This window comes from Castor canadensis, chromosome 12 (assembly GCF_047511655.1).
Source record: "Castor canadensis chromosome 12, mCasCan1.hap1v2, whole genome shotgun sequence".
NCBI classification, from domain to species: domain Eukaryota; kingdom Metazoa; phylum Chordata; class Mammalia; order Rodentia; family Castoridae; genus Castor; species Castor canadensis.
In genome coordinates, this window is record NC_133397.1 from 92616083 (window position 1) to 92897452 (window position 281370).

The following is a 281370-nucleotide window of genomic DNA, read 5'->3' on the forward strand; positions in this document are numbered from 1 at the left end:
ATTTGTAGCATCACACATGGAATTGGAGATTATGTTAAGTGAAATAAGCCAGGCACAGAAAGACAAGTAACAGATGATCTCATTTATATGTGGAGTTTTCTTAAAAAGATGATTTCACAGAAATGAAAGTAAAATAGAGGATACCAGAAGCAGAGGAGAGCAGAGGGGAGAAGTGACAGGAAAAGGTTAGTCAACTGGAACTAAATTAGGTAGATTGTAGTAAGAAGTTCTGGTGTGCTATTGTACAGCAGGATGACTACAGATAGCAATTATGTACTGTATTTCAAAAAGCTAGGAGAAAGGAATTTGAATGTTTGTACCATAAAGAAATGATAAATGTTTGAGGAATAGAACTATTTAACCTGATTTAAACATCACACAATTCATACATGTATTAAAAGATCACATGTATGCCATTAATATACACAACTTTATGTTTCACGTATCAGTTAAAAAGAAATTACATTAATAGAAAAGAAACAACACAAATCCAAATATTTATTATTTGTTTATTTAATTTGTTATTGTTGTGCTTGGTGGGGGTACATTGTAGCATTTGCAAAGTTCTTACAATATATCATACATGAATTCACCTTTTCCAGTATGTTTTAATGATGGCAAATTAGTTTTTTCAAAAGGCGACCACACAAAGACACTACTGAATTGATCCTAAAGACCTTGCTGCAGCTGGTGGAGTGGCTCAAGTGGTAGAGTGCCTGCCTAGCAAGTATGAGATCCTGAGTTCAAACCCCAGTACCACCAAAAGAAAACAAACAACAAAGACAGAGCTGCAACCTAGGTGCTGACTGGTGGCTCCCGATTCTTATCATTCCATTTAGCTGGATATGTCTTTGCTTGTTCCATGGTGTTCACAAAAGACTAAAATTAAAGAACAAGAGGTGGAGCAAGTATGGCCAATTCTTTCTAAATTGCATGACATCTGTGACTTGGTAGTGGCTGCCCTTATGTTTAGGATTCTGAAGCAATTGCTGGGTCAGCAGGAAAAGCAGTGTTAAATCATCAGTGTGGAATAATAGTACACAAAGCATATATTTGCCATTCCTTAGCCAAACTATCACTGTGGTAGTTAGCATTGGGAATAAAATAAATGTTCTCAGTTGTTCCTATTGCTTTAGTTTTTTAATTCAAGTGCATTTCTCTCAGTTCCTGGAGCCTGGAAAATGGAGCATTGCCTTTCAGTGATCACAGTCCTCTGTTAATCCTCAGCTGCCTTTGCTTCTAAAACTCATGATGCACAACTCCAACAGACACTGAAAGCACTAATGGGGAAGGGCAAACAATCTCACCTATCACCAGGCACCTCAGATATAATTCACTCAATTTCTTGTGATGATAAATATTAGGGCAAATTTCACCACTCTATCCCAATCAGACTTCAGACTATTAAATAATCTAATCTGGGTTGATTTTCTAGCTGATTTTAATTTACCAAAATGAGTTTTACTTTAGAATAAGAATAATCTTTAATACAAAGTCCATGTATTTTATTTTAAAGAGAAATGATGAAAAACAGAACTGGAAAGCAACATGAAAGATTTAATTATTTTTAATGTTTTAATTCTTGATAGGGAGACTAAACCCAGAAGATAATTGGAAAATGTTATCCTCAGCAAGAATATCTTATAGATAAGAACATTTGAAGTGTACAGATTTTATTAATAGCTTTATTCAGATAGAATTTACATGCCATGAAATTACCACACCTTAAAATGCATCTATTTTAAATGCAATTCAGTGATTTTAGTGTATTTATGGAATTGTACAATGATGAGCATCACAATATAATTTTAGAACATGACCATGATCCCCCCAAAAATCTTTCAGCTTACATACAGCCAGTCCATGTTCCCATACTGACCCCTCCACAACCACAAACCACGTTATATATCTATAGATTTGCTTATTCCAATGAATGGAATAACAAATAATATGGTCTTTTGTCTCTGGTTTCTTTCCCTTCGCATAAAGTTTTCAAGGTTCACTTATGTTCTGGCATGAATCAGTGTTTGAGTTTTCTTTATTGCCAAATAATATGCCATTGTAGAGACATGCCACATTTTGTGTATCCATTCTCTACTTGATGGACACTTGGGATGCCTCCATGTTTTGGCTACTTTGAATGCTATGAACCTTTATAAGTTTCACTGTATAAAAGTGTTTTAATTTGCAGAGAGGGGGCAGTAAATAGCTAGATCATAGGATGATTTATGCTAAAATGCTGAGGAACTGCTAAACTGTTTTCTAAATTGTCTGTTACCATTTTATTTTACTATCAACATATATGGAAGTTCCACTATTTTTCTCATTCTCAACAGCACTTTTTATTACCTGTCTTTTTTATTATAACTATTCTACTGGATGAAAAGGTATGCCATTGTGATTTTAATTTCATAGAAATATTTTTGGACATCTGTTCATGTTGAACTCCAGAAGAAACTTCTTTGTAGAAAAACAGCAGCAGCTACGCAGGTTCTTACCCAAAAATTCATCTTGTTTTGTGTCTAATAACTCCTCTGCCAAAACTCTACTCAAAATAAGAAGGTCTACAAATTCCTTGTTTCCAATAAGTGCTAACTTAGTAGTAAAATAATTGACGTGAATGATGCCAATAGGTGATATATGGATTCTAAGTGCCTTACATACAAGATTTGGTAAGAAAAAGTCTCTTCTCACAATCTCAAGTCAACTCCCATCAATACAATGTTTATGCCTGAAACTCACCAGTTAGACTTTTTCTGAACATATTTGAACAATTCAGCATTGCAATACCTTTTCAGCAATGTCAACATTGCAGTGTCTTTAAGACTATAAGGAAAACTGTGCTTCAATAGAAAACTATACATGCCTATAGCACACTGTTCCATTTATTTGAGTGTGATTTAGAAATTTCTTCCAATTCTATAACTTGTAAGTAGCTTGCAACACTGCAAAATAAATTTTTTATGCACATGCAACTGAATTCTATCTGATGGAGGGACCATCCTCCCCTATAGAAAAAGCAATTTTGTCTGTATTTGTGTATTCATTTCATTAGTCCTGATTTAGAAATGCATCTTGCATTTGTCTTTGGATTCTCTTTGAATCATTTTCAATATCTGCCTGAGTCTCTCTTTGATCAATGTGTTAAGTAAGATCTTTAATGCATTCTTTTTGGTTTACATCCTATCAAAGTCAGGATTTTATCTCTTTTGAAAACTATCTTTTAAGAATATTTTCCTATTGGATTAACATTAATATAATTATGGATAGGTAATGTCAATATTTACCTATACTTATAAAAGTGACCTTTTGATGGAAATATTACAAAGAAACCCCTTTGTGTAAGTAATTTATGCAAATAATAAACACAAATAATGACTCTGACAAACTAAGAAACCTGGTTAACATTTTGTGATTTGATTTTAGTCTACCAAAAATTTATTAATAAATTTGCTTTCAAAGAGTACATTGGACAGCTAGAAGTTTCTCACCCTGTACCTGTATTATCCTTAAAATCTTATTTTACTTTGTGTTACAGGAAAAGTAATAAAGAATATAAGCAATTCTTTTTTTTTCCTGTTTGGCAGTACTGGGGCTTGAACTCAGGACTTTGCAATTGATGGGCAGACACTCTACCATTTCAGCCAAGCCTCCAATCCTTTTTGCTCTGGGTATTTTGAAAATAGGGTCTTGCTTTTTTTTTTTCCAATCCAGACTGGCCTAATTGTGATCTTCCTATTTTAGGTACCCTGCTCTTGCTGAGATGACAGTCTGGGTCATCATGCCCAGCATTTTCATTGAGATGTGTTCTCCCACACTTTTTTTCCTGGGCTGGCTTGCAACTGTAATTCTCCCTAAGTCAGTCTCCCAAGTAGGTAGGATTACAGGCAGAGCTATGGGTATCTGGCATCATTTCTTGGAAAAAAATTATTCAACAATTAATTATGGAACACTTTTCCATAATTTTCTCAGCTTCTTCAGAACAAGGACCCCAGTACATATGTATCTTGCTTTAGAAAGGCCCCTTCAAAGGTCACTCAAGAACAAATTCACTTCTCCAGCTTCCACTACCCTAGGCAAAGAGATATTCAAAGCACATGTTCCAGTCCTCAAAGAGTTTCTCCAATGTTACACTAGCCATCAGCAGGATGACCCAGCCACCTCTGCAGGCTGCCATGCCTTCAGTAAACTCATCTTCCAATTCAGTTTTACCCTTTGTCCCTTCAACCTGAGCTCTACCACGAGGCAATCTCTCATTTGTCTCAGTTCTGCCTTCCAGTGGGAACTGGAATTAGAACTCCAGGCCCATGTCATACATAGCAAAAGGAGTGGGATAAAGCCATGTGAGAGTAAAATTGATTAGTCAAGACCTAGTAAAGTTGTCCAGGATAAACCAAGATTGGGACGTGTAAGACCTGAGCAATGTCCAGAGCACTCTCTGAATTTTGGAAAGTAACTTGACAGATGATGCAGGAAATGAAAGAAAGGTTTTTGCATGAGTGCAGAATACTCTAGACCCAGTGTCAGGAGCAGGATCATCAAGGTGACAAGGACTACTCTCCTGCCCTTGAGGGATTACCGTCTTAGAAGGAATTAAAACATTGTCTGATCCATCAATGATCAGGAAACACTAAGGAAGCCTATAAATGAAGTCTCTGGGTAAGTAAGTGAATTCCCAGTGGATGAAGAAGGGAAGGATTAAGGGAGAATTGGGTAGTGTTTATTTAGCACAAGAGAGAAACAACAAACATAGCAAGGTGTAGTTTCTGATCACTGGAAAATATCTCTATAATGGAAAATAAGTGATTAATTAATCAGGCCTTTCTACAGAGTTATGAAATCTCTCTCTCTGATGCTTATTAAATGGTATTCTGATAATTAGTATATCTTCCTGGCTACCCTAGTCCCAGCAAATGAATACCCCACATGGGGGATACATACACTCCTGCAACTAGAAGTGAATACCTCACACTGTAAATAACCTTGGCCTCTTGTGAGTAGACTGCCATGACTCATCTTTCCTGAGGATTTCAGTTCTGAGGTATTGACAGGCCTTTGGGCCACACTGGAGGTCTTCTAAATTCACCACAGGTAATGCTACTTAGCAGGCTTGGAGTTTTTAGTATTCCCTTGGGAACCCCCTAAAAGTCTGTGGCTCCTTTGCAATTTTTAACAATGGGCGTGGTGATTGTGAGCTGGATGTCACAGTCAGCTCTGTGGAAACATAAGCCTACTTGAGTTTCATGACTGTATATATTTTTCTTTGGCAAACCCTGTTATTACTCAGTAGCAGAAAAAACTAACTTTGGTCCAATCAGAAAACAGTGCAAAAGCCAGTAAAATCTTACTTTGCTTCTAGTTCAAAATTGGGCATCTCTTAGGTAAATATTCAGATCAATATAGGTGTGATTATCTTTCTTCATTCTGTAGATCAGTGCTCTCTCCACCAGCAATCCTCTCTACCTTCCCATCTAACTCTTCACAGGCTTCTGGCCTATCACCTCTGTGGCTTTAGACCTGAAATTAAGACTCAATACTATGTGCTGCCTTGGCTCTGGTGAAATCAGGATGGACTCCAGTGGTCTCATCCAGGTTCCTTTCTCACTCTGCTTCTGTGAGCAAGGTCCATAGCCAAGCAGCCCTTGTTATCAAGGGGACTAGGCACACTTCCTAAGCAGTAGGTTTAGTTCTTCACTACTGTATTTTCTCATGAATGCCAATCACATCCTCTCAGAGAACTAGGGGTCACTTTGCCCTATTTATGCTACAAATCCTCTCACAGGGACTGTGAGAAAATACACCTTTGTTGTAACTGTGTGGTGTGCTGTGTCATCCTCCTCTGAGCTACATGTTTACATAACTAATAAACTGCTGTCATCTCTTCTGTCATGTTTCCAGCCATCCTCATCACTCTAGAACAGGAATCCCTCTCTTGTGAGCAGAGTGAAGAGGAGGAGATTGAAGCATCTGGCAATGGCAGTGGGGCAGAAATGAAGACTTCAGTTACATGAGTTGAATGTGGATGTGAGAGGCTTCTTCAGCTCCATGTAGATGCTGGCTGGAGTCCTAACCTAGTCTGGCCCCAGCTCTGGGCTTTTATCCTTGACAGCTCTTTGGAGTGGCCTATTAGATGGTCAATAGCAGCCTAGAGAGGCCTGAGGCAGCTTCCTGGTGTGGGTAACCCTATAAATGAAGTGTAAGTGATGAATCCTTAACATATTATCCCCCCCAAACTTAGTGTAGAAAGTTTGTTCCCACTGGGAAATCTCTTGTTGGAGGTGACTGACAAACCAGACAAGACCTCAGTTACTTCCTTCCCTAGTTGACTTTAATCCTACAGGAAACTTTGGGATTTCCCCAGGCTGAGCTTGACTGCAGAGGAAGCTGGAGGTTATCATAGTCTCCTACTCACACTGCCCTCTCCAGGTCCTTCATGCTCCAAAGGCAACAAAGGACTCTGAAAATTCTGTTGCTCAGCAAACTAGAAACAGTGTGTCAGTAAAACTAACAACGATGGTTCAGAATGCTTCTCCTGTGTAGATATGTGGTCAGAAAAAATCTTCTGCTCACCCAAATGGCCCATTTCCCGCTTCCTGTGCCCTCTCCTGACATCTTTCCTTCAGTCAAGCTTTGCAAAGACTGGTTCTATGTTTGTATTCTCTGCTTTCTAAGCTTTCATTCTTGGTTGCAATTTGACTCCAGTGTCTGAGACTCCTTTCATAAAACCATCATTGATCTTCAAGCTGTGAAATTCAGTGACAGTGTCCTGTCATTTTGGACCACAAAGTGGCAATTGACACTGCTATCCCCTTCCACTTTAAAACTCTCACTTTAATATCAGTGACACCACTCTTGCCACTCTTAACACTTCCTTCTGTCATCATTTGCCTGTCTCCTGCATGGAGATTCTCCCAATTGTCCCTCAGTTATGTTGCTGCCTCTGCTAGGGGCCTGATTCTTTTCTTTTCCCTGTTCTTTTCTGCTTACATATGTTCTCATTGAGTGAAAACATATGTCTCTTCTTTCTTTCTAGTACCACTTACAAATGACCCAGCTCAAGCATCCCTCTTTGGCTCTGAACCTACAGAATACACTCTCTGTTTTTAATATTTTTACCTGAAAGTTGCATGGATCATAGTCAACATGAACTTAAGCCTCTTTTATTTGTACTTTCCTGCTTGAAAGCACAGTCTTTCATCCAGTGGCCTAGTATTTCAGTCATTCTAGACTTTGTTTCTTATTTCTCTGTCTCTTCAGAATTTAATTTCACTTCTTAAAGGAATCTTTGGGCCCTTTTCCTGTCCTATTGCACAGCCACAAACATAATTTAGGATCTCATTGCTTTTTGCTGGATAATTGTTCTCTCAGCCTTTATAGCCTTTTCTCCTGCCTAGCCTCAACCAGGGTGAATGCTTCTCAAATGGTAAATCTGCTTGCCAGGTCACCTTTCTTCTTAGAGCCCTTTAGGATCCCACCACTTTCAGGATGAAGGTCAAGTTCCTCAGCCTGGCCCACAAGGCCCATGATTATATTCTGACATCACATTCTTCTTGTATATGGGAACACAGACAAGTTCCTAAATCTTTACATGCTCCAGTTTCCTCTGCTTATAAAGCAGATATACAAATAGTGCATATGTGGTCAGAATGCATTGAATGAGATGGAGCATATAAAATACTTACATGGTCCCTAAAGTGTATGAACCAATTTGGTTTTATTTTTACATAATGACCAGCACATATGTAGCCCTAGGCTATTATTATTATGATCACCATCATCATTCTTTTACTCTCACCTCCATTCTCTCCTGCCTTTGGTATACTGGTTCCCTTGATATTCCTGAATAAAATCTATGGTTTCAGTTTTCCAGGCTTCCTTTTCCCTTTTCTTAATCTGGCTGACAGGCATTTAGTTTTTAATGACTCTTCCCATGTCACTTCCTCCAGGAAGCCTTCTTTGGCCTTTCTAGTCCAATCTCTTCAGCTTCCCTGTTCTCCTTGTCGATAAATGCATCCCAGCACTCCATAAACTGCATAGTGCTTGATTACATATCTGCCTCCCCTAGAGGCAGGATACAGTTTTGTATCCTTAGTTCCAAAAAAAAGGACTTGACACTGTTGAACTATGTATTCAATAAACAATTGTTGGCTTGGTGTAGGTGGCTCACATCTGCAATCCTAGCTATTCAGAAGCAGAGATCAAGAGGATCATGGTTTGATGCCAGCCCCAGGCAATTAGTTTTCAAGACCCTCCCTCAAAAATACCCAACACAGAGAATACCTGGCAAAGTAGCTCAAGCAGTAGCACACCTCCCTAGCAAGCACAAGGCCCTGAGTTCAAACCCCAGTACTGCTGAAAATAAAATAAATGATTATTACATGAATTAAAAATGAGTCATTTTCCTGCATCAGGCTCTGAGAGATTATAGGCCACCAGTACTGCAGAAAAACACCTGATCTTACACTTATTCTTACCTCATTTCTTCCTCTATTAAAAGCCCAAATTTGTAGATTGGAAAATTTAGCATGATTACTTTACTATCTGTGATGAAGCTAAGCTAATTAACTAAAAGTTATTTATACTTTTAAAAGTATGATTTCTATTTCCAAACAAAGCACCTGTTAGACAATAGGAGTGGGGCATGTAGTAGGGGGTATACTATGATAAGGTGGGGAAGTAAACTTCATGGGGGAGTTTCTTAGCATTCTTTAAACAACAGTAAGTGGATGTTGAGTCTCTGTAGGTGAATAGAGCCTATTGTGTGAGAGGATCCAATGGGAAAGCATCCAGGAGTTTTTCATAATTAAGCTCATTACTGAGAGACTAGAGCAACATCAGTAAAGAAAACTATAGACAGCCATAAAGTCCTGGTACATGCTACAACATGTGAAGTGAAAGATGACAGATATAAAGCCACATATTACATGACTCCATTTGTATGAAATGTCTAACACAGATGGTTCCATAGAGACAGAAAGTAGATCAGGGGTTAGGGGGATGGAGAGTGGCTTGTGATATGTTTTCTAGAATGAGATAATGGTGATGTGTGCATGCCCTTGTGAATATACTAAAAAGTCACTGGACTGTACATCCTAGTAGGGTCATTTTATGGTATGTTGAATTATATCACAATAAAATATATGAGAAACAAAAAGTACTAATAAGGGAAAAATAGTATGAGTCATTTTTCATTGCTATTAGAGGTCCACAAATTTTCAAGCTATTATCATATAGCCAGCCAACTTAATTGCTCTATAAAGCATTTTTATAATTCATTTCCTCCAGTTTCGCAGAAGTCCGCTGTATTGTGTCACTCATTCATATGCTCTAAAGACCACAATTGTCAGTTAGTTGGTGCTTTCTTTGTTTTAAACATTCAATTGTCTTTCAATAATTCTTTTAGTTTTCTAATGTTCTCAATTTAGCACATTTTTATAACAATGGAAACTTACATTTTAGTTAGATTCAAATGTTTCTTTTGATAATTCTACTTCTATGCTTTGTAACTATCTACTCTGATACCACAGATAAACTGTAATTAATAATATTTTATGCTTCTCTTTACTTATCAGAGTGATATATCTTCCTATTATTGTTCACTATAACTGTCAGTTGTACAGAGGCAGAAATTGAAACATTCTTCAACAGAAAAATATACTGACCTTATGTGTATAATCTCTTTCTCAATGATCATACAAACTTGAGAGGTCACTGAAAGGATGTAAATTATGGTTCTCAACATTTTTATGCTTGAATATATTATGAAAAACAACTATTTTGAGTCACATTCCTGAAGAGTTTAAATGTACCACAGAAACCAGCCATAATTTTACTGCAATCTCAGAATCCAGTGTTTGTAAATTATCCAGTATCCAATTGGTTGCCCTTCTGTACTGAGGCCTTGATAAAGAGAAATAGTTACTTCCTTGGCCATGCTCTTCTACATACTCAAAGTCAAGGGTTACTTTGTGTGATAGCAAACACACATATCCACGTACCTCCAAAATTGTCTAAACTGTTGGTGCCATACTTTTGAAAATATCTAAATAAAATAGCTCCTCTTCTCTTTTTCTTACCCTCTGGTAAGCCTTCTCTCCATCAATGCTCTTTTCTCTTACAGTCCTGGGGTTTGAACTCAGGACCTTGCATACCCCTAGCCTTCCATCAGTACTTTCTTTCACTTCCAGAAGGTGCACATTTTCGTAGTTGTCCCCATTAGAGCTGCTTTCCCAGTGTTGCTTGATTTTGAGCAATTATGGATGGTTTCTCTGTTAATTTCTACCCAATCCAAAACTAGAAGCCAGTCTTGGTTTCAGTACTAGTCAGCCTGGGCTGTCATAGTAAAATAGCACAGACTGAGTTGCTTAAGCAACAAGGATTTATTTTCCCACTGTTCTGGAGGCTGAGGAGTCCAAGACCAAGATTCTGGACAATTCAGTGTGGTCAGAGTTCTCCTCCTGGCTTGCATATACCTGCTTCTGCTTGTGATCTCACACATAGGAAAGACAGAGCTCTGATGGCTCCTCTCTAAGACCACCAGCCCTGTTGGATAAACGTTGAATCCTTGTGATTTTATTTAGACTTCATTGCCTCTGCATGCAGCCACATTGGGAGTAGTGCTTCAATATATGATTTCTTTGAGGTTAACTCAGTCTATAACTTTTCTCTCCTTGCTCTCCAAAATTCATGTCTTTCTTGCAAGCAGAAAACATCCATTTCATCCCAACAGTGCCAAAGATACTAACTCATTCCAACCTCAACTCTAAATTCCAATGTTTCTAAATATCACCTAAATCAGGTATGAGTGAGAGGCAATCCATCCTGAAGGAAATTTGCTTCTAAAATACAATGATGGGATAAGCATAGGATAGACACTCCCACTCCAAAAGGGAGAAATTGCATGGCAAGATAGAGAAAGCATGCCAGCTTTTTCTCTTTATCCCTTCCTTCCTCCTTCCTTCCTTCCTTCTTTCTTTCTTTCCTTCTTTCCTTCCTTCCTTTCTCTCTCTCTCTCTCTCTCTCTCTCTCTCTCTCTCTCTCTCTCTCTCTCTCTCATCTCTCTCCTTGTAAAGCCACTATTGCCATTGTGAGGGTTCCACCCTCGTGAACTCATGCAATCCTAATTAACTGCTAAAGGTCTCACCTCCAAATATCATCAACATATAAATTTGGGGATTAAATTTCCAGCACATGAACTTCTGGGGACACAGTACTCAGGAATGCAGAAATTCGGATGTAGATCCCAAAACTGATGTCTTGCCTACTCTGCATGCTGTTCCCCTCACAGGCATTTTGCAAGTTGTCTTTCTTCACCATCAACCTGCTTCCTTCCTGCCCTACTGTTTCCCTTGTCATAAAAGGTGCAGAAAGAGCTCTAAACAGAAAAAAATATCAAAATGAGAACAAAAATATCATCTTATTAATGGCTGAACAAATATCTGATACATCAAGGAGAATGTTTTTTTTTTAGAAGCTTGAATGGTAGATTAAGGTTTATATTAGGTGGCCTATTCTGAGCTTTCTATCCTACTCAACCTACACCCTCACCTACTATATATCCCCATACGCCCTCATAAATACAGATACAACTTTCCAAGTGGCTGGGGTCAGGAAGGAAGTAAAACTGAGGAGACGGGGGGGGGGGAGGGAGAGAGAGAGAGAGAATGACTAAGTAACTAGAGACAGCCTCAGTTAAATTTATCAAGTTGATCTTATTAGCCAAGAGGCAAGTATAGAAGGAAACAGAAATGGAAAAGGAGAGATATTTGACTATGATCCCCCAAAGACACAGGTCCTATTGAATTTACATCCTAATACAGTCATGCTATGGTTCAGACATGGTTTGAGGGTCTCCCAAGTCTCATGTGTTTCAATTTAACTACCAGTGTAAGACATTACTAGGGTGGAAACTTAATCCATAAACTACAATCGCTGTCTTTGGGAAATGATTAGGGCTACATAAGGTCAGAAGAGTGGAGCCCCTTTGACTGAATCCTGGTGCTTTTATAAGAAAAGGAGGGAGGACACACAGACAGACATGTACACTCTCTTTTTCTTTCCATGTGATACCATGTACCACCTTGGAACTCTGCCACCAAGAAGGCCATCACCAGATATGGCCTCCCAACCTTGCACCTCCAGAGCCATGAGACAGAATAAGTTTCTTTTATTTATAAAGTTCACTTGCCTCAAGCATTTCATTATAGTAATGAAAAACTAATACAGAAAATTGACAATGAGGAAAAATATGGAGGCAGCATTGGAATTGGGTAATGTGGCAGAAGTTGGCATTGTTTGGAGGATCAGGCTAGAAATAGCCTAGAATGTTGTAAGCAGAGCATCGTGGGTGATTCTGGTGAGGGCTCAGAAGATGAGAAAAGTGGGAATGCTCTTAGAAATCTTGAAGTCAAGGCCATGTGGATAAGTTCTCAGATGCAAATGAAGAACTATTAAACATGAACTAGAGGCCACCCTTGTCATACCACTGCAACATACTTGACTGCTCTGTGTCCATCTCCTAGAGCTTTATGAAAGCTGAATTTTAAAGTTATGAACTAATATATCACAAGAAATATCAAACAAAAAACATCATTCAGGTTGCTGCTTGGTTACTTTTAATTGCATGTAGGAGGATTTGGGAGTCATGTCAGGACCTGAAAACAGAATGGAGAACCAAAGAGAAGCAAGATGCAAAGATTTGGAAAATTCACAGCCTGATCAGGGGAGGAGCAAAGAAAAAGTGTGTTGAGAAACTGCTTGCTAAAGACATTAGGAGCACAAAAGGGAGCCAGTTACTTTGCATCACAGCAGTTGGAAAAAGACTTAGAGCATCTCAGTTCCCTTCACAGGCCCAGACACCTTTCAGGGAAGAGTTTTTCCAAGGAACCCCAAGGTGCTCAAAATGGGCTTGCTACCCAAGTCCAGTACTGCCTGGGGATATAGGATTTTTGGTAAAGTGTTCCAAGGCCACTGCAGCCTTCATTCAAGTGTGTCCAGATGCTGTTCATGCTGGTGGAAACCTTGGTGCCTTCCCCATAATTCTGGTTCTGCAGGTATGAAAACTGCAACTTATGGGGTCATGACAAATTCCACTGATAATTCAAAGCAGGACTGGGAGGCTAGGCAAAAGTTTGCCACAGTGTTGGAGCCCCTGCAGGAGCACCTGGTAGGATGATGCCTGGTGGACATGTGGGAGTGGAGCCGAGGTGGAGACTCCAGGAAAATAAACACACCAGCAAACTGAAATGCATGCTCTGGAAAATTGCCATTATCAACATGCAGCCTAAGACAGCAGCCATGAGGACAGTGACCAGCAAAGCCACAGGGACAGGGCTGCCCAAGGGCTTGAGGGCCCAGCTGCTCCCTTCCCCCACATCCCTCATGTGCACAAGATACTGAATTAGAACTGTAGTATTTAATGTCTGCCCTGCTGTGTTTCAGTCTTGCTTTAGGCTGATTATTCCTTTCTACTTGCCTATTTCTCCCTTTTCGAAGAAGAATATTTATCCTATGCTTCTCCTGTCATTGTATCTCTTAAGTATGTAACTTGTTTTTTGAATATATAGGGGCCCACAGTTGAGAAAGTTTGCCTTGAGTCTCAGAGGAGAGTTTGGTCTTGTGCTTTTGAGTGATGCTGGAGCAGTTAAGATACGAGGACTACTGGGGATGGAATAAAGATATTTTGCATTGTGAGAGGTCATAAGTCATGGGGTGCAGTAGGGAGGGGAAGAAGGATGGATGTTACTTGTTTCCACAAATATTCATGTCCTACCAGGCCCTTGGTAGCTAAGAAGTGTTACTGGGAGGTGCTATCTTTAAGAGGGGGGATGTTCTAGGTGGAATATTCTAGGTCCATTGGTGGCATGCTCTTGAAAAAAAATGAAGGTATTTCTTGGGATCCCAGTTAGTTCTCATGAGAGGATTGTTATAAAATCTCAAGCCTGGTCCCACAGCCTCTATCTCTGTGTTCCTATGTGGGGAGTCATAGAATTGGGCCATGAGGTCCTCCCAAGTACCTGTGCCATGCTGTTTAGACTTTCAGCCTCCAAAATTGAGCTAAAGAAGCCTTTTTTTCATCATAGGCATCCTTCCTCATGTATCTATTATGGTAATGAAGAACAGAGCAAAACAAGAGCCAAGAGACAGAATGAACAAGATTGCAAACAAGGCTGAGCTTCCCAACTCTAAGTATAGAACTCCTTAATGATACAGTAATCTCGCTCAGTAGAAAACTGTGTCTAAACAATGACTTTGTCTCTGACCTTTTATTTCCTTTCTTCCATCTAGGAGATGGAGAATCAAGAAGGCCTCAGAAACCGGCCTTTGAAGATGAATGGAAGTACACTCATGTCCAAGACCTTAAGGCTTAAGTGGTTTTTTTTCTTTCTCTTTTTTTGGTAGTTCCGGGTTTTGACCTCAAGCCTTGTGCTACATAGGTGCTTTGCCTCAACCCTTTTTTGCTTTACTTTTTGTTATATACTTGTATATATATATATGATAAGTATATAAATATATATATATTATATACATAATTTTTGATTTACAATACATTAACAATATGAGGAAATTTTATTGTAATTCCATTACTTGCACATAGAGTACCTTGAACAACTCACTATCTCCATTGTATTCCCTTTTTGTTTTTCCTTCTTCCCCCCTCTTTCAAACAGTGTTTAGTGGGTTTTGTTATGCTGTTATCATATTGTATATATGCAGTGTACTTCCATCCTATTCACCCCTTAGTATTCTTTCCTTTCTCTCACTCTTCTCCTGCTGGTACTGCCCAGATGGTCCCCCAATATACATTCATGTCCCATTATTATCATCATCATTCTTATTGGCATCATCATTTTAGGACTAGGTTCCACAAATGTGAGAGAACACGTGATATTTACCCTTCTGAGCTTGGCTTATGTTGCTCAGCATGATGATCTCTGGTTCCATTTATAGTTCTTTTTTGGATAGGGTCTTGCCTTTTTGCCTAGGGCTGGCCTTGGACCACGATCCTCCTAACTACAGTCTCCTTCCCAAGTAGCTGAGAGAACAGGCATGCTCTATCACAGCCAGCTTACTGGTGGAGCTGGAGCCTCACTTAATTTGAGTCTGGCTGGCCTTAAATTGTGATCTTCCCAGTATGTCTCCTGATTAGCTGGGATTAGAGGCATGAGCCATAGTGCCTATCCCTTAAGTACTTTTTGATTGAAGGTGACTATAGGGTTTCAGAGTGTCTTAAACTGAAATTTGGGTATGAGATGAATTTCAGAAAGAAAGGCAAAGACAAATGGAAAAATATAAGAGGCAGGCAGAGTAGAGAGTTTGGGGCAGGGAAGAAAGGAAGTAGGAAAGTTTTTGGGTTTTTTTTTTTTTGTATCATGTTAAATCTAGTGAGTGACATATCCAGACGAAGTTGCTCAGGAGGCAGTTGGTACATGGGTCAAGTTTTCATTAATGAAATCTAGATATAAGCTGTTGATGGTGGGGGAGCAGAGAGATAGAGAAAGAATAAGTGATGGCAATCATAGTAAAGCATGATATATACATGTCTAAAATGCTGGGATGAAACCTTTAGGACTATTAAAATACACTTTAAATAATGAGGGAAAAAAAAGGAAAACAAGTCTTTTCTGGTGGGTAGGTATCAATGGGAGGGGGGAAGGCATAAGGTAAGGGTGAATGAGTATGAATATGGTAGATGTATTTTGTATTCATATATGGAAATAGATGAATGAAAGAAACCTGATGAAATTATTCTAAGCAAGAAGGAAGGAGGTTAGAAGGAAGAATGATGGAGGGGGCAAATCTCACTAAGTTATATTGCAAACACATATGTAAATATCAGTGTATCCCACTGTACAACTATTGCATGCTAATGAAACATAAAAATAAAAGTAAAAAAGAAAGAAATCTAGACCATTTATTTCCTTGTCTTACCCCAAACTCCTACTTATTCTTCATGACCCACCTCCAACATTTACGTTTACTGACCTAAATGGGAAGAATTATATATAATTGTTGTTACTGACACATTTTATACTACGTCTGATAAAGCACTTATATATTTTGTTACTCTGAATTGTTTTCATGTACGTGAAATTCTAAATCACCACAGATCCTGTAGTAGTTAGCAAAGTTTATGATGCTTACTAAAATAAAATTAATGCGTATGTTTGTTAAGTGGGTAATAGAATGTTCAGGGAAATTTGGTAATATGTATGACTCTTAAATTCCTGGCAAGTGGTAGTTCATTGATTTTCTTAAACAGGCAAACTGACTCCATTTTATTTGTTTATTTTTATTTTTATTTAATTGATGAACTTATTTATTTTTCATTTTTAGAGGCAGGGTCTCATATGTAGTCCAGGCTGGCCTGGAATTCACTAGTTAGAAGAAGCTGGCCATGAACTCCTGATCCTCCAGCTTAGCCTTCTGAATACTGAGATTACAGGCATGCACCACCATGCTTATCACCTGACTCCCACTTTAGATCATGGTATTCACTGTTCCCTCTGCCTAGATCTTTGTTGCCTCATATGTTTCTCTTGTTGTTCTTTGTTTCCATGTGCTCTACTCAGAGAGGCACTCCAACCTAAAGGAATGCCATACCACCCAGAATTCTGCATCTGATCACCGTGTTTTGTTTTCTTTGTTGCACACATCACCCCCTGATTTACCTACTTGCTTATTGTGTGTTTGCCCCAAAAGAGAGAACTCCCGTGTCATGAAATGCTAGATCCCGAATGGCTAGAACAAGTAGGGCCTCAGAAAATCTCTGTTGACTGAATCAATGAAGCAGATTATCCCAAAGGGAAAAGAAGACATTGCTATGAACATTTGCAGAAAATGTATTTACTATAATTTGGATTTACACACCAAGATGGATATCATCATTTACCACATCCTCATGATTGTCCTCTGTACACAGAGATTTCTCACTTGCGCATACACTCAAGAATCCTGCTGTGCTTTATTTTCACAGCTGAGTCACTGTGATTACAACTTCAGAGATGACAGACTGGATTCTTTCCAGGATCTCTCTGTAGGAGGTTTTATACAATACAGTTCAGACCATGAATATGAATAAAAAATAAGGATGCCATTATTGCAGGTTCAAGAATCTCCTGTACAACAGGAAAAGAGTCAGAATTTCTGAAGGAACTGTATGTAGAACAATTATTGCTGCTCCAAGAAAGATATGACTGAGACTCTGTAATGCCCTGACTGCACAGTTTGTAAATTGCCGAGTTAAGTCTGGACTCAACTGTGTTACCCACCTTTAAACTGTGTTAAATTTCTTAGTACTTTATAGACTTGATAGGGTGAGTCCACTTACTGTGACAAAAGGAATACCTTTAAGTTTGTCTTTTACTTTTAGTATTTTTCTCCTCTAATGAGTTTAACAAGAGAGAGTTATAGTTTATTACCAATGTGTGAGATTAAAGAAAAACAGGACTCTGCACTAGATGGGATACCAGGAGTATATTTGAGAGAATTGGTTTAGGTACCCTGATGATAAAAATCTATGGATCCTCAAGTCCCTTATATAAAATGGTGTAGTGTTTGATATAACCTATACTTCCGCATACCTTAAATCATCTCTAGATTACTTACAATACTTAATATAGTGTAAATCCTATGTAAATTGTTGCTACACTGGATTGCTTAGAGACTAATAATAACAAGAAAAGACTGTACATGCAGTACAGGCACAATATATTTAAAAGAATATTTTGAACCAAGGTTTGTTGAATCCACAGATATACCTGTAAATATAGAAGGTCAACTGTTCATGTGCTTTTGAGAACATTGTAGGTGTTGAGGGTTGTTTAAATAAATCATTAGATCATGGAGAAACCAATCTTGGGTCATGAATACACATTCAAAATACACTAGAATGCTTAATAAACTTAAATTGACAACATTTTCCTCCTAATTTACACAAGTCTAAATATTTGCCTTTTTATTAATAATAAATTTTGAAATTAGCACTCATTTAAAGGTGTTGCAATCGTGGTAGTAGCTACTAAAGATTGGTGTTTAAAAATTAATATTAAAATGATATTCTCCTTCAAAGTATGTTCATTTATATAGTCTTTAAAGCCCTTCAATATTTCCATACTCTTTTTTGGAGACAGTGCTAATAACCTCTTCTTTCATTTATTTCTGTCTATAATATTCTGTTCCTAGATTCCTCTAAAAGTTAAGATTTATGCCAACAAGAATTCTCTAGATTTGTTTCCATATTTCATGTTCAATTCTTTAAAGATATCTTGAGATTTGCAGCATCTATGTGCCACTTAATTTTGCTGAAGAACTTCTAACAAGTGGTCAAATCCTAAGAGTCCCATTAAACTTCACATATGTTCACTGACAAGTAGACGTTGGACATCTCATTGATTTTACTAATCTCTTGGGAGCTATGTTCCATGAAGGCAGCATTTTATTTTAACTGAAAAAGGAACAGTTGAATGATATGGGAAAGGCATTTCTGAACCATAAGACTAGCTCAAAATTTGAGCTAGTTAGTAAGTCAATTCTCTTTGAGGAAAATACTGCATTTTATTTAAAAGTGAAATAATTTTATTTACATTCAGTCTCCTACCCTATGTCAAATAATTAACTCTTGTGGAAAGGGATCTTGGCAATGAACTTCTATATCATGGACAGAGATTAGGATTTCTTTGGAGGCCCTATAATTACTTCTTTGGAGCCCCTTTAGTTCCAACTCCCAAAGAAATATGAGAAACAATAGTTAAGTAACTTCAAAGTAATTTTGTTCTTTTTTTAAAAGCTTGTCAATTGTCCTCTCTTTTAACTGATCTTGATATTTTAACTTGATCTTGATATTGTGTGACTTCATAAGAGTTCTTAGCAGGGCAATCACTCTACTTCTTTGCTTTAATTAAAATCCAGCTTTCTCTATAGGGATATTGCCTACTCTGGAAGCCACTTAACTACTTGTTTTCCCAGAATTTAGAAGTGAGTTGGTATGCTTTTAGTTCCACATTGCCTATACCAAATCATTGCCCTGACTATAAAACTCCTAAAGCTCTACTTATCCATCCAATTATAGAATTTTCTAAATACTACCATAATTATTCTAGAACTTTCTCTTCACCCAAGTCCTATTATTGTCAATGTCTTCCCTTTCACACCTATGTAGTTGGTTCATCTAACAACTTAACCTCATAGGTTCTTGATTTCCTCGGCTCTGAGACCTGTACTTTTTCTTGAACTCAATCACCTACTGTCTATATCCTACACATTTTTTTTGTCTCAGCCATTTCATATAAAAATTCATGTTTCAATATCTATAACAAAATACCCTCAAATAAAGATTCCTAGGCTGATCTTCAAAAATTTCTCATTCTTTTACATCTACTTTTCTTATTCTGTGATTGAAGAGTGATTTAGATGACTTATCTATTTTCCAAGCTTATCAGCTGCTCTTGTCTTAAATTTTTATTTCTTTAGATGAAATCACATGATTTCAATACAATATAACACAAGATACAACTAAATTCAAGCTAATGTCCTTACCTTCTTTTATCACTCTTTTATGTAGTGCTATTTCACTTCCTGTCCTAACTTCTACTGTTGGATTATAATTTTTATACCACTTAGGACCCCAATTATACCACACATACCTTTACTCTCAACAAACCACCTCTTCTACTGTAGGGCAAAAGTAAAAGAACTCAGAAAAACATGATACAAATAGATTAAACAAACATATTTTTAGCTTCCTAATACCAATGAATTAATTATGATCAGTGCTATGACAAGTGCTTAGAATCTATTATTATATAAGAAGCTTAGATAAAAATCATGGCATGTATTTAATAAAAGGTAGAAATTATTTGAAGCATTATAATACCTCGCAATTTTACCTCCTAGTGAACAATACTCCTTTCTATAAACCTTGGGGTCATTCTCAGGAAAACAATACAAAAATAGATGACACAAAAAGGCTATTCCTATATTCTTAGTTCTTCATTACTCCATTTACATGAGCTTAAGAGTGGAATATTATCTTTTTTTTATCAAGTCCAAAAAAACCTACATGTGTATTTATGTATACTTTTATACCCACATGGATATTCCTTTGAAAGAAGTTAAATTTTACAAGTAAGCCTTTAAACTGGGAGATACATGATTGTGTGTTCTCAATTTCCTAGTATGATTTTAAGTGCAGAATGAAATCCCCCCAAAAATAAAATAATGAGAAACCTGATATGAGAACCCGATGCTTTTCAGTTGTCTTTGCAATGATTTCTGCCACTTTTAATAGAATGTTTAATTAAGGCAGTTGTATTAGTTAAGATATAGCTTTGACTGATGTGTTAAATGTCTAAGTTAACAGAAGTTTTCCAAGATGAAATTTTGTTCCTTTCCCAGTTCACAGTCCAAGGTGTTATTGTGGTATTCCATAAAGTCAGCAGAGGGTGAGGCTCCTTATTTCCTCTATTACTAGGGTAGTGTCCTCACCTGTATGGTCTCAGGTGGCTTGCTAGCACACCCACCAATCAGTGGAAAAGGAAACTATGCTTTTAAATGATTCCTTAGAAGGTGACCTCACTTCTGCTTTAATAGGCTGTACTTGGGCACAATAGTTGTAAGGAGGCTAAGCAATGTAAACTTTTTTCTGACAGCCAGTTGCCCACCTAAGATCTGGAGATTCTATTACTATGAAGAGATTGAACAGACATTGAGAGACACTTAGCTGTTTTCACATTACCTCTTCAGCCACTCAAACATCCACACTCACCTTTCTTTCTACACACGCAATACGTTCACGCCTTTCACAGTGATATGTAGTCTGTCTACAAAGTCCAGATATAGCTCCTCAAAAATTAAAGGACAATTTACCAACTTTCTCCCCATTAAATCATGCTATAGGAATAGGACACCTGCAATAAAAACATTTTTGGAGAAGAAAGACCAGAAAAATAGAGATACCTCTAGTTTTTATTAATTACAAAATCCTGGAAATGACCAAACCCTCAAATTTCCTGTCCTGGAAATGGAGTAGCGTTGCTTATTTAGAGTTAGGACCGTTTTTGGAGGAAATCACTCATTTGTTACCTCTGTGTTCAGTTTCTGGACCTGGTCCCCTACCTAGGCTATATGGGAGTAGGCACAGAGAATGGATCTTTCTGGTGTGTTCAGCAGAAGAGTGCACAGGGGAAGGGTTGTAGCTGTCTCCTGATAGTGCAGGTTTGGGGTCCAGGGTTTGTTTTGGGAGTATAATTATCATTCTAGTTTTCTAAAGCTGGCAATATAATTCTTAGAAAATTGCAGTAGACTCGTAACATATTTTCTTTTGTTCAACTTAATAAGCAGATTGACCCCACAGAGATCTTATTTAGATGAGATTAAGCCTGAGAACTCCCTGACTTTTATTCACTGGTCTTTGGGCCAATTTCACAGCAGCATCTTGAGTCCAAGTGTCTTGGTGGGACAGCCACACTCTTACGCTGACGCTGCCACTGAGTTGGACTCATTATTTGGCTGTCATGATTTGGACCACAATTCTCTTTTTCCAGGAATGAAATCTGGATACAGTTCTGGTGGCTATGATAGAGTGCAAGTAAGAGTGGCTTAACCAAGATAAAAGATTATTTCCTTGGCACATAGCAAAACAAGTTGGTACCAAAATTCAGATTTACATGGCTGTCAGCACTCAGGCTCCTTCTAGTTTTCTTTTGCCTCCTCACTGTCTGGTGACCCTTGTGATCAAACTCTCTGCCGCATCTGCATGCTAGCCAGGAGAAAGAGGAATAGGATCAACCTCACACATGCAAACCAGTCACTAAAGTTTGTCACATGGTTATTGAGCATTGCAAGGGTAGCTGGGGAACAAATGTATTTGGGGCCTCCAGAATTCAGAAGGAGGTGGCATCAACTAAAACTCACTACTTTGATATTGAGGCACATGTGATGGCTTTTAGTTTGCATTTATACTTATGAGTTGAGAAAACAAAGAAAATAATTGCTTTTTTATTCTTCTTTATTACATTCCCATTATAAACTTGGAACTAAGTTAAAAGTAAATTTCTTTTTTCCCTCCTTCAGTATCCCCTGCTGTCTAGTCCTAGGAGGTTAAAAATACTCAGAGAAATCCCATCTTTACTTCTCTAACATATCCGCAGGACGCCTACTGTAGACACATTAATTTTTTAAATTAAAAGACTTTAAAAAATCTGTATCTATGCAGACATCAAGACTCTACTCTTCTAACAGAATAAGGTTGACAGCGAGGATCGCCCCTATTTTCATATAATCTCAAAAATCCTCTGCCCCGTTCACACTTATGAAAAAGGGAGGCATCACTAATTGACATCATACCTGAAGATCGCTAGGGATTTTTAAAAGTGTGAGATTTGTTGCTCCCACCAAACTACTGCACGGTGTCACTATAGCCTTTGAATCATCAACTCAAAATTAATACCAGTTTTTCTCCACAAAATGTTTTATTATATTATATTCCCATAAAATCTTCAGGAGAATATATTAAATTTCATAATTCCAGTGTATTCTGAAGAAAGTGAAAACAAAGGTTTTGCTCCAGACAGTGGAATGCACAAGCATTTCAGGAGTGATAAAATGAATATAGAGAAAAGCTATGTTTGTTGTGTTTTTTAGCCCATTTTGTAGTATTTCATTTTAGTGCCTATTTTTAGAAATGAGGTACCCAGAGTTCTTAAACATAATAGTACTAACACTGTCTTCCCCATTCAAAGGAAAGAAAGAAAGAAAGGATGAGAGAGGAGAGAGAGAGGAGAGAGAGGAAGGAAGGAAGGAAGGAAGGAAGGAAATTAATTAATTTAGACTCATTGGGGTCAAAGGATAGTAACCAGTTGCCAAAGTGGAGAGACACATGCAGTGTTTTACAGAGTACTGTCTATGTATAGAAAGCAATAATTTTCTTTTTTCATTTTTATTAGCATATATTCATTGCACAGTGGGGATTCATTGTGGCAGTTTCCAATAGTATGACATTGTACATTGATTAGATTGCCCCATACACCCCACTGAATGCAAAGGCAAGAGGTTTCATTGTTCTATTTCATGTGTGTATATGAAGCTCATTAACTACATTCCTCCACCTGCATCTCCTTTATCCCCCTTCCCTCTCCCATAAGTATCCCCCATTACTGTACCTATTTTAGGGTCCTCTTTTATTTTTAGTTCAAAGTCAGTGGCCAAAGAGGTTTCTCAGTGTATCCCAGCTGTGAATATACTTAACTTGTCAGCTCAGTCCCCTCTGTTGGTTTCCCTTACCACTTCCCTCTCACACCCTGTTTTTCAGCAGATTTCAGTACATGTTGTTATGTCCTGTACCCACAAAGATGTAATGCATTTCAATATTTTTTACTGTTTTTCTTTTTTCAATTCCCTCCTCGCCAAAGTGCTATAGAGTACTTCTGCTGTTTCAAACATGTTCTACATATAAGTATGTATATGATCATGTTTACTTTTGTGTATACGTGAATCTTTTGGATCTGTCTTCCACATATGAGAGAAAACACACAGCCTTTTTCTTTCTGAACCTCTCTTATGTCACTTAACATGTTCTCAAATTCCAACCATTTACCTTCAAACCACATAGTTTCATTCTTTCTTCTGGCTGAATAATATTCTATTATGTCTATCTATATCTGTATCTATATCACATTTTCTTCATCCATTTTGAGTTGAAGAGCATTTGGGTTGTTTCCATAGCTTAGCAATAAACATCTGTGTTCAAGTGTCTCCATTGTATCCTCACTTATATTCCTTTGGATGTATGCCTAAGAGTGGTATCACTGAATCAGATGGCATTTCTATTTTTAGTTTTTTGAAGAATCTCCATACTGATTTCCATACTGGTTGTGCTAACTTACATTCCCAGCAACAGTATATAAGGGTTCCTGTTTTGCCACATCTTGGACAACATTCATTGTGCGTGCTTGATGATAATCATTCCAACTGGAGTGAGATGAAATGTTAGTGTAGTTTTGATTTGCATTTCTTTTATTCTCAGGGTAATTGAGCACTTCTTCATGTATTTATTAGCCATCTGTACCTGTTCCTTTGAAAATTCCCTATTCAATTCATGTGTCCATTTCTTTACTGGGTTGTTCATTGTTAGGGAGTTGAGGTTTTTGAGCTCTCTTTAGATTCTGGATTGTCCCTTGTCAGAAGAGTAGTTGGCAAAGATTTTCTCCCATCCTGTGGGCAGTCCCTTGAGTCTAGTGACTGTTACTTTTGCAGAAGCATTTTAGTTTGTTGCAGTCCCTTTTGTTCATCTTTTCTCTTATTTGCTAAGCCATTGGAGTTCTATTTAGGAAGTTATTGCCTGTGTCTGTATGTTCCCGTGTATTTCCTACTACTTTCAGTAGTTGTTTCAAAGTTTCAGACCTTATATTAAGGTCCTTAATCCACTTTGAATTGATATTTGAATAGGGTGAGAGACATGGATCTAGTTTCAGTTCTCTGCTTGTAGATACGCAGTTTTCATAGCAACATTTGTTGATGAAGTATCTTTCCCCATCATGTGCTTTGGGTGCCTTTGTCAAAAATCAGGTGGGCCTAGCTTCATGGATTCATATCTGGTTCTTCTATTCTGTTCCATTGCTCCTCATGTCTGTTTTTGTGCCAGAACCATGCTATTTTTATTGCTATAGCTCTGTAGTAAAATTTGAAGTCAGCATTGCTCCTTTTTACTCATTATTGCCTTGGCTATTTGAGGTCTTTTGTTCTTCCATATGAATTTTAGGACTCATTTTTCAATCTCTGTGATTAATTCCATTGGAATTTTGATGGGGATTGCATTGAACATGTGGATTGCTTTTGGTGACATAGCCATTTTCACAATATTGGTTCTTTTAATTTAAGACCACTGGAAATCTTTCCATCTTCTGCAATCTTCCTCAGTTTCTTTCTTCAGTGGTTTATAGTTTTCATTGTAGAGGTCTTTCACTTCCTTTGTAAAGTTTATTCTCAGAATTTCTTTTTTGGTGGGGGCATCATAAATGGAATTGCTTTCCTATACTCTTTCTCAGTCTGTTCATTGTTCATGTATAGAAAAGCTACTGATTTTTGTATATTGACTTTGTATCCTGCTACTTTAATGAAGGTATTTATATCTGGGTTTTTGATGCAGTTTTTTGGGTATTTTAGTTTCAATATCATGTCATGTACAAATAGATATAATTCAACTTGTTCTTTTCTTGTTTGAATTCCTTGTATTTCTTCTTCCTGTTTTACTGCTCTGGGTTGTAATCTCAAAACCATGTTGAATAAGAGTGGTAAGAGTGGTGAGAGTGGACACCCTTGTGTCATTGCTAACTTACAAGGAAATAGTTTCAATTTTTCCCCATTTACAGTCCACTCAAAATAATAAAAGTATTTTGGTAATCATTAGTACAAGACTTTCAGTTCCAAATTGATTCTGTTTTTAGTTCAGTGTGAGGCAAAGTATATTTTTATTTACATATTCATAGTTAATGGTTGCTGAGTTTCTCAAGACAACTTTATATTTACAATGAATGATGAGCTCAGCCTCTCTGAACAAATACAAAGAAAAATATTTCAGGAGGCAAAGACTATAAAGCAGGAGATTTTACCAGTAGTAGAAAAAAAGAGTTTTATCATTATATTGAGTCCACAGGGAGACAAAAATCAAGGAAAGTGAGAGAGAGTAGTATATTTTAATTTTAGGATTGATTAGGATTATATTGTTATGAATTCTGAATTTTCCTTCAGTAAGGAGAAGTAGTTTAAAATGACTAGAGGAAAACCCAAAGTGATTCTGTTAGGATTAATTTTCTCATACAGTTTTATAATTCTGAGAACACTTATTGGATCATTTCTGTGCTTAGAAGGCTATTGTAAGCATTATGAAAGATGCAAGACTAAATTACCTGTAATGAATTTATACCCATGAAAGGACAAAACCCATATGAAACCTGAACAAAGTGAAATTAACTGATCTTCTAATACTGATATAATCCATAATTACTAAATTTGGTGGGATCATGGTGGGGGTGGGGTGGGGTGGGGTAAATATTGTCATTGTAGTAATGTACCAGGAAATGCTTCATAGAGAAGATAGTGTTACAGCCAGGCTCATTTAGTTTTTAAGTTTATTTTGGAAGTCTTTATATGATATTTTTCCCTTCATTGGATAAGAATCTGGTTTCCTCAGTTACCTCTCATGAATTCATATAAGTGATAGTAATGTGCTTTTTAAAATTGATTCCCTGGTGCCCTTTAATTGGTTTCTTTTTCCTAAGGGGATAGTAACTAGAATTTGCAAAAAAAACAAAAAACCCCTCTTTTAAAACCCACTATTCACTCACAGTCTTTCTGCTTGGTTCAGTTTAGAAGCACTTTCTATGACTTCTGATTTTTGGCAATTGATGGAGTAACTGATATGGGCTATATGCCTACCCTTATAAATAATTATAAACCTGGGGAAAATGTGTAAAACAGCATTGATCAGTGCAGTTAGTACAGGTCTGAGATTCTTGAGAGCAAGAAAACATTTAAGATGAGCCCATGTTTATCTGGCTCTCTGACTGGAACCAGCATTTTTATTGAGGTACCAGGAGTTGACCTGACACAGCAGGGTAATCTTGCTGAGTTCAGGAGCTTGAGGTCAGAATTCAGTATTATTGAAACAGCAAGAACTTGTGGACATGGTATTGTGGAGGAGCGAGCTGTTGGGGAAGGAGAGGTCTTTGTGAGGGTTCGTTGTGTGTCCTTGTCAAGGAACTGTAGATGTATGGGGTGAAAATCTATGAGTCCTAGGAAAAAACATCTATTGTCAGTGTCAATTGTGAACTTTCAGCCCAGTGAGAATAGTTGTATGGCCACATTCACAAGCATTGTGTAGTTATTGTAAAAATGAATGACAGTAATGGGGCAGAATTTGAAGGATATTCCTTTATAGCTAAGTCACTTTGTCTAATCAAATTCTTTCAATAAATTACATCTTTTATCTCTGTATAATATTGGTTGATTTTATAATTTAATTTTTATGAGCTCCAAACTACTAATTTTCTAGATACGGTGATTTAGAATTGGTATGTGTATTAACTGAAGTGTGGAAATCAGCACCAAGTCAGAGAAACTTGAAGGGTTTAAGACAATTTCTCTTTGGGTGGTTATTGGACTTCATTTCCCCTACAAAATTTAAATCTCCGGGAGCAATGGTGTTCATTGCTTTAAAAAACAAAAACAAAAACCATAGTTAGCCTTTATCATGACACAAAATTAGTAAGCAACAAATTATTAAGTAAATACTGCTGAGGTGAGTGAAATACCTGTGGCAACACATACCTTATTTTTTAAGTGATCTGTTTTTCAATAAGTAAAGGCCAAAGTGTAGTATGGTTGGAATCTATCCTGTTTATAATTACTCTTGGTCATCTGTAGTAATTCTCTGAAATGATTCAGTGTATTTAGATGTTCTATTATTCTTTGGGGTCCAGTATTACTTTATATTACATTGATTGATCCTACTCAGTCCCATGAATATTGATAGCAAACATAAACTAGACATTTGATAGTTAATGACTAAAAATGATGAAGTAATTAATTAACTTATTCAAGAAGCTTAAGTTCAATCCTAAAGTGACAATTTCTTTCATATTTTTATCTGGGAATGACACAATAAGTTAAATAGAAACTTCATTTTCCATTGAATTGGACAAACATATACATTGTTTGCAAGTAACAACCTTTTTACGTTGAACTTTTTTTTAAAAAGAACATATGCAGTTAAATTTGGTAGGCAATATCAAACAAAACAAGCGTTCCTCATTGTGTGTCTTAGGAAAACTTTGCTTTGGAAAAAAAAATTCTCTGGAGTAATATAGAAATTATTTTCTGTATATCAAGCAAAAGTATACTGAGAGATGTTATCAGAAACAGTATGGTGCAGTAGGTAAGTGGTCTTTTAGTTCAAACACTGTCCCATTGTGAAATATCTGATCTTAGATGTTGGGGATGTAGAAGTAGTACATGAATGCGCAGTGCTATGGCTCGTGCCTGTAATAGTAGCTACTTGGGAGAGTAGCAGAGATTAGGATTAGGATTGCAGTTTGAGGCCAGCCCAGGCAGAGTTCATGGAAACACCTTCACAGCCCAATGGCTGGGTATGGTGGCACGCATTCCCATCAATGTCTGGAAGCACAGATAAGTGAATTGTGATCTAGGCCAGCCCAGTAAAGCCAAACCTTATATCAAAAGTAGTAACCAACACAAAAAGGGCTGGTAGAGTTGCTGTAGTATTTGGAGCACCTGCCTAGCCAGTGTGAGGCCCTGAGTTCAAACTCCAGTGCCTCCCAAGAAGAAAAAAATAGTAGTACATATCAACTGAGTACTTACTATTATGTCTAGGTTCCACTTTTAAAAAGAAGCTTTCATTACCAACTTAGTCATTTTTTTCAAAAGCCCCATAACCTTATGTGACTGTTCAGTGTCAGCACTTCATTCTCCCTGAAAAATATAAAGGAAATATCAGTGATAAATGATATTCTAATAAAAATATTTAAATTATGCTAGCTCATATAATTATATTCTGCTGCTGATGAGGATGAAAGAAATTGATTACCTTTCTCAAGATCATAGTGTTAATAAGGAGATGAAAAGAGTTCTAATCCTAAAAACCTGACTGCAGAGTTCTCCGAACTATAATGGAATGCTTTAGAATCACTTTATTTTTGGTGTCATCCTGAGCTAGGATAAATTTTATAAACTAAAAATGAATTTCAAGTGATCACTTAAATGAATTTTTGTAAGTATCTACATATTTTCCTAGGGAAGCGATCTTTTAATTTTTCTGTGACTAATGCAATTTGAACATTAATTTTTAATTGTGATTGATAAGGTTGTTTGGTAGACTGATGGAATATGTTATAAAACTTTAGGGAATTTGATAAATCACATATGTCAACAATCCTATCATGCTTTAAGGCTCCTCATGTCATTAATTGTGTCCTTTTTTAATGTTCCTCTTATGCTATGAAAGCTTTTAACTCTTTAATTTATTTAGTAAACATAATTCATGTTTTTTTTCTTAGCACTTAGTTTGGCTAACTGCAAATATTCCAGTCATTAACTTGAATTTTATAGCCCCTTCATAATTGATCAGTTCCCTTATGGTTAAATGGTACATGGTGGAGTCTTAATTAGTACTATTATCATAAAGCAACAAAATTACCTAGAAAATTTGAATATTTCATTGTTCATATTTCCCCACATAATTGTCCAAATATTGTCCATATTTCCCCACACAATTACAAGTGGAGTAAAGTCCTTTGACTAGTGTGTATTTTCTGATTTTTTTCTTCTTTTGGTGGTACTGGGATTTGAACTCAGGGCTTTGCACTTGCTAGGCAGGTATCTACCACTTCAGTCATGCCTTCAGCCCTTTTTATTTTGTTATTTTTGAGATATGTTCTCACTCTGCCTAGGCCAGCGTGGGCTGTGATCCTCCTCTTTATGGTTCCTCCAGTAGCTGTCATGACATGTGTTTGCTACCGTGCCCAGCTTTTTTGTTGAGTCAGGGACTTGTGAATTTTTCTGGGATGATCTGGAACAGTGACCCTTCTGATTTCAGCCTCTCACATATCTAGACACTCCCATTCCCAGTTGTTGGTTGAGATGGAGTCTCTCAACCTTTGTGTCCATGTTAATCTCAAGCAATGATCCTCCTGATCTTAGCCTCCTGAGTAGCTAATTTTAAGTGTTAGCCACCAGTGCCTGACTATGATTGTATATTCAGAAGAACATGACCACTGTAAATAGATTATCTAAATTTTATTACATCCTTTTAATGCACCTGGCTTAAAAATAACATGATTGTGCTAACTTGGCAAAAGAAGTGAAATCAATACCTGCTAACAATGATTGTTTCTCTTGTGAAGGTTGCTATATGGATAGAATTTTATTAACAATTAGGTTTTGAATCTCATTTAAAATATTTTATTAGATTACAGCTTATCCAATTATATTTCCTTTATTTAGAAAATTTTTTTCCTGAAAGAATGTACCAGTGGTACTTTGCATTGATAGTTGCTTATTTGCCTTTTCTTAATGATAAATTAATAATGAAACTATCTTTGCAATGAAACTATTTAGGCAAACCAAAATAGAAATAATAGAAAGTAGACTATCATTTTTGTTATATTTTATCTAGAAAGACGGTTGGGTCGTCATTAACTCTGAAAAGTGGAGTATGAGAAGCCTATGAGTACTTGATATAAGCACAGCCATGTCTGCAACCTGGGTTTGGCACAGCCCCCAGCTGCAGAAGGGATTGAGCACAGCTCTTTCCAATTATCTACAAGCTGTGATTGGTACAGCCCCCATCTGCAGAAGGGGGCGAGGGCAAAATGCATCACAGCTGCTTTTCATAAGGTGTTTACGGGCAGAGAGTAGCTATCACAGGTTCTCCCTATCCCCAATAACTACTTCCATGTTTGTTGCTGTATATAATACTTGCTGCAGGTGATGGAGGTTGTTGTGTGTCTCTACCAGTGCACCCAGCCCACCTGATCCCAGCTTTTTTGCATGTTTGTCTCTTGTCTTTTCTCAATCTCCTGTGACTCCCAGTTAGGTTCCTAGGATGTGCTCATGTAGGCCACAAGAATTAACCTTTTCTAAAATACTCCCTTAGGATGTTTTTTACTCATTTCACTTAATTATGCTTGTTTTATACTTTTCCTCCAGAAAGAGTCCAGACCTGCTGCATGATTAGAGTAATTAAATTTTTTATAGCATCATTTTTACACACACTTTGTTAGTAAGTTTATTAGTCTGTAATGATGATGCTTGAGTATATTTTGAACTGTTGGTGCAGATACTTGTTTCTGTCTTCACTGCAAATTTCAAAATGCCTGATTTTCAGTGATTGCATTATGTAGAGGTGAAATCTTCAAGTTATTTTCTCAATTGTTTAGGGGTCGAGTACTATATAAAGTTTAAAAAAATTGCTTAGCTCCATATCCAAAACATACATGTATTTTTGTTCCTTATCATTCAAGTGTCGTATATATTATTTCAGGTGACACCCTTGTGGATTGCATCCTTGGTGACTCAGCATTTAGAATTGTGGAAGGCCTTTGCAGGATCATTTTATATTACTTTGTTGGGAATACTGATTAGGGGCTTAAGTGGGGTCTCACTGATCTGATGGATAAGGGAGGTTAGCAGCTTCTTGTACAGGTAATCAGCAACATCTCTGTTTATATCTGAATTTCTTATTATTACTAGGTAACTCAAGCTGAAATTGGAGGACAAGTCACAGTAAGACTGTGTTGGAAGACGAAATGCTTGCCAGGATGGGAGGTAGATAATGTCTTTTTAGAGGGTTGAGTTAACCCAAAGCTGTTGGGGTATATGGCATGTGTCCCTTGGAACTCTGAAAGCAAATGCACTAGTTTTATTTTTATTTTATTGTTTTTACATTTACTTGCATGTGTATACATTGTTTAGCCACCCCCCCCACCCTGCTTCCAGCCAGAACCTGTTCTGCCTTTTGTCCTCTGATTTTCTTGAAGAGAGAACATAAGTGGTATTAAGAAAGACATAGCATTTTTGCTAGTTATAGATAAAGATAGGTATACAGAGAGATTCCTAGCTTTGCTTCCATGCACATGTGTGTTACAACACGCATTGATTCATCTCTACTACACCTCTTCAGTATTTCCTAGTCCCCTTCCCGTAGTGGCCTCTGCCAATTTAAGATTACTATATTCGCTCCTCTGCAGTGAGCATAAGCCACATTCAAGTTTTAAGTTTCCTTTCCTTTCCTCCATCGTGTGTTTTTGGCACCTTTGGCATAGCTGTGTGGATTCATATCTGGATCCTCTATTCTGTTCCACTGGTCTTCATATCTGTTTTTCTGCCAGTACCACACTGTTTTTATTGCTATGGCTCTGTAATATAGTTTGAAGTCTGGTATTGTGATACCTCTAGACTTGCTTTTTTTGCTCGGTATTGCCTTGGCTATTTGCAGTCTTTTCTGTTTCCAAATGAACTTTAGGGTAGATTTTTTCCATCTCTGTGATGAATGTCATTGGGATTTTGATGGGAATTGTGTTGAATGTGTAGATCACTTTTGGTAGTATAGTCATTTTTACTGTTGATTCTGCCAATGCAAGAGCACGGGGGATCTTTCCATCTTCTATAATCTTCAATCTCTGTCTCCAGTGGTTTGTAGTTCTCCTTGTAGAGGTCATTTATGTCCTTTGTTATGTTTATTCCTAGGTATTTGATTTTTTTTTTGAGGCTATCATAAATGGAGTAGTTTTCCTCTAACTTTTCTCAGTTCATTGTTGATGTATAGAAAGGCTACTGATTTTTGTAAGTTGATTTTGTATCCTGCCACTTTGCTGTAGCTGTTTATGGTGTCCAAGAGTTTTTGGGCAGAGTTTTTTGGGTCTTTGAGGTATAGGATCATGTCATCTGCAAATAGGGATACTATGACTATTTTTTTACCTATTTGTATTCCTTTTATTTCTTTTTCTTGCCTTACTGCTTTAGCTAGGATTTCCAGGACTGTGTTAAATAGGAGTGGGGAGAGTGAGCACCCTTGTCTCATTCCTGATTTTAGGGGAATGGTTTCATTTTTTCTCCATTAAGTATGATGTTGGCTATAGGTTTGTCATATATAGCCTTTATAATGTTGAGGTACATCCCTTCTATTCCTAGTTTTCTTAGAGCTTTTATCATGAAATGGTGTTGGATCTTATCTAAGTCTTTTTCTACATCTATTGAGATGATCAAGTGATTGTTGTCTTTGCTTCTATTAATGTGCTGTATTACATTTATTGGTTTGCATATGTTGAACCATCCCTACATCCCTGGGATGAAGCTGACTTGGTCATGGTGAACAATCTTTCTGATATGTTGTTGAATTCAGTTTCCCATTATTGTATTGAGGATTTTTCATCATTGTTCATTAAATTCTCCTTTTTGGATGTGCCCTTGTCCAGTTTTAGGATGAGTATAATGCTGGCTTCATAGAATGAGTTAGTCAGTGTTCCTTCCCCTTGTATTTTGTGGAAATGTTTAAGGAGTGTGGGTATTAGTTCTTCTTTAAAGGTCTGGTAGAATTCAGCACAGTCTGTCAGGTCCTAGGCTTTTTTTGGCAGGGACTCTTTATTGCTGCTTCAATTTCATTCCGTGTTATAGATCTGTTTAGGTAGTTAACATCATCTTGGTTCAGTTTTGGATGGTCATACATATCAGAAATTTGTCAAGATTTTCCTATTTATTGGAATATCAGTTCTCAAAGTAGTCTCTGATCATGCCATGGATTACCTTGGTGTTTGTTATTATTTCCCCATTTCTGTTTCTGATTTTACTAATTTGGGTCTTTTCCCTCCTCATTTTAGTCAGATTTGCCAGGAGTTTGTCAATCTTGTTTATTTTTTCAATGAAGAAGACTTTTGTTTTGTTGGTTCTCTGTATTTTTTTTGTCTCTATTTCATTAATTTCGGACGTTATTATTTCTCTCCTTCTCCTTGTTTTGGGCTGTGCTTGTTCTTTTTTCTCTAGGAATTTGTGACATAGCATTAGGTCGTTTATTTGAAATCTTTCTGTCCTTTTAATGTATGCACTCATGGGTATAAACAGGACTGCCTTTGCTGTGTTCTATAGGTTCTGGTAGGTGGTATTTTCATTTTCATTAACTTCTGGGAACCTTTTGACTTCCTCTTTTATTTCTCTGTGACACACTGATCCTTGAGCAATGTGTTATTCAGCCTCCAGTTATTTGTGTATTTTCTGCTGTTGTTTTTGTTGTTGAGTTCTAGTTTTATTTCATTGTGATCTGATATAGCCCAAGGGGTTATTTTTATTTTCTTATATTTGTTAACATTTCCTTTGTGCCCTAAGATATGATGTATTTTGGGAAAAAGTTCATGGGCTGCTGAGAAGAATGTATATTGTGATGTTTTTGTATGAAATATTTTGTAGACATCAGTTAGTTCCATTTAATCTATGGTGTCATTTAGTTCTAGTATTTCTTTGTTGATTTTTTGTTTTGGTGACCTACCTGTTGGTGGTTGAGGGATATTAAAGTCTCCCACTCCCACTGTGTTGGAGTGTATGTGTGCTTTTAAGTCCTTAAGTGTATGTGTGATGGAATTGGGTGCACTGACATTGGATGCATATAGGTTGATAATTGTTACATCCTTTTCATGTACTGCCCCTTTTAGTAATGTGCAGTGTTTGTCTTGTCTTGTTTGATCAATGTAAGTTTGAAGTCTGCTTTGTCTGATACAAATATTGGTACTTCTGCCTGTTTTCAGGGACATTGGCTTGGTAAATCTTCTGCCAGCCTTTCACCCCTAAGATGTGACAATAAGATGTGTCTCTTGTAAATAACAGATGATCGGTTCTGCCCTTTTAATCCAGTTTGCCAAATGATGTCTTTTGATGGGGGAGTTGAGTCCATTGACATACAGTGTTAATATTCATAAGTATTGTGGTGATTCCTGCCATTTAGGTTTTGTTGTTTAAGGATTTGATTGTGTGCAGCTCAATCAGTGCTACTGTCTGATTACTTGTCTTTTCTTCTCCTGTGGTTTGGCACTTCCTGTCTTCCTGTGGTTTTGTTTGCTTTCATCTTCTGTGTGCAGAATTCTTTGTAGAATGTGCTGTTGTGGTGACTTGGTGGTCATGTTTTGTTTTACTTTCTGTTTTTCATGGAAGATTGTTATTGCTCTTGTCATTTTGTATAATAGTTTTGTTGGGTAGAGTGTCCTTGGGCTGAAATTATCTTCATTCCATACCTAAAATACAATTAATGTAGTGGAATACCAGACTGTTACATAGGTTTAAGAATATAAGGAGTTCTAGTAGACTAATATCCATAGCCAGGAAACCAAGATTAAAAGTTTAGCATTGATTAGTTCCTATGAAATGAATGTGTAAGAGAATTATCAGATGTATATATGTATTTGGTGCCAAGTATTTTTGTATTTGTCTTGTAGTGATTAGGGACCAGATGCAGTCTCTCTTAGCAAGTCTCAGTAGAACTTTGATGAGAATGTAATATCTGAGTGCAGATCCTAGCACTGATCAACTGTGTTTATAAATTGAGTTCCTTTTCAAAGGAGGCCTTATAAAAGAATTCCCTTGACACAATTAATTTATGAATTAAAACATTAAGTGAAACCTATGCACATAGCTGTCTAGCAGATAGATATTTCATGGAGATCTAGAAAAGGTCTTTTGTGCCTAGACCTCAGTAATTCATTGGGTAATAGCAGAAGTTCTGTTTTTCTGCTGAGCTTATATCTCATTGTAAACATCTGTCTGTTAGAATCCAATTTTATAATGTTATAAACATTTGCTTGTTGCAATGTAATTTTTATATAAACTCAACATATTTGTTAATTTTGGTTTCCATTTTTGGGATTTTCTGTAATATTTGGGATGAATGTATAATTGAATTTGTTGTACTTTAGATGCTTCCTTTGTAGTTTATTTTTATTTTTATTTTATTTATTTTATTTTTTTGATTCCCAATGAGCCTAAAAGCCATTTCTCAGCTTTTTTTTTCTTTTTTTTTATTATTCATATGTGCATACAAGGCTTGGGTCATTTCTCCCCCCTGCCCCCACCCCCTCCCTTACCACCCACTCCACCCCCTCCCTCTCCCCCCCACCCCCTCAGTACCCAGCAGAAACTATTTTTCCCTTATTTCTAATTTTGTTGTAAAAAGAGTATAAGCAATAATAGGAAGGAACAAGGGTTTTTGCTGGTTGAGATAAGGATAGCTATACAGGGCATTGACTCACATTGACTTCCTGTACGTGGGTGTTACCTTCTAGGTTAATTCTTTTTGATCTCACCTTTTCTCTAGTTCCTGGTCCCCTTTTCCTATTGGCCTCAGTTGCTTTTAAGGTATCTGCTTTAGTTTCTCTGCATTGAGGGCAACAAATGCTAGCTAATTTTTTAGGTGTCTTACCTATCCTCACCCCTCCCTTGTGTGCTCTTGCTTTTATCATGTGCTCAAAGTCCAATCCCATTGTTGTGTTTGCCCTTGATCTAATGTCCACATATGAGGGAGAACATACGATTTTTGGTCTTTTGGGTCAGGCTAACCTCACTCAGAATGATGTTCTCCAATTCCATCCATTTACCAGCGAATGATAACATTTCATTCTTCTTCATGGCTGCATAAAATTCCATTGTGTATAGATACCACATTTTCTTAATCTGCCTAGCAAGCATAAAGCCCTGAGTTCAAAACCTAGTACCACCAAACAACAATAACAATAACAATAATAATAAAACTATACTTTTGAATTGTTTTCTAGTGTATCAGATATTTTCAGTAATTTAGAACAGGTTTTTTGCTGTGTTATGGAATGTAGAGGAATCATACTTCCTTTCTTTGTCATGTGTTTGGTGCTATTATGTTTTGGCTTGTACAGGTGTTGGGATGGGTTCCTCCTTCACTTTTATTTGTGAGTCTTCTTATTGCTTAGTATTCTTTTGAAACCTCTATTTGAGAAGAGAAAGCAGACTACAGTAATAACAACTAAAAGACAAACTAGATATTTATGTGCAGTAAAAGTCAATTGGAAACACCACGAACACCCCCAATAAAGACCGAAAATAAAGGAGCTCAGATACTTATATGATTAAGTAGGAATATATAAAAAAGTATTAGTGATTATATAATACAAAGGAGGGGATTATGAAAGAAAAAAAGAAGCAAGATGGGAGAGGATAAATAAAATGAATAAAAGCAAAAAAGGTAAAAACAAAGAATGTACAAAACACAGTTTTGGTACTATTAGGTTAATATAGCAAGATCATGGTACAAGATGAACATATAAAAATTAATTATATTTCTCTATTTTAGGAATGAACACATGAAAACCAATATTTAAAAATATATTCAGTAAAAAATTAATTGTTTGTATAAATTTGACAAATGTTGTACAAGACCTGCGTGTAACACCCTAAAATGTTGATTAAAGAAATCACAGATGTAAATGAATATAGAAAGGCTCACGGATTGGAAGATTCAAAACAGATAACATATTGAATCTCTCACAAATTGATAAATTAGTTCAATACAACTCTTAAAAATCTCAACATTTTTATAGATGTAAATAATTCTAAAACTGATATAAAAGGCAAAGAATAACTTAAAAATGTTTGAACAACAAAAAAAACATGAGGTAGGAATCACCCTACTATTTCATTATACATGTGAGTATACGTATATATATGTATACACACACACACACACACACACACACACACATATATATATATATATATATATATATATATATATATATATATATATGCACATACAGCATTTCTATAGTTATTCCTAGGGAAAGAAAAATAACGTTTGATACATTTGCTATAGTGCCACATCAAATGTTGCTGTTATACCATTTTTCTTTACTTAATTCACATTTTAAATATAGTACTGTAAGGTTTTACATATTTTTCTCTTCAACTTATTTTTTAACATTCATTCCATCATTTCAATACTTACAATGGTTTGTGCTAGTATCAGTTTCATATTTCTGTATCTTCAATATGTGGAGATTAGACCTAGCTATTTTTTGTGGTAATCTCTTTTTCTGGATGTCTAGTAATACCAAAGAAGAAAATTAACCTCATCTTAAAATTGATACTTAGTGAACTCTGTATTTTCTACTGATTATCACTTTTACAGGACAACCCTGTTTTTAAGGTATTTTCTCTGAATTACACCCAGTAATCATATACCATAGTTTGCTCTGTTCTTCTGGATTTGAAATCACTCTTTTCCATGTTTGTGGGAAATGTATTCCTGTTTGCTAGTTTTAGTTATTTCATTTATTGCTCTTAAATTTTGGGTCAAAATGAGTTTTTCACCACATGACTTGAAATGTTTATAGTAGCTTTGTGGTTTTGCTAGTTGAATTTTTATTCTTTTGTTTTATTGCTGTAAATAACCATCTGAATTGTCACTAGTTACTGTTTTTTTGGGTTTTTTTTCTGTTTGCTTTCAGCTGGTTGGTGGAGAATTTGATTTGGAGATGAACTTTATTATCCAGGATGCTGAGAGTATAACGTGCACAACAGAGTTTTTTGTGGCACTGTGGTGTAACATGTCAAGTAGAAATCATGGAGCAAGTTTGCAGCCATTGTATGAATAAGTGCTTGGAATTTACAGACTAGAACAGAATTTGGGTTGATTGAACAAGTATTGCTGAAAATGCGTGCTGTAGAAGACATGATAGCAGGTATGGGACTATCTAGTAGGAAAGTGTCATATTTATAAAGTTTCTTGTACTTTGTTTTATATTTTTACATAATATAGATTTATTGAGACTGCCTTGAGTTAAAATAGATAAGTAGAAATGCATGGAAAATTGGTCCTTTATATTAGTGGAAAAACTGCAGAATGAAAGAGGAGGAACAGAATTACTGTGTTAACCAAACATAATACTATTCTGATTTTCTAAGTTTTAGAAAATTTAGTACTGTGGAGTGGGTACTATGAAATCCATCAGAGAAATAAACAGTAACTTTTATGTAGTACATAGTTAAATGTTTACATGCTTAAAATGTCACAACACATGTTTCAGTTCTGTGTAATAGTGAGCCTTTTACCAAATTATCCCAGCTTTCTGATACTCAGTCTTCCATATGTGACACTATGACAGATGACAGGAGGATCTAAAAGCAGGCTATGGTTTTTGGAAGTGTCTGTTTTACTCTGCTATGTTTTGGGAAACTTCTGTATTAAAATGAGCATATATTGTGGAATAGAACATAAAATTTACACATTCCAGACAAAAATATTAATTTTTCCTTATAGCTTATTTCAAACAATAACTTTGAACTCTATTATTTGTCACCAACTTCCCTTTACCTCCCTATAAGTTTTGCATTCCAGTAGAAGTTTTTTGACTGTTGGTCCCAGAGCAGTAGCTATTTCCAGGAAATAAGTTTATTATCTTTAGGATATTGTATGTTAGTCTTAAAAAAAGTCAGATTAGCATATTTGGAAGTGTGAGACATTTAATTCCAGAAGATACTTAGACTGAAGATCCATGGTTTACAATAATCAATCCTTCATATTCTAAACTCTTTTCTGATAAACCACAGATTCTTTTTTCCTTTCTTAATTGCATATAGCCTTACAGAGAATGCTTTCTCATTCTCTATGTTGGATAGTAATGGTAACTTTTTCAAGAAAAAGATGCCGACTTAGATTTCTAAAATGTCTTTTTAATGAATATGGTACTAGTACTGCTTCTGTAAATTCTAGAGTTACTTAACAGGAATTTGTGTGCATAAAAGTGTATGTAAACATGTGTATAGAACACAATATGAGCTGAGCTTTCAGTCCTTATAGCTGGTCCTAATGTCTTTAAGTTTTATTTTTTCCCCATTATATAAAATAGTTACCACTTGATTAGAGAAGGATTCAGAACTACATAAATTGTCATTAGCTAGAATGGAATTCATGAGCATTGGGATGCAAAGACAGTGACTAGGATAGTTCCACAATTGTTCATATTTTGACATTTTCTGTTAAATAAATCCCCTTAATTCTCTTATGATTTCTTTTCAGTAATAGTATTGATAACAAACATTTCACTTTTTATTATGTTAAGCATTTCATTCACAAAGAACCTGATAGTGAGAGGATAGGATAAAAGGGAATTAGAATCAGAAAAAAAAATCTGTACCTTACTTTAAGGAGACAATTTAAAATTTGTATATCATACTGAGGAAGTTATAATAGATATCAAAACACTACTGGGTATTCATCTCTGAATGTATTGTAGTTTGTTAAGTTCAAAGAGGTTCTTTTTGGTTAATAATGTAAACTTGTCACTAAAGGGTGATTACACATTTATAGTTAATTGATAATAGAATGTCCTACTTGTAGTATAAAAAATGCAACTAAAATCTTGTCCAGATAAGATTTGCTGAACTAAAATTAAATTGAACTGCCTGGTTATGTCTTCATGAACAATAAATATATAACGAATTAAAGATTACATCTACACATGAATTTAATAGATCACTTTTTTGTGTCATACATCCTGTATATTGCAAATATAAATTTGTTTTTCTAAAGTTTTTGCATGTAAACATTTAAAGAATCTTTGATGATGGTTGCCATTTCAACAAGTTCCTAAAAAATGGAACATTTTGGCCTAGTGTTTTTAAGATTCTGGATTTTTGTCCAGAATTCTTTCTTAGAAACTGATATTTTGATTTGTACATACTAACATTTTCATACAATTTGGTCCTCAAATGATGACAGAGGAGATATTTTACATATTATTGGTGAATTGTACAATGATATTTTTTTCATTTATTGCTTCCTCAGCCAAGACCAGAGAAATTATTGTCAGTTCTTGGTCAGATGCCTCGAAGACATGGTCTTGATACTTTTTTCAATTTCTCTGGTTGTTGCACTGTAGTAAGTTTTAATTACGAGTGTTTAATTTTTATTTATTGTTAAGTCACGTAGCTCCTATCCCTTGCCACCTCTGATTTATTTTGTGTTCCTGAAGTTTTGCCTTTTCTAGATAATCATATGAATAAGATCATGAAATATACAGGGTTGTTTCTTCGAGACAAGGTCTCACTACGTAGCCTAGCTTGGCCATCTTTCTGCCTCCTCAGTGCTAGGAATACAGATGTGTACTATCACATCAAGCTTCATCTTTTATGTTTGGCTTCCTTTACTTTCAATAATACTTTTGAGGTTGCCCACATTATGGCTTTTATCTGTACTTTTTTTCTGTACCTCTTTTTTCTGAATAATATATTATATTGATATATCACATTTTGATCGTTCATCCTCTAGTTGGAAAACATTTGGATTTCTACTTTTAATAAGCTATTGTGAATAAAACTGCAATGAATATATAATGCATAGGTCTTCCTGTAGGCATATGTTTTGTTACCTTTTGATAAATACCTAGGTTTTACGGTAAGTATATGTTTACCTTCATGAGAAACTGTCAGATCATTCTCCACAGAGTAAAATTTTACATTTCTGACAGCAGTGTGAGTGTCTCAGTTGATTTGCATCCTAGCCAGTATTAATTTGAGGCATTTTAATGGTTATGCAATGGTATGTCACTTTAGTTTTTTATTTGTATTTTCTATTGACTTTTGTATTAATTTTTCATATGATGTGAGGCAAAGTTGGAATTACATTTTATTTGTTTGCATATCCATTCATTGCATCATTTGGTGAAGAGACAATCCCTTTCATTTGGGATTACTTGACAGCTTTCTTGAAAATTAATTGTCCATAGTTTGGTGGATCTATCTCTGAATTCTCTAGTTTGTACCCTTGGCCCTACATTTCAGTACTTATGTTAATGTCACATTTTCTTTATTATCATGGCTGTGTAGTTAGTACTTCTTAACGTCAGGTGGTATAAATCCTTCACCTTTGTTTTTCATATTTAAAATAGTTTTGGCTTGTCTAGAATATTTGCATTTGTGTATACATTTTTGAATAAATTACTGGGGTGCTGTGGCTCACCCCAGTAATCTTAGCTACTTGGGAGGCAGTAAGTATGAAGATCACAATTCAAGACCTGACCAGGAGAAAAGATTGCTAAACCACATTTCAACCAATAAATACTGCCATGGTGGCATGTGTCTGTCATTCTAGCTATGCATTCCTGCCCAAACCAGAAGAAATATGGTCCAGGCTCTCCCAGGTGTAAACTTGAGACCCAATCTCAAAAATAACCAAAGGAAAATGGGCTGGGGTGAGGCTTAAGCAGTAGAGTGCCTTTTTAGCAAGTGCAAGGCTCTTGAGTCCAAACCCTAGTACCATCAGTTAGAAAAATAATACTGTTGTTGTTTTGATTGTATTGTATTAAGTGACCAGACCATTTTGTAGAGAACAGACCATCTTAATGTTATTGAATGCTATCTTTCCCTTTATTTAGTTTTCTATATTTGTTTAGTTTTCACCATAAAACTTGAAGGGTGTTTTCTCTATTTCTTTGTTTAATGCACTATTTTATGTGTAATTTTGGCCTACCCTCATACAATGTAACCGATAATGCACTTTCAAGGCAAGTGGGTGTTTTTAATGAATTAAATGGGAATTTAGATCAATGGGGGAAAGGGAAATCTTTTGAACACCCCAGTGATAGTGCTGTAACCAATCACTTTTGTGATGCAAAAGGGCCGTTGGTTATGCTGTTCCTGGCAACAAGATTGAAATCCACAAATCTTTTTTTTGATGGGATGGAGGAACAACAGTACTGAGGTTTAAACTTATGCATGCTAGGCAGGTAGCTCTGCTACCAGAGCTACATCTTCAACCATCTTTGCTCTGATTATTTTGTTGATGGGGTTTTGCTTCTTGCCAGGCCAATTTGGAACACAATCCTATTTCTTGCTTCTCCATGTAGCTGGGATGACAGGTGTACCACATCCAGTTTTTTTCTGTTGAGATGGGCTATCATACACCTTTCTTTGCTCAGGCTGACCTGGAACCACAATCCCCCCAGTGTCAGACTCCAAAGTAGTTAGGATTACAGTATCTCGCATGTGAAGAAGTTATCATATATGTTAGGTGATGTATATGATTCCATACACTCACTTTATTACTCTATGTTCCCAGTGTTTCTCCTGTTCATCTTAATGCTCAGGTGTAGCTAAAATCAAGTACATTCTGCTTTAGAGAAACTATGGAGGTGTTAACTATTGGGAAACTTGGCAACTCCCTCCCCCATTTTACTAGTTAACAAAATAATTAAGTAAAATATTTTTCCTTTGTAAAAAGTCAAGAAAGGCTGTATTCTTGGCAATAAAGCTGCCTGAATCAATTGCTGAAACATTAACATCTGAAAGGATACTGTATGGGCAATATTCATTTGTAGAATTAGCTTATTTGAATTACCATATATCTGTATATCTTTAAAAATAGCAAATACTTATAAATCTTTGGCCACTTTAAGAACATTTATTGACCAGATTTCTTTTCTATACCTTTAAGTTATGAGGCTGATAATATAGAACATACTCATTTCTTTTGAAAAACTATAATGGATAGATAAAAACAATAGCCTTGCTGTAATAAGGAGGTCTAAGTGATATTATAGATATAGGTACTAAGACTCATGGGAAAATAATGAAAAAGAGAAACCACACTAGGTTGATGTTCAGGAAAACTTGACAGATGAGGGCATTTTAGCTTGGTATTGAAGAATGATGGGATTATCCTGGAAGGGAGGGTGTTTTGAGCAGAAGCAACATTATGTCCTAAAAGGGGAGCTGAAAACATCAAGTGGAACAGGTGGTATATTTCACTGGTTTTGGGAGTATGGGATAAGGTAGTAGAAGAGATTAAAACTGAAATTGTTTCTTGGAGTTGTAGTGTGTATAAAGCAGCTTGTAGAATCTGAAGAAATTTCAACTTTATACTGTATGCAGAGGATTTGGGGATTCGGGGCAGTATTGGGATTTGAACTTAGGGTTTTTGGTTCCTAGGTACATCCTCTACACTTGAGCTATACCTCAGCACTGCAGAGGATTTTTATTATGTAAGCTCCTTGTTATATTTTAGAAAGGTCATTATTAATGATATTAAGTATGTATTTGGAGAAAAGGCCAATTGTCATATCATACTGGGCATCTTTTATTGAAGGAATTTAAATATTTTCTAGGAAAATAAATCAAGCAAGTCAAGTAATCAGTCATTTTTCTCATTCCTTAGAATGGCTAGATTTCATTTTGCTGTTATTATATAAGTCCTAAGTTATTGCTTTTCTTGCTGTAAATGAATCTCAATACTTTTTTTTAGCCATAGATTTCAATGGTAAAGTTTCTGAAGAACAAATCCCATCCTTTCCCCTCCTTGTTGTAGTGTCATGAGCATTGCAAATATTGTGAATAACACTTGCATTCCAATACTGATTCCATTAATATTCCCTCACATGGTTGTTTTGGGCTGCAAAGATTCATCCTCATTAATAAAATTTAATATTTCTGTAAACAAGCATAAACCATTGAAAATTGAAAATTCTGAGGCATATGTATGAGGGACCTTGTATTGATGAAGTTAGAGGAGAAGGATGTTTTCTTTTCTTTTCTGTGTGCCCATAGAGGGGAAGTTCGAAAGAATAGTCTACAACCCACTGTGATGTAGAAATGAAATTTAACTTACTGTTTGAAAATGTAGTAATTGTATGGCCAACAAACTGTATCTAATAGACTATGTAAATAAGATAATTTTTTCTGTTTTCTATAGTTGTTTAAAATTATCTGATTTAATCTGTGAAGACCAGGTTTTTCCTTAGTGCCTTCATATTTTCTTTAGCTGAGACCTTACCTTTTCTCATTGCCTTGTAAACAATTGCATTGCCTCCTATTGTAAAGTGGCCTTACAGAATGGCTTCACCCTGCACACTTGGTTTCACATGGATCCATTAAATAACATTAATGTTGATGAGGATAAACTTTATCTTTATTGGTGAGTAATATGATTTACTCTCAGACTTTTTCCTTTACATAACTAAATCTTGTACTTAAAAGATAATAAGTCTGTAGAATATGTATATGTTAAAACTGTAAACATTCAGATAAACAAATACTACTTACTCATTTTCCTATTATGTGTAGGTGACTTTTCTTAACTTATTTTTTCCTACATACTGTTTAAGACTCAAGAGTTTCAGACCTTCCTGCCCATCAGTTATGGGGGTGCTTTATGTTGCTGGTGCCTCATCCAGGAAGGAAAAAAAATAGATTCCCACTAGGTTTCATTTGCATTGTCTCTTTACTTATTTTGTTTTATGAACATAATTGATATATGATTTAAAATTAATAACCACATATAAAATTATAATAAAATAAGTCACTTTTCTTATTTTGATTAAAATATACTCCTTGTTAATCAGGTATTTTATTTATTAAAATTGGCTTTTTAAAATTTATAAGCTGTTTTGTAAGGTGTTTAATAATTAGAGAGCAAGTTGTTTTGTTTGCTAATTGAAGATGGTCCTTAAAAGTAGATGAAGTCTATTTGATAGACTTTGTTGACTATTTGTTTTTATTATTCTGATATTTCAAATTGAAATATTAAGGGCTTCAGTAGTCCTTTATTTCCTAGATTGAATTCCATGTGTTTTCGTTACAATAGCTCTCTTATGTTTTGGTTTTTATTTGATCCGTGTTAAACTTCTGCTGTACAGGGAATTAAGTTTTATTTTTATATAAAACAATATTTAATGAACATTATTTGTCTCTTTTTATCTGGTTACTATATCAATCTTATATTTATTACAGTTTTCATATTAGCAAAGAAGTTGACTATTTTGCACATTTTGTTGGCTCAATAGTTGCATCATAGTTAGTATGCGCACAGTTTCCAAACTTATTCTTATTTTCTTTAATTAAAGTATCTTGTCAAAACTTGCTCTCTTAAAACATTGAAAAACTCGCTGTCTCTTCTCTGTAGCATACATTTTGAGTTCCAAGATAAGAGAACAGAAAAGTAAAGTTTCATATAAATGGCCTTCACTGAGATTAATTCCTTCATTAATCTGTGTATTCATTTATTCGCTCCTTTTATCTTATATATAATTATAATCTAAATGAATATTTTGTGCTTGTTGGGTAATTACAAACCTGATCATTTTTTATTAACTATCATAACTTAGTGGGAACAGCTCATTTAAGTGAAAAATTGCAAACCATTGTAGACTCCCCTTTTTTATATGAAGGTTTCCAATCAGTTCCAATAATTCTCCCTTCCCTCAACTTACCAATGCCATTGTGCTGGCTCCTATGATTTCATTCTTACCTGAAGCTTTGCAGTAGTTTTCATGTTTTTCCTTATCCATACTTGCCTATATCTCATTTCAATATTGCCACTAATTATTTTTCCAAAGTATGAGGATGATCATCTAACTTTTCTGCCCAAAATTCTTTAGTGATATCATATTATCAAAAAACACAGGTCACATTCCTACATGGTGTGTGTCCTACAATCCTGTTTCCAATTGGATCTTTACGTTTGTTTCCTGCTACATCTAAATACTGGGAAGAATTTCATCAAGTCTTTGCTGAACCTTAAGATTCCTCTATCTGGAATGTTTCTTTCACCTTTACTCACTCAACAATTCCCTTTCATCCTGCAAGCTTAATATCAAGTTTCCTTTTGCTCAAAGTGAATTGTTCTGTGATAGTCTTCCTATGCTATTTGACTTTTCCTGTTACCATATTTTAGTCAGTTCATCTTCTGCTTCCATGTTGTATCCAAAGGTAGTCTCCATTGCTTCCATGTTTGTTTCTCCACTGAAACTCTCTTGAGGATGTACATGTTGTGTTTCTTCTTGTGCCCACACATGTAGCATATATGTGGGAGGGGAGTGAGGTTAGCAACTTGGCATAAAATAAGCTCTCAGTAAATATTTTGAATGAGTTAATGAATGACAGGTACACATCACTTTTAGCAGAGACAAACCTCATCATGAGGACATAGTAGATAAAAAGTAATTAGAAATTAAGTGGTGACTTTATAGGTGTTTAATATGCTTCCAAATTGTTCTCCATAGTTTTATAAAGTAGGTGTTATTCCCCCAATTGTAGAGATGATAATAGATTTAAAGATGTTAAATAATTTTCCAAAAGTCATAGAAGTAGTTAACGTGGGATTCTAATTGTCTGTGTGAATTTAAAATCCATCATAGCTAGTACAATAAACTTTCTGTAGTAGTAAGAACTCAGTAAATAAATTTAAATTAGTACTTTTCTGTATTAGTTACATCAATTAATACAGGAACATGTCTAATAGTTTATCATAATACTGCCTTTGGGAAGGAAAGTTTTTGCCTATACATAGGTATTTTTTGTGTATTCTATTTAGAAATTGAAACATTTTACTCAATAAAGATTATGTGTTCTGTATTAGCTTGATAACATTCTGGTTGAATTTTTTTAAAGTCAGGTAAGATGATACAGTGTTGATACTTACATATGTAGAAGTCTATAAGAATGTTCTTAATTTATTTGAAGCTAAGTTGTTACGGGTTTTTCCTGATAACTGTCATATTTAGAAAAAACAGGTGTTAAGTTACTGTTGCAGATATTTTCCTCTTCTGATTTTCTTCACAACCAACATTTCTTTCATTTTCTGATCAATAAGTGAAAGAATGAGACAACTTTCAAAAGGACATGTGTTGTAGACATTTCAATACTTAAATCTGACTTTTTAATAATTGAAGAGCACTGTTGTTTTCTATTGCTGTCTTCTATTGTGTTGTTCAGCACATTATTTTTATTTTCTAAATAAAGCTGAATGAAATCAAGTTTTTAAAAACTATTTCAGATAACTTGAAATAACTATTTTAGAATTGGAGACTATTGAAGCTCAATATTTCTCAAATATATAAAATAATTGGAATAGTATATTTAAATAATCTATAAAAGAAAGTTTATGTTTTATTTTAATATCTGTGCAGGGATAATTGGTTAGTTAACCTCCTTAACTCCTGAAGACAAAAGTATTCAAATATCTGTAAGTTATTTTTATTTTTGATACTTTGGAAAATGTAATTCTAAATAGCCTTATGCTGTTATCTCTGTAGACTAAGTTGTTACAAAACATAAACTATCTCATATCAAAATCAACAAATTATTCTTGTTGACACTAGGAACTATATAACAGGAACCGAAGGTGAACACATTCATTGATTCTTGATGAATATTCAATAAACTTAAAATATTTAATATTAGTGCATTTAATAAATCTAAGTTGTGGAATTGGAACTCCTAAAATCTAAAATATTATTATTTTGACAGGTCTTTCCTGACCATGCACTCTAAAGTAGAATCCTTGGTTATCTTTTTTTCTCAGTTTATGCTGATCTTTTTTTCTTATTGTAATCATATTGAGTTTTAATTCTGTATTTATATCATGTATTCCATTGTCAGCCTTGAGCATCTGAATTGCCTGACAAAATGTAAATGTTACTAAATGAACACAGATATAGTTTTATTTTCATGATACCATGATTTTAGATCATGGTATGGTGGGAGAGTAATATCGATCTGGGGTGCAAAGGGATCTAGCTCTATGTCTGACGGAGATTTATTCTGTGTGAACTGCTTTATGCATCTGTAACATGAAAAATGGGAGGAGGGAACCTGACAAAATTGTAGTGAATGATCACTAATAGTCTTTCCAGCATTTTCTTAGAGGGTGCTGTAAAGATTATGGTTGCCTCTTAGGCAATAATAACTCAATATTACATATTGATATTTTAATATTTTTTATCTAAGTGGCACATGATCATTATGGTCCACATTTACAATCAATGGAGGAGCAGTGGCATTTGGTGTTATGCTAATGAGCAGCTGGTATCCTATAGTGATATGGCTTGGCATGTTAACACAAATGGTTTAAGTTTAAAATAATTTTTAAATCTGTGTTCTAATGAATTTGAAAGTATGGTCTATCCCTATAAACTGAATTGAATAATGAAATAGTCTGATGGACCATGTGAGTTTTACTTTGACAGTTTATTCTCTTTCATGAGTGAATCTTTTTAAGTTTTAAATTTTATATAATAAAATGACTTCAAAGAGATGGTTAATGATATTTTAAAAAGAAAATAGTGCTGAGATGAGATTAGCAGGTACTGGGGTCAAATTTGGTAGGAACTCATAAGTCAACATGAGGCTTGTGGTTTTCCATCTTACCCCGTGTAAAAGTACTTGGAAGATTTTGAGCAGACTTATAATGACTACTTGTATTTTTAAAATGTCAGCCTGGTGCAATATTTAGAATACCTTGAAGGAAAGGAAGGCAATGACTTCGGTGACATCGCAATAACAAAGGGATATTCTTTTCAAAAGTATGTTAGTGCTAAAGAAGGTACTAGTTGGATTCTGGTTAGAAGAGATCTAGAGGTGAAGACTTTCAAAATGCTGCTGTTTCTCTAGTTTTGGCTCTTCGTTGATTCATCCTGTCTGTAGAACCAAAGTGTAAAAGATGTGTTTTAATGCCAAAAGCATCTCCAAAGCCAATGGTACATAACCCTTCCAGCATTCCTAATTTTAAATGTCTTGTGTGGTTTAAATCTCTCTCTCTCTGTCTCTCTCCATGTGTAAATCTGCCTATCTATATATCCATCCATTCATCCATCCATCCGTCTATCTATGTACCTATCTATCCACGTATCTAACTATCTATCATCTGTCGAATCTATCCTCATCTGTCATCTTTCTATTATAAACTGGTATGCTTATTACAGTATCCTGTCATGGTGCAGCAAACTGGGCACTGACTGCTTTTGTTCGTTTGTGTGGGTGGGGTTTAAAAGGTGTAGGAAGGCTCTTCCTAAGCATAGCTTCTTAGGTGCTTAATCCTCCTGATGGAGAGCATTGTGTGGTTGGCTTCAGGCACCAGATTTAAGTGATCGTTGTTTATTTGATAATGCCTACTTACATAAGAGGAGGAACTTACTCCTTTAAAATCCTTGATTTAGCTTAGAAAAATACAGGAATGTATGCATGATGGAAAAACAAAGTTGAATTTAAAAATTGGGCATTATCAGTTGACAGTTAAAATTTAGACTTGTCATTGTTTGATTTGCATGATCCTTTCTCTAAATATGAGCAATTATGAATTATTGGTGTTTTAAAATTAATTTTGCTTTTGTAAATAATTTAAAACCCTTTCCCTTTAATGGTAAAATTTGGAAAGTGATCAAGTCTGAAGATAGAGTTGGAGGTTATTTGTTTGCTAACTCTACATGTAAGTGATTAAGTTGATTTTATTTTCTCAAAAAACATTTTATAGGTTTTTATTATTTAAGCAGTCCATGAAATCTTAATCAATTGCTTTCTTCTATTATTGTGCTGTTTAAACTATGTATAATAGTAATAAATGGTATATATAATAATAAAAACCGGTATTCTTAAATAGTCTGTCATTGTAAAATAATATATTCCAAGAAAGTAATTTATTTTTGTGAATTTAAAAAAATAGATCAAGTGCAAATGGGGTATTTTGTGGACAGCTTGGTGCCATTTACATTTTCAGGGAAGCCCTTAACCCAGCACAGATAGTTGCAACTTATCAATTAGGACCTGGATGTAAGGTGAGAGTGACTATTTGTTATAAATTCCATGTAAACTTTGAATTGTTATTGAGGTGTAACATGATATTCAGTGAAAAGTCTTCAGTATGGTTTAAAAGTCTTCTCTATTTTTGAAACTTAGTTATTGTGATGTCCCTGTTTTGTTTAAAAAGTGTTTTTCTCTTTTTAGCTGTTTTTTCCTTCATGAATTGTTTTACTCCTCAGACTGTCTTCTAATGTTGAAGACCTTCCTTTTATGTATCCATTCTCAAAAACTAAATGCAAGCTCCTAATCCCAGCCCTGGGGAGGAGATGTAGGAGCATCGTGAGTTCGAGGCCAGCCTGAGCTACATACAGTAACCCTGTCTCAAAAACAAACAAAGAAACTACATTACTAAATCTCTACATTATATTATAAAAGTATAACTTGTCAAATTAGAGGTGGCTTGCCAAAAATAGTGAAAAACTTAGAAATAAAATAGTACAAAATGCTATGTATAACTGAAATTCTTTAAGTTTAGCAACTGGTTTTATCTTTTGCAGAAAGTTAGGAAAGTATCCTCATCTCACAAAACCTATTAGTGTCAGGCTTCTGCATGTTACATAGCTAGTTTTCCCAGCATCACTTGTTGGAGAGGCTGTTTTGTCCATTGTATGTTTTGGGCTTCTTTGTCAAAGATCACAAGCCACTAGTTTTTGGGTTGTATTTCTGGGTCTTCTGTTCTCTTTCATTGGTCGTTATGTCTGTTTTTGTGCCACTACCATGCTGTTTGTTTTGCTTTTGTTTATTTCCTGTGGCTCTATAGTTTAAATTGAAGTCTGGTATTCTGATACCTCCATTGCTAACCTTTCTGCTCTTGGATCACTTTTGTTCTTTCGGATCTTTTAGGGATCCACATGAATTTTTGCTTTGATATTTCTATATCTACAAAGAATGACTTGGGATATTGATGGGCATTGCATTGAATGTGTAGATTTCTTTCAGTAATATAGCCATTGTTGTGGTATTAATTCTGCCAATCCATGAACGTCTTTTCATCTTCTGGTACCTTCTTTAGTTTCTTAGTTTTCATCATAGAGGTCTTTCATCTCTTTGCTTAGGTTTATACCTAGGAATTTTATTATGTTGGTATTTTATTATTGTGAGTGGTATTTGCCTGATTTTTTTCTCAGCCTGTTTATTTTTGGTATATAAAAAAATCTGCTGATTTTTGTATGTTGATTTGGTATCCTGCTACATTGCCAAAATTGTTTGTTAGATCTATAAGGCTTTTTTGGTGGAATCTTTGGGGTCTTTTAAGTATAGAATCATATCATCTGAAAATAGAGATGATTTGACTTCTTCCTTGTCTGTTTAAATCCCCTTTCTTTCTTTCTTTCTCTAGTCTTAATACTCTTGCTAAAAATTCTAATATTATGTTGAGTAAGACTGGTGAGAGTGGACACCCTTCTCTTACTCCTGAATTTAGAGGAAATGATTTTAGTTTTTCCTCACTTAGTATGATGTTGGCCCTAGGTTTGTCATATACAGCCTTATTATTTTGAGATATATTCTTTGGTGCTTAGTTGCTTCAGGGATGTTGTCATGAAATGATGTTGAATTTTGTCAGTCTTTTTCTGCATCCATTGAGATTACTGTGTGATTTTTTTTTTTTACTGCTTATGTGTTCTATTACATTATTTATTTGGGTATGTTGAACAACATTGCCTTACATTTCTGGAATGAATCAACTTGATCATGGTATATGACCTTTTTAATGTGCTGTTGGATTCAATTTAGAAGTGTTTTATGAAGATTTTTGTATATATGTTCATTAAAGAGATGGATTTTAATTCTCTTTTTTCAGTGTGTCCTTGTCCAATTTTGGAATGAGTAATACCCACTTTATAAAATGAGTTTGGTAAGTTCCTTCCCTTTCTAGTCGATGGAATGTTTGAGGAGTATTGCTGTTAGTTCTCTAAAGGTCTAGTAGAATTTGGCTGTGAATCCTTTGGTTCTTGGGCATTTATTTTTTGGGTGACTGTATTACTACCTCAATATCATTACTTGTTATAGGTTAATTTAAGTTGTTTACATCTTCTTTGTTCAATTTTGATAGGTGAAGTGAATCTAAAAATGTATCCATTTTTTCTAGATTTTCCTGTTTATTTGAATGTAGGTTTTGAAGGTATTACCTCATGATTTTTTGTATTTCATTAGTATTTTTTGTAATACCCCTTTTCATATCAATTTTATTAGTTTGTATCTTTTCCCTCCTTTTAGTTAGATTTTGTAAGGGTTTATCAATCTTACTTTATCTTTTCCAACATTTTGATTCATTGATTCTATGTGTAGTTTTTTTTGAGGGGGGGATGTATTTCATTGATTTCTACACTAATCTTTATTATTTCTTTTCATCTGCTGATTTTTGATTTGGCTTGTTCTTGTTTTTCTTGGATCTTAGACTGCATCATAGGTATGTTAAGTGATCTTTCTTTCTCTTTCTCCTTCTTTCCTTCCTTCCTTCCTTCCTTTCTTTTCTTTCATGTAGGCTTTCACAGTTATAAACTTTCCTTTTACCACTGCCTTGCTGTATTCCAAAGGTTCTGTTTGCATTTTCATTAGATTCTAGGATGTTTTCCTGTGGTTCAGATAAAGGAAGCAGTGTGGAGAGGACTATGAGATGAATTCAGAGAGTAACAAAAGACTTGTAGTGACTTCGATTTTTCTTCCTGAGTTAGGCAGAAAGCTGTTGGATAGTCTGGAGTGCCCTGGCCTGATATGAAAAGGATCACTCTGGCTGTTGTGTTATATAGGTGACAAATATGGCGAGTTAGGAGGTTATTGCAGCTGTTTTGGTGAAACATGACTGTAGTGTAGATATGGATAATAATAGTGGAAAATATTGGGAACTGACTGGAGTTTTGACAAATTATGCCTAAGTAAGCCAAGACCAGCTTTTGGGAGTGTTTTGCAGATAGGATATTCTATCACTGCCAATATGGGATAAGGGAGCAGGAGAGCATTTGGAGGATAAAGACATGTATCTGCTGTAGTATAAGGCACTTGTTCATTTGAGATGTTCAAAGAATTCGTTTTCATGTTCTTTAAATCTAGAATTTTTCTAGCTATGTCTTGGTGTTGGTCATTCTGAGTTAATTTTGTAGATATTGGTGTGCAGTTTTGTATATAGTTTTGTAACTTTTTACATATCAGGAAAGTGGGTTTTTTACATTGCTTAGTGTTTTTCTTGCTTTGGCTTTCTTTAGAGACTTGACTCTACATGTTTGATCTTCTTGTCTTCTTTTTCCTATTTGTTACTTTTTCTTAAACTTTATCTCCATTTCTCTCTGATTTCAGAATCTAAGAATAAATTCACAGAAAAGTTATATGCACAATGCTACAAAATTTTATTCCTGAACCGTTTGAAAGTCAGTGCTGACATAACACCCCATCATTCCTGATTGCTGTGTTTATAAACAAGAACATTCTTTTACAGACTTATTATCTAACATAATATCAAAAGGTTAATGAGGATGGGTCAGTGCCATCTAATCCTCAGACATGACAGAAAGTTTGCTAATTGTTCTGTAATGTCCTTCATGGGAGAAGATCCAGTTCATTATGTTTGTTGTAACTATCTTTAGCCTGCTGACCTGGAACAGTTTCTCAGTCTTTCCTTCATTTTCCATATGGATACTCTCCTCACCCATATGGATTCTCTACTCACTCTTTGGGTCACCTATTACACCTGATGGATCCCCTCTTATCTGTTCCTCAGCTCCAGCTCCCCCTATTGGACCTGTCTGTCTGGCTGATATACTCCTCATTCTTCTGGTCTGTCTGTTGCTGGGCAGCCCTCTTACTGAGGCATTGCCTTTTTCCTGGAACTCTGATAATCAATGCCAGGAAGCTTCCCTAAACATATGTGGTCCTCATCCTGCTGGTGGACTGACTTTCCCTTGCCTGGCTGCCCTCCTCTGTGAAAGTACTTCTAACCTTCCTCAGGCTATAATCACTAGTGCCAGGAAGGTCTTCTAGGATGGTACTCTTCTTTCTCTGCTCAGGGTTCAAGAAGCCAAGCTACACATCAGCTGAATGCTTCCCAAACCCTACTGTAGATCCAGTTCCCTCATCTGCCACTCCCTTGAGACAATGCCCTCGTCATCCTGATGGGGCTCTGAGTCTCAATATAGATAAGTCTTCCTATGTGTGTACTCTCCTTACTTTTCATATATTTAGAAACTATTCTAGATAACAGCCCACACCACTCATCCTTGTCCTTTCAAGTGAATGTGTTATAATTTAGAATTCTGATACACTGAATTGGGTATGTTTCTCTAATAAGGATGCCAGATTCTTACTGTGCTTATGATGTGACAGATTGTGGCAAACTGCCTTGTCTCTATCCCTTTTCCCAATGCTGGTGTGATTATCTTCACCTTCCTATTCATTTTTGGCATGTCAGACAAAGGAACTCTCTTACATGGATATCTTTTGCTTGGGCTCTGTCTCTCCTTCACAGAGATCCCATTCTTACCTTTCTCAGACTCTGAGTAGACACCCTCCCCATTTTCCCAGGCTTTGAGACCATGTTGGAGTCCCTGTGTGATATAGTTGTCACCTAGCTCAGGGATTTGCCATTCTTATGGGCCTCTGCAACTTCTCCCCAGTACCTTTAGTGTGGGCTTCTACCTTGCTTAGTCCTACTAGGTAGCTTTGTGAATTGTTATAAAAGGACAAGGAAGACGAAGAGAAAGAAGTCTCCGTTTCCTTGTTGACAAATTAATAGCTTTATTGAGATGTAATCTACATATATACAATTCATCTGTTTAAAGTGTGAAAATAAAAACAGCTGGATTTTTATAGAATTGGTGCTGAATCTACAGATCAATCAACAATATGAGGTCTTCCAGTCCACGTGTATTGAATGCCATCAGTGGGATTTTTAAATCTTGTCTCACAGTTTTTTATTATAAAGTCTTAAGCTTTTGTTAAATTAATTCCTTAGTACTTCATTAGTTTTGTTGCTCATGTGAATATAATTTTTACTAGCATATGTTAAAATATTATGTGAGGGGCTTCATTGTGATATTTCCATTCATGCAGATGTTGTACTTAGATCATATTCACCCCTTTGATTGCTCTTAAGATGAGATCTTACAAACATTTTGTCCTGGGCTGCCATGGTACCAGGATCCTCCTAATCTGAGCCACGTACGTAGCTAGGGTGGCTCATACGTACATGCATACCTATGTACGTATATGGCCTTTACATACGCACAATGTACTTTGATCAGATTCTTTCTCCCTACCCTCTCTTTTCACCCTCCTATCTTCTGCTGGTTCCCACCTCTGAATAGTCTACCATGTATATTCATGTACTTCATTTATTTATTTATTTACATTTAGATTCTATGGGAGAGAAAATCAGGTAATTCTCCTTCTGAGTCTGCTTTGGTTTTCTAAGCATGATGATATCTAGTTCCCACAAATGACATAATTTCAGTCTTTATGACTGCGTAATACTCCACTCTGTATATATACGACATTTTCTTTATCCAGTTATCTGTTGGTGGGCACCTAGGCTGATGCCTTAACTTGGCCATTGTGAATAAGTTTGCAATAAACATGGGTGTGAAGGTATCTCCATTGTATGACTTATTTTTGTTAAGGTTATATGCCCAAGAGTGGTATAAAAATCATATGGTAGTTTTATTTTTCGTTTTTTGAGCAACTTCCATGTTAACTTCCAAAGTTCATTAATGCAAATTCTCACCAACAGTGTATAAGGGTTCCTTTTCTCCCACATGCTGAACAATGTTTGTTGTTTTCTTCGTGGTTGCCATTCTTGACTCAAGAGATAGAATCTCAATGTTGTTGCTTTTAAAAAAATTAGCATATGTGAATCGTACAAAGGGTTTTCATTGAGATATTTACATACATGCATATGATCAAATTCATCTCCTCTGTTACTTTTCTTACCTCTCCCTATAGTCCATTTTAAAACAACGGTTTTCATTATTCGGTTTTCATTCATGTGTATGAAGTACTTCAATCATATTCACCTCTTCCTACCTTCCCACTCACTGGTTCCCACTCCCAAATAATCTCCATTATTTTATAAGTTCTAGATTCCACACAAGAAAGAGACTATGTGACATTGGTCTTTTTCAATGGGGCTTATTTCACTTAGTATCATGGTCTCTAATTCAGTCCATGTATTTGCATAATTTCATTCTTCTTTATGGCTGAATAATACTCAACTGTGTACACACTCCACATTTTCTTTTTTTTGTCATCCTTGATGAGCACCTAGATGGATTCCATAATTTGGCTGTTTTGAATAATGATCTACACATGGGTGTATGCAGGTAACCCTTTTATATACTGGCTTATATTCCTTTGGATATATGCCCTAGAGTGGTATAGCAGAATTACATGTAGTTCTATTTTTAGTATTTTGAGGAGCCTGCATACTGATTGACATAGAGGGTACAATAATTTACATTTTCCATCAACAGCATATAAGTGTCCTCTCCCCACCAGTTGTCATCAGCCTTTGTTTTTGTTTGTTTTCTTGTGGAGGTCCACTCAGACTGGGGTAGAGTGCAATCCCAGTGTCCTCATGATTTACATTTCCATTTTGGCTAGGGATGTTGACCAGTTCTTCATGTATTTATGGATCATGTGTGCCTCTTTGAGAACTGTCTCTAAAACTCATTTCCCCAATTTTTACTTGTGTTGTTTGTTATTTTGATGTTTAATATTTATGTATAATTTGGATATTAATCCTGTGTCAGATGGATTGAAGAGATTTTCTCCCTTTCTGTTGCTGTTTACTCTATTATCTTCTTTTGTTGTGGGAAGCAAAGTCACCAAGAACACTTTGCAGGAAGCAGGAATTTTATTATTCTAGCATACTCAGGGGAGATAAATTCTCAAAGCCCTGAGCCCAGATCAGAGTCAGGAAAGGAGTTGTATACCCCCCAGGTGGTTTATGTAACCTGGATTTTTGCAGTATATGGTTCACAGGTGGTCAAAAAGACAAGTCAGTTACAGAGAAACAAGTTGGTTACAGACTTACCTCTCTAACTCCCCTACAGAATGTGGTCACTGTTATAGAAACCTTGCAGAGCCTAGCTGGAGGTCTTGTGTCACTTTTGAACTTGCAGAAAGCTGCTTGTAGTCCTCAGAGCAGGGAATTCAAGGTAAATTCTGAACACACTGTAAATCCCAGGAAAATAGCCACATTGGCTCCAACATTCCCCTCCCCCCTTTTTTAAACTTTTTTTTTAGTTCTGAATTTTATTTTTCAATTTTTACTGTTTTATTATTCATATGTGCATACAAAGCTTGGGTCATTTCTGTCCCCTGCCCCCACCCCCTCCCTTACCACCCACTCTGCCCCCTCCCTCTCCCCCCACCCCCTCGATACCCGGCAGAAACTATTTAGCCCTTATCTCTAATTTTTTTGAAGAGAGAGTATAAGCAATAATAGGAAGGAACAAGGGTTTTTGCTAGTTGAGATAAGGATAGCTATACAGGGAGTTGACTCACATTAATTTCCTGTGCATGTGTGTTACCTTCTAGGTTAATTCTTGTTGATCTAAACTTTCCTCTAGTTCCTGGTCCCCTTCTCCTTTTGGCCTCAGTTGCTTTTAAGTTATCTGCTTTAGTTTCTCTGCATTGAGAGCAATAAATACTAGCTAATTTTTTAGGTGTCTTACCTATCCTCACCCCTCCCTTGTGTGCTGTCGCTTTTATCATGTGCTCAAAGTCCCATCCCCTTGTTGTGTTTGCCCTTGATCTAATGTCCGGAATGAGGGAGAACATATGATTTTGGTCTTTTGGGCCAGGCTAACCTCACTCAGAATGATGTTCTCCAATTCCATCCATTTACCAGCGAATGATAACATTTCATTCTTCTTTGTGGCTGCATAAAATTTCATTGTGTATAGATACTACATTTTCTTAATCCATTCGTCAGTGGTGGGGCATCTTGGCTGTTTCCATAACTTGGCTATTGTGAATACTGCCACAATAAACATGGGTGTGCAGGTGCCTCTGGAGTAACCTGTGTCACAGTGTTTTGGGTATATCCCCAAGAGAGGTATTGCTGGATCAAACGGTAGATCAATGTCTAGCTTTTTAAGTAGCCTCCAGATTTTTTTCCAGAGTGGTTGTACTAGTTTACATTCCCACCAACAGTGTAAGAGGGTTCCTTTTTTCCCGCATCCTCGCCAACACCTGTTGGTGGTGGTGTGGCTAATGATGTCTATTCCATCAAGGGAGAGGTGGAATCTTAGTTTAGTTTTAATTTGCATTTCCTTTATTGCTAGAGATGGTGAGCATTTTTTCATGTGTTTTTTGGCCATTTGAATTTCTTCTTTTGAGAAAGTTCTGTTTAGTTCACTTGCTCATTTCTTTATTGGTTCATAAGTTTTAGGAGAATTTAGTTTTTCAAGTTCCCTATGTATTCTGGTTATCAGTCCTTTGTCTGATGTGTAGCTGGCAAATATTTTCTCCCATTCTGTGGGTGTTCTCTTCAGTTTAGAGACCATTTCTTTTGATGAGCAGAAGCTTTTTAATTTTATGATGTCCCATTCATCTATGCTATCTCTTAGTTGCTGTGCTGCTGGGGTTTCATTGAGAAAGTTCTTACCTATACCTACTAACTCCAGAGTATTTTCTACTCTTTCCTGTATCAGCGTTAGCATTTGGGGTCTGATATTAAGATCCTTGATCCATTTTGAGTTAATATTGGTATAGGGTGATATACATGGATCTAGTTTCAGTTTTTTTCAGACTGCTCACCAGTTTTCCCATCAGTTTTTGTTGAAGAGGCTGCTTTTTCTCCATCTTATATTTTTAGCTCCTTTGTCAAAGAGAAGTTGGTTATCATTGTGTGGCTTCATATCTGGGTCCTCTATTCTGTTCCACTGGGCTTCATGTCTGTTTTTGTGCCAGTACCATGCTGTTTTTATTGTTATTTCTTTGTAATACAGTTTGAAGACAAATATCGTGATATCTCCAGTATTGTTCTTTTGACTGAGTATTGCCTTTGCTATTTGTGGCCTCTTGTGTTTCCATATAAATTTAACGGTAGATTTTTCAATGTCTTTAATGAATGTCATTGGAATATTGATGGGAATTGCATTAAACATGTAGATTACTTTTGGGAGTATAGACATTTTTACTATGTTGATACTACCAATCCATGAGCATGGGAGATCTCTCCACTTTCTATAGTCTTCCTCAATCTCTTTCTTCAGAAGTTTATAGTTTTCCTTGTAGAGGTCGTTCACATCTTTTGTTAGGTTTACACCTAAGTATTTGATATTTTTAAGGCTATTGTAAATGGAATTGTTTTCATGTATTGTTTTTCAGTTTGCTCATTATTAGTGTATAGAAATGCTAATGATTTTTCTGTGTTGATTTTATATCCTGGTACCTTGCTGTAGCTATTGATGATGTCTAGAAGCTTCTGAGTAGAGTTTTTTGGGTCTTTAAGGTATAGGATCATGTCATCTGCAAATAAGGATATTTTGACAGTTTCTTTACCTATTTGTATTCCTTTTATTCCTTCTTCTTGCCTAATTGCTCTGGCTAGGAATTCCAGTACTATGTTGAATAGGAGTGGAGATAGTGGGCATCCTTGTCCAGTTCCTGATTTTAGAGGGAATGGTTTCAGTTTTTCTCTGTTAAGTACAATTCTGGCTGTAGGTTTCTCATATATAGCTTTTATAATGTTGGGGTACTTTCCTTCAATTCCTAGTTTTCTTAGAGCTTTTATCATGAAATGGTGTTGGATCTTATCAAAGGCTTTTTGTGCATCTATTGAGATGATCAAGTGGTTTTTGTCTTTGCTTCTGTTAATGTGGTTTATTACATTTATTGATTTTCATATGTTGAGCGAACCCTGCATTCCTGGGATGAAGCCTACTTGTTTTGGTAAATAATCTTTTTGATGTGTTGTTGCATTTGGTTTGCCATTATTTTGTTGAGGATTTTTACATCAACGTTCATTAAGGAGATTGTCCTATTGTTCTCCTTTTTGGAGGTGTCTTTGCCTGGTTTTGGGATAAATGTAATATTGGCTTCATAAAATGTGTTAGGTAGTTTTCCTTCCCTTTCTATTTCATGGAACAGTTTAAGGAGGGTTGGTATCAGTTCTTCTTTAAAGGTCTGATAGAAATCAGAGAATCCTTCTGGTCCTGGACTTTTCTTTTTGGGGAGACTCTTGATTGCTGCTTCAATTTCATTTTGTTATAAATGTTGTTATAGATCTATTCAGGTTATTAATTTCCTCTTGGTTCAGTTTTGGATGATCATATGTGTCTAGAAATTGTCCGTTTCTTTAAGATTTTCGAAATTATTTGAATATAGGTTCTCGAAGTAGTCTCTGATGATTTCCTGGATTTCCATAGTGTTTGTTGTTATCTCCCCTTTAGCATTCCTGATTCTACTAATTTGGGTTTTTTCTCTCCTCATTTAATCAGGTTTGCCAGGGATCTGTTGATCTTGTTTATTTTTTCAAGAACCAACTTTTCCTTTCATTAATTCTTTGTATGGTTTTTTTTGGTTTCTATTTTGTTGATTTCAGCCCTTATTTTTATTATTTCTCTCCTATTTTTGGGGGGGGGATTTGCTTGTTCTTGTTTTTCTAGGAGTTTGAGATGTATCATTAGGTCATTGATTGGGGATCTTTCAATCTTTTTAATATATGCACTCATGCCTATAAACTTTCCTCTCAGAACTGCCTTTGCTGTATCTCATAGGTTCTGGTAGGTTGTGTTTTCATTTTCATTGACTTCTAGGAACGTTTTAATTTCCTCAGTGTCCCATTATTCATTAAGTAATGAGTTATTTAATTTCAGCTGTTTGCAAGTTTTTTGTGTTTACTTTTGTTATTGAGTTCTGGTTTTATTGCATTGTGATCAAATAGTATGCCCGGTATAATTTCTGTTTTCTTATATTTGCTGATACTTGGTTTGTGCCCTAAGATATGGTCTATTTTGGAGAAGGTTCCATGGGCTGCTGAGAAGAATGCATATTGTGTACAAGTTGGATGAAATGTTCTGTAGACTTCAAGTAGGCCCATTTTATCTATTGTATATTTTAGATCTTGGATTTCTTTATTCATTTTTTTTGGATGACCTATCTATTAATGATAATGGGGTGTTAAAGTCTCCCACAACCACTGTGTTGGAATTAATATATTCTTTTAGGTCTTTCAGGATTTGTTTGAGGAAATTGGGTGCGTTGACATTGGTGCATATAGGTTGACAATTATTATTTCCTTTTGTTGTATTTCCCCTTTTATTAGTATGGAATGTCCTTCTTAATCTCGTTTGATGAATGTAGGTTTGAAGTCTACTTTGTCAGAGATAAGTATTGCTACTCCTGCCTGTTTTGGGGGGCCACTGGCTTGGTAAATCTTTTTCCAGTCTTTCATCCTAAGCCTATGCATATGTCGATCGGTGAGTTGGGTGTCCTGTAAGCAACAAATTGTTGGATCTTCCTTTTTAATCCATTTCATCAAGTGGTGCCTTTTGATGGGGAAATTAAGTCCAATAACATTAATTGTTAGTACTGATAGGTATGTGGTGGTTCCTGTCATTTAGTTTCTTAGTTGTTTGAAGGTTTGATTGTGTGTACCTAAGTTGAGGTTACTCTCTACTTTCTTGCTTTTTCTTTTCCTGTATTCTGGTGTTGCCTGTCCTTTCATGGTTATGTTGGGTTTCACTTTCTGAGTACAGAATCCCTTGAAGAATCTTTTGTAATGGTGGCTTTGTGGTCACATATTGTTTTAGTTTCTGCTTATCATGAAAGACTTTTATTTCTCCATCTATTTTGAGTGATAGTTTTGCTGGTTAGAGTATCCTGGGGTTGAAGTTATTTTTAGTCAGTGCCCCAAAGATCTCACCCCACGCTCTTCTTGCTTTTAATGTTTCTGTTGAGAAGTCTGCTGTGATTTTGATGGGTTTACCTTTGTATGTTATTTGTTTTTTCTCTCTTTCAGTCTTCAATATTCTTTCCCTAGTTTCTGTACTTGTTGTTTTAATGATAATATTTTGTGGGGTAGTTCTATTTTGATCTGGTCTGTTTGGTGTCCTGGAGACCTCTTGCATCTGTATGGGTATATCTTTCTCTAGATTTGGGAAATTTTCTGTTATTATTTTGTTGAATATATTGTGCATTCCCTTTGCTTGCACCTCTTCTCCTTCTTTGATGCCCATGATTCTCAAGTTTGGTCTTTTGATGGAGTTGGTGAGTTCTTGCATTTTCTTTTCACAGGTCATGAGTTGTGTAATTAATAGTTCTTCGGTTTTTTCTTTAAGTACCATTTCATCTTCGAGTTCTGAGATTCTGTCTTCTGTTTTGTTTTGCAATTGTCTTTCATTCGTTTTTCTGAGGTTTTCCATATCCTGGGTCGCTTCCTCTTTAATGTTGTCTATTTTTGTTCTGAGTTCATTTATCTGTTTATTAGTCGTGTTCTCTGTTTCACTTTGGTGTTTATAAATTGCTTCTATGGTTTCCTTTATTTCTTCTTTTGCTTTTTCAAATTCTCTATTTTTGTTGTCTTGGAATTTCTCGAGTGTCTCCTGTACATTTTGGTTGACCATATCCAGTATCATCTCTATAAAATTCTCATTGAGTTCTTTGGCATAGTTTATCTTCATTTTGTTGGAGTCTCTATATGAGTATCTGTTTTCTTCATTTTCCTCTGGTTCCTGTACTAATTTTTTGCTGTGGGGAAACTGGTTTTCCTGTTTTTTTCTGTCTTCCCTTCATTGCCTTTGATATTGTTATTGTTCCTGTACTGTGTGCAATTAAGTATTTTCTGGCTTGTAGTAATAACACTAGTGATATTTAGAATGAAAGGGTGAGAGGGGATGTAAAGCAAAGAAGTTAAAGGAAAAGGAAAAAAATAATCAAGTAGAAAAAAACAAAACAAATAAAAAAGTTTCAAAGGTATAAACAGGGAGAGACAGTGTACTAATCTATTGCAAGCTGAAAAGGCATTAGAGAGACAGAGGATTGAAAATAAAACATAAAAAGAGTAAAGATAAGAATAAAAATTAAAAAATAAATAAATGAAAGAAAAAAATATAAAATGAATAAAATAAAACAAAATAAAAAATAAAAACCTCCAAGTTCAAATGCAATGAAATTTCAGTCTTAATAAATTTGGTGTTCCTTCCTCATCCTGCAATCCTGGAGATGGTGCCTCAGATGTTGTTCTATAGTTGTCTCATCAAAGGGTAGACATAAAGTAGAACAAAACTGCACACACAAAAAAAATGCCCACCAAGTGTCCCAAGTTCAAATGCGATACAGTTTCAGTAAGTTTTTCAGCATGCAGGTGTAGTTTGGTTGTTTTCTCATCAAAGGTAAGGAGAGAATAAAAAGAGTCTGGAGACAGGTCTGTGAATGGCTATCTGTGGCTGTGGCTTGCCTGCCCGCTGCTGTCAGCCTGCTGTTGCTGGCGGCTTTATTTATGCAAATCTCAGGAGTTAGCTTAGCTCTCACCTGGCCCCACAGGCTTTGTTTACTCAGAGTCCTGTGCACGAACTGCTGCTTCAAGCTTTCCCCTTTCCAAGCACACTGGGGGTGGTGACACTGCACCCGCTTTCTCAGGCCTGTGTGTTTATTTACAGTTCACGTGGGAAGTGGGTCTTCCCCCCTCTCCTGTGGAGTTTTCCTCCCACCGCTGCTTTTACAAGCTTTCCCACTCCTGATTGCTGGACGTTGCTGCTGCTCCTGCTGGCCAGTGTGTTTGTTTACAGCTCACATGGGAGGTGGGTCTTCCCCTCTCTCCTGTGCGGTTTTCCTCCCCCTGCCACTCTCATAAGCTTTCCCGCTCCTGTTTGCTGGGTGTGCGCCCCCGCTCCCACCCTCCCTGGCCAGGCCAGGCTTGTTTATTTACAGTTCTGGGAAGGATTCCCCCTTCCCCCCCTTCGGAGCTCAGGGAGCCCCACCCTCTTTGCTACGTATCTTTATTGTTCTTATTGTTTATTATTCAGTTTCTCTTTTTTCCCCAGGTGGGGGTTGGTCTGTCCAGGGGGCTATGCTGGTCTGGGCCAGGGTTGTCTGTGAAAGTACAGCATACCACTTAGCTCACCTTGTCCACGTCTTCCCAAGCCGTCTGTGTGTGCAAGACTCATGGCCCAGGGGCCCTCCTGGTTTTTCTGTTTAACGTGAAGTGGAGATTCTCTGTGCAGGCTGGAGGTGTGGAGGGGTCAGAGTTTTGCCTCTCCTCGGTGGCCTTGCCTGCAAGGTGTGTCTCCAGCATTTCTCCAAGATTTCACTGTTAGGAGGCATGCTATCTGCTTCCTCCCTCTAGCCACCATCTTGGAATTGAAACCAACATTCCCCCCTTTGATGCTTTGATATTTTATTCGTCAAAGTGAATTATCTTTTTCTTCCTCGGGGATGGGATTCACTCTTTAGTAACCTTATAACAGATATAATTGTGCAGCCATTTTTCATTCCAGCATGTCTTCCAACAGGGTCAATATGGACCATATGACCAGTGGCAGCATGCATGGGAGTATAAGACAGCTCAACAGTACAATTACTACAGCCCCAAACATTGTTTTAAATCCTCCTGTTGTAGAGAACTATCATGGGGAGGGAGTTAGGTTTGTAGGAGGAAGCCAGAATAGAAACAACCAAAAACAATTCCATGTCCTGTTAGCAGGAGAAAAAAAGAAAACTACCAGAGAAACCTTTTGGTCCTGCTTTATCCCGCTGGGGCAGTTACTGCTATGGCTACTGACCAAAACAAGGCTACAGTACCAAAAAGAGAGATGGGTAAGGGGTGGCAGCACTTAAACATCACCACAGAACACTGCCCATGAGATACAACAGTCCATTAACTGTCCAGTTGACTCTTCAGGCTTCTGCCATGCATAGACTAGTTAGCTTCCAGTTTGTGACTAGGGCACGGTTTAAGGTCCCCTCCTCAGGGTCAGTTTGAGCAGAACGTTGGAGTCCGGTTTTCTCTTCTACTCAGGAGTTGCCTTCTTCACTTGGATGTGGTGGATCCATGGGGTGGTCTCTGCCACCTTCATTGCTGTGGGAGTGGTAGGATCACCAAATAGGGCCCTCTCTACTGAGGCTAGAGAGGCTGAAGATTCCACTCCTTTATCCAAACCTGGTTATGTGGCTTAAAGGAATGTACATCAGTGGTTAAGCTAATAGGGAGTCTTTCTCGAGCTTGGCAGTGTAGGTCATTGAACACTTTTCCCAAATTGTACATCTGTTGGAGCAAAGTTAGATTTCCTGTCTCTTTTAGATCTCCCTTAATGTCCTTTATTAGTGGGGATGGCCTTCCATAGAGAATCTCATAGGGCAAGAACCCAGTCCGTTTGGTGAGACTGATCCTAAGTAAAACTAATGGCAAGACCTGTTCCCATGTCAGGTGTGTTTTCTGAAAGAGTTTACTTCTCTGCATTTTTAGTGTCTGATTCATTATTTCAGCTTTCTGAGGCCAGTACACTGTATGAAGGTTCCAGGTTGTTTTTAGTTCCTTGCCAGTGTTTAACAATTTCTACCACAAAAGCTGGTCCATTGTCTGACCCAATGGAGATGGGGATCCCTGGAATTATTTCCTTTAGTAAAGCATGGACCACTTCTTAGGCCATCTCCGTTTGGGTGGGGAAAGCCTCTACTCACCCAGAGAATGTACACAATCACCAGAAGATAGTTGTAGCCTGTGGTTTGAGGCAGCTCAGTGAAGTCTACTTCTAAGTCTTCAAAAGGGTAACTGCCCACATGTTGGACTCCCAGTTTAGGGAGGGGCCCCTGTTTGGGGTAATTTTGGCACAATTTTCACATTGCTTACAAATATTGCTGACTAGGCTGGTGAGGCAGGGGACATAGAAATGTTGGCTCAGCAATTGCTTATGGGCCAGCTTTCCCATATGAGAGTCCCAATGAGCATTCTTTACAAAAGTGTGGGCCATTGTTTCTGAAATCACTATCCACCCATCTGTAAGCTTATCTCATTCCCCTCTGCAATATTTTCCTTTTTCTTGAGTAAAGCACTCACATTCATGACTGGAGTAATGTGGAACACATTCTGCCAGTGGAGTAGGAAGGAGTGCAGCAGTTACAGCCACAGGCACAACAAGTGATGCCCAGAGAGCTGCTTTCTGATCTGCTATCCAGTTTTCCAATGCCACCACAGACTTGCCCTTTTGATGCCCTGGACAATGGATAATGGTGACCTTTTTGCAGGCCCACACTGTCTCCAGGAGCTGAAGAATCTCTGACCCATACTTTATGTCTTTTTCTCCTGAGGTAATTAGTCTCTTTCTTTGTATATAGCCCCATGAACATGAAGAGTGGTAAAAGCATATTTAGAGTCTGTGTATATGTTAACAGTCTTTTTAGCTGCCAGGAGGAGGGCTCACATCAGTGCAACAAGTTCAGCTTTTTGAGCTGATGTGCCTATAGCTAGAGCCTGAGTTTACAGGACTGAATTCAGAGACAGCACTGCATAACCAGTATGTCTTGTTCCTTTTTTAAGGAAGCTGCTCCCATCTATGAATAGCTGGAGATCAGGATGAGCTAGGGGCCGGTCACCAAGATCAGGGCAGCTTGAGAAGACCTCATTAATCACCTCTACACAGCCCCGCAGCTGATGGGTCACCGGGTTTAATGTCCAGACAACTTCTAGTTTCACTTGTGGATTTTCACAGAGCATACTCAAGTATCTGACCATCCTGGCATTTGTCAGCCAGTATTGTCCTTGGTATTCCATGAGAGTCACTACAGAATGTGGGACCCTAACAGTTATTTCCCCTCCCAGTGTTAACTTTTCTGTCTCTGATACCAGAATACCAGCAAGGCTATGGCTTAGAGAGCTCACAAGCAGAGAGGCCATCCCTTTGCCATTGAATCCCACTGCTTGGAGAGATAAGCCACCGGGCGGATGCCATGAGCCCAGGAATTGAGTGAGGACTCCAATGGCCATGCCACTTCTCTCATGCACATAGAGGAAGAAAGGCTTTCTCACATCTGGGAGTCCCAGAGCAGGGGCACTAACTAATGACTCCTGGATGGCACAAAAAGCCTGTGGCTGTTCAGATTCCCAGACTAGAGGCTCCTTTTCACCCCCACTTTGTAGTTTCATACAGAGGCTTTGCTAGCAATAAAAAATTAGGTACTTAAATTCAGCAGAATACAGCCACTCCCAGGAACTCACAGATTTGTCTTCTTGTAGTCAGAGTTGGGATTGAACAGACAGCTTGTTTTCTTTCTGCGCTGAGATTCTGTTGGCCTTGGAAGATGTGAAACCCCAAATGTTTGACCTGGTCTTGACAGATCTGAAACTTCTTTTGAGACACCTTGTATCCAGCTTCCCATAAGAGATGGAGTAGGAGCTCTGTCCCTTTAAGACAGTCTTGGTGGTTAGCTGCTGTAAGGAGGAGGTCGTCCACATAAGAGTATTCAGCCAGCTGCCTCTGTTGGGTATGCTCACAAATCTGATGCCAGAGTAGTTCCAAAGATGGTTAGGGAGTTCTTGAAACCCTGTGGAAGATGATGAGTCCAGGTTAACTGTTATTGCACCCTGACTGGTGGTCCTCCCATTGGAAAGCAAAGATGGGTTGGCTCACAGGTACCAACTGGATGTGGAAGAATGCATCTTTTAAGTCCAAGCATGAGAAGCAGGTTGCCTTTGCTGTTATCAGGGCCAACAAACTGTATGGGTTAGGAACCAACAGGTGCAGAGTGTCTGCTGCTTGATTGACTCCCTGGAGATCCTGCTCTGGACAGTAATCATTGGTGCCTGGCTTCTGAACTGGCAGCAGGGGAGTGTTCCAGGCAGATTGACAAGGTCTCAGGATTCCATAGTTTTAAAGTCCCTGGAGGTGATAAGATATCCCTTCTCATGCCTTCATCAGAATTGGGTATTGCCTCACTTACTGGAGTGACTCCTGGCTTTACGTCTATTACCACTGGAGGAATATTGACAGCTAGCCCCAGAGGATTGTCTTCAGCCCATACTCCTGGAACCTTAAAGGGCATCTCTGCCCTTTTAGGCAGTCTCTACTAAATGTAAGCTCCATTCTTCTGCCCAGTGAGTGATGAGGGCTAAGACCCTAGTGGTCCCTGAGACAAAGCTCAAAGCTGCTTGTCCATCCTCCTGAAAACTGATTTGGGCTCATAGCTTACTGAGCACATCTCAGCCCATCAATGCTACTGGATGTTCTGGTATAACAAGAATCTCACGAGTCACGAGATACCCTCCCAGAATACATTTTTGGGGTTAGAATAATGGGTGGCGGGCTTGGATCCCTGCAGCCCCCACAATTGTCTGGTGTCTTTTTGAAATTGGTGCTACCCATTGGGTCACCACGTAATGCTCAGTGCCAGTGTCCACCATGAAATCTACAGGTTGGCTCCCAACATACAGACCATGGGCTCTTGGGAGCCGAAGAGGAACGAGCCTGGTCGGTCCTAATCCTCAGCCTCCTCAATGCTTTCAAGCCCCACAAAGTCCTCTTTCTCTTTTGTTGCTCTTTATTCAGCCTAGACCTGTGGACACTCATTTCTCCAGTGTCCCTTTTGGCAACAGAAGGTGCATTGATTTTTCTTTAGGGGCTCTGATCCCTGGGACCATACTTGTGGGGAGTTTCCTAGGAGCCCCTAGGCCCCTAGCCTCTACCCTGACTGGAACGGCGCCCTCCCTGTCCATTTAATGCTGCTTCCAGGAGATCTACGTTCCTTTTCATCTTTCATTCTGCCTCCTTTTGAGCTTCCTGGTCTTGGTTAACAAACACCTTGGTTGCCACTTTCAGAAGCTGTGATGCATTCATGCCTTCAGAGCCTTCTAATTTTGGTAACTTTGTTCTAATGTGCCCCTGGGCTTTCCCCAAAAAGGCGGCATTGATCATTCACTGATTTTCAGAAGCCTTAGGATTGAAGGGAGACTATAGATGGTTTGCTTTGTGTAGTCTCTCATAGAACTGTGCTGGGCTTTCATCAGACTTCTTTAAGTTGTCTGTGACTTTGTTCATGTTTATAGCCTTTCTTCCCCCTTCTTTTAGACTTGTCATCAAAGCCTCTCTTAGCTCTCTCAGAGCCTCTCTATGTCTGTATAAGTTGTCTTGGCCATCTGCTTGATTTGGGTCCCATGCAGGTTTAGCTTCTGGAAAAGCTGTCTGGGCATAGGCTCACACACATTTGTGCCATTGGGGACATGAGCCTCAAGCCAATGAAGGGCTGCCTGAACAACTTGTCTCCATTCCTCTGTGCTAAGGAGCATCTGGAGCATTTGAGGAGGAGCCTTTTTCTTTTTTCCTTTCTTTTAAGAGTCCCCGTATTTGTTGCCCTTGTCAACACAATCTTACAGTTGTCTTCAAAGCATTTGTTAAGCCAAGGAGGAGGATGAACTACCAATGCCTACCATACGTCTATATAGGGGAACTGGTCAGGATGACCTGGTGTTCCTGTCACTACCCGATAGACCCTACCAATGGTTTCCTGACCTGGAGATCCCCTGGAAGGCCATCAACCCTAAAGGACACCCAATCTATTTGACAGAATCTCCAAAGTTTCTGGGATGTGAGTTCTACACTGTAATCTCCTGTGTACCCTCCCTTGTAGTTGTCAAGCATACATTGCAAAGGAGTCTTTTTACTTTGGCTCACACCCATATTGAGACAAGGTACAAGAGAATCGGGGAGTTTGGAAATGAGGTATGAGTCCTCAGTTTCCACCACAAAGGGAAGACAGACAACTTTTGCTTCATCCATCCCTAGCCACTCTCCTCGTGGAGATATTTCAGACATCTCATAGCCATAATGAGCCTGTATAAACCCTGGACCACTGCCCCAAGGGTGTCACCCTAGACCATATGGGAATGCCTCTGGCTTCTGGAAATGACTGTACACCATGTGGTGACCAAAGTCACACTCCTTTTATGCTCTCAGTTGCACTTCACACATTCATCCAAACTATTTATTTTTGTATATTAATTTTATATTCTGTTTCTTTTCTGTCAGTGTTCATCAGATCTGAGAGTTTTCTGAATATGTGTATCTATTTATTTTTACAGTATTTGTAACTTAATCCAGGTCCTCACACTTGCTAGGCAAGTGCTCTGTCACTTGAGCTATGCCCGCAGTTCATAATGGATATGTGTGGAGAGAGTGGGTACCCTTGAGTTGTTCCTGATCTTACAGGAAATGCCTTCAGTTTTATGTAAATGAAGTTTCATGTTGAGAGTTTCCTTTGCTAGTGAATAGAAATACAGTTGATTTTTTGAAAATTAATTTTTGTATTTATTTTAACTCTTAAAAATGTATTTTAAACTGATACATTAAGCCATAAAAAGTATACATATTAATGGGCCAATGTGTAGCATTTGACACATGTTTGAATTGCATAATGTTTAGATCAGATTAAGCATTTATTTCCTTGAATATTTATCATTTCTTTATGTAGAAAACTTTCAAAATTCTTGTAGATTTTTGAAATGTACAGTACCTTATTTTTATCTGTTGTCTCTGTACTATGCAATAGCACACCTGAGCTTCTTGTTCCTCTGTTACTGTATCTTAGTTACCCAAAGTCTTATATAGTTAAAAATTGCTTTGAAATCAATCAAGAAACTAAAAATAAAAATGTTTTAATTCCATCTTTATAATTGAATAATTAAATTTAAGGGTACTCTTTATTTTCCATGTGGATTTTTACATGGGTTCACTTGCTATCAGCATGAAGGAATTCTCTTTTTTTTCCCTCTTAAAGTGGATGAGGTAGCAACTGATTATTTCAGAATTGTCTTATTCAGGATGAGTTGTATAATGCTTTTGGATTTGGAGGATAGCTTTTCTAAATACGTACACTTGTTTGAAATTTTTTGGCTGTACTGAGGTTCACACTCAGGGCTTTGTGCTTGCTAGGTAGGTGCTATGGATTGAATTTTTCAGCACTTTCTTTTTTCAAAAAACATTTTTATTAGTATACGATAGTTTTACAGGGGTTTTTTGTGACATTTCGATATATACATGTATTATACCCCGATTTGTTTCATCCAAATGGACAATGGAAGATTATTCTCCCAGATACCACAATCCTCTTCTTAAAGTGACTTCAACAGATTTCAGTGTTCTATATTTATACCTGTGTAGAAAGTACATCAAACATATTCACCCTCCTTTACACTCTTCATTTACCCATCCCCTCCCACTCTCCCTTCCCCTTAACATAACTTGTTTCATATTCCTATCCTTCATTATTTGTGTGTTCCTCATTCAGTGAGGATTTTAACTTGGTATTTTACCTGTAAACATATTGTGCTTAAGTCAGTCTAACCTCCTTCACTGTTATTATTGCCTATGCCAATATGTTCCAGTGAACTGCCTACACTTTCTTGCACTTGTTTCAAGGATCAGGCTTTATATTAAGGTCTTTGATCCACTCTGGATCAATAATTTATATGGGGTGAAACATGAATCCAGTTTCAATCTTCTATATACAAATATCCAGTTTCCCCAGCAAATGGTATACAGATTTCATTGAAGAGGTCTTTCATTTCCTTTGTTAAGTTTATTCATAGGTATTTTATTTTTTGAGGGTATTGTAAGTTGGATCATTTTCCTAAAGTGTTTCTCAGTCTGTTCATTGATGATATGTAGAAAAGATACTGATGTTTGTTTATTGATTATGTATCTGCTACTTTTCTGAAAGTGTTTACATCTATGTGTTTTTGGTGCAGTTTTTCAGGTCTTTTAGGTGTAAGATCATGTCATTTGAAAATAGGGATAATTCAACTTCTTCCTTTCCTATTTGAATTCCTTTCATTTCTTATTCTTGTCTTCCTGCTCTGTCTGGGAATTCCAGATTAGGAATGGTGAGAGTGGACATACTTGTCTCATTGTTGACTTTGGAGGAAATGGTTTCAGTTTTTCCTCACCTAATACGATGTTGGCTATAGGCTTGTCCTCAATAGCCTTTATTATGTTGAAGTACATTCCTCCTATGCCTAGTTTCATCAGAGCTTTTATCAAGATAGGATGTTGAATTTTGTCAAAGACTTTTTCTGTATATATTGAGAAGATCATGTGATTTTTGTCCTTTCTTCTGTTCATATGCTGTATTACATTTGTTGGTTTGGGTATGTTGAACCATCCCTGCATTTCTGGAGTGAATGTGACTTGATCATGGTGTATGATCTTTTTGATATGCTGTTGAATTCTGTTTGCCAGTATTTTATTGAGAATTTTTACATTTGTGTTCATTAAAGCGATTGATACATGATTCTCTTTTTTTGGTCCAGTTTTAGAATGAGTGTAATGCTGGCTTCATAGAATGAGTGTGGTAGTGTTCCTTCCCTTTGTATTTCATGGAAAAATTTGAGGAGTATTGGTATTGGTATTTGTTCTGGGAAGAGGAGAGAGAATAGCAGGGGTGCCAGGACACAAAGGATTAATCAGAACCCTGTCCTTTTCCCAGCCAGGACAAACTGCTTTGGCATGACTGCTTTGTATCTCTCTGAGGACCAGACATATTGATAGAAAGAAGCTACTGCTTAGGAATTTTCTACACCAAACCTGTATAGGCAGAGCACCTTTAGTGCTCCCACTCATTCAACTGGGTGTTTCTCTGATCAAGGAAGGGCAGCTCCTGGGCTCACTGCCACGCTTATAGAAATTCAAGCCAGCAAGTAAGACATAATTACTCAGCTTGCAGACAACCCTTTCTGGTCTAATTTGTTTGGACATTAGAGACAAAAATTGCAAAAGAAAAGCCTGAGGTAAGCCCATAAGATATCCATCATCTTCTCCTTTGTAAGGAAGAAGTATAGACTGGTATAGGTTTTGTTTTCTTGTTTTTTTTTTCTTTCTCTATACATATTTTATGTTCTTTATCACTGTTAGTTTCTTTTTACTGTGATTTTTAATAGCATATATTAACAGTGTAATGAGGTTTCATTGTGCTAATTCCATGGATGTGTATAGTGTTCTTTGAAAAACTTCACCCCCTCCATTATATTTGGCTAGTCCCCCTCCCTCCTATATCAAACAGTGTTTGTTAGTTTTCATTATTCTTGCTATCTATCTATCTATATGTGTATATATAGAATTCAACAGCATATCAAAAAGATCATACACCATGATCAAGTCACATATTTATACACATATATATATATATTCTTTGCATCCCCATATCCTTTCCCTCCACACCAGACAGTCCCTGCTTTACACTCATGTGTCATCATTATCGTCATGATCATTTTGTTTGTAGATTCCATATATGAGCAAGGACATGCACTGTTGGCCATTTGAGCTGGGCTTATCTCATTCAACAGGATGATCTCCATCCATTCTCCTGCAAATGACAATTTCATTCTTCTTTTACTGGAGGCCAGGTAGTCCCGGAGTGTGAACCTAGGGCTTCTTGCTTGTTGGACGGGCACTGTACTGCCATGCCTCTGGTTCTCGTGCCCTGAATGAGCTTCTCCTATAAACCTTAACTGGGGGCAATGGGAGATGCTGAAAAGACAACAGAGAGAAGACCAAATATGGATAAAGCTGGAGCCAGGTAGGCTGGGCACTCAGATGGAGACACACCAGCCCCCTCCACCTCCAGTGAGTTTATTATATACCATCACAACATGAGGTGGAGAAGCATTTCTCGAGGGAGGGGGTGTGACATTGCAATCCTTGGGAACAGGTGGAACCTGTGACAGCTTCTCTCTGAATGTAAACATCTTAGGAAAAAGCAGTTGTACTGCATCTTGTCCACTTCTACAGCTGAAGCTGTGCCAACTCAAGTATGAAATTTGTTGGGCATAACTATGCTTGCTCTCTTCTGCAGTTTGGGGCTGTGCCAAACTCAAACCGGCACTTATTTGATACACCTGTCAGCTCTCCACATATGGTTATTTTGGAGATAGGATCTCACTTTTTTCCCAGGCTGGTCTGGACTTCAATCCTATTTTGCACTTCCCACCATATCTGGTATGATCAACACATGCCACCATACTCATCTTTTTTTCTGTTAAGTTGAGGTCTTGCAAACTCTTTTTCCCAGGCTGACCTCAAACCATGATGCTCCTACTCTCATCCTCCCAATTACCTAGGATTACAGGTGTAAACCACCAGTACCTGGTTGACTTCTTTATGGTTGAATAATACTCCATTGTGTATATATACCACACTTTTTTGTCTGTTGGTTTCTTGGTGTGCACCTGAGCTTATTCCACAGTTTGCTTGTTGTGACTAGTGCTGCTATAAACATAGTTGTGCATGTATCTCTCTTGTATGTTGATGTACATTCCTGTGGATATATGCCCAAGAGTGACATATAGGGTCAAAAGGTAGGTCTGTTTTTAGTTTTTCTGATGAACCTCCATACTGATTTCCATTGTGGTTCACTAGTTTGCATTACCTTTAATAGTGTATAAAGGTTCCTTTTTTCCTGCGTCCTCACCATTATTTGTTGTTTTTTGTTTTCTTAGTGATTGCTATTCTGACTGAGGTAAGATGGGATTTCAGTATGTTTTTGATTTGCGTTTCCTTTCTGGCTAAGAATTTTTAACATTCCTTCATGTATTTATTATCTGTTTTTGCTTCTGAGAACTGTTCAATAGATTTGATTTGAGCTCTTTGTTCTTGATATTAATCCTTTATATGTTCATAGCTGGCAAAGATTCTCTTCCATTCTGTGGGTTTTCTGTTGATTCTGGTATTAGAGACCAAGTCAGAAAATAATTACCTATGCCTGTATCTTCCAGTGTTTTTTCTGTCATGGCTTCAATGTTTACCTATGCGAGAATAATACAGAAATCTTAAATTGACTGAAACTACCATAAGAAAGGGACAAAGGTAGAATGAAGAAAATTAGAGGAGATAAACCAGTTGGGGTTATAATACATATATACGTGGAACTATCACAAGGAAACTCCCTGTGTAACTTCCTTTATCTCAAACAAACTAAAATGCCATGTTTTTTGTTTTACCTTTTCTCTTTTTTCTTCTATAAAATCAGAGAACAGGGAATATGATGCAAAAAACTGTGCATACATGTATGAAAATACAAAAATGATACCCATTGAAACTACACCAGTAATCAAGGAAGGGAGGGATGGTGGAGTATGGTAGAGGAAGTGAATTCATGTGTGATATATTTGATACATTGTAAGAACCAGTGTAAATGCCACAATGTAACCCCACCCATCCCAATAATAAAGGAAGAAAAGAAGATCTTTGATTCATTTTGAAAATATTTTTTTACAGGATGAGAGATTGTCATGTAGTTTCAGGCTTCTGTATAGATAACTAGTTTTCCCACGATCATTTGTTGAAAAGGTGATATTTTTGCCAATGTATGTTTTTGGCTCCTTTGTCAAACATCAGATGACTGTAGCTATGTGGACTTACTTTGGATCTGTTCTATTGGTCTTTATGTCTGTTTTTTTTCCAGGATCATGCTGTTTTTGTTACTATGGGTCTGTTGTTTAATAAAGTCCAATATTGTAAAACTTCCAACATTACTCTCTTTATTCCAGGTTACATTTGCTATTCAGGGTCTTTCATGTTTCCATTTGAAGTTTAGGATTGATTTTTCTATTTCTGTGAAGAATGACATTGGGATTTAGATAAGGATTACATTGAATCTGTAAATCATATAGCCATTTTCTAGTATTAATTCTTCCAATCCATGAACATGGCCGTCTTTCCACCTTCTGTTTTGCATAATGTCTTTTTTCAAGGTTTTATAGTTTTCAATATAACAGTTCACCATCTCTAATTTGACTTCTTCCTTTCCTATTTAAATCCCTTTCATTTCATGCTGTTGCCTGATTATTCTAGCTAGGAATTCCATCACTATATTAAAGAAAAATGGGGAGAATGAACACACCCCTCATCTTGTTCCTGACTTTAGAGGAAAAATTGTTTCAGTTTTTCCCCAGTTAATATGATGTTGGATATGTTTGTCCCATGTTGCCTTAAATTCATGTGAGGTACATCATTTGATTCCTAGTTGCTTTAGGACGTTTATCATGAAAGGATGTTGAGTTTCCTTAAGGCCTTTTTCTGCATCTGTTGAGATGATTGTGTGATTTTGGGGGGGGGCTTGATTCTCTATGTGCTATATTACATTTATTGATTTGCTATCTTGAACCATTCTTGCATTCCTGGAATGAAACCAACTTGATGATCTTTCTAATGTATTGTTGAATTGGGTTTGGAATATTTTGTAGGGAAATTCTGCATCTATGTTCACCAAGGAAATTGGTATATTTCTTTTCTTGTTTCCTTACTGGGTTTTAGTATCATGGCAATACTTGCTTCATAGAATAAGTTTGATAGTGTTGCTATCTTTTCTATTTTATGGAATATATTGATAGGTGTTCTTTTTTAAAGGTTTAAATCATCAGGTTATTTATTTGAGATCTGTCTTTTTTTTTCTTTATTTTTTTTATGTAGACACCCATAGCTATATTCTTTCCTCTTAGCACCATCTTTGCTGTATCCCAGAGGTTCTGGTAAATTGTGTTTTCATTTTCATGTTCTTCTAGGCTTTTTTTTTCAACCCTTATATCTTCAATGACACACTGGTCATTCAACCATGTACTATTCAGTCTGCATGTGTTTGAATATTTTCTGTAGAATATTTTGCTGTTGATACCTAGTATTACTCTGTTGTGCCCTAGTAGAATATGGGGAGTTATGTCAGTTTTCTTATATTTGTTAAGATTTGGGTTATATCCTAAAATATCTGTGTTAGAGAAAATTCTCTTGGCTACTGAGAGGAATGTGTACTGTGCAGCTGCTGGAAAAATATTCTGTACTCATCTGTTAAGTACATTTGGTCTATACGTGAGTTTATTGATTATTTTGTCTTGATGACCTGTATATTGGTGAGAGTGCCTATATATTGGTATTGATGTACATATTGCAATACCTATATTTTAGTATTGACTTCTCCATTATTATTGTGTTGGAGTCTATCTGTGCTTGTATGTCTAGTAGTGTTTATTTGATGAAATTGGATGTGACAAAATGATGTATGTTAATAATTATCTCCTGTATATAGATAATTGTTATCTCCTCTAGACTCACTTTGAATTAAAGTCTGTTTTATCAGATATGAATATTGATACTTCTGTCTTTTTTGAACATTTGCCTTGAAAATCTTTTTCTATCCTGTCTCCCTAAGTCTATGTTTGACTTTGTCAGCGGGATGCATTTCTTCTAGGCAACATATGGGTGGTCTTGCATTTTCAATGGAAGCCATGATTGTATGTGTTTTGATTGGAGAATTGAGACCATTACCATTCAATGTTAATATTGAAAATTATGTACTATTTCCTCTTATTTTATTGTTTTTATGATATTTGGTTCTTTCCTAGTCCTCATTTTCTAGTCTATGTGTCTAGTGGTGTTGATTCTTTTCTGGTTGTGTGTATTTTCCTCTTTTGTCTCTATGACTTCTGTAGTTGTCTTCTGTAATGCTGGTTTAGTGGCCATGAGTACTTATTAATTTAGTTTTGGCTTACTGGGGTTTGAGAAATAAAGACTTTACATACACTAAAAATATCATGACCACTAAGGCAGTATTGCAGAAGATACTTAAAAAGAACCCTACACACAAGTGAGGAAGAAACATAGTCACAATCTTGAGAGCTCAGGAATGAGTAAATTTCATGAGAGGTGTGTATGAACAAATGAGAATTAGGACAGTATAAAACATGTTTAACTCAGAAAACCAACAAACTGCTAACATGAGTAAGAGAGAAAGAAAATAACAAATAGTACTTAAGTTAACCAGAAAAAAAAAACACTTTGTAAATGGTACAGTATACCCACACCCAGCACAACATTAAAAAAATTGAGAAAAAACCAAAAAACAATAAAAATCACAGGAATCAGCAAATACCACTCAATAATAACCCTAAGTGTAAATGATTGTAACCCTAATTGTAAAGACACAGACTGGGTGAGTGGATTAAAAATCATCTGTTTTTTTTTTCTTTTCTGCAAAATACATAACTTTCTAGCAAGGATACACACAGTGAAATTTAAAGAAGCCAAATTAATCAAAAGAGATAAAGAAGGAAACTACATATGAATAAAGGGACACTAAAGGAAAATGCTCATGTACTTTCATCAAGTTATAATATCACTTCTCTTATTTTTTTTGCTAGTTATTCCTTTGCTGTATTTACATTCAGATTGTTTCTTAGAAATCTTCCCATTTTGTTTTGCATAAACAGATTTGGTTTTTGGCATGATTTTTCACTGACAACATCAAAATCTTTGTTGTAACAGAAATATTCTTTTGTGCTCTTACATTTTAATATAGAAGCTTTTTCTTATCAATATGTAGTGTCAACAGCATAAATTAAATGGTTTAGTTTCTTTCAGTTTGTGTTATTTAAGTCCCTGTTTTTATGTTTGTTTGTTTTTTGTTGGTACTGGGATTTGAACTCAGGTCCTTATGGTTGCTGAGCAGGCACTCTACCACTTGAGCCATGTTCCCAGCCTGTTTATGCCATTTTTTTAATGATCTCCCCTATATTAGTTACAATTGAACATTGTTATAATGAATGCTAATTTCTTATGGTTTCAACAAGAGATTGGTGGTTTCATATGAATTCTTTTACCTATTCAAGTGAGGTTTTTCGAGTAAAGGATTATTTTTAGAAGAAATATTTCTTGTTCTCATTAACACATTCTTATGAGGTCACTCTTCAGTAATCTGAATATGAAACTATTTGAGAAATAATAGAGGTAAGATCAATTAAGAAGAATAAAAATTTTTTAATTGTGGGAAAGAAAATTGAGAAGACTTTTGGAGATACTATTTATTTCACCTCCAGTTGTGTTACATTTGAAATAATTATAACTGTTCTTTCCTTTGAAACAAGTGCTAGTCTTTCACTAAGGATTGGTGTTTGAAGAATGGTAGATGGATCATGGGTAGCATTTCTTTATTAAGGCTTTTTGTTTCTGTAGCATCACTTAGAATTTCATTACTGCTCTTTTGTTTTATTTTTTACATGATGACATACAATTTTCCTTGTATCTAGAGTTTTAGAATTTTTTTTGTATTTTATTTTATTTTTATTATTGTTTTGCTGGGGTACATTATGATAGTTACAAAAGATCTCACAATATGAATTCACCCCCCGCCATCATTCTCCCTTATCCCCCTCCCCCATTCTTTGGGTAGTTTCTAAAAATCTCATTTATCCATTTACAAACATTTAGAAGATACATGATAAGCTATATTTTATATGAATTAGGCATCATGAAAGTCCTTTGTAGATTGCTGTGTATGGCAGGATCACTGGGCCAACAAATTACAATATTTTCAATTTAACAGTGTGCTTATTGGGATGTAATCCCATTATGTATTTGTATTCAGATGACCTAGGACCTTTTGTTGAGAAGATGATTTACCACTGCATTGAAGTCTAATCTTTGCTGTCAATCAGGTGACCCTATGAGAGAGGGATGGGTTTTCTATCTTTAAGACACTACAATAGTATCTTAATTTATATCACTTTTTGGTATGTCTTGATATCTGGCCATATGTCATCTAACTTTATTGTTACTCTTTAAGATTGCTTTCACTATTCCTCACCTTTTGCATTTCTATATGTATCAGCTTGTCAATTTTTACAAAAAAAGTTAGCATTTTCATTTGATTGTATTGACATCTTTATTATATTAAAGTTTTAAATTCATATACTTGGTGTATGTATTTAGGATTACTTTTGTAATTTTCTGCATATAAATTAGCTGTCTATTTATTCTCAAACTGGTATTATTTGATGTTCTTATACTTTCTATTTTCATGTAGATGTATAATTGATGTTTATATTGAACTTTTAAATATTAATCTTGCTATTTGTCTATTAATTCTACTAGTTTATAGATTTTTAAACAAATTTTCTTTTAGTTAGTAATATCTTCTGAGACTGACAGTTTAGTTAGTATTTCCTTGCTTTATTGTTTTGTTTTGGTGGTTCTGGAGTTTCAACATCGGGGTTATACTTTGAGCCACTCTGCCAGCCCTTTTCTGGGTGCTTTTTTGAAATAAGGAATCGCAAACTATTTGCCCTGGCTACTTTGTAAATTTTTTTAAATCAAATTAAAGAATTACTTCTGGTTTGCTAAGAGTTTTCTTTGTCATAAGCTTATGCTGAATTTTTCATCCTTTTTGACAGTATGATGTTTTTATTTGTTTCCTAATTTACAGGATTACATTAATTAATATCTGAATGTTAAACTCCCATTCACTCTTCAATCTACTCCTATTCCCTTCTTGCTTTCATTTTTTTTTACTTCCCTCACTATGGCTCATGTCATTGTCACCAGTGGATTTTTAAAATTTTAACCTTGATTATTTCTTCAACTCTTATTTGGCCATTTAACAACATTTCATTTGAATATTCTCTCCTTGAAATGATCTGATGAGTTTATGTTGGCATTCTTTCTTTGTTTTCTTTCTTCTTCCTTATTTGCTCTGTTAGTAGTTCTTACTCCCCTTCTAAATTTTAAAGACTCTCTTTCTGATGCTCAAAGACAAAGATGAATGCAAAATGAAGGCCAAGATGCCAAACTTTTCTCTTCCTTTTAGGTAATCATGTACCCAAGTAAGGAGTTGATGCTTTTCAGCAAAAGCAGTTTAAGCACCTGTCACAGGATGACCCTGAAGACCCTCAGGTTCCGCAAGGCTTCCCAGTGCCTGCCAAGGACAGAGATATTGGACCCCTGCCTGATTGAGAAAAATGTGATGGTTCCCTTCCTAACCCTCTTGTGACTATGTGGGCATGGTGTCCAATACCCCCCATGGGCTGCCAACAGCATCAAAACAAAACTTTTAAGAAAATTTCACAGCCAAGAGGAGCTCAAGTAGGGCCATGATGACCAAATGTAATGTGCTAGGGAAAAGCCATTAGGAACAACTAGGTAAATCTGAATAAAGTATGAACTTATCTATACTGGTTCACTGATTAAGAAAAATGCAGCACATCAATTTAAGATGTTAATAAAGGGAAAGCAGATATAGTATCTGTGGGAGGTCTGCACTATCTTCCTGATAATTTGCATGAATCCAACTGTTCTAAAACTGAAAGTTTATTTAAACACGAGTTTTGTACATGAGGATTTTTAAATTAAATTGATAATGGCAGAGTTGTTCTGGAATTAATATGTTTGGGTGGCACATTCCTAACTTCTAAATTTTATTTCATTCATTAAACAGATGTTTCCAAAGTCCCTCTGTAATAAAACAGTATATTCGGTGCTGGAAAATACAAGTCTGCCGCTTTATTCTGAAGGTGCAATGCTTAGTATGAGGAATGGAGACATGCGTTTGGCAGCAGGTCTGGGGTCACCGACTGAACTGAACTACACACCTCTCCTCTATGACAATAAGCACACGTTTCAGTTCTTTTTCAAGTCATTGAAGTGTCAACCAAAGCCTTCCATTCCTTCCAACCACTTGATTGAGTTTATCACTGTATCAATGCATTGCTTTACCAAAGAGTGTGAGGGTTAGGGGGAGCATGACTCAAGTGTAGAAAACAGATGCAGTCAGAATTGCTTCATAATCCATGGAAAAGATGGAAGAAATTAGGATGTGGGAGGGGAAAGGTAAGGCTCATCAAAGGACATACCCAGAAAGTCAAATTCCAGGGGTGAGCCAGAATTCGCCATTAAATTCCACATTTTTTTCTGTAAACTGGGCTGTCATGCATATGCCTACTGGCGTGTCTTGTTAGAAAGCTAATGTCACTTGAAAGTGTTCATTAAAAGCACGATCAGAGCAAGAATTAAATCTGGATCTTCTCTGTACTAGCTGTCAAAGCAGACCTCATAGATTAATGTAACCTTGTTAAAATGCAGATTTTAATTCTGTACAGAAAGTATGGGTTGGGGTGCTCAGATTCTGTATTCCTGACAAGCTCCCAGGTGACATGAATGATGCCCTCTGTAACACATGCTGGATGACAAGGTTTTCTAGCGGGGACCTAGGCATACATATAATACAAAGTATAAACTTGTAAATATCTTAGTTCCACTAATTATCACAAAATCCTGTATCCTTCCTAATCCTAGAGGTGCCTTGTCCATTTTATAAATCTTTACTGTTCTTTCAAATGCTTTTGTTGTTGCCTTGTTTCTTGAATTTAATGTTGAGTTGCTCATTGCAAGTGCTATTTCTTAGCCTAGAAGAGCATTATCCTCCTTCTGTGAGACTAACATTTAGTCAATTTGTGGGGATCCATCTAATTAAGCCATCTCTATTGTTCCCTGGGACCCACTCTGCCTGCTCCTTCCCTTGTCCCCAAGGCAAGGTTTTAACCTATAGCAAGGACAGTATTCCTCCCTTTGTCCTGCAGCAGGCAGTTCATTTATTCCCTTCATTTATTAACCTACCTCTCTGGGTCTCCTGTTACAGTCTTGGCCCAGAAAATATTTTGGCATTCCTGAGGTGGCCCAGGAAACCAGGAGGCAGGGGCAGGTGCTCTGGGGACCTCACATGGGACCATGTAGCCAAGATACACAAGTGGCACCTAAAATGCAAAGTGGCAGTGCCTAGAGAGGCAGGCCACAGTGGTGTGCATCCATCAGGGGGAGGCCAAAAATGGGACATCTGGGGCTCAATGGAGCAGGCTTAGTGTTGTGGAACTTGTGACCTTGTTGGTTGAACAGCCATCGTGCCAGTGTCCCAGGGAGCTTGGAGTGCATGGGCTGAGGTGAGAAGGGTGCAGGGATCCCTGGAGCTGGCTCCCTGAGGAGGACAGTGGGGTGGTCTGGTGCTCTGAGCACCTCTGCAGACCAAAAGGAAGGGAAGGAGGGTGGGAGGGGACCCAGGCAGCTGTCTGCAGTGGGCATTCCCTTCCTGATGTAGCCGCATACCTGCCAGTGTCGTTCCTGTGAAGGTGACCACAGAGCCGCTGGTGGGGAAAACCACCAGTGAGCGCTTCCATGAGCTGCTAGCTCAGGGGGCGATGTGGCCATGCCAAGGGCACGGAGCACAAGACCATGGTGGGGACCAGGGATGACCCCAGCATCTTCATCCTGCCAAATGTCAGGGTAATATCCCTGCTCCCACGTCTAGGTCCCTCCACTCACGACTTGGTCCCCGCCCCAGGTACTATGTCCTCGTGCCATGACGTGGTCCTGGCACCCACGATGCTCTTCACCCTGAATGTTCCTAAAGTGGTTTCTGGGATGGATGTATCAGGTGGCATGTGCCCTCCTCTTGCCACCTCAAAATAGGACCTAGGGAGGCAGAGTTCTTGCTTTTCTGGGCTCTGACTCCTCCAGGGCCACAGTTGAGAACATGTGCACTGGACACATCCTGGCCACCAGCCCAGCCTGGGTTCTGATCTTGTGCAGAGTGCTCTCTGTTACCCTGGATCATTTCTTCACCTCTGCCTCTGGTGGCTTGGTGCATGTCTTTGCTGACAACGTCTTACCTGTACATCATCTTTGATCTTCCAAAAGGGCCTCACATGGATCCTCATTTTGCATGAAAGCAAAATGAAGGCCAAGATACCAAACTTTTCTCCTGTTTTAGGTAATTCATGTGCCCAAGTAAGTCAATGCTTTTCAGCAAAAGCAGTTCAAGCACCTGTTACAGGATGACTCTGAAGACCCTTGGGTTCCACAAGGCTTTCTACTATCTGACAAGGAGGGAGATATTGAACCACTGCCCAATTGAGAAAACTATTACTACATGGGCATGGTGTCCAATACACCCTGGGCTGCTGGTGCCAGAGGTTCCAAGCAGAGAGCATGGAAAGAACACAAGGCAATACTCACCACCATGAAATTAAGTCTGCAGGAAGAAACAGGTATGCTCCTCTCTGCTGCCTACAAGTGGTTGAGGAAGCAGCTTGGGATTCAGAATGTGGATACTGTAGTCTCAAATATGGGTGCAGAGATAATTGAAAGGTGGAAGAAAGCCTGAGTCATAGACCCTCAGCATTCAGCAGCTACTCCTTTGTTCTGGAAATTTCCGGGCACCACAGAGCCTCCCAAACCCACCTGCACACATGTCAGTATCAGAGTATTCAGGCACTTCTAACTCCTGACTGGAGAGTTGACACGGTTTCCCCTTAGACATTAGATTGTTACACTATACAAGTTCACTGGATGTTTTGGTTGGATATGAGGTACAACCCTGTCAAAGGTTATGTGCTGAAGGGTTGTTCCCCAGCTGGTGGCACTATTAAGAGATGATAGGATCATAAGGACAACTGAGAAAATAAGGAGGTGGCTCAGGGCATCACTGCCTCTCTGCCTACCCATCTCACCCCAATCTCAGCTTCTCTGTCACCAGACCCTGTTGTACCCTACACTCATACCCTTGATCATCTATTACTGGAATTCAACCACAAGTCAACAGCATTAAGTTAATTCACTCACATGATCTATTGAGCAATGATGGGCCCTGTTTGGTTCAATATGTGGAACCAATGGAATAGCATATTTATAAGTCTTCCCAAAATAGATTCTCACAGCATGTACTCAAGGTTATATAGATAATCATTTTAATCATGCTATAAGCTTGGGAAGAGCTCTTGTGGAGCTAGGATGTAATTCATAAGTAACATTAACTGGTGTTCAGTGACATTAAAAAACAAATATTTGGTGCATGGTTGCATGTGGAAGGTGGAGACAGTAGGATCACGAGTCTGAGGTCAGCCTGGACTACAGGGGGAGATCCTGTGTCAAAAATCTAAAAGCCAGCTGGGTGCTGGTGGCTCACACCTTGCTATCCTAGCTACGTGATAGTCTGAGATCAGGAGGCTTATGGTTTCAGGCTATCCTAAACAAATACTTCCAGAAACTCCATCTCCAAATAAGCAGACAAAATGAGCTGCAGGTGTGGCCCAAGCATTAGAGCTCTCCTACTTTGCAACAATCAATCAATAAATAAAACAAAAACGAAGCAAAAAAACAAAAACCAAGGAAACAAAATATAAATGAAGCCAAAACAGCCCAACATAGAGAAGTAGATGAAGAAGTAGAAATGGCACACTTGGCTTGGGTTTGATGAAAAACCAAGATCTGCCCCAATGAGAGAAAAGAAACCAACATAGAAATGTAATGTTTGGAGATGTGACACAATCAGTAGAGCTAAACCCAAGCCCAGTGTTCAGTCTCTATTCATATATATGTATATATGAATATATATATGAATATATATATATGAGTATACATATGTATATATATATGTATATATATATATGAAATATATATATATGTACATATATATTTTCCAAAAGCAGACTATGGAGAAAGAAATAGGGTGGTTGATATGCTCACAGTACATGAATGAATATAGATATCTTAAACTGGACAGGGCCACCATGGGAAGGGGACAAGGGAGGAGTGAAGAAGACAAGTATAGATGAACCAATTGGGGATGTAATACATATATGCATGGAAATAATAAAAGGAAACTCCCCATGTAGCTATCCTTATCTCAAACTAGCAAAAATGTCATGTTTCTCTTTTCATCTATTATGGATTTTCTTCTACAAAAACTGAGAATAGGAGAGTGGAACAGGTTTTCCCTGGGGGTGGGGGTTGGCATCAGTGAGAAGGGGTGAGGTGGCAGGGAATGTATACAATGTAAATACGGTATACACATATGTGTAAATGCAAAAATAATACCTGTTGAAATTGTTCCAGGAATCAGAAACAGAGCAGTGAGGGAGTGAATTCAAGTATGAATGATAAGAACCTTTATAAATGCTACAATGTGCCCCCACCCCTCACAATATAAAAATAATAAATAACTAAGTGAAACCTGGAGTGATAAAGCACAGAAAAAAATTTGAGATGGAATTTGAGATGTAGCATTAGGTAATTGGTTTGAGATCTTTCTGTCCTTTTAGTATATGAACTCATGGCTATAAACTTAGTACCACCTTTGCTGTGTCCCACATGTTCTGGTAGGTCATGTTTTTATTTTCATTACCTTCCAGGAACCTTTTAATTTCCTCTTTTATTTCATCAATGACCCTCTGATCTTTGAGCAATGTGTTGTTCAGCTTCCAAATGTTTGCATGTTTTCTACTATTATTTTGTTCTCTTGGTAAATCTTCCAGCCTTTCACCCTAAACCAGTGCTTGTTTCTGTCAATGAGATTGGTCTCCTTTAAACAAGAGATTGTTGGAATTTCCTTTTTAATCCAGATTGGCAAAAGAAAGACAGGTATTCTTAAATAGTCTGTCTTTGCAAAATAATATATTAGAAAGTAATTTATTTTTGTGATCTTTTTTAAAAATAAAGCTATGACAAGTGCTTTCTTAGAGCTTCCAAATCTGCTCATGCAAATAACATATTCTGTGGACAGCTGGTGTGTGTATGTATGTTTTCAGTGAAGCCCTCAACCCAGATAGATATTTGCAATTTATCAATTAGGACCTTGCTATAAGGTAGGAGTGACTATTTGTTATCAATTCTGTGTAAACTTTTAGTTTTGCTTGTGGTATAGCATGGTATTTTGTGAAAACTCTTCATTATGTTTTAAAAGTAATCTGTGTTTTGGAAACTCAGTTTTTGTAATGTTACTTTTTATTTAAAAGATGTTTTTCTCTATTTAGCTATTTTTTTCCTTCATGAATTGTTCTATTCCTCAGACTGTTTTCTAATGTTGAAGACATGCCTTTTTTATGCATTCTCAAAAAATAAATGCAAGGTTCTAATCCCATCACTGGGGAGGAAGAGGCAGGAGGATCATGAGTTCAAGGTTAGCCTAAGCTACATTGTGAGTTTGAGGCCAGCCAGGGCTACATACAGAAACCCTGTCTCAAACAACATTAAACAAACAAAAGAAAAACTACATTGTTAAATTTCTACATAGTAGCATAAAAATGTAACTTGTCAGATTAGAGGTAGTTTGGCAAAAATAGTTGAAGAGTTAGAAAGAAAATCATATAGAATTGTTATGTATAGCACATTATTTAATTTTAGCATCTGATTTTATCTTTTGCAGAAAGTTATGAAATGGTTGAGTATTAAGTATCCAATTTCACAACATCCATTGTTTAATAAAATTTATCATTTTCCAACTTTCTGTTTAACTTTCAAAACAAGGGCATTTAGGATGAAATAGGAGTTCCATCTATAAATTCATGGCCTCTTCTGTTTCCAAATAAATGTAACTGTAGAATTTTCAATCTCTTTGATGAATGTCATTGGGATTTTTTGGGAATTGCATTCAATATGTAGATTACCATTGATTTTTTACTATGTTGATTCTACCAACTCATGAGCATGGGAGATCTCTCAACTTTCTTTTTTTTTCTTTTATTATTCATATGTGCATACAAGGCTTGGGTCATTTCTCCCCCCTGCCCCCACCCCCTCCCTTACCACCCACTCTGCCCCCTCCCTCTCGCCCCCACCCCCTCAATACCCAGCAGAAACTATTTTGCCCTTATTTCAAATTTTGTTGTAGAGAGAGTATAAGCAATAATAGGAAGGAACAAGGGTTTTTGCTGGTTGAGATAAGGATAGCTATACAGTGAGTTGACTCACATTAATTGCCTGTGCGTATGTGTTACCTTCTAGGTTAATTCTTTTTGATCTCACCTTTTCTCTAGTTCCTGGTTCCCTTTTCCTATTGGCCTCAGTTGCTTTTAAGGTATCTGCTTTAGTTTCTCTGTGTTAAGGGCAACAAATGCTAGCTAATTTTTTAGGTGTCTTACATTTCCTTACCCCTCCCTTGTGTGCTCTTGCTTTTATCATGTGCTCAAAGTCCAATCCCATTGTTGTGTTTGCCCTTGATCTAATGTCCACATATGAGGGAGAACATATGATTTTTGGTCTTTTGGGCCAGGCTAACCTCAATCAGAATGATGTTCTCCAATTCCATCCATTTACATGCGAATGATAACATTTCGTTTTTTCATGGCTGCATAAAATTCCATTGTGTATAGATACCACATTTTTTAATCCATTTGTCAGTAGTGGGGCATCTTGGCTGTTTCCATAACTTGGCTATTGTGAATAGTGCCACAGTAAACATGGGTGTGCAGGTGCCTCTGGAGTAACCTGTGTCACAGTCTTTTGGGTATATCCCCAAGAGTGTATGCTGGATCAAACGGTAGATCAATGTCTAGCTTTTTAAGTAGCCTCCAGATTTTTTTCCAGAGTGGTTGTACTAGTTTACATTCCCACCAACAGTGTAAGAGGGTTCCTTTTTTCCCCGCATCCTTGCCAACACCTGTTGTTGGTGGTGTTGCTAATGATGGCTATTCTAGCAGGGGTGAGGTGGAATCTTAGTGTGGTTTTAATTTGCATTTCCTTTATTGCTAGAGATGGTGAGCATTTTTTCATGTGTTTTTTGGCCATTTGAATTTCTTCTTTTGAGAAAGTTCTGTTTAGTTCATTTGCCCATTTCTTTATTGGTTCATTAGTTTTGGGAGAATTTAGTTTTTTAAGTTCCCTATATATTCTGGTTATCAGTCCTTTGTCTGTACAATTGGCAAATATTTTCTCCCACTCTGTGGGTGTTCTCGTCAGTTTAGAGACCATTTCTTTTGATGAACAGAAGCTTTTTAGCTTTATGAGGTTCCATTTATCTATTCTATCTCTGAGTTGCTGTGCTGCTGGGGTTTTGTTGAGAATGTTCTTACCTATACCCACTAACTCCAGAGTATTTTCTACTCTTTCCTGTATCAACTTTAGAGTTTGTGGTCTGATGTTAAGATCCTTGATCCATTTTGAGTTAATCTTGGTATAGGGTGATATATATGGATCTAGTTTCAGTTTTTTGCAGACTGCTAACCAGTTTTCCCAGCAGTTTTTGTTGAAGAGGCTGCTATTTCCCCATCATATATTTTTAGCTCCTTTGTCAAAGAGAAGTTGGTTATAGTTGTGTAGCTTCATATCTGGGTCCTCTATTCTGTTCCACTGGTCTTCATGTCTGTTTTTGTGCCAGTACCATGCTGTTTTTACTGTTATTGCTTTGTAATATAGTTTGAAGTCAGGTATTGTGATACCTCCTGCATTGTTCTTTTGACTAAGTATTGCCTTGGCTATTCGTGGCTTCTTGGGTTAACATATAAATTTAACAGTAGATTTTTCAATCTCTTTAATGAATGTCATTGGAATTTTGATGGGAATTGCATTAAACCTGTAGATTACTTTTGGGAGTATCAACATTTTTACTATGTTGATTCTACCAATCCATGAGCATGGGAGATTTCTCCACTTTCTATAGTCTTCCTCAGTCCCTTTCTTCAGAAGTTTATACTTCTCCTTGTAGATGTCATTCGCATCCTTTGTTAAGTTTACACCTAGGTATTTGATTTTTTTTGAGGCTATTGTAAATGGAATTGTTTTTATATATTCTTTCTCAGTTTGTTCATTATTAGTGTATAGAAATGCTAATGATTTTCCTATGTTGATTTTATATCCTGCTACCTTGCTATAGCTATTGATGGTGTCTAGGAGCTTTTGAGTAGAGTTTTTTGGGTCTTTGAGGTATAGGATCATATTGTCTGCAAATAGGGATATTTTGACAGTTTCTTTACCTATTTGTACTCCTTTTATTCCTTCTTCTTGCCTAATTGCTCTGGCTAGGAGTTCTAGTACTATGTTGAATAGGAGTGGAGATAGTGGGCATCCTTGTCTCATTCTTGATTTTAGAGGGAATGGTTTCAGTTTTTCACCATTAAGTATAATGCTGGCTGTAGGTTTGTCATATATAGCTTTTATAATGTTGCAGTACTTTCCTTCTATTCCTAGGTTTCTTAGAGGTTTTATCATGAAATGGTGTTGGATCATATCAAAGGCTTTTTCTGAATCTATTGAGATGATCAAGTGGTTTTTGTCTTTGCTTCTGTTAATGTGGTTTATTATGTTTATTGATTTTCACATGTTGAAGTACCCCTTCATTCCTGGGATGAAGACTACTTGGTCGTGGTAAATGATCTTTCTTATGTGTTGTTGAATTCAGTTTGCCATTATTTTATTGAGGATTTTTGCATCAATGTTCCTTAAGGAGACTGGCCTACAGTTCTCCTTCTTGGAGGTGTCTTTGCCTGGTTTTTGGATAAGTGTAATATTGGCTTCATAAAAGGGGTTAGGCAGTTTTCCTTCCCTTTCTATTTCATGGAACAGTTTAAGGAGGGTTGGTATCATTTCTTCCTTAAAGGTCTGACAGAATTCAGCAGAGAATCCATCAGGTCCTGGACATTTCTTTTTAGGGAGACTCTTGATTGCTGCTTCAATTTAATTTTGTGTTATAGATTTATTCAGGTGATTAATGTCCTATTGGTTCAGTTTTGGATGATCATAAGTATCTAGAAATGTGTCCATTTCTTTAAGATTTTTCAATTTATTTGAGTATAGATGCTCAAAGTAGTCTCTGATGAATTCCTGCACTTCCATGGTGTTTGTTATCTCCCCTTTGCATTCCTGATTCTACTAATTTGGGTTTTTTCTCTCCTCATTTTAGTCAGGTTTGTCAGGGGTCTATCGATGTTGTTTATTTTTTCAAAGAACCAGCTTTTTGTTTCATTAATTCTTTTTATGGTTTTCTTGGTTTCTTTTTCATTGATTTCAGCTTTTATATTTATTATTTCTCTCCTTCTATTTGTTTTGGGATTTGCTCGTTTTTGCTTTTCTAGGAGTTTGAGATATGTCATTAGGTCATTGATTTGAGATCTTTTAGTCTTTTTAATGTATGCACTCATGGCTATAAACTTTCCTCTCAGGACTGCCTTTGCTGTGTCCCATAGGTTCTGGTTGGTTGTGTTTTCATTTTCATTGACTTCCAGGACCTTTTAACTTCCTCTTTTCTTTTCTGTGAGGCTGAGTAAATTTTCTTTTTCCTAGAGCTTCCTTTCATTTACGGTACAGTAATTCTATTCTGTTTTGTCTTGTTTTGTGGTGCCAGAGGATCCAACCTAGGGCTTCATGCATTCTACATAAGTGCTGTACCACTGAGCTACACCCTCCTGCCCTAGATTTTCAGTTCTAACTCTATGTTAGTTCTAAATCTTTATCTCCTATCCTGGCTTGGAAAGTGTAAGCCATTCTCTGTTGTTGGGTCTTCCCACCCTTAAACTTAGCTTCATGCCTGCTCAAAGCTCTCTTTGCCTTAGTTTCCTTTGTTTGGGGCAGTGAAAATTTCTTTTTCTTCCCTGTAAGCTCAGCTGTGAGTTGAAAAACAAAATGTTATTGTTTGAATTTACCCAGAGTTTTCCTCTTGGCTTGACTAACCATCTTACTAGAACATAAAACATTCAGAATGATTGTTTCAAAACACAAACCTGATCACATCACCTGCCTAGTGAAGATCAATTTTTGAATGAGACACTAAAGCCTGAATTGCATTTTGTACACCTTTTCAATTGCATCTCCTGTCACTGTTCTCCTCAGACTCTGAGCTCCAGTCACACCAACTTTCTTTCAACTGAAAGCATATATGGCCTCCAGAGTGCTGTGGCACTTAGCATTCCTGCAGTTTGAGGAGCTGCCCTCCCCAGTACCTGTTTGCCTACTCACTGCTCAGCTGGAGTCACTTTCTCATGGAAATCTTTCCTGAATTACTGGACTCTCGCAGTCTAGGTCAGTTTCCTTTGTTACAAGCTTTTTCTCCAGAAATATTTTCTTAATATGTATTCACATATTCGTCTGTATCATTATTGACTGACACAAGTACCTGTAAGTTTCACAAGAGCAGACATCATTTTCCTTCCTGTTGATTATGAATCTAGTCACATAGAACACACTGCATAAAGGTAGTGTGGATGGATGGATGCATGCATGCATTGATGGAATGAAGGAAGGATGAGTACAAAAAGAAGCGAGATGGAGAGAAGTGGCCATGCATTGTGGCCAAATAACAAGCCAGGAGCAGTTTTTAGAGCATCATATTTGCAAAAGCACATAAATTTCTTCACATCTTAGTTCTGTTACCGTCACATCATAGCACACAACTGCTCCTCACAGGTGGCAGTGCCCTTATGTAAGGCATTATTCTGAAAAAAAAATGAGGGGAGTGTAATTATTTTGAACATCTGAAAGCATTTATATAACTTGAATCTCATGTAACATTTTTTCATTTTTGTTTTGTCTTTGTTTGTAGTACTTGGGTTGGAACTCAGGGCCTTGCACTTACTAGGCAGGTACTCTACACCTTCAGCCACACATCCCTAGCCCTTTTTCCTGTGGTTTTCAAAATGGGTCTTGCTTTTTGCCTACAGCCAACCTCAGACTCAATCGTCCTATCTACAGCCTCCCAGTTAGCTGGGATTATATATGTGAACCACTATACCCAGCTTGATTGTTGAGAAGGGCTCTCACTAATTTTTTGCCCAGGCTGGTTTCAAACTATGATCTTCCTGATCTCTGCTTCCCAAGTAGCTGGGATTATACAAGTGGGTTACCATGCTTGGTTCTATTATGGATTTAAAAACATGTTATTAATTCTTATGCTTTGATGTATGCTTAGTATATACTTGCCAGAATCTTCTTCCTTCAGAGGTATTATTGACAAGTGCTAGAGAATTATCAGTCCTCATTTCATGATGTCATGATTGATCTCAATATACCAGTCAAAAACAGCTGCTGTGAATGAAGCAGTGGCTAATATTCTATGTTTAGCAATAGCGATATTTATATTACAGACCTACAAACCAAACATATACACTTCTATAAATGGAACTATGGTTTCCTAAGAACATCTTTAATATCCTAAGTGGTCACCCTACTCATGGATTTGATTTAAGGACATCTGCAAGTTTTGTACATGTCATCACCACCTATATGGCTAAGCTTGTTAGGATCCAAGTGTATTAGTATTAAAAGACTTGCCCCACTTTGTTTTCCATGTTGTAGTTTTTCTTCCAGTTTTTAAAAATAATATATTCATACATGTATAAAATAATCTTGTCCTGACAGCACTTAAATGCAGAAAGATCTTACAAGTCCCAGATTTCAACCTTACACAAACCTGTTGTGAAGATGGATGAAGAGCTTCAGAAGGTTCAGTTTGGAAAAGTATTTGCACTTGCAGATCTGTCTTCTACAAGGGAACTCTGTATTAAACTTAACTCAAGCAAAGAAATTCTAAATTGGCAGCTGGTTGCTAAAGATCAAGAAATAGAAATGGTATGTAATACATTTTTAAAGGCTTCTTTAATATTGCTATTGCTGTAGCATTCCTGAAATTTCAATCCCTTTGTGTGGTCAAAAGCACTCTATAAAATAAGAACAGAAGGAAACTTCCCAACCTTACAAAGAGCGTGTAGGAAAAAGCTATAGCACACTGTACTTAATGGTAAAAGACTTAATACTCTTTCTCTGATGTAAATAACAAGACAAGAATGCCTAGGAAGCCTCTGGAGTTCAGGATTTGATGGAGCTTCTAGCCACAGAAATTAGGCAAGAAAAAGAAATGAAAAGCATCCAGACTGAAAAAAGAGGTAAACTCTTGATGTTTGTGGGCACTATGATCTAGGACATAGACAAACCTAAGGAATCCATGAAAAAACTATGAGAACTAGTGAGTTCAGTAAAATTCTAGGACACAACACCAATAAATACACAACCTGTTGTATTCCTTATTTGTATACATTAGCAAAAAGTGAAAATGATTCTATCAAATCCAATTATATCAAAAAGTGGAACATCAGAAGAGGGCAAAATAGCTGTGCACCTGTGGCTCATGCCTGTAATCCCAGCTACTCAGGAGGCAGAGATCGGGTGGATTGTGGTTCGAAGTCAGCCTGGGCAAATAGTTTGTGAGACCCTATCTTGAAAAAGCCCTTCACAAAAAGAGGGCTGGTGGAGTGGCTCAAGGTGTAAGCCCTGAGTTCAAACCACAGTACCACCAAAAAAAAAAAAGAAAACCGAAAGAAAAAACAAAAAAGAAAGAAAAAAGAAAAGGATAAAGTAGTTAGGAAAATATTTAGCAAATAAGTGCAAAGCTTGTACTTTACAAAACTACAAAATGTTGTAAAAGGAAATTCAAGTCCAAGTAAATGTATAAAGACATCTCATGTTCATGGATCAAAGCAGCAGTGTTAAAATGGCAGTAGCCTCTGCATTGATGTACAAATGCAACACAGTGTCTCTCAGAATCCCAGGTGTTGTCTCTGTAGAAATCTGCCTATAGGATTACTGGCAAGAAGAGTACTGGTCTTGCTTCTTCTGCTCAACATTGTAGCGAAGGTTCTAGCCAGGGAGTTAAGCTAGAAAAAGAAATAAAAGGAAAACAAGCTGATCTAAAACTCATATGGAAGTGCTAGTGACCCGGAATAGCCCAAAAAATCTTGAAGAAGAACCAAGTTGGGGAATTCATACGTCATGATTTCAGAACTATAAAACTACAGAAATGATGACAGTACTGTGGTGGCTTAAGGAAAGACTCAGTAGCCAATGGAAAGGAACTGGGACTAAAAAAATTGTCCTTGACAGTTGAGACCAGATGATTTTCAAAAATCTGGTGCCAAGATCATTTGAGGATGAAAAAATAGTATTTTCAACAAATGATGTTAGAGTAACTGAACATATACATATGAAAGAATGAACTTAGATTTCTACCACACACCACAGAAGAGACTAACTTAAAATGAATCACAGACCTGTATGTAAGAGCTAAAACACACCATAATACTCTAAAGAAGAAAGCTTAGAAGTAAGTCTGTGGCCATTGGTTAGGCAGCTACTTTCTTTGGTACATTAATAAAAAACTATCAAAAAAGAAAATTGATTAAATAGACTTCATTTAAATAAATTTTTTGCTGATAGCATAAAATGATATCATAAAATGAGAGAAAGCATTTGCAAACCATTTATCTGATAAGAGGTTTGTATCTGAAATGAATAAAAATCCCTTATTTAGTTAATAACCTAACTAAAATTGAGCAAAGGATATCAATGGAAATGTAAGCTCAGGAAAAGGTGCTCAGTATCATTGATAATCAGAGAAATGCACATCAAAACCACACATTTCACAATCACTATGGGGGCTGCAGTTAAAAATACCATGAGAAGTGTTAACAAAGATATGGAGAAAGTGGAACCCCCCATCTGTTGATGGTGGGAATGTAAAATAACAAGGCCACCTCAGAGAACACTCGAGCAGTTACTCAGAACGTAAAAGTTAGAATCACCACACAGCCCAGAAATCCTACTCCTAACTTTCCAAGAGGAATGAAAGCGTATGACCGTATAAAGCTGTGCACAGTGCTCATGGCAGCATTCTGTGTAATAGTCCTAAAGTATAACAACTAACGTGTTCCCAACTCATGACTGGTTACTCGTGGTGCATTGTGCACTGGAATATCACTAGATAACACAAGTAGCAAAGCACTGGTACCTGGTAAAACATTGATGCTCTTGATAATTTATTCTAAGTGAAGAAAGGCAGTCACAAAAGGCCATATGCACACTGCATGATTCCATTTTATGAAATATCCAGAATATGGTGAATCATAGAGACAGAAAGTAAATTAGGGATTGCTTAGGGCCATGGGGAAAGGACAGGGTGACTGCTAATTGGCACTGAGTTCCTTTTTTTAAATGATGAAAAACAAGTTCTCACTTTAGATTTGGCAATGATTTCCTGGCTCTATTAATATGTTAAAAGTCATTCAGTTTGATAGTTGAAGGGCATGAGTTATATGGTATGTGAATTGTAATCCAGTACAGCCATTGCCCGAAAAGTGATGCTCCATTTTGTATTCCTGCCAGCAAAATATATGAGATTGTCATTGTCACTTTTAATGTTTGTTAACATGAACTAACAAATTTACCAATTTGACAGACTGGAACAATGTGTTTGGTAGACTTCTCATTGAACTGAAAACCATTTAGCAAGATCTAGATACATTTTGATGGTCATGACCAAAGTGGGGAATAATGGTGGCACCTAGTGGCTAAAGGTCAGGGATATTGCTGAATATTTTACAGTTCATAGAGCAGTCCCCCACACCAAATAACTGTTCATCCCAAAAGGTTAGTAGTGTCAAGAAACTCTGCACTATAAATAACATTATTTGCATTTATATCTATTTGACTACTAGCAAGTGTACATTTTGACATAACATTTGTTCATTTTCAGTGTCACTTTGTACAAATTCTTTATATTAGTAAACATATTAACTTTAATTTTCTGAATTTAGTTTATCATGGTTATTTTCAAATTTTAGTTTACATTGAATATCAAAATATTTATTTTTATGCAGTTAAATTTATTGTGCATTGTATCTAGGAAAATTTTCCACAGATCTATGTCAGAGGGACTATACATCTCCAACTTATGTTCCTTAATTATGGAGTACAATGATGTTCCATCCAGAAGTTAGGTGTGTGTAACTCATCTAACTCATGATGAGCAGGAGTCACAGATACCACTTCAGTTGTATATGAATGACATGTTAGAGAATATAAAGAAATAACCAAAAAAGAAAAAGAGAGAACCAAAACTGAAGATAGAAATTGGTTTCATTTTGGGAATGATAAAATGACTTAATGGAATGAATTTCTGATCAGAGAGATGAGGAAAGCAGCACTATATGGGTGTGTGTTGTGTATGTACTGTTAAGGAGGACACTACTTTAAATCAAGAAATTAAAAGTGATTCTCTGTATAACATATGGCAAAAATTCTGAGCCCCTGATAATATGTCAGCAAAGTGAATGAATGGGAATAAGTGTAACTCTCTTCCTATTATTATACAGATGGAGAATGAGTTAGATTCTGCTCATTCTGAAATAGAACTCCTCAGGAGTCAGATGACAAATGAGAGAATCTCCATGCAGAATCTGGATGCTCACTGGTGGCCAATCGGGACAAAGAATACCAGTCTCAGACAGAACTTCAAGAAAAAGAATCTGAAATTCACCTTCTTGAAGAATGCTTATGTTTGGCAGAAAATAAAATGTGAATTTGCTAACAATATAATAACATAAAACTGTATTTCTGAAGTTTTATACTTTATAGATTATTAGAATTTAAAACTGGAATGTAGAAAATATAGCTCCCATAATTTCCATTAATTAAAGTGAGGAGCAGAAGTATTGAGATTTGCCTAAGATTTAATAGCATTATCTATTATGTTTTGCCTTTTCTACGATATTTAATTCTAACCATTTCTGCTGATTGTTTCTGCAAGGGTTAGGGTATGATAGAATGTCTGATCTAAAATACTGCCATTAGGAAATACATATAAGCAGAGTAGAAAAATTAAGCACTCTGAAATCAGAAAAATTTTTATTTTTATGGATTGTGTGGTATTGCTACCTAGTCTTTACTGTCACATGGAAGAACTCCTGAATTCATGAAATACTGAACACTAACCAGAGCATTCATCCTGGCATGTTTTTTTTTTTTTGTTCTTTTACTTCTAAGAATCCCTAGCAATACTAGGATTTTATTAGAAGACCCCTAGCAAGCTGGACACAGTGGCTCACTCCTATAATCCCAGCTATGTGGGAGGCAGAGAGCAGGAGGATGGTAGTTTGAGGCTAACTGGGAGCATGGCTCAAGTGGAAAAGCACTTGCCCAGCAATCATGAGGCCCTGAGTTCAAACTCCAGTACCAAAAGACCCCTGGCTGGAGATTTGGATGGATATGTCTGACTGGATAATGAATGTTTATTTTTTACTAAACTGATCCCTCTAACACAGCTAATGGCTATCCTTAGGCTCTGTTCTTATCTGTCCCAACTAGAACATTTTCTCATCCAGCCTCTACTGTGCTCTCTCATCTAAGCCTGGACCTGGGGAAGCATAGGAATCATGGTCTCAGCAACCAGCCACTCCTAGGAGCCCCTGGCAAGCAAAGGCCACAGAGCCAGGGCCTGTCTCCTTCAGACACACTCCCAAGTACTGGCAGAGGTCACTGAGTCATTCTTTTCATTTACTGTAGCTGGGCTATTGTGATACCTTCAGCTGGTTTTACAGGATCCTTTCCTCATGCTGGAGGGAGCACATCTACCACCCCAAGTCTAATACACTCTGTATTAGACTGGCTGGTAAGTGTTCACTTAGAACTAGCTAGAGTGATAAAATTCTGTGTTCTTACTCTTGCATTTAGATTTCAGCAGTCTGTACTGCCATCCTGAAAGCAAGCAGAAAGGACAGAATGTTCTATGAAAGCCATACTCATGTGTTACTGTCTTCATGATGGTGTGCTCTATCACTGGGTTTTGAACCATGTTTATCCTTAAGGAACATCCTGTTAAATTGAAGAATTTTTAGGTGTGTAACACTATGCATATTAAATTTCATTTTAAGTACCTGTACAGTACTTATATTAACATATATAAAACAGACCATATTAACCTGGTGCTTGTAAATTCTGGTGTTAATTTGATCAAAGTACTTTTATAAAAAGTATTTGCAGTAAATGGATAATACAGATTAATATCATGTACATTGTCCCATCTATATATAGCAAGACTAAGAAAAAACTTAATTAATTGAATGAGACTGAGGTTGTTTAAGCTTTTCAAATAAATTAGTTTTTACATTGAATACATCTAAAGTATGCCCATTTTAGACATACCATAAATTTGTTCATTAAAAGCACAGTGTGACTTGGATTCAGCTGAGAACCATTGCCAACATGGTTGAATCCATTCTAGGAGTCACAGTCACATTAAGTTGAATCAACTGCCACTCTTACCCTCATTTACACAGGGCTACACAGAGTAGAGATGTGGCCCAGTTCAGAAATGTCCTGACATGACTGGAAGCGGATGTAGACATTACAAAAAGACAACTAGGGACAGAGCGCTTTGGAAGGTAAGCTTATCTCTATTCAGCCTGGAAGGTTATCTCTTAGGTAAAAATAGATCTTGTTTGGTTTTTTGGTTTGTTTGTTTTGTTTTTTGAGACAGCTCTATAGACCAGGCTGGCCTCAAATCTGCAATCACCTGTGTCAGCCTCCAGAGTGCTGCTAATACAGGCATGAACACCACATCCTGTTCAACAGTAGGTTTTAGTTATTTCATGATGGTTCAATTTGAAAGCATGAATTGAGCTGCATTGTTGTGACGGTTTTCGTAATGTCACAGAATATAAAATTTAAAGACATCACTATTTTGCTTTAGGGAGAGGGCTGTCCAACAACATTGCCACCAAAATCGCTCAAGTAATGCTTATCATTTGAGCTCAATGAAACCAAGTTCAAAATGTCACTCACCAGAACGTGCTCACCATCGATCTCCCGACTGAGGCCTTGATCAATCACTAGAAGAGTAAGTCCGCTAAGGATCTGTTCTGGGAGTGCCTAGCAATGTTTGCAGTGAATATCTGAGGGAGGAAGGAAATGGATATGTAAGCATGACTACCAGGATATACTGCCATAAAAATAAAAGGTTTTCATAATTCAACTAGTTTTATGCAAATGTACACTTAAGTAAAAGATCTCTAATATTTTAGCTAGTATGTTATATTTTCAAATCTTGACTTTTACTTCTGTAACATTTTTCATGTACTTTTATTAACATTGTTGGTTAATCATAGCAGCACTGTAAAATACATATACTCTAGGAAATAATAAGCTAATTTTTCAGAGGAAAATATTTTTGATGTATTGCTATAGGTCGTGAATTTTATAAAATAATCTTTTTATTTGGAACTAATTTAAAATGTGCTGAAGTTACAAAAATAAAAATAAGACACTCCACTCAGACTCACTGTTTCTTTATCGTATTCACAGCACTGGTCCATGCACCCTCTTGGACAACCTCCCTCTGGCCACTGCACATAGACACACAAACATCCAAAAGCAGCCAGCACCTCTGATTCCAAAGCATCCTCACAGGTCTGTTTGCCTTGTTCCATTCCATGTTTGTTTGTTCTTTCTTCTCCTGCAAGAACCCTGGCTCTATCAACATATTTACTCCACATTAGTGTAGATTTTCATTCACTCAGCCCAAGAATGCATGTGAAATAGTTTCATAATTTCCTTACCAATGTCACTTCATAAACATTCTGACTTAATAGAAATTCAGTATCTACTTGCAGTCCTTCCTTCCTGTCTCCATACACCATCTTGCCCAAGTAGTGAGTTCATAAATAACCTAGATTAATTCATTTATTTCTCCCTTTCACTGTAGTTATGAATAATTTGAAATACTGTTAGAATCTCTTCTTTCAATTCATTTTAATTTTCCTCTTTCTAATTTTTTCCGTCATTTGAGCTTTTTGGAATGTGTATATCATTATGGTTTTAAAGGTCAAAACTCCACAAGAGAAGTGTCACCTTCTCTTGTATCCCTTGCATCCAATGGCCCATCCTTCCATCCTGTTCCTTTGTAGCCATGTTTATGGTAAATATATGCAGATATGTATTTTCCTTATTTGTCCATTGCTATGAAAAAAGTAGCATACTATATAAGATTCTTTTCCTCTTGCTTTTCTCACTTAATAGTATCTGCTGAACGTCCCTCCATGGTGATTCATAGACATTCCCTTTATTCCTTTTTGGGGCTGCTTAATACTTCATTTTGTGGATGTACTGTAGCTCTCCAACCAGTCTCCTGTACTTGGACATCTGGGTAGTTTACAATGATTTGTACTTAGAAACAAGGCTGTAATGAATAATCTTGTGCATATGTACTTTGATATTATTGGAGAAGTATCTTCAGAGGACATTTCTAGAAGTGGGATTGCCGGGCCATGGGGTGAATACATATGTGGTTTTGTTAGACAGGGTCAAATTCCCCTCCATGAGTGCTGGAGCAGTTTGCCTTCCCTCCTGTGTGTGAGTGCCTATTGCCTACAGCTGCACCAGCAGAGTGTACTGTCAGACCTTGGACAGTGTGAGGGATGTAGGACGGTATTTCACTGTAGTTTTAATTTGTGTTTCTCCTAATATGAGTGAGGTGGAATATCTTGCATAGGTTTATGGGGTATGTTGTATCTTTTCTCTGAATTCACATTTTTCTGATGGATTTTTTTATCTTTTGATAACATGGGAAAAAATCAATTTGGGAGATTAGCCCCTTCTCAGTGGTATATTCCACAAATACTCTCTCCCATGTTTGCTGTTTGTTTTTTCATTGAACTTTCACTAGTTATTTTTTTCCCATGTAAAGATTTTTATTTTCATGCAGTGAAATTTTAAAACATTTTCCTTTAAATGTCTGGATGACTCTTCACAAATAGAAAATCTTTCTGCATGCCCAGATGATAGAGGTAGGGATTCCCCAATGTTTTCTTCTGACACTTCCATAGTTTTACTTTTTATGTGCAAATTTCTGGTACATTTGGAATTTATTTTGTGTATGGTTTGAGGAATAGCTCTATTTTTCTTTTTTTCCAAAGGTTTATCCAATTATTCCAGGATCATTTTTAAAAAGCCTTTTTGTCCCAATGATCCAAGTCTCTTTCTGGACTTTCTACTTATATTTGCTTGTCCTGCTAGTTCATGTGCCTATCCCACACTATTTTGACTTAAAGACTTTGTGGCATTGTTACTTTGTAGGAATGGAGTCCGATGATGTGCTGGTAAACTGGCTCTCCAAAAGAGATGAGGAAAAAGCCCTCATAGCACTTGCTAATGTCTGTGCTGTAAATATTTCTACAATGTCCAGTTGTAAACTAGCAATGGTTAAACCATCAGCTCAGAAAATTCTTAAATACTTACAAACAATTGCAAGCCAGCTCTAGGACAGCAATGGATCGGTATCACTTGAGAGCTCTTCCTTTTAAGTGTTTACTTATATTTTCATGATTTTGTTTTTCCATATAAATTTTAGGGTAAACTTATTTAGCACTATGTTTTACAAGCCCTTTGAAACTTTTCTTAGGATCACATTGAGTTTATGAATATTATCAAGGAGAAGTGGTATCTTGAGAATGTTGAGACACCCTAATTGAGAAGAGCTATCTTTCCAAGTTCACTTTTGTGAATTGCTTGTATTCTTAATACAATATAATATTATTATTTCTTCATACAGGTTTTGAATTTCTCTGTTAAGGTTATTCCCAAATAGTTTAGCTTTCTATGTTGCTATTATAAATGTCTGTTTCATTCATTATATCTTCAAAAATACTATTGATTATCCTGGGTTAATTTTCTATCCTGCTTCCTTGCTAAAATCTTCTATTGTTAAAACTTATTGTTCATTCAGTTTTGGTTTTGATTGTCTAGGTGTACTGACATGTCATCTGTAAAAGACTCTTTTTAATTTCCCTTTTCCCAATTTTTATGTCTTCAGCTATATTTTCTATGCTTTTAAAGCAATTTATGTTACACTACAGGTTTCATTGAATTCACATGGGAAATCACATAGCCTTGGTTCTATTTTGGTACAGTATTGCCCTGATAACTTTGTATCTCTCCTTTGGAAAATTTTCTTTTTAAGTGGTCTCTACTCTTATTTCATCCTAGGATTCAATCCTAAGCCAATGACTAGTGACATTTTAGAGATTTAAAAATTTCTCCCATATCAGCGATCAAAGGTAATTTCTTATTTGTCTATGTATGCTTTCCCATACGTGATTTACATGTTTTTTATCCTTGATTACATTAGCTAGTGGTTTGTTCACTTGATTGTTCACTGCTTCAAAATACCAGAATGTACCAGAATGTAGTAGCTTTAATCTATTTTTTCTGCCATTGATTTGCTTTCTTTGCATCATTTTCTTCCAGTTATATCTTTTTATTTGTTGTGTTTTTCTCCTAGTTTTTTGAGTTGGGAATTTAATTCATTTATTGCTATTTTTTCATTTTCTTGATATACATGTTTAGGACTGTAAATTTTCCTCTAATCACTGTTTCATGTCCCATAGATTCTGACATACATTGTTTTTCTTATCATTTTTGTGAGATTCTGTGATTTCTGTTTATATTTTTGCTTTTACTAAAGAGTTAATTGATGGAAAATCATTTAATTTTGAGGTAGAAGGGTATTTTTGTGTTTTAGTTTTATTTTAAATGTTTGGTATTACTGCATAGGGCTTCTGTTGTAGGAAACCTATGACATTCTTTACTACATGACCAATTTTTAGGAACAGTTCATGTGCACTTGAGAAGGTATGCTCTTCATTATCAGGTTTTTAGTATCATTATATATCTAAAATTCAGTTTTAGATTTCATGTACATCTTTATATCATCATTTAGTTTTTTACACTTGACCTGTTTTGCACTAAGAATTGTTTCTTAAAGTCTTGTGTTAGGAGACTTCTTACATGTCCTATAAAAATTTTATATGGATTGTTTACTGTTGTGTTTATTGCATAGATATTCTTTCTGAACTGTCATTTTTCATTATGAAATGTGGCTTGTATAAAGCATTCTTTTCTCATGCATTTAGACTTTTGTTTGGCCTGATGTCTAGCACTATGATACTAGGGTTGCAACTCCTGTTTCCTTATAGTCTTGTTTGCCTGTAAATATCTTTGTTTAGTTTTTTTTTTTTTTTTGGAATCCCTGCAGTTTAAAATCTCTCTTTTATAAAAAAAGAAAAGAAAGAAAAAGAAAAAAACTTTCACATCAGTTTCAGATGTTATCCTTTGACTGCTACCGATCATCTAGACAAGTCAGTGCACTTAACTTACTTTTCCCAGCCACTATACTGTTGCCTGTCTTTCTAGGATTGTCTTTCCCAGATTGTCAAAGAAATGGTATTACATAATATGTAGCTTCTGGTGACCAACTTCTACTCAGAAGTATCTATGTGAGATTTACCAGGTTGTTGCATGTTCCCTTTAACTGCTGAGTTGTATTTAACATCCATGGTATAAATGTAGCCAGATATTCTGTAAATGATTATAATCTTAGGGGTAGTTACAAAAATGCACAGACAGCTGGACACTGGTGACTCAGTAATCTTAGCTTCTCAGGAGGCAGAGATCAGGAGCATTGCAGTTTGAGGCTATCCTGGGCAAAAAGTTCACGTGATCATGTTTCAAAATATTCAACACCAAAAAGGGTCAAGTGGTAGAGAAATGGTAGAGTGCCTGCCTAGGAAGTGTGAGGCCCTGAGTTCAATCCCTAGTACTACAAAAAAAAAAAAAAAACCAAAACACAGAGAGTTCCATACATCCTTCCCCCACTTTACATGGTAATAGCTTAGGAATCAGGAAATTCCCATAGGTGTAATATGATTACACCAGTATAGTGCTTATTCAGATTTCACTACCTTCTTCCCACATGTGTTCATTTGTGTGTGTGTGTGGTCTTTTAATACACTATACATACCACCACTAATCAAGATACTGAATGTTCAATCAGCGCCAAAAACTTACTCCCTTTTTTTTATTTTGCAAGTAAAGAGGGAAAGTTTATTGAGATAGAAAATTAGGAAAGACTAGAGCTTCCAGAGCTGGAAGGGGTCACCAATCTTACTGCCTTATGGATACCCCCATTACAGTTGCCACCCTTACTCCCTCCATCACTATGACCAGACAAACTAATGTCTTCTCCAATACATAATTCTGACATTTTCAGGGTGTTTTATAAATGGAACCACACACAATCTGAGCCTTTTCAGTTTGGCATTTTTCATTCAACAAATTCTCATTATGTCCTTCCAACTTTTTGTACAAAACATTTGTCCATTCCTTTTTATTGTCAAAAAGGATTTCATGGTTTGAATGTACACCAGTTTATGAAAAAGAAGTGGAGGAAATATCTTTTTTTGTTTGTTTGTTTGGCATTTTGTTGAGACAAGTCTCCCTATGTAGCTCTGGTTGGCCTTGAACTCACTATGTAACCTAGGCTGACTTCCAATTCACAGTCCAGCTCTCCTGACTCTACCCACCAAGTGCTAAGATTTCAGATGTGCACCACAGCACCTAGCTGTAAAACTCAAGTATTGTTAAAGTAATCCTGGAATACATTTTTTAGACATGCTGAAATAATCAACTCAAAACTACTAATCTGCATTATTTTTTCTCTTATAAGCATCTTTGTTATAGAGACTTCTGACACAGATTCTTCACATCCTTGGAAAGGTCAAATATTTAAATGGAATTTGTGCTATCTGATTGCATTTATCTTTTGACTGCTTAATGGTGTTGAGTGTTTTTATTAATTTTGTGCCCCTAAATCTGTTCTTATGTGCATGTGAGTCTGAGATGACTTAAAACAAAATGTATATGGCTATTTCTATCTGTACAGTAATAGTGAGTGTAAAATCTGCTTACTTCGCTATTGAACACTGTTTTGTTAACTATCAGAGTAAATAAAAAGCTTAAAAAAGAGGGAAAAGTATTTATACAAAACTGCTTTCCTTTTATTTCTTGGTATCTCAAATAATTGGTTGGTTAAATTTTTTCTTTGATTTGTGCTTCCATGGCTGAAGAAATTGTGCCAAAATAGACACAGTTTACCAGCACTGGCCTGGGACCCAATATTGCATTCTGGAACCAGCCTGACATAAATTCCATGCCACAATCTGACTTCAAAGCAGCAGAAATTAGTAGTCTGTTGGGGTTTTAAATCCATGCTATTGTACCACTCAGAGACTACTTAGCATGCATTTTCTAAAATTGTGTTTGCTACATGATTTTTAGAAAAGCAGTGATGACATATCTGTCAAAAATGTGAGATTCTTAAAAATCTGTATTTTAATAAGTTTTCTTTAAAACATTAAAGTACTGCAGTCAACTTAATTGCCATTTTATTTTATGTTTTGCCTGTGGGAGCTGTGTGCAATCTAGAGTAGCAGTTGTTTGATGTTTCCTTTTTTTCACCACTAAAATCTTCTAAATCTCTTTTCTGTCCATAGACTTTGATTTAATGTTGATTGCAGAGCCTGAATACTACCGTATTTCACTGGTATAAGCTGTTTGTATTCTTTATTTCAATAAACCAAAACAAGTCCCATCATTAATAGTATTCATATAATGTAGACAACTTCTCATTATATGTAGTCAGTATTCAATATAACAACAGTGGTGTATGATAGTATCCTGATTTAGATCTTGTTTAACCATTAGCCCTCTGAATTTCACTGTAAATTCATGATATATATTTACCTTCACTTGATTTAAAAGAAAACTCATCTAAAAGACAGTCACTACAGATGGGTTAGAATGGATAATTAAAAATAAAGTACTCCTTTATAAACATTCTACAGAATGAGATGCAAAAAATAATTGTTCTCTCTAATATTAAATAATGTACTTAAAATTTACAAAATTAAGCCTTGTGTGCACATATGAATAATAAAAAAAAAGAAAAATCAGAAATAAAGCTAACAATACACCAAAAAAAAAAAAAAACGAAAAAAACTAGGCTTTGCTGGGTAACCCACTGACCATAGCGTTATGGCACTTAACATGTCTTGTGTAGAAGGTAGTAGTGAGGTGAGGGGCATGAGAGGATCAGGAATGGACTGACATATGTAAGAAAATACTTCAATATTTGATTAAAAGTTTACTATACTTATGCCATCAATTACAAAATATTTAAATGGAAATTTATATGGTAGGTAAAAAGGGATCATCACTAGCTAAAGTTAGAAGAAACCTCAAATGTGTTCTTATTAAAACTTTTCGTTGTTAAGATAATATTCAAGAACATTTGTTTTTTAATGAAATTCTAAATACTTAACATAAATATTTAACAGTCTTTTGATCTTTTCTGGTACTCCTGGGTTTGAACTCAGTTTAATAACCTGTTGATATGCTAGATATAGCCTGAGGCACACCAAATACCAAAACTATCACAAACATATTCTTTCCTGGATGACCAAAAGTTCTTCTGAAGAAGAGTTCTCAGTTTTCAAGTTATGTTCAATACACAGCATCTACTCCTGTGAAGTAAGGGTGTTGTGAAAGAGAATTATTAACCTCCGAGTAACTTAAGTAAAGGATTTGTTGCATAAAAGATTATTTTGCAATTTTATGCACCTTTAGAATTTTTACCCCCTTTGATTAATAAAAGCCATTATCCAAGTTCTTTTGGATGTAGAAGCAAGTCATTTGTATGATGATCCATTGTAAAATTCATAAATTATAGTTTCAAAAAGAACAGGTGTTACCTTTTTAATCTTTAGAATATTACTATTGGAGTTCATCCCCTTATTATAATTTTGGAACCATGGGTGTAGTAAATTAATTAACTATGTTTGATAATAACATCAACTACATCAAACTTAGATTGGAATCAACTAAAAATATTAATGATGTAAAGAAAACTTCAAGCAGACACTTTTAAGAGCTTTGGCCACAGATTGACCCTGGGGAAATAAAACAAGAAGCAAGAATATAAGTAGGAGCTGCTGGATTTATGGTCAATTATGATTCCTAAGCAGTAATTGCTTCAGGAATTACTTGAAATTATGAATCCAGGTATTTATGATATATTTTGAATTGTCACTCTTATAAGAGTCCTGCCTTCCAACACATTTCCCGTAAATCCTTGCTGTGGCCTTTTGTAGTCTCCTCAGTGCCCTAAATGCTGTGCTCAAAGTTGCATTTCTTGCATAATGAGTAGTTTACAACTTAGTTTATAGGCCTTTTACTTTCAGTAAGGTAGAACAAAAGCTGCCAATTGGAAAAAGAACCTTCAAAGCCCATAATGTTGTGGGAAGTTGCTAGCTGAGATACGGGACACTGAGGCAGCTTAGCAGGAAGTGACATTTTATTATGCCAGCACAGATGCAATGGATTCATGTCCAAAGGCTGAGCCCCAAGAGCAAAGAGGTCTCCCCTTATATACTCTTGGAAGCAGGTTACAGAGGCAATAAAATTAAAGCACAAGGTTTTACCCATATATAGTTACATGCAATTCTATAGGCTACTTCAGCCTAGTTGCTTAGTGTCCTTCTACCTCTAGTGCTATGTGACCTTCTTCACCTTTGAATTCTTTAGGTTTTATCTCTCTGCTATGCCATCCCTTCCCCCCTGCTACTTTATCAGAACTCAGGCCTAGTTTGTTTTTTTCCTATCCTCCTCCCTGCTACATTAATAAATCTGTAATCTTCTTAAGAGTACTCATAATCAACCATATGTCATCTGTGGCACAAACTGTTATTCAAAACTGAAACATAAACTATCATAATGTAATTTTTTTAATGTTGTGTTAGCTGTGAACTTTACAAATGAAGACTATTTAGCCTCATATTTAATAACAAACTCAGGATAATTGGACCACTTGCTCAAGTCCCTAGACATGTTCATTCTTTTTCCCTTAATATGCTTCTAGAAAACCATAGAGAGCTAGACTACTCATCTTTAAATTTTCTGTAATTGCCAAATTACATTTAAAATGATTTAATATATTTTATAAAAAGAGACTAAAAGAAGTTCCAAAGCAAATTATCTTAAGATTTTATGATCTCCACAAAGTATTCAACCTCACTGTCATCATCAATGTGCATTATACTTTAGAAAGGATATTTTGTAATCATTCAATTATAGAACCAAAAGATATTTTAGGATATATAAGATGAATTGTCCTATAGTTCATAGAAGTAAACAACATTTATAATTGCACACATGCAACTAAACATATAAAAGTATACAAATAGTAACTGGGCACCTTCTATTAGGCAAGAAGTATGGAAGATGTTCATAAGCAATAGTTCTTATTGCAAGTACTGCTGTCATTTCATCGGTTGAATTAAGTGGAAATAGCAATAACAGCAAGAAGATGGTCACAGTAATGTCAGATGTTACACCTGCATCCTTAAGGTACAGACTGGAATGTGATGCAGACAACAAGAAAATATCATCTGTTCATTGTCAGATCACTGCAGTCATTTCTAATCCTAGCTTCCCTTTCTACAGTGACTTGTGAACAATTATTTTAAAATGCAGTGATGTTAAATGACCTAGAGGCACCAATGTGCCTAAAGCAGATTATAACTTTATAACACAGTTTCAAAGAATCTAAGCAGCTGTCTTTTTTGAGTTTTTCAGACAGGAAAGAAGAGATCATTATCTTTACAATACATATTGTAACTATATCCTACAACATATACTATACTTGTCTCTCTTAAATTGTATTTTTTTCTTATACAGCTAGCACAATGTTACAAACCTGCTTCTTTTGCATCTGTAGCATCATAGGTGTGTTCTCTAGTGGACAGTACTGGTCTCTTTTCTGGATTTGCATCTCCCCCCTAAGCTTTTTTCATATTACAGTAACTGGCCTTTTCTGTCCTGTGGCTGAAATGAGTGATGGAGCTTTGTGTGTTATAATGGTAACTTCAGAACCAAATTAAGTAAGACTTAATTTGCTTTGTTATAACTATGTTCTTTAATGCACATAGTCTTATCCTCAGAGAGTACACCTGAAGGGAGTTAGGTTGGTCGTACAGCAGGCTTGAGCTGTGTGTTGATTGTTATGCCTTTGTGGAGCTGACAGTATCTGTGACATCATTTAGAGAAATAGTTATTTATGCAACTTCATATGCACCAAACCAAATTTGAAGTGTATTTTGCTAATTTGTATAATAGATTTATTGGACTGGGACTGCTTGCAACTTTTGTTTTTAATGTTGAGTATTTAAATTATGTAACGGTATCAAATTTTTAGAATGTTTGTAGCTCCTAAACCCAAGAAAGGTGCCAAGTACATAGTAAATTTTCAACAAACATGTACTGTTTTTATAGTACCTAATTCACTTATCCCATAGAGAATTTGGAAAGGACACAGAGAAGACCCATGTTGCCTTTCTTTAGTACTCACTTGTGGTAAAGCCATCTACAATACTTACAGGATTGAATGTACCAAAGGTGCCAAGCATGGCAGGTCCATGACTCTCTACTAAGAAAGCTAGTGTATCTTAAATAGCATTTTGTAAGCAAATTTAAGTCTTTATGTATGCTAAAATATGATAAATATTTAGTGGAGAAATAACCACCAGGTAAAACACCTCAAATCTCTTGTAATAGAAAAGCCAATGATTTTAAGTAAGAATTTTGTATATTAGTACTCTCTCTTTACCATGCTTTCCCAGATTTCTTGGCTCAATTCCACAGTATTACTCAAGTAAGGGAGATTTGGCCAGCCTTATACTTGTAAGCACAGCATTTGAAATACTATTTCCTGAAATAGCATCATTAAATGACACAATGCTGACTTATGCTGAGTTGTAGTTTAGTTGTAGTGTTTTAGTGCAGAGTGTTGAAGGCCAGACCAGCCAAAAACTTCACAAGACCGCATTGCAACCAACAAGCCAGGTGTGGTGATACATGTTTATCATCCCAGATATAGGGAGGCATCCAAGTCCAGCCCTGACAAAAAAAAATTCTTATCTGTAAAGTAAATCCAAAAGGGCTGGAGGCATGGCTTAAGTGGTAGAGTGGTTGCCTAACAAGTGCACAACCTTAAATTCAAACTCCAGTACCACCAAAAAAAAATTTCTTGTCAAGGTACTAGTCTGATTAGGTCAGGTTCTCCTGTAAAAGCATGGAATAACTCCTCCTTTGAGGTTTTATCACAGGTATTAATCATTCATGTAATTATTTGTCTTTCTATACTCTATGATATGTCTTTCTTTCTATACCCTAAGACTATCAGGACAAGAGGTCATATTCTGTCTTTACCATTGTATCTCCTCAGATCTAGTACAATACTTAATATGTAGACTAGGAGTTCTATAAAGATGAAATGGTAGAGAAATGACTATGCAAGTCCTGACAGGTCTACCTTCCTAAATATCTTCAAAATGAATCTACTTCTCTATTCCCACTTTCATGTAGACCATAGGAACATTTTAATCTAAAATGATGCAACAGCCTCCTTTTTCTCTCTCTGCCTTTAGCCATACTGAAACAGATGGTAAGGAGCCACCTCTCCTGAGGCACTGAGGCAGGAAGCTAAGCATTGTTAGAAGGCTGTGAGGTACTGTGAAAGCACTGTTACTGAGGAGGCTTTGTTGTAAGCACCCTGATGAAAGTTTATTTTTTTCCTTTAAACGTACTTAACTGTTGGGGGCCTGGGGAGATTTAACTTTACAATCTGTTAGACCCTCCCCCAAACCTGCCTGTCTTGGGCAAGGACTTCCGGCCAGGCAGCCAGACTGCACTCATGTACGCACCAGCTGCTTTGAATCCAAAACATGGCTCCAGCTCCTGAAGGCACTGTCCCAGCAAAGAGCATGCACTGGACTTTCTGCCACCACAAACCTTGGTGACCTTCAAATGACCCTGAATTCATTTGTAAGCAGGCCAGAGGAGGAGCACTTCCTGGTGGCCCAACAGAAAACTTGTGACTGGTGCAAAAACAATCTTTCATTTGCCAAAGGGACTACCATGGGCAGCCTCATGCTTCACCCCTCCTACCTTCCAACTACATGTTATTGTTGCAGGAATCTCAAGCTGAGGTAGAAGACACTGAGGCAGTTTAGCAGGAAGCAATGTTTACTATGTCAACTCAGACCCAGTGGACTCGTGTCCAAAGGCTGAGCCCCAAGGACAAAGAGGTCTCCCCTTATGTATCCTCCCAAGCAGGTTACAGAAGCAAAATCAAAGCACAACCCACACGTGGCTGCATGTGACTTCATTGGCTATTTCATTTCCCCAGGGCTATGTGACCTTCTTTATGTTTCAATTCTTGAAGTTTTATCTCTCTGCTTTGCCATCCCCTCCCCCTGCCTCATTATCAGAACACAACCTGTTTCTCTTCTTCTCCTCCTCCCTGCTAAGTTATAGTTATTCTGAATTTCTTTCAGTACCCTGCACTGAAAGAAGTATACACTTTTGTCCTTGTCCTTTGCATATTCTGCTTGGTTTTGGGGCCATATCATTCACTGTCCTCTCTCCTGGACAACCTCCCAGCCTGGAAAATTTTTGTTTGGCTCAGCATTGTGCTCTTAGCACCTAGAACGTTATGTGGCACATAGTATGTGTTCAATAATTATTTGTTAAAAATGAACGCCATCCTATTTCCTGTGTGGTTTTTATGTATTCTATTCATGTTATTAATTTCGCATTTCCTCTATATGGTGTGTTGCGTTCTTATCATGAGATCTTGTTAGTGTGTCTTCCCTGACAGCTCATAGACTGTGGGCTCCATGAATTCAGGGAGAGAAGTCTGATTTATTTATTAGGAAGAGGAGCATACCAGACTCATAGCGGCTTCAAGCTGATATGTATTCAGTGGAACAGTGTAATGTGGTAACTGAGAAAGTTGATTTTGGAATCCTGCTGCTTGACTCCACATTACTTGGTCATGTTCACACTTAAGCTTTCTAAATTTTATTTTTGTCATCTGTAAAAGGTGTAAGAGTATGTCACTGATCATAGTATCCTGTGGATTAGCTGAGATAATGTCTAAAGTGCTCAGAGCAATGCTAGGCATTTAGTAGGTGGCTGGTGGGTGATAGCTTTTATTATTTGCTGAGTTACATGTAGTTGTTTGTAGCTTTGAAATTCAAGAGAAAAGTGGCCTGGAGAAAAACATTTGGTAGTTCTTGGCAGGTATGACAGAGAAGACCAAACACGTCAAAAACAAGACAGGGCAAACAAAAAGCAGTTCAGGAAGGGAAACACAACCATAGCTTACCATATGGATGACTTGTAAATAGTGTTTCACTCTTGTAATAATGTAAACACTGAATATAAATCCAAGCAAAATCACAACTTAGTGAGGGATGGAAGGAATGAGAAGAGAGCATGTATCTGAAGAGAGCTTGAAAAGAAAAGAAAGTTAAATTCTTTCAACAGACATTGCCTAAAACTGAAATATCAAGAAATAGCAACTTAAATATGTTAATTAGAGATGACACTGCCAAAGTGATCATCTATAAAAGCTAAAACTGTTTGGGGGAAATGCAAGGGTGTAAATGAGGCAGGCTGAGGACTGTTGCCTTAACCTGTTTGTATCTTTTGTAACTTTGATAAAAGTTCAAACACATAAATATTTTGTTTTCAATTGTTTTAAAAGAAGAGGTGAGAGATGAATAACTAGAATACTTTTGAATTTTTCTGTAATCTATAAGGTCCAAGTTATCTTATACTTCTCTGACCCTCTCACTAGAATATTTGGAGGCATTAACTCATAATGCCTGATGTTACTCCTATTTTTTAAGGTTTCATGTAACGGATTTTGAGTTTTTGAAGAAAGGGAACCTGATTTATCCAGTATCATCTTTATTCCCAACCTCCCCTACTCAAAAAGTACTTTATACATGATGAGTCCTCTTTAAATGTAGGTTAAAATACATATGAAATATACATGAAAAGAAAGTTCATGTGTTTTTACTTAATCTCATCAGACATAAAACAGGGACCCAGTTTTAAAGTTTCTCTGTCTCTCACAATGCTGATGACTTAGGTAAAAGCTAAATCAATGTTAGGACGATTGGCAGGCATAGTGACAGAGCACTACACTTTGAACAAGATGACCAGTTTTATATGCCAAAGTGGATTTTCCAAAACAATCTCCATTGTTCTACTATGTGAGGGACATAAAGTAGAACATAGACACACCCTTAATATCTTTAAAATACTCTGTTTAATGATCACTTACCTAGCAAATGTTCCTGCCCATATTTGAATATATCAGGGTCTGTTTGTGTCATTTTTTCTGGTGTTTCCTCAATTGCGATTTTGAGACACTGTCCCCCAGAACATTTTCCTCTTAATTTCTTCTGTTCTTCCTTCCCTCCCTCTTTCCATCTTTCTAATGGCTTTATAATATAAGGCCATTTATATGAATATGAGATATAATTCATATAACATGTAATCACCCCTTTCAAGCATACAATTCAGTAGTTTTTAACATAGTCCAAAGTTGTACAATCATCACCACCATCTACTTTTACAACATTTTTGTCATCAAAAAAGCACCCAGTTGTCATTCCCCATTTCCCTCCACATACCCAACCTTCTGTCCTAAGCTACTACTAATCTCATTTCTGTCTCTCTCATTTGTCTGCTTTGGGCATTTCACATAAAAGGAGCCATCTAATTATGGTCTTTTGTGACTGACTTGCTTTCACTTAGCATAATATTTTAAGGGCCAGTCATGTTGCACAGATATTAGTACTTTCATTTTTATGGCCAAATACTATTCCATATAGTACATTTTATTTATCCAGTGATGAGTTGATAAATCAGTTGGAAATAAAACAGTATCTTCAGATTTTGTTTTGCTTAAATAGAAAAAAACCTTAAAAACACAGTAAAATTATTCAGTCTTTTAGCAAAAAAGAAGTCATGAAGCCCACCTTAGCCCACTCTTTTTGGACTGCACTATCCTGCTTCCTAGCTCTTTCTGTTACATAAATATTTATTCTCAAACCAGAATCCCTAAGAGAGTCTTTTAAAAATACAGATTCCTGCCCCACTGCCCCAAATCTAACACATCAAACCTTAGCAGTTACAGCCTGCTAACCCACGCTTTTTAAATATTGCAAAATTTTCATATACTTATTCTGCACATTTCTCATTTTAAACTAAGTCTTAAGAAGAACCACAGGCTAATGTTTATATTTTTAATGCTGCTGAGAAAAGCTCTATATTTACTTCTGTAGTGCTTTGAAAAGAACACTTCACAGTCAATCTATACCATTAATTAACCTTTTTCCTAAGAAACAGCAGAGGCCAGAAACAAATTTAACTTTTTATAGTACCTGGCACTTAAAAGCTCTTTGCAAGTTGACTTTGGGTATAGGTCATGTGGCATCCAGATTCATCAGCCTAAATGTGATTTACCTTCAGGATGCTACCTGAAAGGAAGTATTCAGGAACTCTTATTCCTTCTACAAAAAGATCATTGTGGTGGTGGTTTTGTTTGTGGGTTGGTTTGCTAAGAAAAACAACACTGAAAAATGACCAAAAGATCCTTATGAGGGTGCTAGGTACATCTAAGAGTAACTTTATTTTTTTTCAAACTTTTGTTTTAGAAAAGTTATTCTTATGCTTCAGGGAGAATTAAACAGGAATTCATTAAAAACCTCAGTGGCATCCCCAGCTTATCTACTGTTTGCTTTTGACTTATTTCACTGTCAGTTAGACATTATTAGAACCTACTCCACAATGTCAATAAACACAATGGGATAAATAATTGATGAATTTAAAAAATGCTGATGTCTACATTGTCCTAGTCCACATGCTCATTTAAATAGATAATTCAAGATCTTCAACAACATGGATTTCTGCATTATTCTATTAATTAAAAATTATATGTATATAAATATATAAAGAGAAGCCTAGAAGTATTTGAAACACAAAAGGCTATTAATGTAGAAGCCTCCATAAGTCAATTCTTTACTAACTCCCCAGGGCATCTCCATGTATGTGTTAAAGTCACAGAAAAGTTCTTCCAAGGACCTCAACTGGGTGGAGAGAAGGCACTGGGGTTAGAACTTCACCTTCTTTCTGGAATCCAGAAAAAGAAATCCATGCTATGTAAAGTGGGCTCTGAGGAGATAGCTCTCTTTGGTCCAAGGGTCAGCAAGTGAAAGGGTTCATTGTTTACAGGGATACTCTGGCCTCCAGAGCTGGATAGCTCTTATTATTCTGCCTCCTTCTAGAAATGACATGTCTAATCTGTCCAGGGTTCTTGAGAAATTATATTCATGTTTCTTAGCTCAGTCACCCCCAGTGGGAGTATCCTCTACCCAATTCTGTAATACACAGGCAGCAAATCTTCTGGCCTCCTTGAACTAAAACAAGCAGAAGTAGGAAATATCTTACTACATGGTTTCATAAAACTTCCAACCACAACCTGCAACTGGCCAGAAATTTCAGTACTTCCTGAACTATCTTACCAAAGCATTCTGACAACAAAGGATGTCTTTGTGTGTTTTTTGAAAGACTTTTCAACTACAAGCATTCAAAATTTAGAGATTCCCCATAGGCTGATAACTACACGTAAGCACAGCAGAGCCAAAATATAAGACAACTTGAGGACAAACTAACTACAAAACTACCTGTGAGTACAAACTATCTATCAAAGTAACAAAAACAAAATGCATTATAGTCATTATGTCAAGAAATAAATCAAACAGGGTAAAATGGACAAGAAAAAAAATGATGTGAACCTAAAGTAACCATCTAGACTTCAGCTAATATACTTTTAAAATTCATTTTGAAGAAGGCACCATGTATATACAAATACATCATTCTAACCTCCCACAGAAGATGAAAAACAAAGGCCTAGCTGTTTTAGAAAATGGCACAGGAAAAGAAGAGGATGTGGGGCCCTGTGTATAGACAGAAGTCAAGAAGCTTGTAACTGTGCCTATTACTTCCTATGAACTCTGAGCCAGCCACATGACCCTAGCCCAAGATTGCCAATAAGTAGCACACTGTCCTGTAAGGAGTTTCACCTTCTTATAGGTCACAGATTAAGGGCAAAGCCCATAGAAAAGGAAGAAGGAGCAAAAACTGTCTTCAAGCCTTGGGTACCTCGGGAGGTATAGAAAAGAGTGAAGTCAGGAGACATTTCCAAACCTCTGAATAATGAAGGAAGAGGTGAAAACATCACAATCCTAAGGCTTGCGCAGGGTTAGGTTTAAAATGTAGGTGCCTGAGCTTAAGCAGATCCCAGACTCTCTTAGCACTGGCCATGAGTGGAGGATTTCTAGTCTAGGTGATTGGCTCTCTTCTGCGTCACAGTGCCAAGGAAGTTACATGGCCAAATGTGGGCAGCATGTCAATCCACCTGGGAAAGCTGGATTGTCAGTTCAGTATGACGTGGCAATAGTTTCTAAGTGGTATTCTTTTTCTTTTTTAAACATTTTTATTAGTTTGTAATAGCTGTGTGGGGTACAAACAGTATGTTGTATGCATATAATTTCCATCCGTTTAGATCATCATTCCATTATTCTCCCTCTTCCCACTCCCCCTTCTTAAAATGACTTTGACATGTTCCAATGTTCCATAGATGTATAGAAAGTACATCAACCTTATTCACCTCCTTTATCTTCTTCATTTACCCTCCCCCTCCCAAAGTCCTCCCCCTAACTTATCTGTTCTACCTTCCTGTCCATTGTGTAAGTGTCTGCTCATTGTTCAGTGGGGCTTTGCCTTGGTATTTTACCTGCATATATATTATACTTTAATCAGTCCATCCCCTTCTATTACTCTTCCTTACCCTTTTTCCCCAGCCCAGCAGCTTTCAGTGTGTTTCACTGTATTTCGCTCCTAACAAATGTGAAGAATTCCAGGATTATTCACTCTCTATCATTCTCTTTTTCTTTAAAGAGATATTCTGTTTTAAAAAATAAAAAGCACACAGAGAAGGATTAAACATAATAAGTAAACTTAATTAGGTAAAGTTAATAAAACTAGAAGAGCCACAGACTAGCAATCAGCTTTTTAATGACTTGAAGAAAAAACAGTCACGATTTTCTTTAGCTGTATTTTCTTTCTTTTTCACAGTATTTTAAAACAATTCATGATTTTTTACCCAACTCTCTTACACTGTGGTAAAATGCACAAAAGATTTACCATTTTAGATGGTGGGTGTCCATTCAGTGGTACTGAGAACTTTCACACTGTGCAGTCAGCACCAGTGTCCATCTCCAGAACTTCTTCACCAACCCAAACTAAAGTTCTGTGCCCACTAAACAATATTGCCTGTTGCCTTTCCCACAACAGCCTGGCAGCCACTATTCTGCTATCTGTCTCTAGGAGCTGGATGATGAGAAATCCCTCGTATAAGTGGAATCATGACAGTTTTCCTTTGTGTCTAGCTTATTTCACTCAGCATAGTTTCTTCTAGCAAAACATCTTCAAAGCTCAGTCAGGTTACAGTAGGTGGCAGAATTTCATTCCTCTTTTTTGTGGAGGAAGGCAGTGCTAGGGATTTAACCCAGCACCTCATGCATGCTAGGAAGGTGCTCTACCACTGATTTATATCCTTAGCCCTCATGCCTTTTTAAGGCTGTGTAATACTCCATTGGATGTACAAATCACATTTTGTTTAGCTATTCATCTGTCATTGGAAATGTGAGTTGTTTCCACTTTGGGAGCTATTATGAATAATGCTGTTATGAATATTCATGTCTTTGCTTTTTTGTATATTTTTCTTTGATTTTGATTTTTTGAGACAGGATCTTGCTGCGTAGCCCAGGCTAGCCTTGAATTTTAAATCCTCCTGCCTCGGCCTTCCAAGAGCTGGAATTACGAATGTCAGCCACAATTCCCAGCTGGTGTCTCAGCTTTTCATTGTTTTGACATATACTCAGAAGTGGAATTTCTGGATTAAGTGATAATTCTACATTCAGTCCTTGAGGAAGGACCATACTCTTTCCACTGCTGCACCATTTTACATCCTTATCAGCAATGCACACGGGCTTCAATTTCAATGTAGTCATTGCGCCAAGTACATACTCATGATGTGTTCTGGAAGCTCGAAGGAAGAACTCTCAACACACCAAAACTAAGATGCCAGAGCTTCCATTATTGAGGCCATGACCAAGGACTGAACCCTGAAACCTGGACATACAGATATTCCCAAAGGCTTCCTTCCGGGTTCTCAAAGATTAGATAAAGCAGCCTTAAACATGCTCTTCCTACAGAGCCAATAATGTCCATTTTTGTTGGTGAAGAAGATTAACTGATTGGCTAAGTGCGGAATAGAAGATGGTCCAGGGCTCTGGGGGCCTGGGACTGGTCCTTCATGGCAGCTGCTACTGGGCCTTGGGTGAAGCTCGCACACATGTGCGTGTGTGGTCTCCTGCACCCTCCCAGAGCTACCCTGAGAACCCAATGCAGCATCAGAGGCAGCCCCCTCCTTATTTAACTAAACCTACAGATCAAAAACAAGCACAGGCACATCTGGGAATCAAAAATCTAGCTTTGAGATCACTCCTTGTTAAATTCCCCAGGTCTAAGTTCTGCTTGACTGGCCAACTGTGACTTTCCAATCTCCTGCAAATAATCTTTCTGTTCTCCATCTAAGCTGACGCAATCCTCCTGAGACAGCCTGGGAAATTTTCGCTTTCAAATTTTTCCTTTTTGTTAAACTGTCTTCCAATTTGTAGGCATTAATTCAACAGGGAACAAACATACACTGCAGACTCCTGTGGTCCAGGTGCTGAGTATGGCAGTGGGGATGTGATGTCATTATCACACAGTCATCAAAGCATGCTCCAGCAGAAAGGACTGGCCATCCAGGAAGGCTGCCTCCTCCAACTTCTTCCTAAATTTACCTGAAGGATCTCCTGGCCCAGATACCCTCCCTCTGAGTAGGGCCACTTGCTCTGACTCACTGAAAATAATGTGGCCCAATGAAGACAAAGAGCCATGCTGCTCTACTTGACCTTGAGCAAAATCACTCACCTCACTTGAAAAATTATGAGAATATCTTCCTGGAAACAGAGACAGGAACAAAAGAATCTTGCAAAGGGAAATTTGCCTAAATTTTGTGGCCAACTAAAAAAATGAAGAAGACAAGCAATCTTTTCTTTAAAAACTTTTACCCAGAGTCTTTCTGCCAAAGAGGAAACCTTGATGACTACAGACATCCTGTCTCTTCTGTAATAACTGTGGTTACTGCTGTGTCTTCTGTTTAGGGTGGAGTGACAACAAGGGATGCTACAGAGTCTGAGATATTTTGTGGCTCAACAAAAAACTGTGATCAATGTCTGAGTCACAACACAGATTATGAAGCCAACTTGAACATTTATCTCACAGTAAATAAGACAAACCTGCTACCTTTCTCAGAGAACCAGAAGAGAATCTGCAAGTCTAGTTCACCCTGTGGAAACAAGGACCTAAAAAAACTCAGTCATCAGAATCACTTTTTCTGTGTGCAATGAGCTACAAAGAAAATGGAGGGCAAAATGTAAACATTCAAAATGCTCACACGACTAGTATTGTCAACTAAAAATCTGTCATGCATAGTATACTCTAGGCCTTACCACAAGAACCAGGATCCTGGGGACAGATCACTTCCTATCCACCAGAACAAAATATTCACACACTTTCACACAAACAAACCTTTCTAGTGAAACAGGAGTTCCCTCTGATAGAGTACTCTGGGCAGAGAGCAATAAACAAAGCCCAGATGGGGAGTAGTCAGAAAAAATAAAAGGCAGAGCTTTCTGACACTCTCTCATTATAGAAAACAAGAGACATCACTCTATTTTAATAAAATTATTTTAGAACCCAGACCCCAAAATTACTTCTTAATATGGCTGTTCATGGGGGTTAGATGGAGTTATAAATGAGTTTGTAATGTTTTGGCTCCACTCCTAGAATCAGCTTCATAAAATCTACTCTAATTACTGACCAGTGACAACTCCAGGATAAAACTCCCATCTGGAATGAGATTTTTTGACCTTCTTCCTAGAGGCCACCCTTTGTGAAGGCTTTTCTCATTTTGATGCATGTACATTTGTACTAATGTGTAAAAATTTCAACTTGCTAAAGTTAAGTCCATTCTTCCCACAAAAGAATGTTTACAATCCATTTTAACTTAAGAATGGCAGAACATTCAAACTTTACTCTCCTGACATGGCTACCTGAGCAAAATATGAATACTGTATGATATAATATGCTCCATTATTGGAGGCCAAAACTAATTATGTCTTTTTAAAGGGTATGGTGTTTGAATTTGTCCTGAAGCCACAGCAATGAAGGAACTCTGAAAAAGAACTGTTACTACTCTTGCATGGCAGGGGTTCCTAGCTGGCTCCCCAATGTCCCTTCTCCCTTTCCTTTATAGTGATAGAAATCCTAAGTTGGCATATAGCTGCCCATGGACATATTGAACTTGCAGCTTCACTTGCAGATAAGTAGTCAGGTGACTAGTTCTGGCCAATGGCATAGGCAGCACATGATGTTCCCAACTTCTAGGTCATGCTCTTAAAAGGAAAGGTGTCTACCCTCTTTTTTCCACTTCCTTCTCCCACCAAAATAGAAACTGGAACAAACATCATTGCTGAAGGATGTGTTATAGAGGTGCTATAGTAATAAGAAAGAAGAAACTTTATCCCCAATATCATGGGAGCATCTTGTCAGCCTAGTCTGTTCATGCTCAGACCATTATGGATGAGAGTAAAGAAAACTTCAGTGATCATGGTTTCACCAAGTCAGTATCTTAGCTAATAAAGCTCTTGAAGCACTTTGAAGTCAACCACAATGTTCTGTTTTGATAACAATTCCTTAGTCAGAAAGCACCAAGGATTTCTGAGCATTTCCCACCATGGCTTCAGCACTGTTGTTAGGGTTTGATGTTTGTTAGCATCAATTTTTTTAGATGTTAGTATCAATTTTCACAATCTCTACAATCATATCTTTAATAAGTAGCCCATAACAAGGAGTAACAAAGAGTAGTTCTCCTTCTCTTCACGCAGAGCATCTTTCCAGAAGGAGAAATCTTCTGCCCTGATCCCCCCCTAGCCATCTACCAAAGTTCTCATTTTGTCCTTCCACCATGCCTGTCTGTAGGCAGGGATGTCAAGACAAACCTGCCCACTTGGATTACTCACATCATCCATAAAGTGGGAACCTTTTCATGACATCTCCCAGAAAGAAAACATTGTCCTACTTCAAGAAATCAGTACCTAGGATTCCAGATAACAGAATAATATACTTAGGTCAAAGTTACTAAGTCGGATTTTATAGTTCTTTAAAATTTTCACAATTTGCTTTAAAAGACACTATACCATCTTAGTTTTGTAGTGCTCATTACCACTTACAGAATGAACATGACAGTTGGCTCCATGATAAGAATGATGAAAGAGTCAGCAGCCAAAATATCTTAGGCACAGTGAGAAAGCCCAGTGAGCCACCTACAGGATTCAGTACTCTGAAATACTCTGTCCAAAATCAACCTAAGCACACACTAGCCAAAAGTCTAAACAAGAACCAACTCATCATTAACCTATTCCACAGCCAGGTAGTTTTTTCTTATTTTAGTCACAGACTAATATACTTCCTTAAGTAAAAGCTTTGTAAAAATGAAAACTGAACTGCCTCTTTTTCTTTTTTTTACTGCTTCTGCCTTGCCCAGTAAAAATGATTAAATGTTTTTTTGTGATTCTTTCTCTCCTAAGTGTAGGGTTTCTCATGTACGGAGAGTGTTATAATTGAGACATTTATGAATGAAGCATATTAAATTTGCCCTGAAAACCAATGGATCTTACGTTCCTTTAACACTTGAAAGAGCACGTTGTTCCATAGTATTAAAAACACAGACAAAAAGAATGGGTTTTGATAACATTTCAACCCTTTGGCTTTATTAGCAATATAACATTAAAGTTCTAATCTGAATTAACACTGTTTTCACAAATTGGAAGCCAATAGTAAAACTATATTATTATATCCTCCAAGGGCTAAAATCTAAAGCAGAGGACATAGCCCTCCCTTTGTAAAAATGAGATTCAGTAAAAAAATAATAATTCCAGTGCTCATTCTCCAAGCAGAAGTTACAAACTGGATACCAGGTAAAGAGAAAGCTGGGTGTGAAGACTTTGTACTTGAACAGCAAATTTTGGAACCTATTTGAGGGATGGTAGCCACCTGATTGGGCTGAACCTATAGTCTTTCAGGGGATCAATCAGTGACTAAAGAATTCTCTACCAAACACCATCATTTTCGGTTCTTTTTGATTAAGGGCCAAAGTAAATACTGCTGTAGCCATTTCATTTTGATAATTTTTAGAAAGCCTCAATTAACAGCTAACAGCATCCTAAAAACATGCCAGCGTGAAAGGGGGAAAATGGAAAATTACAGTTGAAATTATATCTTTAAGAGAGCCAGTTAAGTCACTAACTATACCAGCAGGGCTGGATTCTGCTATCTGACTCAGACAGCCAATGAGGAAGTCACCTTAGGACTGACTTAACGAACTTTAAATCACTACAGTTCCTACCTTTCATTTTTAAATGTACTTTTTCTTTACACAAATTGAATGATAGTGTCAAACCAAGAGAACTGAACTTGGAAATGAGAAATCACTTACTATGTGCATTCCAAAAAAAAAAATGAAGTAGAAGGAATATGTCCCAAAAAATGAAGAGAGAGAGAAAGAGAGAGAGAGAAAACAAAAAAAGAAGATAAAAATAAAATATAAATTAAAAACAAGTATCACTTGAGAGTGAGAATACAGCCCAATGGTAGAGCACTTGCCTAGCATGTGCAAGGCCTGTATTCCAGCCCCAATAGTATGCAAAAAAAGAGTAACACTAACCCCCATGTAACCAAAGGTGAGACAACATACATTTGTATTCTGCTATTTTTCCACCTGCAAACAAACAAACAAACCAAAAAAGGCCCATTTCCTACTTCCTGTTGTGATGAAAAACAAAATAACTAGGGTAAATCAGGCTCCACTGAGACTTTCGATGTGCCATATGGCCTTTGTAGAGGGGGTCTTGAAAGTCCTTGAAATAATCTCTTCCATTAATCCACTCACAACATAAAAAAACCTCTTTTGTAGCCCAATAAAAACAACACAGGAAGTAAATTGACCCTCTCAGGTCACAGAATTATTTGCTCTAAAAAGCCTAGTCTTCCGGATTAATCTCAAAAAGGGCAGAGATTTGATTTGTTTTGCTCTCTGTTATATCCTTAGCACCTAGTTCAGTGCCTGTCCTACAATGGCACTTATTAAAAACTAGAGAAATGAATAAAAAATAATTTTGCCCTAATAAATGTGGTAGTGCCTTTTCTTTTAACCACTTTAGGTTGAAATTGTAAAATGGATAGTAGCATTCTTCCTTTTTTTATGAGATTACAAGGACCATAACTGCACACCAAATGGCTTAGGGCCACCATCTGAATGTCCTATATTTGAAAGTTGCTCTCAATGTCTTTTTTAAAATACTAAATCACTCCAGAATTTATGTGATTTTTACCATTTTCCCACCTTCTCTTTCTAATGAGTTGTCATTTCTCCCCATTGTAAATGTGCCACCTAAAATTGGCTGTTTCTGATCTACTGTGTACATAAAAGCCATTAGCTTTTAACCAGTTGGTGGTTAAATTAGCTTTTAACTAATTTATAGTTACCTAACAAGCAGCTGGGCCTGACAGAGAGTAGGCATGACCAAAACAAGACACCAGGAGTACATGAAGTCTACTCTAGCAATGAGTTTCCAAGGCAGAAACCTATTTCAGAGGACCTGGAGGCAAGCTAAAGGCACCAAGGCAGGAACTCAGAGCCATCAGTATCAGAAGACAGAAGAAATCACAACTTGGAAACAAAGGCAAAGCCCAATTTCCCAACATTGATCACACAGGCAGAGCCAAACTTGACAGAGTCCCAGAGTCAGGTCAGGGCTCCTGAAGTACTCAGAGCCAGAATGGATCTCCAGGTAGGGGTCAAATGTCTCTGGTTGTGACAATGCTAGGAAACCTGGGATGGGTTTCATGGCAGGAAAAGAGTGGCAGAGGATAGCTAACTGCCTCCTTCATCATTGCCCAAGGGAATCGCCCATAGGAAAGGCTTCTGTATTTGAAATGCCAAATGACTGGCCAATGAGGGAGCATTGCATTATATGAGAGCAGAGGCAGGAAAATGAGGCACCAGCCAGACAACTGGCCACCCTGGAGGAGGCAACTTTCAGGTGATGAGCCAAAGCCCTAGTGTCTGTTGGCTAGCTTTAGATCACTGCTATTTAAAATAGCATGTAAAACCCTGTTTTCCCAGCATTTGAGGGCTTCCTATGGATTAGATCCCTAGCCTGATGGATTCCTCACTCTCTTTGAAAGCAGGGCATATTAGGAAGGCCTCACTCCAGGCAGATCCTCAAGCCCATAAAATAGATGAATGCACACAGTCAGACCCCCTCTCCTCCCAACACTCCCCTAGTTTGAAAAAGCCACTGCTCCTGTATGTCAGTTGGTACAAGTGGTATTAAATCAGGACCTATCACATAGAGTCTTAGATTAAGGCCAATTTGAGAAAGCAATGTGATTCTTAGATTAAAATAAGAAATGTACCTTGGGAAAAAATCCAATATTTCCATGTAAAACCATTAAACTTTGGGATGGTGGTAATATGTTATTTCTTGATCTGGGTGCTCCTTACAGTGTGTTCTCACATGTATGCCCGTACTGTGTGTACTCTCCTCTGTAGGTTTCATATGTCCAATAAAGTTTTTAAACTGCCAGAGCAGAGATGTATTTTATCCCTGCTCCTTTCCAATGTAAACTGGCCTTTTCTAAGCACGAGAGGAGAGAAAGTCTGAACACACTGATGTAAGCCAGGAGACTCCCCTCTCTTAGTGGAGACTGGCTAAGTGAAGTGTGCTACTCTTCACCAAGAGGCTGTTGCCTTGGAAACAGGACCTGTAACTACTGCAGTCACACCTTGCAGCAAAGCTAGCCAAGATCTATGGCAATTCTTAGATACCTCGAGGAACCACAGATGACTATAGCTATGGAAGATAGCCAAGATGTAATAATGAAGAAGTGCTTGCCAGAATTAGAAAGACTACAATTAAGAAAGGAAAAAAGAAGAGGCAGAGAGAGAGGGGAAGGGAAGGAGAGGAAGAGAAAGACAGAATTCAGGTATAACAAGTGAAGCCTAATCCAAGAACCACATAACCGAAAGACATTCCACCCTGGTTAGCTTCCTCTGCCTGCCATACTGTGTGAAGTACACAGAGTACAGAGCTGAATCAGGTCAGCTCCACTGCAGTTTGTCCACTGAAGGTACAAGGTAGGAGAACTAATATGTTTCAGAGCAAAAGGGGGCACGAGAGGCTTCAGAGAGAAGGTAGCATTTTTCAGCTGGAATTTGGAATATGTTTCTAAGGAGAGAGGACAAGGAAGGGCATCTCAGGCAAAAGGAATGGCAGGTACAAAACACAGAGGCATGGCATAGCTTGATTCTATTTCTCCACAGGGTAGGGTGACATGAAATTCTGGGTGAGACACTTCCATGTCCAGAAAACTTTCCCACACACTGCAGGGTATTTGCCATCTCTGACCCCACCCACTAATCGTTAGCAGCAACAAGCAGTCACTACAATAACTAGAATAATGCATCCTTCATTTTCAAATGTCTCCTGGGGTGAAGAGGGTGTTGCTGCTCCTGTGGAGAACCCCAAGAACTGACGGGGACAGATGTGTGGCCGGAGCCAGTGTTGGGTGGTGATAGGCACGAGAGTTGAGGATGAGAAGCCAGGCAAGGACCAGAGTGAAGGCCTTGCAAGCCCCACCAACATTCAAACTCTATGCTGGACTTGGAAAAGAGAGAAGAGATGAAAACAATTATGTGGGAGACCAAAGTGACAAGATTTGGCAACTCATGGGATCCTAGGAGGTGGAGTAGGAAGAATGGAAGAATAAATAGTCCCCACATCTTGAAGCTTGGACAACTGAGTAAACATTAGTGGCCTTAGCCAAAGTGACAACTATGTGATGAGGCTTGGAGGGGGATAGAGAGGTGAGGTAGAATATGAGTCTGAATCAGTTAAGGGACTTCTAGGAGGAATTTCTAAGAAGTAGTAAATAGCAAAGTGCTGAGGAGAGACATCTGGATTAGAGGTAACAGAAACTTCAGCATTGCTAAACAAGACAGGGAGACACGGAGCTGGGGAAGAAAAATCAGAGAAACTGGAGTAGGCCAAACCCACCATCTGGTTGGAAGGGAAGAAGTGTGGCTGGTTGGCAAGGTGCAGGTGAGCAGGCCAAGTGTCTCTAGAATGGTGAGAACTAAATTCCTGTTATTAATGAGTTCCACAAGTCTATGGTAGTCTGGCATATCAGCCCAAATGGACTAAGACACCACTTCCCAAACTAGATAGAAATTACTTTTATTTGAGATGTAGTTAACTGCATTTTGAATTGAGTTGTAAGAGATGAGTAGACATTATATGTTTCAGGCATTTGATTAAATATTCATTAACTTAGATTTGTACTTTTAGTATTCAAGAAGACAATGAAAACAACATTTTTTCTTGATTTCTACCATGAGTTAAGGCCTTTGAAAAGCTGATAGGCCCAATGCCCATAATTCCTAAGGATTAACAAGATCTGTCACTCTGGGGTGGAACAAAAGAAGTCTTACAGTGGAAAAAACTGAAGAAAAAGAAGAGCAAAAAGACAACATTAGAAGAGGCAAAGGATCCTGACAGACAAAGAGCCTCTACCAAATGGCCAAAAGAAGACAGACAACCCAATATTTTTAACATCAAAGTAAATGACTAAGCAATTCAAGGAAGGGCAATTTACCAAGGGCCAAAGCCATATAAGGAGGTATCTAAACTAGGTGAGGTGGCACATGCCATAATCCCAGCACTAGGGAGGCTAAGCCAGGAGGATGAAGAGTTTGAGGCCAACCTGGGATACACAGTGAGACATCGTTTCAAAAAACAAAAGCAGAACAAAAAATGTCTGACCTCACTAGCACTCTGAAGCTAGAAACCTGAAGTTGCCAGCTTCTCCTTTGAAGTAACAGGGCCACAATCTAAACTCCCTTGCTTGGAATGTTATTTTAAAAGAATTTTGGCCTCAAAAACATTAAACTACTTACTTAGAACTATGCTTATGTTGCATCTATATCATCTCTCAGACTTGGTAAGATCCACAATTCCAAGCCTTTCAATGGATGTGCCAATGGTCAATCACATAGCCTAACAGTCACTTCCCACTAGGCTTGTTGAAAAGCCAAAATGTTTTGAACACATGGTAGCAGAAATACCTTGGCCGGATGTAAAACAGTAGTTTCCTCTGGGGACCTGGAAATGGTGTGAAAGTCTTTTCAATGGGCCACTGAATGCCCAAACTGAAGCTGCCCATAAAGAGAAGAGAAGAGGGTGCAGGGCTGAGGGCTATGCTTCCTGAGGCAGCTACCAGTGGCCAGCTCACCCATAGCACAGTTGGTTGAGCCTGAGAAGTGATATCTTGAAGGCCCAAGGCTCTCTTTTCAAGGGACCCTGAATCAAATGTCCTTGTCTATGTCAGACATAACCTATTAGGAAAATCTTATCACAAAACAAATAGCTCTCAGGCTTGTTAAGGATTTTCAAAATTAATTCCTTAAACTGGCCAATTGATAAAAACTGTGAATAAAAGGACTCGTATTTCACTTTTGCTAATCTACATATAAAGTTATCCAACCACAAAAGTGACAGTATTAATGAGATAGGATAAGCAGCTCAGTTGTCCCACTGATAAATGGAGGCCTGCAACTCACACCACTTCACTGGCTGGGAATGAATGAATGGCTGGATGGATGGATGTGTAAATGAGTGAATGAATGACACCTGTCATCCCAGACATCACTAAGGGCACCTGGCATTTGGAAGGCCTGAGTTCCTATGTTCCCTGACACACCAACAAGCTACTGAAAACAGGGAAATTAGTGCAATTTCTTGTCCATTAATTGGGAATGGAAAGTCTGCCTATATCCTAAAGTTGCTGTGAGGCACAAGTGAGAACATATATGAAGACCTATGATAGACCCTGTGAGTCATCCAGAACTGCCCATCCCTGCCCCCATTCAAGGAAGGATTTGCTAACCATCTGGACTGTGTGGTCAGCATGCAGCCTCCAGCCACCAGATCCCTCAAGGGCTGCCTCAGCTGCAGAGAGCCATTTCATCTAAGAGCATTTCATTCTCTTCTTGCTATACCTGCCATGATGACCTGCATCTGATGACAGACAGGCAGAGATGTATAGGCCAAGCAATCCTAGTCCAAAGCAGGACACCATGGATGCAAATGCTCAATCCAGGGCTTCCCACCAGGTTGACTGAGACCCAATCCCACTTCCTTCCCATCTCAGGTGTTTGTCCATAAGGCACATCTTGCAGTCCAAGCATCTGCCTTTGGAAAATTCAGCCTGAGCAACAGCCCTTCCTCTGACTTAAGTAGCCAGGTTCGTATGGTATTTTTTTGGGGGGGATCCATGCCATTTATTTCAAACATCCAAGTCTGGCAGTTTGTTCATTCATTCATTCACCTAATATGTACATGATACCATGAGGTGGGAGCAACCACTGGGGTGACAGGTAAGAGTCCCTTCTCCATCTCTCTCCAGGACAGCAGTTTTAACTTGGCTGCACTGCCCAGAGGAGGGCAGTGCATGGGGAGGGGGCTTTGGACTGTTACAATGACTGCCATGCTTGACTAGCACTTAGGGACCGGGAAGTGGGAATGCTAGAGTCCTACAATGTTCTAGAAGGTCCCTCTTGATGATGAGTTGTCCCATCCCCCATGGTTTTCACAAAAAAGAAAGAAAGAAAAAACAGTTTGTAATTATCTTGGTCAGCTGTTAACCCTGCAATTCATATTTTGCTCAACTGTATACGCTGAATTTTGGAAGAATTTGATTACTATATAAATTTAGAGAAGGCTGGACTTCATTTTATTCAGAATTTACCAACATTTTTTTTACCATCCCTGAAAACACTTTTCTAGGAATGTCACTGATGACTAACAAGTCACCTCTCTGTTGTACTGGTATGGGTCTGCATTAAGTATTATCGCATTTAGTGATGCACAAGGAAAAGCTTATTTAGCCTCCCTTTCTGTGGTACTGGGATTTGAACCCAGGGCCTCAGGCCAACTAAAGACATGTTCTACCACTAAGCTACACCTCAGCAACCAGTCCTTATTCTAAGGTTATAGAGATAAAGAATATTGATACTATTCAGTTAAATATTTCTTAAATCCAAACAAATATATTGCAAGATCAAAAGTGTGACATCTCACTTCTTCATCAGCTATACATATATTGAAGTACATGCTATTTTAACATTATTTTCATACTATATCTCCTTTATATAACCATTAGCACCTTGGTTTCCTTTTTTTTAATGTTGCATGTGAGTTCTATTACCTCTGAGTTTCATTTCAGGAAGTAAAGGGGATCTTCTAAAATATAATAGTGATGTTGGGTTTGATAGGGTTGGAAGACACTATAGAACTCACTCCAAAATTGGGACTGAGACCCACCCTCAGAAGAACACTTTCAGCATCCATGAAAAGTTCAGATTCCTAGGTTCCAACCCAGACTCTGGGGCTAGGACCCAGGTGTATATATTTTTCCCATCTCCTCAGGTGACTCTGATGTTCATATGTCTTAGATTTGACCCCCAGCACCTCCCACAGAAGTAAAGGAGATAGGGTGCATCCAGCCATTGCCTGGCCTACAGGTACTCGATCCAAAAGGGGAGGTATAAGGCCAGGCATGATAGCTCTTACCTGTAGTCTCAGATACTAGAGAGCTGGAGATCAAGAGAAGCACAATTCAAGACCAGTCTGGAGGAAAATGTTAGGAAGATCCCAGATCAACCAATAAAATTGGGTATTGTGGTTCATACCTGTATTTCCAGCTATGTGGGAGGCATAAATAGAAGAACAGCAATCCAGGCCAGCTGGGCATAATTGTGAGAACCTCTTGAAAAAATAACAAAAGTAAAAAGGGCTGGTGGTGTGGCTCAAGTGGAATAGTGCTTCCCTAGCACCAGGCACCGAGTTCAAATTGCCAAAATGGAAGAGGGGGAGAAAAATTGACTATGATGTCAGACGTGTAATTGTTTCATGCCAGAAAAAGAAGCCAACAGAGTGCTGTGGGAATTGAAGATGGGAGACACTGACCTAGGATCATCTGGCAGAGGGTGCACTGCAGAGATCTGGAAAACCAGGAGAGGAAAAGCCTTGACTCTGGGCAGCATTCCTGCAGAAGCCCTTACAGACATTGTGGTCGTCCCACAGTTTCTCTCTAGGGTAAATACCCTCCCTGTCCAGGCCTTTTGAGGAAGACACTGAAGCCTCAAGAAGTCAAGTCACTGCACTCACAATGTCACTACCAGCTCCAGTCCAGAGGAAAAGACTTAACCATACAGGTGATAATCAGGACTTAGACCAGAGGAAAGGAGCATGACAGAGAGAGGAGAGGTCCCAGAGAGTTTCAAGAAGTATGCTTTCTATCCAAAAGTATACTTCCATCCTGCTATTAGCCTTGTCACCAGCATTCAGGATGACCACCAGAAATCACCAGAGTTAGGAGGGAGTGTGAGCATCCACCATTCCATATGGCAAGGAAGACTTCAGGATGGGAGCATGCATTCAGGACTGCCCACACTAAGAAGCCACCAATCACAGAAGAGTAACTGAATTGAGACAGCAGCAGGATGGGACAAGGCTGTGCACTGGAGCAATGGCTGCTTCCACAGCTCTACCAACAGCACAAAGCAGCCTTAATCAATTTTCACCTAATCAGAGAACCCTCTTAACACAGTGTTTCTCATGGACTCAAATGAGCCTAACTGTGAGTGACTGCAGCAATCAGCACAGGATTGGTGAGGAGGGCGGAATGGAAGCAAGTTTAGAGGAAAAGCAATTGGTTAGTGTGCAGGGGTTAAGTGGTGCTAAACTATCTGTTAAATTGCAAAGTGCTAAGCTTCTATGGTCTAATTCAGAAAAGTCAATGACAAATAGAATGGGGATGAAACCCTGATTCTGTGCTGTGTTCTGCATCCTGAGTACTCACCCAGGTAGATACAAAACTTGTCTTTATGAAGAGAAAGATGGACCATCCATGCCACAGGCAACAGGGTCCAGCTTTTAGCAGCTCCAAAGACCTATCTACCCACCTTCTCTTCAACATGCAGTCACCAGTAAGCAAGTGGCTGAAATCTGGGAAGCACAGGCCTTTGACCCTGGAGACATTTGGAACAGAAACAGGTGGTGTGGCACAGTGTGGAATGAACATTGAGACGAGGAAAATACCACAAACACTAAGGGAAGAATCTCTACAGGGAATTCTTTGCATTTTTTGCAGGCAGAAGTTGTTGGGTTTTCCACAAACCTGCAAAGGTTTGCTTCTCATATCAAGTTATGAGTAGCTCAGACTAAGTGGTTTCAAGCTGGATAATATTTCACAGGCACATGATTGCAGGGCTGGATGAAGGGTGGATTTCCACATCCCTCATTCCACCCGCATTTCAAACACTGACAAAATATTGCCCCTGGGGACTTAAGAGAAGCTGGGGACAACACATTCCCCTCTTCTAACAAGCAAGTCTGTGAGAGTCAGTTCCTAATAAGTGCCAGGGAACACACCTGTGCACAGCCAACAGTCCTGTCTACTTGGAAGAAGGCCTGGGAATGAGTGTCACCCAGCAACACGGTAAATAAGCTGCTCATTCTGCATATTATGGTCAGGTTTTCATACTAAAACACTGCCCTGCACACATCACCATCCCAATCTGAAGTCCTCATGACTCCCCATGGTCACAAGATGAACCCCAAATTCCTCTGTAAGTTTTCAGGGGCCTCCTTGCAGAACTCCCTAGGTGGGAAAATCACCTTGGGTCCCCCAGGTCCGTGTGCAGTCTACAGACAGGAAACAGGCAAAGGGAAAGAGAGATTAGCATAGAGAAAAAGGGGAGGCTACAGTTCCTCTCCACCCACTCCACCAGAAAGGATCCCCACCAGAAATCATCTGCAGGGAAGGAGTACAAATGCTGCTGAGACAGGGAAACTGCTCATAGAACAAAGGCACAAAGGGTTTCAGTCCCCACCCTCAAATCCTCAACAGTGCAACAAGAAAACCAGCAGTTTCACTCAGCACATCTGTTTTCAGTTATGTGAGCCTGAACCACAAGTTTACAGAGAAACACAGACATCTCAGCTGACTCCACAGTTCAGGATCTGTCAGAAGAAATTATGTGCAGATGGACGGGTGAAGCATGCAGCCTTGGGCAACTGCTGTACAGTATTCATGGTCTTGATGAACCTCACTGATGACATTTTGGTAGACTAGGAATTGTACTTCTGAACTGGATTGCTGCAAGAGTAAAAGCCACTAAGGAATATCGATATCACTTGATAAACCCAGCTGCCCATACTGGTCAATTACTAATGAACAGAGTCATTTTACCAATTAAAGCTAAATTTCCAACATATGTAGTCACATACACACACTCACACTCACTCACACACACTTACACTCACTCACACACACTCCTTGCTACTATCTCCTAAGATCTCTCCTGTTAAGAGCTGGTTTTTCTTTCTTAAAAACAAGTCTTTCACTTCTAAAGTGTCCTTACATGAAATTCTTCAGCCCTGCTCCTGATTGTAACATTCTCTAAGTACATAATGTAACATGGCAAAAAAAAAACAATATATGAAGAAGGTGCAATATGAACCATAAAAATATTTCCAAGAATAATTTTCCCTTCCTTTCAGTGAATTAGGGACCAGCACAGTCCATAGATAGGTATTGCAGAAAGGAAAAGGAGTGGAATTAGGAGTGTTCATTCTTCTACAGAACCCTCCATATCTGATACCTAAGTGTCCCTTGCCTCATTAAGAATTGAATATTGGCATTGGTGAGCTACTCTTTGAAACAGTGCAGAATCAGAAATCCCCCCCTTAACAAAATCCAAACCCTTCCTTTATCACACATATCCGGAGGTACTCAGGCCTGATACAGTTCCAATCTGTACTTTCCTCCCTTTGTTGCTCCTTTATTGCTATAAACATAGCTGCAAGAGGGAGAATGTTATTTTACAAATCCTCTTCGAGTAGGTGTGGTGATACATGTTCAGTTAGCAATCAGGAGGTGGATGTGGAGACTTGTGATTTCTGAGCCAGTATGGGCTACCATAGCAAGACCCTGATCAAAAAATAAAAGTCCACTTTTGTAATCCCAATGATTTCCTTACCAAATTAATTTTTATTTTAAAAAATCACCTTAAATTATTAAAATATGTACTTACTTGATAATTGTTATCAGTCCGGTACTTGTACTTTCAACAGTGGGGTTTCTATTAAGAATACAATTATTTTGTAAGGAAACATTAAATATTTATTATAATTAAAGAGCCGTATCATGCTAGCAATTGTTTCATCATTAATTTTTTACTTGACCTGCCTTATACAAAGACATGCAGATTAATATTGAACATTTAGTAGAACAGGTAAGATGCATCTAAGTGTTGTGCCCAGAGACTAACATGAAGTTTTATGGAACTCAATAAATGAATTGCATGTTATTTTGTTTGTAGTGGATTTTATCAGAATAGGCTTGTTTTGTTAATACAGTAGGCCCAACAATAACAACATCTAACCAGCACAGTGTGTTGTCCCTTGTCCCGTGTTAGCCAAGGCTAAGGAAGCTCTGAGACAGCAAACATCAATTTCTCTCATCAGTCCCCATGTGCTGGCAAGAGAAACTAATCCATCCCATGGTTGGGGAAATCCCCCTTTGAGGTGAAATACAACAGGAATTACCTAGGTATTAATGCCTCACAGAAGGGCCGACAATGGTGTTCCAGTTTTAGTTAAGCTAGGTGACTCCCATTTTGCCAAGATGAACATAAACAGAAAGTTGGACAGTGACCAGGGCATTGTCTCTTTGCCAGATAAAGGAATACACCTATTGGGGAAAAATGCTTTAATAGAATTTCCAGTAGTGACATATTTACATTTTTATCTATAGAAAATAAAGCACTAGGCATCACATGACCAGGCAGATAGCATATTCATTTGGTTTAAGGACATCTCTCAAAGCACATCTAAAAAGTGGCAGACATCTATGCCTGTCATTAATAGACAGACCTCACTTCAGTGCGATCCCTTTGTAAAGATCACTGAAGAACGTCCAGGCAGAGTGAATAAGTGAGGAACATGCTAGTCTCTGGCATGCTAACAGATTTCCTTGGGTTAACCTGCATTTTTGTCCCAGAAGTTCCCAAAAATCATCCCTCAGGACACTCACATTCTATAACCATGTCCACATCAATTCACCATGAAAATAAAACACGGAGACCTTTCTCCAGTTTTTAGAAGGAAAAATATATACAGAGATGTGATATATATTCTTTTTAAAGTTTTCCCATTAATTTTTCCAAACCTTAGTACCTACCACCACGTGATCAATTAAGAACTGAGGGCAACATATACTGAAAAATCACATCACATGTGTATATGCATGGGTGTGTATTTAATCAAAATTCTAGAAATAAGATTTCATTAAAACTTTTAAATTGTCAAATTTTAAGATAATAAAGACCTTCACATTACAATAGAGATGTGCTTACTGCTAGTTAAGCAGGGCCTTTTATATATGACAGAAATAGTAATATCCTAATTTCATGGTACTCTGAGCAGCATTTACTTTGAGAGTTACCCAGGAACTTTACCCTCTGAGAATGTTTGTCACCCATGAGTTTCTAGTCCAATTTCTTCACCCATGTACAGCACATTCTGTAAGAAGTGATTTTTTTTTAAAAAAGGCCAGGCCAGGTGGCTCAAACCTGTAATACTAGCTACCTGGGAGGCGGAGTTCAGGAAGATCAGGGTTCAAGGTCATCCCAGGTCAAAAAGTTCATAAGACCCCCCCTCCTCCATCCAAGCAATGGCTGGATGCAGTGGCATGCCTCTGTCAGCCCAGCTACACAGGGAAACACAAATAGAATTGCAGTCCAGGCTTTCAAGGGTGTAAAGTGAGACCCTATTTCAAAAAAAACCAACACAAAAAGGGCTAATGGAGTAGCTCAAGTGGTACAGCAAGTGCAAGGTCCTGAGTTCAACTCCCAAGATCACCAAAAAGAAAAAGTGAAAAAAAGTCAGGGAGTTGAGGTTATGCAAAGCCTGTGACTTCTAATAAACCACACTGCAAAATGTCAGCCAGGCACGGTGGTACCTCATCCTCAGGAGGCTGAGGCAGGAGGATGGCTTGAGTCCAGGAATTCAAATTCAGCCAGGCAAAAAAGTGAGACCCTGACTCATAAGAACAAAAATATCTGTCCATCAATGAGTCCTACAAACCCTTTTATGACAGGAATGAGGTTGAGGCTGTGGCAATAAGAGTTAGTCAATGGAATGTATCTGATGTCCTAAAATGCCACCAGTGGCACCCAGCTTCCCACCTTCTCCTTTTGAATTCTGATCTATACAGGGCAGCTTGCTGTGATAGAGCAAATAGAGGAAACAGTTCAAAGTGCATTTGGTGGGGGGAGGGGTAGGCATAGGTTAGAGCAACTTGAAAAACTATGGAAAATGCTCTAGTTGGACACTGAAGCTGTCGTGCTTGGCTGTAATAGGGCAATAAGTCTCACTGTTGTAATATTTTACTTTCTCAAGACAGTAATTCTCAAGAAATATCATTACAACATACTTCTATCACCAAGGACTTAAGCTGGTAACAGTCTTAAGAGTGTCACAGCCCTATAGCCAATGTTTGTTGATTTCAGGAATGCTCCTAGTCACAAGTTCCTACAAAATAAACCTTAGTTGAATACATTGCAGAAAAACCTAAAGGAAAGAAGAAAACACAAAACCCCATTGTGGTTGTGGCTGGCATAGAACCAGGATAGAGCTTGAAGAGATGGATAAAATAATATAGTGTCAGATTTTGATAAAGAAAAGAACCAATTTCAGCATGACTGCCTCTAGGAACCTTCACACAAAATCAAGTCTTATAGTTTTATGGCTAAGTGCCAACAGAAGTGATTCAAGTGTTCTGTCATCTACAGAAAATGTCTGAGCCCAATTTACAAAGTAAAGGGAAAAGCTGGCCAATTTGTCACAAGGGAGAAAGCACTTCCATTTCACCATTGCAGCTGCTTGGTCACTGGAGTCATTGGCTGCTCTGTAAGGATTCTCCATGACACTATTAAAGTATTATCCTTTCCAAACATTTGTCCCTCAGTGGATTCCAGTCCCTCCTTCCAACAAAATCAAGCCTATTTCTATTTCATATTAGTGTTCTCAGTTTAAAAGCAATCTCATTTTATGTAATCCAAAGTTCTCCCTAAATGCTATCAACATAGCAATCAAACTTGACTTTATAATTCTTGAAGGAGTTCCTAAGGACAGAAAGAATTTCTTTCTACATCCTCTACCTTGGTTTTTAGAAACACTTCTGTTTTCTTCTGCTAGAAATATTTAACTTGATTATAAACAATGCAAACTATGTTTTTGGCTTATGAAACTAAGCAAGTCATTTTCTATTGAAAATGTGTAATTTAGTAAGAATGAAAAAAAAAACACAAAATGGAAAATCTCTAAGATTCCTTCAAGTTCCAGAATTTTTTATTCAACTTTATCCCCTTTAAACAGAAACTATCCAACGAGGGGGCAGTCTGGAAAAGGCAAAGCTATGGAGACAGGCAAAAGACCAGGGTTAGGAGGGGAGAGCAGGATGAACAGGCGGAACCCAGCACGTTTCATGGCAGTGACATGGCCCTGCATGACTGTAGTGGTGGTACAAGTCCTTACACATGTGTTACAACTCTCAGAATGCACAATGCCCACCGTAAACACCAATGTAAACTGTGGACTTTGGAATAATGGTATGTCCATGTCAGTTCATTAATTGTGACAAATGTACCTGCCTGTTTGGGGAGGGGGGCACTGAAAATGGGGGTGTGTGTGCTAGAGACTACATGAAAAGTCTCTGTACCTTCTGTTCAATTTTGCTGTGAACCTAAAGCTTCTTTCAAAAAATAGTCTATTTTTTAAAAAGACATACTCTCTAGAAGTTCTAAATAATATAATGGTAAATACCCTCCAACAACAAAAAGGGGGTGGGGAATAAAAGTTGAAGAGGAGGTTAATTCTCCTGCAGCCAGAAAAGGAAAAACCTAGAGAAAAACTACTGTGTTTTGAGTCTGCCTTTGACATCACAGAATTCTTGGCAGAGAGGATGGGTGTTTCTGTTTGGGCTAGATGAGCCAGAGAGGAATCACTAACACCAGTCACCACACATCAGCGATACCTTTAAAGAGCCATTTTTATGCTGTTGAACACTACACAGAAAAGCCAGACAAATTCATTCAACACATACATGCATTTTAATTCTGTACCTAGATATTCTACCCCATTCATTGTAAGGTAACTGCCTAGATACATCTATTATCAAATCGAGGCCATCAGGAGAAAGTAGCTAATTCAAAAATCAACAAACCTGCTGCTAGCCAAGTGGCTCAAGTGGTAGAGCACCTGCCTAGCAAGCATGAGGCCCTTAACTCAAACCCCTGTATCACCAAAAACAACCAGGGCTGGGGGTGTGGCTCAAGTGGAAGAGAGTCTGTCTAGCATGCTGGAAGCTCTGAGTTCAATCCACAGTACTGAGGAAAGAAGGAAGGAAAGGAGGGAGAGAGGGGGAAAGGGAGGAGAAGGAAGGAGGGGGTGAGGGGGGAGGGAGGAGGGGGGAGGAGGAAGGGAAGGTAGGAGGGAGTCAACAAACCAACAAAAGTAGCCATTCTTGGAGCAACAGAGTCTGGGCACTTAAGTGTGAGAAATTAGTTTTCAAATACATCAGGCCCTAATCAAATTGTAAAATCTAATAAGAAACACCATTACTGATATCCTGCTACTATTCAATCATTTGCACAGGGTGGGACAGAACAAGATGCCTTACAGGGACCTCATCAATGTGACTGAGAGGAAGTCTTCACAGAGAGTCAAACTTTCAAATGTTGGAGAGAGACTTTGACCAAACTCTCGCACAGCCAAACTGACTTTCCACTGAGGATCTACTTACTGGAGTTGTCCTACAGAAGCACAAAGATTGTGAAGGAAATGTTATTTGGGCTAATTAATTTGGAAGGTTTTTTGTAGGGGGAGTTGATTTTTGTTTTTTAAATTGGAATATTTTTAAGTGAGGATGTATATAAAGAACCATTATATTTTCTATCTTACCTTCAAATGTTAAAATTTCATCACTTATTAGCCTGGTTTTTCAAAATTGCAAGTAAGACTTTCAAAGGTGAAGTACATTGTCCATGTGAGCTGTCTGGTGTCTCTCATTGACACATTCACACAGGGCCACCTGGTGACCCTACATGGCTACCTGATGGGAATCCCATAGTCATGAGAATTTGGACCACCCCCAAGATGATGCCAGATCTTCCAGGGTTCCTTTGCTGGGGACCTTGTCCCCCTGGAGTACAAGAAGGCTGTGTAGGAAGTTTGGGCCTGGCTTGTTTTGTGAGCATGATGCTCCAGCTCCTCAGCAGCCATACAGACATCTTCCTAAGAGGGGTGTGGGGAGGTCACACTGCTGCCTTTTCCCCCTTCCATCTTCACCATCATCCTTCTTCTCCTGGACTTGAAGTAGACGCACTCTCACCCTTTATGATGCTGACTGAGGGAACTGCCCACAAGGTGTGGAAAGGCCAAGGTGCCAAAGAGAAGGACCATTCAACTTGGGAGGGTCAAAGTCAGGAGAACGGCCTTATAATAAACCCCTGCTTTGTTGCAGAATAAGTTATGTTTTCTTTGAATACATGAACTAATTTTTAATGCCCTATCAAGAGATCAAGAAATGCACTTCAGCCAGACATGGTGGTATATGCCTGTAATCCCACCATTCAGAGATGGAGGCAGGAGGATTGTGAATTCCACGCAAGGCTGGGATACACAATGAGATACTGTCCCAAAGAAAAGGAGAGGGAAGGGAAAAGAAAACCAAAAAGAAAGAGAAATACATTTCAAATAAGAAACACCTTGAGTTGAGGGTGTGGTTCAAATGGTAGAGTGCTTGCCTAGCAAGGACTCAAGTTCAAACTCCAATATGACCAAAACCAAACTCAGATAAGAATACTTTTCTTTGCATGTTTTAATAATAATTTATTAGTTATTGTAATATATTTGCTTTGATAAGTTAATAATCATTATAAGGATAAACTCAAGAACTAATTTAAATCTTAGCACCTTAGGGTCATATTTTGTTGCAAAGTACTGTAGAATAATCATTTTTAAATGTGTTACATTTGATAACATTCTGTGTGAGGAAATAGAATGGAATCATAAGTTCAAGGAGAAAAAGAAACAGTGTAAAATATCAGCTCCCAAAGAAGTGCTTGGTAGGGTGTTTTTTAAGTGATGATCAGGTTGGTGTTTAAATTACAGTCAAATATATTTTAAACAATAATACAATGTTTTCATTTGAATTGCATCCTTTGTATTTTTCTAACTTTAAGATGAAAAACTTTAGATGTTAACTTAAAAATGTGCAAAGGGTCACACAATTTATAAAAAAAAATCATTTGGAGGTAGGGGTGAGATGCTCCTGGCATGGCCTCTACCAGTCCACACAGGAGCAGAGGGGAATCATAGTCTGCCTCCTTTAGGCTGAACTCAGCCAAAAGCTTTCAGCTAAGACTCACATTAACAGCGACTTCCTGTGTGAGTCTTTAAAGAGCTGGCTCAGGCAAAGCCTACCTGAAATCTTCTGACTGTGAAAAATGATGATCAAAACCTCTCCTCTTGTATATTTCCTTGACCTGTGAGTGTTGTGAGGGAAGCCATTTCAGATGTGTTCACTCATGACACACAATGAAGTGATGGGTCCCAAGTACTTGACTGAACAAATTCAAGAATGCCCAAGAACAAATTCCACCAAAACCGTTGCAATATTTTCTACTGCCAATCCTTTCACCAGAGCTATTTACATGACAAAAATTAATCATTTCCTGTCCTTTCTCTTTTCCTGTTAAAGATCCCAGGAGGAAGAAAAGAAGGTAAATTTTTTAAAAACTAGGAGAAATGGTGGAAAAAGAGAAAACAGAGTAGCAGAGACTTGACAATACATCATTCAGTCATTTAACAATTACTATTAATCTGCTACTGGCTATATTAAAAAATTGGAGTGCCAACATCTTCCCACAGAAGTGCAGAGCAAACCAACAGGTTAACAACAACCTTCCCAAGTCCCACATGAATTGAGGCTAAAAATGGAGTAAAACCAGAAGTGAGACTTCAGTGAAGAAACTCCCCTTCCACGTGGGGGAAAATGAAACTGCTCATTAAACACAACTGCAATGAACAAATCTAAGCCCCTCTCTGACAAACCCTCCCTTCATCAAATTCTCAAGAAGAAAACAAAGCACACCATGGAAGTATTTGGGGTGGAGGAAGGCATGGGAAAGGCCTTAGTATTTCAGGAGTACCAGTTGAGAGTGTTTTCAAACAAGAAAGAAGTTTCACAGTTTTCTGAATATCACAAAGATCTTCATCCAAGGGGGAACAATGAGGCCATGTCCTGTACACAATGGGATCCCTCTTCTAGACCAACTTGGAAGTGAGTGATACATTCTCATGTGGATAATGGAGATAATATGATATGACACCAGAACCGTGTCATAATTACCCAGGTGCCTACAGTAAGTATTCTGTCACAGGGTATTTATACACAGTGTCTCAGACTATCTTAAATGTAACTGCAGAAATGGCTATTGATTTTATAAATGCTGTTTAAGAACAGGACAGGCAAGTGAAATGCACCTCAGGCCAAGACAGAGAAAAATAAGAACTCTACCTCTACCAAGAATCTATAAGCACTAGGTTTACAAGTGCTTGGAATCCCAGCTACTTCAGAGGTAGAGATGGGGAGAATCTAGGTTGGAAGTCAGCCCAGGCAAAAGTGCATGAAACCCCACCTCCACCAATAAAAACTTGGGCATAGTGGTACATGCTTGTCATCCCAGCTATGTGGGAAGGATAAATAGTAGGTCCAGACTGGTCTGAGCATGAAGGTGAGACCGTATTCCCAAAATAACTAAAGCATAAAGGGCCACGGGTGTAGCTCAAGTGGAAGAGCCCCTACCTAGCAAGCACGAGGCCCTGAGTTTAAAACCCAGTACTGCCAAACAAAAAAGAAGCTATAAGTTATGTAACAACCACAGACCTCACTTTCCCTCTTAAAAAATGGGGGTTCAAGTGTTCTCCTGCTATCCAAGATGCATTATAAGCACAAATGTAAATGTCACAGTGAAACTCCCTGTACAACTAACATGCTAATAACAGAGTCCTTCTCTGTCTGCCTTAGATAATGATGTTGTCAGAAAATGTCAGAAGGCCAGAGAGCTGAGGCTCCAAGTCACTATCAGTGCCTTCTAAAGTTAAATGCTACATTAATCTCTTTACTGATCTTCCTTATAAACAAGTGCCTTCTGTCTTCATTCTTTCACATGGATCAGAAGAAAAAAATGAAGCTCACTTTTCCCTGAGCAGTGGCATGTGTCAAATGAGCTCCACAGGCCAACAAGCTCTGGGACAATGCAAATAACTGGAGGGGCAAGAGCCAGAGGCAGATCCTTCTACAGTGATAGCAAAATGCATGCCAGATACATATGTCTGTTCACACACACATACATACTCACACCTTCACACACATATGTACACACTCACACATACACACATATTCACACACACATACACACACATACTCACACATTCACACATACATACACACATATACACACACATACATACTCACATATACATACATACACACTCACACACATCCACATATCCACACATGCAATACACATATGCACACAGGCATGCACACATACATGGTCCACACATACACACACATACATACACATGCACACACACACATACACATGCAAAGCTCACACAGGAACTACCAGGCTTAGTTTCTGAGAGAATCTTCTAGAATAATGAGAGATACTGGATAAGCAGACAGCATTAATATTTATTTTTAATTTCACAATTTCCACATATAATAGTTAATTTTTCCTCAAAATGTTTGTTTGAAGTGAGTTTTCTAAGGGGGGAAGGAAGTGGGGAAAGGGTTTGAAAGGATGAATATAGTCATATACTGTATACACGTGTATGTAAATGGAAAAATGTAATCTATTAAACTACTCCAGGAATGGGGGGGGGAGAGGAGGATAAAGAAGAACGGTGGAGGGGTGAATTCAAGTATAATATATCTGAGATATTGTAAGAACTTTTGCAAATACCACAATGTACCTCACCCAGCAGAATAAAAAATAATAAAGTTAGTTTTCTATAAAATTAGAGCCATTTATATAATCTAGAGTATGTTCTTAAAGAAACTAAAAATAGTATTTTCAGCACACAATGGGATTTAGAAAACCTAAGATTTGCCTCACTCTCAAACACAAGAGGTAAACAGCCCCTCTGGATCTGAGCTCTCTGAGTGCTCAAAAGTGCATAATAACTGTTTCTGGGTCCACATTTGGAGTCTAAATTCACTTGTCTTAAAAGGCAAGTGATTTAAAATATGAACATGTGGTTCCTTCTCTACAGTGATTCCTAGAGGGAGACAAAGTCTGAGTACAAGCAAACTATTGTTTTAAAGAGGATTTTTATTAATTAAAAGCATACCAAGAACGCTAACTAAGCTTCTACTTTCTCCTGGAGAAAAGAGCTGCAACAATTCCCATCTCAATCTAATTAAGTCTAGATCAAAGTGCAGCCCAGGTTATAAGAATACTGGGAGAATGCAGTTCTCCACTTCTGAAGAGTACAGTCCCACGTCTGTGCTCAGGTTAGAGTGCGGGAACAACTCTTTCTGCGAAAGGTCAGACAGTAAATATTTTCAGCTGCTCAATCCCACAGTTGTAGCCTGAAAGTAGCACAGATAATACATAAACGAATGGGGTGGGAGGCAGTGTCCCAATGCAGCTTTATTTATGGACACTGAAATGTGAATTTCATTAAACTGTTGTGACTGTAAAATATTATTCTTTTAATCCTTTCAATCATTTAATAATATAAAATTTCTTTTTAGCTCATCAATTTATAAAAGCTGGGAGATGGGAGGAGAGTTCCAGAGACCCCTATCTTGATCAATTAAAAAAACTGACCACAGTCATCGCAGGTATGGTACAGGTCCAACCAGGCATAAATGGGAGACCATATTTGAAAAAATACCTACAACAAAAAAGGCTGAGGGTGTGGCTCAAGTGGTGCAATGCCTTCCTGACAAGCACGAGGCCCTGAGTTCAAACTCCAGTACTATCCAAAAAATAAGTAAATAAAAGCAAGTGACAGGCAGGCTGGATTTGGCTTGTAGATAGTAGTCTGCCAACCTCTGTGTACGAGCCATAGAAGACTGGAGCAGCTGAAAGATAAGCTAAACCAACATCCTCATTTCTTAGGGGATGAGGACGTAATAATCCAAAGAGATGTAACAATGAACAGGGTCTCACAGCTAATTCATGGAAACAATGGAGCTAAGGAAGATACTATGCAATCTGGCTCCACTGGTTGATAAGGTAGTCCTGATGAAAACAATGCCCTTCTGGTGATCAACCCTCCAGGGCAAGTGGTAGGGTGCTTCAAGCCTGAGATGTCACAGGAACCCAGTTCCTAGTCAGAGGAGCTCCACACACCTTCCTTCCACTATGGAAAATGATTTCTCTTCTGCTGGTCACTATGGCCACTCTGAAGGTACTGTCAGCCATAGGGACCTCAGCATGACCCCACCAGCCTGATTCTTCTCCACCCTCTGAGCTGCAGAGCTCCAGTCATTTGCTTTGCAGCTTAAGCAAAAACCTCCACTTGCCAAGCCTAGAACTCCAAGAAGTAAGTGTGGATGTGGCTGAGGAGCAATCACTTGGTGGATGTTCATTTCTTCAAGAGGCAGAGTACAGTAGGTAATGACCAACTTAGCATAAAGTTGAAGAACTTCTCTGACACGCCCCTCAGAACTAACACTGCAGCCTCCTGCTGGCCCCTAAGTCCTTCCCCTTTTTTTAAAAAAATATTTTTCTACTATTTTGTTCTTCACTACACTTTTTTTCTTCTATTTTTCATTTTCCTCTGACTTTTTATTTTGGCCTGGATCTCCACGATAAACTCAGAAACATATCTGGAATTAAAATATATCCTCTTTAAAGAGAACAGAGAGAGATAGAGAGAGAGAGAGATCCTCTTTAAATAGCATCCTTTTGGTCTAAAAACAGGGGGAAAATAGTCCAAATTAAAATGCCTTTTTACAGGTGGACCAACAGGAAGAAATTGGGAAGGGGGGAGAAGATGTAATACAGGGGGTGTCTGTGACCAAAGTACATTGTGTGATTGTATGGAGTGTCATGATGAAACCCCTTACCATGTGCAATTTAATATACACCAATAAATAATGAAAAAGAGGAAAAAAGAAAAATGTATATACTAATGAAAATAAAATACTTTTTTACAATGTACCTTTAGTATCCTTCATCTGACATTTTTAATCACTTTTTCAAAAAAGTTGATTTTCTACCCCATTACACCATTACATTTTCATTGAAGACTTGAAATTTTCCAGTAGTTTTTCAGCTATTTTGTCATGATAGTTTTTTCATGATGATTTTTGTGAAGATTGTTCCATCAAATTCTTCTGCCTTTACATGCTTCCTCAAAGAAGCCAGTTTTGTACTTCTGTGAAGAGGAAGTGGCATTCTTGTAATTTTCAAAGTCCTTTTTGACAACTTAAATCAAGAATGATTGCAAAGTTCTCTGAATGTTTCCAAACTACATTTATCCTACTAGCTCTATCTAAATATAAGGTTCTTCAGTCAAATAAGCTAAGTTAATGGACATGAAAAAATCAAATGAAAGAAAATTACTTTCTGAAACTGTAGGACCCAAAATGCTACAACAAATCCAAGTATAGAGATTTCACACAAAAATAAAACAGAATATCTTTGTACAAATGTTGTTTAAGTTAGAAAGAAAGAAGACCAGATAAAAAAGAACAAACAAAAGCATATTCTCAGAGATCTGAAAGTACTGATCTTTTTGATAAATGAGGAGCCAAAATTCAGGGATTAGTGAATGTCAACAAATGACCAATTGCTATATGAAGACATTTTTCTCACTTGATTATCACAACTTCCTCATAAAGTGAATATTATTATACCCATTTTACAATCGAGGAAAGTTGTGTCACAGGAAGAATGACACAGCTAGTTAGGAACAGAGCTGTGGCTCTGACCCAGATTTCTAAACATCAACTTCAATATTCTCTCACTATCTCCACATAATATCTTTGAAAATTATTCAAATGATATTTTAAAACATGTGCTGCTCCAAAGTACAGTATCCTGGAGCTTTGATACATAAACCTTTTGCTAAAGAGCTGCGTTCCTTAGAAAATTATTTCTTCTTGGCTGCTAAAAAGAAGAACATTAGAAATGGCATTTTACACCCACCTCGCGAGCACTGAGACATAAGTGTATTGAGGCTTCAAAGTACCTAAAACCTTAGTCACTTGGCTTCTAACTTCATTGTGACAGTATCAGATACTCAAGTTACAGATGACTGTACCTTAAGCTTATGGTCTATGACACATATAAAAATAAAGATGTTTCTGCATGCCTAAAGCCACACTGAAACTACTGAATGCAACAAGCAATAGCCACTTCCTGTGCAAGTAAGAACAGCAGGACAGCCAGGGTCATTACACTGAGACTTTGTAACTTCTTGTTGCTTTTTTAAACTACACAGTTTAAACAAAAGCACTGTCACACTATAAATTGGGGGAATTCTTGTAGCTAGATTCCCTTCCAAATATCTTACACTAAAGTATCTTGGAAAAACAAGCTGAATCCAGGTCTTCCTAAACACATACAAGATGGAATTCTAAGACAGATGCTTAAATATCTGACTTGAGTCACAAAGGGACTCAAACTGTAAGTCCAAAGACGTGACCCTCACAACTATCATTGAAGTGCACTTCTTTGAACAGCAAAATGGCAGGATTGCTTGGGCAAAAAGTTAGTGAAATCCCATCTTAACCAATAAAGCTGGGCATGATGGCACACCTGTCATCCCACTACACAGGAAGCATAAAAAGGTAGGAGTATCATAGTCCAGGCTTGACCTGGACAAAAATGCAAGACACTATTCCAAAAATAACTAAGTCAGAAAGGGCTGGGGGAGAGTTTTAAGTGGTAGAGCATCTGCCTAGCAAGCACAAGGCACTGAGTTCAAACCCCAGCACCACAAGAAAAAATCCAGAGAATTAAGGTGCATGTTTGGTATATTGTTATTGTTGTGTATTTAAAACATTATACAATTTTGAAAGTATATATAGAAGCATACTGTTTTCACACAAATTATATTATATTGTACTAACACTTGAATTTCCTTGTTCCACTTTTTATATCTATCCAGTTTGAAACTGAATGAAATAATTCCTTCTAATTGCTACATGTAATGCAAATCCACCATTTTTTTAGGCATTTCTTCTGTTGTTGGGTGTTTATCATTATTTCTAATATTCCCCTATGCAAACAATGTTTACATAATGGACTTCCATAAAATGACTTTTTTATGCAAATGTGGAAGTAAGTATTTGTATTGACCAGATAATTAAAAATGGACTTTATGTGTCATGGATAATAAGTACTTTTGGTTTTAGTAGTTACTCTCAAAACACAATTTACATAAGCACTGTGTATACGATTGCTTAGTTTCCCTACATCTCCTCAAAACCTGATATTTACAGACATTTTAAATGTGGGAAATCTGAATCAATAATACTGTATTATGCACTCAAAAATCCATTGAGAGGAATAGATAGGTCTCATTCATGCTGTGTTCTAACCACCTGCAAAAGAAAAAAGGTGGAGGAAGACACAGGAAACTTCCAGAGGTAGTAGATATATATCTACCATTTTGATCGTAGCAAAGGTTTCATGAGTGTATACATGTGTCAAAACTCATCAAAATGTATACATTAAATCTGTGGAGTTTACTATATATCAATTATACTTCAATACAGCTCTTTGTTTTTATATTCAGCTTCCATTTTATTTTAGTTATAAAACAGTTGCTAAAACACAAAGTTTTAAAAAACACACAAAAACACAAAATTTTATTCTTTTTTTGTTGCAGAAAATAAATAGGACCACATAGTCCATATGCTCGTCTTGACAAGCATTTCTGAAAACATCACTTACTAGAACAACTGTATATTCCCTTTGGCCTTCTGACTGCAGGTGTTAGACGTAGATCATTTCATTAATCCATCCAAACACTGCCTCAAGCAACTCTGGAAAAAGGCTATGTATGAGCTTAAAAATCTTATACCAAGTGCGATTTAAAAAATAGTTAAATTAAAATCAGTCAGGCCTTAACATATTTAGTTAAGAGGAGAATAAAGTTTTTCTTTTATAAAAATTGCCCCAATTTCACAAATCCCAAACTGACATAAAAAGTTGGTCTGTCTTCCTAGAAATCAGCAAGAAGAAGGGGCCGGGAGAGGGAAGGAAGGAAACATTGGCTCCTGTCAAGTCTAGCCAGTCGGGCAGGACCCTCAGCCCACCTGCCCAGACTTCCAGTTTGGCCCTTGGCAGTTTTACAAAACGAAAGCTGTTTAGTCATCTAAGCCTATATTTCTGAAAAGGTAGGACATAGACTCCCCATTGTGAATGCGACGGATGGCTTCTGAAAGGATCATGCTGATGTCCGCAGTTTTGATATTGGGGCACTGAAGCTTCTGGATTTCATGTGGGATTGTATTGGTCACCACCACCTCATCAATGGCAGACTCCTCAATCAGCCGGGGAGCATCAGAAGATAACAAGCCATGAGTTGCCATCACGAAGATCTTATATGCGCCCCTTTCCTTCAGGGTCTCTGCTGCAACAAGAAAGCTGTCAACGTCATCGATGATGTCATCCACAATGATGGCGATCCTTCCTCCAACATCACCAACGATCGTGATTGGGGGCTTTTCTTTAGGAATCAGCATGGGGATCTCCAGGCTGGGGTGGATGGCAGCTACATTCCTGACCATGGGCGGGGAGTGCCGGCCACCACCACGTCTGACTCCGCATCCTGTGCTTCTCCTTGAAGCACAGAGATTCCTAGGCGCAGGCGCTCTGCGAAAGACTGCCCTTTTACATATTGTTGGATTCAGTTTGCTAAAATGTTGCTCCGAAATTTTACACCTATGTTCATTATGGATATAGGTCTGTAGTTTCTTTTCTTGTGTGTCTGTGTCTGGTCCGACCACAAAAAATCCACCAAAATCCCACATGCTGACACAGTTCTATGTCTGCTTCAGACCTCTGCTTTAGAAATGCCTTTAAGGAAAGAGAGAGGGAGGGAGGGAGAGAGAGCAACAGAGAGAGTTTCAGTTCTTCACTATTAGTGTTGCAGTGCACATCTTTGGACTCATCTCTCTGTGCATATATGTGAGAATTTCTTTAGAGCAGATACCAAGAAATGGAAGTGCTGGATCTAATTTTATGAGATATTGTCAAATAGCTTTCAAAGGTAGTTTTACTAATTTAGACTCTCACCAGCCAAATATTACTTCTTTTTCTCAACATCCTTGCCAATATTCCATGGTATGGGCTTCATGCCTCTTTGTAAGAAGATGTCTGACATGGTATGTCCTGCTTCTTCAACTACAAACAGCTGTACATAAGTTTACCCATTGCTTAATTCAGCTATTAGGTTTTTTTCTCATGATCTATAGAGGTTTTTTGTATTGTTTTCTTCAACTTTCAATGAAAACTCAGGCATGTTTTCACCTAGACACAACAGAGATTAATCAATGCTTTCCATAAGTCACCATATTACAAAATTTAGATTTAAAATTTTTGTTTATACTTCATGAATGTATTACTGCATGAAACTGGATTTTCTTTGGCTGGAGTCTTCAAAGAAAATGACAAATCTCTACCCACGGGTTCCCACCCATATCACATATTCAATGATCACTTGGGTATTTTAACCATCAATTTGAAAGGAACATGGGTGCAAGAGGAACAGTAGCACATTTTTACATGCCTAAAAATGTTCACATTATAAGTTCACACCTCAAAACTATAAGTAGCCCTTGAAATTAAATAAAAATCACTCAAAAAATTTAAAAGATAAATTAAATGAGAATGCCAAAGATATTGATCTTACCTGCCTTACATAACTAAATATTGGATATATTTATTTCACCAGTTGTTAAGAGTAAAATTACATATATTAATCAAAAATTACATCAGAGATTTTACATTTTCAAATTTTATCACTGAAACCATGCTGTGATGGAGGGTAAATTTGATTGCCCTTATTTTTACTGTTGAGAAGTCTGAAACATTGAGGGCACAAGTACAAAGCTAGTGGGTGGTAGAACTCGGATTCCAAGCCAGATTTGATTCCATTATTCATGCTCGTGTTGAGTCTCTAAATAGCTACAAGCCTTGGTGAACAAAGGCTTACAGTTAGCACTCTGCTCTACTATAGGCCCAAGATCAAAATTCTTGTATGCAAAAGTATAAGTAGGGAAGAAGAATAAAGTTAGACAATAACACTACCTGCATTTAGGACTTATTATCAAGTTACAGTAATCAAGACAATATAGTATTGGTGCAAAAACAACTCACTGGTGAAAAGATAGCCTTGCCAACAAATGATGCTAGGACAATCAGATATTCACAGGCAAAAAATTGCTTGGAACCATACCTTGTGCCTTAGGAAAAATTAAATCAAAATGGGTCATAGAACTAAATTTAAAACTTAAAATTACAAAATATCTAAAGGAAACAGAAGAAATCCTTCAACCCTGGTTAGACAAAGATTTCTTAGAAATGACACCAAAGTACACTCCATAGAAGAATAAATTGATAAACCATACTTCATCAGTATTAATAACTTCTCTTTCTGAAATATATTGTTGAGAGAATTAAGACAAGTCATATGCCAGGAAAAATGTATAACATGAAAAATACTCAAAATTTAGCAATATGAAAGCAACAATTCATTAAAATTAGGCAAAAAATTCGAAGAGATATTTCAACAAAGATGATTTGTAGAGAAGAAATAAGTACCTGAAACAATATTCAACATTATTAGTTCTTAGGGAAACTTAAAATTTCTGAAACTAAAAAGACTAATGATAGTAAGTGTTGGTGAAGATGTAGAAGAACCAGACCATTTATATGCTGCTGTATGGTACAACCACTCTGAAAACAGTCTGGCAGTTTCTTAAAAAGTTAAATACACACCTGCCATATGATATAGGTATTGTACTCTTGAGGACCCAAGAGAAATTAAAGCATACGCTCATATAGAAACCTGCATGTATATCTTCACAGCAGCCAAAAAACTATAAGTAATCTAAATTTCCATCAACCACAGATGAATAGACAACTGTGGCACTTCCATATAACGGAACACCATTGAACAACTGAGCAAGCTATTGATATGCATCATAACATGGATGAGTCAAAATAATTGTGCTAAATGAAAGAAACCAATTAAAAATAAAGAATGTATCGAGTATAAGTTCGTTCACATAAACTCTAGAATATGCATAAAAACTCCAGAATATGCATAAGGACATAAAGACACATAAAGATCAGAGGTTGCTTTAGAAGTAGGCACAAACAAGGTTGCTCTTCAAAATTACTTAGAAGGTCTTTGTTTCCTAAGTGACATCTTTGATAAATGTGTATTGAGTAAGAATGTAGAAAATTAACCTAGAAAATTAAGTACAACTGGGAAAGGAAATAGTTTATGCCTAACTTGGGGGTACATTGTGACATGTCAACACCATGTTACCATATGACACTTACTGTTTCAGTACAGGGCACAGAAATTCCAAGTGTCAGGAGCCTATCCAGAATACTCTCTACCTGGAAAGCTGCTGAATAACAAGTATTTGTGAGGCCCTGATGTCATTTGGCCAGGGACATTTCTTGAGAGCAACAACAGAGAGAAGGTGGAACAGGATTCTGATCATTAAGTCCTACAGAATGAAAGACTGGCCAAGAATTCGTGACTGTCCCCCCAACACAGCAGTCATTTTAAGAGCAGCAGTTTCCAGGGAAGACCCAAGCAGGTCTCTAGAACACTGAGCTTCCCCCACAGCCTAAAAGCTAGTAAAGTTCATGATTGCTCTCTGCAGTCCCCCAAGCATATTTAAATTTAATGCATTTATTAAATTGCTTTTCACAAAGAAACCATAATTCTTGTACACATAGTGGGAATGTCTCACTGCTAAAGTGTATGAAGGAAGCTTACAGATTGCAACTGCCCAAGTGAAACAAGAAGTCTAATTTCAGTTAGGGCCCCAACACAGGCTCACTGTGTTTTTAATTAATTCATTAACTTATTCCACAAACATAGATGTCTAAGCACCTAAAAAATAACCAGCTATTGGTGAAAATGTGCTAGTTTTTCACACATAAAAGGAGCCAGTGATGGTGAAAATTGGTTATTAGGTAAGTGACCACATGGAGTTAGAATCAAAATCTCAAGCAAAGAAGCCTACAATTATAAAACAGTTGAATTGGAAAGGCATTGGAGAGTTTAACTGATTGACCCAAGGTCATATAGCTGTCAATGGCAGTGGCAGAGCCCTTCATTTCATATAAATGACAAAATTATTTACTTAGAGCTCACCATGTGCCAGGCACTGTGCACAATCTGAGGATATAGCATGACTGAGAGACAGTGTTCTTGCCTTCTTAGAGCTTGAAATAATCTTGCTTCTCCACTCCAGGCAGTGGGCTTCCTACTACAGAAGGCAAATGTTGGATGAAACCCATCAAGAAAGCATATGCACACAGTGTGAGACAACACCGAACAGAGAAGAATTAGTGTTGCATGAACAGAGAAGGCAGTGCACAAAGGCATCTACTCTGGACATAAGAATAACTCTTGGTTGTTGGAGGCCTTCTTTCCTTTCTGAATTAAAAGCAAATGCTCATTAAAAACCAGCTTCTGTGCCCAATAAAAATGATTTTAACTGAACTGATTAGAAACCCTTAACAAGTTTTTCCACCCTCAGGTGGATATTTTAGACGCAGAGTTTGTGTGTAATACTGACAACAAAAATCACCAGTACAGTGGGTTCTAAGTAGTTGATGTGAATGTGTTTCTGTGCCAATGAGAAAACATTACACTTGTGATTAAATATGCTAAAACTAAATTTGTCTAAAGCTCCATAAAGTAGCCAAAGTGCTGTTCTATAGAAGCCTCAGCTGATTCCTAAGAAAATCCAGGAAAAGTGAACAAGCAGGTGTTGTCAGTCCCCACTTTATTGGACAGGAATTAAGGCTGACTCAGAGCGTTAAGCGATTTGCCTAAAGGAACAAACCAGGACTTGATGACCATGGATTTCCTCACTCCATATTCCTGTGTTCTCTCAGCAGCACTGTTTTGGGCATTAACTAACCAGTAAGAGTCCTCTGCAGGAAGGAGCGGGCTTCCGTTCTCCTCCTAGAGTGTTTTTTTTCCTATCAAGTGATCTGTGGGACAGGCAGTCACAAACACATGCACATGTGTACACACACACACACTACCATGAGGAAAACCCAAGACTCTGGAGTGGGAATGGCTGACTTTGAATCCCTCCTCTGCCACCCTCTAGGTGGCCACTTATGAGCTAGATGACTTTTGGTAAATAAATCAACCTCTCTGAGACTCATTTTCCTTTTCTATAAAATGAAAATAGGATAACCTTTTTTGTACATACAAACTAGATATCTGACAAAATATTAGCCATTCTAAACTATGACTACTAATGACATCTTTGTGATTTATCAGGATTTTTTTCAGTTCCCTTGGTGACTATACAGGAATAAAAGAAGGAGATGTGGAACAGCTTCTACAGAAACAGAATTTACATTATTAGGAAGTTATATTTGTTTCCAAGAAGGACTGACATCGCCCAAAGCCAACCAATAGCATTTTCCCTAGAACTAGTCAACCACTGTACCTTGTATCTTGGCTATTATAAGCTATTCTATTTCAAACATGGGTAACTGAACCCTCTTAGACCCTAGACTTGGGCTTTGCATTCCTCACCCTTTATCTCCTGGTACCCACAGCAGTCTCTTCTCCTCATAAAGAGCTACCTAAAATACCTACACACCAGTGGCTCTAAATCCCTGCTCTGAACATATTACTACTGCCCTGATGACCTCCGTTCTTATTCCTCCTCAGTAGCTCAATAGAGTCAGATCTGGTTAAAAACTGGACAGACGGGAGCTACCATGGAGGTTTGATTGTTATGCCCCTTTTTCTTCCCCCAAACTGAGACCTGCAAATCAGGCATCCCTGAGCCAGCATCCTCACCAAATCTTTGACACAACAGTGGAGAATTTTGAAGCCAAAGACACTTATGTTACAAAAAATAAATAACTAAAAATAAAAGTCCCTCTTTAGTTACTTAGAAGTAAATCCACCAAACTTGTAAATGTCCTTGGGTAGGTAACTAGGGGGCTGTTTCTTTATCACCAATAAAGAAGCAGTCATGTATACCCTTTTTAAACAGAGCCAACAGGACAGAAAGCCAAATACAGTACAATGATTCCTATATAGAGTTTTCCTGCTTAACGTGGTTGCCTGCAGAATAGCAGCCTTCCATAATTACAGATCGATACCTATCTGTGCATCCAGCACTGGGAGTCAGCCCCATAATAGCATTTCTTGGAGACAAGGATTAATGGGACATGCACCTCTTCACATCCAGGGCAATCTCAACTCAGCCTATGCCTGCTTGAGAACAACCATCAGAGAAACTGTCACTACATGTACATGTGCCCTTCATAAAATTGGACTTTGGGAACTGGAGATGTGGATCAAGCAAAAGACTGCCAGGTAAGCATGAAGTCCTGAGTTCAAACCCAGTGCCACCAAAACAAAATTGGACATTAAATGCTATACTTTCATAACCCAACTTTAGGTTGCTTTGTATTTTAAGACTAGTATTTTTTTAACATAGGCTAAGAGCCCTTTAGTCTACAGCATGTTCCGGTTGATGGCATTTTTTTTCTCTCTAATCTCCTACTTTTTTTCTCCTTTTTTTTTGGTAGTACTGAGGGTTTGAACTCAGGGCTTTGTGCTCCCTAGGCAGGTGCTCTACCACTTGAGCCATGCCTAAAGCAAAAGAGAAAACACATATTTTTCAAATAGGATCTTATGTTTATGCCCAGGCTGGCATGAACTTCCTCCTTCTATTTGTGCTTCCTACCTAGTTGAGAAGACAGGCTCCTACCACCTCATCCAGCTCTTTATTGATTGAGATGGGGTCTCAAGGACTTTTGGCCCAGGCTGCCCTTGAACTGAGATTCTCCCAGTCTCCACCTCCCAGGTAGCTGAAATTACAGGTATGAGTCACCTTGCCTGGCTCTATAATCTTTACTGTTAATCTTATATCACTCCCAAGAAGATATGCTTACATTTTAAGCACAACTTTTCTGACATGAAATCTCTTCTCACCTTATAAGTGACAAGCTGGGCTGAATGCCAGTGGACAAAATGAGCAAAGCTCTATGACATTTGGCCTACTTCTATTACCACTTTATTTCTAAGAATCTGTGTGCTTCCTACCATGAACCAGATGAGCATCTTTTCCCTGCCAAAGCCAAGACCCTGGCAGTGGAGCCTGTGGTTCAAAAGGTAAGTTTCTGACAGAAATGGAGAGGTGTCAGCACAAAACAACTCACTGGAGAAGGGATGTTTGACATAAGAATGGTGTGCTACCTTAAAGCAACAAAACAAGAAGCCCTTGATTTGGGGCTTTGAGACTCCTTGGAAGAGTCTTTTCAAACTCAGCTTGAGTATCCTTTCATCTGAAACTTCTTTGGACTCTACTACACTGTCCCTGCTCCATGCTTTGGCTCTGGGAGTATGCCCTCACATCTGCTGCCCACCCTCTCTTCCTCCACCTCCCCCAACCTGGACTATGGATGCATGGCAGTCAAACTCAAAACACTCATCTCTGTAGCAATGAAGCACAACCTCTGGCCTACAGTTGATTCTTATTATGTGTTTTGGAGGAATAAAAAGGACTTCTGGCTTGATTTATCTTAGTCTTTTTCAAAGCCTATGTTCCCATAAGAAAAAGATCTGCCTACATGAGGGTGGCCTGCAGGTTTCTGTGATGAGAGAACTGTTACCTACAGGGTATGGATAGGTGGGTGACATGTTTTCTTGTGGTTTTCCCACCTCTAAACAACTAAGAAAACAGCCCCTTCAGTCCATCACAGGTAGGTTGGCCTTGTTTCAATGCTTGGCCCTCAGTCTTCCTATCAACTGGAGCATGATTGGCCCCTTGGAGCATGATTTTACACAATAGGTTGAAATACAGGTTTGTCAGAAGGTAATAATAAGAAGCAAATAGGCTCAACAGATGCTCCTCACTGGCAATGCTCCCTGGCATCCCTTTTGTAAGGACCTCCTGCTGTGGAGTTCTGCTTTCTGGGACACCTCACCTACTAGTACAAAATTGTCACTAATGTGACATGGAGAGTGTCCCATTTCCTGGGAGTCCAATGGCTTGTCAAATCAGGAAACCAACAATGAGGTTTTGTTTTGTTTTGTTTTTTAATGTGGACCATATATCTAGTTTCTCTGGTCAGCCCCAACATGTGTGTGAAATGATTTGAGGTTTCAATTAAAATGAAACTGCTGGCGTGGAGAAAGGGAAGCAGGCTCTTGAGCATTCCCAATTCCTCTTAGTCCCTCAAGAATTTCCTAGGATGGGTTTCCCAAAGAAGTGAAGGTGTGCTGGGAAACCCACAGCCTAGACTAGCCATGTTGCTGAGAAAAAGCCTAAGTTCATCAAAAATTTGGTTCATAGAATGAAAAGCTACAGTGTTTCCAACCTGGCTGCATGGGGACTTTGTACATTCCTTGGATCACTTGCAGCCTGGCCTCACACACTACCAGCTGTGTCTGAGTAGCAGGACCCCTTGGTGACTACAGTTCATGACCTCTCTCTGGCAGCAGCACAAGGTCAAGGGTGTAGTGAAGGGAGGGCTGCAAAGGAAGGGGGAGCACAACTGTTGTGTTCCCAGGCAGTGCTGAGGGCCTGGTGCTGGAAGCCCTTTCCCTCTGTTCTCTGGGGGCAGCTGTCTGTGGGGTCAGACAGGTCATGCACTTCCCCCAGCTGGACAACAATGCTCAGAAGAGCCCTTCCCTCACAGCACAGGTGCTTTAGTGAGAAAAAAGAATCTAGGAAGGCTTTGTCCCACACTGACACAGAAGCTTGTTGGCCTGGTATGGGAGCCCTCCACTCCCAGCTGGTGGACCACACACACTCCACTTATTTGCCTGCTGCAGGATTCTAGCACTTTCCACTGCTTCTCCACCCCTGCCATGGGACCCTTCCCAGCCCAGGACCCTTGCTTTCCTCCACTGTTTCTCAACACAGTCAGTGTTATCTCTCAACTAGAACCACCTTCCTCCTCATTCCTCCTACCCCTAAGGTGTTTTACTATTTTAGAGGCCTAATCCTCATCTACCCCCAGGCCTTCCTTCATGTTCCCTGGACATTGTTCACACTGGTTTATTCTGGTTTTATTTTTAGCCACTTCTGCAGATGGTAGTACATCCTAGTGGGCTCTGGAATTCGAAGGCTCAGATTGAAACCCTGGTCCTGAATTAGATCTGTAAGACCTCTGGCAAGTTACTGAACCTTCTTTGTAAAATGAGGATAATAATATTACCTTGCTCCTGGGGATTTGTGAGATGAAATAATGCTTACAAAGCACTGCATTAACCTACTATATGGTTAGCACTCAAGAATGTTGCCATTTGCTCCCATACTCTACCCCTAACATGCTCCTTCTGGCTGGCTGAAGGGAACAGGGAGAGCAGATTGGGTGGAAGCAGGGGTGTGGAAGGATAAGGAGGCATCCCACCCAGTCTCACCTAAATCCCACACTAATCAAGTAGCATCATCCAAAAGGAGGGGGGAACACGTCCAGGAGCCAGGCAAACATCCTCTGTAGTATGTCCCGTAACCGGAGATATGCAGGATCAGAGAACACAATGGAAAGATGCCAGCCTGTGTGGCAAGTGTCACCTGACGAGGGGGCTGACAGGACAAGCCTCCCATTTTTAGTGAACAAAAGCTGATAGCTGCCAGAGTCACTTGTAATTACTGAGGTGACAGGAAGGTAGTGAGCACACAGTGAATGGGGTCACATGAGGCATCTCTGGTTTCCTGCCAAGTGAGCACCTGTGAACAGCTAAGAATGGAGACTGGTCCCTGGGAAGCCCATGCAAGAAACATTCTGAGCACTAGACGTGCTCAGAAAATTTTCTGTGTCTGGAAGACAAAGAAGGAATTGGCCATCTGCGGCAGTTTTCCTGGGGAAAAAACATCATAAAATACAATTTGCAGAAGCATCACTGGTAAGATACACTGCTGGTAAATATAGAATTAGGAATTATTCACCCTAAACTTGGGTAATAATAAATTTATTAATTTAATGTGGCAGCTTTTAAATTCAGACTTCTTTTAAAAATGACATAGTGATGATGTAGATGAATTGACCCACCTATGAGATGAACAAAAGGGTTTTCTTAGAATTTCAGAATGACCCTGGGGTTTGGAAAATTGAGACAAAGAAATGATTCTTATCTTGCCCTGACATTCATGCATTAGTTGAGTCAACAAACATGTATCTGTAAATTTTAAAGTTCTGTTTTAATCAATACCAGGGCTCAAAAGTTGATCCCCAAATCTGCCCACAAATTTTCTTTTGGCTGGCACAGAGGTTTTTGAAGTCTAAACTGGATGTCATTATTCGGGCCTGAATGCCCCACTTCCATGCAGCTGCCCTCCCTGAGCTGTCATTTCAGAAGTTGAGCTACAAAGGGCTGGGTGTGATGGATCATGTCTATAATCCCAGCTACTTAGGAGACATAAGAGATAGGAGGATTTTAGTTCAAGGCCAGCCTGGGCAAAAAATTATCAAGACCCTATCTCTCTGAAAGAACAAGGTGGGCATGGTGGTACATGCTTGCAATCCAAGCTACAAGAAAGGCATGGGTAGGAAGAGCACGGTCCAAGGCCTGCCTGGGCAAAAAGTACAAGACCCTATCTGAAAAAGGAAGGAGGAGGAGCTTTCCAATGTAGATGAAGACTGTCCACATGTAGGTGCTCAAGCTGACAGATGTGTGAGAGAAGACATCTCCAGATGATTCCAGCCCCATCTGTGTCTTCTCTCAAATGAACTGGGCCCTATGTCATTAAGCTAGTCCTCCTCTTCCAGCTCATCCCTTCTCTACTCCATTGCTCAGGACAGGAACCATTCTTAGCAGATTTCTTTCACGTAATCCAGTATCAGACACTGAGTGATCTTCCTCCATGCTATGCTGTGAAGCAATCCACATCTCCTTACCACAGCAGTTATGAGATATCCCTGTGGGTGGCACCAGAGCTCAGGTATGGCAACCCAACCATGCTATACTTGATCCCAGGCTTGCCCTTTCTACCCTGACTCCAGCTATCATCTCACAAGCTTCTACTCTTCCCTTCACAATCTTTTCTTCACATAGCAACCAAAGTAACTTTCTAAAATATTCACCAGGATCTTTTGCATGTAGACAAAACCCAGCTCCTCACTTAGCTCAGATGGCTTGGCCCGTCCCTTCTTTATGGCTTTTCCAACTTCCTTCCCTCCTCCTCCCTCCTTTCCTCCCTCTTTCCCTCTCCTTCTATCTCACCTACTCCTCTCTGTCATCTTCTCCCTTGCTCTCTCTCTCTCTCTACCCCTCTCCCATCACATTGGCCCTCCTCAGTCCTGGAACTCTGCTACTCTCTCCCCACACCTCTCAGGGCCTTTGCTCATATCTTTATCCAGGAAGAAACATCTCCCTAGTCTTCTCATGACCCTAGTTTCTCATAGCCAATTGCAGCTTACACATCACTGCCACTTCAGAGAGGTCTTTCCTGATCACCCTTCATTAGTGTCATAGCATTCTGTTGGCCTTCATCACAGCAGTCTGTTCAATTTATAAGTACCGACTGACCCACCCACCTCCTTTTCCTGTTTAGTGCCTATCTCTCCACTACCCTAGAAGGTCTTGTGGCAAGGACCAGGCCTGTGTTCACCACCAGTGCATCCCTAGCAGCTAGCCCAGTGCCTGGCACACAGCAGGTTCAATCAGTATATGTTGAATTTGTCCACCATATAGCAGTGGGCCTCTGGTATTCCTACCCAACCACTAGAATACTTGTTTTACTTCCAGTTTGACTTTCGATCAGTGGTTCTCTAAAGCGTGGCTCTCACCCAGCAGAATATTCTACAAATGCAGATTCTCAGGCACCACGGTGTACATATCAAATCAGAAACACTAAGGGTGAGATCCAGTAGTCTGTGTTCTAAGAAGCCCTCCAGGATTCTGATGCACACTAAGTACAAGAACCACTGCCAGAGTCTATTCCAGAGACTCAGTTTATAGCAGTATGTCCCAAAGGATAGTCCTTTGGTCCTAGGTGTTGGGTCAAAACTTTTGCAAACAGTAGACCCTTGTTAGCCACTAAAGACATATTGCCTTTCAACAACCCTAAAATTTTCACCTGATGCCTTATGCACGTATATGTCTTTTTTGGCTTGGGAGGATTACCATCATTTTTACCTTGATTACTGGGCACCACTTGCTATTTAGGAGGTATGTTTTCACAAAATTAAGAGTAGGGAAACACTTAGCAGATCAGACAACAAAGCAAACACAACTAATGATAATGCAGGGCTGACCGAGAGCTTCTCCCAGGACCTGAGCTGAGCAATGCATGCATGGTATTTAAAATTATTGTTATTGAAATTTCTTTTGATTTTTTAAAAAAACTAATTCACTGGCCATATGGGGGTCAAAAGTTCATGTAATAAATCCACAAACAAGGTAAGCTTCCTGTTAGAAGAAGGTATTAGAAGCCAAAAACCAGTGAGAATCATTGTTATATAAGAAAGTTCAATTGATTTCCTTATAGACCGGAATTCTCAGAACCTATCTTGCAGCATTGTGCAGTACGAATCAATAAAACACAAAGAAAATTGTGGCAGGGTGCTTCCCAATTTCATTTGACCACAGAACCCCTGTTTTTCTTTCCACACCCTTATTAGACTCGCTCTGGACTCTGGAAACACATATTGGTAAATGCTATTATGGTGTATTCTTCCTTGGAAAAAACCTTTCCACACCATTCCTCCTCATTCACTGAGCCTACAGCAGCATCAACAACATGAGTCACAGCAACAACCAACCCCCTTAAACTTTCTGCATCTTTCTCTCTTGGGGTCTTTCTTAGACTTGAAAATAAATGCTTACAATTAACCAAATAGAGGTATCTTTTTAATATCTAACATATATAAGAAATCTGATCTTTGTGAAAACTTTAAATGCTCATGAAGGCAAATATGGGAGGGTAGAACCTGGTGTCAATTTCAAGTTGAACTGGAAAGAGAAGTAGACTCTAGTCTCTTGTCCTGTATTGGAACAAGCAACTGTGAGGTCCCCATTCAAATTGTGAAAGCTCCTCTGAGGGCAGAGCCTTGGTTTTCTTCCCTGGTTTAATGGGGTGGGTGAGAGATTCCCTGCTGATGGAGTGGTAAAACATTCAGGTAACTGAAAAACTGTTGGTTCCAGCTGACAATCAGTAACCTTGAGAAGACTGAGCTAGCTTGGAAATAGGAAGTTAAAATATTCCTGCCAAACACCCAGTGTTTGCTTAATCAGGGCTGAGGACTAGCTTCTTAATGAAATTTTACAAGTTCAGTTGAGCACAGAACACATTTGCTTCTCTAAAGGCAAATAGGTCTATTTGTATTGTAATGAGACATCTGGAGCACAAAGCACCCCAGCCCTTCAGAGAGTGGGGTATATCTGTCCAGGGACTTCTGACCTTTCTGTGGAGATGACAGCAGCCAAAGATGGGGAGAGAGGGGGAAAGAGGGGGTTGTGACCAACAGGTTTGGAAAGTGCAGGATTTAATGCCAAAGACTCTGACATAGATTTGGGGCAGTTGTGCTCAACACAGCAGCTCACCAATGGAGCGCTAGATGACCAAATAAGCTAATAGAGTCCTTGGTGATTTCAGAATGGCTGTTTTGAAGGGGTTTGGGGCAGCAGATATTGGGCTACTTCTGTATTTCAGGCAGGCTGCTCTTACTTAGGTTATACATTAAACTCAACAAAAATTTTTTTTAAAAATAATCAGACAGGGAAGAAGGAAGAGTAGGTGGAACAAGGGGGATCTTTGGGGCAGAGAAGCTATTCTGTATAAGAACATGTCATTATACATTTGCCAAAATCCAGAGAGTGTATAACACCAAGGTGAACGCTGAGGTGTATGACGGACTTTGGGTGATAACAATGGCTCAGTAAATGCTCATTGACTCAACAAATGCACTGCTGGAGGCAGGGATGGGTTTGGTAGTGGGGACAGTTATGCAGATATCAGGGCAAATAGAATACAGAAGCTCTACTTTCTGCTTAATATTTTTGTGAACCCAAACAAAAGTAAGTTTGTCTTTTCAAAATTCAAAAAAATGAAGCTTATCATAATGTTTTTAGTCATATTTCTTATGTCTGAGAAAATATCAATTGCCCAAATCAGAAATGACTAGCATTTATCATCATTACAAATATTATCATTCTTAGTGTCCTGAAGAAGGTGGTTGATAAGGGTGGTAGAAGTGCTGCCACACTCTCCTGCCACCTTCCTCTTTGTCTCCCCATGCCTTCGAGCACTGTCTCAGAGTGCACAGGGACTGTGTAGGGATGGGACATTCTTGCTTCTGTGGCAGCTTGTACTGTTTTTGTGATCTTGCTTTACATATCTGTCTTACTCACGAATTCTGTGATCCAAAAGGACAAGAGCCCTGTCCTTTTCCTCTTAGAGTGGCCCCTGACGTGTGCCAGGAATGTGGTAGATTCTCAGTAACTGCTGATTGAATAGAAGTCAAACAGCCACAGGGAAATAGGTCATTTCACTCCCACATGTGTTGCTACATACTTAAATTTAACAAAGCTCAAGGAAATATACTAATCAAATTTATTAATCTGTATGAAAAGAACCTATTTTTAAATTGGCATTTGACTAAAGTCTGACTTTATCTTTAGAAACAGGCTAGTCATCATACATCCCCAAGGTGGAGTTCTAGAAACAAAATGCCAAGTTGGGTTAATATGTGACCTCTCTTGAAAAATTTCATAGTTAGCCAAGGACAAGTGAGTCATTATCCAAAATTATGAATGCCAAAATATTCCTTAATGTTTTCAATTATAGTTTTATAATATCTAAATAAAACTTTGTCCTCTAGCAAGCATTCCTTTGATAGAAAGAAGACCTGTGAGTGTGTTCTGAAGATAAGACGGTTCTGTGCCTGCACCTGAGGCCAGGTTGTCGTGTGGGCTTCCCTGACATTTAGACTCTTGCTGAAAGCCAACTTTTGATACTATTTAGGACACCTCAACATATTTGTTCTCTAGTTTCTTCTTGCTTGAGAGAAAAGCCATCAGGATTTCGAATATGGGAGAACTCCACAATAAAATATATTCCATACTCCTGAGGGAATTCAATTTTTAAGGTAGCAAGAACAAAAATCCCAATTCCTAGAAAAAAAGAATTCTATGATTAACTGTAGTCAATGGTGCTGAAGAAAAATTCATAATCAGAAAATACAAATTTTAAGGATTTTATTTTAAAAATAAAATCAATTTTATGATGATCCTATATTGTCCCCATTCCAACTCATTTTTAAATGTACAATTTGATAAGTTTTCAAGTTATTTAATTGTGGTAAAATACACACAACACAAAATTTTCCATCTTAATCATTTTTCTAATGCATTGCTAGAATCTGTACCATTGTTGCCACCAGTCAGACTGAGAAAGTCCCAGGAAAAAGAAGGGATGTGAACGGTATGAGGTGAATGCTCAGACATGCACGAAGATGAATCTCAAATCCATAAGCAAAGGCCAGTTACAGAGGATCCAAGTATCTCTGCCTGTGAGAATGTTTTGAAGATAAACAACATCATCTGTTGTTTGGATATATGTACACACAAGGACATAAATACACTTAAAGGCATAATTAACATTAGAGTGCATCACGCAGTGGTCTCCCCAGGAAGGAGAGAATGATGGGTCAGGAGACCTAAAAGTGGCTTCCATCCCACTCACCCCTTTCCTAGCCCTTGTGGCACTGCTGGAGAAGTGGGGATTTAACCTTGAAGTGAATTGAGGAGCTGATGCATTAGTGGAGGAGACAGAGACAAACAAGTAGTCACTGTGCATGTCAGAGGGTGAAAAATGCTGGGAAAAAGAGGCTAGGACTTGACAAAGGGCTGCTATTTTACATGGGAGCATCAGGGTAGCTGGCCCACATGGGGTGGCATTTATGTAAAGACAGGAATGACATTCTTTAATTATGAATTATGAAACAAACCACAGTAGCAGCAGCAGAAACTTTGAAACTGTCAGCAGGAGAAATCACAGGCATGCTCATAGCACATTAGAGATGGGGTAGATAAATCAAGATATGGATCACGCTCACCATTCCTTTTATATGGGTCATTTTCAGATCTTCTGCTGTATCTTCACATTAATGGAAGACTGACTAACACATGTGTATGTCAGGACAGTAAAAGCCAACAAGAGGTTCTGGAAGGGGGACTCACAGGGGAGGATATAGCCTGGGCTATATTCAGAATGACTTTAGCAAATACAAATACGGACTATCCTAGACTACCAGGCATATCCCTCTAAGCAGAAAGTTGGCAAGTGACTTGCCTATAACCAGCTAGACAACCTCCTGGTAAAAAGTCTCACCACCCACCAGGCTTCTACTCTAATTGAATAATTTGTGTGCTTTATGCCTTCACATTTTTTTCTTTTAAAGTCAATATTTCAAGGTTATAATAATAATAATACAGCTATAAAACTACAGTTGAGAAGAAACTCTAGATGTCATAATTTTATAGTCATTTAACATGTCACATCTAAAGTGATGTTCCATTATAAAAATCAGAGCTGGAACAACAAATCAACCTAAAATAAACCTTACAGCCTTTTGTTTAGTCCTATTCTTTCAGAATAATCAGGTGTGTGGTGATCTCTGCCCAATTCAGTTTTAAAACATAAGATCATTTTTCCAAACAACTTCTTAAAATTTTTCTAATTATAAGTATATTCTCATTGTAAAAGAAACTGGAGGTCTGGGGCATGTCTCAAGTTGTAGAATGCTTTCCTAGCTCTCTAGAAAAAACAATTCTTTTCAAGGCTGTAGGCTCAATCTCCAGCACCACCAAAGAAAAGGAAGAAGCTGGGTGCCAGGCTCACGCCTGTAATCACAGCTACTCAGGAGGTGGAGATCAGGAGGATCATAGTTAAAAGCCAGCCTGGGCAAAACAGTTCTTCAGACCCTATCTTGAAAAAAAAACCATCACAAAAAAGGGCTGTGGAGTGGCTCAAGTTGCAAGCTCTGAGTTCAAACCCTAGTTTGGAAGAGGGTTTGAACTAGGAAGGAAGGAAGGAGAAAATCGGAAAATGAAAGATGCAGAAATTTTACTTGATGTTTTACCCTCATGAAAATGAGTAACTCTTTTTCCATCAGTTATGATATAAAATGTGGCTCATTCTATTTAGCAAAAAGACATTAGATTCTTATAATATTATCACCTAGAGTCTCACACACATTCATTTACAGTCTTTTATATCAAAGAAGAGATTCCCCTGAAGTTCCCCCAAAGCGGGAAGAATTATGGTAGAAGGAAAAAAGTGAACTGAGATGGCCTCAGCTCCCATCAATGCCAGCCAGGCCCCAGTCACTGAAATATGACCCATACTTACTCAAACAGACAACAGAATGAGTGCACTTTAAAAGTCACATCCTATACCAAGCATGAGCAACTGCAGAAGCTGGTTTGTGGCTTGTGTGTGCATGGTTACATAAATTTATTTGGTTTTGCCATTATAAACATAAAATATTGTAATATAAAAAATTTAATGATACATAAAGAAATAAAGAAAAACTACAGAATTCTCACTACCCAGATTCAACTGCAATTAAAATGTTTTAGGGAATATTCTTCTAGACCTCTTCTTATACACTTAAATATATACATGCTGTTTAACAATTGTTTCACTCAAAAACATTATAATATTTTTAAGAAATAAACCACTAGCTATTTCAAATTTCTTTTCATTATAAACCACACAGCAGTACATTTTTCTGAAGTACTGGGGTTTGGGCTCAGGGCCTCACATTTGTTAGACAGGTTCACACGCAGCCTTTTTTTTTTTTTTTGAATAGGTACTTGTGGTTTTGCCCCAGCCAGCTGGGACAATGATCCTCTTATTTACACCTACAGTGTAGCTGCGATGGCAGGCCAGCCTCAAACCAAAATTTTCCCAATCTCTGCCTCCCTAATAGCTGTGATTATAGGCATGAGACACTGTGCCTGGCTTTTATGTGTGTGTGTGTGTTGTACTGGAGTTTGAATTCAGGGCATGTGCTTGCTAAGCAAGTGCTCTACCACTTGAATCATGACCCAGCCCTAACAAACATCTTGTCATCTATACAGCTAGTCAATGTTTTCTCTTAGCGTAAAATCCCAGTATGGAGTTGCAGGACACCAGAATGATCTTTGCTTATCTGATGGGGAAAGAATGACACTGAATGGCTGCTTTATCTGAATTCTTAGTGTTCAGGTGAAGTTCAGACTCTGCCTTTTCATGTATTTTTTGATTGCTTGCAATTTTCTTTTGGTAAGTAGCCTCTGCATATTCTTTGTCCATTTCTTCATTTGGGTGTTTATCTTTTTCTAAATAATTTGTGAGAGGTCTTTATATGTAAAGAATATTAACACTTTCACATGTACTGTACATTTTTGTGGTAACTGGGGATTGAACTTGGGGCCACAATTTTACTTTATCTTTTAACCTTATTTATGGTGACTTAACATATAGTCGTCCATGGCTGTGTATATTAAAAGGCAACCACCTTTTCCATTTTGGATTTATGTGTATTATTATGCTTAGGAAGTCTTTCCAACACAGGCTGCAAAAATTATCTCCCATTTGTTGTATTCCACTACTTTCATTTTTTAATTTTCTACATCTAAAATTTGTCTCAGCATAATGAATTAGACAAGAATTTAGTTTTATATTTTACGTTTGGCTAGCCAATTGTCCAATACCATTTATTAAATAGCCTATTAATCCACAGCAATTTAAAACACTTCTCTTTTGTTCATACCAAATGTCTATACACAATTGGTTCTGATTCTGGATGTCCCAGTAGTTTATCTATTCCTGTAGACACAGTCACTGTTTTGATTACTATAGTTTTACAATTTGTTTTAATATATTTTGATACTTTCTCCCATTGACACACTTTTTCAAGAGTTTTCTGGCTCATCTTACATGCGTATTCCTCTAGATAAAGTCCAGAATTACTTTGCCAAGCTTTCTAACCCAGCTCCTACCACTCAATTCAAATTGCAATGAATTTATAAATTAATGTCAAACAACTGCCATCTTAGTTGTTGTTTTCTTTCTAATAGAGCACCACATTTATTCACACCTACATCCTCCTCCAAATTAATATCTAATGTGAAAGGTTATCCCTTTATCTTTACAGTCTTTAAATATTTACAAGTACATATTTTGTTAGATTTTTTTCTTTGTGCTAGACAAATATCTAGCAACTACAAAATAATACTAATACACGAATGCCATTATACTTGGAATGTTTCTGTACTTCTAAAACACCCATCTTCTCTCTTATGGGGAGGGTACTAAGCATACACCTCTGCAAGATTTCTCCCTCTCAGCCACCTCTGCAAGATTTCTCCCTCTCAGCCAGCCTCCATGGCCACCACTGGGGGAGTCAGGCCTCACGCTGCACAGCACCCTCCAAGGCACAATGAGGAACGACACTCAGCAGACTTGCCTCACACATTTTAAATGGCCAGGAAGCCACATCTTTGCAGGCCAAGCCCTCCCTGTCTAGAGTTCATGAATCATTCTCTACAGGACACAGACCACAGCTTTTAAGCCATAACCCGTGTGGCAATGGTAAAACCAGGATGAGAGTACGTGACACTATTTCCATGCACATGCTGACAGATGGGTGCAACACCATTCTCAGAACTATGAAGGGTTTACCAGCTTCCTTCCCTCCCCCACCCCCAACCAGTCAGCCAGAAACAGTGTCAGTGCTTGAGGAACATGGCATTGCTCTCCCCAGAGCACCTGGTCCTCAGCTTCAGGACCATGGCATGCACATTCCAGATGTAGGTGACCAGAGGAAACTTAACTGCTTGACACTGCTATTCTCATGCACAGTTAGCAAAGTGGTGGGCTACAGACTGGATTTGACCCACAGAGGTGTTTTCTTTGGCCTGAACATTGTTGGATCTTTTGTTTTTCCTTAGAACCAATGTTTTAACAATTTAGAGATTTCCTGTATTTTCTTTTAAAAACTTTCAAAGTCTATATGGAACCATGCCTACATCCCTATGTGGCACGTGACAGAGCTGAAGAACTCATCACACTCACTGAGGAATCCCGTCATTTAGGGGACCCTGTCTGCACTCTTCCTGCAGCTCCCTTATTCCCAACAGTTAGACTAACTGTTAGGTTAGTCTAACTTCGAGGGTGCTCAACACTCTGACCTGATATCTCTGATCTTTATTCCTATATCAAATTCTTTATTAAATAATTTTCAAAAGCAAGGAGGACACATCTGTAGGTGAGGAAAAATACACAAAATCTAGAAGAATGGAAAATGAGGCAGCAGAGTCTGCATTCCCAATGCTCAAAGAAATCTGACAGGCTAGAATCAAGAAGAGAAAAATTTATAGAAACAACTGTAATGACCATTCCATGTTCTTTGGGTAGATGCCTATCAGACCTTATATTTTAAAATATATATTGTATTTTTAAAAGAAATAGCTTAACATATATGAATATGATCTTAACTGTTATTGATTTGTGTTATTTCTCTGAAAAGTTCCCTCCTCATACAATGCCAGTTTCCTTTTCTCACTTGGATCTTGAAATAGCGGCCACCATCACCTGAATTAATTCCTGAGGCCAAGCTCTGCAGCTTGAATGGTTTTCTCCCTTTTGTTTACTGCATGTTCCTGGCTGACATAAGTTCATCTTTCATTCAACATTTATTACACTATATTCACATTTCCTCCCCCCCGCCCCCCTGCCCAATCTTAGAACTGGAAAAGTAAGCAAAATGCATGAAGATACTTGGGTCAAGCTCTATTAGAGAAAATAATAACCATTAACTGCTTGACAAACTTATCTTGTAAAAAATAGATGGATTAAAATAATCAACTTAGAGACAACTCAACTGTAGAAAGACATTTTTCAAACTATTAAAGCAAAATAAAATTGAAAAAACCCTGGATATTAGAGGATTCTGAGGAATCATTGTTAACTTCCTCTGGTATAACAAGCATGTGTTGTGGCTGTTTCTATCAGCAATACTTATTTAAAAGATATAAACATTGTGTGTTTGCTATCATGTGGGTTTCACAAGTCTTGGAACTGTAGTCTTTTGCAGTTGGAAGAAATTTAAACATTACCTAGTCCACACAGAGAATGAAGGTTTTAATTCACATGCCAATTCTAATTTAATCTGGGAAGAAATTGTGATTTCCAAGAATCAAGGGGGAAAAAGTGCCACAAATTAGCAATGTTACCCAAGGGCACAAGACAGGAGAAGAGGGCCATCTGTGCTAGTATGAGTCACCTTTAGAATCCCAGTCTAGTGTTCTTTAAGGAAGCTTATTATTGTGACGTCAACTCATTACTTTCCTCTGACAACTCTGTCTACTGTTTCTTATCTTATGATCTGAAATCTTATTTTTTTTCTTCTTTCCACTGGTGTCTTTTATTAATGAATGCAAAGTACAGTACTAACAGGACAGGCATGCATCACAGACGAAGGGAATGCAGGGCTTGGAGGGGCCTCATATGTCTGAGGTAGAGTAAGGTGGTGTCAGGAGCAGGGGTCGGGAGGAACGAGCACTGGCAGTACTGGGACGCGGGCCCCACCCGGGAGGCCATGGGAGAGCTCAGGGTGATGTGCTGGCCACAATGTGAGAAACAGATTTTTAAAATACTTACTATGCCTTAACTGGTTTCATTTCCCCTCTTGGTGGACAGAGCCTCAGGAGTCCCTTGCTGCTGACTTGCTGGGTGTCTCCTTCCTTGTAGAGCTTGGTCTCCGCAGGCCACTCCTTTCCCTTGCCTGGGGCAAGCCTCTTGTGCCCTCACCTGCAAAACGAAGGAGCTTTGCATTGAGAACGCTGAGGCTGCCATCCAGGAGCTGGAGGCCAAGTGCGTTAAGAAAGAAAGACCCTTTTTCTCTATAAAAATACTTTCACTTTATAAAAGGGAGGATGATCACCTCGAGTGGGGAGGGCATCGGAGTGTGAAACGTCTAAGTAGGGGTGCCGTGCTAGTGGCTGGGGCTGGACAGACACACAACGCGGAGAGGGTCCTCCTCTCAGGCTCTACTGGGCTAGGTGTGAGGGGTGCTGAGGGGAGTCCGTCCTCCTTGGCAGGGGGTTGGGGTAGTACAGTGTCTGGGGAGGGAGTGGCACCTTCTTAGGTGTCAAGTGTTTTGGCCAGGAGTTGGGTGGAGGGCTGGTGACAGCGGCCTGCTTGGACGCTCAGTTGAGCAAGGTTCCGTAGAGCTGGGCCTTAGTCAGGCTGTCCTTGCAGCTCAGCCCCGAGCTGCCAGTCCACGGGAAGGCCTGCTGGGGGCCGAGGCGGGCGGCAGGATGCATTTCGGGTGAGGCCTCCATGGAGCTGGGCTCCAAGGAGTCCCTGGAGCCATGCTCAGGCTCAGGGCTGCTGCCAGCCTCGCACAGCTGCACTCCGAGCCTGTCCCGGTCCCCCTCGCTGGGTGCCTAGCCAGGGAGCAGGTTGGCTGAACGGCTGGGGCTGAGGCTCAGGTCGCCAGCTGCCCGCAGGAAGCAGGGCTCGGCCAGGTGGCCCCGGGAGAGGTCATCACCCTCCGAGAAGCTGTCGGCCTTGTAGGTTGCATAGAGTGGGCTGGCGCGGCCCTCGGCCTTCTTGCCTGGGCTGCCTGCACTGCCACCATGATAGCGTTCAGAGAAGCTACAGGGTGAGGCACGGCTGACAGTGCCAGCCGGGTAGGAGTAGGCACCAATGTCCTCCACGCTCAGGGGCCGCCACTGGCCTCGCACGTCCTCACTGGCCAGCCGGGTGTTTCCTGGCTTGGCCCGCAGGCTCCACAGGTTTGGGGGCATCAGGGCCTGCTGGGGGCCTCGGGAGGCCGGGAAGCGGAAGGACTCGGCCGGGTATGGAGACACTGTCCGCTCAAACCCTGGGGCCACCTCGGCCTCGAGTGGGGCCGCCACCACAGCTGTGGCCTTGGCAAAGCGTGGGCTGCCGTCGTGGGTGGCAGCGGGGGCGGGCGGCTTGCGGTTGAAGAGCTCGTCGCGGCTGTTCAGGTAGATGGCCTGCTGCGAGGCCGTGAGGGTGCTGGCCTGCGCGTGCTCCTTCTCCTCGGAGGTGGCACTGAAGCTCGAGTAGGAGCTGGATGTGGGCAGCGAGCCCGCATAGCCCGGGAAGGCCTCATGCCGGAAGCCCGCAGGGAAGGCCGCCGCCTCGGCCTCCTCCTCCTCGGCCGTGCTGTCGGTGGAGTTGTGGGCCCACAGGAAGCCCACGTCGGTCACACGTGCATCCACGCTTGCCGCCGATCGTGCCGCCGCTCCTCAGGGCAGTAGAGGGCCGTGTCACTGCAGTAGATGTCTCCCTTGTATGGGGGCCGTAGGCCTGGCTTCTCCTCCCCATCGCGGAAGGCCAGGTCTTGGGCTGAGGCATCCGACAGACGGGAGGACAGGCTGGTGGGGTCAGGCTTCTCCAGCACCTTGGCGATGACACAGGTGGGGACACTGTAGGCGTAGGCTGAGTGGCAGAGGGGCGAGGGCAGGCTGCATCCGTGCTTCTCCATGTGCAGACTCACGCTGCTGGAAGTCCGAGGGCAGCTTGGACACCTTATGGACCCTGCCTTAGGTCTGGCTGCACTGCAGCAGCTGGTCCGCTAGATTGCAGTCCTTCCTATAGAGCTCCTTGTCCTCTGACAGCTTGTCGGTGGTCACCTTGGCCTCCAGCAGGCGGCTGTTGAGGGCAACAATCTCATGGCTCAGTGCACGCTTCTCCTCCACATAGTGCTGACCCATGCGGTACAGTTTGTCCTCTAGCTCCTGGTTGACCCTCTGCAACGCCATGTAGTTGCTCTGAATCCTGCGCAGCTTTTCCGTGACCTTTTCCAGCTCCTCCTGCAAGCGGCGCAGCTCGATCTCTAGGTAGTGAGTCATGGAGTCGAACTCGGTAGCTTCACCAGCTTGTGCGTGGTGTAGGACAGCCGCTTGCGCAGCTCGCCCTTCTGCTCCTGCAGCACGCTGAGTTTCTCCATGTTTGCGGCAGAGGCCGCCCAGTGGAGCCCGCCTGGCCGCCAGCCCCCTGTCCACATGGTCTCGGGCCCACCGAGCTGTTCGCCTCTGCCACCGCGCCAGGCTCCGCCGCCCCCTCCCCTCCCCTCCGAGGCCCAGCGCCCCAGCCAGCATGGCCTGGGCTTCCCACCTGCCCAGCTTCCCACAGGGAGTGCCCGCCCCCTGCCCCCAGCCCAGCTCCCCGCCAGCCCAAGCCCTCTGAAATCTTATTTATTGTAGCTTACAACCACATGACATAATGACAAATCTAGTTCCAATTTAACTTGTCTGTGTTAACTTGAACCATGGGGGACATTTCTGTGCTTTCCAAGTCTAAAATATCACCAGTTTCTTCAACCACTCCTCACATGTCAGAGTTCCCTCCACATCTTCACCACTCACCATGGACAGGTGCCAATTTATCTCTGTACCTGTTAATATGTGGCACAGGAAGACTGTCCTCTTGATGTCACATTGCCATGACCTAATCCCAAAAATGTCTTTATGGAGTTCAAAGTTTGATTTTAAGAATCTCTGAATTCTAACATGTTGAAATTTTACTTCAGATGCTATTCTCTACCTTGAGCTCAATTTGGCTAGGTGTTTTTTTTTTCTATTTTTTCCTTTTTTTTGGTGCTGGGGTCAGGTCTTTGCACTTGCCAGGCAAGCGCTGTTCCACTGAGCTAAATCCCCAACCCCTCAATTTGGCTAGTTGGATGGAGGTTTCTAAAATCTTCCTAGTTAACAGCCACATATGGTCAATTCAAATGGACTTGTGAGAGGACAAATGTCATCTCAAACATTACTCACCATAGAAATCACAGAAAGACCCAGAGTATTTTTTCTGACCCTTTACTGGCTCTTTAAGTCAAGCTATAGACTTTCAATCTTACAGAGAACTTCCAGTCCTCCATCTAAGCTCTCATGGGCCCTAACTAAGCCTGATGCTTCCTCTGTTCAACAATTTGTCCTCATTGAGAGAAATAAAATATAAGCACAAGTTTGGCTCAACTTGAGTAACAAAGTAGGTTGAGCAAATCATGAATGGTATCATAAGGACTTGACTGGACCATTGAGCAAAAGAATGAATGATATCATAACTGGGTCATCAAACATACAGTATCTCAGATGAAAAACACAGGCATGAATAACTCAAGGAGGCATTGAAGTCATCAGCATAAAGAGCTGTTGGAGTTGAGAAAGGAAGTAGGTCTCTTTGGCTGGATTGGGGAAGTGGTAAGCAGAAAGGAAATAAGAATTAGGACAACTTAATGGAAAAGTAATAATTATGAAAGGGGAATGGGACTGGAACATGGACAAGTGAGAAAAGGTTGAGAGAATAAATACATCCCAATGGGCTGGGTGATTTGGCTTAGTTGAAGCACAGTGTTCACAAATACAGTGAGTGAAAAACGAAGTTCAGAAAAATTCAGAGAATCCAAGCTGAATAAGATTGCTTACTGTGCCAAGATCAGCTAATCAAAGCACAATTTACACCAAAGAACACCTGACCTACCAAAAGACATAGCTAAGTGGGAGGGGGGAGAAGTGAGCAAATCAAACCCTAGGATAGAAAAGAATAGTTTTGGTGCTTAGGGGTGCAGTTCAGTGCTAAAACTCAGCAGGCATGAAGCCCTGGGTTCAATCTCTAGGACCCTCCCTCCAAAAAGAATACCAAAGCAAATCTATGGGGGTAAAGAGAGAAAAGGCAAAGGGTGAGAAAAGAAGACCAGTGTCTTCTAAGTGACAGGTGGCACCCCACTATGTATTTCCTATCCTTGACATCTAAATGTGCTGGTTATCAACCTCTCCGCCCTCCTGAAATGCACTTCCAGCCTTTAGTGTCTTCCATATCTCTGTGCCCTTTGTTAACAGCCATTTCTCCTAAACACTTTATCCACCCCCAGAAAAATGGTCAACCTGACTAATCCCCAAGGAACATTGCCAAGGAAGAGTGAGGATCAGACACAGCTCAACATAGCCAATGTGCCTGGTAAGAATGGGATCAAATGATCTCCTTTATAAACAACTGACTGAGAGGGCACTGGTGGTGGAGTCAGGGATCTCAAGAGGTGTGTGAAGAACTGAAGGGGCCATGGGCCCTGAAAAGCCATAAGATCAACCTAAGGAACTCAGCCCTCCTTGTGTCTGTTCACTAACTCATAAAGTCATTCAGCTACTCATGTGGTCTTTTAGTCCTCCCCCTCCCTTCCCTACTGCCACACATCCAGCTGTGCACAAAGGTGCTTATTCCTCAGACCTCTGTTTACACATGACTCTATTAGATCCTCCTTACCAACCTATAAAGTGTCCTGGATTTTCCCTTTTAAAAAATGTATCATGATGTAATTTCTCATTTCTGGACCCCTCTGCCATTTTGTAAAATGCCATGAGGAAAAGAGCTATTTTCTCACTGCTGTATCCCTAGCACTTAGCACAGAGTCAGCAAATAATTGTAGAATGAATAAAACACCTCACAGATAAATCAGTGGAACCTCTTGAGTGCCCTAAATTATGAATGACCAAAAAAACCAGTGTGGTCATGATTGTTAGTTTCTTGCCAAAGTCCATGTTTTCTAACTATTCAGGGGGACACAGCTACACTAATTTCCTGCCTGCCCTTGTTGTTAGGTGTGGGCACATGGCAGCTCTGGTGAACGGAATGTGAGCAGAAGTAATACACTTCTAAAAATCACTTGTAAAAAGACACATAAAAATACTCCACACTTTTCCTCGAGGCCCTTTTTTGTTTTCCTTTCTGACCAGCTAGACTACAGAAAACACCAGTAGGGACCTTAGAAGCCACGTGTTCTTAACAAGGATCCTGTGTGGAATAGGAACTTTCCTCTGATCTGCTCCTAAAAGAACTAAACTTCCTATGTCATATATCCATCAGACAGTTATGAATCTAAGTGTTACAGTGGTTAACCCAGCCAATAATTGAATGATACAACTGGGTCACAATTAAGTTAAGCTCTCCTATCCTTTAATTTGTCACTTTCCTTAAAAGAAATAAAGGCAATTCAGAGGTCAATACAATCTCTTGGCATGTGACTGAACAAAAGTTCAAAGCCTTTTTATTTTACTTATTTATTTAGTTTTGGTACTGTGTATTGAACTCAGGGCCTTGTACATGCTACTTAAGCCATGTCCCATATTTGAGCAAAAGTTCTAACTGCTTATGATCATCAGGAAAGTGTATTAACTTTGCCTTGGGTTGGCCCATAGCCACCAAATAGTCGAATTCTGTGATGTCAGAACAATGGACAGTGAGCATGCTTGCCTGGCCTCCTCTCAGAAGAACAGGTCACACCCCACAGGACTTGGACAAATGCCCAAATTCTTTCTCAGGTAGCCTGTCTCTGGCTTCATTTGTGCTTACCTCACAAAAATGTCATACACTGTCCTGTTGTTTTCAGTGCTAGGTGGGTAGAAGCTGCCAAAAGCCTTTTCAAAAAAACCACAGAACAATGGCTGTATCTGCCCTCTGAACAGAGCATCCCATCAAACTGCTAGAGATTCAACCTTAGACATGGCATCTGTCTCCAAGGCAAAGTGGCACTACACTGAAGACATGCTTGACTCTTTCTGCTGAACACTAGAGACTTTAAAGAGGACTCCTCTCCCTGACAGACTGGAGTATTTTGATAATCTAATTACAGTAAGAGAATTAGTCACATGTACCGCACAATTGCATGTTCAATGTAGCTCTAAAACTATTAGAAGTGGTAAATGTGTCTCGTGCAAATATTTTCTGGCCCTTTACAGAAAGTGTGCTGTTTCTTGCCCTAATCCCCAGGGCAGAATGAATGGTTTGTGACTCTGTGGGCTGTGTTGAGGCTCTGTCACAACCACTCAGCTATGCTGCAGCATGGCAAGAGCAGTCATGGGTGACATGGAAATGAGTGAGATAGCTATGTTCCAACAAAACTTTACTTATGGTGTCCACCTGAATTTCATATTGCTTCCATTTGTCACAAAATATTTTTCTTCTCTTCTTTTTTGGAACCATTGAAAAAATGAAAATTAGCCAGACAAGTGTAATCTTCACCTTTGATGGCTCAGGCTGAAGGATTTGTGAGTTCAAGGCCAGACTTGGCCATATACAAAGACTCTTTCTCAAAAATGATAGATAGATAGATAGATAGATAGATAGATAGATAGATAGATAAGTGAGTAAATAAAAACCACGACCTGGTGGCCCATAGGCAGAAAGGTGATAGAACACAGGTTGCCAACCCCTGATGTAGAGCCTAGGTTAATTATCTTGAAAATGAAAAATATTACATCAACTTTCACTGGTTTCTCACTGAAGTTTACATTCCTTTAATTATGAATTATGAAACAAACCACAGTAGTAGCAGCAGAAGCTTTGAAACTGTCACCAGGAGAAATCACAGGCATGCTCATAGCACATTAGATATGGGATAGATAAATCAAGATATGGATCACGCTCACCACTCCTTTTATATGGGTCATTTTCAGATCTTCTGCTGTATCTTATTTAAATGTGTTGATAAAGAAGCACGTATATCACTATCTCTTAAATTTGACTTTTGACATTTAATATCTATATTTCAACATCACTGTCTGTAATCCTAGCTATTCTGGAAACAGAGATTGGGAGTATCACAGTTTGAGGCCACCCCAGGCAAAAAAGACCAAAATACACCATCTTAACATGGTGTCATGCATTTGTCATCCCAGCTACTCAGGAAGCATGAATAGGAGGGTCTCCATCCAGGCCTGCCTAAACATAAAAGAGAGACCCTATTTAATAGATACCCACAGCAAAAACAGCTATGAGTGTGTCTCAAGTGGTAGAGTGCCTGCCTGGCAAATGCAAAACCTTGAGTTCAAAGCCCAGTATACCCCCCCAAAAATAAAACAAAACAAAAGAAGGAATTATAATACATCCTAATAGCTGTGACAGATAGGTACTCTAAACTGGGACTATAAACTAAAATGAGAGTAACGTTAAAATTACTCATAATTAAAATTGTCCTTGATAGGCCTTAAATTCCATAACAACGAAACTATCAAACATGGTGTAGTCTCTGTTATGGACTGAAATGTGTCCCCCAAAATTCATATGTTGAAGCCCTAACTCCCACTGTGACTGTATTTCCAGATAGGACCGTTAATTAAGGAGGTAATTAAGGTTAAATGAAGTCATAATGGTGGGGCCCTAATCTGACGGGACTGGCGTCCTTATAAGAAGAGGAGGAGAAATCATCGCCCTCAAGCTCTCTCCTGAGCTGCATGCAGAGGAACAGCCATGGGAGGACATGGTGAGAAAGTGGCTATGTATAAGCCAGGAAGAGAGGCCTCTCCAGAAACCAGCCTTTATGGCTCTTGATTGTGGACTTACAGCTTCCATAAGTGTGAGAAAATAAATGTCTGTGTTTATGCTATCCAGTCTGTGATTTTTCTTATGAGCAAACTAAGACAGTCCATATCATCCTCCATGTCTTATTAGACAATGTGCCTAAGTAGCTTCAAACAATTTTATCCCCAGAGGGTGTTGGTGGCTGTATTCTGGTCACCTGGACACTTCTTTCTCAATATTTGGAAAACCCTTGAAATCTTTCCCAAATGCTTTGCATAGCTTTAGCTGACAGGCACTTGAGTGTTTTAAGCATGATTATAACCACTGCTGATTTAAAGTAAGTGGTAGGATGGCAGATTAGGAAGCAAGAGGGGGACATTTCTGAATTCTTACTGAACCCTTTTACATTAAAGATCTCAACACTTAGCAGAGGGATCTATAAAGTGTGACAAAAGACAGCTGAAAGAGCACAGGGCTCTGCTAGGGCATGAAGGTGAGACCACATGGAAGAAGCCTTGTGGAAGGCACCATCATGAATGAGTATGATTTGCAGGCAGGGAAGGAAGGGCACTCCAGTAACAGGGAGAGGTATGCAAAGAAATGGCCATGTTCAAACTAGTCATCAATCTGGTGACTGGGCTGAAAATGTGGTGGGCCTGGAGGCCAATGCTGGGCTTGCTCCATATGGTTAAGGGTCCTGTTCACAGCCAGTTCCATCAGTTCCCAGCCACATGGTGAGTCCTGCCACCATGAGTAATCTGGAGGTAAGCATGAGCCTTGCTGCATGCCCCCATCATAGGATTGTTATTAGGATCAAATGAGATAATACATGAGAAAACCTTCTGTGACCATACAACCCTACACAAATTGTAGACTGAACATTACTGTCAAACATTAAGAAGAGTTAAGCATGGGAAAATTTGAGTATTTTCCCCAAAAACTTCAAAATCCTTGGCAACTGCACACACACATTTACTTACAACTTTTGGACATATTTTAGTCCCAGTAGGAAATCAGATGACAGCTATTCCCCAAATTTGCCCTATCAGAAGAATCACCTAAGATGTTTATCAAATAATCTTCCTACGTCTCTTTCCTGAAAATTATGATTTAGCACATGGTGGTGGGAGGAGGAGCTGTGAATCTAGATTTTTAACAAGTCATCACATAATTTTTAGTAACTAGTGGCGAACAATAGTCTCTGGTGAAATCTTTACCACCATCCACCTTGACCCGTCCCTGTGCTTTCTACTTGAGTATCTGAGTCCACTTTCCCCATAAGCCTTCTTCTCTCTTTTTCCCTGCCCTGGTGCCCTTCTAACAGTTTGATGATGCTTATTATTAGTTTGGGGAACTGATTTTAGTATTATTAGCAAGATATAGTGAAATTCCTTAAGGAAACACTACACAAAATATGTCAATTTGCATATGAACCTTTTAACATGCCAGGAATTTACCTATGGGTTTCCTTCTTATCATGAAAGCTCCCAGCAAATGGACAGCAGTATCTCCTTTTTCCCCAACATTTTCCCTCAATTCTCCCATGTGCCAAGGAATAAGGATAGTATCTCAGATTGCCAACAACTGTGTAGCAAGAAAAAAGTCTTGAAGAAAAGAAGACATATATAGCTTTTATAATGTTGAGGAACTTTCCTTCTATTCCTAGTTTTCTTAGAGCTTTTATCATGAAATGATGTTGGATCTTATCAAAGGCTTTTTCTGCATCTATTGAGATGATCAAGTGGTTTATGTCTTTGCTTCTGTTAATGTGGTTTATTATGTTTATTGATTTTCGTATGTTGAACCACCCCTGCATCCCTGGGATGAAGCCTACCTGGTCGTGGTGAATAATCTTTTTGATGTGTTGCTGAATTTGGTATGCCATTATTTTGTTGAGGATTTTTGCATCAATGTTCATTAAGGAGATTGGCCTATAGTTCTCCTTTTTGGAGGTGTCTTTGCCTGGTTTTGGGATAAGTGTAATACTGGCTTCATAAAATGTGTTTGGCAGTTTTCCTTCCCTTTCTATTTCGTGGAATAGTTTAAGGAGGGTTGGTATCAGTTCTTCTTTAAAGGTCTGATAGAATTCAGCAGAGAATCCATCAGGTCCTGGACTTTTCTTTTTGGGGAGACTCTTGATTGCTGCTTCAATTTCATGTTGTGTTATAGGTCTATTCAGGTGATTAATTTCCTCTTGGTTCAGTTTTGGATGATCATATGTATCTAGAAATCTGTCCATTTCTTTTAGATTTTCAAATTTATTTGAATATAGGTTCTCAAAGTAGTCTCTGATGATTTCCTGGACTTCCATGGTGTTTGTTGTTACCTCCCCTTTTGCATTCCTAATTCTACTAATTTGGGTTTTTTCTCTCCTCATTTTAGTCAGGTTTGCCAGGGGTCTATCAATGTTGTTTATTTTTTCAAAGAACCAACTTTTTGTTTCATTAATTCTTTGTATGTTTTTTTTTGGTTTCTATTTCGTTGATTTCAGCTCTTATTTTTATTATTTCTCTCCTTCTATTTGTTTTGGGATTTGCTTGTTCTTGTTTTTCTAGGAGTTTGAGATGTATCATTAGGTCATTGATTTGGGATCTTTCAATCTTTTTAATATATGCACTCATGGCTATAAACTTTCCTCTCAAGACTGCCTTAGCTGTGTCCCATAGGTTCCAGTACGTTGTGTTTTCATTTTCATTGACTTCCAGGAACTTTTTAATTTCCTCTTTTATTGCATCAATGATTCACTCTTCATTAAGTAATGAGTTACTTAGTTTCCAGCTGTTTGCATGTTTTTTGTCTTTACTTTTGTTGTTGAGTTCTACTTTTACTGCATTGTGGTCAGATAGTATGCACGGTATTATTTCTATTTTCTTATATTTGCTGAGGCTTGCTTTGTGCCCAGCCAGCATTATACTTAACGGAGAAAAATTAAAACCATTCCCTCTAAAATCAGGAACCAGACAAGGATGCCCACTATCTCCACTCCTATTCAACATAGTACTGGAATTGCTAGCCAGAGCAATTAGGCAAGAAGAAGGAATAAAAGGAATACAAATAGGTAAAGAAACTGTCAAAATATCCCTATTTGCAGACGACATGATCCTATACCTTAAAGACCCAAAAAACTCTACTCAGAAGCTTCTAGACATCATCAATAGCTATAGCAAGGTAGCAGGATATAAAATCAACATAGAAAAATCATTAGCATTTCTATACACTAGCAACGAGCAAATGGAAAAAGAATGTATGAAAACAATTCCATTTACAATAGCGTCAAAAAAAATCAAATACCTAGGTATAAACCTAACAAAAGATGTGAAAGACCTCTACAAGTTAAACTATACACTTCTGAAGAAAGAGATTGAGGAAGACTATAGAAAAAGTGGAGAGATCTCCCATGCTCATGGATTGGTAGAATCAACATAGTAAAAATGTCAATACTCCCAAAAGTAATCTACATGTTTAATGCAATTCCCATCAAAATTCCAATGACATTCATTAAAGAGATTGAAAAATCTACTGTTAAATTTATATGGAAACACAAGAGGCCACGAATAGCCAAGGCAATACTCAGTCAAAAGAACAATGCAGGAGGTATCACAATACCTGACTTCAAACTATATTACAAAGCAATAACAATAAAAACAGCATGGTACTGGCACAAAAACAGACATGAAGACCAGTGGAACAGAATAGAGGAACCAGATATGAAGCCACACAACTATAAGCAACTTATCTTTGACAAAGTAGCTAAAAATATACGATGGAGAAATAGCAGCCTCTTCAACAAAAACTGCTGGGAAAACTGGTTAGCAGTCTGCAAAAAACTGAAACTAGATCCATGTATATCACCCTATACCAAGATTAACTCAAAATGGATCAAGGATCTTAATATCAGACCCCAAACTCTTAAGTTGATACAAGAAAGAGTAGGAAATACTCTGGAGTTAGTAGGTATGGGTAAGAACTTTCTCAATGAAACCCCAGCAGCACAGCAACTAAGAGATAGCATAGATAAATGGGACCTAATAAGACTAAAAAGCTTCTGTTCATCAAAAGAAATGGTCTCTAAACTGAAGAGAACACCCACAGAGTGGGAGAAAATATTTGCCAACTATACATCAGACAAAGGACTGATAACCAGAATATACAGGGAACTTATAAAACTAAATTCTCCCAAAACTAATGAACCAATAAAGAAATGGGCACGTGAACTTAACAGAACTTTCTCAAAAGAAGAAATTCAAATGGCCAGAAAACACATGAAAAAATGCTCACCATCTCTAGCAATAAAGGAAATGCAAATTAAAACCACACTAAGATTCCACCTCACCCCTGCTAGAATAGCCATCATCAGCAACACCACCAACAACAGGTGTTGGCGAGGATTCGGGGAAAAAGGAACCCTCTTACACTGTTGGTGGGTACAACCACTCTGGAAAAAAATTTGGAGGCTACTTCAAAAGCTGGACATCGATCTACCACTTGATCCAGCAATACCACTCTTGGGGATATACCCAAAAGACTGTTACTCCAGAGGCACCTGCACATCCATGTTTATTGCGGCACTATTCACAATAGCCAAGTTATGGAAACAGCCAAGATGCCCCAGCACTGACGAATGGATTAAGAAAATGTGGTATCTATACACAATGGAATTTTATGCAGCCATGAAGAAGAACGAAATGTTATCATTCGCTGGTAAATGGATGGAATTGGAGAACATCATTCTGAGTGAGGTTAGCCTGGCTCAAAAAACCAAAAATCGTATGTTCTCCCTCATATGTGGACATTAGATCAAGGACAAACACAACAAGGGGATTGGACTATGAGCACATGATAAAAGTGAGAGCACACAAGGGAGGGGTGATGATAGGTAAGACACCTAAAAAACTAGCTAGCATTTGTTGCCCTTAACACAGAGAAACTAAAGCAGATACCTTAAAGCAACTGAGGCCAATAGGAAAAGGGGAAGAGGTACTAGAGAAAAGGTTAGATCAAAAAGAATTAACCTAGAAGGTAACATGTACGCACAGGAAATCAATGTGAGTCAATGCCCTGTGTAGCTATCCTTATCTCAACCAGCAAAAACCCTTGTTCCTTCCTATTATTGCTTATACTCTCTCTACAACAGAATTAGAAATAAGGGCAAAATAGTTTCTGCTGGGTATTGAGGGGGGGAGAGTGAGGGGGCAGAGTGGGTGGTAAGGGAGGGGGTGGGGGCAGGGGGGAGAAATGACCCAAGCCTTGTATGCACATATGAATAATAAAAGAAAAATGAAAAAAAAAAGAAGAATAGGAAAAAAAAAAAAAGAAAAGAAGACAAGTTTTCTACTGGTTCAAGCTCAGCTGATTGCTCTGCCTAAAGACAAGGAGAGCTTTCCACATCTTGGCGGACTCCCTGTTAACCAAGTCTCCAGCTGAACTGTGTTTACCTTTTCATAATTCTCTGCTGTGCTCATAGTCAAGTTCTCATGTGTGCATTTCTGCCTTTTTGAACCTTAAGATGAAAAAAATTCCCAACAAGTCAAACCCCAGCAACCATGAGATGATATGTAGAGGCAAAATCTGATAGGATTTCAGCATTCAATCAACAGGTGAGAAGTTAAGATTCTAAGGTACAAACCCATTTTTTTTCTAGGGATTTTTAATCCAGTCCTATTGTTTTATTTTTTTCCCCAGGAAAACACTTAACCTGAGAATAAATAGTTGAAAAAAGTTATATGTAAATACTGTCTCCAATACATGATTTTAAGGAAAAGGAAGTAATCCAATGATAGTATTTTGTTCATAAGTATTGAGGACTTATATTCTGGTGAACATTAATTTTGCAACCATTATAACTTTTGAAACTTTTGCCTGAGTCCTGATATGTTTTAAAAGGAAAGCATGACCTGTGGCAGAGCAGAGTCCTAAATCTTGGTGCATAAGGCAGAGTAGTCTTCAGCGTTTTAGTCAATGGCAGTCAATCACAGTCCAAAAATATTACATGGAAAATTCCAGAAACAATTCTTAATTTCCACCATTCTAAATAGCAACAAAGTATCTTGAACATCTTGCTCCATCCAACCTGGGATATGAGTCATCATTTTGTCTAGTATATCTATTATATATACACTACCTGCTCATAATTCACTTAGTAGCCAACTCAGTTATCAGATTAATTGCAGCCATTGCACAGTGCTTGTGTTCAAGTATTCCTTACTTATTAATGGTCCCAATGCACTGAGAGTAGTAATTCTGGCAACTTTGTTACAGTATAGTACTATAATGGTTTTATTTATCATTGTTAGTTATCACTGTTAATCTCTTACTGTGCCTAATTTATAAATTAAACTTTATCATAAGTATGCATGTATACTTATGATTTTAAAAATCACAGTAGATATAGGGTTTTGGTACTGTCCATGGTTTCAGGCAGCCTGAGGGGTCTTGGAATTAATTCCCTGCAGACAAGGGGGAACGACTGTATTTCTTTTTACAGTTTCACATGCTTCAGCACTAGCATATAAAATATAAGGGTGAGTCCTAGAGTACAAAATTCAGTGAACATAAAGGTCAAAATTTTCAAAAAATATAGTGGAAAAGGAAAAAAAGGGAGCAATTATTTCAACTTCAATTACTAGAATTGTTTTCAGTTTTAGCAGCTATAAAGTAGAAATGGTTGTCACATGCTGTGAATGTTGGCACACACTCTCAAGTAGATTGAGAAGGCAGGAGCTACTTCCTGGGCCTAATTTACCAGTGACACAGTGAGCTTTATTTGGAAGGGACTTGTCCTTGTCTTTCAGTATCACCAATTCCATCCATCTTTTCCACGAGTGTGATTAGCTACTTTTAGAAGTGACTGTCTACCAGGCTGATGACACTGGAACGTTCAAAGATAGAAATGCAGAGCAGAGAGGCCCCTTGAATTGGACAACCATTATAAATTTTTTAACTAACCTTGCTAACACTGGGAAATAAAATCTTATCAGCACAAAGCCATTTCTTTACTCACTTCCCTTTCACCCCATCTGATACAGTATTTTTCACTTTCATTCACTCTTTGAAAACAAACTGGAAAACTGCTTGATTTCCAAAAAACAAGACAAACTCAAATATATACTAGTAATACGTTATTCTCAAACTCTAAAATTGAGTTACAGTTCCACTAGGGGGAGCAAGATGGCAATTTGTTACCGGGGTTATCAATATTCAGGTTGTGTAATTAAGGAAAGTAGTTAAAGGACTCACTTTATTCAAAACATAAAAGAGCTTGAGCTTCCAAGAAAGTTCTTAGTAGTAAGTAAATGAATACAGCATGTACATAACAAAAACAAAATGTTTCAAAATACCCAACATCTCTATTGACCCCTGAAGGTCAGGATTTTAGGAAATAGGAATTAATGTACATAAACCCCAGGTGCTAAAGTATCACTTTCACCATTAGAAAAACACAATTCATACATGTCACCTCTCACATGTGTAATATAGACCTTAAAAAAAAGTATGAGAAAAGTATAAAACAGGGAAATGGAGATAGGTGGGGACTGTTTGGAAGTAGGAGAGGGAAGGCAAAAGGAGAGGTGATAGGGAGTGGATGTGACTGAAGTACTTTATATGAACATGTGAAAATACAATAATGAACTCCATTAGTATTTTTTAAGAAAGAGGCAAGGGGGATTAAAAAGTAATAGAGGGGGTGAAATTGATCAAAGCAAATTATATATGTGTAGAAATATCACAACAAAGCATCTTTGTACAATTAACATATGCTAATAAAAAGAGGAAAAGAACACAATTCAATTATTCCCTCAGCTCCACTAAAAAATATAAGGGTGCTACTAGTGGCATCAAACATGCCATCCATTTAAGAATAAAGTCCATTAGGTGTTCTGCAGAGAGATCTCAGCTAGTTTAGACTATTCACTTCATCCTGCAATGAGGCATCTTCCCAACCCCATCCCTGCAAAAATCCCCCAATGAAACCACCAATCTGACTTTTGCTAAAATCACTGTACATGCACTGCTCTTCTCTTAGTCAGAATTGTGTGGTCTTTAGTAGTAAGGAGGCTTTGGGAGCTAAGCAGAGCAACAGAGGTTGTCACCAAGATCAGGAACTACATGCAGTCAATAGTAACAAGTCTTTAAGGAAGCATTCAGAAGACATTCCAGCATTGTGTTATACACTTCTGGTATGCTGCTCATCTTTTTCTGCTTGGATTGGATAATTAAAGACTCCAAATATAAAAGAAAACATCTTGCACCCTAATCAGGAGGGAATGCTGGGAATTAATCAATAGTCAAAAGGGGGAATGATATTCCTAAACACCTGTGCACACTTGAGCACTCTGAGTACAGTGTGCCATTAAAGCAAGATGGGAGTGTGTTATTAGTAGCTGATAGTTGATGTAGCAATAAGCCAGCCATATGAAACCATCAGCCTAAATGAACAAGCTGAAACACTTCATTAGGTAACAATTGGTTTTATGTGAGGCAGCACTTGGATTTCTGTAAAAGGATAATAAAAATTTGTCCAAGTCACTAGATTTAATGGACAAAAGTGGCTATCTCTATTCATACGGGTCCTGCTGTATGATCTGTTGTAAGGATGCAATGAAGTGCTTCCTGAATATAAAAGATCACTCTTTACTTGAGGAGAAGTTCATTCCATCACAGAAAAATAATGATGATCATAAAATCAAAATCTCTTCCCATTAAGTAGTATACAAATGACATAAAACTGCTGAGTCCTTGAAACATTATTTTTTTCAAAAGGGAATAAGATCGTCTGAAAATGTTTCTTAGCCAGGTATGGTGGTGCAAATTTGTAATCCAAGCACTCAGGGGGCTGAAGCAGGAGGATCATAAGTTGAGAAAGAAGAGGAGGAGGAGGAGGGAGAAGAGGAAGAAGGAAGGAAGGAAGGAAGGAAGAAAGAAAGGAAGGGAGTCTCTTACAAGCTACGCCATAGAATATTTCCAGTTATTAACAAAAACACACAAAAAGCATAAAATTCCAAGTAACCAGTAATACCCTTCAAATAACTAATCTTTATCTGTATACTTACCATGATGAAAAGTGAAGTACCTTTAATTAGAAAATGGAGAAAATTGATTTACTACCCAACCTTTTCCAACACAAACATAACCCCTAGGCATTGACAATGAAATGGTTATTTAAGGGCTGGGTAATTACACCCAGTTTGGGGAACTTTCACACCATTTGTTGCTCCTTCATTTTCTGAGATCCCCCTGGCAATTTCTCTGATCTTTAATGCTGCTCATTGCAGCTTCAACTGAGGATAACTACCTGGAAATAAAATGAAACCCAAACTGGTCAACTTTGCTACAGGTTTGTCACAGGAGGTTAGGCAAAAGGAAATGATGAAGTGATAGTATCAGTTAGGTTGAAATCTGGAGGCAATATTCATTTCTACAGAACTGTGATCTCTCTCTCTCTTTTTACCATAGCAAGAGGTGACCAATGCTACAATGTCTGACTGATCTGAGATTAAATCCTAGTCATAATTTCTTCATCTGGAAGAGCCTTTTTACAAGATGTGTTTAAGAAATTGCATAATAAACCAGGTGCCCATGGCTCCTGGCTGTAATCCTAGCTACTAAGGAGGCAGAGATCAGGAAGATCAAGGTTCGAAGCCAGTGAGGGGAAATACTGAGTGAGACCCATCTTGAAAAAAAACCATCACAAAAAAGGGCTGGTAGAGTGGCTCAAGGTGTAGGCCCTGAGATCAAACCCCTGTACTGAAAAAGAGACAGAGACAGAGAGAGAGAGAGAGAGAGAGAGAGAGAGAAAGAAAAATATATGATAATAATATATTCTATGTCCCCTGTATAGGGTCAGATGCCTAATATGTACTCAATAGAAACACTGGTTACTGTTCATGTTGGGGTAATGAGCTCAAATGCCCTCACAGACAAGTATATTTATGTCTGTCCTACAAAGGGGATAAACAGAGGCTCTTGGAAGACTTCCCTTAGAATTACAGAGCAAATCAGTCAGATTAGGATTATAATCCTCCTAACACCATCTCTTAGGTAGAGGGGCCCATCATACAAGGAAAGAGATTGCAGGGAGGAGAGTGAAAACCAAATCTAGCCTGACTTGTTTTGGGCAACCTCAGAAATGCCATACAGCTTCTCTGTACTCAGAAGTCTCACCTCTGAAACTTACTGAGATGATACATCATCTCTCTTTGACTAATCAAAATGTGCTATATACCCATGCCTGCTTGAGAATTTCAGTTTGTAATTTTACTACTGAAGGTTACCACAAATGTGTACAGTTATGCCTGTCTTTGGTGGGCTCCTGAGAGCCAGAAAGGAAGTTAATCCTCTGTTTAGATCTGTGAATGGGGTCGAGTGATTTGCCCATTTAATGACAAAGTTGAATCTAAAAACAGTTTTCCTGACTTTCCAGGAACATGGCACTTTTTCTCATGTGCCATGCTTAATATAATATAATAAATATAAAATAATATCGAGAATTTGGCCTCAGTTTCAAGATACTCCCTATGGAGAAAGTATTATATACCTATGACCTGCTAAGGATAAAAGCTACTATACATAGTATATAGTCTTCTCTCTATATGTGCGTACGCTTACCCTGGATCCTTTTGATTTAATGACTCTCAAAAAAATAGCTAACAATAAAATATTCTTACCAAAAGTTTAGGGTGGGGAGGGATGACTATAGTCTTTCAAAGTAAGGGCTCAGTGTAGGTTTACTATCAGAAGCTAGAAATGGTGTGTTGAAGGTAAATGAGACCATGGAGTAAACTATTCATGTTGGAGAATAGAAGATGCGTAGAGAAGAACAAATAAGTGGTTTGGAAGAATACCATGCCAGCAAAGGAAGTCTTAACATAACTGTGTAGACAAACATGAACTGGGGTGTTGAGCAAGAGAAAGGAATGGAGTTTTCACAAACACACAGTTTGGTCACCATGCAGTACACACTAAGCACTGGAGGAGGAAAGACTGGAGTTAGAAGCCCAGTTGAAGACGGTTGACACAATCCAAGCTCTTATAGGAAGGAACTTTCTGATCTTCCTCTGTCACAGGCTCTTCAAGCACTACTGAGAGGGACACAGTGGAAACAAAAGATACTGGTTTCAATTCACTGATGCCTGCTCTATTCCTGGATGCAAATTTGGCTTAGCATTTTGGTACTCTATTTCACTTTTTATATATAGTTCAATTTTCCTGCCCCTGAGACACCACTGTTTCCAGGTGAAATCCAGGTTACTTCCTTTAGTTCTGGAATACTTCCATTTTCCCCCTCAGAACCTCTGCAGATGTAAGCTCTGTTTTGTCAGACTTGTCACTTGATCACTGAATTAAAATCATAACATTTCAAAATCAGGCCACATCCATAAAGAGAAAAGCAAAGCAAAACAAGGCAGACACACTCTGCCAGCTGTCGTATTTTATGAGGATCGGCTGCCAGCTACTCACATCTTTTTTCTTTTTTTCACTCTGCCTAGTTTCAAATGGCTTGATATCAAAACTAAATTATAGATAAGTTAGTTAAAATAGTCTTGGGGAGTTAACTTTTTAAAAGAGGTAATTTAAGCAGGAAAAAACAAAACAAACCCAAGAGGTTAGTTTGTACAAACTAAATTTAAATCAATGTAATTTTAGTGAGACAAAAAGAGCAATGCCATATACTTCTTCTCATTTCCTGTTTTGAAAATTTGTTACAGAGGTTTTATTTCCGATCTTCATTTTGCTTACATTCTTTGTAAAACTTTATCTTAGATCAATTCATGTTCGATTCATGTGGTTTCAAATATGATAAGTGATTTCATAAGGTGAAACAATAGAAGCCATTTTAGTGGGGGGGATAACAGATGGAAGAGGCAGAAGATGGTCCTCAGGGTTGTAGGTGCATTCAGCATAATTTCTTGTCTGTTCAGATACAAAAAGTAGCTTTCACTTACCCCATACAAAACATTAATTTATTATACCTAATATGCATCTCTTACCATCAAAAGGACCATAATTATAATGCATTCCTTTTTTTAAGAAAAACCTGAAAGTAACCTGTTACAGAAGCATAATTTTCTTGTGCTCTCAAGTAAATATATATATTTGTTGTTGTTGTTGTGGTGGTGCTGGGGTTTGAACTCAGGGCTTCACACTTGCTAGGCAGGTGCTCTACCACTAGAGCCACTCCAACAACCTCAAATAATTATAATTTTTGACAATCTCAGAAATTAGAAGACAGTAAGCAATGCAAGTGCCCTTTGAGAACAAGTACATTGGTGTGAGGAATTAATTTAAAAGGTATTACTAGAAAGGTAGTATCTCTCTTTATGCTTGAGAAGACTAGCACTGCCATAGATGCTTGCTACAGACTCACTTAAGTCATAGTAAGTCAGTCATGATTCAGAAAACTCCAAAATGGATTTGTCTGAAATTTGTTATAACCAAGATCCTTTGAAAACACCAGCAAGCCACTTTTTACACCACCAAATCGTTCTAAAACTTATGACAGTTTTCTTAAGCTCTCTACACTCTTTCTGTAGATTTTTTCTTTGTGCATACTTTGGAAAGGGAAAGACCAGTTAAACTCTCACTGTGTCTCCACAGTTGGGGAGCAGGGACACATGCAAAGCAGAGTCACCTTCTTCATGTCCCAACAACTAAAATCCAAGGCAGTGAGTCATTTAGGACCTGGATGACTGGAGGGTGCCCTGTTGCCCACAAAACCAGGAAATGACAAGGAACGCAAATCTATCAGACTGTCCTCTGTGTAGTCTTTTGGGAAGCATCTTCAACTTTCCTCATCACAATTCATGGAAAAGGCATTTAGTGACATATGTCAAAGGGAAATAAGAAGGCAGCAGGAAGAGAGAGGGGCCTATGAAACTAAAAAATCATTCAATGATACAAAATGTGAAATCTTACAAAAGGACAGTCTTATCATTTCTGTGCAGAAACACTGACCCAGTTAATATTTCCTTTTTTTTTCTCTACACACTACCACGCCAACAGGATATGGAAGACACATGTTCTAAAAGTTAGCATATTTCAGATAACCACATTCAATTGAAAAAAGATTTATTAAGCATAAGAAATACATTAAGTTTAAGAAATTCAGACACTGACATATCATTGCCAGTCTTTTCCTTGAGATGCCAGGATGTAACAGGAAATGTGTAAGTACACATAGATTGAGTGTAAGGCAAATATTATACAAGAAGTGAGAATGAAGAAAAGAGAGAAACCATATTTGGCCTCCTGAGAGAAGTGGTCTTTGAAATAGCCACTGAAGGTTGCAGGGGATCTAAACAGTAAAGGCAGATAGAATGGGGATGAACTGTTCCTTCATATTATGAAGCAGAAGACTGTGAACATGCACAGGGGAGTGTTTTGCTCAACTGGAGCATGAGAGATATGAGGGAAGCTGAGAAGTAGACATGGATCAGATCAAAGTCAAGCTAATAAATTTGGACTCTCTTCTGTAGAACTGGGGAGCCAGGGATGGATTTTGAGCAGTGAGTGACTTAAGAGTTGTGCTTCAGAACAATCACTCTGGAAATGTGTTATATGATGAACTAGAGGAAAAGACAAAGGGAGCATCAGTCTAGGCCTGGCGATGGGCTATGACTCAATTGTGCAAGGAAGGTTCTCCTGGAGGCCAGCAAGCAGATCTCAAAGGTAAATGCATATTCCCCCCTCTACAGTACCCAGGGCCCATCCCTGAGGTGTGCTGCCTGCTTGCAGAGAGCCCTGGCTGATTTCCTCTGCAGGATGCCAGACTCTCTGAGGCAGCATGCCCAGCCATCAACAGGGGAGCAGCAGAAGTTCTGCAGATTGCTCTTGTCACTTCTCCACTTGTGCAAGCCCCTCGAGTTCCTTGCCATGCTCTGCTCAGCTCTGAGACTGGAAGCTGCTGGGTCTCTGAATTGAGCACACCCCACATCTGTACAACTCACTACATCTACCCCACCACAGAAACCAGAGCTTGCGGTGCTACCTTCTCAGTCCAGGTTGGGAAAGAAGAACGCTTGTCTTCATGCCATGAGCTGAAGGAACGAAACAAAGCAAGGATACCTAACCCAAGCACAGTGCTATCTTTATTTCTTTATCTTCAGTTGCTAATTCTAAAATTGAGTCAGAAGATCAAACTCAATTTTTTTTAATCATTCAAAGTTTCAAAAAAAGGATGTATGGTGGGAAATTGACTTTCAAGTGCATCAAAACTCCTACGCATCTTCTGTCTGTCCTGTTTGCTAGGCTATGATCTTAGTAGTTTTCCTCTTGCAATAATACAAAGACAGGAGACTGAGGCAGGAGGATTGTGAGTTCAAGGATGGCTTGGGCTACATAGCAAGAACCTATATAAACAAAAAGACAAGTAAATAAAAAGCTTAAAAAGCACAACACTCTTTCCCATCACCAATGTTAACAGGCTAATGTATATCACTTGACATTCCCCTGTTCCTGTTGTATATAAAAATACAGATACAGATATATGACATTATCATTGTTGTTTTCACTAAAATGGTATTTTATGATGTCCCTCTCTTGCCATTTGTAATAATAATAATATATTAAGGACATCCCCCAGGCTATTATTAGCAAGTTTTTTTTTATAACTTGTTAATATCCCATAATATGGATATATCATAACATATTCAATTATTCCTTTATGGATGGGCATTTGGTTGGCTTCTTGCTTGTGCCACAACAAAGCAGCTCCTACCAGTACCTATTCCTGCCATGTATTACATGATGAAGTGCTACCTGAGCTAAAGGCATTTTCTGTGTGCTTACAATATGCTATTTTTATAAAATATACAAAATAACTGTATGACATAGTACCTTCCTCAGAGTGCCAAATATAGCTGGGACAATTAGCCAACCTCCCACAAAACAATGCAAGCTTGAAAGATGGTACTGAACCATGTTCTACAGACCTGATATGAACAGAGACCACAATCTTCTACACAGTGACAGATTGGAGAGAGCGCGCTCAGAGAGGTCCCTTAATCCTAACATTCTAGAGCCTTCTCTGGTTCAGAAAAGAGGCACTAGAAGGACTCAGAAGCCAATGTGGTATCTGGAAGAGGCAGGACTTGAACAAGACATAGGAGCTGTCAGACCAGTGAAGAAAAAATTTCATCTGGGGATGACAAATAAGTAGATGAACAGCACTGATGTAGGAAATATATTTGTTAAGGAGAGTGACAATAAGCGGTCCCTTCTCCAAGTCACTGCACTTCCAAACACTGGCCTTTCACACCTCTCTCACCTCAACCTGACTGCCTCAGCAATGCTGTTTAGTTTTTCCAGTGATGGGGATCAAACCTAGGGCCTCACACATGCTAAGCAAGCATCCTTCCACTTAGCCTTCTAACCTGTTTCTTAAAGACATTAAAGACATAAAGAAATCCCAAGCCTAGTTGACACAAGGCATTATACCATCACCAAATTAATGTGCATTAATTGCAAGCTGCAGAAGCTTGAAAATATCCCCATATCGCTTCTTCCCTCTCCTTGCCTCAACCTCCCCTCCCCTCCCCTCCCCTCTCCCAAAGTGCATGCATGTACATACACACACACACACACACACACATACATGCACACATGTGAGGCCTTATTTTGTGCCCCTCAAACAACAGCAGCCATTAAAGCTGTTCCTGTCCATCTGGAAAATAACATAACATGGGAGAAAGCAATTCTGCAGCATAAGTGATTGTAATTTAACCAAAACATGGAGTTCTTTCATAAAAACACTTTGTTAAAATCTTGACATTGGTGATCACCAGTGTCGATCATTTACTCTCTGTTGCAATAATTTGTTTGCAATGCATCCAAATTCATTAAAATACAAAACATAATTGATAACATGTTTTAAACTTCCCCATAGTTTGGGTATGTTTCAGGTACATTTTATGTCACTACTGAATGTTAGCATGTCCGTGAGAAAACTCTACCAATGAAATAAACATGAGTAGATTAATGCGCTTTTTATCTCAAAGACTAAGAGGCAATACAGAGGAGACTGTGATTCTCTCTTTTCCTTTTCTCTACCCCTTCCAGTATTAAATTAGCTTTCAGCATATTTTTCAAACATTAGAAAAACAAGATTCACTCCCAAGATGTTTGAACACCAAGTTTGAAGGCAGAATTTTGATGGTCATATGCAGAAAGTAGGCGCTTTTAATAAGGACAGTGAGTTGGGTTTAAATTAAGTCTAATTGCTATGTGCTTCTATTTAATGGTAGAATAAAAAAAAAAAGCAAAAAGCTAACCTCTATTGCATTAGGCCAATCACAAAAGTGACCAAGGTCTGACATCCAGTAAAGAAAGTAAGGGGTCTAAGGCCACCTGTGACCTCACTGGCCATAACTGAAGTTGGCTCCTTTCCTGGTGATCTCACACCTTTCCCTTCACCAGTCCTCTCCCCAACATTGGTCTAAATGGTGTGAAGCCCCATTAGTGTCTTTGCACATTAAATCTAGATTTGTGAGTGTGCAATACACACCTAATATCAGAGTTGAGAAAGAGTTGCCAATCACTGTACAATAGTCCACTGGCTTAAAATGCATAAGATGATCGTGGAGAATAACTTAGCAGTTCCTCAACAATTTAATCATGGAATTATCATATAACCCCAAAATTCCACTCCTAGACGTACATCCCAAAGAATTGAAAATGAGTATGAAGCAGAAACTTGTACACTAATGTTCATAGCAATGCAATTCACGGTGGCCAAAAGGTGGGAACAACCCAAAAATCCATAAACTGGCTTCAATGGATGAAGGGATAAACAAAATGCAGCCCAGCCATACAAGGGAACATTATACAGTCACAAAAGGGAGCACAGTTTGTAATGAGGGATACTACAGCATGGGTGAACCTTGGAGCCTTTATGCTAAGTGAGAGAAGACAAACACTAAAGACTACATGTTATATGATTCTATTTATATGAAATACCCAAACTAGGCAAAGCCATAGAGACAGCAGATGAGTGGTTGCATGGGCTGGGAGGAGGAGGGAGTGGGAAGTGACTGCTTATTGAAAACAGAGTTTCCTTGGGGTTGGGGGGAGGATACGAAATATTCTGGAATAAGACAGTGGTGATAACTGCACATCACTGTGAAGGCACTAAATGTCAATGAAATGTACATTTTAAAGTAAGTTCAAATGGTCAATTCATGTTGTATGTATTTTTGCTGTACTAAGAAAACAAAAAAGTTTCAGTACAGAAAGGTATAAATTTTTTAGTTCTTTACTAAAATTGAACTTTTGAGGGAGTTTAATGAAATATGGAAAATATGAATAGAAGTAGTCTAGAAACTACTATGGTGGTCTTAATATGTAAGCCTGTGCAATAAGTGGAAATAAAGAGGTGCAAAGGCACAAACTCATTATTTCAAGTTTCCACGTGCAAACATGTTGTACTACCAGAACAATTCGTGAGAAGCATTTATTAATATACAAACACCTCTCCTATCCAGTTTGGATATTGGATATTGAAACCCTATGTCTCTAAGTTACCTAAGAGAACCATGCCATGTTGCTTCCCCCATCTGCTTCCTAAATATCCCTTTCCCAAGTTGGACTCCTTCCACCTCCCTGAAGCCTTTCTTGGTGACTCTGCCCATCTCTGGGCTCCTGTTGCCCATAATTAGGAACCCCCAAATGTAGCCTAAACCTGCACTGCACCCAGCTTGACAGCTGTTTCACAGGCCTCATAGATCCCATAGACATTCAGTGAGAGTCTTCCATACACAGGGCATTCAACCCCACTCCTCCAACCTCACCAAGAAGAAAAGCACCCCTTGTGACACTGCGCCTATTTCAGGAGATCAAAGAACAAGGGTCGCAATGTGCACCTTGGACTCACACTTGACCAGATGTCACTCCCAGAGCTGCAGGACCTTCAATAACTTACTGAACCTCTCAGTTATTCTCTTAGCTTCTCTTACTCTCCTCACCTGCAAAGTGCAATGATGATCGCCACACTCTCTTAGAAAGGTTGTTAGGATGAAGTCACATAAAGCTTGACTATTGTCTAGTCTCATCTCTTATTCTGTATGCCTGGTTCTAGTTGTATTTTATTGCACTTGCTCTTATCCTCTGTGGAAAGTGGGGGAGCAGAGGGCCTCCACAAAGCCACTGCTACATAGATAGAGCTCATTAAATGTTCATGGAGTGCTTGAGTGCGCAGCCCTAGGCTGGCGGGGCCCAGCTGCGCAGCTCGGTGGGAGCCAGGGCAGCGCCAGGAGCTGCCTTGCCGGGCCCAGCCACGACCCGCATACAACGCCCAGCGCGCGCACCTCACACCCGCAGCCGGCAGCCCACAGGCCGGCGTCCCTCCCGGGCCCAGGGCGCGCATGGCGATGGCCCAGGGCGGGGATGGCGCAGGAGCAGAGGCGCAGCCCGTGGCTCTCCGGGGTGCCGGGCGGCCGCACGCCCTTCTCCCCGCCGCCGCGAGTAAACAGCGCCGGGCGCGCTCCCCGCACAGGCTCCGCGCCGCCCCGCGTCCCTCCCGCCGGCGGCGCCACCGCCTCCTACCTGGTCGGTGAGTTTGAGCACTGCCATTCTTCCTCGCCTTCGCGCGCGCACACATACAGGTCCTCGGCCCGCAGATGTCACGCCACGAGCGGGGGAGGAGGAAGAGATCGCCGGGGGAAGAGCGAAGAATCTGGTCCTTATTTGACAGCCCACCCCTGCTCCTCCTGTGCCCCGCAGCCTCCTCCCCCTCCTCCCGCCCGAGGCTGACACTGGCTCATGGGCTCCGCACCCAGCCCGCCCGCCTGCCTTTCTACAGGAAGTGACCGCTGCTCCAGCCGGGCCGCCACTGACATCACCGCGCGCCGCCCCGCTCGCCGCGCGCCGCCTGGACCAACGCTGCCTCCTGCCGCCCGCAGCCGCGCCTCGCAGCTGCCCTCGGCGCATGGCCGCCCGCACGCCCTCGTCCAGGTCACACACGCGTGCACCACCGATGGGCGACCATGATGGGGTGCCACTCAAGATGCCAACTTTCACCCCGAGACTGCGCCACACCCCCTTGTCCGAACCTCTTCCCCTAGTCCGGAATCAGTTGCTCCAGCACTCCAAAGCGTCCCACCTGGGGCTGATATCCTCTTTGTTTGATGCAGTGGAGCCCTGGACACAAGGATGCTTCACCGAGTGCTGCTCAAACGCTGGAGGTGAGGGGTGGAAGAACTAGGGATTCTAGTCCTTTCTTTCACCTTCTTCTGCAGCCACCTTCCAGCCAAGCCACGCATCATATTTTAAGTTCAAACACCTGGATTTCGGGCTTAGGGCTGGAGGTGGCGCAGACTGAAGAAGTAAAGCCATAGCCCCGACTTCCAGCAGAATCTTGCAGTGAGGGACATGTGGACTGCTTCTTAGACCAGGCCCCCAGGGGCCCAGACTCTTCCCTGCATCTCTGTGGGCCAGCAGCTCCAGAGCACTCTGTCTAGGCACCTAATGGGAGTCAGTGAGCCGTCTGGAACTCCCAATCTCCTGTCATCCCCTCTTCTTTCCACATGGTCATAGACTTTGTAGCCTGAAAGATCTTCCTGATCATTCTCTCCTTACTTCTACTTTTTAGCTTTCGGCAGTACTGGGGGTTCATGCTTGCTAAAGAAGCATTCTATCTCTTGAGCCACGCCCCTAGCCTGTTTTGCATGTTTGTTTTTGATAAGGTCTTTTGCTTTTGCTAGGTCAGCTGCAGACGGCCATCCTTCTACTGACCTTCCTACCTCTTGTATAGCTGGGATTTCAGGTTGCACCACTACACCTGGCTTGTTTTGTTGAGATATGGTCCCACTGATTTTTACTTGGGCTGGCCTCAAGCCATGATCCTCTTTTATCCACCTCATGAGTAACTGGGATTACAGAGGTGAGTGCCAATGCCTTGCTTGAGATCTAACCATTTTCTAAAAGTGGGGTGACACTTTCTTATTTTTTTCATTAAGCAATAACCAAACAATTGAGTTGTATGTTACTTGAATTTATCATGAGGAAAAGTTGTAGGAAAATTAGGGTTTCCTAAACTTTTAGAAAGATTTACCAAGGCAATAGTTTTCAATAGAATCACTGTAAGATTAAAAAGTATTTTAGGACCAAGGGTGTAGCTCAGTGATAGAACAGAGGCTTGTCACGGGAAAGGCCCTGGGTTCAGTCCCCAGCACTGGAAAAATAGTTAAAACTTATTTGACATTTTTAATCTTTTTAAAAATAAAATTTCGAGTCCTATCACCACCCATCAAAAATTCCATGAAATTAAAAAAATGGAGGTATGCTAAACCTGAAGATTTATTTGTAGTTGTCTTAGCCAATTTGTGCTGCTAGCACAAAATATCACTGACTGGGTAGTGTCTAACCAATACACATTTATTTCTCTTAGTTCTGGAGATTGGGAAGTCCAAGATCAAAATTTTGGCAGGTTCTGGTGAGGGCTGCCCTCTGCTTCCAAGATGGCACCTGTTGCTGCATCTCTGGAGGAGGGATGGAAGGCAGAAGGCGGAGGTTTGAACTCTTCTTGAAGCCCTTTATTAAGGAGGCTAACATCACTCATGCAGCAGACTCTCCTGGCCCAATCACCTCTTAAAGGCTCTGCCATTAGTACTATTGCACTGGTGATCAGATTTCAACATAAATATTCAAACTGTACCAGTGATAAACTGACATCCTTACGATACTCATTTATTTATTTATTTATTTATTTTTCTTTTATTCATATGTGCATACAATGTTTGTGTCATTTCTCCCCCCTTCTCCCTGCCCCCTCCCTTACCTACTCTGACCCTCCCTCTCCCCCCCCCCCTCGCTACCAGGCAGAAACTATTTTGCCCTTATCCCTAGTTTTGTTGAAGAGAGAGTATAAGCAATAATAGCAAGGACCGAGGGTTTTTGCTAGTTGAAATAAGGATAGCTACACAGGGAGTTGACATGCATTGATTTCCTGTGCATGTGTGTTACATTCTAAATTAATTCTTCTCAAACTAACTTTTTCTCTAGTTCCTGGTCCCCTTCTCCTATTGGCTTCTGTCACTTTAAAGTATCTGCATTAGTTTCTCTGCATTGAGGGCAACAAATGCTATCTAGGTTTTTGGGTGTCTTACCTCTCCTCATACCTCCCTTGTGAGCTCTCGCTTTATCATGTGATCGAACTCCAGTCCCCTTGCTGTGTTTAATCCTTGATCTAATGTCCACATATGAGGGAGAACATACCATTTTTGGTCTTTTGGGCCAGGCTAAATTCACTCTGAATGATGTTCTCCAGATCTATCCATTTACTTGCGAATGATAACATTTCGTTCTTCTTCATGGCTGCATAAAATTCTATACAATACTCATTTTAAACATGTTTCTGCATTTGTGCAAATCTCTGTAACTTTTCAACTTGGATTTGAATTTTAACAATTGTGCCATGCAAATTTCATATAAAATATTCCTACTGTTAGGTACTTTATACTTTTTTTAGTCATTTAAAATCAAGTTTACAGTTAAGGGTGTAGCTCAGTGGTAGAGTGCTTAAAGTGCTTGCCTTGTATGTGGGAAGCCCTGGTTTCTATCTCCAGTATCTAAAATAAGCATCTAAAAAATCAAGTTCAATCATGCAAATCATTTGATATATTGTAAGAAATTTTGTAAATGCCACAATGTACCCCCAGCACAACAATAAAAGAAAAAAAAGCAATAAATAATTTCGATGACAAAGCCTGTTGCTCTTGAGGACTATCTAGGATATGAGGACATAAGACAGAGGGCGGTAAAGAGCCATTATGGTAGCACATCTTAGGCGGAGCCCTGCCACCTGTTCTTATAGACTTGGCTCCAGCTGATCCCTGGACCTTGCCCCAGTTCTGTGTAGCTTGTCTCCTCTTTGTTGGCAGAGCCTTCTTCCCACTGAGGAGGCTAAATGCTGGGCTTAGCTTTTCAGACTCCCTGGACATGGGACTCAAACTAGCCAGTGAGGTATAAAGAGAAACCTGTTGGGTATTTAGGAAAGATTATTTTCTCCGATAAGGGAGACCAGCAGGGAGAAAGCTCCCCCCTTCTCTTTCTTCCTGTCTCTGAACACTGATGCGTGAGAATGTGATGTTTGTAGCAGGGGCAGTCACCTTGCAATTATGAGAAGAAATCTAGGAAAGCCATACAAAAGCAAATCCAGAGATCTGATCTCATGTCATTATGTCACTATTGCCAGAATCACCACTGGAATAATGGAATTTAGCTGACCCATCTCCTGTTCCAGTTTTCTGTCATATAACTCATTTCTAGTTGATAAACTGGGCAGTCTTGTTAATACCCCCAGACCTTACCATTTCCAGGTGTCTGCTCTCCCCTGCATTCCTCCTCCCACAAAAAAAGACTCCAGATTTCACTAGAAACCCCTCTCCCCCACCATCTCCTCTGGCAAGAGCCTCAGTCTTCCACCCTGGATTTCTATTCTATTTGACAATTTGTCAAGAGCTTAAAAATAGCACACCACTTTACATGTCACTGTGCACATACACTGTTTTTGTCTGGTCGCCATTTAATCCATTATTTTCCTGGTAATGAAGTCTTGATGTCTGAGGAGGAATTGCTTCTCCTTCAGTCACAGTTTATGGCACATGCACACAGTAAATCCCATTCTTAGTGCTCTTGCCCCCTCTTAACCACCATTGGTTCATACATGGACACATGATATAATTTGGCCAATGAATTTCAGTCCTGCAACATTTATTTTATTTTGTATGTGTTTTTTAATTTTTGGTGGGACTAGGGTTTAAACTCAGGGTTTCATGCTTGCAAAGCAAGCACTCTACCACTTGAGCCGCACCTTCGGTCCATTTTGCTCTGGTTGTTTTGGAGATGGGAGTCTCATGACCTCCCTGCCTGGGCTGACCTTGAACCAGGATCCTCCCAATCTCAGTCTCTTCAAGTAGCTAGAATTACAGGTGTAATCCTGAGATAATTAGGATTGCAGCCATCAGCACCCAGTTAAATTTTTGTTTTTAATTGACACAGTAATTGTACTTATGTACAATTAAGTATTTATTTATGTATTAAGTATTAATATTTATTATTAATTATAGTATTATAATTATTATAATATATATATAGTATATATATAATATAATATATAATATAGTATAGTATATTATAATACTATATGTAATATATTATAGTATATTATAATACTATAGTATTATAGTATTATGTATTAAGTATTAAGTATTTATGGAGTCCTGTGTGAATTTCAATGTGTGATGCAATGTGGAATGATCAGATCAGGATATTGGCAAATCTGTCACTCACGTATTTATAATTTCTCTGTGTAGGGAACACTCAAAATCTTTTCTCCTAGCTCTTTGGAAATATTTAATTAATTATGCCATCTCTACTTGTCCTACACTTCTATAGAACATTAGAAGTTACTCTTCCTCCAATCTAGCTGCACCCTTATACCTGCTATCTTCTCTCCATCCCTCCCTCCCCTTATTCTTCCCAGGCTCTTGTACCTTTACTATTTTAACTATTTTAACTATTTTTTAATCACGAGACCCACTCATTTTTGGTTTTTTATGTAGGTCATTCTGATTGTAATCCTTGTCACATAGACCCACAACCAAGGAAGTCCTGATCAACAGAGCACCTATAAATTGAATGGACCCTGTGGGCTCAGTTATCTCTGAGCATTGAAAACTTGTCATCCTATCTCATAGTCATAGGACCTTGGTTGCATGTGCACCCCCACCTCAGGTCCCCTCAGCTATTTCTCCAGGTGTCTTTCATAAATTTGCTCCTCGCACATCCTTCAGCTCCAGTTTCTAGTTTTCTCCTACTCCTAAGTCCCTTCCAGGAGGGCCTCCCTCCTGTCCAAGCTGCCTGGGCTCTCTGAGGGGGCCAATCATCCTACTCTATAACCAGTTTTGGTTCTATTGCACACAGAGCAGCTGCTGTGAATGAGAAGGTAAAATGGTTCAGTGGTGGTGACCCAGAAACCCCTCATAGCCACCAGAACAAAAAGGAGCAATAAATAGAAATTCAGCTTTAAATAATTTAAAGATACTGACTATGTGAATGAATGACCAGAATTCAGATCCATGAGGAAATCTATTGCAGTTGTGTAGCAAACATTTTCAGTGACTCATGAAAACTCACTAAAATGAACATATGTTTAAGCATCTTAAAAAGCACTGTACAAAGTGCTAAAAAGCAAAATTTATTGCTTTGAAAAGTTAAGAGTATCAAATGTGTGTGAATATGGATTTCTGTCCACATTTAGTAAATAATCAAAATTTCTCTGAGTTTGTGGTTAGATTGTTTTACCAAGGACAACTGTCTACATCAGAGTCAACTTGTATTTGCTTCATTTAGGGAAAATAAATCCTCAGAAAATCTTTCAGCATAAAAAGACAATCAAAAGTCAACCTCTTCTGTTCTTTAAAGATATGCTTGATGATTGAGCCTTAATTTTTTGAAGAAATTACTGTAGTGGTAGAAATGATTCTGCAGCAGGGTTATTTCAGATAAGCCAACAAAATTAAAGCTTTTGATTTAATGCAAGATGGTGTTCTGAGCAACCATAGTTTGAACAAAGCTGAATTCTAACTTTAGTAAAAAAATGAGCTAGGCCACCCTACCCTAACATCTTCCACCAAAATGCCTAATTGTCCTGGTCTATTTCTATTAAACTTTAAAATTATAGTTTAAAAATGAAAGGAGGGAGGGAGGGGAAGAGAGAGAGACAGAGAGAGAGAGAAATAGGAGATGGACTTGCCATTTGAAAGACATATCACCCAATGGTAATATGTGGATCATAATCAAGCAAACAAATTGTAAAATAAATTTATGACCCTTACAAAATGTTGGGAAAATTAAACAACTGCTTCTAGTGGATGATGTTAAAATTTTCTGTTGAAGACTGGGAGCATAGCTGAAGTGGTAGAGCGCTTGCCTAGCATGTATGAGGCCCTGGGCTCAATCTCCAGTACTGCAGGGTGTGTTGGTGGAATTACTGTTGATTTTTTAGAAGATATAATAATGGCATTGTGACTGTTTGGAGATGAGTCAATCCTTTTAGAGAGCCATATTGAGATGTTTGTGGAAGGAATGATAGGATGTTTGGCATTGCTTCAGAACGATAAGGGGTGATGCAATGACTGGGCATGGAAATACTAAAATAAACTCTGAAGTGGTAATTGTTGAAGCCAGGTAATGGATAAGCGGGAGTTAACTTTGCTATTTTCTCTATGTTAGTATTGGAATTTACCACAATAAAAGTTAAAAAATTGTTTATATCTGCTGGTAACCGTGGTATTATCTTCCGAGTAGTTGGAATATGGAGTTCAGTCTCTTTTTTGGCCAGCATGTTCTCAATTGTTAACTGTTAGTTTTCCTCAGGGCCTCTTCTATTCATTCTTCTTAAGCCCTTGCTGTTATCTCATTAGTTCCATGGCTCTCATTACCAAACATTTGCTGACAAATCTCAAGTCTGAATCTCCTATCTATCCAACTCTCTCCTTGTCTTTCTCCACTTGGATGTCTCAAAGGTACCTGAGTTTCTACTCACTCGTGACCTCCATTCCCTCAACCTTGCTCTTGCAGTGAGAGCACAGAACCATGTGCGTTTCTTTACTTAGTCCATGCCTATGGTTCTAACTCAACAATAAGAAATTGGTTCATCTGATTCTATAACTATTAATTTCTGAGTGAATTGGGTCCATATCCATAGGACACACTGTGTTCCTGGAATTTTTTTGTGTGACACACATAACTGGCTGCCAGAGAATTCTTGTTGGCTGATTCTTCTTTTTTCTTAATGAAACATTTCAAGCATGTAAGAAAAAACAAGATTGTAGAATAAAAAGTAATGATCTGTATACCTACCACCCAGATGAAAGGGTGGAATTGTAGAGATAAAATACAAGCCTCAGTGTACCCTTTACTACTTCCTCTTTCTCCTTTCTTTCCCAAAGTCCACTGCATTTGATATTTATCATTCCAATGAATGTGTTTACTTTTTTAATAGTATGGAGTATGGAACATAGACTTCATTCAAGAGGTATCTCATATACTCTTTTACAGGTTTGTTGGGTTGACGTTATGTGTGGGTAATTTGCTATTTTGATAAGTTCATTCACTTAGCTCATTCATTTGGACTGTGCTACAGTATTCATTGTTCATCCATTCTCTTGCTGATGACTTGCAAGTTGTATTCACCTTTCTCTATTATAAACAGTACCGCCAAGAGTGCTTATCCCCATGCATGCATAGGTGTATAATTGTGTGACTACTGGATGTTACCAAGTTGCGGAAGTTCAAACTCCTACCCTGCAGGAACTGTAAGACAGTTTCTATTACTTCACTTTCTTATGAAATGCTTGGCATTGTCAGGCTTTTACATTATTTGCTCATCTAATTGGTCTGAAGAGTCAGTCACTGGGTTTTAAATTACATTTCTCTGATGTTATTGAGATCAGCCATCTTTTCTTATGAGTTTATTGGTCATTTAAAGTTTCCTCTTTCATAAATGGTGTTTGCATGTTTTCCTTGTATATTTTTTTTGGCAATACTGGGCTTTGAACTCAGGGCTTCATGCTTGCTAGGCCATCACTCTACCACTTGAGCCACTCAGATAGCCCTTGTATGTTTTTTGTTAATTGTGGAAGATGTTTTAAATCATTATGATACAATCTACATAACAAAGTTTATCATTTAAGCTATTGTAAATGTACAAGTCATGCCACTAAGTACATCTATATTGTTGTATAGCTTAAATGGATCTTATTAATGTTCCATTTCAGTGTGTTTAAACTTGCTGGCCACAGTAAGAACCCTATTTTATACTTCTCTCTACTTTTTGGTGGCCCAGCATGTACATATGCACACACACACACACACACACACACACACACACATGCACACACAAATATATAGCTATGTAACTGAAACAAAATTATACAAATAATATCTCTCTGGGATGCACTCAGATCTTTTCTGTTCTAACCTAATTTATATTACTAAGTACTAGTCCATAACACATGACATTGATTTTAGGACACATTGATAGGTCAACCATAGTTTTAAGAACACTGTTTTATAAGTTCATTTCTTATATTTATATTTTATTTTGGATACTAAGCTTTTGTTAGTTATTGCTTTGCAAATATATTTACTAGTGCAGCTTGTCTTTTAATACTCTTCATGATATTTTGAGATATTGAAAAATTTAATTTAAATTTCTTTTGAGGCACTGAGCTTTGACCTCAGAGCCTCATGCTTGCTAGGCAGGCTCTCTCCCAATTGAGCCACATGTACTTCTTCCCCAGACTGAAAGCTTCAATTTTTGAGGTAGTTAAGTTTTTCCTTTATGTCTTGTGATTTTTTTTTTTTTTTTGCTGTACTGGGGTTTGAACTCAGGGCGTACACCTTGAGCCACTCCACCAGCCTTTCTGCAATGAATTATTATTAAGACAGGGTCTCACAAACTGTTTGCCCACACTGGCTTTGACTCATGAGTCTCCTGATCTCTGCCTCCTGAGTAGCTATGATTACAGGCATGAGCCACTGGTTGCCTGGCTGTCTTGTGATTTCTGTGTCTTGTTCTAAAAATACTTTCTTTTCTTATGCTCTTAAAGATATTCTATTATATTGTCCCTTAATCTGTCTTAAAGCTTTTATTTCCTTTTTTGAGGGGCAGTACTGGGGTTAATTTCAGGACCTCACATTTGCTAGGTAGGCACTCTACCACTTGAGCTACACATCCAGCCCTAAATCTTTGATTTTTCTGTTTAGATATTTAATAAATGTAGAGTTCATTTTTTGTGTGTCATGGCATCGAAGAATACCAGTAGCTTCATGTGATGTGATCTGATAGAATAAGAAATCAATTATGTCAGTCTTTGCCCCACTGACCTGCTGTAGTACCCTAGTCATACACCATGTTCCCATGTAAGAGTAGGTGTGTTCCTGGGGTCCCTATTCTATTCTTCTAATCAATTGATCTATCTCTTTATCAATACTGTATTACCTTAGTTACTATTATTTTCTAATAAATCTTAATCTTTGTTAAGATATGTCTCCCTGTCATGTTCTGCTTCATAAATGTCTTGGTTATTTTTTGCTTCTACATAAATTTTGGAATCAGGCTCTTAAGTTTCATAAAAAACACTATTGGTATTTTTAATGGAATTTCATTGAATTAATATATTAATTTGGGAATACTGAGATGTTTATTTTTTATTTTTACTGGAGTTTGAACTCAGGGCTTCAGCACTAGCTAGGCAAGCACCCTACTGCTTAAGACAAGCTTCCAGTCCTAAAATATTTAAAACATTGATTTTTCTCATACATTTATTGAGATTTTCCTTAATGTTTTTGAGTAAAAATTTAAAAATAGTCAATTTATTTGGGCATCAATATAGGAAATAAAATATATTGCCTTGATTCTTCTGTTCTAGACCTGTGTGGTAGATTATGTGGAAAACACGTGTGCATTAACTGTCTGCCTTATCAAAATGTACCTTTGGGTGTTCTCTTTCCACACTAGGCTTGGCCACATAATTTGGTCATTGGGATAGTAGCAATTGTGTCACAATCAGAAACTTGAAAAATGCCTGCTGTTTCTCTACCTCCTTTTGAAAATTCTGTGACCATCACCATGTCGATGAACTTGAGGAGGGACAAAGCATCCAATACATTCAATGTAGCTCTATTATTTATTGTCTCCACTGACATTGAGCCAACTGCCAGTCATGTGAGTCAGGCCAGAAAAGAGATCTTCCAGCCCCAGCCAATTCCCTCCATGACAGACAACCCATCTGGCCAATAGGAATTATGAAAAATAATAACATTTGCTTTAAACCACTAAGCTTGGAGGTAGTTTGTTATACAACAAGTCTAACATGTAGAAATAGCACAAAGAGAGAGCAAACCTAGGACCATGCAAAATTGACTATATGTGGAGATCTGTGTTTTAAGAACAATCCAGAAACTAACTAAAAAAAAATCTCAAATATCTAGGCAAGAACTCAGTCTAGGTGTCTTAGAAGATGTTTTGCTTTATCTTTGAGAAGTTTAGTACTTCTGATCCAAAAAATTCAAAATGTGAAATGCTTCAAAATCTAAAACTTCCTGAGTGCCAACATGATACTTAAAAAAATTCAGATTTTGGAGCATTGTGGATTTTGGACTTTTGATCTAAAATGAAAATATTCCAAAATCCAAGAAACTCCAAAATCTGGAACACTTTTCTGAAGAATTGAGATATTCAACAAAACTGATTTTAGAGAAAGCTAAATCTATTCTTTGTGTGCTGGAATAACTTCACCTACTGATATGACATTTCTGTAGTAACTCCTGGTGGAGATCTTTTTTGGGGAAAGAATCTAGGAATTTCCACTCCTGCCAAGTAAAATAGTCAAATATTACTGCTCCCTGTCAACAGGAAGAAGAAATCTGAGGTCAGACTCCTTTCCTGGAAGGCAGCTATGCTCACCACTATACCACCAAAGCCACATCAGACTCCCTTCTTTGTGCTTTTCTTCTGTGGAGGTGAGAGCACTGAGATGGCTGAGTGTGGTGGGGCCTGAGCCTTTGCCTCCCATGTCCTGCTTTGCTTTTTGTGGATGGGTCTCATCCTGAGTATCTCTAGATTTCTAAGCTCAGTTGTGTCTTGGCTCCTGACTCCTGTATTACTGCTACTTATCTTTCAGTCACAGCTCTTCTTGACCTTGTCCACTTCTGGGCTGGTTTTCTAGAGAGCCTGTGTCACTTACAGAGCCTCTCTGAGGATACAGGGACTGGCCAAAATATTTGTTTCACACAATGGCCACAGCTTGGTTAGCCCAATACAGAAGCCTTGGGCCTTGACATAGACACTCATGAAGTCTCAATAAAGTTTTACAATTTTCTTCAACTAAATTTTGTACAGATTTTGTAAGATGTATTCATACACACCTTCTAGTCTAGATTGTGATAGTAAATGACATCTTTTCTTAATGTTTCCTAATTTGTCATTAATGGTTTATGGCAGGAAACACAAACCATGGCCTGCTACCTATTTTTGTGAATAAGATTTAATTGGAGCAGAGCCATATGCTTCCATTTCTTTACATATTGTCTATGGCTGCTTTCTCACTATGATGGCAGAATTGGGTAGTTAAGATAGAGACCACATGCCCTGCATTATTTTAAATATTTACTATTTGGCTTTGTGTGTGTGTGTGTGTTTGTCACTGGGGATTGAACTCATGGCCTTGTGCTTACTAGGCAAGCCCTCTATTACTTAAGCCATGCCCCCAGTCCTTTTTGTTTTTAGTTCATTTTTTTTCAGATAGGTTCTTACTAACTTTTGCCCAGTCTGACCTATAACCTTGATTCTCCTGTCTCCACCTCCCAAGTGGCCCTTGGCTACAGATGTGCACCACACACCCAGTCACTATTTGGTATTTATTGAAAAAAATTGCTGACCCTAGTATACAGGAATGCCATTAATTTTTGTATATGTACCTTGTTTCCAGCTACCTGGTTGAACTCTCCAAGTGCTAATGACTTGTTGGCTCTGATTTATTTTTGGGGGGGTACTGGGGTTTGAACTTGGGGCCTTGTGCTTGCTTGGCAGGTGTTCTGCCATGTGAGCTACACCTCCAGTCCATCTTTATTTTTATTATTTTTTTGTGATACTGGGGATGAACCTAGGGTCTTGTGCATACTAGGCAAACACTTTATCACTGAGCTGATTATTTATGTATCATAGACAGTATCTATGATTAATGATAATAATCATACTATCTATATTTACGAATTGTTTTTTCTTTTCTAGATCTTATACTAGCTTTGTTTTTAAAATAACATTGACTAATATAGTGATAACTGGCCTCTTAGGTCTGCTTTAGAACTTTAAATAGAATGCTTCTAACCTTTCACCATGAAGTAACAGGTTTGCTTTCAATTTTTAGTAAATATCATATATTCTATTAAAGTTTTCAATTTTTACATTTTTAGCTTTAAGCATTGTTTTACAGGTACAGTGGCTCACACCAGTAATCCTAGCTAATTGGAGGCTGAGATCCGGAAGATCATGGTTTTAGGCCAGCTTGGGGAAAAAAATTTGAGTGACCCCATCTCAATTATTGGGTGGAGTGGTGTGTGCCTCTCATCCCAGCTATGCAGGAGGCCAGGATTAGGAGGATTTCCATTCTAGGCCAGCCCAGGCAAAAAAATTTGTGAGACTCCATTCCCATGGAACAAAAGCTGGCCATAGCATGTGCCTGTCATTACAGCTATGGACAGAAGCATAAAATAAGGGGATCACAGTCCAGGCTGATCCAGGCAAAAAGTGAGACCCTATTTCAAAATAACCAGAGCAAAAGGTCTGGGGAGCAGGGAGCATGGATCAAGTGGTAGAGTACATGTCTAGTAAGCGCAAACCCCCAAGTTCAAACCCCAGAACCACTGAAAAGAAAAAAAAGAAAGAAAGAAAGAAAAAAAATGAGTTGCCTTGGAATCATCAGTGGGTGTTGAATTTATCAAATGCTTTTCTGAAATGAACTGAATACCTGTAAGTCACATTTTTTCTTTTGATTATTTGACTATTTTGTATTACAGTGTGAGAAATCACTAAGACAAGTAAAATCTATTTGTATTTTCTTCCTGTTCTCTCATTTCTTTTTCTTGTGTCCTTTGATTTTGATCAACCACACCAAGTCATCAAATTAAATGAAGCTCTTAGCAATTCTACAATGGCAACTTCTGCTGTATCTGGGCTGAGATTGTTTGAGTGGCATCAGCTCACAGTGTACTACAGCAACATCTGCAGGCTGTTCCCTATGGCTGGAGGTGAGGGAGGAAGCAGACGGACAGCCTAGGCTTGGTCTCCCCATCCAGGCCCATGTAGTAGGTGTGAACTTTCTGGAGAGAAGTATGGTGTCCACATTTCTGCATTGAACACAGTATGGCAATGGCACAGGGTGGCATTGGCACAGATGGGAGTGTGGCTTAACTAACGTTTATGATTCCACTTAAAAGTGCCAGTTTGAATTGAACAGTTTCTAAAATTAAAATGTTAATTTGACTGCAGGCTGCTGTGACTCCTGAGTGTGGTTGCTGTCTGTCACTCCACATGTCCCTTTGGGTGACTGCTGCAGATGTCACATCCCAGGTACTACCACTCCTCAGGCCAGGGTTGCAGTCACCAGGAAGGGGGGCAGCCGTCAAGATGCTCAGAGGCACTTAGAGACATTTCTCAAAAGTTGACTATGACTTGCCTTCCTCAGTGTCCTTTCTAAACAAAGGAATTAAGTCTCTAACATCAAATAATTGAGCTGCTGTTTCTCTTTTTCCAATGAGCTATTTCAAACTTTTCTCACAGTGTGATTTTTCTTCTTCAAAAAATAAGACAAGCTTGAGGTATAGATATTCTTTGTCCTAAATAGCTTTGTCTTTGGCTATTCCATATTGTCAACTGCTGATTACCAAGGGGCAGATCCAATTTGTAGTTCATTGGAATCAATAATTTTCAGTTAGAAGGAAGTAAAGAAAGGAAAGGGAAGGGGAAAGGAAAAGGAAAGGCAAGGGAAAAGGGAAAAAGGAAAGGAAAAGAGGAGGGAGGGAAGAAGAGATGTTCTTTCCATCCCCCAGAAAAGCAACAGGAATTATGGTGACCCCCTCCTCTCTGCCACCCCCCATCCACCAACCTTCTCTACCACCCCCCCACACTGGGGATGAAACCTAGGGCCTTGCATTGCCTGGGAAAGCACCCTTCCTCTGAGCTATGGACTAGGACTTCCCGTTTCTTGTTCACTGTCCAGTGGTTGACCTTTGACTGCTGCCTGAGTCACTGCCACCTCTCCTTGATGGGGGCATTTGAACATTATGTCTCCCTAAACCAAACCAGGGTTTTGCTACAGAAGAGTTTATTTAGAGACTAGGATGACTACTAATCTTGCCAAAATACAAGCCAAAACTGTCAGCATCAAAGGACAAGAATCCTTCAAATAATAGTAGTAAGTTTTCTCTACATTGAAAAGATTATTTAGTTGTAAAAATTACACAAGCTATAAAATGCAAATATAACTATGTAGATTATTTACATTAGATAAAACCAATAAATGATTCCATTTTCATTCATAATCAGTATCTGAAAACTTGCTTCCACCATGAATGTGTTCCCAACTTCATTTTTCCCTTCCTATCTGCTGTAAAAAGAGCTCTAAAGAGCTGTGGCCTGAGAGTAGGAAGGTGGCCAATTCTGCTCTAGGAGTTCAGTTCACAGACTATTTATTTCTGTTCCCTATAAATATAATTGAAACATAAACAATATGTTCCTTCTTTTAATGCCTGAAAACAGTCCTGTGGATGTGCCGGAAAGAAAGACCACATGCAGTGTTCATGTTGCCCCATTTTCCATACATAAAAACCAGAAATGATTTGGCTATATAAAATCTATATTCTAGACAAACTTATTTTTGCATTTAACACCAGCTTACTTTAAAATGAAAGAAATATGTAGTGTGTTTTACACGAGTGAGCCTGAATGATATAACACACAGCTGTTTTGACAGCAGTTACCAAAAATTATGCTGAGAGTTGCTGTGAGGATTTTATGCAATTGTACAGATACCCTAAATGTGCTTTTGAGTAAATTTCTCAGCTCCTGGGAGCCTGGACAGCTGTTGACTGCTCATGTGTTCCGGTACCACATGTGTGTTTTTATCCAGAGATCATAGCAGTATTTCAAATGGCTGGAGAGACACAGTCACATCTGCCTCCTGTCGTAGGAAGGGAATGCACAGTGTTCGCTAGCACAGAGGAGCTGGTCATTCTAAATTCTAGAACACCAGCTGCAGGAGCTGGGGAGTGGGCAGTGGAGGAACCACAGTGCATTCATCCTCAATGAAGTTAGAGAACGAAAACTTTATTTGGTGAAAACTATTAAAATAGGATCATAGGATAAGAAGTTCCCTCAAAACTAGTAAATGTGGAATCACAAAATCAAAACAGTGTGCATATGACAAGTTAATAAACAGATGCCAAGGGTGAGTGAGTCATCAGCACATGAGCAGTTTAGAGGTTGAATTCAAGAGAACAGATCAGACAATGCTGCTTAATACCATCACATGATCCGCCCCGAGGTCCTGTATTTTATTAAAATCAAGAGTGTGGTGCAGCAGAGCCCAGAAGAGCACTTGCTCTTGGTGTATGGGGCCAGAGGAGTTAAAAGTGAAGCCCTGATTGCCCGGCCTGCAACAACTCAACATGGAATGTCTCTATTGGGTCCTGGGATGTCTGCTGCTGGCTGCAAGACTGCCACTTGACTCAGCCAAACGTGAGTTTCTCTGTTTCTCTGCTTCTGCGTTTAGCCAGCTCTCTGGCTGTTGGCCAAAGTGGTGGGTAATGGTGTCCTCTGAGCTAAGCAGAGAAACATGTAGGGCCTTGCCCAGTTCTGCAAACAGTTAGCATGCTCAAATTATTGCAAAATGCCTTCAATTCCATGCTCTGCTTGGGGCTCCTGGAAAGTAAACACCATGCAGCACCAGGAGCTCTTTTTCCACTGCACTTGCCCTCTTGACAGAGAGTAGTGGAGGAGAGAGGACAGTCCCTGTCCCAAGAGTAAAGCAACTCTCTCAGCTAAGCTTGTCTGGGTTCTGTCCGGCTGAGAGCTCAGATGAAACCAGCTTCCAAATCTGGATACCTGGAGGCTCCTTCAGCCTCCACCCCAGAAGCAATTGCTCACCCTGCAGACCTGTCCCCACAGACCTTGTGCAGCCTGCTGCACTCCCACAAGGTCACTGAGAAGGGAGCTCCTGGCTCTTCTTCACACTGGCTCCGCCTTAGAGGCACCCTTGGTTAAAAATGACAGGAGCATCCTTGGGCCTGGGAGTCAGGGCATCCTTAGTAACAACTCCTCTGCCCTTCCAGCCCTGGCTGGAAGGATTGAGCCAAGCAGGCTCTCTTGTCCCAGCCAGGGCTCTGCTGTCCCTCTCCTCCAGTCTGTCCCCCTTGTGCAGGGACATGGAAACAAACCATGCATCAGCCAGAAGGTCCACTGTACCCCACTTCAACAGACTAGTGACATTCTAGAGGTGTTGATTCCGCCAGACAGCCCCACCGTGGTCTGGGACCAGCACGGGCCTGGTCCCCGAGTATGTGGTCGCTCTATGCTGACTGCTTTGATTTCCACTGCCACCTTTGTGGGGCAGTGATCCTCTCCCCGAATAGGTGAGGAACCTGCAGTCCTCACCCGGACCTGGGGCTGGGAGAAGGGGAGGCGCCGGACCCCGGGCGCCTGAAAGAGGAGAGAGAGGGAGACGCACTGCCCCTTGCCTCTGCGGCAGGGGGTGGGGGTGAGGGTGGGGGGAGGGCCGCACATTTTTGACCAGGGACAGCGCCTGGCCGGCGGGGCCCAGGTGCAGCTGACCACCTGAGTCGGTGTTAAACTCATGGGCAAAGCGCCAGGAGCCACGTTTTCCAGACTAGGAAACCCGACACAGAAGGCAAGGAAGTCGCCCCAAGCCACACAGCTGGAGGCAGAAGAGGAAGCCTGCCATCTGCCCCACTGTCCTTACTGCCACGGTTTGGAGAACACACTTAAGTTCCTTGCCAGCCTGGGGGCCGGCAAGCGGCTTGGCTTCCTTCAATTTTCTTTTCCTCATTTGCAAAATGGGGTGATGGAGTTCTTGGGAGATCAGATTGCAAAAGGGACTGGGTGGGGAGAGTAACGCCTGGAAATTGTTCTTAGGAGACAGCGGACAGACTCTGTGAGTCGCAGTCCCGAGAGATGAAGGGCTGGCAGGGTCCTGTGTCTCTGCGCCTGGGCCCGGTTCTGTCACCACGACCCCTGGCTCTGCTCAGTGAAGCTGATCAGCCCAGCCCTAATCCGCTGTCTCTGAGTTGATCTAGGGCAGGTAGGACTTCGCAGTGTATCAAACACCTAGAGATGCCCGCCACTCTGCAGGGCTAGCCCTGGTGACAAGAAGACAGGAGAAAGTGCAGGCAAGTGGACAGAAGCAGCCCAGCCACCTGGTCTTGGCTGCTGGGCAGAGCAGGGAGTCCCAGGTGTAGAGGGGAAGCCTCAGCTGTGATAGATGTGACCCCTTTATCTACCTTCATGTCTGTCCTCTAACTCACCCCCAACCACACACATACACACTTTTTTCCTTTTAAAGTCTGCTTGCTCTTGTGCATATTTTATTTTTTAATTCAGCTTTGGTAGAGCTGAATTTTTTATTATGAAATTATAAGAAATAATACAAAAGACGTCCCAGCTTGCTGCAGTGGTAGCATAGTGCACAACCAACATATTGATGTGGAAACAGTCAAAATACAGAGCGATTTCATCACAAGGATCTTCTGCCTAAAGGATGTGACTCCTTTATCTACCTTCCTTCCCCCCTTCCCAGCTCCCGGCGATCATAAATCTGTTCTCCATCTTTATAATTTTGTTATTTCTAGAATGCTACACAAATGGAATCATACAGTATATAAGTAGTGGCTTTAAAAAAAAGCCTCAACATAATTTCCAGAGATTTATTGAAATTGCTCAATCAACAGTTTGTTCCGTTTTATTGCTGAGTAGTATTCCATTGTCAGGATGTACCACTGTATGTTTCACCCATTGAAGAACATCTGAGTAGTTCCAGTTAGGGCTATGATGGGTCAAGTTTCCATGAATATTCATGTGCAGATTTTTTGTGTGGGAGACTGGGGTTTGAACTCAGGACTTCTACCACTTGAGCCATACCTCTGGTTATTTTGAAGATGCTGGCTTGTAGACTTTTTGCCCAGGCTGTCCTCCAACCTCAATCCTTCTGATCTTAGCCTCCCAAGTAGCTAGGGTTGTAGACATGAACTACGGGTGCCCAGCTTCTGTACAGATTTTTGTGTGAACATAAATTACATTTTCCTGGGATGCATTCCACATAGCATTACTAGTACAATTAGAGAATACAATTGGTTGTATGGTCATTGCATGTTAAGTTTTACAATAATCTACCATAGTATAATTTTTATTTATCATATTATTGTTGTACCAGGGGTACATTTTGACATTTACAAAAATTTAGATACTGTTTTATATTCCCACAGCAGTGTATGAGAGATCCAGTTTCTCTGCATCTTCACCTGCATCAGGTGCTATCCCTGCATTGTATTTTGGTCATACTGATGGTCTATAAGGAGACTTCATTGTGACTTTAGAGGGTATTTCCCTACTGGATAATGAGGTTGAATGTCTACTCACAGGTTTATTTGCCACCTATAATTCTCTTTGTTGATATATCTGTTCATGTCTTTTACCTGTTTTTTAATGCTGAGTTTTGAAAATCCTTGGGCTGGTGGCATGGCTCAAGTGGTAGAGCACCTGCCTAGTAAGTACAAGGCTCTGAGTTCAAACCCCAACACCGAAAACAAACAAAACCTTGCTGCCTGAAAATTCTCCAGAAATTTTGGATACCAGTCCTCTATTAGAAATGTAGTGAACAATAATTTCCCCTCCTCTGTAGCTCTCTTCCATCCTTTCCCCATACAGTTTCACAGAGCAAAGGTTTTTATTTTATTAAGGTCCAATATGCCAGTTTTTCCTCTTATGGATTATGCTTTTGGTGTCAAGTCTACAGATTCTTAGATTCTACCCCTAAATCCTAAAGATGTTGTCTATACTTATTATTTTCAATAATAACGTTTGTTTAAAAGTCTGTCTTTCTCCATTGGATTTTTTCTGCATCTTTGTCAAAAATCAGTCAGGCAGACTTGTACAGGTCTATTTCTTGTCTATCTCTTGTCACTGTTCTTTCAAGATTGTAGTTTTCCTTGACTTCTGAAATTTAAAATCAGAAGAGAGAAATCTGGACTTTGATTACATTTCTGGAAACACTCACTTTCTCTCATGACCTAGGACTCTGGAACAACAGAAAGAACTAGCTCTGGAAATGAAAAGATGTAAATCTTCATTTCCACAGGAATAAAGATGACTGCAGGTGACTCATACCACTCTCTAGACCTGGGTTTCTTCCCTCCTAAAGAGAACGGGTTCAAATGAAAGAATCTTAGTTCTTTCCATATGACTCCATTCACAGTGAACTTCCACTTAGAAACGTATACCGATAAACATGAATTTACTGTCCTCACTTAGTTCTATTTCCAAATAGGGATGCTTTCACAGAATCACAGGACATTTGACTTTTGTCTAATGTGAAGGCCCAGAGGAAACACATGGCCTGAGGTCAGATAGCCCGTGTAGTAGCAGACCAAGGCTAGAGCCCAGGCCCATGACTTATAGTTCAGTGTTCTTTCCTTTTCCATCTGCCTCACTGAAAAGGAAGGAACAACATGCTATCCCATCCTCCCACCAGAGAAGAGAAGTAGAAGAAAGAGGTTAGCGGTATGCATTCGATGTGGCTTCTCTGAGTACCCACTAAATATGACACCTCATGGTAGGCTTTTACCAGGCTCTAAGAGAAGAAGACAGAGTTTCTGAACTCTTAAGAGTTTGTAGCCAGGCTAAGACACAGGACCATATAAATTTAAGACAGTGTATGGTTGGGAGCTGGCTGTGGGTGTATACAGTTAAGTCTTGGACTGTGAGTAACAGAAGAGGTTGAGTAAGATGCTTATTATCTCATGCAGTCATTACAGAGGTGAGCAGGCTGGAGCAACTGCTCAACAGTGCCACCCAGGACTCTTTGTTTCTTGTCAGCTTTGCGCTCTGACACCCTTGATGTGTTGACTCTTTCCTCAGATTTCTGTCCTTATAGTTAAATGTGGCTGTCAAGGCTCCAAGCATCATATCACTAAACTGCCATCTCCAAAATCAGTTCTGAAAAGAAAAGAGATGGACTTTGTTCTTACATATCTTTTTTTATGAAGGAGGAGAACCTTTCCCAGAAGCGCCAGGAGACTTTCTGGAGGGCAGGATTTAATCAGCTCCTGCTCAAACTGCAAAAATGACTGGAAAAGTGAGCATCTGAGATATTCTTCAGTTATAGTAAGAGGCTCCGTTAGCTAGGGAGAAAAGGAGGAGTGTGGGTATGAAGTGGCTGCTGAATAAGCAGTCAACCAATCTGCTATAGTCTTCAAAGAAAGTAGAAACCACATGACCATCAGAGTGGTCAGGCAAGACAAAAAGCAACCACCAATTCAAGATTTTAAAGAATTTTAAATTAATTATAGCATTATAAGATCTAGAGCAACCACTCAAAACAAAACAAAATGGTATAGCTAATAAATCAGTTGAGATCAAATGGAATCCATTTTTGCATTGTCACTCTGAAGGTTTCACAGGTATGGGGACACTGAAGACAGTTAGGTGTAGAACAATTTTTCTCTCTGTCTGAGCTTCAGGAGAACATTGGCAAACCATGGGCATAGAAGATCCAAAACCTCAGCAGACTCCCTTGAAAGCAAAGAAGAGTGACAGCCGTAAGGGGTGCTAATTTCTTCCTGAACATGTGTAAGACAGCCCTGTGACATCCCAGAGTCACCTGGGGACAGAAGCCACCTGGGGCCAGTTAGCTAGGAATAGACTTGGGCTTAGTTAATGTACCCTTAGGCTGTTAGGGCCTGAGGAATTACCTGTTCTCTAAGTGCTTGCTTACTTAGGTGAGTTTGTATGTCAATAAGAGCTATGGTAGAACTCTAGCAATGAGCCATTTGGTAGATTTGATACTTGCTAGCGTGTTTCCCACCCTGAGCCTTGCCCAGGCAATTTCAGAGTGGAGAAATAGTAAATGTAAAACTTGCAGGCACACTATGGATGCTGTTGCTTTGTTCCTGATTTTCCTGTTAATGCTGCATTCAACCATCCAAGTGCCAGACAGTAAATTTAAATCTTTCCTGTTTCTATAAAAATTGAGGGTACTTTCTGATGGGTTCTATCATCATGGATGACAGCTACATGTTGTGCAGACTGGATGGATAAAAACAACTGTATTTTTGTGTCTCTGATGTCAGTAACTAATTTTCAAGTATTCAGTGAAACCACAGAAACCATAGACTTGGCCGAATGAGTTTTTGAAAATATGCATATCTTGAGAAATGCATTACATATGTTCTTACTCATTTACCACTACGTGTTCCAAATCTTGCATTATACAAGTTAGACATGATCCAAAGAGCTTATTGAACCATTTATGAAAATGCTCTTCTACAAAAACAGTATGTCACAATATATCCAATATCAAGTGAATTTGAACTTGAGAGGAGTTGGATTAGGCTCAAAACTATTGAATTCATGAATTTGAGCTGGTTTGAAATCCAAGATGGCAATGAACCTCTACTTTCTAATTATTCTTCCTCTCTCTCTCTGTCTCTCTCATGTGGACAGTGCACATTTCTTAGGCAGAAGGGCAGTGATGTGTTTTAATTACGTTGGATTTGGGGAGGGAAGGAAAACAATGTGAAGATATAGACTTAGAGACTCAGAATGCACAATGTTTAATCCTCTATGAGCAGTGCGATTTAGGTCCTGTTCTGAAATAGGGGACAATCATCTTAATAATAATCCACTTAAAGATAATTGCATGTATTAATACATTATTTAAAATAGTGCTTTGCAAAGATCTCAAAAAGTGTGCATAGTGTTTGTTGTCGACTGATTCCATGATCTTTTTGGTTTTGGTTGGAGGTTAAGAGGGAAAGCTCCAGGCTGAAAACATAGCAAAACACTGACATAACTACTTTGCTATATATTTATTAAATGGATGGTGAAAATGTATGAGATGTTGTGTGGTATGATGAAAGCATTAACTTCTAAATATATAGTAAGAGATATATATTAGAAGAGAAAACTTCAATAAATAAAAACTTAACTGAAGGCATATATATGACTGTGTGTTTGAGGTGAAAAAGTGAGTTGAAATGGATCTTAATTCAAGGAATTTAGAGTAAAGGGACAAAAAAAATCATCATTTCAAGGGGGATGTCCAATGGTAAGAGCTCAATGAAATATAGACATTGAACCAAAAGGTGGAATTAGCTGTATCAGGGAGGGGAGGGAACTACAGCACCTGGCACTGTACCTGGCACATAGTAGAGGCTCAGTAAATGTTGGTTTCCTTCTCTCTCCCTTTAGATGTACTATAGACTTTTCTTCTTCTTCTTCTTCTTCTTCTTCTTCTCCTCCTCCTCCTCCTCCTCCTCCTCCTCCTCCTCCTCCTCCTCCTCCTCCTCCTCCTCCTCCTCCTCCTCCTTCTCCTTCTCCTTTCTTCTTTCTTCTTTTTCTTCTTTCTTTTTGGTGGTACTAGGGGTTGAACTCAGGGCCTCCAAGGTGCTAGGCAAGTGCTGTACCACTTGATCCCAGTCCTTTTTATTTTAGTTATTTTTCAGGTAGAGTGTCATGATTTTTGCCCAGGGCTGGCCCCAGGCTGTGATTCTGCAATTATGCCTCCCCCTTAACTGGAGCCACAGGCACACACCACCATGTCTGCCCTAAAGAGCTGTTTTTATCCTGTGACTTCTTGTGCCCATGTAACAATTGTATTCAGCAACATGGTCTGTTTTTAATTAATACAAATGTAAAAGGTGGTAAACATCAGCAACTTGGTCTTTTTTTTTTACAATTTTTTCTTTTTAAAAAAATTATGATATATTCATTGTATAGGGCAGATTCATTGTGGCTTATATTGCTCATTGGTTAGGTCACCCCCTCCCTACCCACTTAAAGCAATTGCAAGAGGTTTCTTTGTTCTATTGCATGTAATTATAATAAGGTCATCTGCCATAAACCCTCACTTGAATCTCCTTCATTCACCTCCCGCCTCCCACTCTACTGTACCTATTTTACAGTCCTGTCTTTTATCATTAATATGTAAGTCACTGTTCCAAAGGGTTTCTCAATGTGTCTCTGATGTGTGTCTACTTTACTTTGGTCCATTCAACCCCCTCCATTGCTCTCCCTTATCCTTTTACCTCCCACCCCCCATTTTTCAGTAGCTTTCAATACATATCCTTATATCCTCTACCTACACAGAAGTTATGTTGATGCTCTGTCATTCACTTTTCCTTTCACCGCTCCCCCAAATTCCATAGAATAGTTCCATTATTACAAACATGTTCCACCTATGAGTTTGTATAAGTTCATATTTGTTTTTGTGTATATGTTTATAATTTGATGTCTTCCATATATGAGAGAAAACATGTGACCTTTGTCTTTCTGAGCCTCTCTTACTTCACTTAACATGATGCCCTCCAATTGCATCCATTTACCTTCAGATCACATATTGTCATTATTCCTTATGGCTGAGTGTTACTCCATTGTGTATATATACCACAATTTCTTGATTCATTCATCAGTTGTAGGGCATCTGGGTTGGTTTTATAGCTTGGCTATTGTGAATAGTGCTGTGATGAACACTGGTGTACATGTGTCTCTACTGTATCCTGTCTTATGTTCCTTTGGGTAGATGCCCAGGAGCAGAATCACTGGATCATACAGCAGTTCTAGCTCTAGTTTTTTTGTGGAATCTCCATACTGCTTTCCACAGTGGTTGTACTAATTTGCACTCCCACCAGCAGTGTATAAGGGTTCCTGTTTTGCCACATCCTCACCAGCATTTATTGTTGTTTTACCCTTGATTATGGCCATTGTAACAGGGATGAGATGAAATCTCATTTGCATTTCTTTTATAACCAGGTAAGTTGAACACATCTTCATGTATTTACTGGCATTGGTACCTCTTCCTTTGAGAATTCCCCATTTAAATCATGTGCCCATTTCTTCATTGGGATATTGATTCTTTGGGGGCTAAGATTTTTGAGTTCCCTGTAGATTCTGGATGTGAGTCTCTTATTGGATGAATAGCTGGCAAAGATTTTCTCCCATTCTTTTGACAGCAACATGGTCTTAAAGAAAGAAATGATATACATGTTTCTTCTATATTAGAAGGTATATTATATATATTTATATATGGATTAATTACTAAATTCATTCCCACCTGTCCTATCTTCAGATAGGACATTTATTTTAGTCCAGGACTAAGTCAGAGAATCTGTGCTCACTTCAGCAGCTTGAGCATTAGTTCTCAAATATATAGGTTGCAATGTGTTTCTCATGTTTCTGTCCTTAGAATCATCTCATTCCATGTCACATTTTCATTATGGTAATGCCATATCCATCATTCCTTCTCTCTCTTATCTACATATTTCTTTATGCTCTTAAGCATTTTTTTAGCAGTACTGGGGTTTGAACTCAGGGCCTTGCACTTGTAAGGCAGGCACTCTACCACTTGAGCCCCACCTCTAGCCCTCGTAAGCATTTTCATATACATTTGTTACATGTCCATTGAGGACAGGCATCTTTATCCTTATTTGACCAGAGTTAGAATGAGGTTTAACTAGGTTAACTGACTTACTCAGTTGTATTCATTCAAAAAAATCATATCACTCTGCATCTTCCAACTGCCAGGTACTATACAATGAACTAGAGACACAATGATGACTTAAACACAGCCCCTGCATTAGAGGAGACAAGAAAGCAAACAGGTAGCTATAGGATCACATGATAAAAACAATAGGGACCAAGCAGTGGTCACTAAACTTAAACCTTAGGGAAAGTCCTAATCCAAACCTGGGAGTTGGATCGAGCAAGGGAAGCTTCATAGGTGATACCTAAACTGAGACCTGAAGGACAAAGAAAGATCAAGCAAATGAAGAAGACAGTGGTGGATGAGACAGGGAACATCGATATACAAAGGCTCAGAGTGAGAAGAAATAGGACCTATCGGGGGAGCGGCTTTTAGCACAGTGTACTGCATGTGACAAAGGGGCCAAGGCCACCATGGTTAGTTTCTCAGGCTGTACACCATACTACACCAGAAGGCATTGTTTACATAGACTAAGATTGAATAGTGCCCCCTCTAGAACTTAACAAGCAGCTTTTCTGCAAGAAGGTTGATGGGAGGGAGGGAGGGAGGGGAAACCTGAACATGCAGGCAGCTCATGTGTTTCTAAGTAGGCTGAAGGCCACTGAAGGGTTTGATGTGTCCAATGTAGTCCTGCAGGTAGGGTGGAGAATGGATCCAGGGAGACCAGCTAGGAGGGTGTGCCACTAAACAGGAAAACACTGATACTGGCCTGGAGATGAGGATTTGGGACAGACTCAAGATGTTCAAAGCAAACAGAATTGATTAGACTAAGTAAAGGAGAGGAAGAGGTGAGTGGGAAGGAAGGGGTGAAGGATGACCTTAGCTTTTGTTCTTACACTAAACTGTGTCCATGACAGTGTCATTTTCTGGTTAGGGAGCACAGGGGAAGAAGTGAGCTTAGGGGAAGATAATAAATTCCTTTCTGGACATGCTGAGTTTGAGGTGGTTTGGGACATCCAGGAGGGAATAAGGCAGTTGGATGGGTCTGGAGATGAGTAATCTGTTGAGATTAAGACAAACTATGGTCTGGAGCTGGTCAGAATCACTGTGGTTACAGGGGAGTGGGCGAGGGGCACCAGGCCAGTTGGAGTGGGTGAGGAGGTGAGAAAGTAGCAATGAGAGTGTGTGGGGGAGAGATGAAGAGATCTCTTTTGGAATTAGTATTCTTTTTGCATATTGGAATTCGAACTCAGAGCTTCATGCTTGCAATGCTGGTGCTCTGCCACTTGAGCCACTCCACCAGCCTGAGAGATCTCTCTTGAACAGTTTGGTTGAAGGAGAGAGGGACAGTTAACAGATTTTGTGAGTCTAGGTGATCCTTTTTGTGGAGGAGAGTTGATAGTAGTCCTCAGATTTTACAGTGCCCAATGAAATTGGAGGACCACCACTGCGTGTTAAAGTAGGCCACATATTATGTCACATTTCACTATTTTCCCCCCAGTACTAGAGTTTGAACTCAGGGCTTTGTGCTTGCTGGGCAAGTGCTCTATTACTTGAGCCAGTTCCCCAGTCCTTTCTGCTTTAGTTTAGTTTTTGGATAGGATCTCACCTTTTGTCTGGAGCTGACCTTGGACTGCAGTCCTCCTGCCTCTGCCTCCTGCCTAGATAGAATTATAGGCATGGACCATTACACCTAGCTTTCATACTGGGGTCTGAACTCAGAGCCTTGCTAGGCACTCTCTCTACCACTTGAGCCATGTCCATAGTCCTTTTTGCTTTAGTTAGTTTTCAACGAGGATCTTACATTGATGCTTGGGCCATCTGGGACTGCAATCTTACCATTTATGCTTCCTGCCTAGCTGGAATGACAGGAGCACACCACCATGCCTGAATTTTATTGGTTAAGATGGGGGTCTTGTGAACTATTTGCTAGGGCTGGCCTTGAACCTCAGTCCTCCCAATCTCCACTTTCTGAGTAGCTGTCTTGTTTTTTGAGATAGGGTCTTGACTAATTTTTACCTGGGTTGGCCTCACATTGTGGTCCTCTTACCTCTGCCTCCCAAGTAGCTGGGATCACAGATGTGAGTCACTATGTCTGGCTCACTATTTTATATATATATATATATATAAGTATATATATATATATGTAAGTATATATATATATATATATATGTGTGTGTGTGTGTGTGTGTGTATGTGTGTCATAAAGGTAGGAAATAGGGGGCAAATCATAGGTCCATTACAGTGATATATATTCTTATGTATATATATATATATATATATATACACATAGACATATACTAATGCACATAAATTACACACACAGATATATAGTCATACAACTACCTGTATGTGTACACTTAAATTTATAAATCAAAAAGGCAGAAATCAAGTAAACAAAACAAGTAGACTGAAATGTGAGGTAGTATATGGATGGAATTATTAAATCCCAGTCTGCAGTCATTGTAGGACTAGTGAAGAGGGTTTAGGATTGCCCCTTAGGGAATATTTTGGAACTATGAGGGACATATTTGGTTGTATAATGAGTGGGGATGTTTTCAGCCTTTGTTTGGTAGAAATGAGAGATGCTAAGTTATTCTGCAATGTGGACTCTTAAATGTGCTACCTCATATTCATGTAGGCAAAAAATCTGTTTGTAATTACCTTAGCCTGGAACTTAACCCACTTTACATATACATGTAATGTTTTTGTTTTGATTTTGTTTTAAAGTAGTGTTTTTTATTTTTTAAGATTCAAGGAATGCTAGTATGTTATTGTGTCAGTTAGGGTGTAGGCAGGAAAACAAACCTTGCCTTAAAGGAATAATTTAGCATGAAGAATTGCTTAAGCAGGTGTTGGAGGTGAAAAATGAGCACAGAGATAATAACTTGAAGAAGCAGCTTTCCCCAATAGGACCAGGAACAAAGGGAACAATGTAGAGTTTGAAGGGTGTGAATCTACTTTAAATTCTTTTTTTTAAATAGTAGCTTTCCATAAACTTTCTCTATAGGATATAGAAGAGCTAAGAGGTACCACAGAAAATGTAGAACATGGTTCTCCTGATCTCCCAACCTGCTCTTGGTTCCCACTGTATGGTAGGAGACCAATTTTCTCTTGGTTACTGGGTACTCTTTTGAAAGTTGCTGTGATTATCCAGCAAAACTATCAGAAATTGCCTGAGAATGAGTGCAGACCTTTATCCCTGGCCATCTCTCAATCCAGACAAAGTAGACACTCAGGGCTTGCCCTGAGTAAATTTCCATTCAGTATGATCATCAGGGGTCTTCTTCATTGGGATTGGAATGCTGGAACCTCTTGCAAGACCTCTTGCAGCTTGGGCTAGTATGTTGAAGAGAACTGTCTGTTCTTCAGTTAACTGGTCTTAATTCTTTAACCATGAGTTGAAGATGAGGAGACGCAACATCAGAAGTAAGTATGAAGGAATCCAAAGCACCCACTAAGGCAATGTGTGCTTTCTGGGCCTGCTCAAGCTCAGTCTCCTACAAGCTATTTCCATGTGATGAGGATGGTTCTTGCACATGCCCAATGTCATGGCTGGTGGGTGAGATAACACCCAGGCCATAATGGCAGGTGAAATCACATAATCCCTTGATGTCTCATGGCCAGTCATTCAAGCTAGGTCCCATTTCTCAAATGGAGCACACTGCATTATCTACAGAAGAGGGCATGACATGCTTTAGAACTCAAGAGGTCTGCATGGGAGCTCCTCCAATCCAATTCACCAGAGGCTCCATGTAGCAAGCCTTGTTTTTTTTTGTTTTTTGGTGGTGGTACTGGGGTTTGAACTTAGGGTGTTGTGCTTGCTAGGCAGGTGCTCTACTACTTGAGCCATGCTTCCAGCCCTTTTTTGTGTTGGATATTTTTGAGATAGGGTCTTGCTTTATGCCCAGGCAGGCCTGGACTGTGATCCTCCTATTTGGGCTTCCCAGCACAACTGGGGATGGCAGGCACATGCAACTAACTCCAGCCTTTGGTTGAGGTGGGGGTCTTGTAAATTTTTTGCCTAGGCTAGCCCACACCTCAATCCTCCTGATTTCTGCCTCCCAAGTAACTAAGATTATAGACGTGAGACACCACGCCCAGCCTAGCATCCCCGCTTGTCATAGACACTTCAAATATTTGATTCTTCTGAGTGCTATGGTCCTGCTACAGATTTTCCTTTTCTTCTTTTTCCTAATGAAGAACTCCAGCTTTATAAGTTCCTTGGTAAACAGGTCAGAGCACCACACTTACATGTGGCATATATTGTTTCCAAAATCCCAAAAGACCCAACAAGTCTCATGACTCTTTTTTTTAGTGGTGAGTGGTAGGTTTTTGTCCATTTTATGTTGCTAATAATGTAATACTACAGACTAGGTAAGTTATAGAGAAAAAAGGTTTATTTGACTTATTGTTTGGAGATGAAAGGTATAGAGCACTAAGGCCATCTGGTGATGGCCTTCTTACGTGCAGAGTCCTGAAGTATTGCAGGGCATCACATAGCAGAGACTGAGAAAGTGCATGTGTCTGTGCATCTCTTTTGGTCCCTCTCTCTCTTATGCAGCCACCCTAATGACCTTATCTAATCCTTACCACCTCCCTACTTCTAAATGCCATAGATGGATTAAGTTCCTACCATCTCAACACCTCACAATTTTGGATCGAATTTTAACACGTGGCACCTAAGAGGACACTCAAACTGTATCCAAACCAGAGCAGTGATTTTCTTTCAAGGGAATGTTGTGACAGCTTTCTTCTCTCTGGACAGCTAGTAACTTCTTTAAAGTGGTGATTTTCCTTCAGTTTATACTCCACCCTCTAGGTCACACATGTCTTATTAAAGCATCTATAGTACCAATTTCCTGTTCATCAGGTCCAATCAGATCAATGTCTTGAACATAGTAATCAAGGTCTCTACTGATGGGATTATGGCAGAGAGTAGGAGAGTTTGCACTCAACAGACAAGACTGTAAAGAGGTAAAGTCTTTTTTTGTTTGTTTTAATTTTTTTGAGTCAGCATCTTTTTTAAAGCATTTTATTAGTGTATAATAATGGTACAGGAGGTTTTGTTGTGATATGTGGTTTGGTTCATCCCCTCCATTATTCTCCTTCCCACTCCCTGAGTCAGGGTTTTGATTTGTAGCAAGGCTGGCAGTAAACTCAACTTTGTGTGGCTAGCCCTGGCTATCCTCCTGCCTCTACTTCCCAAGTGCTGCAATTGTAGGCATGTGCTACCATGAGTGACCTTGTAAAGATGAACTTTTGGACTTTGTCTATACAAATTGGGATAGATTTTTTCTTAAAAAGGTGCCCAGCTTTGTGATTATTGTTACAGTAAAGATGGCACAGACAGAACAGCAGTTGCAACTGGCATTACTCTTTGGTTAAATTTATAAAAATTCATAGTTATTCTCTAAAATCCAGGTGCCTTCTGTATAGTGGGGATGTGGTAGTGTCACCAGCTCTGCATCTTTCTTGGTGGTACTGATTTCTACCTTCTCCAGGGATGCAGGATTACTTTTGGTTTTCTATCCTGGTAGCAAGAGAAAATTCCAGAGGCTTCCCTTGGTCCCCTTATTCCAAAATAGGATTCACTTTGGGTCAGAGAAGTAATGTGATTATCCAGCTAGTTATTGAGTATGCCTATCCTAATTATGTGTTCAAGAGTTGAGCAAATACGCAACTGCAGTTTGGGATCTGCAGAACTTCTGGATCCCCAGTGAGATATACTTGGATGAGAACTCCATTTATCACCTGGGCATCATAAATTTGCACTTTGATTGGTGGACCCAGTGGTATTTTGGATCCCCAGGAATTTGCATGAGTGTCTAGTAATCCCTTAAGTGTCTGTGAATTCTCTCTCTTTTTTTGGTAGCAATGGGGTTTGAACTCAGGGCCTCACACTTGCTAGACAGGTGGTCTCACCACTTGAGCCACTCCTCCAGTCCTTTTTGTTATGTGTGTGTGTGTGTGTGTGATGGATTTTAGTCAAGATAGGATCTCACAAACTTTGCCTGGGCTGATTTCAAATCACAATCCTCCTGATCTCTGCCTCCTGAGTAGCTAGGATTACAGGCATGAACCACCTGTGCCTGGCTGGGAATTCTCTTTTTTTGAATGCTAGTTCATCTTAGGAAATGACATTGGAGTTCTTTGGGGGAAGCATGGATGAGGATTTGTACTGTGCATTTGAGAGAATGCTGCACGGTCCCCCTGAAGGCCACCAACCTCCCTTTCAATCAATGGATTCCATGTCTGTAAAATGCTTAGGTATGGAAACCCCCAGTACAGCCATAATAAAAAAAGAAAAAAAGTGTAAAATATGAAAAAAACAGGAGGTTATGGGCCTGGCAGTGTTGAGAACTGCTCTCTCCTTCAGCAGATGTCCTCAGGAACTTACGTATATGCAAACCCATGTGGAGCCAAAGCTAGTGAGTGAATCCTCCAAATTGAATCATTTGTAATCTCTCTTTATTTGGTGGTACTGGGGTTTGAACTTAGGGCTCCATGCTTGATAGGCAGGGGCTCTACTGCATGAGCCACACCTTCAGTCTTTTTTTCTAGTTATTTTGGAGATGGGGTCTTGTTTTCTGCCCTGGCAGGCCTGGACCTCAATCCTATTTTATGCTTCCTGCTGTACCTGGCATGACATGTGTGCACCACCACACCCAGATTTTTATCTGTTGCAATGGGGGGTGGTGGTCTTACAAACTTTTTTACCTAGGCTGGCCTTCAAACCATGATTCTCCCTAATTATAGTCTCCTTCCTACCTGGAATGACAGGTGTGTACCACCATTCCCAACTATCAGTTGAGATTGGGGGGGAATCTCACTATCTTTTTGCCTGGCCGGGCTTGAAACTGCAATACTCCTGTTCTCAGTCTTTTAAGTAGCTAGGATTACAGTTGTGAGCCACCAGTACTGGACTTTTTAGCACTCTTTGGAAATACTGTTATATTTGGTTAGGGAATCCACTGTCGTATTTAGCTTACTTCCAAAGCCATGCTGACTATACTAGCAACAGACATACCAACAACCGAGGTGAAGAATGGCCTCATAGACACAGCCAAAGCTGTCTTTGTTGTGTTCCAGAGGGGTCTTGAAGACAACATTTTTGGGGGGGAGGTCTCTGTGTGTCTCTGGTAACAGAGGAGGGGAAGTCAGGAGTGTGCTTGAACTCTGGGATTTAGCTGCTTCACCCACCTGTAGTGGTTGGGTGATAAACACAAGGATGCTAAGCAAATGCTGTCATCACCTGTCTCCTTTCCCACAAGACATCTTTGTGCAGGAAGGGAAGTGGGGACAAAGAATCCCCATTGGGTTTGTGCGTGACCAGCAGAGGTAGGTGTCTGATCTTGACCCAGGAACTCCATAATTCTAGTTTGCTGTGAAGGTTTGCTTTATGGCCTGTCATGGACACATGGGGTTGCCTGAGAGCACTGCCTCTCCCACTTGTCTACTCAATTCTTCCTCCTGATTGTAGCTCCAGTCCCTGCTTTCCTGCATCTACCAGTGTCATAGTACCCCCTTGCCAAGTGTTCCTTCATAAGCTCCCAGTCCCCATGCTGAGTTTGTAATTATATTCTCTAGAAGTGGCTGTCTGGCTTATGTCAGCTCCCTCTGGGAGTAGGTGTTTTACCTGTTCATGTTCCCTGTTTCTCTCCATGCCTAGTGCCTGGTACAAGGCAGGCACTCAGTGCACAGTTGTTGAAGGAATAAGTGGGTTTGCTCCAAACTCTGAAAGTACCGACAATGCTTACTGTGCTTAGGGGTATTAACACTGTCTTTGTACTCCACGCTGTTTGACAGCTGTCTGCTCTCTGTTGCAGAGCATGGTAACTTCGGATTTTATAAAAATAAGTCTATCGGGCCTTTTGGAAACACTCAGAAGCCTCGTCAATGTTGTAATCTGGTACTACTTTATTTCTTCAATCTGCGCCACCTCCAGCCCTAAGCCCGAAATCCAGGTGTTTGAACTTAAAACATGATGCCTGGCTTGGCTGGAAGGTGGCTGCAGAAGAAGGTGAAAGAAAGGACTAGAATCCCTAGTCCTTCCACCCCGCCCCCACCCCCAGCGTTTGAGCAACACTCGGTGAAGCATCCTTGTGTCCAGGGCCCCGCTGCATCAAACAAAGAGGATATCAGCCCCAGGTGGGACGCTTTGGAGTGCTGGAGCAACAGATTCTGTATTAGGGGAAGAGGTTTGGACAAGGGGGTGTGGCGCAGTCTCGGGGTGAAAGTTGGCGGCTTGAGTGGCACCCCATCATGCTCGCGAGGGCTTGCCCATCGGTGGTGCACGCGTGTGTGACCAGGGCGAGGGAGGGCGGGCGGCCTTGTGCCTTGGGTAGGTGCAGGCACCTGGGCGCGAGCTGCAAGGCGAGGCTGCGGGCTGCAGAAGGCAGTGTTGGTCCAGGAGGCGCGCGGTGAGTGAGCCACGCGGTGATGTTAGTGGCGGCCCGGCTGGCAGTAGCCTGCACTTCCTGTAGAAAGGCAGGCAGGCGGGCTGGGTGCGGAGCCCATGAGCCAGTGTCATCCTTGAGCAGGAGGAAGGGGAGGAGGCGACGGCGGCAGAGGAGGAGCAAGGGGAGGGCTGTCAAATTCGGGAGCCAGATTCTTGTCCTTCCCCAGGTGATCCCCTCCACCTCCCCCGCTCGTGGCGTGACATCTGCGGGCCTGGGACCTGTATGTGTGCGCGCGCGAAGGCGAGGAAGAATGGCAGTGCTCAAACTCACCGACCAGGTAGGGGCGGCGGAGCCAGCGAGCCGGCAGGCTGGCAGGACGTGGGGCGGCGCGGAGCCTGCGTGGGGATGGCGGTGTGTCCCGGAGCGCGCCCGGAGCTGTTTACTCGCGGCGACGGGGAGGAGGGCGTGAGGCCGCCAGGCGTCTCAGACAGCCGTGGGTTGCGCCTCGGATCCTGCACCATCCCTGCCTGGGGCCCGGGAGGGACGCAGTGTGCGGGCTGCGTGGTGCGCGCGCTGGGCTTTGTATGCGGGTCTTGGCTGGCCTGGCAAGGCAGCTCCCAGCACTGCCGGCTCTCACCAAGCTGCGCAGCTGGGCGCCGCTAGCCTGGGGCTGCCCCAGGAAGCTCATCCACACCACTCCCAGGAGAAAGGTGGATGATGGGGACAGGGAATCGCAGCCTGGGACCCCTCCCCTAGCCAGGGCAGAAGACCTGGGCAGACCCTGCTCTCCTGGGGTCCCGCTGTCTTCATCCATTGGAGGTGACAGCCTGTCTTCCTCTTTAGTTGCCCAAGGTCGTGTGTGTGGTGTGGCATGGAGACCCTTGGAGACACGCTCTCAACTGTGGCTGGTCTGTGTAGAGTGAGAGGTGAAGTCAGGTCGCAGCCTCCACTCCCAGTCGCTGGGTTACCTTCTGCCTGTGGCCATCAGCCCTATGGCTTTCCTTGAGGAGACACAAAGTTCTGGAGTCCTGGACTGGGTAGGTGGGATTATTTGCTGAATAGGATTGACAGTCCTTGCTGCAAGTCTTTGGGGCTGCAGACCCTTCTTCCCCAGCCCCTTTGTGGATTCTGCTGCTCTTAGCATATTGACACAGCGCACAACCAAGTTGCAGGACAAAACTCTATGCAGCCTTTTCCACGCAAAAAGGAAACAGCTTGCTCCTGTCAGCCGTCTATTCATGGATAATGAAATGAACATTGTTTGGGGTCTTGATAAGCACACAGGCAGGCTTCACCTTGACACATGGGGTCAAACACATCAGCCCTTGTTATTAAACACCTCAAATTCCTCAAGTGGGTTGCATTCAATGCCTTGCTAGAACATCCTGCAACTTATAAGCAACTAATTACCACAGTGATTTGCAAGGATTTAATTCTGCCTTTCAGATTAAAAATTTTCGGATATCTTTAAGTACTTACAGTGTGTGTGTGTGTGTGTGTGTGTGTGTGTTTGCAGGGCACAGAAATCACTGAGCTTAAATCTCTGTTAGTGTTAAATTTAGCAAGAAGAGCATCTGGTCATTGTGATGAATCTACTTGTTCTCATTGGTTCGTGAGCATTTCACAGTGTGTGTAAATTGATATAAGGATTTCCTCCACCTTTTGTTCACAAAGTTGGCCAACTGTTAGACACTTGCTTGTTTTAAATCTTATTCTTTTAGTGTGTGTTGGTCCTGTCATCTTTGCTGGTCCTCACTACTATACTTGTTTGTTAATTCCTAAATGTGCAAGTACCGTAGTGGTTCTGATAGACATTATTGTCACATTTATGAGAGAATTTCACACAGACCTTTAGAGTTGTAAGCCTGCCAGAGATGATCTAGCTGTAATCTTTCATTTTCTAATTAAAGAAGCAGATCTGGAGAAGTGAAGGTAATCTTCAAGAACCACAGCTATCAGCCTGTAGAGCGAGGACTAACCCCTGTCTCCCTCCTTCCAGACTCTGTGCTTTCTGCTAGAGGCGGTAAAATACCTCCATCGTTCCATTGGATGTGTTGAAAGGGTTACAAGAGGCACCCTGTCTAAATCAAGATCTACCCTAATGAAAAGTGTGGTCTTAGAAAGAAAGGAAGTTATTCTTCAGGACTTATCAGAGTAAGGCTTTCAAAGATGTTTGTCTTTTAAAGTATTTCAAGATACATCCCTCTTCCTTCTCTACCAGTAAACTATGGAGAGAAAGAAAGAGATGTTTAACTTTCATTTCGTTCTATCTCCTGATGCATAAAAGATAACCTAAGGAGTTCTCAGATTCAAGAATACCATAAAAACCAACAGTCTATCTTGTGGCCAAGCCAGAAAAAGACTAGGTGGGAAGGTGGTCTAAATAGGGTGGGGTGTTGTGGTGAGAAAAAATGGCTTCTGTAGTTTTTTTTTTTTTTTTTGATTCAGGAAGTGTTTCTTTCTTGCCTTATACAGTCTTGCTTTTTGTTTGAAACTCAATCCTTAAAAGTTGTTCTTAACCTCACCTACTTGCTTTACATCCCTCTGTTTAAGCCCCTTCTGCAAGAGTTTTGCTCCATCATTGTAGGTGAACAACCTGCTTGCCATCCCTGCCTCAGTTTGTAGGGGAGCACCTTGCTTTCCCCTCAGTGGTTGTCCAACAGCCACTCCACTCTTCCCTGTCAGTTAAATGACCTATTTGTGAGATGAATTTTGATTTTTGCCACAGCTCTTGGATTTTTTGGATGACACATTCTTGCTGTCCATAATCTGAATCACAAATTGCCTTGGCTTGTCTTTAAATGTGGCTGGAATAAGAGGACCTTTTCTGTCCTGCTAAATCTGGGTGCAGGACTTTGGTGTGTGGCAGTGGTCACTTTAGCAGTCAATCTTCCATTGACCTTTAAGTAATGCAAGAGAGGGGATATGCCTTTTTTTTGGGAAAGTAAAAAGTATCGGGGAAGGGAGAGGCCACAGTGATTTTTAGACTTTTTTTACTATGAAAAGGAACTGGGAGTATTGCTACAAACAAAAAAACTTGGGGTTTAGAACTTCTGCATTTGTCTTTTCTGTTTTCTTCTTTGTAGGACACACGTCATTTTTATTATAGTGTTGGGGGACCAACTGTTCTAGTTTGCCCAGGACTGGTGAGTTTCCAGGCCTGTGGTGTTAAAACTGGGAAAATTCTAGGCAACTTGGGAGGAACTGGTTACCTTGTGCATCAGTTACTCAACTAACTGTGTAATTATTGTAATAACACAATCATTTCCTCATACATATGCATTAAAAGGTTTATTTATAGCTTTGGAAACTGAAGTAATTGTAAGTTTGAAAAATATTTTATCACATAAAATGTAATGCATTTTGGCTTAAGATAATCATCAAACCTCTTGCAATTGATTCAATATTGAGCTTTTTTGGGGGATGTTCCTTTTGTCATATAGTTAAGGCACACAGTGATTTAAGTGTGTTCATTTAGCCTGGATCCTTTCCCCCATTTTGTTTTTGAGTTACAAAGTCAGGATGGTGGGTTCTGTTTGTTTGAACTGTCCACTCACTATTCTTAGGTGAATGTTCTAATGACAGCAGAACCCCATTGATCTCTGGAAAGGCTGGCTGTTGGTACACAAACTCCATCAGCAGGTGGCCTTTTTGGAGCTTTCTGCCTGGAGGCCTTCTGGTTTGGTGTTCCCTTGCCAAGTCCTAGTTCACACTTGAGTCACCCACCTTCTTGCCAAAGGCAGTGGCTGGCAGCTGTGGTTGTGGCCAGAGACTAGAAATCCTGTAACTTTGAAAGCAGGATTTCTAGCCCATAGTGTGAGGTCTTGGGTCATTTTACATATTTTATTGGGCCACTCTTGTCTTTGCATGGGTCCCTAAAATATTGGTCTGAAAGCAAATACCATGCAACAGTCCTGACTTCAGGAAAGAAGGAGGGACAAGAAAGGACTTTTTTGGACCCTTTTCTGGGAGCCAGTGACATGGTTCTAGGAATGCACTTGAGGGCTGTTATTTCATGGTCTTCCCCTTAGAAGGGTTCATGTTCATTGTGCTCTTATTGTATGCTGGGCCCTTGCTGTGAATCACCTCTTATAATCTCCTAGTCACATTAGGAGTAGGTGGTGGTGTGATTCCTATTTTACAGATGAGAGAACAGGCAGCAGGAGGCTAATTGACTTGTTCAGGGTCACACGCCCAGTGAGTACTCCAGCAGTGTCCTGTCCTGGCAGTCTGAATGCATAGGTGGGGCTCTGACACAGGGCTGTAATTTTCTTAGTTGAGAGGGCGGCACAGATGTAGGACTAATGGATGCCTGTTCTTATTTATGGGGAAACCATTGGACAAGAAGCATCACTCATGCTCCTACCTTTTGGGCTCAGACCCACTTGTGTCACAGGAAGGAGCTGCTCCTGCTTGACCTGTACCTGGCTTGTCTCTTTAACCTTGCCATCTCCCCACTCTTGTGAATGATATGTTTGTAGCATATGGTTTTTCTTTCTTTCTTTCTTTCTTTCTTTCTTTCTTTCTTTCTTTCTTTCTTTCTATCTTTCTTTCTTTCTTTCTTTCTTTCTACATAACACAAACTATAATCATGGTAGGAAATCAGCTAGACAAATCAAAAGGAACATAGTTAAAACTATTTGAAGCATCCATACTCAGAACTGTTCTTGACATTTTGATAAATTTCCTTCTAGACTTCTGTTTAGGTATGCAGGTAAAAAATGTAAGCTTTCATATGTTAATACCAGTATTTGTCACTTGTATACAGAGCTCTACACTGATGACTTTTCTAAGTGAAATTTTTTTGCGGGGGTGGCAGTACTAGGGTTTGAACTGAGGACCTCCCCCTTGCTAGGCAAGTTCTCTACCACTGAGCCACTCCATCAGCCCCTTTCACTTCTCTTAAGTACGTATTTGACTGCTCTAGCAAAAGCCCAATACCAGCACCCAAAGTCTAACCTGGATTGATGGAGTCTACTTTTTAAAAAGGATATTTCAACTTTTACTTCTCTTTTTCTTCTGAATACAGAATTAATTTTTATCTACTATGCCCTCATGATGAAATTTGTCTCTGCAAAAATTGACATTATTTACCCTTCATTCATTAATTCAGCAAAATGTTTACTGAGAGATTATTTCATGTCAGGTTTCTACCCCCACTCGCCTCCCACATATATGCCTTATATGTGGGCACAAAAAGAAAGACAACATGTACATCCTCAAGAAGAGAATGAAACAAATATGGAAGCTATGGAGACTATCTTTGGATACAGTATGGAAGCAAAAGATGTAATGACTAAATTATGGTGACATCCAAAGTCAAATAGCATAGGAAGACTGTCACAGAAGAATTCACTATGAGCAAAATGGAACTTGATATTAAGCTTGCAGGATGAAAGGGAATTGTTGAGTGAATAAAGGTGAAACAAACATTCCAAGCAGAGGTGAATCTTAAGGTTCAGCACACACTTGATGAAATTCTTCCCAGTGCTTAGATGTAGCAGGAAACAAAGGTAAATAACAGGTTCTAACCAGGTTTGTAGGACACATTTAGGAATGTGATCTGTGTTTTTGCATAATGCGATATCACTAGAGAATTTTGATAACACTAAAGAAAAGTGAAATGATCGTCATCATAGTTTAGAAAAATAATTGGTGGCAATGTTGAAGTGCTCTATTAAGCAAGTATGGATGAGGAAAAATGTGAAAACTGTGGAAAAGCTGCAGGTAAGAAACCATAACAGCCAGCACGAAGGCATTGGTCAGTTAAGGGAGGGAGGGAAGAACGTAACAGAACTGATTGGAAACCTTCGTATAGAAAAGGGGAGTCTATGAAGGTACATAATTATTCACTTAAATAAGCTGGTACCATTAATTTATAATAGTTAATAAAAGAAGATGACCAGGTTGGCAGTTACACAACAAACACAAAATTGTCATTTAGGTTACAACTACTTATAAACTAAAAAGTGTGAATAAATGAATATACAAATTAATGAAAGAATTAATCTCAGTGAAGGCCACCTTATTTATATGAAAATTTATTTTTCTGTTCTCTTATCTTGGAACATCAAAATGTACACTACAGAGAAGAGGCACAAGTGAGTTTTTCAATGTTTCAAAAGAGTCCAACTTTTGACATATTTTTGATTAAAGTAAACAAGAATAAATTTGGAGACTATGTGTGCATACTAACAACAGGTATGTACACTAAGGTCTACATTTAGTTGAGATCCAAAACTTGATGTTATACACAACCAGATACTAGAAAAAATATTGAAATTAAGAAATCATAAGGTACATATTGCAACTTAAAAATAAGAAAATAAATTGAAGACAATAAAAATACAACATGACACACAAATATCAATAGTAGTGAACATGTATTGAACACTTTCCACTAACTAGGTGGTATGTTTTTAGTTTACATTCATTTTCATGAGGCCAGTAAGTGGGTGAAGAGTGAAGCTAGTGTAAGTCCCAATTATTATGAAAATGGTAGCCCTCTTAATCAGAAGACTTCAGAACATGAGTGGATATGGGACTGGAGACAGTAATTCACTGTTATATATTCTGAGGTTCGGGGACCTAAAAGACCTCTGTATCACATCTCATAGTGTCTAAGAATATAAGAATAAGAATAAAGACTTTCATGAAATTGAATAAAAATCCCTAATAAAATATAAGTGCTATGAAAGCAGAAATGTTTTCTGTTTTGTTCACTGTCATATCCCAAGTGCTACAAGAGTGTCTGGTACTCAACAAATATTCAGTAAATATTTCCTCAAAGAGTGCCATAGAACTGAACAAACTGAGAAAGAATGAAAGAACCTGAGATGCTATACATGGGTTCAAAAGACTGACCTTAAAAATGACAAATGTCAAACGTAAAATTACAAAGGGAATAGAGACAAGAATATGAGAACAGCATTAATAATCATAGGAAAACCAGAGAAAGAGAATATTACAGAAGTTAAAATAAGTAAGCTTCATGAGAAAAAAATGGTACTTTGTAAGACTCAACTAAGTATTTACTTGTACTTACCTTGCATAGATGAAAGTCATATTTCACACAGTGCTGAAAACTTTTTCCTTTGGACTTCAATGATGTGACTATTAAGCAGTGCCAACAAAATGAGCAGAATAGCCAACTCCTATGCTAGTACAAAAACTGTAATGAAAATGAGAATGATATAATAACCAGATAAAAAAGAAACATATACCTGATACCATTTAAATATTGTTTTATATAAAAATAAAACATAATTCCCTGTAGAGTAGAAGTTTAACATGTATCAAATAAAAACCAAAACAAGAGAACTATAGTAACCAAAACACAAGGAATTCAATCTAGGAAATAAAGGACTACTGAAGCTTTTAATATTTCAATTTAAAAAGAATGCATACAAACTAATAGTCAACAAAGTCTACCAAGTAGACTTCATCTACCTTTAAGGACCATCTTCAATTAGCAAAAAAAACCCTCATTTATACTTAGATCATATTTTCAATAACAACTTACTAATTCTGATATACCTTGAAAAATAGCTTCCCAATTTAAAAAAGCCAATTTTGATAAATAAAGCTAATCAACAGAGTATATTTAAACTAAAATAAGAAAAGTGACTTATTTGATCATTTTTACATGATTTTTTTAGCTCATATATCAATTATGTTCAGAGAACAAAATACATAAAAAGGTAAAGAAAATGAAATCTAGTGGGGATCAGTCTGTATTTTTCTCTCCTGGATGTGGCACCAGCAATATGAAGCACCCCAAACTGATAGGCAGGAAGACCTGAAACCCTTGAATCTTAAACTGTATGTGGGAAAAAATAAGTTAAGAAAAGTCACCTAGATATAATATAAAATGAGTTAGTAAATATTTTTCTGAATGTTTACAGTTTTAACATATAAATATTCTATGTAAAACAGACTTAATCCTATATTATATAACTATAAAATTAATTACTTAAAGAAAAAGTCATAAAGTGAAGCATATTACTCACCAACAAGGATAAAGTTTATCCTTATCAACATTAATGTTATTTAAAGGATCCATGCAAAACCAAGTGTGCAGGGTGAAGTCATTCTATAAGCCAACTTTGCAATAGGAGATAATGCAATTGCCTACAAGACAATGAGAAAAGGTAAAGTATCAGCTAAAGAAAATATTAAGTCACTAAGGTGAAACCTGGTCTTCTCGGATCAAAAAGAAAAATCAGAAAATCATGAATGCCTATAGAAAACAGAAACAATTGTTGACAATACTAGTATTACATTTTTAAATTATGAATTAAATTTAATTTCTACATTGCAGTGGGTTGTAGACTGTTCTTCCAAGAGCAGTCTTTGCAAGTCTTTGAAATCTTCTTTGCACGAAGCAAAACCCCACCTCCAAAATAACCAGAGCAAAAATGGCCGAAGGTGTGACTCCAGCAGTAGAGCACCTGCCTACTATGTGGAAATTCAAATCTCAGTACTGGCCCTCCAACTCAAAAAAAAAAAACAAGATTAAGATTTGTGGTTTTCAACCTCATGCCAGGAACAGCACAGTCAATGGCCCTTCTGCATCGCAAAAGTGGCTGGTTACAACACTATCACAAGGGTGGTCATAAAGCATTGCCTTTTCCCCACTTACCTAAATTCTGATTCGATTCATTACCCACAACCAATTGTCTTGAAAGTGCATTATCAGTTTCATTATACTAGGCTAGGCCTAAATTAAACATAAAATAGTGCATTAAACCAAGAAATACAGAAAACAAATTGAAATAGTCTACCCTTCAAGTTTTATGTTGAAAACTAAAAAAAATTGAAAACCCAAAGAAAACTAAATAAAGGAAAAGACAGCATTCAATATTATTAAGGTAATCTATACTCTCAAAATTGTTCTGTATACTTACTACACCACAATCAAAACTACAACAGTGTTTTTTAATTGATGGTACTGGGGTGAGGACTCAAAATCTCTGCACTTGCTAAGCAGGCATTCTACTGCTTGAGCCACACCCCCAGCCCATTTTACTTTAGTTATTATTGAGATAGGGTCTCACATTTATGCCTGGGACAGCCTGGACCATGCTCCTTCTTATTATGGAAGGGATGTGTTCTGGGATGACAGGCACATGCCACTATGGCCAGGCTTTATTGGTTGAAATGTGATCTAGCAAGCTCTCTTCCTGTAAGACCTTGAATTGTGATCTCGATCTCAGCCTAACAAATAGATAAGATCATAGGGGTGAGCGTGGCACACAGCCTACACAGAATTTCGAATAAAATTTGACAAATTTATTCAACAATATACACAGAAATTCATATATTCTAGAAAACCCAGAACTATTTTCAAGGTGAAGAACAAAGGTGGAGTATTTATACTACCTGACTATAAGAAGTACTAACTACACAGCTATAATAATAAAGAAAATGTGACAATGGCATAAGGACTGAAATTTAGGGCAAGGTACAAACTGGAGAGTTCAGAAATAGATCCACCAAACTATGGTCAATTAATTTTCAAGAAAGGTATCAAGTAATCCCAAATGAAAGAGATTGTCTCTTCACCAAATAGTTATGCAACAAATAGATTTGCAAATAAATAAAAGTTAATTCCAACTTTGCCTCACATCATATGAAGATAACATATGTCACTAGAAAAATACAAAAATGAAACCAAAGTGAGATAACAAGAATATACAGGGAACTTAAGAAACTAAACTCTCTCAAAACCAATGAACCAATTAAGAAATACGCAACTGAACTATACAGAACTTTTTCAAAAGAAGAAATTCAAATGGCCAAAAAACACATGAAAAAATGCTCACCATCTCTAGCCATAAAGGAAATGCAAATTAAAACCACACTAAGATTCCACCTCACCCCTATTAGAATAGCCATCATCAGCAACACCACCAACAACATGTGTTGGTGAGGATGTGAAGAAAAAGGAACCCTAATCCACTGCTGGTGGGAATGTAAACTAGTACAACTACTCTGGAAAAAAATTTGGAGGCTAATTAAAAAGCTAGACATTGATCTACCTTTTGATCCAGCAATACCACTCTTGGGGATATACCCAAAAGACTGTGACACAGGTGACTCCAGAGGCACCTGCACACCATGCTTATTGCAGCACTATTCACAATAGCCAAGTTATGGAAACAACCAAGATGCCCCACTACTGATGAATGGATCAAGAAAATGTACTTGTACACAATGGAATTTTACTCAGCCATGAAGAAAAATGAAATCTTATCATTTGCAGGTAAATGGATGGAACTGGAGAATATCATTCTGAGCGAGGTCAGCCAGGCTCAAAAGACCAAAAATCATATGTTCTCCCTCATATGTGGACTTTAGATCTAGGGCAAATGCAGCAATGTGGTTGGACTTGGATCACAAGACAAGGGGAGAGCACATACGGGAGATATAGGAATAGGTATAACACCCAAAACATGAAAGCATTTTATGTCCCCACTCCAAAAGAACGAATACAGAAACCTTAAAATAAGAGGTTTCTTGAGCAGGGATCAGGAACCAATATAAAGATTAGTTAGAGTTGAATCAACATGGGTCGTAACACATGGGTACACGAAAGCTATAGTAGGAATCTCTCTGTATAGTTATCCTTAACTCAACCAGCAAAAACACTTTGTCCTCCTTATTATGCTTATGTCTTTTCTTCAACAAAATCAATGATAAGAGCAGAATGGCACCTGCCTGGAACTGAGTGGGGGAAGGGTGGAGGAGAGGGGCAGGGTGGAGAAATGACCCAAACAATGTATGCATATGTGAATAAATGAACAAAAAAAATGAAACTAAAGTGAGATGCTATTGCATTAACTTTAAAATGCCTCAAATTAAAAAAAAACCTAATAATGACTAGGATGCAAATTAACTAAGACTCTCACACTGCTGATGGAAATTTAAAATTTTACACTGGGGAGAATGATCTGACAATTTCTCATGGGTGCAAACATATACTCACCACAAAACCTAGCAATCTCATTCAGGTATTTACGAAAAGATGAGAAAACATATCAATAAAATATAATACTGTTCAGAAGAAAGAGTTGCAGAAAAAAGTACTGATATAAGCTGTAACATGGGTAACCTCAAAAATATTATTGTAAGTAAAAGAAGCCAAACATAAAAGACAAAGCTATATGTGACAGTACATATCTGTAATCCTAGCACTGAGGAGGCAGGAATATGACCAGGCTAGGCTACATAGGTTGAAAAACAACCTTGTATGTTGCATGATTATATTTATACAATGCTCTAGAAAAGGCAAAACTTCAGGAACACATCAGAGGTGGCCAGGTATAGGAGCCAGGTGACCTAATGATAAATTCAGCATGCTTAATATACCTCCTCTTTTATCACTGGACTATTTTCTAACTAGAGAAAAAAAATTTTCAATTATTTGCTAATCAGGTTGAGAAGAGAACAATTCCCAGTAGCAATTCAAATATACAGCTCCCTGGGGACAACTGCTGACCATTAAGTCTTAGTGGACTGATACTGAAGGACAAGTGAGCAGCGGTGTGGAGCTGGGCACTGCTCAGGTGCAGGAGAGGACCGAACAGAGGACGAATGGTGGCCTGGCTTTGCAGCGTGGGCAGGTCACCCGCTGGGCAGTACCCGCGGGGCGAGCCATGCTCCCGGGGACGCGCGGCGTGGCTGACCCCGGGTGACCCCGGGTGCAGGGGGCGCTGGGGACCGAGGATGGGGTGGGGGACACTGGGGACGGCTTTTCCCTTACCAGGTTGAGCACCGTCTCCATGATGTCCCTCCTGCTGACCTGTCCGACCTGCAGGAGTCCAAACTGCGAATTTCATCCGGATGTTGCTGATGGGCACCGAAAGGTAACTCGTCCCCGCGGGGAGCGGAACCGGAGCCGGAGTCGGAGCCGGACGCCCCATCAGCCCAGCCATCCCGCTGCCGCCGCCATCACCATCGCCACCGCCTCCGCTGCCGGCCCCGACGGCGATGGGCTCCACGGGCTGAGGCTCGAGCCCCGGGCCGGACCGGCTTGTCGCTCGCCATGGGCCCCCTCCTGAGGACAAGGGACGAGCGGCGGCGCCGCCTCCTCCGGTACCGTTGTACCTGCCTCGGCCGTCGCCTCGGAGACCCGGCCTCCACCAGCGCTGCGGTGCCGGGCCCGCTCCGGCCTGCGCCTCAGACGGCCCGCTCGGCGCCCTGCCCGGCCCAGGCTCGCTGGTGGTGGAGGCGGCGGTGTAGTGTTGGTGGCGGCGGCGGCGGGGTTAATGGCGGTGGTGGTGGCGGCGGCGTGGATGGCGGTGGGGGGGAAGGGATTCGCAGCCTTCTTCCTGGAGGGCGAGGGCGTCCGCTCAGCTGAGCAGCTGCCTTCTCTCTCTCTTCTGTTACTCTCCACCTCCCGGTCTCTCCACCGCCAGCAGAAATGCTGCAGCAGAGCTGAAAAGCCTTAGGCAAGAGCAGGTGGCCACGGCGCTGGCCGATGCAGAAACTCAGGCTGCGGCCTATGATGCCCTGGGCACCACAGTTTTTGCGAAGCCCGACGATGCCACCACTCACTCCGCGGTGTTGCTGCCCCCTCCTGCCTTAGCGGCCACTGCGCCTGCGCAGACCTCCTGGGGGCGGAGTCCTGGCGGCTCCCCTTCTCTTTGCCCTGCCCTCCTTCACTTCCCCCACCCACTTCCCACCTCTGTCCCTCCCCCAGGCCACCGTGAATGGATTGACAGGTGAGCAGGTGCATGGGGACTGCTTCCAGACCCTGCAGCCCACTGGCAGAGGTGGGGCAGGTGGTGGCTTCCTTGTGGCTCTGCCGCCTTGAGGGTGGACTCTCCCTGAAGAGTGCGTGTGTTTTCTTTACTGCCACCACCTCCTCCTTCCTTGAGGTTCGTCTTCCAGCTTCATTGCATCCAGCTGCCTCTACTGCCATGTGCCCAGTAAGGTAGAGGAGTGGCAGACGTCCTCTTTCTGCTGCTCTTTGCCCTTTCTCTCCTTCAGCCTGTCTGTCCCACCACCACCACACACACCGAAATTTCCCAAAAGTGGCTGGCAAAGCAGAAAAAGATGCCCCAGGAGGGCCATAGATTCTGCATTGCTGGGAAGGATACAGATGGAGAGCAATTTTTTTTTTTGCTACAGTCATGAATGAGGCTGACACCTGCACACAGCGTAACCTAAAATAGAATTTGTCAAACCCTGATCCCAACTCGCCTCCCGGTCTAAAGGCGGCCCTCTTTGACACCATGCAGTAGTTTGGTGAGAACAACAAATCTCACACTTTTAAAAATCCCTATGGATCCTCAGGTATGATGTCAATTAATAATGCCTCCCTTTTTCATAGGAGTAAACAGGTCAGAAGATTTTTGAGACTCGCCTAAAATATGGGCGATCCTCACTGTTAGCCTTATTCCATTAGAAGAGTAGATTCTTGATGTCTGCATAGATACAGAAATGAAAGTTTTATTTTAATTTAAAAAATTAATGTGTACACGGTAATCTTCCTGCGGCTATTGAATTAAAACTAAATAAACATGACTTCTGCTGTCTTCTCTGAAATTATTTTCTTTAATATTTCATGAGGTCTGCCCTTTTCACTAAAGATGTACTATTGTGGCAGGAAGGCAGGGAGGGGAAGAGAGAGAGTGCTACAGTGAAACAAGAGTAAACCTGAAATGTGGAATGTTACCTGGAGACCAAAGTAGGGTCACCTCGCCCCAGAGGTTAAAACAGCCAACGAAATAACATGTGATTATTATGCGACATGCTGTCACACCCCCCATTTCTGAAACCTGCTCTAAATGGTATAAAGGAGAGCCTCCTTTCTTCTCGGGCTCAGCCTTTGGACTCCAGTCCTCTGACTCACTGCCAGCTTGCTTAATAAACTTGCTCCTGAAAGCTTTGATGGCCTCTCAGTCTCTGTCTGAGCCCTCCTGCAACATTATACGACACCAGAAATATTTAGGTATCATAAGGTATATCCAAAACATTTTAATTGTCATCTCAAATGGGAAAAAAGTCAATATACAAATCCATCAAAATCCATCTTGCTACTAATCATGTTTAATTGGATTTGCTAGTAAACTTAACTCCCAGGATACAAGCACATGGAAAATTCTGAAGTACACAGAGTACAACAAAGTTCCTCAAAATAAGTGATTAGGATTACTTCTGGGTTCTATGCTTGTTTGCCTAAAATTCTACTGAAGTGATTGAATTGTCAATCAAAAATCTTTGAAAGAAGTGTTAATTCGTATGTTCATTTAAATGAAATAGCAGTTGAATTATAAAATGCTAGCATGGTTGTAACTATCAGAAATTTGAAAATTTGAAAGTGTGACTTGAGATAAACTGTAATTGAAAAATCCTTCAATGTTCAGACATTTATATCTATTTCCAGCATTTTCATCTTTGCCAGGTGAGTTGATATCACCTATTTCTATGAGAACCCACTTCTTTTGTGTACTGAAATCAAGTTCAGAGATACTTAAAAGAGCTTACCAATTATAGTGTTCTATAGACTGTCTGCTCCTTGCAGGAAGTATGACACTGTGGTTAATGGACAGGGCTTTGAATCACACTCAGAACTTACTATCCGTGCAGTCTACTGAAGTCATTTGAACCTCAATATCATCATTCCTTTAACAGATACAATACCTGCCCATGGGAAAGTGAGAATTCAATGAAGTAATTTCAACTCAGCAGCTAGCAAATAGTAAAAATGTCTTTGTATTTTTAGTATGGAGGTATAATATGTGTTCAATCACCTATAAACACATGAAAAACCAATCATAACCACATAAAACCTTTATAATTTCACAGTTATATGTTTTTAATACTATCTCCAAAAGCATAAAGTTTAGAAAACGCAGCAGACTTGTTTCCTTTTGGTCTACAAAGCCTATTTCCCTGCAAATGCACAAGTAACTTAGTGTTTACACTCACAATAGTTTGAAATAAAAGATAGCTGTATAATAATAAAAGTGACTAAAAATCCTCATTTTAAAATCTACAGATTAGAACATAGGTTATGTGGTGAATATTAGCTTCATATACAATTTTGCATGCCCATACTTGCAAAGAACAACCCTTCAAAGCTAAGGATTCCATGAATCTGAGTTCTGAGAGGCAATGTTGCATGGTGGTTGAGAACGCATGCTCCAGATTCAACAGAACCTGGGTTTGGATTCCATTTCTACCACCCACCTCTTTGTGCAGTGTTAAGCAAGTGACTAATCTTGAAATCCTCAGCTTACCCAAGCCAATGTAGGGCTAATGCTACTATTTCCTAGGGCCACATCAGCTAATACAGTTAAGATATTTAATGTGCAACAACAATCAATGATGTTTCCATTCATTGCTGTGGGAAAAGACCATGTTTTAGCTATTTTTGTGTTTTCTGCATCTAACATGCCTGGCTTGTAATTTACATTTACAGATGAGTTTTCAACTGAGTGGATAAAAACAATACTTGAAACTTATTATTGCCTTCACCTATTCTTTAAAGAACAGATTTCTTGCATTTGTCTGAACAGAATACTGTAAATTTTATATGGAAATAAAACACAGAGAAACTGTTACCTGTCTCTCAATCATTAAAAATACTACTCCTGTTGGTGCAACCCCAAATTAAGATTTGTGGGGGTTAGTTTGGATTTTTCAGCAGAATGACACTAATGATCCATGTAATGTAGTAATGATTCATGTTTGTATGTAGTGGGTTCTCAAATAATTTTTTTCTTTTTCCCACTCATGTTGAAATCATTATCAACTAGAAAATCCAAGCTTTTGCTTTTAGACAACAGCTTATTTCTAATAGTTATTGTTAATGTATATTTTGAGATATAAAGTACATAATTTTACAAATGTATTTAAATTTGAATTTATTTCATTCAAATTTTCTTCTTAAATTTCAAATTTTCATCTGCTAGAAATTTGTTAATCCTGAATATATAGTACAATTTTTTGCCTTATTATCTACAATTTTGAGAACATTCCTTCTATTTTTTTTCAAAAAATTTCAAACATTTTAACAGTAAAAACAGCTCATAATTTACAAGTCACATTCTAGTTGAAGTCGATGCACATTTTTTCAAACTGTGGGTTCCAACCCATCAGAGTCTTGAAATTGATGTAATGCATTACAACCAGAAATTTTTCTTTCAGTGGGATAGAATGGAAACACATGTAATGGGAAATATCAAAATATATCCATTTTATTAATGTTTGAATTATACATATACATACATGTATACATTATATCTATGTATATATGTTTGCATATATATTACATAACGTAAAATTCAGTTTGTACTGTGAGCCATGATCAAAAGTTTGATTTACATTGTTTATAATCTTCCCACTATTGGTTAGACACCATACTATGCTAATAACTAGCCCATATATCTCTAACTGGTCCAAAAGACACTGGCTAGCTAAAGGCTAAATATAGTCTGTCTCTGTATTTGAACATAATTTAATGAAAATGTAGAGATGTGGATTATTCTCGGTTTGGGTGATATTAAGTAACTGCCTATGGAATTTTAGGAATTACTTCCATTTAGAACTTCAGTCCTCTGGCACTTCTCTATAACTCCTGAAAAAACTTTGAGTGTTTTTGGGTGACCTACCTTTCAAATTCTTTCAAGAACAAAGATACAATTTATCCTGCCTTGGAGACAGGAGAATTGATTTAGATTAAATAGGGACCTATTTTCAACTTCTTCATCAAGCTTAAATTGCAGTGCAAGAACCTGGGGCAAACTTTGCATCCTCTACTGCATAGACTGAGCTACAGCATGAGAAGTCGGGGGTCAGGGGGAGGTAAGAACCAGGCAATGGGTTAAGGCAGCTTTGTCTAAAAGAGAAATTCACTAGACTTGGCATCAGAAAACCTGGGTGTGAAACAGTGCCTAGCACAGCAGATGTTTAATTCAAACAAAACTGTGTCAACAAAGAAGGCATTAAAAACAAATTTTTAGAAAAAACAAACAAAATACCAAACAAGATGCCTATATAAGATTCAGCTTCCTTCCTTACTGCTTCCTTTGCATTTCTTAGTTTCAAACACACAGCCCTTTCACTTTTCAGGCTCACTGGCATTTTCTTCTGAAATTGCTGTCTGGTCTCAATTTGGTTTCATTAAAAATAAACCTGCACTCAAAGCTGTCCTCTGCCATCCTCGAGCTGTGTGACTCTGGACCACTCACTTCTCTCTTTGCCAGATGTGGATAGTAGACACCTGCCAGACAGGGCTCTGAAAAGCCTGAGACACTGTGGAAAGTGATGCTTCCTAACTCTGATGTGCTGTGCACACAGAAGGAGCTCTTCTGTGGAGTTATGTAATGTAGAAATAGAAGGAGGGAAGGAAGGAGTGAAAAGACCCTGTTGTGCTGGGCAGAAGAGCAGGTGTGCATTTCACTCATGCCTGGAGAGGAGTGAACCGGGGGATTGGCTCCAGCCCAGCCTTCCCCATGACTTTATTCTCACATCATCTGTTCCCAAGCCCAACATGCTTGCCAGGCTTAGTGGATACACGTTGTATTGCCCATGAGGCTCCTGTAAAGACAGATCCCTCCTAGGATGCTGTCAAGATTCCTGACTCCTGCATCCACTGAGACCCTGAGGGAACCTGAGAGAAGGACCCCAGACTCCCTCCTTCACAGAGAACTTTCCTTCCTCACTGCCCTTCTCAATCTCTTCTGCTCTCACAGAAGCAGTGTTGTCACTGCTGTGTGCTAACTGGGTCTATTTTGGAAGCAGAAAGCCCCCCACTACCAGGCTTCTGGCACACTTACTCATTCACATCAGCAACCACACCTGATGCCAATCTGAATCTTCAGGACCTTCCCCTTAGCAGACAGTTCAGGAGGGCACAGAGCATTTGTTCAGAAAGTAAAACTCAGCATCACAGTCATAAGAGCTGTTGTAGATGTTTCACTATTAGTTGTCTTTTAATCAGGAAGCCTTCCATTTTCCTGTTCTTTCATATCTGCATCACAGTCTTGACTGCCTGCCTCCTTCACAAGATGTCATCAGTATCAAGTGAGAGACATGGACTTGCCCAGAGACTGTGAGGTGCAATGCAGATGGCCCTGGTTGCTCCCTGTGTCCCACGGTGCCAGGTTTCCTGGCTGGCCTTTTTCTCTGGATGATGAGTTCCTGGAAGGCAAAGTAGGGGTGGAAATTCTTGCATTTTCTTATGCAGCCAAACAGCTAGCAAGCTGAGGTCCTTGTCCATCAGGAAGACAGAGGCATCACAGCCATGAATTAAATATGCGTCTTTAATTGTGCACCTACTATGTGCAGAGAATACTGTTTTCCTTTTTAAAAAAAAAAGATATTACTGGATTCCTCCCATGTACCTCAGACATGTTTACCAAAACTGACTTTTCTAAAAATCTATTGGTTTTTAGAAACATTGGCTTCCCACTGTGGCCTTCGAAAAGATATTTCTATAACATTTAAGGGGTGGGAGGGAGGTGATGAGAGAAAGGAGAAAACTGGAATTTAGTCACCTGGCAAAGAATCTGTTTTCAGCCTCCTGGGAACTAACTGATGCTGCTCTCATCAAACTTCCAGCACACCTGATTGGTTATGTGAAACCAAAGCTGTTTCTTTTTGCCTCCAGTTAGGAGGATTTGCTCTGCACAGAAATGATCCACTTGGATTGGAATTTCACCCACAGGTGTGCCAATGATCAATGGCATAACAAGTGTCACAATAAATTCTGTAACTTCAAGCCAGGCTAATTAGGGCTGTGGGCAGCTCTGACATCTCTCTGTATCTATGAGGTCATTGATCCCTATTGCCCAGACAATGAACAAAAACTGTTCTATTTAAGACAGGGCAGAGAGGATTCCACAGTTTTGCTAAAATAAGTCCTGAGAAGGACCTGTGCCCAGGCTACTGAGAAGGGCCAAGCCCGAGTAGAGGACATTATTGACCTATTTGGAGAGAGGGTGGCTTTCATTTATTTTAGGACCTTGTTTATTTATCTTTAGGACTGGCCCGGAGCCTAAGAGCCTCTGTTGCCTAATGAGTAGAAAGTGCACTGAGGGCTTCTGGGACTGGCCCAGACTCAGCCTCTCCACATGTTGGAAAGTCTCACAAGAGTTTATAATCATAAACTAGGAAGGGGAAAGTGCCTTTCATATCATGCAGCTTTGTTCAACTGATAAAGTGCACGATTCTGGGGGTAGTTAGCCTCCTGCAGGGGCAGCCATGTACTCTCCTACAGTGGTTCTTGGCTTTAGCATACATGTGAAGCACATGGGGAGGTGGCTTGTAGAAACAGAATGCCAGCACCCTATGTTTTTGGGTTTCTGGTTCAGTAGGCTTGGGACAGGGCTCAATTTGCATTTCTAGCAATTTCACTTGGTAATTTTGAAATTACTGGTGTGGGATGATGCCATAAGTTCACCAAGTGTAGGACAATGAAATAGTTCACTGGTACTGCACTTGTTGAGCATGCACAAGGCCATAAATTCCATTCCTGACACTGCAAAAACAAAACAGAACACATGAGCAACAAAAAACAAAAGCAAGCAGGAAGTGCCCCTAGTCTAGTGGGTTTAGTGACACTAGAGCTGGTTCATCACTGTATGAAATCCCAGAAATTCTTCCTGCGGGTGTATCTTGGCCAAATTCCTTATCCTGTCCAAGGCTCAACTTCCTCTTCTGTAAAAGAAGGATAATTATTCACCTGCCACATAGGATGGTTGTGAGAATTAAGTGAAAATTTCAGAGTCAAGCACAGCATCTGGAAGGTATTCAGAACTCATCTTTTATGGATCTGCTTACCATTCCAACAAATAGAAAATTGGGCAACTTAACAACTTTTATGGTCATGGTGGAGTTCATCGACTGCTCCAGAACATTGTGACTGAGGACTGAATGAGAAGGAACCAACACCAGCATCTCTATGGTTGGTGAGACTGGGAGAGCAGAAGATCAGACACCAGGTAGGATGATGCAACAAGGAAAGTGGAATTCCCCAGAGTCCATGAATGAAGCAAGTATTGTCAAAGAACACTTGATCAAGGTGGGCTCAGCTCCATCCTCAGTCCTGACCAGCTTCATGATCACAGTTTCCCTTAAGGTCTCTATGACTTAATTTCCACATTTGCTAAATAAGGGGTTAAATTGAATGGCTTCTTATTCCTGGGAAGTTCTAAGAATGCAACATGAGAGTCTCCAGCATGAGTGCAAAGCATTTGCCACAAGATGAGCAATTCCTGGGACACAGAAGAAGACACAGGGCCAAGGAGGCAGACAGAAGAAGTGCCAGGGATGGGGGAGGGAAAAGGATGCAGACAGGAATGGCAGGGAGAAAAACCTCCCACACAATTTGCTCAATCACACTTGAGGAAAAATTACAGGGAGGAAGAGCACAGTGCCATGTCTCAAGTCTGAATTGGAATGAATTTCACAGTCTCATAAGTAAGGTCAATGCTAAAGCCTGATGTAATTAACCCAGGCAAAGTGGATGTTACAAAGTTACTGGCAAAAGAGAAGGACCATGGAGACTAGGCCTCAAAGCAAATGTCATGGAGATGTTCTTTTTCGTGCCAACATACCCAAGAAAGAGGGACCAAGGTTCTGATCATTTTGGGGGACCTTTGTGGTTTCTACAGAGCCTGTACCATTCCAGGATTCCCAGAGGAATTGTTTGCATGTTCAGAGACCATGATTTGTTGAGATGTAGCCAGTCCTGACAGAAAATTTAGGTTGCTTGAAAAATATTCATGTTATGGTTTCAATGTAGGTTTTCATTGAGGAGGAGATGGGAATGCACATAACACAGGTTTCTGACTCATTGAAGTCAAGCAAGACCTAAGTCTAATGTCAGCCACTCTTTACCCTCAACCTTACAAAGTAAGGCATGAGTAAATGATAATAAGGGATTTTAGAGATGAAAAGGACAAAAGAAAGGCTTTCTTCTACTTCAAAGGGAGACCAGTCTTAGGTTGGGCTGAGTGTGAAGGGCTCTCCAACACACAGCTCTAACACAGGGGCAAGGAAGGTTGATGGGGACAGGAAGGCAGCTGGCCAATGGATAAAATAAAGTTTGGTTCACACAGGAGACACACAGAAGGGAGGATCCCAGTTTGAGACCAGCCCAGGCAAAAAGTGACACCATCTCAACAAAACTAGCCAAGGGTAATCCAAGATTTGGGGGATGACAAGAGGATAGTTGGTCCAAGACAGGACATGGCCAAGTCCTGAGGACCTATCTGGAAAATAGTCTAAAGCAAAAATGTGAGGAGTTGTGTCTCAAGGTGTAGAGCCCCTGGCTAGCAAGCTCCAAGCCATGATTTCAATCCACAGGTTCTCCAGAAAAAAGCAAAAAAGAAAATGTGGTGTTATTTACACAATAGAGTTTTATTCAGCCACAATAAGGAGTTTATGTCCTTTGCAAGAAAATGGATGGAACTAGAAACTATCATGTTAAGTGACATAAACCAGTTTCAGAAAGACAAAAATTGCATATATTCTCTCATTTGTGCAATCTAAAGTTCAAGAGGGACTATTACAGATGTTGAAGGGGGAAAGGTATGAGGGATGAGAAAGGGTGAGTATAATCAAAGAAGATGATATTCATGTATGGAAATGTTATAATGAAACCCTTTACACTCTACAATTTAAAGTTGTGTAGGGCTGGTGTGGAGAGCAGAGTAGAATAAGCCTATGAGGACATCAGGCAAAATGCAGCTCAGCTGATTTTCCTAAGTTGTTAAGTCCAGAGAAGCAGGAATGCAGGTTCCTCTTGTTACAATGTCACACCCCTCCCTGAGAACTGATGCTCCATCTCCTTGTTTACCACTGGGTAAAAAAGACTTGCTAAAGGAGGACTCAAGGCTTTTGGATGAAAGGAGAATTTTTGGATGTAGGGAGGCTTATGGGACTGGGGGGGGGGATTGGCTGAAGGGAAATTGATGGATGGAGATTACTGAAGGGGGAAAATGAATTTCTGGCTGAAGGGAGGATTGCTGAAGGGAAAAGAATTGCTGAAGGAGAATTGCATAAGGGGAATTGTTAGCAAGTCTGAGGGCTGAGATTTTAAGAAAGCTAAAGAGAAGAGAACATGGGACAGTGCAAGTCTGAACACCAAGGCTTTAAGAAACCTAAAGAGAGAAAATGGCACAGTGCAAGTCTTGGGGCAAAGACTTTAAGAAAGACTATGCTAAAGAAAAGGTAAGAGAAAACATGGGACAGAGTGAGTCTAAGGAAAGAGACTTTAAAGAACAGAAAAGAAGAGTTTTAGAAGAAAAATTTTAAAGAATTATAAAGGAGGAAGGCCACAAAGAAAAGGTAGAGAAAAGAAGCAAAGAGAAGAGATTAATAGAGATAAGCAATGAGGCTGTGTGCATCTCCACCCAAGTGCCCAACACACCTGGCCCCAACTTTCTGTCTGTCTGTGTATCCTGTGTCCTTTCTGCATCTCTCCTCACTCCAAGTTAGCCCCAGTTATGTTCAGTAGTAATAACCAGGAGCAAGAAAAAGCTCACTTTGTGCTAGGAGCCTGGGTCAAGGGGTAAACTGCCTGTCTAGCAAGTACAAAGCCCTGAGTTCACTTCACACTACTGCTAAATTTTTTAAAGAGTTGTTGTAATACATTTGTAATAATACTTACCAAAACATCACCACTTACAGAAATATACTTCTGTAATTAAAAATGATGTCTGGGCTTTCTTTTAATAATTTTTACAAAGGTAATTTTGTAGGCCTTACATTAAAAGGATTCAACCACAGGTGATAAACCTTGAACCTGACCAACAAATATTGTACTATGGGATTCTGTCTACTTTTGAGTACCACTGAAATTTTGCATTTGAGGAAGCACATGATGGGTGAGTACTGGTCCCCCTAGGATAAAGCAGCTGAATCTCTCAAAATGTAGTTCAAAGGCCTAGGGAATAATACACATGCAAAAATACCACTGTTAACTGTTAACTCTACCCCCAAACAATCAGCAACCAGACAATAGCATGGCCTCAAATTATTCTGTTTAGCAAGGCCTAGGAGCCATATAACAGAGAAGGAGTGGTGTAGACTATGGAAACAGAGGGAAGCAGGAAAGACCTCTTCATGGCAGATAACAGGAAGACTCACTACCAAAGGGAGAGTGTGGACACTCAGAACACTTAGGGGACCTTTTCATTAGCACACTAGCCACTGGGGAATTGAAAGGAAGGGGCAGAAGGCCCAACCTTGGGAATTCAGAACTGCTGAGGAAAGGGGGAGACTCAAGTTTAGGAAGCTTCCACTGCAGAGTGTGGTGAAAAGAAGGAATGAAGCAGCTGGTAGGACAACAAACTGAAAACTAGAATCCAAATATATAATATGCATATCTCAAAAAGCAAGGCAACATATCTAAATACTCAAGCACCTTCTAAACTCTAGGCTACCTGCTTATCAAGGCAGTAGAAAAGGAGCATTAAGCATGCAAAACTCAGAGCCTTCCAACTCCACCCTGAGCTCTGTCAAGCATGAATCCCACCCAATTGGTAAATGATTACACTCAAGTTTTGGTGAGCATTAACAGATTCAAAATCCAAAGGTTGAAAACAGGAGGGAGAAATTGTTTGGATTGAAATAACTCTGTAAATGGAAGGCACAGTAGGTAGAATTGAAAAAAGTAAATAATGTCATTGACTGCCCCAGTTGAAGTGGGATGGTTTCATGGAAAACTTAGAAACCAAATATTATATGTTTCTTCATTAAAGGATGCTAAAGATGTCAAAAACATTGTTAGGGTAAAGCTAAACACAAAGCTATATAATGCTTCCTAAATGCCACACAATATATACAAACACACACATACACACACACACACACACACACACACACACACACACACCCTGGAAAAAGAACTATAAAAAATCCCATCTACTACCTGTGGTAAACATAGCCTAAATTATATTGGAAAATTTATAATACAAACAGGAAAATAAGAATGCTTGTGCTAATTTAAATCCTTACCCCAAAAATCGATTACAGTAATAAAAGAGTATAACAAAGAACTTTATTAAAAACATGACTCCACTCATTAACACAAATGTTTTAATCATTGTGACTAATATTAACTTTGAGTCAAAATTAAAATTCACAGAGAAAATGTCCTTTTTAAAACAAAATGCCAGCCAAAAAAGTATATGTGAAGAACTGAATTTTAGAATTTAAGGAATACAAATATAGATGACAAATTTTGATGTTAAAAAAATGGGATGTGGACAAGGTGGAATAATGAATAGTAATTTTTCTAGAGGAAGATCATTGGAGAAAAATATATTTATACATTCTCAAAGTTTCCCTCTCCAAATTGCTTACAATATGCCTTTAAATGGACTCACAGAGTGGATGCCTCCTTCCCCAAGTGACAGTCCTAGATAGAGACATGAGTGATAGACAAACTGGAAGGTCCTGGCGTTCAGGTGGGATGAGACAGGAAGCATACAGCATTAGCTGTACAAGGGTTTGGCTAAAAGTTTAGCCTGAATTTAATCCTGAGAAAATTATCAGACAACTGAAGAATGTGGGTCATGCTGCCAGCAATCTGATGTGTCCCCTACAAACAGGTCAAAGTCATCACAGACTCTAACAACAAAAAAGTGAGAAGAGATTTTAAATTGAAAAAGACTAAAAAATTTATCTTTTTAGTCTTTTTCCACCAAAATATTTCCTCTCCTTTTTATTACAACATTTATGGTGACCTTGAGTGAAGAAGACAGATTACTTGTCTTGTTTACTAGTCTACATTCTTCATGTGTCTGCTAATTTCCTGTGATTGAATACAGGCTAAATATCTTTAGCAAAAACATTGCAATGCTAATACTGAAACAGGGTCCAGTTTGATCTGCTGTCTTCTCCCACTGTTTCTACCCTTGGGTTTTTGCAGGGTGGGGATTGCAATGGCTGAGATTAAGGTCTCTCAATAGTTCTATGGACCTTGGCCTTGGCTTGGGCGTTAATGAAAATTAGAGGCTAAGGAAAAGTGATTTCTCCAGAAAAACTGGTCTTTTAGCGTGAAAATTATCAACATCCATTCTTGATTCTGAAATCCCATGATCATGAGGATCTCTTCAGTGTTCTATTTGGCCATCCACATAGTCTGTTTCCTATTTCTTCAAATGGAAAAGGTAATTTCTATGATGAAATCTTGTTCAAATTAGCAATATTATCTTCTTAGTTCCAGCAACACTTGGTATCTGAGAGAGGGAGAAAGAAATAAAATGAGAGTCTTTCTCAAGTCCTGGGGGCAGAGACCACCTGAGCTCCTATGGGAGGAGGAGCCAATTGCTGGGACTCAGCCTGCATGAAGTGGAAGGTGGCATTCACAGTGATTTAGAGAAAACCCCCTTGAACTTTCAGTCCAGTTTGTTGTGGTGCAGCATTCAGGACCCCTTCTGAGTCCCACCCACCACCTAGTGATATCAGCCACTTCCTAACCAAATCGAGGGCTTTTCCCAATTCTCGGTGCTGTGTGTTCTTAGCACCCAGGATGCACATTCATAAACACACTAATGTGGGAGGGAGAAACACAACTGTTATGACTCTTAAAAGGGAATAGTAGGGTTGCAATTGGCAGAGCATAGGAAAAAGAGCCAGTAGGCTTCAGACAGCACCCAAGTCCAGTCCCACCTTTTACTAAAGAGGAGACTGATGCCTTAGGGCTCAGGTTTAACTGAAGCCACATGACCCTCTGACAACCCTGAAGCTGACCATCTCCATAAATATTGAGAAAGAGCAGTAAATGGAGGGCATAACAGGCACAAGGGATGTCGAGTCACTTTGCCTAGACAGTGAAAATAATTGGAAAGTTCAGAGCATTTTAAAGACCTTAAAAAGATTCATTTAAAATTGTAAGAGTGAAGGGAGAGCAGTGAGGACAACCACAGCCCAACATTTTTACTCTAATTTCACGAAGGCAATTCCACACTAGGTTACACCATAAAGCATTTGTGGGAATATTCTCAAAATGTAGAAAAATAAATCTGTAAAGTAAAAAGGACTACACTGTGTTTTACTATACTCTCCACTGTTCGTATTTCTCTTTTCCCAAAGTACTCATTTAGAAGAGGTTCCTTTTAGTATTTCATGGCGATCAAGAATGGCATAGAAGCCTGGTGCCAGTGTCCCACACCTATAATCCCAGATGCTTAGGAGGCAGAGAACAGAAGGATCTGATTCTAATCCAGCAAAGGTAAATACTTCTCAAGACCCTATCTTGAAAATACTAAACAAAAAAAAAAGGATTCCATAGTGGCTCAAATGGTAGAGTGCCTGTGTAGCAATTGTGAGACCCTGAATGCAAACTCAGTTACACCAAAAAAAAAAAGATAAAAACAATAAAAAAATGTGGTAAATAAGTGTAAATATGAAAACTTTTCCTGAGTTTCAGTTGTGATGCATTATTATATTTTCTTCAAGGAAGGGAGTCTGAAAAGTTTTATGTGTGAGTTTTATTTCATGAAACTCTCTGACCTACAGTATATCATTCAAATTGGAGTACTGATCTCATTGGAGGACTGGGAAGTTAACATGGTACAATGAAAACTGCCAGATTTACCATAAAAATGAACAAGAAAATACTAAATTCCATTATGTGTAATTGGAGGAAGTATCTTTTAGTACACTGAGTTTTAGTGTAGGTACTAATTCTTATCTCATCTGCCACCAGGTTGTGCACATGTGCTTCAAGAATGGAGGCTAAAGGTCAAATCCATTCATCACCAGGTTTTTTTATAACAGAGAAAGGTTTGGTTGAGAGGGAAAAACAAATTCAATCTTCAGTTAATGGTGTTCAGCTCTTTGTATGGAGTAAGCCACACATATGGGAAAATTCTGTATTGAAAACTTGAGATCATCATGAACCAGGGTTCCTAATTGTTTTTGCCACATATTAGAATCACCTGGGAGCTTCTAAAAACACTGATGCCCAAATGTCATCCCAGACTATTAAAGTGAGACTCTCCTGTGTGTGTTCAAGGTATTCATCAACCCAGGTGCTTGTATCAGTGCAGAATGATCTGCAGACAGTGAATGGACCACCAATATCCATCATTCTTAATTCATCTCTGCATCTCTTTCATGGCTGGTTTCTGACCTACTGACTCTATGGATTTTCCTCTTCATTTTGACAGTTGAAGCAAATCACTTTTTTGTCAATTGCTATTGCTGTCAAGCTTGCCTTGTATTCTCAATCAATCATATTGCCTGTTGAAATACCTGGCCTTGGAGTCACTTTCCATTAAGTTAGTCAAATAAAAACCTCTCATATTCTCAGACCTCCAGATTCAATGTAGTTGAATTTTAGCCTCTTGGCTAGACATGTCAAGTGGAAAAGAAAATAAGGAGAGAACACAGACTGCCTAAGAATCTCATGACTTATGCAACTTTGAAGTAATGTTGGCGTCTACTTTTGGAATGACATCCCTTTACAGTACCATTTAATATCCTCCAGGTAATGTTAGTGTCCATGAGGTACAGATACTGAGTTCTGATCAAACCATGCACATTGGAAAGGGCTGAAGACTTGGGGATGAATAAACACCAACTCCCGGTCTGGTATTTCTCCCACCAATAGCCTAGTCTGCAATTTAGTTTTTTGTAATCAGGGTGCCTTCTCACTAATTTTAAACATTATCATGTGCATGTATAATTTTGACTTAGCAATTGACTTGGTCTGGGTTCCCTTACACAAGCACAGAGAAAGTGAACAAATGATTCATAAAGGGCATGGTCCCAGAAGAAAGAGGCAATGCAGCTGGGGATGCTGGAAAGACAAGCAAAAGTCAAGAAAAGGTGGTTTCTTAGAAATTGTGTGTACTCAGAAAAAAAAAAGAGATGCACTTTGTACAATGTAGGTAACAGCTGGTCTTACCTGTGACAGTTAAAGTCTTAGGAGAGCCGGGATGCTTAGGAGCAGAGTTCAGAATACAAATAGGTGATGATGGATACAGGAACTGACATGGTCACAGCCCATGGAAATTCAAGGTAAGAAAACGCAGAAGTTACATCAGTTGTTGGATAGAACCAACCTTGAAGACAAAGCACAGTAGGGAAATGAGCTCAATCCTACATAGAGACTCCATCATAAAGAATAAGTGCATCCAAGAGTCATGTGTGTGATTACCTCTGCTTGTTGATGCAGGGAATCTGCACTTATTTCTCCACTTGCTGAACAATAGTATTCTTTGAATAATCTTCTGTTTCAAGAAATTTGTGGCACCAGTGAAGCCATGTTGAAACTCATGTATATTGTCAACTGAACCTTCAGCAGTATCACACTCCAGCTTTTCAGGCTTCTTCACTTCAATGGAAGCATCCAAATTTGACTCTGAAAATAAACCCAGAACCAGTATTATCCATGCCCTTATTGGGATATAACACAGCCAACAAGAAAAGAGAGAAGGGTGAGACAAATAAGTGCAAGCAGGGAAATGAATCCTATATATGCTGATATTTGCATTTTTGTTGATGTTTCTGACAATATTCAATAATAATAAGATTGCCAAAAAGCAATGGTACTTCCAATTTATTGTCAAAGAAATTGTCAAGCAGTGTGAGAAGGACTGAAAGGAGCCACTGGCACAAGATCCAAGTCCAATCCGACTTTTTACTGAAGAGGTAACAGTGATAACTTGGGGCTGAACTTTAAATGAAGCACATGACCTCTTAAAATATAGAGCATACCTGTTCCATCAACATTGAGGAAGAGCGAGGAAGGCATAAATGGAGGCCACAGCAGGCACTCTGGATGTGAAGATGCTGTGAAAAGCAAGTAACCTGTTAGACATCAGGATGAAATCAGAGCATGGAGTAAAAATTGATGATTCACACACTTCCTGTTCCCCAAACCTCTCCTGAGCTGGGTTTTGCTCAGGCATCTGTGAAGATGAGCAAGAGACAGAGTGACTGATCTCAGGTGCTGATTAATGGCTGGGCTTGTGGGAAGCCAATGTAAAGAAAAAGAGAGGCCAGATAGACAGGGAGACAATTATATACATGTTATTCATATGGAGCAGGGATGTCATATCCCCAAAGGCTCAGGAGCACTTCTCAAGGGACTCCTGCAGTGGGAGACTGTGGGCCCATAGCCCACCTGACTTTTACTTACTGCATTACCACCATGCAACATCAGAGGCTCCAGGAGTTGACATTGAGAGTGACACAGGGTGAAGACTAGCATGACCCAAGCTATGTGTGGATGTGAAGGGTTGAATTTATAGTCCTAAGAACATCTAGAGCAAGCCAGGTGTGGTGGCCTAATCCTGTTATACGAGCTACTTGGGAGACTGAGACTGGGAGGATGGTGGTCTGTGGTGAGCTGGAACAAAATGGTAGTGAGAACCTATCTCAACAAATAAGCAGGGCTTGGAGTGTACCTATCATCCCAGTTAAAAGGGCCTATTGCATTAGGTCAAAAGAGGCCCTCAGTTCAAATGCCAGTAATGCCAAAAAACTGTTTGTTATAGATTTCAAGCACAGCCATTGTTATCTATGCCCTTTCTAGGATATAAGAGGGTCATCAAGGTAACAGAGTAGACCAGGATGTAATTACGGTCCAAGGATAACATGGCTCCTGAAGACAGAGGTCCAACACACCCTTATTGCTCACAGGCACATGGTGGCTCAACATGGCTCATTATCCCCTCTTCAACCTGCTGCCTATGGATCTGTGGCCCCCACACAGGTCCTCGATGACAAGAGACTGCCCTGGCACTAGGAAGTCAGCAAAGCTCTAGAGCCACCTGACCTCTAATCTTCACTGAACAAAAATGGGCCTCATAGGTGGTCTACAGACAAACTTCAGCCCCTCAGGATGGGAGTACAGGATTGGGGGTTCCCTTGGGAGACCAGCTGGGTTGACTGCATTGTGTGGAGAGTACTCACTGTTTTGACTCAGTGTAGGGCTGACTTTAGGCCCATCCAAGGGGAGGGCGGTGCCTCTGAGACATTCTTCTGAGTCTAATTGATCAGGATGAGGAAAAGTGTGAAAATACTCTTTGCCTGATGAACCTGTGAAGAGTTCTTTCACTTTCTCCTCTTGCAGCTGACTGTTGAGTCTAGTGAGATCAGGAGGAACAAAAGATGATGTCAAGATGGATTACATGCCACAGCAACCCATTTGATCCTGATGAGGTCCAATACCATATCCTTTCAAAAAGACAAAGGAAACCATTCTCTGACATGGGCACAGCTTGATTGCCATGGAGCTGATAGAGAGGCAGAGAGACAGAGGGATTGAGTGTGCTCCAGATCAGTTCACTGGCCAGCTAACAAGCTGATAGGGGGAAGGAGACTCAGTGCCACCTGTAAAGTACAGTCAATAGAGAGGACACATATGGAGAATAGTGGTAGGTAGAACTTCTTCATAAATGACATTGATTTTACATACAGCTATGCAGTGACTAATGGATCATCATTGTAGACTTCCAGTAAACTTGTCACATTTAGACTTTTCTATCAATAGTGAGACATAATAGGATTTTTTTGGCCTATTTACATTTTATGGCATATCTGTCCAAAACCTGGAGCCAAGAGTGTAGAAAGAGATGTGCACAAAGGGAACAGTGATTTCTTTAATGGGGAGAAGTGCTGAGATTGCTTCATTCATCTGTCACTCAATCTACAAGTAGGTAACTTTGCTAAATGGCTTATGTCATCACTGGTTGAGTGAGTGACTTTGCTACATGCAGCAGTCTTTCTTTACACTCAATGAGGAAATTGGTAGCTATTTTCACCTAAGAGTCCCTCCTTCGAAGGTTAACCTTGCTTTCTAGTCCTCAATCTTTCATCATTACCTGGAATACAGTGAGTTTTCATCATCATCATCATCATCATCATCATCATCATCAACATCATCATCATGGTTTTCTGCAAATAGATTCAGGAAAGTCAGAGTTATTAAGTAATTCCACCTCACCCATTTCAACAGAGTGCCCTATGTGAGCATGCAGATATAAATCATGTATGTATGAGTTCAGGATGCACTGGAAGAACTAAACTCAATGATCTCCTATGTTGACTTTGGTAGTGGGGCAAGGGACTAATAAAACCAAAGCACCTTATAGACAAGTAGAAAAAAGTATAACAAAGCACACTCTTTGGCTTCTTAAAAATCTAAACATAGATCTGCCATATGATCCAGCAATCCCACTCCTGGGGATCTACCCAAAGGAATGTGACACAGGTTACTGCAGGGGCACCTGCACACTCATGTTTATTGCAGCACTATTCACAATAGCCAAGTTATGCAAACAGCCAAGATGCACACTACTGATGAATGGATGAAGAAAATGTGGTATTTATACACAATGGAATTCTACTCAGCCATGAAGAAGAATGAAATCCTAGCATTCACAAGTAAATGGATGGAACTGAAGAACATCATTCTAAGTGAGGTTAACCAGGCTCAGAAGACCGAAAATCATATGTTTTCCCTCATATACAGACTTTAGATCTGGGGCAAATATAGCAATGTGATTGGACTTGGGCCACATGATAAGGTGAGATCACACATGGGAGGTATGGGGATAGGTAAGAAACCCAAAAAACATGATAGTATTTGAGGTCCTCACTGCAGAGGAACTAATACAGAACCTTTAAAGTGACAGAGGTCAACATGAGAAAGGGGATCAGGAACTAGAGAAAAGGTCAGTTAAAGATGAATCAACTTAGAATGTAACACATTTATACATAGAAGAAATGCTAGGAATCTCCCTGTATAGCTATCCTTATCTCGACTAGCAAAAATGCTAGTTGCATTGTTTATGCTCTCTCTTCAACAAAATTGGAGATAAGGGCAGAACAGATTCTGCCTGAAAGTGAGGGGAGGAGGGGGGGTGAATAGAGATGGGATGGGGAACAGGAGAGAGAAATGGCCCAAGCAATGTATGCACATATGAATAAATGAGAAAAAAAACACTCTTTTGTAAAATTAATATATAATAATAAAAATACATGTAGCATCAAAAGTAAAAGAAAGAAATGGTGTATGACAATACGGAGACCCTTTTTCCAGAATACTCTGATTTTGTGGATTACTATTATGGTATCTGGTGTTTAAAGGGCAAAGTTAAACTGTATTTTGTTCTCCTGATCACTGGATACTTCTCCAATTTCTTCTGGATTTGTCTAGCTATGTCTTTCCTCCTTCTCAAATGATGATTTCCAGGATTTAGGGACACTAAGGGGTTTTATTTTCACTAATGTGCATTGATGGGCAATCCCTCATTCGATTTTTACAGCTTGGAAGCAAAACATAATTTGCACCACTTTACAGATGAGAAACCTGAAATCTAGAAAGGATAAATTAGCTACTTGCTTACAGTCAGGAAGTGAGTGTTCAGGAAAATATGGGAAACTTTCATTCTTATTCCAGGCTCTCAGCACTCTAAGAATCTGCCTACTTTTCTTAAGCACTGGATAGATATACCTCCTGCCCTAAAGACCACATGCCATCCATCACGTATGAGAGAGAAATTTGGAATACTTTGACCTCTAATCCTGTGCATTTCTCCACTCTGTTCCCACTGAGGCTGCGTGCATCCTGCTGTGACCTCACTTGTGAATGGAAACCAGGACATCTGGTAAGTGTTACTACTGGAGGTAGTGGAATGTCCCATAAACTGGGGACCTTGGTATAATCAGGGTTGTGGTCAACTTACCTGCACTTATCATGTAGACAAAGGACTCCACCACCCTGCATGCCTCAGCCAGTTGCTCTCCATGGTCCTGCTGGTTGTCAGGGTTTTCCTGAGTGTGGAGGACCTTGAGATGTTGACTGAAGGAGAAGAAGGCCTCTCTTTTTTCCTGTAACTGCTGGAGCAAGTCACTCATCTCTCCCACCTGAACTTGAATCAGGCCATCATCTTTCCTAATGTGGGATAGAGAATTTTTTCCTTGTATGTATCAAGTAACTTTCCCTGCTATGGAAAACCTGCAAAGAGCTAAGGTACAAAATGCAGAGAGCGGGTGTGTATCCCTCTCTCATTTTGATCATTCAGTGGTCATATACATGTGACTATTGAAAGCCAGGAGCACTTATCACTTATCTAAACTCTATTTTTACTTAAGAAGTTAATTAGAAATGGTTTTGAACTCAAGATTATACAAGAAGAGAAGCAAATTAATTTAAGGATCTACTTTGTGGTTGTCTAATTGCAGAGCTATTTTCTCCTGGGATTTGCAGGGGACATGTCCACATCATCTTAGGTGCCATTTATAGTCCTTGGTAATTATTTACCTGGGAGCCTTTGTCTCTTGTTCTTCTCCAGCTTTGCAACCAATTTTGTTTTCTGAAAGTATAATCAGATGGAAGGAGTCACCTTATATTGCTAACCATTTATGCACTGCAAACACAGGGACTTAAATAGTATCTGTTGAACTGGAGTCCTCAGAAAGGACCACTTGGATGTGGGATGTGTTCTAGGAGTAGCCTGGCTCTGTTTTCCTGACCCACTGCATAGATGATAGTCCTGTTCTGATAAATCATCAACACATGTCCACTGTTTGAACACTGGAAAACAGTTAAGCATCCAATTTCTCCACAGAGATCCTGGGGAAATTGTCTAGCTGCCTTTGGGAGCTCTTGCCTACCTTCTCCCATCACACATCTTCCTTTTTCTGGTTTACATGTAATAGACACTGACATTAGATTTAGGTGAATTATACAAACTGCCTCAAGATAAGGAATTCTTTTTGCTCTCCCAGGCACAGCATCCTTGCTATTCATCAAGGTTTGGGGTACCAGGATGCAGCCTTGCCTTCAGGGAAAATTGAATACACAAGCAAGGATAATAGTGCAAGGACGTTCAGGTACTCAGAGCAATGCTAAAGGAGGACAAATCGGGAGGAGTTGGACTGGAGCCTAGAGTTCAGCAACCTTAGTAACATCTCCAAAAGCACAGATAAGATCACCACCCAAACTGCAGATGCTGAAGGAACACTGTTCAGAAATGATATTTAACAAGACAATTGATGAAGAGTTAAGATGACCCATTACAATACAGACTGTGGGATTCACTCAGTCTCCTTACCCTGGTCTATACTGTTTCCACACACTGCATTTGCCAGTGTATACCAAAGTGAGAAGTGTGGCATGAAACCAGGAAAAGTACAAGCTGCCTGATCCACCTTACATCTGTGCTTAAAATCCACTCCTGGAGTTTGACTGAAACCCAGGTGTAGCAGCAGGACCTGGGGCAGAGAGAGCTGTCTAACAGACAGAAGGCTGAGGTAAAGGATAGAGAGGCTACATGGGAGACCATTGGGAGCCTTATTCTCTTTGCAGTGAGGGTGCTCACCTGACACAGCCGGAGGATTGCGCACCATGTATTCCTCAGATAGGAAGGCTGGAGTGTTGGGAGGCTGGTGGAACTCAGACAGGTCATAGCAAGAGGATGGAGCCAAAATCTGCTCATGCAATGAGTCCTGCTGCACTGTGCTAAGGCTTGCATACCCATTCAGCTCCCTGATGAGCCCAAGTATGTAAGGAAAAGAGAATGTTAAACAATGAAACTGTAGTCTTGAGAATATTTCACTTGCACCTGATGGATAGCCTAAATGGGAGGTCACAAAATGCAAATAGGACATTCCAAAAAATCCTCTGTGACTAAGACAAAGTAAGACTATAAAGGGAGTTTGAGAACAGTGTGTATGTGTGTGTGTCAGGGGGGTTGTGGCAGTGGAGGTAGAATTTGAGAGAAGGGGGTATTCAGTGGAGATCAATGGTGCTCAAGGAGGTCAGATAACATGCTGGTGAATAAGGAGTCCAACCTCCCTGTATGGGCAGGGATGACATGCACACCATGAGAACCACAGAAATTGCATTTTGCTCCACATTACTTGCAGGATTCCAGTGAAAAATCTTTCTGACATTTGCATTCCAGGCTTTATTCTTTCACTATTGTGTTTAAGATTAATCTTTTCTCCAAATATAAGAGACTGTAGAGCATTTTTACTCAGCTGAACTCTGTATTAATTTAATAAATTAATTAGAAATGGTTATGATCTGAAGAAAATAAAAGAAGGGAAGCAAAACCATTTAAAGATCTACTTTGTGGTTGTCTAAATACAGAGCTGTTTTCTCCTGGGATCTGCAAGGGATGTGACCACATCACCTTAAGTCACATTGATAGTGCTTAGTAATCGCTCACCTGGAAACCTTTGCATCTTGTCCTTCTCCAGCGTTGAGACTAATTTTATTTTCTGAAAATATAACCAGATGGAATATATCATCTTACATTGACATTTCTTTACCAACTGTAAAGAGGGACATAAATATTCTCTCTTGAACTTGAGCATTCTGAGAGTAACATGCAGGTGGCTTTGGGGTATATTCTTGGAGTAGCTGGCTCTGTTTTCCATAACCATTGAGTAGACAGTCCTGTTCTGTTAAATCATCATATTCACAGCCCAAACACTGGAAAACAGTTAAGCTTTCTGACAGATATCCTGGGGGACATGCTTAGCTGCTTTCTGGACCTTTGCTCAACTTGCCTCATAGGAAAGCATGCTCATCTTGGTTCAGATGACAACAGAGATTCTCATCTAAGATTAGATTTACATGAAATAGAAACTCCAACAAGGGAAGGAATATTTTCAGCATTTTCTGGTACAGAATCTTTGCCATTCATGTAAATTGGGGGATGCCAGGGTATGACATTACATTCAAGGAAAATTATATATATAGGAAAAAAAGTGGGGATTGTTTAGGTATTCAGAGGAATGCTTACTCAGGACAAGCCAGGAGGAGAAGGACTGGAGGTCAGAGCTGAGCAATGATGAAAACAACTCCAAAACTATGGGCAAGACAACCACCCTCCTTGGAAACAGCAGATGCTGAAGGAACATTGTTCAGAAATAACATTTAACAGTGAGATGAGATGACACATTAAAAAAATATGTAGGATTCATGTACAGTATTTACCCAGGCATGATTGATTCCACATCTGCATTTGCTAATGTGCATTAAGTCAGACACGTGTGCCCTGAGACTAGGAAGGGTGAAAACTGACTGTCCTTATGTCTATGCATGCAGGCAACCCTAGAATTTGAATCAAACTGAGAGGTATCTGCAAGGCTTGCAGCAGAGACAGCTTTCTACCACACAGAAAGCTGAGCTAAAGTATAGGAAAGCTACAGGGGAGACCACTGGAAGCTGAATGTACTTGCAATGGATGCACTCACCATCTATGTCCAGAACACAGCACAAAACCTGCTCCTCAGGTTTGGATGCTGGAGTGTCGGGAGTCTGGTGGAAATCACACAAGTCATAGCACCTGGAGTGAACCAAAAACATCTCATCCAAAGAGCGCTGCAACACAGCACTAATGTCCTCCACCTGTTGTAGTTCCCTGTTGAGCCCAAGCATGTGAGGAGATAGAATGTTAACAAGTGAAAGCTTAGATTTGACAACTTCTCAGTTGGTCCTGAAAGGAGGCTAAATGAGGGGCCAGAGACAGTAGAGTGGTTTTCCCTTTGGAGAAGAGGAACCATACAATCCTTCTCTGACTAGTGCAGAGAGTGACTGTTGATGGAATTGAAAAACAGTGTGGGTGTTGGGTGGGGAGTTGCTGAGCAGCAGGTCCTCAATGCACTGGTCAGATAACATGCTGCTGAGCAAGGAGACTCAACCTCCCTGCATGGTGCAGATATGGCATGCACACCATGAGGAACATGGAACCTGCATTTTGCTGCAATTTACTTGCAGAGTCCCAGTGAAGACAGCTTCCTGATGTGGGGATTCCAGGCCTTGTTCTTTCACTACTGTGTTTAATATGAATCTTTTCTCCTACCATAAGAGAGTGTAGAACATTATCTGCTCACCTGAACTCTATTTTAAAGTAAGAAATAAATCAAGTTGTTTTTCAAGCCCTGAAATAAATGCAGGTAAGCAAATTAGTTCAAGGATCTACTTTGGGGTTGTCTAATTGCAGAGCTGTTTTCTCCTGGGGTCTGCAGGGGACATGTCCATATCAAAATCGATCTCATTAACAGTCCTTGGTAATCACTTACACTGGATACTTTGCCTCTTCTCCTTCTTGGGCTTTGCAACCAATTTTGTTTTCTGTGAATATAATCAGATAGAACAAGTCACCTTACATTGCTACTACTTAAGCAGATGCAAACACAGGGACATAAATATTCTCTCTTGAACTCAGATATTCTGAGAGGACCACTGCAGATGGCCTTGGGATGTGTTCTAGGAGTAGCTGGCTCTACATTTCTGCACAACTGTGTACACAGTCCTGTTCTATTAAATCATCAACACATTCACAGCCTGAACACTGTAACACAGTGAAGCAAAAATTTTCTCCCAGATATACTGGGGTTCTTGTTTAGCCCCCTTCAGGGTCTTTGCTCCCCTTGCCTTGTAAAGCTTACTTGTCATGGTTCAGATGACAGTAGACACTGAGATTAGACATATGTGAAATGTAAACTCCCACAATAGATGAAATACTTTCAGGAATCAAGGGTACAGGATCTTTGCCACTCATGTAATTTGGGGTGCCAGGGTATGACCTTTCCTTCAGGAAAATTCCTCACATAGGCAATGACAGTGATGCTCAGAGGAACGCTTTTTCAGGAGAAGCTAGGAGGAGAGGGACTGGAGATCAGAGCTGAGCAATTGCAGTACCAACTCCCAAAAGTGTGGGCAAGACTACCATCCTCCTTAGACAATGGGTGATGTTGAAGGAACACTGTTCAGAAATGACATTTGACAGGGACATGAATTGACCCATTTGAAAAAAAAACAGACTGTAGGATTCACTCACTTTCCTCACCCTGGCATGCATTGATTCCACATCCTTCATTGTCTAATGTGCATCAAGTCAGACAGGTGTGCCCTCACACTAGGGTGAAAACTCATTACCCTTATGTCTGCACATGAAAGCAGTCCAAGAGGTTGACTTAACTGAGGTGTCTCTGCAGGGCTTGCAGCAGAGACAGATTTCGACCACACAGAAAGCTAGATATAGAATAGGCAGGCTCTGTGGGAGTCCATGGGGAGCTTCATCCTTTTTTCTATTGGTTTACTCACCATCTGCATCCAGAAAACAGCTCACACCTGCTCCTCAGGTGTGGATGCTGGAGTGTCGGGAGTCTGCTGGAAATCACACAAGGCCTGGCAACTTGAAGGAGGCAAATATAACTCATCCAACTGTGTGCTGCAGCACTGCAGTAATGTCCTCTACCTCTTGCAGTTCCCTGCTGAACCCAAGTGTGCAAGGAAAAGAAAAGGTTAAACAGTGAAAGTTTAAACTTGACAACTTCTCACTTGGTCCTGAAAGAAGGCTAACTGAGCGGCTAAAGAAGGAAGAATGGTTTTCCCTTTGGAAAAGAGGAACGATACAATACTCTGAGTGGGTCCGAGAGTGATTGTTGATGGCGTTCAAGAACAGTGTGAGTGTATGGGGGGGGGGGGCGGAGGTGTGGAAAGCAGGAAGACCTCAATGTACTAGTCAGATAACATGCTGGTGAGCAAGGAGACTCAACTTCCCTGGATGGTGAAGGAATGGCAGGCACACTATGAGAACCACAGAGGCTGTATTTTTCTCCACTTTACTTGCAGGGTTCCAAAGAAGAAAGCTTCCTAATATGGGCACTCCTGGCCTTGCTCTTTCACTATTGTGTGTAAGATGAATCTTTTTGTGTAACATAAGAGACAGTAGAACACTTTTGCTCACCTGAACTCTATTTTCATGTTAGAAATTAATTATAAAAAGTTTACAAGCCACAAAAATAAAAGAAGGAATGCAAAACAGTTTAAGGATCTAGTGTGCAACTGTCCAATTCCAGAGCTGTATTCTTCTGGGATTCTCAGGGGACAAGTCTACATCACCTTTGGTCTCATTAACACTCCTTGCTAATCACTTACCTGGGAGCCTTTGCCTCCTGTCTTTCTCCAGCTGCGTAACCAATTTCATTTTCTGAAAATATAATCAGATGGATCAAGTCACCTTACATTGCTACTTTTTTTAACACCTGCAAACACAGCGCATGAATAAATATTCTCTCTTGAACTCAGGTATTCTCAGGAGACCACTGCAGGTGGCCTTGGGATGTGTTCTAGAACTAGGTGGCTCTGTTCTCCAGAACAATTGTGTAGACAGTCCTGTTCTTTAAATCATCAACACTCATTCTGAGTCTGAACACTGGAATGCAGTCAAGCATGCATTTCCCTCTCCCACTGCAGACATCATGGGGTACTTGCTTAGCAGCCTTCTGGACCTTTGCTCACCTATGAGGTGGTACAGTTTGTTTGTCTCGCTTCAGATGACAACACATACTGAGATTAGATTTGTATGAAATAGAAACTCCCACAGGTTTGAATTACTATCAGCCATCTTTGGTACAGGAGTCTTGCAATGGATGTAAGTTAGGGGGTGCCAGGGTGTGACGTTCCCTTCAGGAAAGTTTTGCACAAAGGCCATGATAGTGGTTGGAGGTTTAGGTACTCAGAGGAATGTTTATCGAGGACATGCCGGGAAATGAGGAGCTGGAGATCAGAGCTGAGAAATCACACTAGCAATTCCAAAATTATGGGCAAGACTATCATCCTGCTTGGAGAATGGCTGACTCTGAAGGAGCACTGTTCAGAAATAACATTTATCAAGGAGTTGAGATGATCCAATAAGAAACACACTGTATTACTGACACTCTCCTCACCCTGGTATCCACTGATACCACATCCTGCATTTGCTAATGTGCATCAAGTCAGACTGGTGTGCCCTTTGACTAGAAGGGGTGAAAACTGACTGTCCTTATGTGTGTGCAGGAATGCAGTCCTACAGTCTGATTCAAACCAACGAGTATCTGCAGGGGTTGCAGCAGAGACAGCTTTCTACCACACAGACAGCTGAACGAAAGAATGGGAATGCTACATGGAAGACCACTGGGGCCTCAATCTATTTTTAGTGGGTGTCCTCACCATCCATGTCCAGAATACAGCACACAGACTGTTCCTCAGGTTGGGACACTGGAGTGTTGGGAGTCTGGTGGAAATCACACAAGTCATGCCACCTGGAAGGAGTCAAATACACCTCATCCACTGAGTACTGCAGCACTGCAGTAATGTCCTCCACATATATCAGTTCCCTGCTGAAACCAAACACATTAGAAGAGCAGGTTAATCAGTGAAAGTTTACACTTCACAACTTCTCACTCTTTCTGAAGGGAGGCTAAATTAGGGTCCAGAGAAGGCAGAGTAGTTTTCCATTTGGAAAAGAGGAACCAAGCAATCCCTCTCTGACTAGGTTAGAAATTGATTGTTGTTGGAGGTAGAGAACAGTACATTTGTGTTTGCAGTGGGAGGTGGGTTGGAGAGCAGCCATTCTCCAGGGCAATGGTCAGATAACATGCTGATGAGCAAGGAGACTCAACCTCCCTGTGTAGTGCATGCATGGCATACATGCCATGAGAACCACAGAAGTTGCAGTTTGCTCCACTTTACTTGCAGGGTTTCAGTGAAGAAGCCTTGCTGATATGGGCATTCCAGACTTTGTTCTTTCACTATTGCATTCCATCCAGATTTTGATTCCAGTTGCTTTTTTGTGGTTGGAATCCCAGACAACCAAATGCTATGAAAGAGCATGTGCCTCTCCTCCCAATTTTCTCACAAAAGTCAGTGAAGTTCACCCCGATTTCCGGAAAACCTGAGTATCATTGAAATGGGGTTTCCCTGAGTCTAGGTTAATAAATGTGACAAAATAATAGAAGGAAACTAACAGAAAAGCCATCAAAAATGAGACCCCATTCCAGTCTGGCAGAAAAGATGAGAAAAGATATATTCAGCCTGTTCTGGTTTTCCTTGAAACTGAGGTCTCCAGGTGACACCACTGCTTAATAACCCATGATTTCACATCACCTGAAGATCATAGGCTCTTCCTCTTCTTCTTGCTTCTTATTATCTTGGGTCCCTGCAAAACAAATTCAGACAGAAACAATCACAATGAAGACTTTTGTTATGACTCGTTACATAGTGCTAATTTAGGCACATGGATGTAACTATTCTTGGTGTGAGAACAGGATATCTTGAGAGAAATACTCAAAAGCCTCCAGATTTTGTCCTTTGAGAAACAGAAAGGTTTCTTTTCCTCAACCACAGGGCAAGCTGTTCCTGACTTGCTCAATTAATATGACAGTGGCCTCTGTCTTGAATCTGGTGATCAGTTAAAACTATGCTTTGTCCCAGTCAACAGGAAATCTTTAATACTGACTTTCTAGAAATGTTTCTGCAAGATTCAGCCCTTACTCTGTCAGATACTCTGGTTGTTCTTGGTCAAGTTGAGATTATATATGAGACTAAACTGATGGATACAATCTATAGAGCCTTAGGAGAAAAGACTTCTTATGCAACAAAGAACAAGATAGTTTACATTCAAGAGGATGGAGAGAGCCACAACACATGCCATGCCTCCCAGAATTATTCCAAACACATCCAAGAAGTGTGTGTATGTCAGTAGGTATATTGCACCTTGTCATTGAGAAGACAACTTACAGGAGAGAGAGACTGAGGCTGGGAGTTGAGGAGCCATGACCACAGTATCTCCAATAATGTGGTCAAGAGTACCAACATGCTTGGATGGTCACTAATGTTGTTCAGTATCAACAATTAGCAAGAACAGTACAGGAGAGATTAACTGTCCAACTTACAGAATAAGCTCAGACATCAGTGGTGGTTGTGTCTATTTAAAGTCTTTTCAACCTTATATCTCTGGTTCATTGGTGTTCACCACTAGGAAATTTCCTTTGGACTTCCAGAAAAATGGTTGCTATGAGTGCAGTTCTCTTTAAAAAGGAGTACTTACCAGCTGCCTCCAGAGAAGATTCTTCACAGTCATCCAACAGAACATCAGTGATGCTGAGAGGATGGTGGGTTTTGGAAAGGTCAATGTAACTTGAGGAAGACCTAAGACCTTCATCTAATGAGTCCTCAAGAGTTTCTTTAACTCTCTCCTCCTGTCCCTCTCTGCTCAGCCTGGTGGGATAGAATGTGATTAAATCAAGAGGATGAGATACAAGTTTCCCACATTCTCCTGATAGAGGCATAAGGGCATGGTAACATATGGTAGTAACACTCCCTTCAAAGAGAAAAAAAACAAAACCCCAGGATGAGGATGAGGCATAGCTGCTTTGATGGCACCAGACAGGATGGGGAGCTCAGTGTACTGATAAGAAAGTGAGCTGATAAAGGATTTTCAACTCCCCCACTCCGTGCCTCCTACCCCTGTATGCTGTATGATGTACAGCACACACAGAGAGCTGTAAGAATGGCTTAACCTTTCCTACAAGTCATGCTGATTTTACATCAAGCAGAACAGTAAATGCTGTGGAGACACTGCAGAGTTCAAGAGTCTTGGGCATTTTAGGATTCTTTATGTATAGAGAGACATGATACAGTTTTTCTTTTTGGTCTGGTTAGGTTTTTTGCTATGAAATCTCTGCCAAAAAGGTGAGACCAACTATACAGAAACCAGATAAGCACCTCAACTGCAATTTATCCAAACAAAAGAAAACAGGTAGATTCTGTGAGTTCAAAGATTTCACAGGCTTAATAGTTCCACCCATTATACAGATGAATACCACCAAGACAATGGACATTTTGTGAAATATGTGGCTGCTCTTGACTTGGGACTGTTCATTTGCAGACTCTTTTTGTATTTTACCCATCCTACCCCAAACTCTGAATATTTATTGTTACCTGGGGGACAGCCATTTGCAATCATTATCATTTCCCTCCTCTTCATGATTTCCTGCAATCAAAGTCAGAAATGAGTAGTTAAGCATTGAATACTCTCACATTACTCATTAAAAAAACACAGTGGCCTCAGACATAAATATCCATGGAGGATGTCAAGATCCAAAGAGAAAATGGTAGTGTATATCTCATATATTGTATTCCCATGAATGACATGCCTTTGTTTTATTACTCATCAGCTAACACTTCTCAGATTGATGCACCACCCAGATTGCAAACAGTGCTGAAAATGGAAAGACTATTTAAAGTATCTTGTGTTAGAGGCCACGAATAGCCAAGGCAATACTCAGTCAAAAGAACAATGCAGGAGGTATCACAATACCTGACTTCAAACTATATTACAAAGCAATAACAATAAAAACAGCATGGTACTGGCACAAAAACAGACATGAAGACCAGTGGAACAGAATAGAGGACCCAGATATGAAGCCACACAACTATAACCAACTTGTCTTTGACAAAGGGGCTAAAAATATATGATGGAGAAATAGCAGCCTCTTCAACAAAAACTGCTGGGAAAACTGGTTAGCAGTCTGCAAAAAACTGAAACTAGATCCATGTATATCACCCTATACCAAGATTAACTCAAAATGGATCAAGGATCTTAATATCAGACCACAAACTCTAAAGTTGATACAGGAAAGAGTAGGAAATACTCTGGAGTTAGTAGGTATAGGTAAGAAATTTCTCAACAAAACCCCAGCAGCACAGCAACACAGAGATAGAATAGATAAATGGAACCTCATAAAGCTAAAAAGCTTCTGTTCATCAAAAAAAATGGTCTCTAAACTGAAGAGAACACCCACAGAGTGGGAGAAAATATTTGCCAGCTATACATCAGACAAAGGACTGATAACCAGAATATATAAGGAACTTAAAAAACTAAACTCTCCCAAAACTAATGAAACAATAAAGAAATGGGCAAGTGAACTAAACAGAACTTTCTCAAAAAAAGAAATTCAAATGGCCAAAAGAACACACGAAAAAATGCTCACCATCTCTAGCAATAAAGGAAATGCAAATTAAAACCACACTAAGATTCCACCTCACCCCTGTTAGAATAGCCATCATCAGCAACACCACCAACAACAGGTGTTGGCGAGGATGCGGGGAAAAAGGAACCCTCTTACACTGTTGGTGGGAATGTAAACTAGTACAACCACTCTGGAAAAAAATTTGGAGGCTACTTAAAAAGCTAGACATTGATCTACCATTTGATCCAGCAATACCACTCTTGGGGATATACCCAAAACACTGTGACACAGGTTACTCCAGAGGCACCTGCACACCCATGTTTACTGTGGCACTATTCAGAGTAGCCAAGTTATGGAAACAGCCAAGATGCCCCACTACTGACAAATGGATTAAAAAATGTGGTATCTATACACAATGGAATTTTATGCAGCCATGAAGAAGAATGAAATGTTATCATTCGCTGGTAAATGGATGGAATTGGAGAACATCATTCTGAGTGAGGTTAGCCTGGCCCAAAAGACCAAAAATCGTATGTTCTCCCTCATATGTGGACATTAGATCAAGGGCAAACACAACAATGGGATTGGACTTTGAGCACATGATTAAAGCGAGAGCACACAAGGGAGGGGTAAGGATAGGTAAGACACCTAGCATTTGTTGCCCTTAATGCAGAGAAACCAAAGCAGATACCTTAAAAGCAACTGAGGCCAATAGGAAAAGGGGACCAGGAACTAGAGAAAAGGTGAGATCAAAAAGAATTAACCTAGAAGGTAACACACATGCACAGGAAATTAATGTGAGTCAACTCTCTGTATACCTATCCTTATCTCAACCAGCAAAAACCCTTGTTCCTTCCTATTATTGCTTATACTCTCTCTACAACAAAATTAGAAATAAGGGCAAAATAGTTTCTGCTGGGTATTGAGGGGGTGGGGGGGAGAGGGAGGGGGCACAGTGGGTGGTAAGGAAGGGTGTGGATGCAGGGGGGAGAAATGACCCAAGCCTTGTATGCACATATGAATAATAAAAGAAAAAAAAGGAAGAATTAACTTAGAATGTAATACACATGCACAGGAAATCAATGCAAGTCAACTCCCTGTATAGCTATCCTTATCTCAACTAGCAAAAACCCTTGTTCCTTCCTATTATTGCTTATACTCTCTCTACAACAAAATTAGAGATAAGGGCAAAATAGTTTCTGCTGGGTATCGAGGGGTGGGGGGGAGAGGCAGGGGGTGGGGGGTAAGGGGGGGGTAAGGGAGGGGGTGGGGTGGAAGAAATGAACCAAACATCATATGCACATATGAATAAAATAAAATTTTTTTTAAAAAAGTATCTTGTGTTACCCAGTTCGTCACATTATCTAGCTGCCTGTGGTTTCTATACCTGCAACATTCATGGAAAAAAGGAGTAGAGAATGCAAATGGGAAAGGGTAAGGATAAGGAAAAATATACCAAATGCCTCAGTGATTATCTATATAAAGTGATATTCCATGTATATGGCGAAGTCTCTGCTGTCAAGATTTCACTTCTTCCTAACTTGACCTATCGGTGACGTGCACATCCAAGGAAAATGCCCAGAGATTAGTCTGAAGATATCAAACACAAAATCTCAAGTGTCAGTCAAAAGACCCAGAAAAGACAATGTTGAAAGAGAGCAAAGTCAACAAACGGACTGCCCAAATTCAAGAGTTCTCACATACCTTCAGTAACCTAGAAGTGGTGGTACTCCTGAGAGAATCCATTAATCATACACTCAGAAAGAGATCCTCACAAAGACACTTATCAAAGAAAAGACTATGCAATGGAAAAGGAATCTATTGAACAAGTGATGCTGGAACAAATGGACATTCAGAAGCCAGAGAATATAGTCCTTATAAATTTCACAAATACTAAATCAGAATGGATCACAGACCTCAAGTGTAAACCATAAACTGTCTTTTGCCCCAGTACTGGGAATGAAACCTAGGGCCTTGCATATTCTTGGCAAACTCTCTATCACTGAACTACACACCCAGCCTACAATCTTTTTATACAATGCCCAAAGATGATGAACAAAATCTATGTGATTGTGGGTTTGTGTTTAGCCAAAAGCACAATTCACAAAAGAAAGAATGGATAAGTCAGACTTTGTTAAAATTGACCTCTGTTCTGTGAAAAACATGGTTAAGGTAACTAAAAGAGAAAGGACACACTGGGAGAAAAAATCTTTATAAACATGGCTGGTAATATATAAAGAGATGATTTTTGCCTAGCACTGCTGGCTCACAACTGTAATCCTAGCTACTCAGGAATCAGACATCAGAAGGATCGCAGTTCTAGGCCAGCCTGGGCAAACAGTTCACAAGACCCTATCTTTAAAAAACCCATCAGAGAAAAGGGCTGGTGGAGTGGCTCAAGGAGCAGGCCCTAAGTTCAAACTCTCATTCCAACAAAAAAAAAAAAAGAAAAAAGATATGAGTCTTTGGAGTTCTAGGTAAGGGAGGTAGGAATGAATAGGTGGAGTAAGGTGGACTTTTAGGAGCATAGAACTCTGCCATGTCACTGCTATAGAGTGTATATATAATTCTGTGTCTTCCAAAAGTACCTAAGAAGCCCCAAAGAATGAGGGTCTTTACTTTTATAAATGCATTCAGGAAAATTCCATTCCTACCTATGATGACTACAGCTACTATGTGATCCATTTTCTGTACATCAGAAGATTGAATTTCAGGAAAGATAAAATGATCAATTGTCCAGAATTCGAAAGAAAACAAATAGGTTGAGACTGGGAAGCTTTTGTTTTTAGTCTGGAACAACTTTAACTCTAACAAGCTATCTCCTGTCATGTCCCTCTTCTGCTTTAACACTGGAGAGCTACTGCCCTCCTCATCAAAGGCCATGATCCATCAGAGAGAGGATGATAGAGGAGGCAGACACAATGACCTCCACAATGTGCATTTATCTTTTGTGTTTCCATGCAGACAGTCCTGCTCTTCCCCTCGCCCAAAAATTAACTTGGAAACCAAAACAGCTGGTAACAGTCAAATTGTAAGTGGAGTGTCTGTGAGCTGGGGATCTCGCATAGCTGGGTGAAATAAAGGCCTGTGATCATCTCACCTGGACTGAGCTTGAGGACAAGGCACTCAGCTAGCCAGCACCTCTCAGCCAGCTGCTCTTGGAAGCCCAGTGCCTGCTCATCACTGCTGTCATCCTTGGTGAGGAGGTCCTTGAGATGTTGACTGAGGAGAAATGACACATCTCTCCCCTGTTGTAACTTCTGCTCTAACTGGGACAGCTTCCAGGCCTGGTCTTTGATGAGGATGTTAGATTTCCTGAGGTAGAACAGAGAGAAAATGAAGCCTTGCAAAGAGTTACACCATAGATTGTATGGGCTTTGACAGAGATGTCTGTGAGAATATCCCTCATGAGCCCTTGGGAGAATTCCAGCATGTGTTTGGTGACCTGTCTGAAGGAAAAGGAAAAGGCAAGTAGAACAAAGTCTTCCCTTATGTCAGAAAACACTCCTGGTGTAAGATTCCTCCATAGTGTCCAGGTCCACTCTGTGACCAAAACCAGCTACATTCCTAAAGCTCCATAATAAACACATCTTTTCACCTCCTCATTTGGCAATGGACATTTTTTTGGATATGAACTTTTTTGAGGGGTGTGACTTTCTACCGTCTCCTATCCCAGGATATCTCTTAGTTCCCCCAGCTGACATTTACCTCAGAGAGTTGCACACCAGCCAACCACCAGCCCTGCACAGAGCCCCCTTACCTCAGCTTCTCAGTGAGCACCAGCGTCTCTGTCAGCTCCCCCTCCTCAGGCTGCAGCTTCTCTCCCAGCACCTCCTCAATGACTTTGAAGTCTCCACACTCTAAGAAAAGACAGGCGCACCCATCCCAGTGGATAGCTGAACACACTGCAGTGTCCTCCCTAAGACAAACATTGCCCCAGGGCCAGGCTTTGTCTAGAGATTTCACATTTTAATTTCCTAGTGTCTTTACTAGATTACATTTAATTGTCTCATTGGAGAAATCAGGCTCAAATGTAAGCAAACTCACCAATGACTCACTTGGTAAATGGCAGAGTCAGAATTCACATCACTGAGGTCTGATTCTGATCTAGGACCACTGTAATTACCAAACCTTGCACTTCTAAGTCAAAACACTGAGCTGGGTCTGAAGCAGTGATTTCCTTTCTGCTCAGACACTAGGGTTAATCATTTCCTGAGTCTGTCCCAAGGCCCATTGTTACCTCAACACTGTCTTGGGGATATCTTCCTTCTTCAAGTTCAAAATTGTTTCTTACAATTATATTCTAACTCTAAGAAAAGATGATAATATGTTCTTTCAAAACTTACCTCTGAACTTCCTTAAAAGACTTCTAATTTTCTTTTTAGTTATTTTCAATTTTAAAAAAATCTGCAAGAAGTTTTGAAAAAGAAGTTGTATATAAATGAGGATAAATGCAGCTGAGAGTTGGAATGATTCCTTCTAAACTTGCTAGCTATTGCGCATGGCCCCTGTTCACATGATTCCTTGAGTCACTACAGATCCTCTTACAAACAGGCTGGTGGGCTCCTATTCCCAGCTGACTGTGGGAGGGGAGATCCTGCTGTCACCTTGGCTTGCATATTTCTCTGGCTGGTGGTCTCCTTTGCACACCCCCATTCTCACTTTGGCCTCATGTTGCATAGCTGAGATACTTGAAGTCCACCTGGAACTGCTGGCTGTTTGGTAACTGTAAAGATTTACCAGCTCAGAGAGAAAGCAAATTACAGATTGTCTGATATCTCAGAAGTACATTCCTCTGCTCCACAGAGTATCAAATGACCCTCCTGGAATATAAGAAGAACCTGTCCCCCAGGATGTCCTAGTGCTTCCCCTCACCAGGGTTTCTTTGGTCTCAGTGGGGTCACTTATGATGCCACAGTTTCAGTTACCAGCAGACTTTCCTGTACCTCATTTGAAACAAGTACTGTACTGCACTGCCATGTCTCTAGCATGATCAGTACAGAGCTTGGCCAATTAGAATACAGTCGAAGCTTAAACATAGCTGGTGAGGGCCAGGCCTCTGTGTTGGTCTCAACACTGATGTTATGTTTGCAGAATCTGACATGGCACAGAGAGGAGCCCAAGAAATGTTTTGACCAGCTCTTGAGAAAAGCAGGCAATTTTCTCCCTTAATCAAGTATCAGTAACTAGGATTTCAACCCTAGTTCCACTCTGCACACTTTGTGATCCTTTGTGTCACCATTTTTCTACCCTCAGCAAATTCAGGGAGAAATTTCATCTTCTATGTTTCTAGGAATATGGGAAGGATGACATTTGTTTGATAAAGGGAATTGAAGAATCAAGTTGGGGAGACATTTCACTTCTCATAGAGAAAACAGGTTCTCATTCACCACTTGAGTTACTATTGTTAGGACCCGGAATCCTATTCCCCCGAGAGACAGAGAGCCAGGCGAGAATGCAATCAACAAAGCAGAGTTTATTGGGCTGGCTAGCCAGGGTCGAGCTCCCACACGGACACGCAGGACCGGTTAGGAAAACACGACCCTGAGCCTCTTTAGGGGAAATCTTATATAGACTGCGGTGGCATGCATATTTTCGTTATCAACATTGGGCAAGCAGGCAGAGCACATCTTGCGCGTACCTCACATCTTGCACGTACTTCACATCTTGCATGTACCCCCCACTCACATTCCCCACATTCTATATGCCCTAACTGAGCCCTGCCGCATTGCTTATCTTATCTACATGGGATGTTTGGTACTGGTTTCTCCAACAAGGGGGTTGGGGCCCGCTGAGACCTCCTATTCCTTTCACTATCAACCTACAAAACTTACTGTATTTCCACAGCTGGTTGGCCAGGGAATACACAGTAGCTTCAGATATAAGAAACTTCTCTTTGAGGTCTCGGAGCTGCTGTTTTGTCTCCTCAAGCTGAAAGCACAATTTCTTGTAGGTTTCTAGGATGTTCATCTCTGCCCTTGATGCAGAAAAAGGGCTGGAAGATCCTGCCATGATGGTGTTTGTGGCAGAAGAATCCAAGCCAGGGACTGTGGAGAAGAAACCCAAACACATGAACTCAAACTGGTGTCATCAGGTCTGAAGGATGACAGTAACTGTAACTATTAACTTACTGTTGAAAGAAAGTTGATCAACACCCCACTTGAGAGTCCTTAATCCTGTAAAGAAGGGTCAGGATGCCAGAATTCACATCCAAAGGCACTACCTGTAGCTCAAACTCCACAAGGAGTGAGGGAGGTAGGGCCCAGACTGCCAGGTAATGTCCTGGAGCAACAGTAACAGAATTAGAATGTGGAGGGTGTCATGGAATGTCTCCTGCCTCCCAACTGTCAGCCTAGTTTGAAACATAACAGGTATCTGATCTCAGTGGAAGTTACTGTTGATGAGGGCTTTTTAGTCATCTGCTAGTTTCAATAGCGGTGTGCTGTGCCACCTCTCTTTCCTAAGAAACTAAGCCTCATTGCTTATTCTTATGTGTGGCCAAAATCAAATCAAAGAAGAAATGGCTTACAAGGAGTTACACTTTCTTCACAGCTACCCAGAAGTACATTTCTTTAACATTAGAGCATGTATTAAAAGGCTTTTTGTCAAATGAAAACTGTAAAACTTTGCTGATGTACAAGTGTCATGTGTTGTGTGAATATTCTCCCCTGATACCTAACTGAATTAAAACATGTAGAACACAGAACTATGTATGATGCTAAGAGAATAAATTACTAGTGATTAAAATTTTTTTCTGTGCTTTATCACTCCAGGTTTCACTTAATTATTTATTATTTTTATATTGTGAGGGGTGGGGGCACATTGAAGCATTTATAAAGGTTCTTATCATTCATACTTGAATTCACTCCCTCACTGCTCTGTTTCTGATTCCTGGAACAATTTCAACAGGTATTATTTTTGCATTTACACATATGTGTATACCGTATTTACATTGTATACATTCCCTGCCACCTCACCCCTTCTCACTGATGCCAACCCCCACCCCCAGGGAAAACCTGTTCCACTCTCCTATTCTCAGTTTTTGTAGAAGAAAATCCATAATAGATGAAAAGAGAAACATGACATTTTTGCTAGTTTGAGATAAGGATAGCTACATGGGGAGTTTCCTTTTATTATTTCCATGCATATATGTATTACATCCCCAATTGGTTCATCTATACCTTTCTTCTTCACTCCTCCCTTGTACCCTTCCCATGGTGGCCCTGTCCAGTTTAAGATATCTATATTCATTCATGTACTGTGAGCATATCAACCACCCTCTTTCTTTCTCCATAGTCTGCTTTTGGAAAATATATATGTACATATATATATTTCATATATATATATATATTTCATATATATATATATATATATATTTCATATATATATATATATATATATATGAATAGAGACTGAACATTGGGCTTGGGTTTAACTCTACTGATTGAGTCACATCTCCAAACATTACATTTCTATGTTTGTTTCTTTTCTCTCATTGGGGCAGATCCAACCCCAAGCCAAGTGTGCCATTTCTACTTCTTCATCTACTTCTCTATGTTGGGTTGTTTTGGCTTCATTTATATTTTGTTTCCTTGGTTTTTGTTTTTTTGCTTCGTTTTTGTTTTATTTATTGATTGATTGTTGCAAAGTAGGAGAGCTCTAATGCTTGGGCCACACCTGCAGCTCATTTTGTCTGCTTATTTGGAGATGGAGTTTCTGGAAGTATTTGTTTAGGATAGCCTGAAACCATAAGCCTCCTGACCTCAGACTATCACGTAGCTAGGATAGCAAGGTGTGAGCCACCAGCACCCAGCTGGCTTTTAGATTTTTGACACAGGATCTTCCCCTGTAGTCCAGGCTGACCTCAGACTCGTGATCCTACTGTCTCCACCTTCCACATGCAACCACGCACCAAATATTTGTTTTTTAATGTCACTGAACACCAGTTAATGTTACTTATGAATTACATCCTAGCTCCACAAGAGCTCTTCCCAAGCTTATAGCATGATTAAAATGGTTATCTGTATAACTTTGAGTACATGCTGTGAGAATCTATTTTGGGAAGACTTATAAATATGCTATTCCATTGGTTCCACATATTGAACCAAACAGGGCCCATCATTGCTCAATAGATCAGGTGAGTGAATTAACTTAATGCTGTTGACTTGTGGTTGAATTCCAGTAATAGATGATCAAGGGTATGAGTGTAGGGTACAACAGGGTCTGGTGACAGAGAAGCTGAGATTGGGGTGAGATGGGTAGGCAGAGAGGCAGTGATGCCCTGAGCCACCTCCTCATTTTCTCAGTTGTCCTTATGATCCTATCATCTCTTAATAGTGCCACCAGCTGGGGAACAACCCTTCAGCACATAGCCTTTAACAGAGTTGTACCTCATATCCAACCACAACATCCAGTTAACTTGTATAGTGTAACAATCTAATGTATAAGGGGAAACTGTCAACTCTCCAGTCAGGAGTTAGAAGTGCCTGAATACTCTGATACTGAGATGTGTGCAGGTGGGTTTGGGAGGCTCTGTGGTGCCCGGAAATTTCCAGAACAGAGGAGTAGCTGCTGAATGCTGAGGGTCTATGACTCAGGCTTTCTTCCACCTTTCAATTATCTCTGTACCCATATTTGAGGCTACAGTATCCACATTCTGAATCCCAAGCTGCTTCCTCAACCACTTGTAGGCAGCAGAGAGCATTCCTGTTTCTTCCTGCAGACTTAATTTCATGGTGGTGAGTATTGCCTTGTGTTCTTTCCATGCTCTCTGCTTGGAACCTCTGGCAC

General features: G+C 39.3%; 2 protein-coding genes and 2 pseudogenes across 2 annotated transcripts; all 4 read right to left on the reverse strand.

Moving 5' to 3' along the window:
• Positions 1 to 87503: 87503 nt before the first annotated feature.
• Positions 87504 to 240832, reverse strand: LOC109702145 (phosphoribosyl pyrophosphate synthase-associated protein 2 pseudogene; annotated as a pseudogene).
• LOC141414891 (brain-enriched guanylate kinase-associated protein pseudogene) lies at positions 169691 to 171919 on the reverse strand (annotated as a pseudogene).
• Positions 240833 to 252965: 12133 nt separating the features above from the next.
• LOC141414892 (NBPF family member NBPF8-like) lies at positions 252966 to 263230 on the reverse strand. The gene is made up of 9 exons (XM_074050473.1): positions 263148 to 263230; positions 262088 to 262139; positions 261510 to 261718; positions 259644 to 259716; positions 258733 to 258905; positions 257533 to 257607; positions 256973 to 257176; positions 256721 to 256877; positions 252966 to 254045 (listed from the first exon to the last, which is right to left on the reverse strand). Exons 1-8 carry the CDS (start codon positions 263173 to 263175, stop codon positions 256756 to 256758), a joined length of 936 nt encoding a protein of 311 aa, XP_073906574.1. The 5' UTR covers positions 263176 to 263230; the 3' UTR covers positions 252966 to 254045; positions 256721 to 256755.
• A 765-nt stretch (positions 263231 to 263995) lies between these two features.
• Positions 263996 to 279798, reverse strand: LOC141414737 (NBPF family member NBPF6-like protein). Its single transcript, XM_074049039.1, has 8 exons — positions 278415 to 279798; positions 276341 to 276440; positions 275681 to 275895; positions 271550 to 271601; positions 270657 to 270826; positions 267725 to 267776; positions 265033 to 265124; positions 263996 to 264051 (listed from the first exon to the last, which is right to left on the reverse strand). The coding sequence occupies exons 1-8, from the start codon at positions 278650 to 278652 to the stop codon at positions 263996 to 263998; spliced, it is 975 nt and encodes a 324-aa protein (XP_073905140.1). The 5' UTR covers positions 278653 to 279798.
• Positions 279799 to 281370: the final 1572 nt, after the last annotated feature.

Bases quoted from the DNA above. Each gene is read 5' to 3' on its own strand.
- LOC141414892 (XM_074050473.1), bottom strand. From the start codon at position 263,175: ATGGTGCGCAATCCTCCGGCTGTGTCAG. The intron at 259,717-261,509 runs GTAAGTTGACCA...ATCTATTTGCAG, and splicing joins TGTCTACATGATAAGTGCAG to AAAACCATGATGATGATGTT. The intron at 257,608-258,732 runs GTGAGTACTCTC...TGCTTTTCACAG, and splicing joins CCCTACACTGAGTCAAAACA to CATCTTCACATCCAGAGTGC.
- LOC141414737 (XM_074049039.1), bottom strand. From the start codon at position 278,652: ATGTGTTTGGGTTTCTTCTCCACAGTCCCTGGCTTGGATTCTTCTGCC. The intron at 276,441-278,414 runs GTAAGTTTTGTA...GTCTTTTCTTAG, and splicing joins CAACCAGCTGTGGAAATACA to AGTGTGGAGACTTCAAAGTC. The intron at 265,125-267,724 runs GTAAGTGATTAG...GGTTCACTCCAG, and splicing joins CAGGAGGCAAAGGCTCCCAG to GTGCTATGACTTGTGTGATT.